The sequence below is a fragment of the Myxocyprinus asiaticus genome, chromosome 3 (genome assembly GCF_019703515.2).
Source record: "Myxocyprinus asiaticus isolate MX2 ecotype Aquarium Trade chromosome 3, UBuf_Myxa_2, whole genome shotgun sequence".
Classification (NCBI taxonomy): Eukaryota; Metazoa; Chordata; class Actinopteri; order Cypriniformes; family Catostomidae; genus Myxocyprinus; species Myxocyprinus asiaticus.
Genome location: NC_059346.1, coordinates 60,094,223 through 60,338,015, shown reverse-complemented (window position 1 = coordinate 60,338,015; position 243,793 = coordinate 60,094,223). Strand labels below are relative to the sequence as shown.

The window sequence follows — 243,793 nt, the reverse complement described above, 5'->3', positions numbered from 1 at the left end:
CACTGTGTGTTCTTATATATTCTATATTTAAATAGTACCACATGTTTAAATACTAATGTATATATCGTAGTACTAATGGCACAGAAAAATATGCAAATAGAAATGTAAGATACAATAATAAAACATTGTATGGTGTCCTTAAATAACCTTTCCAATAAATTAGTTTAAATCAGTGTTAACCTGTATGTCAAAGAGTACACATTACACATGAAGCAGTTTTATTATTTCGTTTTGAAGGAATACATACAATAAATCAATTTTAATAATAAAAAAGAGCAGATTATAAGGTTAGTGTTCTTTGGTTACAATAACTGACAACTTTCATGATCTTTCACCCTAGTCACTGCCTAGTTTCAAAATCTATAGCCAAAACTTCTCTGCTTTACTGTTTAAATAAAATATCATTTTCTTTATACTTTCCATTTTTACCTCACCATCCCATCCTATTTTTTCATATATCTCTGCTAACCAAGTAACCAGGAGATTTGAAAATACTTGAAAGTATCTACTAAAAAGAAGAAGAGAGAAAGAAATAATGTTTGAAGTATTTAAGAACATTGACCTTTAAACTATTTACCCTAAACATTTGTACAAATTGAGTTTTACTCTTTAAGGGTTTGAAATACAGTTTTGTATACATACAATACTGGAAATGGAGTATACAAAATGAAATGACAATACAACAAAACAATATTGAATAAATAAGTATTTGATTGTTGCCTTTTGTACAATAACAACTGTAATACTGTAGTTTTCCTTTCCTATTGGCTGGCTTGCTTGACACCTACTTTCATTGTGTAGCTTGAAGACGTTTTACTGTATAAACTGTCAGAAAAGACAAATTGCAAAAATTTGACCTTTAGGGGTACAACAGCATGTCACTGGTGTAGTATCCCCAAAGGTATACCCACTGTACCCTTTTTTTATGCCTTGAGGTACTAATACTGTATGTATCCTTTAGGGACAGATAAAGTACAAATACATTTTGAATGACATGTAAATCGTACAATGAGTTTACCTTTGATGGTAATGCCCTTTTTTCTGACAGTGTGCATGTCTCTGATTGTAAACATAATATGTTCTAAGCAAGGTAAAGTAGCAACAGACAGGGGTAGGGAATGGGTCAATTAAATTGACCCACATGGGTAGGAAGTGGGTCAATTAAATTGAGATATGCAAGTACAAACTGTACTTACTTTTAGGCACCCAGGGATCTCCTAAGGGCAGGATTGTTTTTTACAAAGTAAGATAGGAAACTACACTGGCTGCCAGAAGTTTGGAATAATGTACTGATTTTGCTTTTTCGGAAGGAAATTGGTACTTTAATTCACTAAAGTGGCATTCAGCTGATCACAAAGTATAGTCAGGAACTGATGTATAAAACAGCACCATCACTATTTGAAAAAGTAATTTTTGATCAAATCTAGAAAGGCCCCATTTCCAGCAGCAATCACTCCAACACCTTATCCTTGAGTAATCATGCTAATTTGCTAATTTTGTACTAGAAAATCACTTGCCATTATATTAAACACTGCTGAAAGCTATTTGGTTCGTTAAATGAAGCTTAACATTGTCTTTGAGTTGCCACAGTATGCAATAGACTGGCATGTCTTAAGGTTAATATAAGGTCAAAAATAGCACACACACAAAAAAAAAAAAAAGAAAAAAAAAAGGAAGAAACAGCTTTCTCTAGAAAGTCATCAGTCAATCATTGTTTTGAGGAATGAAGGCTATACAATGCTTGAAATTGCCAAAGAAAAAAAAAAGAAAATTTCATACAAAAGTGTACACTACAGTCTTCAAAGACAAAGGACAACTGCCTTTAACAAGGACAGAAAGAGATGTGGAAGGCCCAGATACAACTAAACAAGAGGATAAGTACATCATAGTCTCTAGTTTGAGAAATAGACGCCTCACATGTACTTAGCTGACAGCTTCATTGAATTCTACCCACTCAACACCAGTTTCATGCACAACAGTAAAGAGAAGACTCAGGGGTGCAGGCATTATGGGAAGAATTACAAAGAAAAAGCCACTTTTGAAACAGAAAAACAAAAAGAAAAGGTTAGAGTGGGCAAAGAAAAACAGACATTGGACAACAGATAATTGGAAAAGAGTGTTATGGATCTTAATCCCATTGAGCTTTTGTGGGATCAGCTAGACTGTAAAGTGCATGAGAAGTGCCCAACAAGACAGCCACATCTATGGCAAAAGCTACAGGAAGCATGAGGTGAAATGTGACCTGAGAATCTGGACAAACTGACAGCTAGAATGCCAAGGATCTGCAAAGCTCTCATTGCTGCATGTGGAGGATTTTTTGATAAGAACTCTTTGAAGTAGTTTAAGAAGTTCTGAACATATTTTTCAAATTGTAATAGTAATTTTTCACGTTATTAATGTCTGACTATACATTGTGATCAGTTGAATGCCACTTTGGTGAATAAAAGTACCAGTTTATTTCCATAAGAGCAAAATCTGTACATTATTCCAAACCTTTGGCTGCCGGTGTATTTTTGATATAAATCCTTAGCAGCTATATTTTACACAAAGCATAATAATTACAATTCTGCATTATCAGGATTAATGGCACCTTGATTTCCAAACATCATTGTGTGTTCTGTTGAGTATATTGTAATAATGATACTAGGTTACATTTGATAACCCAAAGAATCACTAGACATCAAATGATGGACAATAGTCAGACCTTTTAAAAGGTCACTCATTTTGCCTGTTACTTCTGTTGTCAAATATCATTGACCTCCGCTGTGGCTGGTAGAAGCAACTCGTTGAGGTCTCAAGCCTCTGGCCACTCTTCGGCAAAGTCATTTTATTACGCATAGTCACCCCCTCAGGAGTTTCAAGGGTTTCAGCAAGTTCATTTGCATAGACATCAAACGGTGATGCTTCAGATTTAATAGGAGATAGGACTAGTTTACCATCATCCCCTACTGGAGGATAGTCCATGATTGGAAATGGGGGGCTAAACAGGATGAGGCTTTGAGGCCTTGGACGGTTTCTGAAGGATGACCTTTGAAGCAGGGTCGACCGTTCAGGTCTAGGACGGTCCATAAATGTGTCCCCATTTGCGGATCGCTTCCGTCTCAATACTGGGCGATCTGGGATTGATGCTGGTTTGCAGGTCTCACTTGCATTGTCCTTGAATGTTTGTATTTGAACCCCTCTTCGTGGTTCATAAATGTCCTGCTCCTCTTTGGGATCTCTGACTTTCTGAAGGAGAGGTGCAGAACCTGCTTTTCCCAACTTGTTTTTGGCAGGTGTCTTTTCCGATGTACCTTTATTGATTTGATCAGTTCTCCCCTCAGGTACAGGATGAGGTATGTGGCTGTACTGAATTTTGGGTGGGATAACAGGCACAGCTTTTGCTTGGCAGGTTTTGATCATGAATGCGGTACGAACCGAAGACACGCTTACTGGCGCAGAGTTACGTCGCAAAGGTGCCTGAGAACCACTCAGGAACTGCTCCAACTCTAGAGATGAACCACCATTCTTGGCTTCAGGTGTTCCCCCTTCCTGTGCAATTAATTGTTGTGTACTTTTCAGATATTGACAATTAGAGATGTCTCTGACACCTTTGGGTCCTAAATCAAGGTTTAGGGAGCATGGCCTGTGTTTAGGTATAATGCTTTCATTACTTCTCGCCACAATGCAGGACTCATGTGACGTCTGGCGATTAAATTTCTGAGTGGAACAAGAGCGTTTCGGTTTTGCTTTGCCCATGTTTTGCAGTGCAGTGGTCTCATTTGGATCAGTGGATGTCTTGAATACCTTGACCTTTGGAATCCTTAGTTGGCTGTGATCTTTGTCTTCAGTCCATTTGAGGTTATCACTGTCAAAAATCTTTGTTACATCTTTGTCTTTATTTTTGTTGTCTGTTGGGAGGTCAGAGTTATCAAGTTCATTGGCAGCTGTCACAGCAACATCTGTTTGAGATGATGTAATGTCATTGCCCACAGCTGGTTCTTTAGCTTCAGCCATCTTGCTATTAGACAGGTGATCCACTTTTGGTTTACTAATAATTTTGCTCTGAATTTCTTGACATGGTGTAGTCTCTCCCAGTGTGGATAAGAGATCCTCAGATTTTGGTGAGTGCAGAGGGCTGGTCACCCATTGCTTGGCAGTACACAAGTCCTCCCATGGTTCAACCAGATCCAACCCACACAAATTACTTCCCCATCTGTCTGCATCATCTTGATACAAAATTTCCAAAGTGAGATATTGTTCATTCAGACATGCTGAGAGTCTTTCCAAGCTTCCCTTGATTCTTCCTGTTAAGTCAAGTTTCCTAGTTTCATGCTGAACCTCCTCATTTTTCTTTTCAGAAATATCCTTCATTACCAGTGGTTTGTTTATGTCTGAGAGAAGAGCAGTGTGAACATCTGATTTTACATCACTGCTTGAATTAGATGTTGAGACACTTTTGGAAGTGTTGTCTGTCTTAGCACAATCTGCTCTTAGCTCTTCTTCACTGGAAGGCCAAGGGTCTGCATCTTGGAGAATGTCTGTTTCCTTCAGGTGGAAAAATGGGTAAAGTTGTAGATTGTTTGGTATTGTGTCGTGTGACTCTTGGCTCTTTTGGTCAGTCCTGTCAATATCCAGGTAATTCCAGCCACCATCACATGACAGCAGCCTTTCAGGGAAAGGCTTCACAATAGAATTAAACATAGTAGCACCAGACTGAACGAGCGTTAAGTCTTTGGTAAGGTCCAGAAAGAGTCCCTTTGATGATATAGTGCTTGAGGGTAAACTACTTCTCCTCGTTTGAGCACTTGGCTTAAGAGTGTGCTCATTTCCAGTAATCTTGGTGAAGCTGGGCTTCACTTGTTCATCTAGCATGTTTGTTTTAGTCTCAGTGACATTAACTGATACTAACTGAGTACTGATATTCTGATGTGTGCCAGACGATGATACTACAGTGTCCTGCAAACACAAAAAAGAAGAAAAAAACAAGTGAGGGCTGATCAAGCCATGCTTTCCAACAATTATCTTTCTGTAAGCAGATTGTGCAGCAGCTTAGTAGAATAGATAAATAAGGATGGGTAGAACTGAGTTGAACAGAATAATTAGTGGTGCTTGCTTTAGTCCGACAGGGGGAACAAAATCAGGTGAAAAGATCCCATTGACTTGGGAAAGTGATCATATTTCTTGATAACAATGTCATAGAGACTTGCTGGTGGGTTTATTTGACTCCAGCAAACAACCTTAAAATATAACACTAACAGCCTAGCCACACCCTAGCGACAATTCAGAGCACCCTAACAACCATATAGCAGCATGCCCAAGCCATATCTCAGCACAAGAACATTGTAGAGACATGGGAGGCAGGTTTGTTTCACTTAGGCTAGCAAACAGCCTTTATGTGACACCTGAGCAGCTGGCTAGCCACACCCTAGAAACAATTAAAAACACCCTAGCAACTGTATAGCAGCATTCCCCAGCCATATTTCACCACCACAAGAAAATCGTAGAGACATAGGGGTTAGCTCTTTTGACTTGGGGCAGTTTACTGAGGCCCTTGGTGGAACATTTTGGTGTGAACTTTGCCACTACAAGCACAACTCACTCTTCCATCAGAAAATTTACCAATCTAGTTTATTACCACTAACTTTTTTTCATAGGCACCTTTAAAGTAAAACTAGTCCTGCAGTCTTTTAAATGATTGCTAAGGCAAGCATCAATATTGCTACTGCTCACACTAAAACTACTAATACTTAAAGAGGGGCCCAAGCCATATTTAGGGACCAGAATATAACAGAGACTTAAGGCCTGGGTATACTTAATTTTTCCGCATTCCGTATCGGATCGCGCCCAGCCGACCACGTTGCCTTTCTAAGTATACTTTTCTGACCGTGAAAGAATAGGAATGCATTCGACGCATGCGCACTACAACTGCTTTGTGACACTCTTTTAGTGCAGTCAATGGCCAGCGCATGCACAGATGATGCGCACAGACAAGGACCACGTCCGCTGGCCAAGAATATCTGCAATTTGCTTCACACATACTGTGCGTGGAGCGATCCGCAAGGCGGACACCCGAAGTATACTTTGGCCTTTACAATAGGGATGGGCTCTTTTGCAGCATCCCCAGAACACCCTAGCAACCACCTAACAATACTCTAGCTACAACCTAAAACACCCTTGAAACTGCACAGCAACATGCTAAAAACCACTCAGAACACATTAGCAAACACATAGCAACGCCTTGGCAACCATCCACAACATCCTAGCAATGTGTTTTGCATAGTGAGTTTTGCTTGGGTAAGTTGCAGTTGAACTTACGGTAAACTTAAATCTCAATAAAAGTTCAAGGGACAATTGAAAGATGGTCCATATGTTTTTTATTTGTTCAAAATCATACCAGCTTGTCCAATTTTGTAGTATCTTGTTTTGATTTAGTTTCCAGTTCTTCCCCAGAGGACTGAGACTTTCCTTTGTTATCAATTATTGCTTTTGTCTCAGATGGCACCTGAGACTCAAAATTCTCCACTCTGGCAATCAGCTCTCTCACTTCTGCATCCTTGCCTAAGAAAGTACAGAGAAATCAATGCCACAGTCAGGATAAAAAAAACAACTTCCTAACTCATTATGATTTAATTAGTTAAAAATTATGTGTGTAATTTCTTTACCACTAGAGTTACCAATGGTAATTGCAAAAATAGTGTGTTTCCTGAACACTCCCCCTAACTGTCAGTCCCAAACAGACAGTCCCACCTTAAACTAACGCCTTTGGTTTAGCCAGCGCTGTTGCGTTGGGCATATGTTTCACAAAAGCATCGCTAGCCAACTATAGTTGCAAGTGCTATCGTTACCAACAAAGTAGAACGATTAGGTGTTTCCTGAAACCGTAGTTCCAACGAACATTCACAAACAGCATTGCAAAGTTGTGTGGTTAGTACTACAGCTCTCCACCTGTGATTAGAAGCATTGTTTCTTGTTTGTGGTGTTGACATCATTGCCTTCGCTGAGGCTTCTATAACTTTCATTCCATATCTTTCATTCTATATTTTTCATTCTGTCAAGACCTTTGACCTTATTTACATGCACTTAAGAAAACAGCTTATTTCATTTTTGCAGACAGTGGCATTTTAATACGTGAGGTAAATGCAAATGCCATTTTCCTTATGCCGACCCAGCATAACATAATTAATGACAGCTCTATATTGCTAAACCAACGTGTTTCGAATGACAAATGTGTTACTACTATGAGTTACTATGGTTTTGGGAAACAGTTGTGGCTGGCTAGTTAATTTCTCCAATGACGCATCGAACCATGGTGGTTAAGTGGTGAGTTGTGCCAGAAACGCATGGTCAGGATTCTCAAATAGACAAAGAAGTGTTTTGATATCGCTAAAGAGCCACAGTTTACACTTTTTGGGGTTTGGGGATAAGAATAACTATTTTAACATAATAAAAAATTTACACACTTCACCTTTGAAATTATTGTTTAAAAATTCAGTTAAATTAATTATTGTAATAAAATTAAAAAAAACATTTTTTTGATAATAATTAATCGAATTAATTTATCTATAATTGATCTAATTTAGTGACTTCTAAATATAGAAATAAAGTAATAATAACATAACTAAAATATACTTTATTGTTCACACATGTAATGTATATTGACAACCATGCTCACGCACTCTCTACAATGGTCATACTCTCTGTTGTCCCAAGAGTGATTGCATCAGTAATATCTCGTTCCCCAGTCTGAGTCTCCTCATTTTCCACAGGGAAAGAGCTACTGTATCTATAGATACTGCATCCACTGCCTCTGATGCTGTCACCAAGCGGGTTGTCTCTGTACCCAGCACCCCCCAGTCCAATCTCCCAGTCTGTGAACCCAAAGTTCCCACTGTTGCTACTGATGGGGATCCTGATTCCAGCACTGCTGAAACTGTCGCAGCAATGGGGTTCCAGAGGTCCAGCCTCTCTTGTGGGCTTGAAAAGTCCCCCTAAACCTCTGTCCCGTTCTTTCCCTGGTGCCCTGCAGGGGGTGCTGTTAGAGTTAATAACGGCAGACACGCGCAGAGGAACAGACACGGCGAACGGCTCGGAAATATTGAGGGCCTTCCGTTGGTGCCGTGGCGAGGACTCCAGTGGAAACAGGCTGCCTGGAAAAGACGGTCTAGATGATCCATTATTGGCAGATCCAGAATACAACATCCGGCGGTTTTTAGGAGATGTGGGCTGGCAGCCACTGCAGTCATCACCTTTGAAAACTTTCAGCTGTTCTGGAAGAGTCTTCTGCAAAGATGATGATGAAGCCAGAGATATGGAAGAGGCATTTGGTGCTCTTTGATGTCCTTGATATCCTTCAGAAGCTGTATCCTGTTCAAACTCCCAATTTTGATCTTTATTGTTCAAGTTGTAGTTTATGTCTGAGCCCAGGGTTCGTGATTTTAGACTTGGGGCGAAGATTCCATTGCTTCCTCCCGCAATGGGTACCTTGTTCTCATCTAAAGTGGAGTGAAATCAAAGACAACAATGTTAGGACACCTGTGTGAAATGGGGAGCTGATCGAGCCAATTGCCTTTTAAATAGAGACATCGCTCGTCATTTAACTTGAGAATGTGCATGCGCTTTAACTGGACCAATCTGAAAAATAGAATTTTTTTCTTTTTTTTTTTTTTTTTCTTTTTTTGCATGAAATGAGCTAAAGCAGCACAATTTATGATACCACTGTTGTCAGATTTTACTGTTTATTTGAAATATGTTATTTTATTGTAGGAGCTGTACTTGTATGCCGCTTGTATCTATAGAAAGTAGCCGCCATGGAGTGTTTTCAAGATGGCTGCTGAGTGGACTAAGGGCTGAAACATACTCTACGCAAGTACGTGAATGCAGAAACATCTTGATTTCACACGTCGTTGCGTTCTGAAATGTGTCAGAGGCAATTCATAACCCAACGCTAGTGCATGTTGCATATTCAGCGTTGCCGCAAGGGGCGCTATAGTGAGATTAGTGTGAACTGTCCGCTTCTAGGGCGAGTTTTCTCTTTCAAGTCAACTACTGTCGTGGCGGAACAACAGTTAGAAGAGAAAATTGCTGAGTGTAAGTAAGTGTAAGTCAGTATATTTATAGCAAATTACCTGAATAATGACACATACAGTTTAATGGCACAAAAATTTGAAGGTAACATTATCGCCCCCTTGAGTTTTGTTCCCGCCACGGTAACCCATGAATGCACGGCAATGTGGTAGCCAAGCGATGTCATCTGTGTTCATGTACTTGCGTAGAGTATGTTTCGGCCTTAAAAGTTATTGCAAAAATGGCTAAAGTGAAGTTATTTCTAGCATTATTTGTTTGCAGATCCCACTTTTCATATTTTCATATTTTGTTATCTAATGCAATGACATTGATACATTTCAACTGTGCTTGTCAAAACACTTTGGGGGCTACAGTATATGATAAAACACAGGTTGTAGTGTAATACATAGACCTTTTCAGTGTTCCTTATTTTCTTTATTTGGCTGTGAAAAGGAGGTGAAATGTAAAACACTGTCATTATTTTGTTTTTCATTACTGTTTTGTTTGTTTGTTTTTTTGTATGTATACTGTATATATGTGTATGTATATTGCATAAAGTAAAAACATGTTTATATACTCCTTGTTTGTGTGCTGGATTTTGGATTGTGTTGTTGTGTATGTTACATGTATGTTGTCACAGCATCCGAATCCAAGAAAAATTTCCCCTAAGGGACCTGATCGGAGGGACCCTAATCTAACCAATTAAAAAAAAAAAAAAAATTATATATATATATATATATTAATATTATGAAATACAGTTAAATATTAAATGTGTGATAAATATATGAAACATCAAATGCACTTCTTAAGCAATAAACTCATAAACAGTTGCGACTAACTGTAATAATATATCATAATAATAATTACATTATTATAACAATAATAATTGCCCTAAATGCAAAATGCAATGACATATCAAGTATATGGAGATCTAGCCCCACCTGCTGGAAGAGAACAGAGAGAGTCCATGCTTTTGGATGGCCGTATAGCAGGTTTTTCTGTTTAAAAGAGAGAAAATAAAAAAACATAAATCATGTTGTTTGTTCTTTTTGCCAAAATACACGTAAGTTATTTTTTCTCTATAAAATTTCTCAACATTAAAAACAAGAAGGTGCAAAACTCACTCTACACGCGAAAAATAGAGTTTATCACAACAGTTCGGCCACCAACAGGGCCTTTACCTGACATCAAGGCAACATCCTGCTCTTGTTGTTCCTCTTGATGTGTGATGATGGCCCTGTATGCGGCTGAAACACTGTGATGTTTTTAATTAAAATTATAATAACTATGTTTTTCATATAGAGTGAGTGTAGTTTATATTCCTTTTTAATGGATGATATTTTGATTCCTGGCTGCACCACTTTTTTAGCTCCTTTAACCGTTTTTTTTTTTTTTTTTTACAGAAATGTTCTGCTTTTAGACATGTTTTGTATTGTTTCAAGAAACTTTTATGACAATACAAAATGGGACTTTTTTTTTTTTGTTTATGTTCAAAATAGCATACTACCACGCTATTCTTACTATTTCTCCATATAGTATGTACAATGTGCAAAGTATGCATATTTTATACAGGAACAACCCCCCCAGTATTTATACCATGATTAGTGGAAACGTGTAATTGCTTCATTTTGTAACCCCCTCAAAGTTCAAGCCAAATCTATGCCCTTGCCTACAGTATTTGCCACAATGTATCTCCACAATGCAATGTGCACTACTTGACATCTTACCTCAGAAGTTCCTTATCTTACCTGTGATATTTTGGCCTCTCATAAACACACTCCCATTGCGGCTCAGTTTCCCTTTGGAGTCAATGACAGATCGTCCGAGACTGAAGATTGACTTCCACTTCTTCGATTTTCCTGAGAATTTTCTTCTAATGTGTAGTGAGAAGGGGAAATGAAATTTTTTGAAATATTAAACAAATATTTTATTTTCAGAAAATCAATGTTTACTCTCACATATTTACTTTAGTAGAAGTCTTGTTTTATTTGTATTTCTTTTAATTATTACTGGGTTACTGTATGTTACATTTGCGTATGTACGTGTGTACTTTGTACAATTTAAAGTCAACATGAAACGGATGTACTCGGTAACCATTTGTAATATTCGGATAACCACGACGGTTGATGAATGGTTATTCTTAAGGAGTCGGGACTCGAGAATTAAAGATTTATTGCAATGGATACGAGTCAAACAATACTCAAAATAGCAGGAAATAAAGTGCACAGTGAGCCATGAGCCTAAATATTACAATACATAAATCTTCAAATGATAAATATCACTCACATTTAAGACAAACAAAAATAATCAAACTGTCAGCGTCTGTAACTTAGTATTCTTAACCAACAGAATATATGTAATTTAAAGGAATATTCTGGGTTCAATACAAGTTAAGCTCAATTGACAGCATTTGTGGCATAAAATTGATTACAACAAAAAATAATTTAGACTCGTCCTTCCTTTTATTTAAAAATATAAATAAAAATCAAGGTTACAGTGAGACATAGTGAGCCAGTTTTTTTAAGCTTATAATTTTATAAAAGCACTTTACACTAAGGCTATGTCCACATTAATCCAGATACATTTAACATGGCATTTTCATTTTCGAAACGCTCTCCATCCACTCTGCCGTTTTCAAAAGTTTTCCAAAAGTTGCTCGTCCACACTAAAACGTATGAAAACGTTCCATGTATGTCGCCAGACAGCAATTCCTAGTAAACATCACGTCACCTTTAAAGGAATGCATTGTGAAGTTTGTACAAAGTAACATTTATCTTTAACAATGCTCTCAAAGTGAATAACAGGCACAATAACGCAGCTAAAATGTGGGCCGCCATCTTGATCGTTTTGGGTTGAATGAATCACATGACTGCATTACATGACAACAAATACTTCATCGTTCCCTTACGACTTAGTACACTCGACATTGCATAGCAACTCATATGAGGAATACCTTCTTATACAACCTAGTTGAAACCTCTCTACAATAATGTCATTATTCTAATATTGGATATGGTGTTTGAGCCCCGCCTGTTTTGACGTGAAACTGTCCGCTATAAAAACAGGTGCACAAACACCATTTCCTCAGAATTTCTTCCTTCAAGACAGCGATCATCCCTGCCCTCTACCTTCGCCGTCGATAAACACGAGTCAGCGGGTGGAATATTTGCGGGAAGACTTTCCGCTCCCCTACAGTGCTCCGGTGAACATCACACCACCTCGATGCTTCGCTGGTGAATGGGCCTCAGCATCCTGATTCCCCTCAGAGCTTCGGCGGGGTTTGTGTATCCTTACAAAGCAATTGTGCATTGTGTATTGTATATTGTGTGATATAAATATATATATTCATTTATATATTTATATATCTAAAAGAGTCACTTACGTGTTTGCGTCTTTTTAAAGATGTCATTCCGTAAGTGTTCCTTGTGCAAGAAACACATCCCGCGAACAGATCAGCTTGAGAGCTGCGTTTACTGTCTGGGCCGCACCCACGCAGCGTCAGCTCTCATGGAGACAGACTGCCCTCACTGTGAGGGCATGAGTCTCAAGACGCTTCGCTTGCGAATCGCCCTCGTTCTGAGGGACGATTCAGCCTCACGCGCCCTCCCACCTGCCTCTTCTGTGATACCCGAGGATTCCCACGAGGAGGCATGGCGGGGCTGCGAGGTTGAGCAGGATGACTTTGAGGTAGTTCTCGTGGTGGCACACACCCCGCGAGCCCCTCAATCTCTCCAAAGTGCATGTTTTCCGATACGCTGTGTGCGAGACTAGCTCCGACCTTCTGAAAAAGTAGGTGGCCTCATCTCGTGCAGTGGTTCTGACGCTGGGAATGATAATGACGAAGTCATGTCTCTCGCTGTATCAGGCAGGTGGTCAGTGGACGCACCACTGACAGGGAGATGCTCCACGTCCTAACAAGGGCGGTTGAAGAGCTTCACCTTGAGTGGTCTCCCCCTTCTCGGCGTGCTTGCGCAGTGTTGCCATTCTCTTTAATGTGGATCACGGGGAAGAAAATGGTTATGCCCAATTACCCCTTGTGAAGGAGGCGGTAGCGGCACACCTCTGCCCAGCGAGTAACAGGGTGTGGAAATCACACCCCTTACATCCTTCCAAACCGTGTCGACAAACGTCCGCACTGGTGGGAAAAGTTTACTCACCGGCAGGACAAGCTGGATCAGCACTCCACGCAATGGTGGTGCTCCAGGTTTTTTAAACCAAGCTCCTCAGGCAAATGGAAGAGGACGGCTTAGATCCAGAGACATTCAAAGAGCTCCGCACCGCTACAGACTTAGCGCTGCATACCACGAAAGTCACTGTGCAGGCCATCGGTAAATCCATGGGCAACCTGGCAGTTCTGGATTGACATGTATGGCTGATCCTCACAGAAATGAGTGATAAGGAAAAAGCCACTCTTTTGGATGCTCCAGTGTCTTCAGCTGGCCAATTTGGTGGTTCTATGAATAAGTTTGCTGAATGTTAGGTTGCGACTCAGCAGCAGTCACAAGCTATGAGACACTTTATGCCCAAACGGAGTATATCACAGCTGGTTCGCCCTTGCACTGTTTCGAGCCAGAGCCCGACTAAAAGCCCCATACCTGCTGCCCCACTGACACCTGCGTATCAGCACGTGCAGCAAAAGCGCTTCTGATGGGCACAACTCTTTGAAGCAGAAAGCAGAGCCCACGGTTCCCTCTGGGTCTGCTCCAAAAAAGGCTAGGTTGGAGGCACAAAACACTGTTCCCTATCTCCCCACTACTGGTTGTCAGGAAAGGAATATTGTTGTTCACAATATTGTTCAAAATGTTGTTTCTGTGTCTTGCACTCAAATAAATACAATAAAAAATGCAATGAGTGCAAAAAAGAATACAGCATTCGTTGCAAATGCACGAGATGCTCACACACTTTCAAAAAAGAGCCCTTTTCCTCTTCAAAGCGCACACATTATGCGCAACCACTTCCCTATAGTGAGTGTCGCATCATAACATACAGTGAGAAAACCAAATTGCCCTCTGTCCCATTACGCAGACACGTGGCAAGCCCAAACGGATATTTCAGAAAGGGTGCAAAAAACGATCAGACATGGTTATATGATCCAATTTGCATGCCGGCCACCTGATTTCAATGGCTTCCACAGTTTCACCCAAAGACGCGCCAGTGTTACGAGCCGAAATACACAATCTCATTGTGAAAAACATAATAGAGATTGTGCCAAACTGTCAAGAACAAAAAGGGTTTTACAGCTGTTATTTTCTTGTTCCAAAGAAAGATGGCGGACTTCAGCCAATCCTGGATCTGAGACATTTAAATCGCGCACTCATAAAGTGGCCATTCAAAATGATTACTCAGAAACGGATCTTTGGTTTGCATCTATAGATATGAAGGATGCGTACTTTCATATCCAAATTGTACGGCATCACAGGATGTTTTTGAGATTCAGTTCGAGGGAACAGCGTATCAATTCAAAGTCCTGCCCTTCAGACTGTCTCTGGCTCCTCGCACATTCACAAAGTGCATTGATGCGGCTCTCGCCCCTCTGAGACTGAGTGGCATATGCATCTTGAACTACCTCGATGATTGGCTGTTACTGGCACAATCAGAGGCTTTGTTGTGCCAATACAGATACTTACTGCTTCAGCATCTAAACAGCTTGGGCCTCAATGTGAACTGGGCGAAGAGCATGCTCTCCCCCAGCCAACAAATCTCCTTTTTGGGAGTCCGCTATGACTCCACGAGCAGGAGCGTGCACCTCACGAGCAAGCACGTTCAGGCCATTCTACAGTGTCTCTCTCAGTTCAAACTAGCCTTAAAGGCTTTTCAGTCAGAAATAGTGAGCTGTCATGTCCTGGTTCGCTCAGACAACATGACAGTTGTGGCATATATAAACCGCCAAGGCAGAATTCATTCACCACCACTGTTGAGACTGATGCATCGCCGCCTCCTTTGGAGCGAGCATCATCTCCTCTCCCTGAGAGTGACATATCCCAGGCCACCTGAATTATGGCGCGGACCTACTGTCACACCAAGGGGTGATACCAGGCGAATGGAGACTTCATCCTCAAACTGTACTGAGGATTTGGGAAATATTCAGCAAAGCAGAAATCGATCTATTTGCCTCAGTGGAAAATGCCCACTGTCTCCTCTGATACTCGAAGTCCCAAACCTCGCTAGGAGTGGATGCAATGGCACACAAATGGCCGGTGAAACGCAAACATGCATTTCCCCTGGTATGCCTGATTCACTCTGTCATATGCAAAGTCCATGTGGACAAGGAAACGGTTCTATTAGTTGCACTGAAATGGCCCAACCAGCCATGGTTTCTGGAAAATATTGGCCCCGGTCTTTCAAGAGCCACTGTCAAACACAGGAAAGGCTATGTGCCTAAGATCCTAACCACGCCCTTCAAAGCGCAGGTGGTTCACCTTCAGGCCTTCCTCCCTCCTTTATTTAATTCTGATGAGGAACAATCAGTGCATTTGTTATGCTCTGTGCGGGTACAACATGCATATGTTGAGCGTACTTGCCAGTTCAGACTGCCTGATCAGCTCTTTATATGCTATAGAGGATGTGTCTCAGTGTGGACGGAAGGCCAAAACGTAGAGACATTTTTTTTTTCAAACGAAAACGTATTAGTGTGGACATGGCCTAATTCTTTTGTTAAAACTCATGTATTATTTGAGCTGTAAAGTTGTTTAAATCATCATTTTACAGTTGTTTTAGGTGGGGTTTTAAGGTTTGTTGACATTGCATTATCATGGCAATGAAGTTGTAAAATTGGCTATAACTTTACACAGAAAAGGCTAGTAAGCAAATTTATCACACTAAAATCATGTTTACACGCATATTGTTTATGTCTTGTGGCTATTCTTTTGAAACAGTGAGTATTTTAACTTTTACAGTTTGTCCCCATTCGCTTCCATTGTAAGTGCCTCACTTTAACCCAGATTTGAACTTTTTGTTAAAGAAAAGGAGGGCGGAGTGGAAATAAATTGGGTAGTAATCAACATTATGCCACAAATGCTGTCGATTGAGCTTAACTTGTATTGAACACGGAATCGTGCTAAACCTGATATGTGCTCTGCCTGGGCAGGTTCTCATTTCCATGAGGCAGTGAAGGCAATATTGTCATCACTGATGTGGTTTATTAGCCTCTTCGGGATGCTTTGATTTTAAAAATGATTTAGCATTAAACTTTTGAATTATTTTAGGTAAGTATGCACACCAGAACAAATGGTTAAAAAACATTGACTAACCGTTTATCATGCGAAAAACAATCTGGAATCCTACTGTATGTATCGTCATCTCTGCAACCTGCACTACTTCAGAACGTTGAATCTTTGTGATGCCTGCGCTAAAAAAGTTACATGCTGTGCAACAAATGAAACAGAAATCAAGTGTCTCGAGATATGTTTTTAAAAAGTTATTTTGACACAGTGTCTAAAAAAATGTGCTGGTCCTGCGTGACATGCTTAAAAAAATAAATAAGGTGAGGCATGGGTAGCTCAGCAAGTAAAGACTCTGACTATCACATCTGGAGTCGTAAGTTCGAATCCAGGGCATGCTGAGTGACTCCAGTCAGGCTTCCTAAGCAACCAATTGGTGCGATTGCTAGGGAGGGTAGAGTCACGTTGGGTTAACCTCCTCGTGGTCGCCATAATGTGGTTCTCGCTCTCGGTGGGGCGCGTGGTGAGTAGTGTGTGGATGCCGCGGAGAATAGCGTGAAGCCTCCATACGTACTAGGTCTCTGCGGTAACACGCACAACAAGCCACGTGATAAGATGCGTGGATTGATTGTCTCAGATGCAGAGGCAACTGAGATTTGTCCTCCACCACCCGGATTGAGGCAAGTCACTATGCCACCACGAGGACCTAGAGGGCATTGGGAATTGGGCATTCCAAATTGGGGAGAAAAGGGGAGGAAAAAAAACAATAAGGCATGCCGCAACAAAGAGGTCTGTCAAGCGCATGTTTACATAGAAAAACAACTAAAAAACAGTGAGGACACATGCAAAAAAAACATCTGAACAGCCCCTAACTCGCCCTATACTTGACCTAAACCTGGCCTGAAACCTGACGGTCCTGTCAGGCTCAGGTCGGTTTGCAGACCTTTATTACATGTATAGAATAACCGAATAGTGATTTTGGTTTTCGAATAAAGGTGCACCAGATGGTTAACCAAGTGACTGACTACTGTGCTCGTAACCCATTTTACTTTTGAAATTGGACATATTTCAGAGTGAAGGACAGTACATAAGTTACAGATAGGACAGTACATAAGTTGTTTGCACTATTGAATCGTGCCAAAATAAAACTATAGGAATGTACAATCAGTAAATATTGCAAATAATAATAATAAGAAGAATAATAATACAATATATATATATATATATATATATATATATATATATATATATATATATATATATATATATATATATATATATATATACAGTTGTGCTCAAAAGTTTGCATACCCTGGCAGAAATTGTGAAATTTTGGCATTGATTTTGAAAATATGACTGGTCATGCAAAAAAACAAAACTGCCAGAAGAATTGTTCAGGATACAAAGAAAAACCCACAGGTAACCTCAGGAGAAATACAGACTGCTCTGGAAAAAGACGGTGTGGTTGTTTCAAGGAGCACAATACGACGATACTTGAACAAAAATGAGCTGCATGGTCGAGTTGCCAGAAAGAAGCCTTTACTGCACCAATGCCACAAAAAAGCCTGGTTACAATATGCCCGACAACACCTTGACACGCCTCACAGCTTCTGGCACATTGTAATTTGGAGTGACGAGACCAAAATAGAGTTTTATGGTCACAACCATAAGCGCTATATTTGGAGAGGGGTCAACAAGGTCTATAGTGAAACGAATACCATCCCCACTGTGAAGCATGTTGGTGGCTCACTGATGTTTTGGGGTGTGTGAGCTCTAAAAGCATGGGGAATCTTGTGAAAATTGATGGCAAGATGAATGCAGCATGTTGTCAGAAAATACTGGCAGACAATTTGCATTCTTCTGCACGAAAGCTGCGCATGGGACGCTCTTGGACTTTCCAGCACGACAATGACCCTAAGCACAAGGCCAAGTTGACCCTCCAGTGCTTACAGCAGAAAAAGGTGAAGGTTCTGGAGTGGCCATCACAGTCTCCTGACCTTAATATCATCGAGCCACTCTGGGGAGATCTCAAACGTGCGGCTCATGCAAGACGACCAAAGACTTTGCATGACCTGGATGCATTTTGCGAAGACGAATGGGCAGCTATACCACCTCCAAGAATTTGGGGCCTCATAGTCAACTATTACAAAAAACTGCACGCTGTCATTGATGCTAAAGGGGCAATACAATGTCTTTGTTGCCATGTTTTGTTTTATGATTGTGCCATTCTGTTATAACCTACAGTTGAATATGAATCCCATAAGAAATAAAAGAAATGTGTTTTGCCTGCTCACTCATGTTTTCTTTATAAATGGTACATATATTACCAATTCTCCAAGGGTATGCAAACTATTGAGCACAACTGTTTATATATATATATATATATATAAAATTCTGACTTTGAACATAGGGTGGAATTTACTAAGAAGGAATTGCACAGTAAAAGCACTGATTATTTTGAATGATCCAGATCAGGTAATGGTGCAAACACACCCACAAAACCTGTGCTAATGTAATTTGGATGTGCAGTTCTGATTTGAGTGCTATAGAGCAGAGAATGCACTCTGCCCAGGACTGTACAGCATCACTTCACTATTGTGATCCAGACAACATCTCACTTACATGCCGAAACTGCACTTGACTACATCACATATCTGGATATATGCCACGTTATAATGCTCTTTTCCATCATATCATTTCACTTTACCACCATCTGGCAGTAATAGCTCAATGTACATTTTTGTGAATGAAGCGCAATCTATAATGAGCCTAGTTTACATAGAAACGAGGCATGTTTGTGCGGAAAGGAATGACAACGAATTTAAATATTCAAGACGCAGCACAATTTCAGCGCTGATTGCAGCAGCTTAAACTAGATTGATGGTGGTTGGTGAATAAGACGCAACTTTTTGCGCTGAAATATGACACAAAAAAGAGGCACAACTGTTTAGTGAACTGAGCCTTTGAGTTCATTAGTATTTAAATATCCAGTGCAAGGCAGTGTGTGTTCGTTTCTGTCTGTCATACCTGCTGTCAGACAGATCTATGACTGTATGGTACATTGCTGCAGTGCTGGTGTCTGGTAGGCTGTTCTCTCTCTGCCTCTCTCTCATCACTGGATGGTTGGGACTGAGCGAGCGCGCTTGTGCTTCCTCCAGACTCATAAGCTTCATGGGGCCGCACTGCATGGTGGCAGGCAAGGTGGCATACTTCTCCCCACAGGCCACACTAGGGCCTGCAAAACCATAAAAACAGTTTGGTGTAGCAGAAATAAAAGCAAGTAAACAATTCACATGACTTCTCATTTCTTCTTCAAATGAATACATTCATACATGCATGCAAACCTACATAAATCTGAATATATAGTTGTGAATACTACTGTTGCAAATCTGTATATATACTGTAGTTAAAAATCCTGAATATATATTTGTAAATCTGAATATATAGTTGTAAATTTAAATACATAGTTGTAAATCCAAAAATATAATTGTAAATCTCAATATATAGTTGTTAATCTGAATACGTAATTGTAAATATGTATATATAGTTACAACTTAAATGTAAATGTATAACTATATTTTCGGATTTATAACTACAGTATATCCATGATTTTTAACTATATATTCACAGTTTATATAATTATAATTAATAATATACCTATGCATTCAATGCTTATTTTATCAGTACTTGTATCTAAATGAGCAAACAAGTAACTACCGCACATGTGCAACTGTGTGTGAACTTTATGGTACTTGCTTCATATGTACCTAAAACTTACAAAAAGTTATAATACAAATTGGGTAAATATGAAGTAAATACCTTCATACTTAAAGTTCACACACACAGTTGCATGTGTGCAACAATTACCTGTTTGCTTTTTATAACTAACTGTTGCCTATTGTTTTGTTGTTACATTTTTGGCTTCAGATCTCATGTCATTGTATTCTGAACAGACCACTCCCCCCACCCCCCAAACCAGAAACTCATTTCCTGATTTTATCATCACAGTTGTCACGAGAAGACAATATAAAATATATTTTTTTTTTTTTTTTTTTTTTGTTTTTTTACCAATATTGTTTACACTTGCTTAGATGTTTGATTTTTCATTGTTAGAAAATCTTATTGGAGTTCTCAGTTATGTTTCATGTAGTATTAACTTTGTCTCCAATGTTTTTCCTACGATTCTTTAGGAAAAATATACATAGAAGAAAATTTGAAAATTGTTGACAGAGTATAGAGGTATATTCTATATATACAGCGAAAGTATGTGGATAGCATAGATTAGATCATTCTGTCTGGGTAAAATTTGATGAGAAATTAGTTCGTATTAAAATGTCTGATTTTTGATTGCAGACTTTGGTATCTTGGCAAATCTGAGCATAATAAGTGAAATTGTTGAGATCTCTTCTTAAACTCTAGAGGAGTTAGATAACTAATGTAATTTTGAGAAGAAGCATCTTAAAAGCTTAAGCAACTTACAAAAAAGCTCTCCTCATTGCTGTCTAGGAAATATTAACAAGCTCTTATTGGTGTGTTGGTCTAAATGTCCAAATTTTTTCCCCATCTGGTCACCTTACACTAAGCGTGGGCAGATAGATATGTGAGTGTAAAAGCAGGTGTGAGACTCTTAAAAATCTAAATTCACAATCAGTCCATATGACCTAATGCAGGGGCTTTAGGAAGCTGGGCAAAACAGCAAACTTGATTGAATCATCACATGCTACTGTGTAAGACTTAAAAGAAGGCTAGATGACTTCCAATTAAACACAGGCTACAAACTGCCATTTTGTAAACTAATTGCCATTTATGAGCTCTAATATCAATATCCTGTTTAGAATTGTCTGGTGTGGTTGCAGAGTATACCCAGATTGTGTACATTTAAAATACAAACTCCTCTCACCGTATAGTTTCTGGTACAAATTCCAGTTTAGGTACTGAGGAATATTGACTAATGTTGACTAAATGCTTGAGATTCTATTGCAACAGGACACCTACAATATCTTCAGAATGTGTTTGTAAATGAAAATACAATCTTCAAGCACTTTTTTTTTTTATTAAAAAGCATTTAGTGCACTACTGTATGTCAGTTATATAAATAATTCTCAACTCGTTGTGCTTCAAAACCCAGCTTTTACATTTGACAACCCAACATATTACCAAACCCTAAACCTTTCAATTATAAATGTTTTCCAATGTAATCTTTGTCATGTTTTACTTTACATTGTATAGTATTGTTCATGGTTTTCAAGCTACACACTCTCATGACCAAATGTCACTGGGGGTACTTTTTCCTGCACTACTGAAATGTCACTCTAATGTACAGTATATTCAGTTTATCACTCAAATGCCATTGGCTCTTGTGTGTCATGTGACTGATCTTGTCATGTGATGATTTGGGACAATCTAATGTTTGGATGCATTTTCACGAAGAAGAGGAACATTTTCAGCTATTAAAACCTTCAGTTTCTCTTTGTTCCTCACACGGAGCTATCATATGGTTTCAGAAGACTTTAAATGCAATCTGAGTCGTTTGGTAAGTTGTGACTGTACTTGTATCTGCTTTTTATGTCTTTCATAGTTTTGGTTGGTGATATTCTTTTTATATTAGTGGTTAGGTATAGATCATTTCAAGAATGTAAACAATAACAAAGGAATTAGAACACTACTGCGCATGTCTGGTCCAGAAGCATTTCCGGTAGCGGCAACCCACAACTGTCAAAATAAAATGACTAGCATGTCCTTTTAGAGTCTAGCTAAAACAGAACAAACTATATATTTGCAAAAATTGAAAATAAACAATGAGGTGTCATTACCGTATCCTTTAGATAAGACTCGAGTCAACAAAATAAAAAAAAAAACATCAAACATTTACCTTGAAGTGACTTATCCAGACGTGTTGTTGATACTGAGTATGTCTATGGGAGAGAGGCAATGAAATTGTTTCGTAGTTTAGATGCTCACAATTATTTCCTTAGTGGGGATCGGGAATATTGTATTGCTTCTGTTATAATCAATAAAGTAATTCAATAAAGCTATCTACATGACCTCTTGACAAGGTAAAGATTTATTTTTTTAATGATAAAAATACTTTTCTTGTCTCTTTATTCTGGATAAAAGTGTCTGCTAAATGACTATGGGTAAGTAAATGACTTGCGCATCTTCATTCATTATAATGGGAGCGATAGTCACTTTTAGAGCTCTACCTCTCAAATGTAAATTTAGTTGGCATAAATGTCATTCACCTACCAGAGATGTGCACAACAGTTGATAGTACTGCACATATCCATCCAGCTGTCTCGCTTCACTTACTTTGCTTTGCTTTTTCAGAGTTCTAAACACTTTCATTTCCTTTATTTCCAGTCATCCAGCCACTGCACAACATGGTCCACATTTTAATAAATGGCATTTTATGACAATCATGTTAACGTTAGTAACGTTAATTGTGTTAAAGTCACTATGAATGAAGCGCCTCCCGCTGTTATTTTGAATGAGGGTGCTTTCCATTTAGATGTGATGATCCCTATGCCCTATTCCCTTCGAAGACTTTACCCTCCACTACGAGAGCTTTGAAAGGCTAAAAGGTGTGGGGCTCAAAAATAAGGGTCATTCAGAACTCACTTTTTAAGTCATTTTTATTGGAAATTCAGTTTGAAGCGATCTTACAGCATGACTATCATGATTGTTCTCAATTCAAAGTGCCCTTTGGAGGGTGATTTATCATTTGGAATGCAGTCTGAGTTCACGTCTCACGTCAAATGTTCAACGAACAAAAAGACATCACTTCCTTAAACCATCTTGAAATAGTCTATAGACGGGGTTGGCAACTATATTGGTAAAGGGGCCACATCGGGCCTTAAGTAGTGCATAGGGGGCCCAGAAATAGATGTGTACTCTATTTTCTAAAGTGTATATGTGAATAATGGGACTATTCTGCAATTGCCTAAAGTACTGTATTGCTCTGCAAAGTTAGATACTTTTCTATTAGGCATTAAAAAACTGAATAAAGGCTGAGCTTATTATAAATTATTTATTTTACCATCTCTACTTCCCTGTTCATTTATTATTCAATTTAACACTCTCTATCAGGGGTCTGTTTTAATAATAATAATAAAAACATTATAGAACTTTTAATGTTTGTCGCAAAGCAGGCGAGTTTGCTTATTTTATTCTCAAAACATTACTCGTTTACATGCTAAAAGGGTCATGATCGCAGGCGAGGGAGACGAGCAGGCACGCTGGTCAGGCTCTGTCGGCGTGGCTTTCGAACAGCACTGCCGAGTATTCGTCTAGCAAATCTCTGCTCTCTTCCTAACAACACGTACGAACTACATCTCCTCACCTGCACAAACAAGGACTTTTCAAACTCTGCTGCCTTGTGCTTCACAGAAACCTGGTTGAGTGAAGCCATTCCAGTTCAGCGCGTTACATCTGCCAGGCTTTCAGCTGTTCAGAGTGGATCGCATCGCTGAGTTAACGGGGAAAACGAGAGGCGGTGGAACAAGCAATGAGAGTTGCTGTACAGATGTAACAACGTTAAAGAGGATGTGCTGTAAGCCGTTCTACTCACCACGGGAGTTTTCCTCGTTGATTCTGGTGACTGTGTATATCGCGGCAAACGCGTGTGTGAACACAGCGCTGCAACAGCTGACTGATCAAATCACAGACACAGAACAACAATACCCGGACTCAGTTATTATTATTCTTGGGGATTTTAACAAAGCAAATCTCACATGTGAACTGCCCAAATACAAACAGCACATTACATGCCCCACCAGAGACAGGAACATACTGGATCATTGCTACACAACAATAAAGGATGCATATCGCTCTGTCCCTACAGCAGCTTTGGGACTCTCTAATCATTGTCTGGTTCATCTTCTTCCAACCTACAGGCAGAAAATAAAATCAACCAAGCCAGTAGTAAGGACTGTAAAGAAATGGACCAATGAAGCAGAGCGGGAACTACAAGCCTGCTTCGATTGAATGGATTGGAGTGTTTTTGAGGCTGCAGACACCAATCTGGATGAGCTCACAGATACTGTTACATCATATATCAGTTTCTGTGAGGATATGTGCATTCCTACTAGGACTTATTTAAAGTTCAACAACTACAAACCGTGGTTTACAGCAGAGCTCAGGCAGCTTTGTCAGGCCAAAGAGGATACTTACAGGGGTGGGGATAAAGTCTTGTACAATCAGGCCAGGAACACACTGAACAAAAAATCAGAGTGGCTAAAAGAAAATTCTCTGAGAAGCTGAAAAACAAGTTTTCAACTAATGACCCTGCATCAGTGTGGAGTGCCATGAAACAACTCACAAATTACAGGACTCCTACCCCAACCCTGTGGTGGACCAACAACTGGCTGATGACCTGAATGTGTTCTACTGCAGATTTGAAAGGCCCAATCTCACACCCCACACCCACTCTGACCTTCACTTCACACAAACACCAACATCTCCTGCAACCCCCCTCCTCCCCCCTCCTGCTACTCAACCTGCACTTAAGATCTGTGAAAATTATGTGAGCCGGGTCTTTCGGAAACAAAAGACGAGGAAAGCTTCAGGCCCAGATGGCGTCTCACCAGCATGTCTTCGATCCTGTGCTAACCAGCTGGCCCCCATCTTCACACAGATCTTCAGTAGATCACTGGAGCAGTGTGAAGTCCCATGCTGCTTCAAATGCTCAATCATTATTCCTGTCCCAAAGAAACTAAAAATCACAGGACTTAATGACTACAGACCTGTCACCCTGATGTCTGTGGGCATGAAATCATTTGAGAGACTGGTGTTGGCCCACCTGAAGAACATCACTGGACCCTTTCTAGATCCCCTTCAATTTGCTTATCGAGCAAACAGGTCTGTGGATGATGCAGTCAACATGGGATTGCATCATATCCTGCAACATCTGGACAACCAGGGACATATGCAAGGATCCTTTTTGTGGACTTCAGTTCGGCTTTCAAAACCATCATCCCAGCTATACTCCAGAATAAATTACACCAACTCTCTGTTCCCATGTCTATCTGTCAGTGGATTACCAGCTTTCTGACAGACAGGCAACAGCTTGTGAGACAGGGGAAACTCACTTACAGCACCTGTACAATCAGCACTGGTGCCCCCCAGGGATGTGTGCTCTCCCCACTACACTTCTCCCTCTACACCAATGACTGCATCGCCAAGGACCCCTCTGTCAAGCTCCTGAAGTTTGCAGATGACACCACTGTCATCGGCCTCATCCAAAATGACGATGAGTCTGCATACAGAAGGGAGGTTGAACAGCTGGCTGTCTGGTGCAGTCAAAACAACCTTGAGCTGAACATGCTCAAAACAGTGGAGATGATTGTGGACTTTAAGAGGAACACCCCAACACTGACCCCCCTCACCATTCTAAACACCACTGTGGCAGCTGTGGAGTCATTCAGGTTCCTGGGCACTACCATCTCACAGGACCTGTAGTGGGAGACACACACTGACTCCATTGCGAAAAAGGCCCAGCAGAGGTTGTACTTCCTTCGCCAGCTGAGGAAGTTCAACCTGCCACAGGTGCTGCTGATACAGTTCTACTCAGCAGTCATTGAGTCTGTCCTCTGCACTTCAATAACTGTCTGGTTTGGTTCAGCTACGAAATCAGACATCAGAAGACTACAAAGGACAGTTCGGACTGCTGAGAGGATTATTGGTTGCCCCCCCCCCCCCCTTCAAGAACTATACACTTCCAGAGTGAGGAAAAAGGCTGGAAAAATCACTCTGGACCCCACTCACCCTGCCCATTACCTTTTTGAACTGTTGCCTTCTGGCCGATGCTTCAGAGCTCTGAGCACCAGAACCATCAGGCACAGGAACAGTTTTTTTCCTCAGGCTATCCATCTCATGAACAGTTAAATTGCCCCATTGAGCAATAACTATGTGCAATACACAGTTTCGTCTTTTTTATATTTACCCAACACATCCAACCTCTTCTGCCATTTCATTCCTCTGAAGAAAAAAAAAAAAACTTTTGCAATGTACATAACAGATTGTATTTACACTGTACATAACAGATAACTGATTTGTATTAGATTTGCACCACGTATGTGTATGTGTGTATGTATGTATGTATGTGTCTGTGTGTGTATGTACGTACGTATGTGTATAATTATTTTTTATTTTTATCTATGTCTTGCTGCTGTTTTTGTATTGTTGTACACTGGAAGCTCCTGTCACCAAGACAAATTCCTTGTATGTGTAAACATACTTGGCAATAAAGCTGATTCTGATGCAGGTCTCGTCAATGGTCTGACTTTCCATTCAGCACACAACTGAATAAAACAGGCTGCATGACTATGATAAATAATTACTGCAAGAGTTAGATTCACATACAGGCACGAGGGGACTTCAACATTTCTAAATTGCACAAATAAAACATACATATACATTTTCGTCTCTCGCTTGCTTTTGCTTGTGTGTCAATGATGCCGAGATCTACTTTTATATTTAATTTCATCACTGAGAAGATTTACCTGCAAACTCAGTAGCACCAAACATCACAAGCAGCCTCAAGAATGGACATAGAGGGAGAAAAATGGATGCCATGCAAGGAGCAGACCTGTGAGTGACGAGCTCTACGCACTTTGCTGAATTTTCGATTATTCTCATGTTATAATCTGGTGAAATTTGTTACACCCAGTTACACATTTGTCCTTTGTTGCAAAACATGGCAAAGAAGTCAAAATCCTCGGGCTCTGGAGATATTAAAAGACACTTACCCGACAGGCCTACAGACCGGGGACTCGATTTGGATGGCGCGGCGAGAGAGGAGATCCAGCGTCAGTTGTCCAACATGTCGGTGATGTTGACGAAGATTCTTGCTGACTTGGAGGATCTCGCTGTAATACGTCGATCGATCACGGTGATGGAAATAAAATTCTCTGAGTTAGGTGCAAGAGTGTCTGATGTTGAAAAACGAATCGATTTTCTGGAATCTTCGGAGAGTGAATTATCCGCTAATCCGCCCACGACCAAAGTTGATTTGGAACATCTCCTTGAAAAGCTTGAAGATCTTGAAAATAGAAACCGCAAGAATAATGTTCGAATTGTTGGAATTCCTGAGCATGAGGAGGGCAGAGATATGGTGAAATATGGTGAAATTCCTGGACGAGCTCTTCCCGAGTCTGCTCGACATAACAGGCCACAAGCTGGAAATCGAGCGAGCTCACAGATCTGCTGAGGGAGATAGACCCAGATCGATTCTGGCCAGATTTCTGAGATCATCCGATAAAGATCTTGTGTTGCGCCAGGCGAGGAGCAAAGGGAAGCTTTCTTGGAAGAACCATGATATTTTCTTGTTCCCGGACTTTGCGAGTTCGACAAGAGAGAAACGCGATCGGTTCAAGGAATGTAAGAAACGCTTACATCAGAAAAACATCTCGTTTGCTCTGATGTTTCCTGCCAAACTGAGAATAGAAACGAAAAACGGTCGCAAAGTATTCACATGTCCAAAACTGGCTATGTCTTTTATAGAATCAATGACTGAGTAAACCATTGGATGTTTCTCATGTGAGTGGGCCTGACTCGCTGTACCTAACTCTTGAGGAAGCTGGGTGAAATTTTTTTTTTTTTGCATTGGCTCCACCGTGCGGCTGGAGCTTGTTTTGTGAATAACACTTTTCCTTAAAGAAACTTTTGCATTGATGGAAGATTACATTTGCATTGAAGTTCCCGGCCAGTTTGAGAGTGGACACTACGGATGACCGCAAAATATTTACATGCTTACACAAAGGATGTCTTTTATAAAGCTGACGGATTATGTAAGTCATGGTATATACTTTTATGCAGCCTCCGAGTGAATTGACTCGACCATCCAGGGAACCGGGATGCCGGTTTTGTTTCTTTTTGTGTTGGCTCCGCCTAGCGGCTGGAGCTTGTTCTGTTGAATAACACTCCTTTGGAACAGCTGTGGATTAATCTGTTCGTTCTCCGTGCTTATTCCTCCTGCTGGCTGGAGTTTGTTTTGTTGAGTTTTTTTTTATTTTTTTATGGGAGATTGGAATGATTACGTCATTCGCTGAACCCATAACAGCTGGCTCACGGAACATTCATTTGTCTGTCCGAGGAATATGAACGGTTTTATATCAGCTGGAATTTGTTTTGTGGAAGATCACACCTTTGAGACAGTTCTGTGAATGAATCTACACATTTTTTGTGTTCATTCTTCCTATTAACTGGGTTTATTTCACAAAGTATTTTCTGTTATGTAATTTTGCCTCACAAATTTGTGAGGCAAAATTGAGCAATCCGATGGCAAAGTTGTCGTGGGACTCGTGTGCGTTCATGGACCTTTTGAGTTTAAAGGGATTGTCACCGGTTGGCGCTGTCGTGCGTGGGGTTAATGCGCTCGTTTTTCTTTTTTCTATTTGTTTTGTTCTGGGGGATGTTCGGGGGTTGATTGTTTCACTAATGGGGAATGTGGTCTTCATAATTTTGTTTTTCACACACAATTTTTTATTTTTATTATATCAAAATGTCAAATGTTAATATGAGTGTACTATCTCTCTCCACATGGAATGTGAATGGGTTGGGGCACCCCATAAAAAGAAGGAAGGTTATTACTTTTCTTAAACGTAAGAAATATGATATAGTGTTTCTTCAAGAAACACATCTCTCCCCGCAGGAAGCTGGAAAATTTGGGAAGATATGGGGTGGACATGTTTTCTTTAGTGTTGGCTCAAGTAAGAGCAAGGGAGTCATTATATTGATTAATAAACATTTACAATTCAAATTTCTCAAACAGATTAAAGATAAATTAGGAAGAGTAATTATTGTTTTAGCTGAAATTCAAGGGCAAAGTCTGATTTTGGCTAATATTTACGCACCTAACGCTGATGATCAGAGCTTTTTTATAGATCTTGAAGGGATGTTGCAAACCGCTGGCACCCCTCATGATATAATATTGGGAGGAGATTTCAATCTTTTGATGGATTCAGTCCTTGATCATAGTGAAGCTAAAGTGTGTAAACCCCCTAGAGCAACATTGACGCTTTACAGGATATGTAAAAATCTTGGTCTTTCGGATATTTGGAGACTTTTGAACCCATCTGGTAGGGACTATACATTTTTTTCATCAGTCCATAAGATTTATTCTAGAATAGATTTTTTTTTTATATCCAAATCCCTTATTTCTTCTGTCATTGATTGCTCAATTGGAAACATTTTAATCTCAGATCACGCCCTGGTGAGTTTAGAGGTGATGCCACACATAGAGAAAAAGAAATCATATAGTTGGCGCCTTAATGTATCCCTTTTGCAAAATCCTGATATCCAACAAATGTTAAAGACTGAAATAAATGTTTATATGGAGACCAACTGGTCCTCAGTATCCTCTGTGGGCGTGGCTTGGGAGGCACTTAAGGTGGTTCTTAGGGGCCGGATCATACAGTATGCCTCATTCATCAAAAAATCCAAAGCAGGAGAACTTGTGGAGTTGGAAGGAAATATTAAAAGTGCTGAGGCAGAGCTGAAGCGCCGAATGTCATCTGATGGCCTCAGAGAATTGACCTGATTGAAATATAGATATAATACTATTTTGTCGCGGAAAGTGGAGTTTTGGTTATTCAGGGCAAGACAGTCATACTTTGAGTCGGGTGACAAAGCAGGGAAGCTTTTGGCTAGATATATAAAGCAGAGAGAGTCTTTTTCTACCATTCCCTCAGTGAAATCTGCTGGTGGTGAAATATTTACCTCAGCCATTGATATTAATAATGCTTTTAAAGAATTCTATATTGATCTTTATAGTTCCACGTCTTCATCTACTGATGAAGATATTAGAAACTTTGTGGAACCATTAGATCTTCCTAAACTGACGACTGAGCAAAAAAACTCTCTTGATTCTGAGATAACCTTGGAGGAGCTTAATGAGGTAATTAAGTCCCTACCTACTGGCAAGGCTCCGGGGCCAGATGGTTTTGCCGCAGAATTTTTTAGATCCTATGCTACAGAACTGGCCCCACTTTTGTTAGAAGTTTATACTGGATCATTAAAGAAGGGAAAACTTCCTCCAACCATGACACAAGCCCGGATCAGTCTGATTCTTAAAAAGGACAAAGATCCAAGCGAGTGTAAAAGTTACCGTCCAATCTCCCTGATCCAACTAGATGTAAAAATATTGTCAAAAATTTTGGCTAACCGATTAAGTAAGGTTATGACATCTCTTATACATAGAGATCAGGTGGGATTTATTCGGGGCCGTAGCTCTTCTGATAACATCAGGCGTCTCATCAATATCATGTGGTCAGTGGCGAATGAACAATCTCCGGTCGCTGCCATCTCACTTGACGCCGAAAAGGCGTTTGATATGGTAGAATGGGATTATCTTTTTAAGATTTTGGAAATGTATGGGTTTGGGAGTACATTTATTGGTTGGATTAAGTTACTTTATAAACACCCTGTAGCAGCGGTACAAACAAATGGATTAATTTCAGATTATTTTACTCTGGATAGGGGCACTCAACAGGGTTGCCCTCTTTCCCCGTTATTGTTCTGTCTTGCCCTGGAACCATTAGCAGCTGCGATAAGAAAGGAGGATGATTTTCCAGGGGTGACAGCGGGAGGTGTGGCGCATAAGCTTCTGCTTTACGCAGATGATATTATATTATTTGTCTCTGAACCTACTAGATCTATGCCTTGCCTCCACAGAATTATTAATTCCTTTTCCAAGTTCTCAGGTTCCAACTTCTACAAAGTCAATTGGTCTAAATCCGAAGCTTTGGCGCTGACAGCATACTGCCCAGAAACGGCTTTCCAGCCGGGCGCCTTCCAGTGGCCCAAACAGGGCATTAAGTATTTGGGGATTTTATTCCCAGCAAATTTGTCTGATTTAGTTAGAGTTAATTTTGACCCTTTAATAAAAAGGTTTTCGAGCGATGTCAGCAGGTGGGCTTCATTACATTTATCGATGATTGGGAAGGTTACTGTTATTAAAATGAATTGTATTCCAAAATTCAACTACCTGCTTCAGTCTCTCCCTGTAGATGTCCCCCTCTCTTATTTCAAGCAATTTGATAGCATAGCGAAGTCCTTTATTTGGAAATGGTAAGCGCCCCAGGTTAAATTTCAATAAGTTACATAGGCCAATTGACAGAGGAGGGCTAGGCCTACCCAAGATTTTGTTTTATTATTGTGTGTTCGGTCTTAGACATTTGGCTCATTGGTCACTTCCACCTGAGAGGGCCCCTCCTTGGTTTTGTATTGAAAAGGAAGTTCTTGCCCCTATCTCGCCACTGCATAGCCTTTCGATTAAACTAGCTGGAGAGGTTAAGTCGCATCCCGTTATTTTGCATTTGCACTCGATATGGACAAAAGTGTCCAGAGTGTTTAATTCTGATATTTATTTAAATGTTGCCTCGAGCATATGGCAGAACCCTAAACTATGTATTAATAAGTCCCCTTTTTGTTGGTCAGATTGGATTGTGAGGGGGGTTAATGCACTTGGTGACCTATATGAGGGTGGAGTATTGAGATCTTTTGAAAATTTGGTTCAACATTTTGGCATTCCCAGATCTCAGCCACCTACTCTGCACTATTTTTGGGAGTGGCACGCAGCCCCCTAAAGCGGCAGGTGCTTTGGGAGAGGTGATTGCTGCTTTTGGAAAAGACCATGAAGCATCAGTGTATTACTCCCTACTAATTCAGAGTCTGGGGGATGGAGCCTTGACTTCTCTCAAGAGAGTATGGGAAAAAGATTTGAATTTGGTATTGGAGGATGGAGTGTGGACTAAGATTCTTAAAAATGTCAAGTCTGTATCTAGAGATGCAAGGGTTCGCCTTTTGCAATTTAAGATTTTACATAGATTTTATTGGACCCCCTCTAGATTATATAGGCTTGGTCTTAAAGACACACCCACTTGCTGGCGATGCCAGTCAGAAGTTGGAGACACTACCCATGTCTTTTGGGGGTGTGTTAGGATCCAGGAGTTTTGGTTGAGGGTTCAGAGGTATTTGTGCGATGTTTTGAACACTCAGGTTTTGCTTTGTCCCAGATTCTGTATTTTGGGTGATGGAGCGGTCATGCATTTAGGGGACAATCATATAAAAAACTGGGTTATGACCAGTCTCATGATCAGCAGGCAAGTAATTTTAAGGGGTTGGAAGTCAAATGGAGCACCCTCTTTTTCGGAGTGGTGTGTGGAAATGGGGAGGGTAGCTGCATTTGAAGAGGCGGTAAGTAGAAGGCTGGGGTTGAGGGACTTATTTGCCAAAAAATGGGGCAAATATTTAGTTTTTTGGGGGGAATCTCAGGGAGGGGATGTGGAGAGTGTAGTTTAATCATGTATGTTTATTATTTTATTTATTTGTGTATGTGTATATGTGTATGTATATATTTGTATGTATATATATATATATATATATATATATATATAATATATAATATATTTTATTTTATGTAAGTGTATGTATGTGTATCTGTGCATGTATGTATATGTATGTGTGTGTGTATATATATATATATATATATATATATATATATATATATATATATATATATACAGGTGCATCTCAATAAATTAGAATGTCGTGGAAAAGTTCATTTATTTCAGTAATTCAACTCAAATTGTGAAACTCGTGTATTAAATAAATTCAATGCACACAGACTGAAGTGATTTAAGTCTTTGGTTCTTTTAATTGTGATGATTTTGGCTCACATTTAACAAAAACCCACCAATTCACTATCTCAAAAAATTAGAATACATCATAAGACCAATAAAAAAAACATTTTTAGTGAATTGTTGGCCTTCTGTAAAGTATGTTCATTTACTGTATATGTACTCAATACTTGTACAGTAATTAAAGCAAAATCCTTTTGCTTTAATTACTGCCTCAATTCGGCGTGGCATGGAGGTGATCAGTTTGTGGCACTGCTGAGGCGGTATGGAAGCCCAGGTTTCTTTAACAGTGGCCTTCAGCTCATCTGCATTTTTTGATCTCTTGTTTCTCATTTTCCTCTTGACATAGAGAATCTATGGGGTTCAGGTCTGGTGAGTTTGCTGGCCAGTCAAGCACACCAACACCATGGTCATTTAACCAACTTTTGGTGCTTTTGGCAGTGTGGGCAGGTGCCAAATCCTGCTGGAAAATGAAATCAGCATCTTTAAAAAGCTGGTCAGCAGAAGGAAGCCTGAAGTGCTCCAAAATTTCTTGGTAAACGGGTGCAGTGACTTTGGTTTTCAAAAAACACAATGGACCAACACCAGCAGATGACATTGCACCCCAAATCATCACAGACTGTGGAAACTTAACACTGGACTTCAAGCAACTTGGGCTATGAGCTTCTCCACCCTTCCTCCAGACTCTAGGACCTTGGTTTCCAAATGAAATACAAAACTTGCTCTCATCTGAAAAGAGGACTTTGGACCACTGGGCAACAGTCCAGTTCTTCTTCTCCTTAGCCCAGGTAAGACGCCTCTGATGTTGTCTGTGGTTCAGGAGTGGCTTAACAAGAGGAATAAGACAACTGTAGCCAAATTCCTTGACACGTCTGTGTGTGGTGGCTCTTGATGACTTGACCCCAGCCTCAGTCCATTCCTTGTGAAGTTCACCCAAATTCTTGAATCGATTTTGCTTGACAATCATAAGGCTGTGGTTCTCTTGGTTGGTTGTGCATCTTTTTCTTCCACATTTTTTCCTTACACTCAACTTTCTGTTAACATGCTTGGATACAGCACTCTGTGAACAGCCAGGTTCTTTGGCAATTAATGTTTGTGGCTTACCCTCCTTGTGAAGGGTGTCAATGATTGTCTTCTGGACAACTGTCAGATCAGCAGTCTTCCCCATGATTGTGTAGTCTAGTGAACCAAACTGAGAGACCATTTTGAAGGCTCAGGAAACCTTTGCAGGTGTTTTGAGTTGATTAGCTGATTGGCATGTCACCATATTCTAATTTTTTGAGATAGTGAATTGGTGGGTTTTTGTTAATGTGAGCTAAAATCATCACAATTAAAAGAACCAAAGACTTAAACCACTTCAGTCTGTGTGCATTGAATTTATTTAATACACGAGTTTCACAATTTGAGTTGAATTACTGAAATAAATGAACTTTTCCACGACATTCTAATTTATTGAGATGCACCTGTATATATATATATATATATATATATATATATATATATATATATATATATTTATTTTATTTTTTTGGATTGTGTGTGTGTTATGTGGGACCACAGGGGTGTTCGTTAGGGGTCAGGGTGGGATTGTATTAGTAGGGTTTAAATGTAAAATGTTGATTCTTTATATATGTGTTGAGTTTTTTTTTTCACTGTCATATGTTCATGAATCAATAAAAATGTTAATTACAAAAAAAGAATGGACATAGAGTGGCCGTATAACACTTTTCCTTGAGCAGAACATTGCACTAGAGATCGCTAAGTTTGTTCAAAGGGGAAAGCGAGAGCTAGAAAGAGCGCACTCGTGTGCATAGTTGCCAGATTGCACAAAATAAGTATACTATTAGATGGAATATTTCCAATTTGCGCAAGTATAAATCTTAAATTGGGGGGCGTTGCATCTCTTATCCGGCATGTTAAACACTTGTAGAGGCGCGTTAGGTCCCAATGCAAGATAACTGAAAAAAAAAAAAATCTTTTAGGATAAATGAGCCGCGGGCCAAGTTAAACCATGTGGAGGGCCGGATCCGGCCCACGGGCCGTAAGTTGCACAGGTCTGGTCTATAGGGATGGGGTTGGGTTAGGGGATTTAAAATATTATTATGATTGTATAATGTAACTAAACTTATATTTAACACACACAATAAATCTGAAGATTGCCGAGCCTGTGACGTAATTGTCTGAATTGAGGTGAGAACAGCATGACAGTGACATTTTGATGATGCAAGCAAAAAGTCGGTATGGCGACCATTTTGGTCATGAGACTGCCCCGTTTCCAGAATGAGGGCATGTCACGTAACCAGTCCACATTGGGATTTGACCAATTTGCCTAATTGTAACTTCTACTAAGTGACAGATGAAGTTGTGCCAAAACATAACATGGGAAGGTTATTTGCAAACAATTTATAATGGGAAGATAGATTTGGGAACAATATTTCCAAATATATAGGGATATTTAGGGATAGGGATAGGGATTTCATAAAATCCTTCATAAAAGAGTTCAAAGCCATGAACCAAACCAGCCAGCTCTGAGGTGAATCACAACATTACAGACTTTGATTTCCAAATATATGGGAAGCCATGTGTATGTGACCAGCGGAATACTACTCACTTTGTCTCTGTAACCCTCCTATAGAACACAACAGTGCCTGCCCACTTTTTTTTTTTTTTTTTGCTGTTGCCATTTTGGTTTCTTGAAGGATTTCTCCCATTCATTTTTTTAAGGATAGGGATAGGGATTTCATAAAATCCTTCATAAAAGATTTCAAAGCCATGAACCAAACCAGCCAGCTCCGAGGTGAATCACAACATTAAAAATTTTATTTGAAGCAAAAAAGTATTCGAAAATCAGACAAAAAGACAAAAGATACAAGACTGTGTACTTAACGTCTACAGTATACTAAGTTAACTACAATCCCATGAAGCATTGCGAATGATGTAATCAAATTAAAAACAATAGAAAACTATAAAGCTGTTGATTAAAATTTGTTGATTACAAGTATATAAACAATATGTTACAATTTTATTGAAAAACATTCATGTATATGCAAATATATAGTTTGAGAGGGTATGAAGACTGACTCAGTTGTGTCTTTTACAGTGCGTTATTCAAGTGGGCAATCACTGCAGAACTCTGTCGGTGTGCTTTGTTCGCTGTGATTCTCTGATTGGTGGACCCTTTCCCTTCATAATCATAAGTAGTGTAGTTCTTCTCCAGGAATTCTGCTATTAGACACAGTCATTTTAAAAATAAAGATGAAATAACACACTGATGGCTTCAGACAGAAGCATATAGTCAAGTCATTTTTTATTTATATAGTGATTTTCACAACACATATCGTTTCAAAACAGCTTTAAAGAAAATCATGCATTAACAGAAAATTAATCTGTAATATCTATAAAGTCTTCATTGTGTAGTTTGATTAAATATGATTGTAAATTGTGTATAAAAATAAATAATTGAATAATAATTGTATTTAGAACCCCAGTGAGCAAGCCAACGGCGACTGTGGCAAGGAACACAAAACTCCATAAGATGTTGGTTAATGGAGAAAAATAACCTTGGGAGAAACCAGGCTCACTGTGGGGGCCAGTTCCCCTCTGGCTAAATAGCATGAATATAATGCCAATATTAGTTATGAATATGCAGTGCAAGTCATGGTTTAAAATGAGTAAGCTAAGTAAGTGTTATGGGCCAGTGTTTAAACAAAGATTTTGTATGAACTGTTAGATTGAGTAATGTCTTTGAAGTTCATCCTGGATTATCTGCAGAAGTTCACATAGATGCATTGTCCTTTGTTAGATGGTGGATGAAGGCTTTTTTTGGCAATTAACTGATAGTCTATGTATTCCACTTTAAGAGTGTAGTCCATCATTAGACCAAGGCGATCAGTGAGATCAGTGCGGCGCATCGCAGTTCAACCGGGAGTGCATTTCGGTGAGGTCTATCTTAAGTCCAAGGTTCAGGCAGTGGCATATGTAGTATCCAATATCTTATGGTTGGAGTTGGCATCAATTCATCCCCTGAAGTCAACTGTAATAGACTGAAGTGATGTCTTGCTGGCATGGGCTGCATTTAGTCGCCATCACTTTACAAAAATATACCATCAATTTACAAACTTTGGAGCTCATGGTAACTCTTTAATGTTTTAAAGGTAAAACAAGAAATAAGTCCTTGGACACATTAAAATCATATGATGGAGAATGACTCACAGGCTCTCCATCACAGTCATCAATAACAGAAAACTTTTACTGCCTCCACAACAATGCAATGATACAGTCTTGAGAAGCGAGTTTTGGATCTAAGTGCAGCCTTAATACAAGGCAATCTAAACATAAGAAATTAGAAAACAAAACACTCCAACACAACAGCCTTACAAGGACAAGTAATGACAAAGACACAGAGAACATGAGGACATTGTATTCACAGAGACTAACAAGGTTAACAAGACTTTTAACTAGACACACCTTGGACAAATTAACAGGGAAAGCGGGAAACAAGGGCAGAACTTCAAAATAAAAGACACCTAAGAAACCTAGCACCCTCTACTGGACACTAGGGAATGATTCATAAATGATAGACAAATTAATGTGTTGCTCCTTTAGCCCAAACACAACAACACAGTGGAGCAGGTAGGCGACCAGGTTGGAGTCAGCGGATTGGTTGGAGAACAAGGTGGAGCTGGGCAGATCAGAAGGAGACCAGAGTGGACCCGGTAGAAGACTAGGAGACCAAGGAGGTTACGGGGGATCAGGAAACCATGATGGATCCGATGCACCAGGTAACTCAGGTGGAGCACCAAGGGAATCAGAAGATGGCAGGCACCAGGGGCGCTACAGGCAGGGTCAGTGCACTGGGGAATACAGGTAGGTTCAAGGCACTTGGGGACATAGGCAGGGTCAAGGCACTGGGGGACACGAGCAGGGTCAAGGAAGCTGGGGACTCTGCCAGGCTCAAGGAAGCTGGGGACTCTGCCAGGGTCAAGTCAGCTGGGGACTCAGTAGCAGTGAGACCACCAGAGCAAGCGGCGGAGGGGCCTCCATCATGTGGACTTCTGGGACCATCAGAGCAAGGAAAGGAGGGGCCTCCATTGCAGAGACCACCAGAGCACTGAGTGGAGGGGCCTATGTAGCAAAAACTTTGGGGGCGTCAACCATGTAGAGTGCAGAAGGCAGACCTGCCATCATGAGCGGAGCGCCCATGCCTTTCTTCCCCACCTCTTTTTCTTTGAGCTAATTGCCTTAAGCGAGGGCGTGTGGGGTGCCTTAAGCTGGCCCACACTAGAAGACTCAAAACAACTTGCTTTAGCCAAGGGTGTCAAACATGCAGAATGTTTTGCTGAGATCTCGCTCTCTTCAGTCAGAGGTATGACACACTTGCCGATACAATATGGTGATGGTGCAGGGGTGACAAACATACTAACCACAATTATCTCTATCTCTCTGACTTCCTGTCACGTGGAGCTCCTCGAAATAACAACAGGAGTACCGCATGAACATAAACAACTGTAAAAGAGTGATATAGGAAGCGATTCATCGAGAAACATACCTTAAAATTGTGCGATTGCGTATTTATCCCCTCTAGGCTTTCCATAGAACACACATGTCCATATGCAGCTTTCAGTGAGTTAAAAATTATGTACAATAAAACAGATTGTTGTGCATCCACTTTCTGATTTCTTTAGTTATTTTAGTGTAGGAGAAGAACACATGGTGACAGAATCACTATGGATTGCAATCAGCATTTGTGATGATATGCAGCTGAGTGCAAATGCAGATGAAAATGGTTTGATCAGCTTGTTGTCAGTTCTTCAGTAAAAGAAGGAGGAGAACACGGTGCAATTTTTTTTCTGTCATGTTGGATCCTTTTTACCATTGGCTGGAACAATTAGCTCAGCAGGGAGTTCAGACGGTCAAGTGATTAACGACCTCCCGCTAGCAGATGCTAATGCACGCATTGTCTCCCTCCAAATGGCCGGTGTTTATGTTAAGGAAGCTCACACCTGAAAAGCACTGGAAAAATCAGCTATTGTGATGCCGGCTTTAGTGGGGTTAATGCTGTACTCCACAGTGTAAGACAGGGGTGTCCAAAGTCCTGCCTGTGGGCCATCTGCGGCCCTCTGACTGCTCTGATGTGACCCGCGAGATGTTAGAGAAATAGAACTGAATTTGGCCCTCTATGGAGAAACTATATGAAATTCATATTCTAGACACTGGATGTCGCTATCATGTACAGCCACTGTCTCCACTAGTGTGTTCTGTGCTGTCGCCACCAGCTTCATCCACTGGCAGAGTTTAACAGAGTTTGAGCACGCGCAGAGAACTGAGCATACTCTCCCAGAACATCCTCTGTAGCATTGGGAAGTATGATGTTATGAATTGGTTCCTTCTGATGTTTTGTTGAAACAAGAAAGGTAAATAATTGGCTTCCCAGCACCATTTGAGTGAGGACATACTGTAAGAGAGAACGCTTAAAATACTTGCACATCTGTGCCTGATGCCCGTGCGCAGCTTGCACATGCCCGTCTACAAAATCAAGCGCAATAATGTTTGTAACAGAACAGAACAGAAACTAGTATTCAATAGTTGAAAAATAAAAAGTAATTTATTGCATTTCAGAACAGGAAAATATATTTTGATTCAGATTAGTGTGATGAGTCACACCCAACACTGCTCAGTAGCAGCTCTATATGTGCTTTGCAGTGGCACTGAAGGGACATCAAAAAGATGAAAATGTGAATAAGCGAGTATAATATTTTACATAAGACTGTCACTGTTCACTGTATCACTATACAATTATAAGTGTTCTTTGTGAGTGAAATAGCCTATCATTTATTTATATGTAGGGCCTACACAAATAAAAGGTTAACGTGTAATCAATGTACAGGACCAAGGAAAATGTACATGTCCTTTTTGGCAGACATGATTTAATAGGCTCGTTAAGCCTGAAGCAAAAAATATCTTTAAGAGCAATATACTGTATCCCTAATCCAACATGTTAGCCAAGGTGCAAAATAGCTCTGTATACTCTTCTATGGATTCAGTTCGCTGCTTGAGGGACAGGAGTTCCATGGCTGTTAGATCCATAATGGGTCAGTTCTTCTGTAATGATGGAATCTTGAGAAGCAATATGAAGATCTAAGTACTGCTTTAATAAAAGGTAAACTTTATGCAAGAAATTAGAAAAAAAGAGCACTCTAACACAAGGACAAGGACTGACAAAGACACAGAGAACATGAAGGTATTATATACTCAAAGACTAACAAGGTTTACAAGACTAGTAACAAGAGAAACAGTTAACAGGCAGAACTTTAAAACAAAAGACACATGGGGGTCACGTGACGCCATATGAGGATCGGACATGTGAACGGCGAGCTCTGCGCAGTTTGCTAGTTTTAATACCTTTTATTACATAAACCGGTGAGATTCGATACCCTCTGTTCCATAACTGTTCTAGGAGGACAATATGTCAAAAAATTCAAAATCCTCAGCCTCTGGAGACATTAAAAGACACTTACATGCTCAGGCTGACACCCCGGAGCATGCCACGGACCAGGGAGTCGATTTGGTCGGAGAGATGCAGGAAATGAGGCGAGAGATGTTGAACATGTCGGCAATGCTGACGAAGGTTGTTGCTGACTTGGAGGATCTTGCTGTGATACGTCGATCGATCACTGCCATGGAGGTGAAACAGAATATGATGGAATTCCTGGACGGGCTCATTCCGAGTCTGCTCGACATAGCAGGCCATAAGCTGGAAATCGAACGAGCTCACAGGGTTCTGGCTCTGCGATCAGTTTTATGGATGAATCTACATGCTCTTTGTGTTTATTCTGCCTATTGGCTGGAGTTTGTTTTATAGATGATATTTTGCTGTGTAATTCTGTCTCACAAAATGTGTATAGAAACACCGTACTTGAGCAATCCGACGGCAAGGTTGTTGAGGGAGCACTTTAATCTATTGAGTCCTTGATCATAGTGAAGCAAAAGTGTGCAAGCCCCCTAGAGCAACATTTACACTTCACAGGATGTGTAAAAATGTTGGTCTTACACATATTTGGAGGCTTTTGAACCCATCTGGTAGGGACTATACATTTTTTTCATCAGTCCATAAGACTCTAGAATAGATTTGTTTTTTATATCTAAGTCTCTCATTTAATCTGTCGTTGATTGCTCAATTGGAAACATTTTAGTCTCAGATCATGCCCTGGTGTGTTTAGAGGTGTTGCCACATATGAAGAAAAGGAAATCATATAGTTGGAACTTTAATGTATCCCTCTTGCAAAATCCTGAATTCCAACAAATGCTTAAGACTGAAATCAATGTCTATATGGAGACCAACTGGTCCTCAATATCCTCTGTGGGCATGGCTTGGGAGGCACTTAAGGCGGTTCTTAGGGACTGGATTATACAGTATGCCGCTTTCACCAAAAAATCTGAAGCACAAGAACATGTGGAATTGGAAGGGAATATTAAAAGTGCCGAGGCAGAGCTGAAGCGCCGAATGTCATCTAATGGCCTCAGAGAATTGACCCAATTGAAATACAGATATAATACTATTTTGTTGAGGAAGGTGGAGTTTTGGCTATTCAGGTCAAGACAGTCATACTTTGAGTCGTGGGACAAAGCAGGAAAACTTCTGGCTAGATATACAGTATAAAACAGAGAGAGTCTTTTTCTACCATTCCCTCAGTGAAATCTGCTAGTGGTGAAATATTTACCTCGGCCACTGATATTAATAAGGCTTTTAAAGAATTCTATCTTGGTCTTTATAGTTCCACATCTTCATCTACTGAAGAGGATATTAGAAACTTTGTGGAACCATTAGAACTTCCTAAACTGTTGGCTGAGCAAAAAAACAAAAAAAAAAAAATACTGAGATAAACTTGGAGGAGCTTGGCAAGGTAATTAAGGCCTTGCCTACAGGCAAGGCTCCGGGGCCAGACAGCTTTGCCGCTGAATTTTTTAGATCTTATGCTACAGAACTGGCTCCACTTTTGCTAGAAGTTTATATGGAATCATTAAAGAATGGATTAATTATGTATTAATAAGTCCCCTTTCTGCTGGACAGAGTGGATTGAGAGGGAGGTTCGTACGCTTGGTGACCTATATGAGAGTAGAATGTTGAGATCCTTTGAAAATATGGTTCAACATTTTGGGATTCCCAGGTCTCAGTTCTTTAGGCATTTACAGCTGCGCCACCCGCTCTGTACTATTTTTGGGAATAGCATACACCCCCCTAAAGCGGCAGATACTCTGGGAATGGTGATTACTGCTTTAGGAAAAGGTCACAAGGCATCAGTGTATTACAAGAGATTATGGGAGAAAGATTTAAACTTGGTATTGGAAGAGGGAGTATGGACAAGGATTCTAAGAAAATGTCATGTCTACATCTACAGATGCAAGGGTGCATCTTATGCAATTTAAGATTTTACATCGATTTTATTGGACCCCCTCTAGATTGTATAGGCTTGGTCTGAAAGACACACCCACCTGCTGGCAATGCCAATCAGAAGATGGAGACACAACCCATGTTTTTTGGTGGTTTGTTAAGATTCAAGAATTTTGGTTGAGGGTTCAGAGTTTTATGTGTGATGTATTGGGCACTCAAATTTCATTTTGCCCCAGACTCTGTATTTTATGCAATAAGGCGGTCATTAATATAGGGGATAAATATCTAAAAAAAATTGGTCCTAGCCAGTGTTATGATTGGCAGACAGACTGTTCCTAGGGGATGGAAGTCGGCTGGAGGGCCCTCATTTCAAGAGTGGTGCACAGAGATGGGGAGGGTGGCGGCATTCGAGGAAATGTCATGTAGAAGGCTAGGCAATTTAGACTAATTTAATTAAAAATGGTGCAACTACTTGGCCTTCTTGGAGGGCTCTCGGGGAAGGGCAGTGGAGTGAGAAGTGTAGTTTTCAATGTGTGTGATTATTTTTATTTATTTATTCATTTATATATATACATAACAGTTTTCAAAATTACTGTTAATCTCGCCATTGGTTGTTGTGCCAGCATATTTGCATATATTTGCATAGCTATATAGCGGGGTGGCGCTACATGAACCACAGCAGAGCCTCATACCTCTCGCTGTCGGTAAGTTGCTGCGATGTTTGCTCTGTTGTAAAAAATGTATTATGTTTGTTTTCAAACACAATTTCGATGTATAAATCACACAAGAGTGTGTCTCTTTCATCTGTCATCTTTCTGATCCTGTTAAATGTATAATATTTGCAGAGTAAAAACCGAGAGTAGGCTATTTGAATATATATATATACATGCACACACTACCGTTCAAAAATTTGGGGTCACTTGCCTGAAATGTTTCTCATGATCTTAAAAACCTTTTGATCTGAAGGCATATGCTTAAATGTTTGAAATTAGTTTTGTAGACAAAAATATAATTGTGCCAACATATTAATATATTTAATTATAAAACTAAAATTTTATTGAAAAAAAAAAGTTTTTGAAATTTATGACTTGGACCGAATAATTAAGAAAAGCAGCCACTAGGTGCCCAGCATATAGATGGGAACTCCTTCAATACTGTTTAAAAAGCATCCCAAGGTGATACCTCAAGAAGTTGGTTGAGAAAATGCCAAGAGTACAAAGGGTGGCCACTTTGAAGATGCTAAAATATAACATAGTTTTGATTTATTTTGGATTTTTTTAGTCACAACATAATTCCCATAGTTCCATTTACATTATTCCATAGTTTTGATGACTTTACTATTATTCTAAAATGTGAAAAAAATAAAGAGTAAGTGACCCTAAACTTTTGAACAGTAGTGTATATATATATATATATATATATATACACACACACACACACACACACTGTCGGCCAAAAGTTTGGAATAATGTACAGATTTGCTCTTATGGAAAGAAATTGGTACTTTTATTCACCAAGTGGTGAAGATCCATAACACTCTTTTATCTGTTGTCCAATGTCTGTGTTTCTTTGCCCACTCTAACCTTTTATTTTTGTTTTTCTGTTTCAAAAGTGGCTTTTTCTTTGCAATTCTTCCCATAAGGCCTGCACCCCTGATTTTTCTCTTTACTGTTGTACATGAAACTGTTGTTGAGCGGGTAGAATTCAGTAAAGCTGTCAGCTGAGGACACGCGAGGCGTCCGTTTCACAAACTAGAGACTCTGATGTACTTATCCTCTTGTTTAGTTGTACATCTGGCCTCCCACATCTCTTTCTGTCTTTGTTAGAGCCAGTTGTCCTTTGTCTTTGAAGACTGTAGTGTACACCTTTGTATGAAATCTTCAGTTTTTTTTTTAGCAATTTCAAGCATTTTATAGCCTTCAATCCTCAAAACAATGACTGACTGACGAGTTTCTAGAGAAAGCCTTTTCTTTCTTTTTTTTTTTTTTTTTGCCATTTTTGACCTAATATTGACCTTAAGACATGCCAGTCTATTGCATACTGTGGCATCTCAAACACAAAGACAATGTTAAGCTTCATTTAACAAACCAAATAGCTTTCAACTCTGTTTGATATAATGGTAAGTGATTTTCTAGTACCAATTTAGCATGATTACTCAAGGATAAGGTGTTGGAGTGATGGCTGCTGGAAATGGGGCCTGTCTAGATTTTATCAAAAATGACTTTTTCAAATAGTGATGGTGCTGTTTTTTACATCAGTAATGTCCTGACTATACTTTGTGATCAGTTGAATGCCACTTTGGTGAATTAAAGTACCAATTTCCTTCCGAAACAGCAAAATCTGTACATTATTCCAAACCTTTGGCCGCCAGTGTATATACTGTCATTGAAGAAGAGGATCAGAGGAGATGATTGAACCCAAATGCTGGAAATTTAATGAAACACAAAACAAAACAAGCTCAAACAAACTAGGAGAAATAATCCAAGAGCAAATAACTAGAGATGTTAATTCAGAAGGCAAGCAGGCTGTATGAAACATCCATTGGGTCTAGACCAGACTTGACAATGAACTGAAGGATGGGGTGAGTATATATAGAGTTCTTGATGAGTTCAGTAATGGATGACAGGTGTGGGTAATCAGTACTCAGGGGAGTTGGAGCAGGAAAAGGAAGGAGTGGAGACTGATGTGGGCATGACATATACACACACACACATATATATATATATATATATATATATATTGCAACTTCACCCAACAAATGGCTTATGAAAGCCAACAGCACCATCTACTGAACTGTAAATTTCACTCCAATTCTCACAAAAGTTATAAAGAGATGCGTAATGATCCTAAATATGAAAGTCCAATAATTTCTAAATATCCTAATATGGGAAGCCCATGTCATTCATTTGTTCATTCATAAGTAGCCTAATGTGCTTAATGTGCGATTGGCAAAGCGAGTGCAGCCATGCACTTCCCGGTTTCTGCCATATGTTTTAAACAGCTCATCATGAGTGATTAATTTACATGATCAATAATAGATTAATTAATTGACCGAGTGTTCTTTAATAGCACGCCATTGTTTGATTAAGGTCTGTATTCTCGTTAATTCCATAAAAGAGGTCTACATGCTTCATAAAGTGAAGTCTACTGTATATCATATTCTGTATAAACTAAGACATGCCCGTTCTTTTCCCGTTACTCTCTTCTGCTCGCCTTTTATTATGCTGCATTTTATTAATTCAGTCGAATCATACATTTACATGTATGTCCTCAAGTCAAGAGGCTGATGAATTGATAAAAATGTTAATGCCATTCTCAAATATGAGATTGTTGCGGTGCTTTCTCTTGTCTGTAGTCTATATTGATTTATGTTAATTTTTTTCAAGGGTTGTGATTGATTTTCTTTCCTGCTCCCTCCAAAAATTTGTGCTATAGCCTACTTTATACCAATTTGTGCTTTATACCAACTCCCTGTTATCTACAGAAACAGCAATAAATAAATGTTCAGTTACAGCGGAAAATAAGGCATTTACATGAGGCATTCATAATCTACTATAAATATGACCAATGACGAACTGGTGCATGAGCACAAAGTAACACATGCGGCACGCTTTTGAGTTAGCAAAAGAACATTTTCACGTCAGTTTCTGCCTTTATAAATCCCGATTTGTTCCCCAGTTTTAACGTAGGATAAAATCCATGGAATTTAGGATTGAATGATGAATATCACATGCAAGTAGGCACTATAATCACTATAATATATAAGCTCCGCCCCACATGTAGCCCCGCCTCATTCTGCGGGCTGCAGCCAGGTCCTTCTTGTTTTTTTTTAGAAAAATTAATTGATGATACTACTGTAATTTGAAAAATTACAAAACATTTAAATTATATTTTTGAAAACAACAAAAAGATTTTTCAAGATTTGTAATGCTAGCTGTACCTTCTCTGGGCTTGGAGGCTTGAATGTTATGGTTGAAGATCTGCTCAGTGTGGTTGAGAATGAACTCCACAACCAACTGCTGGACTCGCACCTCCAAAAATGCTACGTCACCATTGCAGGAGGGCACCTCCACTTCCTTTGATCTGAAACAACAGTAAAAGATGGTACTTAGAAAGAAGGTCATGATTATTATAGTAGTTTGCTATGAAGATATTGAATATAAATCCATGTTTGTGAGGAATGTATGATTACAGTAGATGTCTTTTCTTTTTCGAGATAAGTCAACATAAACACTCTGGAGTACCAAGCTGGTTCAAACTTACCTAAAGCTGCATGATCGTTTGGATAAGAGACATTTTACAAGACCATGTCATACATTTTTTTTATTTTTTTTAGATTATCTACAAAAGGAACCAAATATACTCAAATACTCTTATGTGTCCACTCACTCTGGTACTTAATATGCTGCTTCATTCGTTTTTGTCTGCAGCTTGTAAGCTATTTACACTTCTGCCAAACTCCCTACCTGTCTCCCATCTGTCTGACACCCTTTTGTATACTTAGTATCAATGTCTTTATTTAAAAAAAAAAAAACAAGTATAAAAACCTTTTCATGATCTTACATGCATTTTTTCCCCCACAAAGTTCATCATAAAATACAATAACATAAGGTAACCGGTGGAGAATATTATGGCCACGTATAGCACGTAAGCATTAGTGCCATGAATGCAGAATGTAAACATGACAATTACACATGATCTACAGCATATTTATAATTTTAAATCATCATTGAGTGGTTAAAACAGCTTCTTTTACTGAGCATATAGTAATTGATAACACCTTTCACTGTCACATGATTAACATTGTACATGTAGTAATTTGACAGGGCAGAGTACGCCTCATATTTAAATGGTCTCCTTTAAAGCCAGCCCCAATGGTATGGGCTCTGTCCGAATGTTCACAAACAGTAAACCGCGGCATGACTCTTTTCACTTTCTTTCTAGCTCTCAGAAAAAAAATTATAACTTTGCTGTGAGTGTAACAGAGCCTTAATTGGGAACTGATCGCTAACAGACTGTCATACAGTCAAGTCATATTTCTAAAATAAACCTTGATTTCATAAGGTTTTTCCACACACTGATTATAAAATTATATAGTTAAGTTGTTGTATATTCAGTGTTCAATGATTCTATAGCCTACTTATTTTTTTATAATAAATTAGTATCTAACATAAATAATAACAACACTGGGCAATTGGTGAATGAAATTAAAGTAAAACCACTGCAAGACTGACCGAAGGAGATTTGGAGCCCAAACCAGGGCAAGGTTGCGAGCGTGCATGTTGGTCTGGTGACTGAGAGTAGCCAAATTAGCAAGATGTTTGGTGAGGTATTCCAGAGTTCTACAAAGAAAGAGCAAAATACAGAAATAAAAGTAATCTTTCAGCACAAATATTTATCCAAAAGCGACTTCAAGGTATTCAAGGTATACATTTTCTGTGTGTGTTCCCTGAGAACAATTTTTTGCCATATTGTATTTACAGTTCACATACAACTAAACTAAAACTTGAAATCCAATAAAGATACTGTAAGCTTACAGAAAACGGCCACAAACTGAAAAAAACTCAGTACAACAATATGTGAATGACAGCTGTACCTGAAGTGAGGACCGGGCAGTTCTTTAATGACACTCTTAATGTTTCGGAGCTGTTCCTGTTCCTCTTTAACTGACACTGCATCCTACAGTTTACACAGAAACAGAAGAATATATTTTAATGTGTCTGTGTAACTATGGTCACTATGGATTATGTTAAACAGCATTTTAAAGTGGTGCAAAAACAATGCACATGTCAATAACTGGTAAAAGGGTTAATTGGTTGATGGCAAATGCAATGAGAAAATGCAATATGATTATTTACTTGTCACCATGCCGTAGGAAGGGTCCAAATTATGTTCCTTCCTGGGTGTCACAATTTTAAGGAATTTTAAGGTACACAGCAGAATGTTTGGTTATTTGCGTTTTGGAAATTAAAATCTGTTAATATTTAAAAATAGTTCAAATTCAAGACCTTTAATTGAGGGGATACAGACATTTGATGACAATTGACCACTCTTCATGTTATGTTAATTTTATGGTAGATAATAGTTTATCAAACAGTCCTTGTCTTATCATCTCCTCAGAAACATACCCTTACCACAATGAAAAAAACATTCGTACTCCATGCACAAAACACACTACTACTGTACATTTCAGACTGAGCAAAATAAATACACCTAATGTTTAATCCAATAATATTAATCTGTAATGTTGTACTCCTTTTAAACCCTGACGATGTTCAACCACTAGCACTAGTTCAACCTATATATTTTCTTCTCTTTCCTCTTCCTCCTGTCCTACATGTTTTATGCTCCCCCTTTCCTCTACATTCTATATTTTTGTATTCTTTTATATATGTGTCATTGTTTTTTTTTTTTTCTTCTGATTAACAGTTTTTATTGATTCATACAATTAACAAAGAAAAGCAAAAAATATATTCACAGAATCAACATTTAACCCCCACTATTACCCCTCCCAATCCCCAACACCCAACCCCACCCTGACTCTCAACAATCATCCCTGTGGTCACACATGAGTATACACACAACAAAAATAAAATAAATAAAAAATAATAATAATCACACATTTAAAACTATACTTCTCTCTCCACTGCCCCTCCCCAAGAGCCCTCCAAGAAGGCCAGATAGCTGCCCCATTTCCTATCAAATGAATCTAAGTTACCCAGCCTTCTACATGACATTTCCTCGAATGCCGCCACCCTCTTAATCTGTCTGCCGATCATAACACTGGTTAGGACCCAATTTTTTGTGTGTTTAACCCCTATATTGATGACCGCTCAATCGCCTAAAATACAGAGTCTGGTCCAAAATGAAATTTGAGTGCCCAATACATCACACATAAAACTCTGAACCTTCAACCACAATTCTTGAATCTTAACACACCACCTAAAAACATGGGTTGTGTCTCCATCTTCTGATTGGCATCGCCAGCAGGTGGGTGTGTCTTTCAGACCAAGCCTACACACTCTAGAGGGCGTCCAGTAGAATCGATGTAAAATCTTAAATTGCATGAGATGCACCCTTGCATCTCTAGATGTAGACTTGACGTTTTTTTAGAATCCTAGTCCACACTCCCTCCTCCAATACCAAGTTTAAATCTTTCTCCCATAATCTATTGATAGAAGTTAAAGCTCCGTCCTCCAGACTCTGAATTAACAGGGAGTAATACACTGATGCCTCATGACCTTTTCCAAAAGCAGTAATCACCACTCCCAGAGTATCTGCCACTTTAGGGGGGTGTATGCTACTCCCAAATAGTACAGAGCAGGTAACGCAGCTGTAAATACCTAAAGAACTGAGATCTGGGAATCCCAATATGTTGGACCATATTTTCAGAGGATCCTTTGTCCACCTTTGTCAATTGGCCTATGCAAATTACTGAAATGTAATCTGGGACATTTACCATTCCAAATGAAGGACTTCGCTATGCTATCAAATTGCTTGAAATAAGAGAGGGGGACATCTATAGGGAGAGATTGTAGCAGGTAGTTGAATTTTGGAATACAATTCATTTTAATTACATTAACCTTCACAATCATAGATAAATGTAATGAAGCCCACCTGCCCACATCGCTCAAAAATCTTTTTATTAAAGGGTCAGAATTAACTCTTATCTGTGTCATTGTTAAATTTAATGTTAATAATAAATAATTAAATAAATAACTGCTGTGAAAGCTTCAGCCTCAAAAAAAAAAAAAAAAGAAAGGAAAAAACCTGAAAGGAAACACTTTATATGCCCATACTATCTAAAAATGTGCTTAAATGTTTATGCACTAGACAGAGGTGAATTTTCTACAGTTTCGCACAATCAAAATGCACATTAAGGTCATGGCAACTGGTGTTTTGACGATTTGTGCTTATAAAGCACGATGGCAATACACTTGTCGGTTGGTATACAGCAGGTGCGCAATAGCTTGATGTGACTGGCTCAGTGAGAGGTCCAACCTTGGCAAGAGGCTGGATCAGAAAATATTTACCCCGAGACAGAGCACTTGTTTTAAATTGAATGGGTGAAATTGGAACAGTCAATATGGTGGATGTAGAACAGGAAGTCCTGATTTACAGGTAAGTCCTGACTTACTGGTAAGTCCTATCACCTTTTAGATACTGACATCGCATGTCAGTCAACTCGAGAATGCACATGTGCATTAACTGGTCCAGCTTGAACAACAGTGTTTTTTAGCGTGATATGAGCTAAAGAAGCACAATTTATGAGACCATTAGCCGCATTCCACTATCGGGCCAGTGTGAGCCAGGGCTATCAACTGGTCAGCCGGGTCCAATGGCCTCGGCCCTTGAGCTGCGAGACCAAAATCGGTCTGCGTTCCCACCATCGGGCCAATAGCGTTGCTCTAAAACCCGTCCTTTATAAACAGCCCTGTTGCCAACGTCACACCCCATCCATTTCACAAGCAAGAAGGAAGCTCAAGCTGAGGTAACATGTTATCTAGTTATCTAGAATATCAAGTTTATATTGTTTGTAAACATTAGCTATTTAGCAAGATAAGTTAGCATTGACAAATCACTGATTGTAACTGCCATGGTGTCTCCACTAACAGCGGGGCGATGTCCCAGCACACCGTCCATGATCTCGAACCATAGAAAGTTCTTTCTTTGGCTATCACTTTGTTCATTGTGCATTTTAACGGATTTGTACTGTGCCCGCAATTTTTGTATTTTTCTGGATACACCACCTGGCAAGTTTGGCAAAACTCCGCCTTTGACATTGACTCCGCCTCAATCCCCATTTGGCCTTGATTGGCCCAAGGGTAATCGGCGGGCCAAAGGCCATTGGCCATTGGCCGTTGGCTCCGAGAAAGCCCAGAGGACGCATGATGAAGCTCCGGAAGTGATAGTAGGAACGCAACTGGCCCTGGCACGCATAAGCACACCCTTATTTGGCTCAACAGTGGAAATGCTGGTAGTGTCGTCAGATTTAAAATATGTTCTTTGATCGTAATCTTGACCAACCATTTTGGAAATTTCAGTCTTTCGCCATTCAAGTAGATAGGAGCTGTACTTTCATGACGCTTGTCTCCATAGAAAATATCTGCCCAGGAGCATTTCTAAGATTGCCACCAGTGGACTGACATGCCTTGAAAGGGACTTTGGCTGAATCCAGCTTCTTATTCGCCAGTTTCTTATTCATGCTTTCCATATATATATATATATAATTTTTTTTGGTTTTTTTAACATATTTAACCATTTGGAGTGATAGACAATGCACTGGACTATCCAAAATTCAAAGTTTAAATAAATATGCAGATACCAGGTCTTTTTTACATAGGCACTTCAACTTCACAAATGGGTCAATAGAGAAATATGACTCCATATTTTGCTCCATATTCCCAATAGCAGCTCTGGCTAAGTTAAGCAACTTTCCTTAAACTTAGTATATACAGTCCAGTTGACTAAGCATCATCCAACAGTATCAGTTTTAACTTACTCAACAAAATGCTTGCACAACAGTGACTTGAAATGGGCAGACAGAGAAAAAAGTCATTCTTCTCTATAGACCCAGATGTGAAGTTTAAGGTTTAATAAAAATGAAATGGTCCCAGAAACTTTCCTAAAACTTTGCATATGTATAGTGCAATTGACTATGTATCATCCCACAGTGTCAATTTTATTTTAAACCACCCATGAAATTAGTTGCACCAAAGTAACTTCAAATGGGCAGATGGAGCAAAATGTCTCTTTTCTATTGGCCCAGATGTAAAGTTTAAAAGTAATAAAAAAATAAAAAGTGTATAAAAAATAAATGATTCCAGCAACTTTCTTTAAACTTTGTGTATGGATAGTGCAAGTGACGATGTATCATCCCACAGTGTCAATTTTAACGTACCCTTTAAAAAGACAGCGCTACTGTAAATCTAATAATTGGCACTGGGATTACTGTCACATGATGCATCCACATGGCAATAATTTACAGAATCAGAAAAAGATTTATTTTTTCTGAATAACAACCACACATCCAGGGATTATCAGTTGTCCTGGTATTGCGAGTCATCTTTCCTACTTCTCGGATCGCTGTGCAATCTCTACAAGCTAATAAAATAATTTGTAAATTCAATGTTTCTTGTCCATTTTTTATTTATTTGGCAAGTAGTCTTGTAGTAAGCAGAATAATGAGCAGTCAGATGGTCCTGATTTACAAAATAAACACCAACAGATATCTGACGCAAACTGGAGTTTGAATTCAGCTGTTCAGCAATTACTATTTTCTCACATAATTACGACGCAAATCGATGTTTCAAAACCATTTATGGCAGAGGCTTTTTGCAAATTTACTTTTACATCTACATTTATGCATTTGGCAAATGCTTTTATCCAAAGCAACTTATAGTGCATTCAGGGTATACATTTTTATCAGTTTGTGTGGTCCCTGGGAATCAAACCCATGTTCTTGCTATTGTTAGCACTATGCTCTACCAGTTGAGGTAAAGCAACACTACACAAATAGTAACCACAAAATTAATCATCTTTACTATATTAATACCATATTACTATAGTAAAACCATGGTTAATTTTACCCAGATCAAACCTTTCTCTCAACTCCCCGACTTTCACCATGACCAAATCACTGCGAGGAAATCAACCTTTATATTAATTTTATTGATTATTATAAGAAATATTAAAGAAAAATATTTAAAAAATGGAGACAGAAAACAGGATTGGGAAAAGTGCGGCAAAAGCGGGAATCAAACCTGGGTCGTCCACATGGATAAAACACATCCACACTGTCTTAACACACTACATTATTACAGTGACACTTGAGGGTGCAGTTTGTCTTTAATTTCTTTGTTTCCACCATACTATTGGAGTGCAAATAGCCGTACTGTGTGGCAGGAGCTATTTATACTTAGTGCAAATATTTATTTGGTTAGTAGCTGTGTAATAAGTGAGAAAATGTACAGTTAGCTGGTTGTTATCGCTCAAAAATGAACCCCTTCAGGGAAATACAAAAGACCCCTTCACCTGTCGGGTGACTATAGTTTATATTATCCCCTACTTAATGCACAGGTAGATCCAGTCAGTTTTAATCATGGTTCTTTATTATTGCGCCGACTCTGCTGCCCTCCATAATGAGACCTTGTGAAAGTTTTATGCCTCTGTTCAAACTACCTCCGGATGGGAATACAGTGTAGCAGATCTGATGAGTGCCAGAGCCAGAACAGGGAATAACTGTCACATCACAAAACACAACTTCATCAAGTCATGCAGTGCAGTCTTTATATAAATTGTGAAGCGCTACAGGAAAAAGAGCCAAGACACCAGTGTTCATCAACCTCATATTACTGAGTTTGACCTGGAGAAAATTAGACATGCACCTGTAAGGCTTGTATGGAAAGCATGGTTTGACATTCAGCTGTTTTGCACAGAGGGATAGAGTAGGAAACCGGGACTATAAAAGGCGCATTTTGCTGTCTGGCAAGATGATGCAAGACGATTTGAATTGTAATATGATAAACATCATCTTAAATTGCTGCGCTGTTCAGCGCACACCCACTAGAGATGCTCAGTCATCGTTTATTGAAGCGGTCAATGCAGACGATTTAATAAAATGCATCCTTTTGCAGGATAGTAAACATGCAAGGCCATATCACGATTTCAGTCTGTACACTGCAGCCTTAATGAGTACCATGCCTAAGTCTGCAAGTTTTAAATTGTTTTGGATGGTTTCTCCTCATCAGGTAAGTGCTCCTTTTACAACTGTCATGTCCTTAAAGGAATAGTTCACCCAAAAATGAAAGTGTTCTGATAATTTACTCACCCTCAGGCCATCCAAGATGTATCTGAGTTTCTTTATTCATCAAAACTGAATTTAAGACTTTTAGGATTTCAATTCAGGACTCCTCCTCTAAAAAAATGCAAGTGAATGTCCTCCATTTTTTGACGGTCCAAAATGCATATTTAGGGTGCATCAAAATAATCCAGTCGACAAATAAAGTTCTTCTGAACCCAAACGATTGATTATTTTGAGAAACAAAACAATACTTATATACTTTTTAACTACAAATGTTCGCTTCCGTACATCTCTGTGACGTGCGCTCATGAGAGGGATGACGTAAGCTCGTTGGTAAGGTCACGCATCACATGGAGGAGGAGTCAGGAAACGTGTCATTGTTTACATTGTTTTTTTTTTAATTATTATTATTTGAAAATTATTTTGTATTTTATTTTATATTGTTTTGAAATTGGTTTGGACTGTTTTGGTTTGTGAACTGCACAAGTTTCTCTTGTAAACAATGACACGTTTCCTGACTCCTCCTCCAATTGACACGTGACCTTACCAACGAGCTTGCGTCATACCTCTCATGAGCGCACGTCGCAGAGATGTACGGAAGCGAACATTTGTAGTTAAAAAGTATATAAGTATTGTTTTGTTTCTACAAATAATCAATTGTTTGCATTCAGAAGAACTTTATTTGTCGACTGGAGTCGTGTGGATTATTTTGATGCACCCTAAATGCATTTTGGACCGTCAAAAAATGGAGGACATTCACTTGCATTTTTTTAGAGGAGGAGTCCTGAATTGAAATCCTAAAAGTCTTAAATTCTGTTTTGATGAAGAAAGAAACTCAGATACATCTTGGTTGGCCTGAGGGTGAATAAATTATCAGCAAATTTTCATTTTTGGGTGAACTATTCCTTTAACAGAGAGATGTCACGTAACTCTGGTTTATCCTCATTAATGTGAAAAATGACAAAGAATAGAAAATAAAAATTACATGTTCTTAGGGGTGCCAACCCTTCTACATTATGTGGCTATTTTCATTTCTGGATTGTGCATTCAAATTCACAGAATTTTTACAGAGTGTGTGGTCTTCATAAAATTCATGTCCATTTTCCAATTATTTGTACATCTTTTTATTGAATTCCTTTAAATAAATGTAACCTTATCTCCCTACTTTTATCTCTGTGTCTCATTTAGAATGGGCAAAACTCTAGATCTAACGACCCGTAGATAAAGTTAACTCTTAATTTTATTCATCAATGACAGTCAGTGACAGCATTAACTAATAAATGCTGGCAAGTGATAATGGTATAAGTAGGATAATCCATGCCTATGTGTGTAATAAACGATTTTAATGCACTTCACGTCAGGTGGTTCTTTGCCTCCTTGTTATACTCCGCCATCTTGGAAATAACGTCAAATGACGCTTCTCGCTGAGGTCGGGGTTGATCGATCTACCCCAACTTCATAAGTCAGATGTCTGACTTCGAGAGTCATTATTTTCAAGTAGGAGGTGGGAAAATTTGGTGGGAGTGCCCAGTCGCGGTATTTTCCTGTCTAAGTTCTCGGGAGGGCGCGTATGTAAACGCGTTCTGTGGGTGACGCTGATGTAAACACAGAGAGTGCAGCCCTGTGTATAGCCATGCTTTTAGGCGATTTTATGCTGTCTCCTATCACGTTTTGGCCAATACAGCATTGCATGTACCTTGTAGAAGGTAAACCCAATGCACTACGTCGAGCTCAGTGAAAAACTCAGTCCAAGATGGTGAACGAAGTGAGAGAAATGTTGATTATAAATATAAGCCTACTTAAAAGTATTAAATATTGAACAAATTGAATATACCAAAAACTTTTGCTTATTAAAAATAATTCAGCCATTTGATATTTTTTTATGCTATATATTTTTATGCATAGCATGCTAGCAAGTATATTTAGAAACATGCTACTGTCACATAACATTGGAAGTTTCACGTATTGGAGTCTTGAATTAGGAGCGCTATTTATTTGCCGTGCAGAGTTGCTGCCTATGTAGAGCATTTAAAATCAGTCACTTAGACTCCATTTCAGTTAGGATGCTCCAGTTGCATATGTAGACTGTAGACAGTGGTAATGCATCTCACTAGGTTTTGGAACGGAGCCAAGTAGTTACAAAATGTAACTGTGTATTATAATTTAATTAAATGAAGTAAAAAATCTTATTTAATTTCACAAAGCAAAGAGAATGTAAAAAAAAAAAAAAATAATAAAAAAGAAATGTAAGCATGAAGGAGAGAGGAGATTGGCTATATATTAGATGTAATTTGATTTCTAGTTTTTTGCACACAGACTTACTGTAAATTTCTTGTAGAGTTCATAAGTAAGCAGAGGGTTGGGCAGCTCTCGGAAGTACAGCTTACATAAAGAGCCAACACAGTGGATATCTTGAATATACACTTCTTTAGTGAGGTCAGGACAGAGCTCGGAGCAAAACTCCTGTCTGAATGCACACAGAGAGAATCATATACAGTGGAGTCAAAATGTCTGAGTCTATACTAAAATGGAAATAAACAAAGTTTTAGGATTTTTAATGTAATATGTAACATGATTAAATAATATTTAAGATTTTGCATAATTTCTAGGTCACTAAATACGCAAATTTGTACCATTAACCAACTTATTTTTAAATTGGGTCAGATTGCCTTGTTTCCATTGAAGCATATAAGATGCTCTTTGAAACATTCTCAAATCATGTATCATCAGGTTTTGATCAATCTAGAGTCCATGCCAGCTCCAGTGCATGTTGTCATCAAAGCAAAAGGTGGACATATAAAATACCAAGAAATTCTGAAAATTAATTCAATTGAACTTTTCACTCAAATTGTTATGCTGAAAATATAATTTGTGATGTGGTCTCAGACTTTCAGGTCCTACTGTATCATTTACCACAAATAATTGATTATATAAATTCTGTAAACAAGTATTCACCAAACAAATTCAAGTTATATATGAACACATTTCCACCATGCAGCACAATGGACCATATGTAGTGTATGATTTGGTGAGTCTAGTACTTTCCTACCTGAGTCTCTGAATGTTAGATGTGATTCCCGAGAGTCTGTATATTCCATCCACAATCCCATGTTTCTCTATGAACTCTGCACAAGTCTTCAGAACCTGAGGAACTGTACAAATAACAGGACAAATGATCAAAGTCATTCAGATATAGCACACAAAAATGCTTACCCTCACGCCATTACTAACCTGTATGACTTTCTTAATTCCGTTGAACGCAAAATAAGATATTTTAAAAATGTTCACATTGATAATTTTCATACAATGAAAGAATATAGTGGCCAGACTGTTAAGCTCCAAAAAGGACAAATAAGTACAATAAAAGTAGAGCTCCACAATAAGTACAATAAAAATAAAAGTAGTCCAAGACTTCTGAAGCCATACAATTACTTGGTGTGTGGAACAGATAAAAATTAAAATCGTTATTTACTCAAAACCTTAGCCTCCACATAACTATCAAAAACGTACTAGCACTTCTACATATTCAAAGTTGACATGTCGCAAAAGGGCCGAAGACACACGAGAACCAGACATATCATTGACATCAAACCACGGCTCAAGGCATTTTCACGAAGCAAGTTTGAGTAGAAGCATGAATACGATTTGAGTGTATTTTCAATGAATAACATCATACATTTTGCTCTGTGCCTCACATAAGGCTACTGTATGACCTTAGAAGACTTATAATATAGCACATAAGTTGTGGACTACTTTTATGGCACTTTTTGTCCTTTTTTGAGCTTGACAGCTCATGGGATGCTTTGATTGTATGAAACACTTATTTTGTGTTCGAATGAAGAAAGAAAGTTATATGGATTTTAAATGACATGGTGGTGAGTAAACTATTGACCACTATATAAACTATGTTTCACCTCTTGATGAAAAATGTATGAAAACATCTACAAATGTAAAAGTAAAATTGCATAAAGTTTATTATAAAGAAGCAATATGCAATGTTATAATTATTTAGCAGTAGTAGCTACAATACTATTATAAGAGGGCATATGGTCTGTCACTTCGACCACTGTCACTGTGCAAAGACAACTGATGTTGCATGCTCCATATTCGGACAGATTTACATACTGCAAGCATTGTCCGTTCCGTTATACAGATCAAGTTAATGAAATCACAAAGTAAGATGTGCCCCTGTGCCTATTTACACTCTCAGAATAAAGGTACTGTTTAAGGTGCATGGGGTGGAACCCTCAAGGAGACCTTTTCTGTATCTTTAGTTAAAATGTTTAAGTTGTTTTTGTTACATAATTGTACCCTAAGGACCTATTGTGTGCCTTTAATGGTACATTTGTTCCTCTGGAACAAGTCTCCTAAAGGGTACAAATATGTACTCAAAAAAAGGGTACCACCTCAGTGACGGTCTTGCATCTTAATTAGTACTTTTTTCCCCACCTGAGATTCAAGTCTACATATGCAGTGGTATTTTCTAAAAACAAGAAAAAAGCAAGACTATTGGAGATCTTTATCACTCTGTTGCAAAATTCACATCAGTGAGAAGCTGTGTAAGTAAATTTTATATTTAGCCTGTAATTTAAGAAGCGTCAATTTATTTTATTCTAAATTTTCTGTTTATTTTATTTTATTTTGTAGCTAGGTCGAAAGGTATATATTTTATTTATTTTGAACATTTGCAGACTTTTAGATTTTTGCATGTCTAAAAAAGCTGTAAATTGCCTAATTTTAATAAGGTTATAGTGACAAAAGAAATTCTTATAATAATAAATAAATAAAATGTATATATAATTAAATATTTAATTCTGGCTCTGACACTGGTCGAACCGACCACTAATAAAGATTTATAAAAAAAAGGAAAAAGAAAAAGGAAAACAATGTGCTTTGTCTGAGTCTGGGTTAAATGTGTGTGGTCTGAGGTCATTTTCTTATCCTGGGTGTTCTTGGTTGAAAAAAAAAAACTTCACTAGGAGCCTTATTACTTTCAGTACATTGTTGCAAAATATACTGTATAAGGAACAAATTTACTTATGTTTAAATGTCCGTTGTATAGTAAACTTATTAAAATATCAACATAACTGTTCCCTCTCTCTCCAACTGCAGTGTTTCATATCGACTACAGCACTGTGATACCATTCTTCCTTTATCCTGTCAGGCTGCTTATTGTGGGGAAGGTGGGCCATGGCAGGAAGTTAAAAATGGTTTGTTTGTTTCAGAGGAAGCCTGACACACCCAGGCCTTGCAGCTGGTATTACTTATGACACTTCCTCTGATTCTAAAAGGCCTTTGGAAAGTTCCCACCCAACTTCATCACTTTCTAAACATACCTTCATGATAGTTTAAGTCTTTTAATCTTTTGATTTGTTTACAACCACGGTTTTCAAACTGGGGGGCGCCAGAACATGTCAGACGAGGCACGAAGAGTGATGATAAATTCACCACGTAAAATCAAAAAAATAAATAAATACAATAAAATGTAATGTGAAAATAAATGAAAATTATTAGCTTAATAGACCAAAGTCCAGTTTAATTAACTAGCTCTGTGGTATTATAATACGCTACTGCTAAATGTCGGGAGCGCATGCGTGTCATACGAGTTGCATAAGCACAAATTTCTCTACTCGTACGCAGATTTCCTTTGTTCTCGCACAAAACTGTGCACGGGCTCTCTTATGAAATCTCCTGCTCTTGCAGAGTGCTTGTGCACGCTCAAAACGTGTCCTCTGCACTCGTGAGTCTATTATAGCGCCATATAGCTCTGCTGTTCATTTGTACAAATATTCTGCCTCTGTGGAGGTGGTATATCGAGGGAGAAACAATACCGAAGTTTAAGGAATCAACTCAACTTTTTTAGGAACTTCAGCATAATACATGGTTAAATTCGTAAAATAAGAATGATATTCTGATGCTCGCAGATGATGTAAGAGACATGGGCAAATCAAATGATAAATAAACTGTCAACTAAGAACATCTGTTACGACATTCAGTGGAAAATGTAGCTGAACAAGTTTATCTAGGACGCATAAAGCCCCGTACACACATGCAGCGACTTTCAGCGACAAAGCGACCTCATCTCATTCATTTTCAGTGAGAGCTGGTGTCAACATGAGGGACAGCAACCTCTGACGACTACATATGGGCATGACGAGCGACACACAAAGTTATGAAAAGTTTAACTTCATGCAAATGAGGAGCGACTTTTGGCAGCGACAACCAATAGGAGGGAAGAGGGTGTCAGTGGAGCTCAGGTCACCCGTCTCCTTTGAGATAGTGGCGTTGAGTGCAGACAAGATGGAGCAGCGTTGTGATGTTTCTTTGAGTGATTTCACTGTTCTATGATTTGTGTGTAACAACATACATGGCTATAATAGAAAATGAAGCGTGGGAAAGAAATTGTCGGCAGCTTATTAATGTTATGATGTACTGAGCACTGCTTCAGTTTATATAAAAACACTCTCCCCTGCAGAATGTGCTGATTCCTTGACAAATTAGAATGAAGTCATCGTTTTACTAGCAAAATGCCTCATCTGTGAATATATTTTCAAAAGACATGGCCAGACGTGCAGTCCACCAATAACATTAGAGCGACAGAAGTAGGAACGCCAACTGGCGACTTGACAGTACAGAGACTAGCAACATCAAGTGATAAAGTCGCTGCATGTGTGTACGGGGCTTTAAGGATTTTCCAGAACTCATGTGGAGGCACAAACGTAGAAAATCTGAAAATATGTGGAACAAAATCACGATGTGTCCATTATTACAGGTTCAGCATGATATTGGGTCGACGTATCTTCATGTGTTTGTGCAAGGTTTTTATAATGGGGTTTTTGAACTTATGAGTAGAATAAGGTCTCCCATGGTGGGAACCCATGGCGAATAAGACTTCCTGGTTCATCTACAAATTGACGTCATGGCTGAACAGCTCTATTGTATAGGCCTATACAACATTATTGTTTTATACATCTGCAAAAATTAAAAATAAAAGTACTGTTTAAGATTTTAAAAACCCCTGGTTTACAGGATATTTAAAGTAAACGGAACATCATCATTATGGGCCACATATACAATTTATTGTAATTGTTTTATCTTTTACAGTAATAAACTTTTAATGCGTAATGCTTACAGCTATCAAGATTACAAATGGAAAATTGAGGAAATGAATCACTTGCTCACTCAATCTTTTTCCTTAAGACGAATTATACACAAATGTGTAAGAAAAGTGTATTATGTGATATTTGTTGTATATATTTGTTTGGCTTGTTTTTACATGTTTTCCCTGTTTTTTTAAATGCAAAAATGTTGAAGACATTTCTAAAGTTTCACTAAAGTAACAGCTAAAATTGATTTTATTTATTATTATTATTCTGTGAAAATCCTACTAAATATAATTTTCTGTTGCTCTTCTGTTGCTGCTTTTTGTGGAATTTTCAGAACAAAAATGAAACTTTACTATAAGTACCATTTATATATCCTGTGTTTTATTATTATTATTATTTATTATTATTGCATTAAATGTATTCATTTTAATTAGCTAGTCATTTTTTTATTAGTTATTCATTAGATTATTTTTCTTTGTTTTATTATTTTCATATAATTATTTTGCATAATTTTTCTGCCTTTTTTATTAGCAACAGTTGAGAAAGAACAGGAAATGATGGAAACAAGGGAGGACGAATGGGATCTGGAAATGACGTAAGCCAAACTTGCATCGCCCACATGAGCACCACAGCTGAATATGTCAGAGCATGCACACTAACCACTACGCCACAGATCTAAACTTATTCCGTCAAAAGCAATTTTAGAGTTGAATGTCAGCTTAGGTTTTGCTTTCAGAACATGTGATGATACCTTGACACAGCAATTTTGTCAGACTGGACTTTTTTTTTTTTACTCTATTTTTTCAATGATACCAACTCAAAAACTTGCTTTGTAGATGAAGACATGTAATTACTGTAGAGTATATATATAAGCACAACACTTTTTAAGCATAACACTACATAATTGAATATTGAATTGTGTATAAATTACCAGGCACTTCACTAGGTCATGATCAGTGTTGAAGAGAACTCAAAGTACACTTGAATGTTAACATTACTATATATCCTTCAACCCTAATGAATTGGGAGGTTTTAGGAGCTAATTGGGAAATGCTTTGTTTTGCTAGTACTCATAATGCTATAAAATAAGGTAAGCGCCCTTCTTCAGGTTTATTCAACATAGGTCATTACCCATAAATGCACCATAAAAGTAGTCCATGACTTATACGCTCTACTCCAAGTTTCTTTAAGCTTGCATCTAGCCTGCGTTCCATCCAGATGGTCCAAGTTCATGTGTCATTTAGGACAAAGCAAGAACAAATGCATTTAGCTGTCAAGCCAAACTTTTATGTTTAAAGGAATATTCTGGGTTCAATACAAGTTAAGGTCAGTCGACAGCATTTATGGCATAATGTTGATTACCACAAAACATAATTTAGACTCGTCACACCTTCTTTCTAAAAAAAGCAAAAATTTGGGTTACATTGAGGCACTTACGATGGAAGTGAACGGGGCTAATCCGTAAACGTTAAAATACTCACTGCATAGCCTCAAAATGTAAACAATAGGTGTGTTAACATGATGATGTAAGTGGCTCAATGGAACTCTAAATTTTGCTTTTTGTTGTTGTTGTTGTTGTTTTTTTTAAGAAAAGGAGGGATGAGTCAATATAATGTTTTTGTTTTAATCAACATTATACCACAAATTCTGTCGATTGAGCTTAACTTGTATCAAACTTGGACAGCTACAATTGCTTCAAGGTAAATTAATGTTACCAGCTTAACATTAATGTATTTACATATTGATTATAATAGAGGCGATTTTAACGTAAGAGTTTACAGTACTGTAGTGTCCATAAAGTATGCAGTAGAAATGCTAGGAACATTTCTGTTTATTTAAAATAATCTTACACTATGTCACAGTTCTTTCCCGCCCACATAAGAATAGTATCCATTAAATTTTACCACTTAACCAAAATCCGCACAGTTCATGAAATCTCTAATGTCATTCTTATGGGACGTTCTGTAAAGCTTATCTGTACACTTAAGGAAAGGGGCAGTTGTGTTTTGGCGAATCATGTTTTAGTTGTCATACTGTATATCGTCATATTGTATATAGGAGTATTGCTTTTACTAAATCACAATGGGGATCTCCACATCTCAACATGTTAGTTGTAATACTGGATAATACTTAGGACATTTCTGCCAAACAAACACATACTGTACTGTATTATGATCTAGAATTCTTCTTTTAAGTACTCAAACATAAACATATTGAAAATCATCATGAAACCCCATTTAAAAACCATTTTACTTTTTTAAAGTATCATATTTCCAAGTGAAAAAGGATATTTATCAATATGAAAATGTAGAGTGGGTCTTGATTTTATCCATCGGAATTTGTTTGGATCATAAAACGTTTTATACCTGAATGGAGCCAGATCTGAATGTGAGTTTGCTAAAACAAGTCCTAAATAGCTATTTGGCTATTGGTTAACTTTACCCAATAACTTGTTTCACCTGACATCAGTGAAAAAGGGAAGTTGTTTCAGAGAAAGATCAAATTATTACCTTTTGATAAAAGACTACAACACGGGTTTACCACAGAATTAAAGCAAATCGCATCGAGGTGGTTTTAAATGTCTTTTTTTTTCTTTCTACTCGGAAATCATAGGGCCCTACAAAGGCTTCAAGAGTAACAAGCTCTTCAAATGTTTTACAGTAAATCTGACTGCAAAGATGAACAAAACATGTGAGCACACAAAATCTAAAACAAAAGACTGTTTCACAGTTAAAAAGCTACAGGCTTCAGATCAACTCTGTTAAGTCACATGGAGCTGTCACACAATGGGCGGGATTAAACTGTTCCTAGATCAGTGTTGTCTCTAATAATGTCAGAGTTTAAGACATGGGGAGGAAAAGCCACTGTTGGATCAGCGTGAAAGGGTGATCCATAGACGTAATGATGGTTATCTATCAAAATTCTTATTACAAACACAACTGATTTTTACATAGGTGATGGCAACAAAACCTGCAGTATCACACACAAAATAGAAGAATGAGTTTCATTCTGTGCCATGTGAGTCCTCATTAAGTTATGTACTTGGTGCCATCTCCTGGTGGCCATATGTAACAGTCACCAATCACATGTCTCTCTGCCCAAATATGGATGACTTTTTGTACCGATTTGAACCCAGTCTGATTGGTTTAGCGTTCCATGACACTACATAATTTCCGATTACATCATCTGATCCAGGAAAGCTAACGTGTTTTCAGCCAGTTTGCAAGATGCCAGATGCTGTGTGCACTGTGCACATTGTGCTTCGTGTCAATTATCTAATGATCTATGCATCCGATTACCTTGTGTGTGGGCACATTTGAAATATAACCACCTCCTCTAAGTAATGGTATTTGATATTTTATATTCTGTTTATTTTCATGAAGTTATAAGCGAAAACACAGCATATGACGAAACACCTGTTTACATGAAACATAAATGTCAAAGACATATACTTAGCTATTACTCTGTTTTTGTCTGTGATTAAAACAAATAGGCTGGTTGTATTCTACAATTTGAGAGCTTTCCAACAACATATGGCACATGGCTATTTGATGAGTTTGATGTTTTTACTGATTACAATAATATATACAGTGCAAAGTTATTAATAAATTATCAAAACGGAACACTTCTGATTTGTCTGTAAATTTCAAAGCACTTGTTCAGTTTTGGTCATAATGCATACATGCTTTCAAATGATACCTATTTTTTTATTTATTTTTTTGGTCAAGGCTGTAGTTATTAATATTTTGATAATTATATTTTTTTCTCGTGGTAGGTTTAAAGACAGAATGTGAAGCTTATAATTTTATAAAAGCATTTACATTAATTCTTCTGTCAAAACTTGTTATTGTAGCTGTAAAGTTGTTTAAATCATATATTTGGCGGCAAACTACTAAATTACAGGATTTTTAGGGCGTTACATCGTCATGGAAGCAGAGTTGTAAAATTGAATAAAACCGTACACAGAAAAAGTTAGTAAGTGATTTTATCAAAATAAAAACAGAAGCAGTCTTTAAAATCTAGCCCTCTTTTTTATCCTCTTCCCCATCCTCTTCCTCTCAACATTTCCTTTGCTCTTTATTTTCTTTTAAAGCTCAGCGTTTCTTTGGTAAATCAAAGCTGGTCACAACCAGTCAAGCTAGAATCGTATTCTGATTTACTTTTCGACACCCTCCATTTCAGTTTGAGAATAGTCATTAACGCATTAACCTACATCACAGGGCAACAAAATACAGGACACCTACAACAGCCTGATTAACCCTCAAAAGAGAATTAATTAGTTATACCTTACAGTTAACCAGTTTAAGGCAAGAATAAGGCAAATACAACTCTACCGCAAAGAGTCAAAAGTTTGTCACAGCACTTTGAATAGAGTATCTTCTTTTTCAATAAGAAAATGAGTAAATGGGTGAGCAAAAATGGGTGTTGGTTTATTACACGTAGCTAATGTTTACACAGAGGCCCAGGCTGGTGCGCTAGTGTGGGTTTGAAATAAAGTAAACTTATTATGACTGCCGGGGCTTTGAGGAAAGAGCAGCCCGTTATATGAATGGCCCAGAAGGGAGTGAGTGTGGAAAAGAGGAATTTACCGTCTTGTCCTGAATTCTGCAGATGTTCAGTCAAGTCACAGCCGAATGCATTTTCAGTTCCTTTCCTTTTGGACTTCAGCTTGGCAACCTTATTCTTCATCAGGCTTTAGTAACTTATCAGATCAGAGTAAACACACCTTAGAATCAACCATTGGCCCCACGGCGTATGGGATGGGAAGGGGGAAGTTGTGGTCAGAAAATTACAAAAAAGAAAACCCCCAAATCAGGAAGTCCACAGTGTCAAACAAAAGAATCATTTGCTCACATCTTGACTAAGGCACCAAAAGAGCTGGTGTGGGAGAAGAATTCTGGAGCTCGGTACACGCCCAATGTCACTTCATCATCAGGGTTCCTCCTCCCTCTTGCCCTTGTACAGACCGTGAATTGAGATGAGTAGAATCTGGGAGGAAAGTTATGACACAAAGCTTGCCTAGAGAGCGACTGTATCTCTGGAAGCTTTGCAGAAATGCTGTTCAAATGAGATGATTTCCTGTTGTTTTTCCTTTTCCACTTCCTTTTTTACTGTTTTCCTCTCCTCTTCAAATTCCAACCATTCTCAGATGCCTTTCTGTGAGAACTGATCCAGTAGAAATGACTATCTATCTGTCTATCTATCTATCTATCTGTCTGTCTGTCTGTCTGTTTTTCAAGCCATGTTCAGGAGGTCATCAAGCTTGTACTGAGCGGAGGCTTGAAATGTCAGAACTTTTTGCAAAAGGGAGGGCAGAGGAGCAAGGGGAGGGGAGAGCTTTTCCTCCTCCGGTTGGGACATTACTGAACCCCTTTCACCCAACCCCCCCAGTCCGCTTTCTCTCTTCCTCCCTCGTTTTTAAAAAAAAATTTTTTGTAGCCATGGCTTCAACAGGAAATCTGCTCTCTGCCTTCCTGAATGCTTCCAGAATACACAATTTCCTGTAAAGGGAACCTTGTTTGGAAAACAAAAACAGACCAAAAGAGAAGGAAGTTGAGGAGAGAGAGAGAGAGAGAGAGAGAGAAAACAGTAGAGACCAGATGAGAGAGAGAAGGAACACAAGGATCCCGTTAACCATGGCTTGTTAGCCAATTTGTTCAACTATGGACACTTTTATGTCACAGAGGTTTATATTTATTTAAATGAACAGATTTCAAGTAAGATCACATTTACCCTCTGGTGCATGGTGCCCACTACACTGGACAGATCTTTAAAAACTATTTTAATATCAACATAAATTCAGCATGGTGACACAAATTCAATTAGTGATGCATCAAGTAAATTGGGAAAATGTACGATTCACTTCTGCTGTTATGGGCAGATGTGTAGCTATTTCAAAATATATTTTGAGGAAAAAATGGGAATGATTATATTCTTGCTCTAAAATAAAAACATTATCCTTTAAATATTTATATATTCATGCAATTCATCCAACTTTTTGGAAACTTTGTACCATACCTTTTATACATTTATTTTTACTACTTTGTAACAGAGATAGGTTAGTTACTAAAAAAGTAATCCACTACAAATTAGTACTTACTTTTCTTAAACTGTAATCACATTACTGATAATGTTTACTTTTAAGTTTACACTAACAGTAAACACTTACAGTTAACATGTTTCTGATCAACAAATGATCTATATGATCTATAAAATGTCTATACTTTCTCCTTGTTCAATGTTGCACACAAGTCACACACTTAACACCACACATTTCTCCCCAATGATTTGTTAGTAACTCTTCAGCTGTCACAGAAACAAACTGGACGTACATATGAACATAATTCATGTTTTAAATATATTCTACATAAAAATATGATATTAGAAATATGTGTAACCCTAGTAATATACTTCAAAGTAATTACATTTATTGAAAGTCAGTAACTGTAATCTGATTACAAGAATTTAAAATGTAATGAGTTATACTACTTTTTTTACAAAGTAATTAGATTACAGAAACAAATGACTTGTAATTGGATTACAACCAAAACTGCTTTTCAAGTGCTTTTAATGTATACATTTTATCTATTGTATTGTTTGACCCTTGTCCAAGACCCAGAATTTCAATCTTAAAATTCAAAATGAAAACTGATCATGTAAATATTAATAGCATTTATAAAACTATAATAATGTAAATGAATAATTACATTATAATTAATATAATGTAATAATGTACTATAACATTTCAAGGATTGAAATAAACCATTTCAATTTTATTGTGTGAAAATAATTTACCATTTTTATCCACATATTATGACTGTCCCTCAGTTGTGCTGTCATTTCCTCCACAACCAACAATTATGTCACTAAAAAGTTTTTTAAACGTGTACTTAGCAACCGAGACAACAGTGTCAGTGGTAACACTTTACAAAAAGGTTGCACATTAACTAACAATGAAAAATTATTTTACAGCATTTATTAATCTTGATTAATGTAAATTTCAACATATACTAATACATTTTTTAAATTAAAAGCTGTATATGTTAACATTTTTAATGCATTATTAACTAACATGAACTAAACATATACAATGCTGTAAACAAATATTGTTCATTGTTAGTTCATGATAACTAATGCACTAACTAATGTTAATGAATGGAACCTTATTATAAAGTGTTACCGTGTCAGTAAAGAGCATTCTTGATATAAAATATTAAATAATGTGATGTGTGAAGAAAACATCAAAATGAAGGTAAATATTACTTGTGAACAGAATATTTTGTATATCCATTCAAGCTATAATTGTGTAAAATATTTTGCAAAAAGTGTGAAAATATTATTTGTGTATTTAAAATACAAAAAATGCTAGTTATGAAATTAGCCTATGCAAAACAAAGGAGTCTGCCTTTTTCCCCCCAAAAAAATTCACATTTCATTTCCACCATTTCTTATGTGCTGGAAATGACATTTTTTTGTTCAGAAAAAATGACATAATTTTCTTGTTATGTATGTACATGTTTGTTTGTAGACAGATGAATTAAACTGAATGAGTGAGAGTGTGAAAAGTGTGTTTACACTTTAAGGGAGTTTAATTTCTAAAAGAAGTCCAAAGGGTCAATAGTCCCCCCAAAATACACATAATTTCAAAGGCATAATTTCCAGACATCTAATCAGAGTTTTCTGAGTTTTGCCAGAGGAAGGGAGACACACAAGTGAGGCAGAAATCAGTGTGACAAACAAGGAACATTTAGCTGTGTTCTGAAAGGAAGGAAATGTAAGGGATCTACATGCTGACAAACTTGGCTGTACAACCACATGCACTAACCTTGACTTAAAGACAAAAGAAGAGCCATGTATGGGAACATCTATCCTGAACAATGTTATAATACATGCTCAATAAACACCCAGATCTTTTAAATCAGATTCTAAGAAAACGGTGCTATAAATCATTAATATAATAGTAATGATGGGGACATGCAAATTGGCTGACATACTGATAAAAACCAAACATTAAAAAAAAATACATTTTTTATTTCTTTTTTTACACTTAAGAGTCTAATCTATTAAAAAAATTTGACTAAATTCAGTATCCTGTTAATTATATACTATAGTAATTCATGGGTACACAAACGGCACACAAATGGCACCGTTTCTATAGAATAGCCCATGCACAGGGGTGCCATACAGACCTCAAACACATTTATTGCTATTTATTTGTACCTTTATCTGTCAAATAGGATGCTAACCAAAGAAGTGGTAGGGATAAGGCTGCCCTTTGAGCAGCTTTAATTCTTGCTACAAATTCAGGTTACTAAGCACTGGGGAAAACAGTGCAATATTTTCGGGACAGAAAGATTTCCTTGTATCAGCTTTTCCCAGCAGCCTTGGAAGCCTTCCTTTAATATAAAAAGGGATCCTTTTGAATATGAAATTAAAATCAAAGAAAGCACTGTTTAGGGTGTTTAAAGTGCAAGAACAGACATGTTTTTGTGTCCAGTCACCATATGCAAAAGGTTATTTTTTCTACAGAGGAACCCTATGTTATGTGACAGAAGCCAACAAAGGGGAATTCATTCAGATGTTCATGTCGGACTGTCTCACTCCATGTAATAATGAATTTCACATAGAATGTTCTGAACATGTCATTTTGTGGTGTCCAATAGAAGAACATCAAAGTAACTTTTTTCTTTCTTTAATGAAAAAAACAAACAAACAATCAAACAAAAACCTTTCACCAAATTTTTAATTCTCCAAAATTACATTTCACTGAACAAGCATTCAAGCTAAATAATTAAAAACAACTGACTGCCTGAGAAAGGACAGTTTAAAATTATTAGTACGGTATTATGTAATATGCTTCTCAGAGTTTATTTTAACTGAGTTAGCAAGTCATATTTTGTTCTGTTATGTTTTAGGAAGTGCACATATAAAACCCAAAATCTTTTAGAAGTCAAAACATGGTACAGAGGGAAATGGCGACACTTTTATCCTCTCTGCAAATCAGTCAGCACTAAAGCCAGTCTTCGTCTCTGTATGTCCACATGGCAAAGAAGCAAATAGCTCTTTCTACTGGTGTGTCTTTGAGTATTAGTGTGGGCAGTGACAGTCACCTATGGGCTTTCCAAGGAGAATGCAGTTGTCAAGATTTATAGTGAAAGAGGAGTTACATTTTGGTCTATTTCTCACCCAAAACCGATTGTATGGCTTCAGAAGACATAGAATAAACCAGTCGTACTCTATAATGGGCTAGTTTAGAGTTGACCAGCTTGTCAGTTGTATAATGCTGCCTTTATGTCCTTTTTGGAGCTCAGAATTGTTGGACCAGGCGCGGTTCATCTACATGGGCAGGTAGGGCAGAGCGCCGCCTAACTATTCATCCACTTGAAAATATAGATCCATACTATAAACTGCCAATAATGTAATTTGTTTGCCTGTAAATGTGTTCAAAATGCTGACATATGTATTTAAAAGCAGACCTAGTATAAGTTTTTATCCTATTTTTAAGTCATAAAGTAGCTGAAAGCTCCGTTACACAGTGTTTGATATTGATATTCATGCATGTGGGCAAGAGTCTGCTGCCCTCTCGAACTTAAGACAGTGCTCCTCAGTTATTCCCAACGGAAATCTGTGGTCAAATATGGTACTGCAACGAGCCCTTATCGAGACCCATTGGGGCAAAAATAAATCTGCCCATAAACGTAGTGCCAAACCAAAGGTAATTTTAGTATTAGTGCAGCCAGCAGTGTGACAGACCACAAACTTGGCAAGCACTATCAATGAAAGTGTGTGTCAGCATGTCGCTTCTTTTGGAAATTCAAGACAAATTGACCATCAAACAACTTGATCCTGAAGAGCCAGACATAAAAAATAGTTTGGCAATCAAAAGATAAGGGTAGGTTATAAGGGGAAGGTCTGCCCCATGTATATCTATGGTCAAGAGCAAGGATAAATATGAAAGAATCATTTTTAGGTGAACTTTTCCTTAAAGACTGAATTAGAAATTTATAAGAATAGCACAAAGAGCAGAGAAAGAGACAACCTCATCTGACATCTTAAAATACATGTGAAAGCAATACACTAGTTTTGAAAGTTTGTTAAAAATAAAAATACTAAGGAAAAAAATCATGACTTTAAACAAAATTATTTTAAGAAACTCCCTTCTTATAATTTAATTTTAATAAAAGTGATATACAAGTGATCAACTCAGCTAAAAATGTGAGTAGTAAATATACTTAAATCATATAATACATTCATATCTACATGGGACAACATATTAGTGTTCAAAAAATATTATTTGTTGAATCTTTATTCCATTAACACCAGTAAAACCCTTATTTTAACAGCCCAAACACAGGACTAAATGGGTTGGAATTTTCCACAGAAAGAGTACATTTCCCATAAATTAAATCACATTGTTTTGTTTGATAATTTTCCTTACAATAACATTAGTAATGGTTGCACTTGACAAAAGCAATCAACAATATAATTTTTGTAAATAGAGAAAATGCTGTAGGGCCCACAGGAAATTTTATATTGTGTTGCAATTCAGCTTCTGGAATTAATGCTGTAAATCTAAAATTATATGACATATATTGTATTGTATTATAGATAACAAAAACAGTACACACAACCTCTGAATGTCTCCTTGACCAGGACAGTAACAGAAAGCTTGAGGTTTTGAGTTAGAAAGTGTAAAGTATAGTTGCACTGTGCAGACAGTAATAAATTCTGCAATGCACAGAACAAATAGCTTTAACTTGTAGGGTTTGTAATGATACATTTTAATTAAATGACTCTATAAATGAATGGAGCCTTGAAATAAAATGTCATCAGTACCTCCAAACTTTCAAAACGTCATCTTCAAGCTCTGTACTTTTTGGGCCACTTCACATTGCAGGGTTTATACATTTATAAAACTGAAATGTTTTTTCATATAATTTGAAATTAACACGTTTTCTTTGATCATACAGTAAGGTAATGCCACCCAATTTTATAAGCGATCAGCCGTTCTGTCTGAAAAGCTGAAATAACTAACCCTTCTACCTACTTGTACATTTCATTGAAATGAAACTCATCTGATTAAAACCATATCCCTCGGATTCAAATACCTAAAATAACTACTTATCAACCAGACACTGAATCATTGGCTAAATTAACACCTTAGAATATTTAGATAAACACAGACTTCATAGAAAACACTTGTTGGTGTAACATGAATAAACCCAAGCTGCATGTATATACCTATATTAATATATGAGTCTATAAAATATCACTTACTGAATGTGACCTTGACGTGTCAAGTTGAGTTCATTTGTTGACTTTTTACCAATCTCTCAAGACATTTAGCTACTAGTAACATGATGACCTGAAAAGCCTTTAGAGTAATTACTTAACTATATTAAAGTTGCTATATGTAATATTTTTATGTACTAATTTATAAAATGACCATAATATGTCATTAGAGAATTAGGAAACATGCTAAGTTGAAATACTGGCTTCTCCGATAACAATGCTACTGCCAGTATATTCTACTTTGAAGTTTCCATTCCAGGCCGGAATTTCTGTTTATGTTTTGTCCTGTGTGATCCCGCCCACTGCCCACTCACCAATAGTATTTTGACACCGCCGGGTTGCCAGATTTGAACAAGTTTGCAGGCAAATAACACTGCGTGCTGCAGCCATGGAAGCCAGCAAACGAACTGGATCAGAGATAACAGATTCCACCCGACCTAAAAAGCCTCACCATCCGTCTAAAAACCACCATGACCAGAGGCGTAGTAAAACAAGGATAAATATTGGAGACACCTTTGGAAGATGGAGACAGCTTAAAGCCTAGAAATCCTTTAAAACGGATGCTGAGTTGGCTAATTTGCATATCCTCATTCTGGCAACCCGCACGAGCTTCAAGTCTGGGGCGGGGCAGACAACTCTCCAATATTTTGAATTTGGACTGCAGTACCCATTTCAAACGCTTGTTGTCAATCTTACATATAGCACCTTTAAATTATCCAAACTTCAGTGAATTTTTATTTCATCATGAAAAGCATCTCATCCACCTCATTCAATTATTTATTTATTATTATTTTAATACTTTTAAAAAGTGGTGTGTTTGATCAGATATGGACTGATATTATCCAGTTATGTCCTTAAAGAGTAGAGTTGTAAATTAGAGTTGTAGGAGAACAGATCCTTCGTACAACCTGGAGTAGAGCGAGGACCCCCAGCACTGGTTTCAATACAAACTCTGTTCAATGTCAATACCCAAAAGACTGGGTACATGGCTCAATGAGAGTGCTCAGGTTGCCCAATGTCCACAGTGATGTTGATGTAGAGTGGTGCTCTATGGACAGACAGAGCCTTGTAGGAACAGGAATTTAAACCATCCTTCTGCCATGTCCGAGGAGTTCGCCGTAAAAGATGCATCCTGCGCCAGTAAAACAAGAGTCAGGTGCCATGCTCAAAATATAGATCACATTATATTTCAATGCATTTTCAATGACGTGACACTAATTATTTTTGTCTGGATATATTAATTTATTTAAAAAAAATTAACCCTCCTATGGTATTGTCATTTTTGACCGAAATAAACTTTCCTCATTTAATAAAAATGGTTCCCTTTATCCGAGAAGTACAAGACTAGTGTAAAAAAAAAAAAAAAAAAAAGAAAAGCAACACCTTTGGTATTCGTGGTCAAAACTGACCGACCATTGAAAATAAATAGGCAATTAAAAACAGAGCAATTTCATTTTTTGATCTGTCAGACACAATCAATAAATCAGCCACAATGCAGAAAAAAAAAAAAAAAAAAACAGACAGAAATTACAGGGTGAGGCTCTAAAACATCCCCAGTGCAAAGCATACACATGCACTCACACACAAAAATGAACTGGTGAAACTATAACACAGAGCTTTTTTTCTTTTTTTTTTTTTACATTTGTTAAAAAATATAAATAAATAAATAAGTCACAATGCTAAACACACACACACTAAAATGAAGGGGTGAGACAATAACACAGTCACAATCCAGAACACACACACACGCACAACCAGGGCATCAATAAGTGGAGCTCTACAGACATCTTTAGGTCATTGTTGGCATTACAAGTCATCTGTTGTTTTCCAGCTGATGAGCAATCTGACACTGACACACACACACACACACACACGATTACAAAATAAATGTTTATTACAGAAAGTTTGAAACTGCAAAATGTTATCTCTGATTCTTCTGTTTCATACTCTTATTGAATTTTCTTGATGTTCATTTTCTTGACATTATTATGCATTTACTTACAGTTATTACATTTTTGTGTTTTAAATAAATTATTGGTAGAAAAATTCTTATTCTGTGTCTTGTCTTTGTAACGCCATGGTCAGGTTTGATTGCAAGCATAATAACATTAACTGCAAAAACAGACACTTCAAATCAATTTTAAAATGCTAAACTTTGACAAATAATTGTTTGATAATGTCTAAATATATATCCAAATGCATATCTTGTGATAAAATATAAAATTAGGTTACAACATGCCACCAGACTACACAGTAGGTGACTACAGCCATCTACTGGCTGTTACTAGCATGACATGGTTTTCAAGTCATGTTATTTATATTTTGTTCACCAGATGGCAGCAATCTGCCTCCAATTTATGTCACATTCTCATATTTTGTTCATGTTTCAACTTACAGAAGTGTAGGTTCTGATTTTTTGTTTTCTTCAAAAATTTGCTTATTTGTAAATGCAAATTAATAGTAAAATGTAGAAATGTACATGTAAATAATATAAAAATAGCATAAAATCCCAAAAGAAATGCATAATTGTATTGTTCTTCAGGGAAGATGAAATGGTATCATTATCATCATCAAAAGAAATGGTATCATTATCATCATCAAAAGAAATGGTATCATTATCATCATAAAAAAAGGCCCATGAATACCAAAGAGAAATTTTTCAATACAAAGCCATTTTTCAATAAAAATACAATTCATGCACACAATGACTTGAATACACCTCTTTTATGATGAACATGTTTTTAATTTCTGAATTAAAATTCATTAATATTTTTGTTTAATATATCTAGGTGGTGTAACTGCCCTGCACTTGTAATTAAGAAAAAAGTCCCCATGAAAAGGCTTAAATTCTTAAAAAAAAAAAAAAAAAAAACCTCTGTAGTTTGGCATTTTCTTTTACTATTTTGCCTTAAATAAGCTTTTGCCTGCCAAATCAAATTCAGTGTGGTTTAACCAAGCAAGCCATTTTGTTGTCGTGTGACAAGAAAAAAAACACATAACAGGAAATGATAGAGGACCCGTAAACACCTTTTAACTGTATGGCATGTCATTAAGCTTTTCCTGGTACTTGTCTTTCGGACAAGTACAACTGATGGTTTACTTGTCTCACATTCCATTCCATTAACATTTGGAAAATAAAGTGAAAATAAAGTGAACACGGAGAGTGGTGTACATTATAAATGAACTGGACCACAAACTAAAAGCGAAACTGACAAGGGCTGCTCTTTTATTGTTTATGATGGATGCATTAGCTCCGGTGCGAACCACCGCAAACAGCGAACACATCTCATCTGCTGTTTGCGGTCATCTTCTGCCAGCTGTGAATGAAATCCTCTGCCGGCATCAGCAATTAACATTCAAGCGTGCGTTAAACTGTTTATCACTGTGTAACTGTTCAGCGCACTATTTCTGTGCCATGTTTGTAGTGTTAGCAATAGGGATGCTCCGATCAGAATTTTTACAGCCGATATGATTACCGATTTTCTTGTCATCTGATCGGCCGATCCCGATACCACACACCCGGCCCCTAATAAGGCTGATTAAGCCCGAGAGGGATAAGGCCGACCGGAGATGGCAGTGCAACAGACAGAGAGAGTTACGGACAACTGTCCGACACCTGTGTGTGTTTGTGTCTTTTGGTTCAGTTTATCATTAAACCTTTATTTATATTGTAAAGCCATTCTCGCCTCCTCCTTTCCATTGATGTGTTACACTGGTGCCGAAACCCGGGAAGGAGGAGGGATGCGCCGTAGTAGAGTCCTCGCCACTACCATCCACCCCAACGGAGCAGCCGCGGGGCCATGGAGGAATGGACGCCGACCGCGAGGGGAGGAGGGGCTCCTGGCCGACCGCCTGAAGCAGGAGGACCGCTGCCAGGGAGACCCCTACCATCCACCAAAAATCCAGCGGGGCATTCCGTCCGCCAGGGGTCGAAGGACTGCCTCCGATCCGCCCGGGGAGGTGCGGTTGTCGTCCACCAGAGGGTGGAGGAGTGGCCGGGGAACAGGCTACGGCATATCAGAGAACCGGCGAGTAAATCATTTTTATTTATTTTTTTCTCTCTCTCTCCTCTCTCTCTCCCACTGCCGCTCCGCATTGGCCTTTCCCGGGGGGGGTGTACATCATGCCGGGGGCTCCCCGGCTTGAGAGAATGAGGGAGGAATGTGGCAGGGCGGAGGGCCAGGTCGTGATTACACACCCGGTCCCTAATAAGGCTGATTAAGCCTGAGATGGATAAGGCCGACCGGAGACGGCAGTGCGACAGAGAGAGAGTGTTATGGACAGCTGTCCGACACCTGTGTGTGTGTTTGTGTCTTTTAGTTCAGTTTATCATTAAACCTTTATTTATATTGTAAAGCAGGTTCTCGCCGCCTCCTTTCCATTGATGTGTTACATAATAAAACAATGATTAAGAATAAAGTTGCAAAGTAATTTTATTCAAAAAATGTTGCTAATTTTTTTAAACAAAGAAATGAATAGTATTTTTGTAGTATTTAAGATGTTTTAACTGCACACAGAAGATATGAAGACTCTATTCATATCAAGTCTTTATTCTATGTAGTGCTGAGCACAAATCAAAGTCCCTTTCAAGGCAAGTCAGTCCACTCGGCGACCATCTTTGGAATGATCCCGGGCAGTATTTTCTATGGATACAAGCGACATAAAAGTATAACTCCTATATACTTGAATAAGGAAAGACCGAAATCTCCACAACGGTCGGTCAAGATTACGATCAAAGAACATATTTCAAATCAGCAGTAAAATCTGACTACAGTGGTATCATAAATTGTGCTTCTTTAGCTCAGATCACGCAAAAAAATGCTATGTTTCAGGTCCAGCTAATGCACATGTGCGTTCTCGAGTTGACTGACAGGTGATGTCTGTACCTAAAAGATTGGCTCTTTTACCTGTAAGGTGGGACTTCCTTTTCTACATCCGCCATACTGGGCATTACAATTTCTCCCATTCATTTTAATTAGGACTGTCAATCGAGCAAATGTTTTATTTGAATTAATTACATGGTATGCCGATTAATTAATCAAATTAATCACAATTAATCTCATACATAAATATTTGCTGAGGAAGCCCCTCAAATAACAATAACTCTATTATGATTAAATAATTATAGTTATATTTAAATTATTATAAATAATATATATATATATATATATATATATATATATATATATATATATATATATATATATTATAAAAAATTATAATACGGATAATTAAAAAGCATTACATTATTTTGGCACACAAATAAAGCCTTAAAAAAGACAATACAAAAAGTGGCTTTCCATATCATTGAACATAAGCCAATCATTAGCCTACAGTTCACAGCAATCCATTTTGAAATTGAATTCATCAATCAGTCCGAGATTTATTATAAAGGCTTGCCTAAGGACACGTCAATGTACACCTGCATCAGACAGATGCTTTTGGAACATCTCGTTTGTGTCGCATCATAAATATAATATTTTTAGGTCGCTGTGTCAAGTTAAACGAAGTTTGAAACTTAGAAAAACACGTCTTTAGATGCCTGCATTCGGATTTGCACTCTATCAAGCTGTTTAAACACAAGAACGTGTTCTCATCTTGTGTTGTCTGTCTACTCGGTAGGTGCGGTTTGCTTTCTGTCTGTATAAGATGTGTGTTGCCTATACAGCGAGTTTCGCTTACTGCCCCCTGGAGAAAACTGGTGGTACTACAAGCTTGAATTGCTCAGATATAAGGAATATTCCTTATTACAGTCCAGGGACATGATTAATTGCATAAATGTTTTTAACGCGTTATATTTTATATAATTAATCACACCGAATTAACATTGATAGCCCTAATTTCAAGTGCGTCTTGGGCTAAACTGATTTTTAGCGTACTTTCATGAGTGCTGCCATGTTGAGATCATATGACTATATGAATATTACTCGCTTTATCTCTTTTTTTCCTACTGAAATTGGACGCCTTTTCTCGTGAAATAATTTAATCATGGCTGACTGCAAATAGCATATTTCTACAATGACATCTATAACTGAGAACTTTTGCTCAAGGCGACAACGCAACAAATGATTACCAAGTGCCTTTTTAAGAAAAAAGTTGGTAAGAAAATAATTAATTAGCCTACTTTTTACTTGACGGTTAAACCACTTAACTTTTTAGAGTCATTTCATTGAAAAAAAGTTTGAAAATGGTATAAATGTTTTTTAATGTATAACTCATTTATCAGGACATGAACCTTAAATTCTTAATTTAGCTTTAACTGCATTTCCTCAAACGGAATTTAGTATTTAAACTTAATGCTATGCAATTTGATAATTAATGATGAATAACATCTTATCTGAAGTGATAACAGTATTTTCATTATAGCACTGAGTTGCGACTACCATTTCCATTATTTTTCACTTCAAATATCCCCTGGAAAGGCTCATTTTAGGATACAAACAGATGACAGACTGACCCCACAATGTCTTGCCTTTCTAAAAAAAAAAAAAAAAACTGCAGTTGGGGAAGTGTGGAATGTGTGTAACGCTTTAAAAATCTGTCAGTGAAGTGTGAAAGCACTGCAAGAATACAGTATGAACTACAGACTTTAAAGCAGTGGCATATATAACACACTATGACATCTGTGCTTAGGCATGTGTCACTATAGATTTGTTTGGTTATGTATTCCAAATGTGATATTTTGTTATTGGACAGGAATATAACTGCACTTTTTTAATAGGTTATAATTTGCACATCTTTTCAATCTAACACAATCAGTATGAAGCAAGACATTTTCATCATCATTGTATATTGATATGTATTGATTTAATTTCCTTAAATGAGTTCCAATTTAACAATGCATATTCTCAAAAAGGGCACTTTTCTCCAATCACGAGGCTTCTTAGAGTCACTTGCAAGACCACTATAGCTCTTGTCAGAATAACATTTTAATATTGCAACATTCTGTATACACATGAACTGACCTTTCCTTATTGACTTGATTGCCGCTGTCCCTCTTGTGGAAGATCATGGTGTAGCGTGCTACCTCAAGGGATGGTCGTACTATTGTCATTTTCTGCAGCTGCACCCTGAAACAGATGCTCCTATTGAAATCTTCAAAACTGAGAGGGGTAGTGGTCAACTGTTATGGGTTTTCTCATGGCCAATGCCAATACTGATACCAATATCTAGAGAGCAGAATGGCTGATGGCCAATATAATGCTGAGAAGTAAAATACAGTGTAATCATAGCAAATAAGAACATCATAATTGTCCCATAGTACTATATTAAATATACTGCAAATACTCTTTATTAGGGGTCAAAGCAATGAAGATACTGAAACCCTACTGCTTTACAAGCAAGCTTATTGTCTTTTTTTATTTCTTTATTAATCAGCTATAACTGTCACAATGTGGTGAAAAGTTACCAAATTTTGCATACAGGTTAGTTATGTGGCAAAAATGTATTAAATACATTTATGGGACATATTAATGCTGTAGTTGCTTAGCAACCGGTGTGTATATATATATATATATATATATATATATATATATATATATATATATATATATATATATATATATATATTTTTATTTTAATATAGGAAAGCTCTGACACATATGAAGTACTGACATCACATATGTTCCTCTTCTCACATAGAACAAACTTGGCTCTTGGGCATGGCATCTGTGTTTGGGATGGGCAGTTGTCTAACCACTGACAACTTCTAAAAAAGAATGTTAGCATTCTGACAGCATGCAATACTCTCCGCACTGTCAAACCCTCTCTAAATCATCCCCTTTAAAGCACCTCCGCTAAAGCCATTAAAACAGCATATCAACTAACTTCAACAATAAACTTTAATACAATTACTATCAGACTTCAATTTGCCTATGATAAATGTTTCTGTAATTATACATAATCCATAGTTCTTCGTCCTATGATAGTTTTGTGCAATAAAAGGTTATAGATATTTAGCCGATTACTTTGTTGAATATCTGTCAGTTATACAATTAAAGTGCTGCACGTTCTTAGTGTCAGTCTGTGCTATTTCTTAAATGTTGGTCTATGTACACATGGAGACTAATGACTTTGGCTGTTGTGTTGCTGTTTTTTTTTAAATGCTTCACGCTAGTGCATTGCATCTGTAGGATGCCACGTCAAGATAAAACAGTTAAGCTTTTGTTAAAATGTGTATCAAGGCTGCTGCGTTCAGTTCTATTCTGTCACCCTCATTCTGGATGTTTTTAAACAAGAACATGTCCAGTGTGAACTACCCCTAAGAAATGCATCTGATCGAGTGCTGGTGGACCCTAATTATTCAGTAATTCTTCTTTCAAGGAATAAGTCATCCACAAATAAAAATGTGTCTTTATTTACTCACCCTCATGACATTCTTCTGTGGAGCACAATTTCAGCTTTGTGTGAAACTGAAGTACACTATCATACAGACGACCTTAAAACTAACAGGCATGGGCTAAAAGTTTAATTATAGCAGAACTATAATTTTAAATTCATGGGGTTTTAAAGGGTCATGTAACCCCAAAACAAATGTTTTGAGATGTTAACAGATATGCACAGGTTGCAATGATAGCACTCATTACGTTTATTAATAAGAAAGTGGTTATTTTTAATTTTACTGAGCTATTTCGTTCTTACGAAAGTTGAAGCAACGTCACAAAATGAGGTATATGCGTAAACTTGGGAGTTATTATTGGTAGGACAGTACACATGTACGTCAGTAGATCCTGAGTGTTTCTCCACATAATTCATAGTTCATAAGGAACGCTTCATTCAATCACAGCGCTGCCTCATGCATGAGCTGGCATTACAGCGGAGAATTAAAAATACACTCGGACATGATAGAGCAATAACTGGTGCTGAACTAGGGGGTTTCATGACACTTTAACAGTAGGGGTATGATGCTTACGATACGATGCTCTCGATTTGATATATGTATTGTACGTTACATAAATAAATACGTAAGTGTGATTAAAACCAAGCAATGCAACATTGAGAGCAGCAAATAAACTTCTTCCCCGGAGAGGAGATGCTGAGTACTCACAGGAAAACAGAGCAACTGATCTACATAGGCGAGTTGAGAGCTCGAAGGCAGATGGCAAACGGCAAGTAGATTGTAGTGTTACAGCTTGTTGAATTTGCCAAACAACGATTTTGACAGGGAGCATGATTACATGCACAGCAAGACATCTGTAACTATCAAAAACCAGCTTATTAAAAACAAAAAAAAACAAAAAAAAAAATGACAATGTAAGAAACCCGCGATTACATGAGACTTATTATTCTCTGCTTTTGACGTAGAAATGTAAACGGCTATGAACACAATACTTGCGTGCATTGGATAAGCCTGTAAGACTGCTAAAGTTTATATGCAAAGTGAAACCGTGGGAAGAGGGCACATTTTTTTTTTTGCTCAAACTGTTAAATAATATTGTATTATGTACATATAACATAAAGCCAGAGGTCAGGTTCCTCTCAAGGTTTTTTTTCCCTTTACCATGGTCACCTTTAGCTTGCTCGCTGGGGGCTTTAAGACTTTTAAGGCATGATTTTCTACAAAGCTGCTTTGAAACGATGTGTATTGTGAAAAGTGCTATTCAAATTTAAATGTCTTGAATATACACAAACTCATTTTCTCAAGAAAAACATGAAAATTGTGAGTTTTCTCATAACAATCTGCTGATAAATGCAGCACTGCTGTTGAAGATACTTTATTACAGAGCTCTGCTTTATGTTGCCAATGTCAGACACTGCTGTGAGACAAGGCGAGAACCAGGCATGTCGAATCCTTAAATGTTTTTATTGAATTGTATCGTGAGGCTTCTGAATCATATTGTATCATGAAATTTGTGTATCGTTGCATGCCAATTTAACAGCTCACTGAAAGGGATGATTATCAGTGAATAATGACTTAAATGTAGGTCAGCTTCTCACAAAGCTATTGTATGACTTCAGAAGATTTGGAATATAACACATGGGTCGTTTGGACTACTTTTACAATGATCCTTTTACATCATTTTGCCTGTGTCGTTTTGGAGCTCGATAAACCCAGTCTTCATTCACTTTCATTACTAAAAGAAAATGATGTTCATTTGGAATAACATTAAGGTGAGTAAACAAAGACAACATTGAGTGAACAATTTGACTGACTAGTGAACCAATCACTCAGAAAACCTAAAGACTAGGAGATTTTGAAAATATGTAATTTTCCACATCCCAATAAACCCCTCACAAAAACAACAAAATTTCAACAGAGCAACTATATCTTTTTTACAGTTTCTCGTACCTTATTCTCAGGTCATCGTCCTCTCCACCCCAGCCCCAGTAGGTGTTAGGAAAGCCGTTCACCCTGTGGAACTGTTCCTTCGTCATGGCAGAAACTCCCCCAAAGTAACCTTTATATCTGAGCCTGTAAAGAGTTAGGTCATTCAAATATGTAACAAGGAATTATTTCAATTCATTAAACAATTATTTACATTATCATGCAATTTCTTCTCAAGACACATTACACACAATATACAACAGAGATGCAAGCTAATGAGGGGCGAAAAAGATGAGACGATCACAGGTCCATGTTTTCCGGGCTTTTTTTTATGAATTTTTTTTTATATAAGATTAAACTAAAAGCACCCAATTCAAGTGATTTTAAATGATTCAAGCATATAAATTAACTGCACAATTTTACAGAATTAGCAATTCTGAATTCAAGAAAAAATAAAGGGCACAAGATGGTCTTTAAAAAAAAAAAAAAAGATTTAATAAATTACAATTATGACAATTGTGTACAGTTTAATTTTTACTATTTGTTGTACAGTATCTGTTATAAGTGAGTCTTTTGAATCTGTTCACCAAAACGGCAACGGCTCAAATGTGAGTGTTGCCACCTTGTGGACCCACTAATTAGTGCAAATAACTCCAGATGCACACGCAGTCAGCGAGTTCAAAGACGCACTGTTAGAAAAATCGGGCTATGCATGTTCAGTACTCGAGCACTCTGCTGAAGACAAAATTCGTCTCGTGTCCTGTATGCGGACGCACAGCATTCGCGTCTGACTGAAGCATACTTTGGGCTTAAGCATAAAGCAAATCTATAATTTTCCTTCAGTTTGTGAACTGCTGAGCATTATATAAAAAAAAAAAAAAAAGACAGCAATAATAGTCTAATAATAATAATAATAATTCTGAGTTTCGGTAACATCCTTATGCAATTGTAATGTAAGGACATCAGTCACGTTTACACAGTTAAATAGGGCTGTACGATTTGGACAAAACATAGATTTGTTTTCTATTTTAACTTGAATCTAAGTTATAATTATTAAATGATTACTGAAATTATTTTTTATAGTATAATAATGTTAATAATAATTATTATTATTTATGGAATGAATCAATAGTAATGTATTTCTGTAATAATTTCTTAACTTGAATGTAGCATTGCTATGCAGTCCAGTTCAATATGTATGTTCAAACTTGGTAGCAGACACAAAAAGAGGATTGCATATTTTAGAAGCACAAAATATCATGTTGTGACAGTTTTTGCAGGTTTCCCTTAATTAATATGCAATGAGGTGTGCCTCCAAACATGCACAATATAAAGGGCAGTATTGAACAATAGTAAGTTTGTAATTGATATTTCTTTTTGGTATACATCCATGGTGTGATGACTTGACATGTAAATAATATTTCTTTCAGAATTATGTATTCGGGTGATATCGCCCACCGATAAAGAATAAGACACTATTACTCACTTATATCCAGTGGAATTCCTGCCCACTACCAAGTGCTTGGGCTGCTCCTCGCACATGTATAAGTTTTTATCATTTTCTGGAACTAGATCAACATCATGGAAGATGAAACAATCCCAGCTTTGGTCTTTAAGAGCTTCCAGGTAACCAACATTTAATAACTTTGCCCTGTTAAATGTAGCTTCTCCAGCCTACAAGACAAACACATGTACACAGTTTTGCTCAAGTTCAGATCTATCATTTTCCAGTGCTCATATTTTGATGACCTAACTGTGGTCCTCAACTGGTTTTGCTTCATAACATGAATATAATATTAAATAACAATGATTAAATACTTAAAATAATATTAATCTTTGAAGACCGTAATTGTGTGGTGGTATATTGTGGTCAGCACGAAGCATGCTCTATCCTCATTGCAAGTGAAACCGTGTAGTTGAGGTCATATTTTCTTTACCTTGCATAGCTTTGTTTACATTTTTTTAAGATTAGGACACATCAAGCTCCAGTTCAAGCTGGCATCTGCCTAATTCATCTAACTTCAACTAAATGACAGATGAATTTGTGCCAAAATACTGTAGTTTGATTGGACGCATAGCATTTGACATCAACAACAAACTATGTATATGGTAGGTGCTTTCGCTTCTCTTTTAAAAGTCAATTAGCCTATCTATTTTGCAATCCTAACTATTGATTGTTATGTGCTTAGTTGCATTTTTTTATTTGCATTTGGCATTGTTTATCAGGGTTCCCACTCTTTTCAAGGCACAATTTTCCAGGACATTTCCAGGACATTTTATGTGCCCAATGGGTGTAATATTGATACAAAAATAGCATAGGATTTATAGACAATTGGAAGAGTTTTGGGGTTAGACCTGACCTGCTAAAGAGAGATGGACTCCATTCCTCCAAGGTGCCACACTTCTCTCTAGTAATTTGGCTCATAGTCTTAATAGTGATAGTATTTGACTAACTGGGGCCCAGGTCAGGAAGCAGACAAACTAATCCGAACGTCTGCAAGCTGCCTTGAGACGTCACACAGGTCACATAAACTACAACACATAGAGACTGTATCACCTAGGTATCACATAGAGACTGTGTCTGTTCCCCGAACTACCAAACACAAACCCCTCACTAAATCATTTAGAAAAAATGTGATTACGGTAAAACTTGAAAATAACAAAAAAAAAAATTTGAAGATAAACATCATATAAAAGGTAGGGATACTAAACATTAGATCACTTTCAACCAAAGCACTAATTGTAAATGAAATTATTACAGATCATAGTTTGGATGCGCTCTGTTTGACTGAAACCTGGCTTAAACCAGATGAATATATTAGTTTAAATTAATCTACTCCCCCAGGTTATTGTTATAAACATGAGCCTCGTCTGAAGAGTCGAGGAGCAGGTTTTGCTGCAATTTACAGTTAAGTTTTTGGTGTTACTCAGAGGACAGGATATAAATTCAAGTCTTTTGAACTAATAATGCTTAACGTGACACCGTCAGATACAATTAAAAAATCTCTGTCGTCTTTTGCGCTTGCTACAGTATATAGATGACATGGGCAGTATTCTGATTTCCTTGATGAATTAACAAATTTTCAATCAGATCTAGTAGTTACTGTGGATAGAGCTTTAATTGTTGGTGACTTCAACATTCACATAGATAATGAAAATGACACAATGGGTTTAGCATTTATCAATATTCTCAATTCTCTCAGAGTCAGACAAAATGTGACAGGACCAACTCATCGCCATAATCATAAGCTAGATTTCATTCTGTCATATGGAGTTGATGTTGATACTATAGAATTGATTTGATTTGATTTAATTTTGAACTTCTGCCGCTGAGCGATGACATCTCAGATCATTACCTCGTCTCTTGTATGCTGCGATCAGCTAATGTTACTCAATCTACACCACACTATCGTTCAGGTAGAACTATTCTTTCGACCGCTAAAGATAGCTTCACTAATAAACTTCCAGATTTATCTCATATACTCAGAAAGTCAAAAAGTTGAAAAGAACTTGAATAACAGAAAATATAAATACAGTCTTCTCTAGCACTCTTGATAGTGTTGCCCCCCTTCAATTAAAGAAAATTAAAGAAAAAAGCCCCGAACCATGGTACAATGCTCACACTCATGCTCTCAAGAGAGCAGCTCGGAAAATGGAGCACAAGTGGAAGAATACAAAATTAGAGGTATTTCGCAGTGCATGGAAGAATAGTGTCTATAGCTACAGACAGGCACTAAAAGCTGCCAGGTCAGCACAACTCATAAAAAATAATCACAACAATCACAACAATCCTAGATGTTTATTAAGTACTGTGGCTAAATTGGTTAGGAATAAAGCCTTGACTGAACCAGATATTCCGCTGCAGCACAACCGTAATGACTAAATTAATTTCTTTACTGATAAAATTTAAATCATCAGAAATAAATTTGGAATTACGCAATCGTCTGTCACAGTACCACAGAAAACACTGTCTCATAATTTTCCTCACAAGCAACTTAAATCCTTTGCTGTCATAGGTCATGAAGAGCTAACAAAACTTATCGAAACATCAAAGGCCACAACATGTATGCTAGATCCAATACCAACTAAGCTCTTAAAAGAGATATTCCCTGTAATATCAGAACCTCTTCTTAATATTATCAACTCCTCGCTATTCTTAGGACATGTCCCAAGAAACTTTAAAATGGCAGTTATCAAACCGCTTAAGAAGCTACAGCTTGATCCTGGAGAATTGGCTAATTATTTTGTCGAAAATACTAGAAAAGGTAGTGTCCTCCCAACTGTTAATTTCTACAGAGAAATAGTATATATGAACAATTTCAGTCATGATTTAGGCCCATCACATTAAAAAGACTGCACCTATCAGAGTTCCAAATGACTTGCTCTTATCATCTGATCATGGCTGCATTTCTCTTCCAGTGCTTTTAGATCTTAATGCTGCCTTCGACACCATAGATCACGACATTCTCTTGAATAGGCTTGAGAATTATGTTGGCATTTGTGGACTTGCATTAGCATGGTTTAGGTCCTATTCAGCAGACTGCTAACACTTTGTCTGTGTAAACGAGGAATTGTCAAATCAAACAAAAGTATGGAGTGCCACAGGGATCAGTTTCAGGGCCTCTGCTTTTCTCCTTATATATGCTTTCCCTAGGATATATTATCAGGAATTGTGGAATATGTTTCCACTGTTATGCCAACAACACCTAACTTTATATTTCTTCGAAACCCGATGAAATGTCACAATTGGGACGCTGACACACTCACTCAGTTTAACTCTAGACTAAAGACTAGTGCCCGACCGATATATCGGTATTATATTAGCCTTTCACCGATATATCGGTAGCGGCGTATATGTTTACCGATATGCGCAGATATGAAAACTTTTTTCAGAACATATAATGCAGAAAACAATGCTTTAGAATTGGTGTCATTACGTAGTTTGTCCAGCAAAGCACGCTCCGACTCCACTGTTTACAGAGCTGTCTCTGAGCTGACAGTGGCTCGGCAGACAAGGCGGAGTTGAGCGGTCTCTTCTCAGTAAGCTGCTAACTAGTTTGTGAAATACATACTGGAAAGTTAATAAACAATGACCCCATCATTTTCCCTTTTCAATATAACTAATATAATATTAACCCTGTCCCTGACAACCATGTCACTCATGTCTGTTTGCTGTTAGCCAGCTATAGTTTGTCAGTGCAGTCAGTAATGTAGCAGATTGAAAGGTAAACATCAGAGCATTTTTTAAGCTCAGCAGACAACAGTGCGGTGGTGGACTGTGTCTGTTGAGTATTGATTTCACGCTACGTTGTTACCTAGTTGGTGAGATGCAATGCTGGTCCATCTTTTACTCTCTATGACAACGAGCTTATAGCTAACCACGTAGCTACTTTCATTGCTTATCAGCTGAGTGGAAGCTAATGTGTAAACATGTATTCACCAAACTGTTTTGTTCAGGATTCACAGTTTGGTACCCCCTTCAACCTAACAATTCCAGTCACTACGTTTATAAAATGTAATATTTAAAAGTCTGGTTTTCCACCATTGAAAGTTTCCCCTGAACTTGTATAGCAGAATACGGTGTAACACCACTGCCGCTGTTTATCTCTTGACTCGGCAGGTGTAAATGCTTCTTGCAGTATTAATATAGTAAGCATTTGACTGATACTAAACAGTACTGATATTTAAGCTATTTATTGTATTTTTATTTATTCTTTATTTTCTCAGTGTTCATTTCTAGAATTTGTTGACAATGTATAATAATAATGTCAAATATTCTTTGATAAAAATGTTTAAGAAAGCAGCCTTCTGAGTACCTTTGCATAGTCATATCAGTGCAAAATCAGTGAACAATCCACGCAGAAAAGGTCTGTTTTCATTCTAGCTCAAAAATTATCTATATCAGCCACCATATCAGTAATCCGTGAATTTTCCCCCTCTAAAATCGGTATCAGTCTCAAAAATCCCATATTGATCGGGCTCTACTAAAAACTCATCTATTTAGCCAGGCATACACCTACAGTTGAAGTAAGAAGTTTACATACACTTAGCCTGAAATCATTAAAACAAATTTTTTAAACACTCCACAGATTTAATATTAGCAAACATTTAGGACAACTAGTTTTTGCAAGACACGAGTAATTTTTCCAACAATTGTTTACAGACAGATTGTTTCACTTTAAATTGACTATATCACAATTCCAGTGGGTCAGAAGTTTACATACACCAAGTGAACTGTGCCTTTAAGCAGCTTGGAAAATTCCAAAAAATGATGTCAAGCCTTTAGACAATTAGCTTCTGATAGGAGGTGTACTGAATTGGAGGTGTACCTGTGGATGTATTTTAAGGCCTACCTTCAAACTCGGTGCCTCTTTGCTTGACATCATGGGAAAATCAAAAGAAACCAGCCAAGACCTTAGTAAAAAAACAACAAAAAAAAAACAATTGTGGACCTCCACAAGTCTGGTTCATACTTGGGAGCAATTTCCAAATGCCTGAATGTACCACGTTCATCTGTACAAACAATAGTACGCAAGTATAAACACCATGGATCCACGCAGCCATCATCCCGCTCAGGAAGGAGACGCATTCTATCTCCTAGAGATGAACTTAGTTTGGTGTGAAAAGTGCAAATCAATCCCAAAACAACAGCAAAGGACCTTGTGAAGATCCTGGAGGAAACAGGTAGTCAAGTATCTATATCCACAGTAAAACGAGTCCTATATCGACATAACCTGATAGGCTGCTCAGCAAGGAAGAAGCCACTGCTCCAAAACCACCATAAAAAAAGCCAGACTACAGTTTGCAAGTGCACATGGGGACAAAGACCTTACTTTTTGGAGAAATGTCCTCTGGTCTGAAGAAACAAAAACTGAACAGTTTGGCCATAATGACTATTGTTATGTTTGGAGGAAAAAGGGTGAGGCTTGCAAGCCAAAGAATACCATCCCAACCTTGAAGCATGGGGGTGGCACCATCATGTTGTGGGGGTGCTTTGCTGCAGGGGGGACTGGTGCACATCACAAAATAGATGGCATCATGAGGAAGGAAAATTATGTGGACATATTGAAGTAACATCTCAAGACATCAGCCAGGAAGTTAAAGCTCTGTCGCAAATGGGTCTTCTAAATGGAAAATGACCCCAAGCATACCTCCAAAGTTGTGGCAGAATGGCTTAAGGACAACAAAGTCAAGGTATTGGAGCGGCCATCACAAAGCCCTGACCTCAATCCAATAGGCAATTTGTGGGCAGAACTGAAAAAGCCTGTGCAAGCAAGGAGGCCCACAAACCTGACTCAGTTACACCAGTTCTGTCTAGAGGAATGGGCAAAAATTCCAGCAACTTATTGTGAGAAGCATGTGGAAGATTACCAAAAATGTTTGATCCAAGTTAAACAATTTAAAGGCAATGCTACCAAATACTAACAAAGTGTATGTAAACTTCTGACCCACTGGGAATTTGATGAAAGAAATAAAAGCTGAAATAAATCATTCTCTCTACAATTATTCTGAAATTTCACATTCTTAATATAAAGTAGTGATCCTAACTGACCTAAGACAGAGAATGCTTTCCACAATTAAATGTCAGGAATTGTGAAAACCTGAGTTTAAATGTATTTGGCTAAGGTGTATGTAAAAAAAAAAAAAAAAAAGATTTGATTCGCAGTGCTGAACTTTTAACTTTAAAGGCTGAAATACACCGGGAACTCTTATTTTGAAATGTTTGCACTTCACTGCTTCTAGCTGCTCATTCAAACAGATAAGGGAAATAAAACGTGCACATGTGTACAGTAATCTACAACGTATAACAATATAAACAATTAAAAGTAAACATTGGGGGGGGGGGGCTGGGTAGCTCAGCGAGTAAAGACGCTTACTACCACACTTAGAGTTCACGAGTTCGAAACCCAGGGCGTGCTGAGTGACTCCAGCCAGGTCTCCTAAGCAACCAAATTGGCCCAGTTGATAGGGAGGGTAGAGTCACATGGGTTAACCTTCTCGTGGTCGCTATAATGTGGTTTGCTCTCGGTGGGGCACGTGGCGAGTTGTGCATGGATGCCACGGTGGATGGCGTGAAGCCTCAACACGCACTATGTCTCTGCAGTAATGCGCTCAACAAGCCACGTGATAAGATGCGCGGGTTGACAGTCTCAGACGCGGAGGCAATTGAGATTCGTCCTCCACCACCCAGATGGAGGCGAGTCACTACGCCACCACGAGGACTTAGAGTACATTGGGAATTGGGCATTCCAAATTGGGGAGAAAAAGGGGAGAAAATAAAAAAATAAATAAACAAAAGTAAACATTGTTATATTTCATCAACACAATGTTATATATCATCATCAACAACAGATGATCATTAGTGATCGCTTGTCATAAATTTCAGATATGGCCTAATGATTGTGAACTGCTCTGCAACAGCTAGAAACAGTCACATTTTCACTTTTGAAGTATGCAGTGCATGAATTTAATTAAATCGTCGTCTTTTGAAGATTGATAATTACATTAGGTCATATCATGATTCCTGTCTTTATGCCCCCAAATTTAAGACCTCTTTAAATTATAATTAAGACTTTTGTTGTATCATTTAAGAAATTTAAAAACTTTTTATGACTTTAAATTTGGGAAAACTGAATTTAAGACTTTTTAAGGATCCACGACAGTCAAACAGTTTTTATACTAAAATATTTTCCAGGACAAATAATTATTTTACAGGACATTTAGGTCTTTTTCACATTTTCCATGACTGGAAAACTGCATTGCAAAATTCCAGGTTTTCCAGGATACGTGGGAAACCTGGTTTATGTGTACCTGCTGTCCATGACACTTTTAGAACCGACCTGTAACCTATTTTTGGGCCACGACTCCAACAGTTAAAAACCACTGGCCTAACAGATATTCAATTCAGTGATCCACTGAGTACTAAATATTATAGATCTGACAATCATTCATAACAATGAAAGATAAAATGCAAATTAAATTAATTGTTCCTGTATAAAAAAAATAGGAAACTGTTGAGGGCAGAATTAGAGTAGAAAAGTGATAACATGCCTGATCAACTGGCAGAACTTGAATGGGGACTGTTTTATTTCAGCACAAGATCACTGAGGATAAAACATCCACATTCACCTTTACTTTTCATAACTAACCTTTTACAAGAGATGTCCTGATATAATTCCTGAGCTACATTACATCTTTTGGTAAAAGAATGTGCTACAAGTGAAAGTACCACAACTACATTTACATTAAGACTACATTATGTTGAATTTAGTTGGAACAGTGGCACAGAAGGTAAAATAATTATATTAGTAATAAAAATGGACGACATGGCGTGTTCTAAAATTCAAAACAACTGTTTTCTGTGAATGTGCCGTACATTATAATGTACATACACTGATTTTTACTTTGTTCGTTATTGAAGAAGAACAAAACCTTTGAAACTTTTGTGTGTATGGTGACTAGATTCACAACTTTGGCCTGCCGCCAGCACCGTATCGACGCGTGTTGTCCTCCCCGTGACGCGACGTGACGCTTCTTGTCTGGTATGCGACAGGCATTATGTCAGACTGTTACAATTAACCCTATAATGAAATAGTGGGGGGAAATTGTCACAATTTATTAACTGACTGTATATCTAATAAAAAAAAATCAAATGGCATACCATTATTATTTCATACATAGTGTTACAATTGCCCCTGACACCACAGCCACGATAAAATCTTGTATGGTATCAACCAGCGTCATAGTAAGCATATGACTTTTAACCAGTAACCAAATAGACATCAAATAGAAGTTTATTTTAAAGTAGTGATGTCAGTAGATTAAAAATTTTAATCGCTATTAATTGCATAATTTTTCATTTGTTAATCGTGATCCTAGCATGTGAGCGAAGCGTAGAGGAGCACGTTTCACGAGACTGCGCTCAGCCCTGCTCCAGCCGCTCATTAGGCGTTCACTTTCTGCACACTTTCTCGTGCAGCCACATTAATGTGTGTGCTTCTACACTGACACATATCTGGTGTTGTTGGCTGTATTAGGACCAAGATTTTAAATAGAGTGAGATGAGGCAGCGTTTAAACTCGGTGTGATTCGCAAGCTGATGGTGACAGGGGCTGATTTCAACAACAGAGGTGAGAGCGCAGAGGCAGTTCAAACACAGATTAGTTTCACAGACATACGTCTGTAAAGTAAAATAATTGTATTAGGCTACTGCGGACATCTGTAGGTTTACGGTTGATTTGCATGGGTTAAGCGATGTCTGTAGCCTATAAATCAGAGATGAGAGTGTTGACTGCATTTACACACTGCTGTCACGCATAACTGACCCATCAGAAAATGTATGCTATTTAGCTGTGCTGAGTAATTATGAAGTAAGTATTAAACATGTGCATATACTGTATCTGGGATTATTAGAAGAAATTGACTGTAATATCTGGCAAAATACACCAGAGCTGATTACATTAGCAAGCCTGTAATCCTACAGTACACTCTTGAATTAAAAATATAGACAATCTTTTCATATTATTAAATTTTATCGGTCCCTCTGGAAAATATGTTTGAAACATTATTTTTTGTATGTGTAACAAAGTCTTTGATCATTTCAGTTTAATTTTAATAGTTTGTGCGGCACATTTAAGCATGGATTGTTTTATGATCCTTCATAATGCAGCGCAGGCTTTGCAAGGAGGCTATTATTTAAGGATGGGCAACACTAACTATTTTGTACTCGACAGCAAATGTTATTTCTCTATGTAAACGGAAAGGACATTTACATAGAAGTCCCCATGAAATCAAAATGAAAGTTTTGCTGCTTTTAGTCCATATCTATTAGCTTTAAGATCATCTCTATGCTAGTGTACTTCTAAACGTCAACAAAATTCGGTTTCAGAAGATATAATTTAAAATCTGTATTCTCTCTCTTACGGTTAAAAAGACTCAGGAATATCCATGGCATCACATAGAGGTTGAGAAACCTTGTCTAATCAAATGCTTTGTAGAATGAGAAAGCACAGTCCCACGTCTGGCTGTGTTCTAACAGGGCACGTCGATGGGAGCACAATCCATGCTGTAGGGACGTTCCAAACAGATTTTCCAATAAGAATAAGAAGTGAGTTCTGACTGACCATTAGCCACCTTTCAGCCATCTTAATCTCTCACTGTGGAGGGTAATTGTCTTCAAAGGGAATCGGGCATAGGTCATAGGGTTGATCACTTCTGAATGCCAGTGTGGGCGCTGGATGCGAAGAAAGTTTATTTCTATTTTTTGTGCAGTCTGAGGTTTCTTAGGATGTACAGCTCAAGTAAGTTTTCTTTATTATTTATGCCTAGTGTATTGGACTTGCACAATGGCTCCAGCCTCGTCGTAAGCAAAGACCACAATGTGCTGTGTGCGTTTGTGGGCTAGTTATGTATTAATGTTGTCATTAAGATTATCGTTCAGTTTTCAAGTCTCATGCATGTAGGAATTCCCACGCATTAAGTAACTTAACCTGAGCCTATCTGTCATGCAACAAATGATGAAAAATCATGAATGGCTATATCAAAACTTTATTAAATGTACTTACACAATCTATATACTTATGGGGGAAATAAAAACAAATATGACTGATAAAAAAAGATCCTGAAGGAAATTTTACAAAAAGAGTGATGGAAAATTATTATTTGTCCCACAACAAATAATCTGCTTGACAGTATAAATGCAGCCTATATTATCATAAGAACTATAATCTCTAAGATGTACAATAGGCCAGGGATGATGGGAAAGTTTTGTCTACCTGGTGAATGACGTAGATGGCGTAGTGTAGCTGCTGCCTCTGTAAGAACGGGTGCAGGTGGTAGAGAAGGTACATCAGGTGCTTCTCTCTGTTCCTGTGAGGAATCAGGATGGCCACACTCTGTCTGGCCGTGCAGTCTGAGGGGTTATACTGACCATCTATGACCTCAGCATTTTCTTTCTCTACCTGTTCGAATGTCAGCGAGGGACCAAATGACAGCTTGAGTGTGCCACCTATGAAACAGAACATAGAGAAATGATTAAAGGCAGGCAAAATGATGTGCAATTTTTCGAAAATCTCTTGCATTTACATAATTTGTTGGGACAGCATAGAACACTGATGTTTTCCATGAAAATAAAATTCAAATTTCAAAATATTAAATTGACTGTCCTCATTACGAACTGTAAAATACAGAAACGCATCAAAATGTATCGAAATACTACTTTCAATATATATGCATCAAAGGTGCTCTCTAAGATTTCAGCTGGTTCTTACTCATCCCATTGGTCTCAGTAGTACTTGTGGTTTTGGACTCTATACTGACATTATCGTCCTGGATACTGGAATTTTGTTTATTAAACGGTGCCACTTTACACCGAAGATGTTTGTTTATATTCTGTTTTGTTCCTTTTTGTCTGAGTTTTTCTTCATCTCATACTACTCACATCTCGATTATGGACATTCTTGGATTTAATCGAAAGAAAATGTCACACATTGCGCGTTGGACTGTGCCGTGCATCCACAACTCAATCGTGAGCTTTCTGCTGGCAGTTGACCACCGTGTGCTTGCGCTTGTCGTTTGATATCACGCCGTTTATCCATGATCCAGGCCGTGAGTGCTGTGGGATGTAGCAGTTTGTTTCTTGACTCTCTTTTGTTAGGACATTTTATCTTTTCACTTGCACTCATTCTGTTTGGACTGACTGTTGGATCACAATCCTGCTGACAGCATCACTCTGGACTATACTGTTGACTCTGGTTCCGTTATTGTCTGTATAGTAAGTATATTGTGTTTGTTGTTATATTGTTTGGTTTGCTTGTTTTGTTTACATGTTTGGGCATTGGCTGAAAGCGCTATATAAAATAAACTTATTATTATTGTCATTATTAGTAGTAGTCACTCAGTCAATCACATGACACAGTGTCATGTGGTGTCAACATGGCAGCACTCCAAGTAAAATTAAACAGTTTTCATTTCATTACTGATATGACAAGAGTCTTCATCTCATGTGTGTACAACATTTTCAACATATTTCTAAAAAATGCTATTCAGTTCTTTATGTGAAAAAACAAAAAACTGTTTTGATAAGCAAAAACATACTAAGTGCACCTTTAACTAAATGGGATCCATTTAAAAAAAAAAAAAATATTGGGGAAAATTTTGCTAATCAGGACCCCAACATGAAGTTCTACCTCCTGTTATTAATTAATTAATTACATTTGTAATGTTTATGAGGAACTACTTCCAAACTTCTGAAGGCTTATCCAATGTACGTAAGTGTTGTGCACATGCCTGTTAAAGTTTGATGTCAAAATAAGAAAAAAAAAAAATCTAATTTAATTTCAAATCTCATGTAAACAGTTTTCTTGCGTTGTCAGATTTTTTGAATAAGCTGATTTTTGATCAGTGTATTGGTGTGCATGTAAACGCACTCGTGGCAAAATAGCTTAACATCCTGCAGTGTGACAGCAGTGTCCTGCTATACAGAATTTTTCTAACTGTATCATAATTAGCATGCATACAGTTTTCATGACATATTAATTGAGAGACTACATGGAATATTTATACTCACAAAATGTCACACCACAGGTTCATTGCAATGAATTAGTGCTAACAAAAACTTTATTAAAAAGTTGGTGAAAAACAGCATCAGTTACAGTATCTAAAATATACACAGCCCCTACAAATATACATCTAAATCTAAAGTCTTGTTGAATATTGAAAAATCTAAAGTCTTGTTGAATATTGAATACAAAAAGTTCATGTCCAAGTCCATTTGTCAACTACTCATCAACAGGCATGTACACAGAGCCACAAGTAAGTGAAAGGCCCATGGGCCAGGTGCAGTCCTTAAATATGGCACCAGCTGAGGCCCACATTAATTACAGGACCCCATCTTTGGAGACAAGCCCAAAATTAGCAAGCAGCTGTGGAAGGAAAACAGTAATGTGTAAACAATGACATTCACAAAGAGGCAGCTGTGAGATTATTTTCTTGCTTCCTTGAAAACAAAAAGCAGCTTGACTAGTAGAGCATGGCACTAGGAATACCAAGATCTTGAGTTAGATTCTCAGGGAATGTATGGACTCATAAAATGTATACCTTGAATGCACTGTAAGTCCCTTTCGGATAAATGCATCCACCAAATGCATAAATGTAAAAATGTCAACAAGGCAAAATGTCGGGGGGCCTGGGTAGCTCAGCGGTAAAGACGCTGGCTATCACCCCTGGAGTTCGCTAGTTCGCTAGATCGAATCCCAGGGCGTGCTGGGTGACTCCAGCCAGGTCTCCTAAGCAACCAAAATTGGCCTGGTTGCTAGGGAGTGTAGAGTCACATGGGGTAACCTCCTTGTGGTCACTATAATGTGGTTCGTTCTCGGTGGGGCGCTTGGTGAGTTGAGCATGGTTGCCATGGTGGATGGCGTGAAGCCTCCACACGTGCTATGTCTCCGTGGCAACGCGCTCAACAAGCCACGTGATAAGATGGTCTCAGACGCGGAGGCAATCGGGATTCGTTCTCCGCCACCCAGACTGAGGTGAATCATTACGCAACCACGAGGACTTAAAAGCACATTGGGAATTGGGCATTCCAAATTGGGATAAAAAAAAATAAATAAAAAAAAAACAAGGCAAAATGTCCAAGCTTCTGTTTTTCATATAATGAAAGTGGATGGTGATTTATACTGCCAAGCAAAAAAACACCATAAACGTAGTCCATATGAAAGGACTTGGGATGCGCTACATCCCAAGTCCTTTGAAGCCATTGTGTGAGGAACAGACCGAAGTTCAAACAATAATTCACTGATAATCATCTGGGTAGGATTGCACCAGCTGTCTAAAAGATCACACTAGGGGCTTGGTAACTATTAGTTTGTAACTAACTCTAATAAAATTGTAATTTGGTTGCAACATACACAAGACTTAGGAAGTAGGTCGTAAGCGCACTGAAAAGTAAAGCGTAGTCACACAATATGGCATTTACCTTTACTGATCCAATAAGAAGCCTTTTTGTAAACTAATTTGTGAACAGAATTGTTGAAATTCCATGAAATTCAGTGTTATCTTATGGCTGATGAATTTATTTAGCCTTACATTTAACTATCAACAGCAATAAATTACACTTCCACTGAAATATGATACATGAATAATAAAGAAAACTACCAAAGAGTGTATTTAATAGGGTTGAGAAATTTAACGAGTTAATCTCTGCGATAGTTTACTGTTTAACGTGTTAAAAAATATTAATGCAATTGAATTTAGTATCAGGTTTTTTTTTTTTTTTTTTTTTACTTCCTGAAACTCCACTAATGTTTTTCCCTACTTCCTTTGGTTAAAATTGGCATATATACATTTGCAGGAGGTTCATGCTCGACTCGACTGCACATCTTGGAACAGAAACTGATTGTGTGGAGCAGTGCACGCTTATTCATTATGCACGACATATATCCCAGGCATTATAAACACACGCAAGGGGTGAGCAAGGTGTGGGAGAGATATAGGCAAGCTGCAGTTTAATTAACATTAACTCTAAAAATATGTAAATTATACATTTAGGCCACAGCTAAGTTGTAACTTACATACAGCTGGTGCATCAATTAAAACTTCAGACATGCCGCACCAGTTTTGATGTCACATGCCATTGGCTTTTGTGCCAAGTTTGAACACAAATGAGTATTGTAAGGGAGCAATCTTAAATTTCAGTATAACTTTTCTCACACAAAGCTATTGTATGTCTTCAGAAGATTTGTAATACAGCGCATGAGTTGTATGGATTACTGTTATGATGCTTTTTATGTCCTTTTTGGAGCTTAGCAATATAAATCACAATTCAGTTTTGAAAAACAAAAGAAAACAGAAGCTGTGACAGAAGAAAATATGAGGTCGGAAAGACATCAGTATGAGATTAACCCATGAAAACATTATTAATAGATAAAATCAGGATAGTCAACACTCACGAAGCAGGGGCGAATGCTCCGGGCAGCTCTGTTTGGAGGGCTGCTCCTCTACATGCTCCTCTACGCTCCGCATCATCTCGGATTCAAGATCTATCCTTGGAAACTCCTCCCCACTCTTCACCTCAAAAGGACTCTGTTGCTCCTGGATGGCCTTCACTGTATCATCATTCAAGAATGTTGCAATCCATGCTAAAAAGCAAAGACACAATACCAGAAGAAACAGACACTTCCCATTCCGCATGATCTTGGACAAGGATGGACAGATGCCCATGACTGGACTTTAGTTTGAGGTGAAGCCCACAGAACAGTAACAAAGGATAGGAAGGATAGGAAGGAAAACACGAGTCCTGAAAAGAGACATCTGTCTCTTGGTCCACAGGAACACAGCTTAATTTCTGCTCCAAGTTAAAAAGTCACTCTTAGAGTTGTAAAGAATTCCTCCAAAGGTCTCTTAATTCAGTTTTTTTGTTCATCCTGTCTTTTGGAGTGTAAAATTTGGAGGATAAGATTTTTCCTAAAAAGTAGAAAAGAGAAAATGAATTATGTTACTTGACATGACAGCAGTGTCCTGCGATGTTACATGCAACACTCCATCTATTTTAAACATAATTTTTTTCTTATTCTTTTACTATTATTAGTTATGACTCTTTTGTGACCTCATATTAAAATACATTTTATTAATGAAATCAAAATTGAAGTTTTGTGGTTTTTAGTCATGTCTGTTAGCCTTGAGGCCACCTATAAGCTTGTGTACTGCTAAAAAAATATACAAACTATTTTTTTTTACACCCTTTCTCTTTCTGGAAAACAGACCAAAAAATGTGAAGCAATCAAGGGTGTATCCACATTTTTGACCAATCAAATGATCTCTAAAATGAGAATGCCCTCCCCAACTACCACTTACTTTTAACTAGCAATATCAAGTGGTAGCAAATATTTTTAACAGGAAATATGGAATGAAAACTAAGCTCATCAAGTGATCTCATAGGGTCTTAATGGAGAGACTAATGGAATGTTTGTACTTTTAAAAATGTATTTGCCACAATGCAGGTGAAAGGGTAAACGATGACTAAAAAGGATGAAAAACCAAAAAGAAATGCTGACCAGTTACAGCATCTAAAATTGTACTTTCATACAAATTATATAACATATAAACTATGCCTGTATATTATAAAATATAAATTTCCACCTAAAATCTTTGTAAAAAAAAAAAAAAAAAAAAGTAAAAGAGTACCCATTTTCACTTCAACTAGTTCCTTACTGGCAGGTGTTATGCAACTACTGTTGCATTCCTCAGGTTTATAACCTTGAAAAATACAGTTTAATTTCCTTCTCCACACACACTGTCTGATGTCACCTCCACCCTTCGTCCTTCTTATGTTTCATGTTGACATACTTCACTGGATAAGGCTGTTGTGTGCTTTTCATCATCTGTTTCCTGAAGAGCAATTTGAAACAGGACCTTCTATTGTCCTGTGAGCTGATGGATAATTCCCTGCCACGTCAAGCCATTTATGATGCTCTATAGCAAGGAGTTTCAACAAAGAGTCCACAATTGTACAACAAGGGGTTCCTTTTTTTCTAAATGTGTTAAATATATGTTTTTTACTTTAAAGCTGAAAGAAATAATGTCTTACACGACCTTTGTTTGATTCCGTTGTTTCTAAACAAACATAAAACCTTATTTACAACATGTAAATCTCTCTGTAAATCTCATGTAAATATCTCTACTATGGTGGCAGTTAATTGAAAACTAAGTCAACATTGTAACATAACGTGTGTTCAAGTTCTTAATGTTAGTTATTACAGAGTGTAAAAGACACAATCCATCTTTTTTCCCCTGAGGGTCCCTGAGTTGGCTGAAAATCTGAGGGGGGGGGGCGTCCCTGTGTCAGAAAAGGTGGATGACCCCCTAGTTTTTGGTATAAGATACACAATAGTGCACAACTGGGATAACTGTATATTGTTTTGTAAACATAAACAATTTTATATCGGTTCATATTCCTTTAAAATTTGCATTTACGTTTAAATCAAGTGCAACAAGCTACGACTACAAGTGAAGACGACTTGATAAAGTATCTCTGGTGTATCTCACAGAAGCATACACGAAATCATCTTTACAGTTTATGGTTTATTTTGAGTTACTCAAACCTTTAATACAGGCTACTGTATATCATCTCATTTTAGATCAGCAGAAATTTAAAAGCAATTTTGATCTGATACTTGTGCAACAGATTCGCGGTCAAATGCGCTATATTTGAGACGATTACTTAAGATGTCTTTGATTCTGCTTCAGTTTAATTCAGGTAAAGTTCTAAAGCTTGAAATGAGACTGTTAGCCTGATTATCGGTGTCTGGCTGAACTTTCACTAAATTAAACTTTACTCGTGTAGTATAAACCGGCCATCTGCTAGCTTGCTGTGCTAAGTGCGCAGGTGAACTCGTGTTGGTTAGTATTTTCAGAAGAGCACACAAATATATATGATAAGAGAGAAGATAAAAATAATGAAAGGATTAAACAACTTACGGTTACGGACACAGCTGCGCCGTCTCGCCGAAATGAAGCCCATCGATGGAATGAATCAGCGCTTCCGCAAACACTGACGCTCGAGGGACGTCACGGACGCATTCGCTTACAGCCTCTGCGCAAAAAGCGTATGATCCAGTGTTCCAGACCTTCCCGAAGTGGGTGTTTTTCAAATGGGCAAACACACTTTTCACACCCTCGCTGTTTAATAGTTTGTTTACTAAACGGTGTACTCGCCTAGATTCGAATTTAAAATTCACGCACTTTGTGCTGTTAAAGGTTTATATTTCAGAAGTAATCAGATCAGCATTGTAGAGCAATTATGTTTACTGAGGCCACATCAACACTAATAGCCTACGTTTCCGTTAGAGAAAACATAAATTTAGCTACATTTACACCTCTCATTCACACTGGAAATGTGTTTTCCTCCACCAAAAAATGGAAACTTTCTAAAACACTCTCAAGTTCCGTACCATTGGGAAATTATGATGTTAATAGTGATCACGTATAAGCAGGGCCATAGCTAGTGGGGTGAAAGGTGGTAACGATTCTAAGGGCCCACAGGTCCAGGGGGGCCCCCACAACAAATTCTTAACCGTATTTTTTAATAGGAAAGGGACCCAGAATACCTTGCTACGGCCGTGCGTATAAGTATGGATGTGGCCTGATATTTTGATTTGATTTATATATAGCTACCATGGTCTGTTCGAATACTCGATTCTTGATTGGCTGGAATATGTGTGGTTCAAACCGTTGAACACACAGGTAGTTCTGGTCAGTTTTAATCACCGTTCGATATTAATGCGCTGTTTATAACCATAGTGTAACCGGTCCTGCTTGACCCGCTCCGAACAGGACTTGAACTGGTGTCTCCGGCATGGGATGCTGGCACGCTAACGAGGAGTCTAAAGGCTACAGCCTCTAGCTTCACTCGCTAGTGTGCCTCTTGAGGCCAGGGGAGTGAGGTTTTCACACTACGCAGCTACCTACCAGCTGGCTACTGTTACAATAGCAACATAACATTTACAGAGCAAGCAGAGTGAGCAATAGCAATTGAAAACATTTCCTAACCACCCCTGCTCACAAATCTCTGACTCAAACGCTGAGATGCGCTGTTTGTTTATAAAATGCATGCAGCATTTTGCAGTGAAGCGCTACCGTTCAAGGACAAATTGCAATTTCATTCTTAATTCAGTCAATCGTGCAGCCTTGATGGATACCATACAAGGTCTCAGAGGTAAAAATCTGCAGGTTCCAGAGTGTTTTGAATGGGTTTCCCCTTACCATACAGTAAGTGCTATTTTTACTGTTAATGCCACATTTATAACGTCTGTTTTTCCACATTTATGTGAAAATGACAATGAATAAAAATTAAATAATACATTTTCCCTGGAGTGCCAACCCCTCTACGTTCTGTGGATATTATTATTTCTGGATTGTGCTTTTCAATTCACAGTTTTGACCAAGTTTGTGGTCACACTACTTTTTCTCTGTGTCTGAATAGGCAGAGCTGTAGATCTAATGACCTTAGATTAAATTAACTGTTATTTTTTTCTTAAAATAAAAATTTGCGCTGCAAAAAATGTATGACAGCTATAACTAATCAATTCTGGCAAGTGACCACTGTAGAAGCGGGATAATCCACGGCTAGGTGTGCATTAAACGATTATGCACTTCGCGGAGGCAAAGGGTGGTTCTTCGCCTCTACGTCGTGCATTTAAAATCGTTTAGCACACCTAGCCGTGGATTGTCCCATATATATATATATATATATATATATATATATATATATATATATATATATATATATAAATTTCCCTAAAAAAACATCCTTGCAATAAAAGCATTAACATTAATGACCATAAAATCAACAGCAATGATCAAAGGTCAAAGCCTAGGTCAAAGCTTTCATCTAAAAACACTGAAACACAAAACCCTTACTGCTTACTGATAGTCCATTGCCTATTCCAAAGCTAAGGTGCAAGATATTTTATTTTGAACAGAGCAGAATATTTTAAAACAGCAGAGTTCCACCGATTCACACAAGGAATAATTGTGTTTTATGTCAAGTTTTATGTCAAGTTTCATGCAGCGGACTCCACTGCATCAGCAGCAACAGTAGAGCGATGTGCATTGTTCCATATTGCTGCACATTTTGCAGTTGAACTACTGTGTACCCTGTGGGCAGGACCCTTAGAGATGGCTTCCACTGGATCCTTTGAAGCAGTTAAGTTCATTGTGTGTGCTGCACACCATTGGTGAGGTAGTAAGAAATAATATATATATATATATATATATATATATATATATATATATATATATATATATATATATTTAAAACATATCTAGTTAATTTTAAGTGCATAAAAGAATAGAAACATTAAATGAGCAAACAGTAATGAACCTGAAATAAACAGCAATGACATTGCTAGGTCAAAGGTAACAGCTCAAAATTCTGACACACTTACTTTTAACCCTTACTACTTAGTAGTAGTCCATCAACTATTCCTTAGCTGAGGTGCATATCTTACTGTTATAATGTAATAGGAGCACATGCTCAAAAGGTTCATCTGTCAAACTATTGCACTTCGGGTAAGAATATGATATTGATATAAAAATGATAAATAACAGTTTACTGCCATTGACTTCTTAATATGAAATCATGTAATATATAAAAAGTAACTGTAGTCTGATTACAAGTATTTAAAATGTAATTTAATCCAATTACAAGTACTTGATTTTTGTTATCTGATTACATAATCCAGATGACATGTAATCCGATACTACCCAGCATTGTATATCTATAAACATATCAATAAGACAGCTGTATAAACGCTTAAAATCAGAAAAAGATTAAAAAGATGTAATAAAAGCTGAGTAAAAGGCCTGCGCAGAACAATCCAAATGAACCCTATAACAAAGTAGTCTACTCTGTTATGACTGACCGTGTACTTTAAACCTCCAGAATTTCCTTTTTTTTTCTTTTCTTTTTTTTTTTTTTTTTTTGAGAAAAAGCTGAATTAGTCTTGGACATGGTTATGCAAGAATTTAGCTAGAAGTTAAATAATTTAGATGCATGAATACAAACTAATACTGCTCAAATACTACTGATTTTAGACCTCGGCAGCCACTGGTCACAATAGGGAAAAGAGCAGCTCTGAGATTCTTCAAAAATCTTATTTTGTGTTACACACAAAAAAGAAGCCATTTGGTTTTGGAATGATATGAGGGTGAGTTTTTGTCAGAATTTTCATTTTTGGTGGGGAATGTCAAACCAACCGACTGTCTGAAGTTACCCTCTCTTTTGTCATACTGATTAAGAATGGAAAGAAGCGTGACAAACTTAACTACTGCCTATGATGTTTCTTTCCAATTCCCCATCATGTTAAACTTGCAGAAATATAAACAGCAAACTTTTTTTCTTTCCCCTTTTTCTCCCCAATTTGGAATGCCCAGTTCCCAGTGCACACTAAGTCCTCGTGGTGGTGTAGTGACGAATCTCAGTTGCCTCCGTGTCTGAGACCATCAATCTGCGCATCTCATCACGTGGCTTGTTGAGCACATTACCGCAGAGACCTAGCGCGTGTGGAGGCTTAATGCTATTCTCTGCGGCATCCACGCACAACTCACGCGCCCCACCGAGAGTGAGAACCACACATTATAGCGACCACGAGGAGGTTACCCCATGTGACTCTACCCTCCCTAGCAACCGGGCCAATTTGTTTGCTTAGGAGACCTGGCTGGAGTCACTCAGCATGCCATAAACAGCAAACTTAAACAATTGTAATAGACTGAATAAGGATGCAATTTATGGAGGAACTTAATCCTGTGAATGCGAGTGATTGGGAAAGTATACACAGCTTAAATAAAGATTTACACACAATAAACACAGACTGCTCTGCCACTACTAAAAAATTTGTCATTTAAATGTAGCCCTAGAAAAATGCTTAGTGACACAAACACCATAAATAACAGCTGGCTTTTGCGATGTTGCTTTATGTTTGCTGAGGATAAACTTGGATCAGATCTGAGCAGATCATTGACTTGTCAGTTCTTCAGTGTGAGAAGAAGCTCATTGTTCACTATCATAGCGAGAGTATGAAAAGGTTCTTAGTTCGTGGGCAATGGAGGAGTCAGGAGACAACGAAGCAGGTTCAAGGTCAGTCCTTTTATTCTCACACACATACGCAATCGACGGTAACCGTCGACTATAAAGCAAAATTGTTTTAACTAGAATGAAAGCACTGTAACAGTCCACACTCTCTCTGTGCCGTCATGCTTTCTGGACACTCTCTCCTCTCCCTGACGCTCTGGCGTGCCTTTTCAGGTCTCCCTCCGCCATCACTATAATGAGAGACAGGTGTTTGAGATAATTACGACCCAGGTGACGAGCCTTACCGCTCTCCCTCTCCCGCAGACCGACACATGACCACGCCCCCCCATGCCACAGAGAGTCCACCAGCAATAATATCAAACATGCTGAATGTTGCTGGAGGGTCAGCAGGGCCATTAAATGAATAGTTAATTTACTCACCCTCAGACCATCCAAGATGTATCAAAGTTTCTTTCTTCATCAAAATAGAATTTAAGATTTTTAAGATTTCATTTCAGGCCTCGTCCTTTAAACAATGCAAGTGAATGTCCTCCATTTTTTGACGGTCCAAAATGCATATTTAAGGTGCATCAAAATAATCCAGTCGACAAATAAAGTTCTTCTGAACCCAAACGATTGATACTTTTTAGAAACAAAACAATACTTATATTCTTTTTATCAACAAGTGTTCGCTTCCGTACATCCCTGTGACACGCGCTCATAAGAGGGATGACGTAAACTCGTTGGTAAGGTCACGTGTGGAGGAGGCAGGAAGTGTGTCATTGTTTACAAGAGAAGGAGCACTGTACAAAAGTTTAAATGTCTTTGCTGTAGATTTGTATAAGTGTATTGTTCAAAATGCCTCACTAATGGTTTCCAACGGTGGGATTGCTATGGTCCAATTGTGGCAGCACAGGCTCTCTGCCTCTGTTGAAAACTCTGAAGAAAGTTGTTAACAGCCATTTACTGATAGACATGGCAATGCACACCGATTTTGAACATCAGTGTAAATGAAGCTTCAGATTTAAAATTTGTTAGTGGGACACTGGCCTCTCACTAGACAAAGCACATTTAATAATCACACTTACTAGAGCAGAGTATAAACATAATTCTGGAAGCCTGTAATAATTAAATGGCAAGAACAGGGCCGGAGTGGGATTCATATTCAGCCCGGGATGTCATGTCCAAGTCAGCCCACACCCAAAAGGGGGGTTGGAGGTGATAACAATAAAAAAAAGATCACAGCAAAAATTTGCAATATATGTAATTACTTGAAAATTATTTAAGCTCTCCATGTCATTATACCACATACGGCATTCACTAAGATTTTCACTTTGTATGTGTTGTAAAAATAAGTGAATGTTAAAGGGATATTTGATAATTTCCTTACCCTCATGCCATCCCAGATGTGTATGACTTTCTTTTGCAGAACATGAATGAAGATGTTTAAAAGAACTGTTGGTCCATTCAATGCAAGTAAATGAGAAGCGGTGTGAAACACATCAATAATTAAGTCATTTTTTACTATAAATCTCCACTTTCACTTTCATAAGCGTTCTTCTTCTGTTTTTGGTGATTTACATAAGCATATCGCCCCCAACTGGGCAGGGAGGAGAATTTATAGTAAAAAAAAAAAAAAAACTTAAATATTGATCTGTTTCTCACCCACACCTATCATATCGCTTCTGAAGACATAGATTAAACCACTGGAGTTGTATGGATTACTTTTATGCTGCATTTATGAGATTTTTGTACCTTCTGAGTTCTGATCACCATTCACTTGCATTGAAAGGACCAACAGAACTGAGAAATTCTTCAAAAAAAGCCTAATTTGTGCTCAGCAGAAGACAGAAAGTCATACACATCTGGGATGGCATGAGGGTGAGTAAATGATGAGAGAAATTTCATTTTTGGGTAAACTAAGTTTATTTTAAAGACTATCTAGGCACATAATAACACTATAGAACTGTAAATGTTTATAACTCTTTCAAGATGTACATGTTCACACTAAATGGTCAGTGCTTTGTATTTTAGATAATTAAAATAGCAACAGATCCAGTGAAACAATTAAGGTTGAGTGATTATTTTTACATTTTTACATGCCATTCAAAAACGTGCCATTTTGCAATGATAAGAGTGAAATAAGACTTTTCTTTTACTTGGAATGTAAATGTTCAGGACAAAGGCAAAATTGTTACTGTCTCTTTAAGAGGGTTTTATTGCATTATACAACATTGAAGGCACTCTGTGCAGTTTGTTTCGTTGAGTTTAATCTTTTGAGAGTTGTAAAGTCCCATTATTTTCGTACCATGTCATGCTGTTGCATCTGTATTCATTTACTTTAAGTATTCTGTTATTTTGTGACAAAAAATAATTTTGCTATTATCATTCTGCACTGCTAGGGAAGAGGATTTCAGAGATTAATTGATTGAGATTGTGAGACTGCAGTCAGTATTAAACTTGTGATGAGCTTGTAGGCTACCTGAAGCACGTTCATCCGTTCAGCTATTTGTAGCCTATCTGTTATCTATGGATCTTCCGTGATCCTTCCCGCGCTGTCAAGTGAAGTGGTGCAACATCAGTTTGGTCTCTCACAGGCTACTGTCTCATTTGTTTGGTTGTGAGATGATAAAATACAGACTGCGTCCGCTATAATACGGAACGCAATTCTGATCCTTTAAATACCGGATGTTGCGGACTGTTGGCAATTGTTATGCGACATATGATGAAAGTTTGTCAATCAACATGCGGACCTAACCGGCCCAATATTTGACCGGCCCAGCGGGAATTCTCCCGATCTTCCTGATTGCCACTCCGGCCCTGGGCAAGAGTACTGTGTGTGCTTTCCAAACAGAGTGATACTTCTATAGACTACAAAGCGCTGTAAATGGACTCTCTCCAAACATGAGTAAAGAGGAACAGGATGAGTTTAAGGATGGGTCACACCCAACTTAATGCTAAAATTTACATAGGTAAACATAGCACAAGCTTGTTTGATACATGTTAGATCAGTTCTTAAACAAATAATGGTAGGTGGAGGGCTCCTAGATGGTACACGACATGACTCTGGAAAAATTACTTTGAAATACAAAAAAAAAAACAAAAAAAACAAAATTGTATTTCTAATTTCTGTTTCAGTTTTATTTCTAATTTAATTAGAAGTTTAATTTAGCTTTGTTCTCAAACTATTGCATAGCCCACAATATAACTTCGCTATGCATTATAACTATGCAAAGAAGGCGAGTGGAAAAAACTGAGGTAAGATATTATTCTGTTTGCCCTAAAAGTCGATTTCATGAAGGCAAGCTTTAAGAGTGGCCTGTTTTTGACTCAAAAACATTAATTTAGTGCACTCATGAACATTGAACATAGTAGCCTGTCAATAATGTAACCGGTCTTAAACACTTCTAGACAGACAGTTTTCTGTGGAAAACAAAAGATTTAAAGAATACCTCTGTTTTTGTCCATGTCAGTGGGGTCCAAAACGTTCTAGCTCCAAAAAGAAAAGACATTCATACATAGTAATCCATACGATTCAAGGTTTAATACATGTCATCTGAAGCAATATGATAGCTATGGTTGAGAAATGAAGCAAAAAGGCGAGGGTAACTCCGTTGTAGCTCCCTAGTTCAGTAGTCAGGGCACTGATCAGGGAGTTGGCCATTTCTAGGGTTGTCCCATTCACAAAGTTTTCTCCCCAAAAATACCCAGAATGACCGTTAAAACCAGGGAGCATCGTTGCTTACGTTCCCTTACCGGCAAGTCATTAGAAGACGAGCACAAGTGTAAAATTATGAAGTCAAAGCATTATTTTCTCTTTAAAAGAGATTGTAAGGGACTCGACATGGAGGCGAAGGTAGAATCCATATGCAAGAAGTTTATTATAATCAGCAAACAAATCCAAGACACTAGGCAGAGACGTAATCTTTGAAGCAGGCAAAGTAGTCGTTACACAGGTAATCAGTCCAACCAGGCAAACAGAGCAAAACAGTAATCCAATAACGGTAATCCAGTGAAACAGGCACAATGGTCATAACAAGTAGGCAAATAAACAGGCAATGAAAATAACGCTAAGGCAGTGAAACTGGCAATACTTCACAAAGTCACAATGGAAGAGCATGGCTATTTATATGGATCAAACAGGAAGTAACCATAGAAGAAACGGTACAGTGTCAGTATTCGGGAGAGGGCTCCCTCTGGTGGTCGGCTGAAAGGATACCAGCCTCATTCGTTACAGAACCCCCCCTACGAACAACTCCCGGTGTTCTTCTCCAGGGTTGTCCCCTTGGTCGTGGTGCAGGACGATTCGGGTGCACTTGGAAGTCATGGATCAATGATGGGTCCAGAATGTCCTTGGCGGCTACCCAAGATCTCTCCTCTGGTCCATAACCTTCCCAGTCCACCAGGTACTGCATCTGGCCCTCTCAACGATGTGAGTCTATGATCTCTCTGACCATGTAAGCAGGTGCTCCTCTATCTCCAATGGAGGAGGCGGCTCAGGATCCGTGGTTCCGGGGCCAGATGTCGGTGGACAGGCTTCAACAATGACACATGAAAGGAAGGAGAGATGTGGTAGTTAGCAGGTAGCTCCAGTCGGTAAGTTACAGGATTTATTTGTCTTATAATTCTGAACAGACCAACATACCTGGGACTGAGTTTCCTGCAGGGTAGCCACAACTTGAGGTCTTGTATAGATAGCCAGACTCTCTGGCCAGGTTGATAGTCGGGGTGGGGATGCCTCCATCGATCAGCTTGGATCTGTTGGGCCTGGACGGCCCGCTGCAATCTGACATGCGCACTGTCCCACACTTGCTCGCTCTGCCTGATCCAATCATCCACTGCTGGCACCATAGAGGGTTCATCTGACCAAGGGACCATAGGAGGTTAGTAGCCCAGCACACATTGGAAGGGAGTGAGTCCAATAGATGAGTGCATGAGGGAGTTCTGGGCATATTCAGCCCATGGGAAGTCGCTCCACCTCTATTGTTCTTGACTGCAGTAAGACCTGAGGTATCTGCCGATTTCCTGGTTTAGTCTCTCCACCTGTCCGTTTGCCTGAGGATGATAACCAGACATGAGGCAGACGTTGATGTGCAACTGTTTACAGAAAGCCTGCCAGACTCTGGAAGTGAACTGTGGTCCCTGGTCAGACACCATGTCTTCTGGCAGACCATAGATCCTGAAAACTTGGTGGAACAGAGCATTAGCGGTTTCCATGGCAGTGGGTAGACCTTTCATGGGAATTATTCTGCATGACTTAGAGAAACAATCAATGATAACAAAGATGGTGGTATACCCATTGGAGTTTGGCAGATCGGTGATGAAGTCGACAGACAGGTGGGACCAAGGTCTCTGAGGGATAGGCAGTGGCTGTAGCAGGCTGGCTGGCAGTTCCCTGGGGGTTTTAGACTTTGCACAAACTCGACATGCTTTAATGTATGCAGTGACATCATTAATGATTGAAGGCCACCAAAATGAGTTACGTACCAGGCTTATAGTTTTCTGGATACCAGGGTGTCCATTGCTGAGGGAGGTATGGATCCATTGGATTGTTCTTTGGTGTAGAGTGCGTGGTACATAATGTTTTGATGGAGGGCATTCAGGTGGTGCTCGGTCTGCTTGTTGGGCTCTTTGGATCTCTTCCATTATGTCCCAGCTTATGGGTGTGATGATGACAGAAGGTGGGAGTATAGATTCGTTTTGAGGTATGTTGTGAAGGGGATCATGACGACAGGAGAGAGCATCAGCTTTGCAGTTCTTGCTGCCAGGGCAGTAGGTGACTGTGAATTTGAACCTTGTGAAGAGTGACCATCGGGATTCAGACGTTTTGCTCCCTTGATGTATTCGAGGTTCTTATGGTCGGTGATTACTTGGAATGGATGGACAGAACCTTCAAGCCAGTGGTGCCACTCTTCTAGTGCAGCCTTCATGGAGAGTAGTTCTTTATTTCCAACATCATAGTTCCTTTCTGCTGTGTTCAGTTTGCGGGAAAAGAAAGCACAAGTATAAAGTTTTCTGGGGTTACCATGGCGCTGAGAGAGAACCGCCCCTATGCCGCAGTCTGAGGCATCCACTTCCACAGTGAATGGTTGGTTAGGATCTGGGTGCTTTAGAATGGGGGCGGTCGTGAAACTTGTCTTGAGGGTGTTGAAGGCTTTTTGAGTAGAGTCACTCCATGGTAGCTTGGACGGTTTTCCTTTGAGCAAAGATGTTAGGGGGGGGCAGAGATGAGACAGTAGTTGTGGATAAACCTCCTGTAGAAGTTCGCAAAACCCAGGAAACGTTATAGCTCCTTAACAGTGTTGGTTTTGGCCACTCCGTGACTGCCTTGATCTTGGAGTCATCCATCTCAACACCTCTATAGCTGATAATATACCCTAAGAACATTGTATGGGCTACATGGAACTCACATTTCTCTGCTTTCATGTAGAGTTGGTGTTTCAGCAGGCGGGAGAGGACCATTTTAACATCTTTGTGTTGTGCTTTATCCTGGGAGTATGAGTATGTCGTCAATGTAGGCGATGATACATCTGTTGAGGAGGTCTCTGAAGATCTCATTGATGAATGACTGGAACACAGCTGGTGCGTTGGCCAGGCCATAAGGCATCACCTGGTATTCATAGTGCCCCCTAGTGGTGATAAGTGCGGTTTTCCACTCATCTCCCTCTCTGATACGAATCAGGTTGTATGCACTTCTCAAATCAAGTTTTGTGTAGATGCGTGCTTCACGTAGTTCTTCTAGGGCAGACAGAACAAGAGGGAGTGGGTACCTGTACTTGACTGTTATGGTGTTCAATCCTCGGTAGTCTATGCATGGACGGAGCCCTCCATCTGTCTTCTCGACAAAGAAAAAGCCTGCTGCAGCTGGTGAAGTGGAAGGATGAATGAACCCTGAAGCTAAAGCCTCCTCAATGCAAGTCTCCATGGCCATGGTTTCAGGTCTTGACAATGGATAGGCTTTGCTCCTCGGGGGTGCCATGTTGGGTAGTAACTCAACAGCACAGTCCCATGGATGATGAGGGGGTAGTTGGGTTGCCTTGACTTTGCTGAATACCTCGGTGAATTCAGAATACTTCCTGGGGACCTGGATTTGAGCTTGGTTCTCAGGACTTTCGAAGCTGGTAGTCAAACATGACATGGTGACTGTGACGTGAAGACAGTTAGACTGACAATAATCTGACCATTGTTTTAACTCACCCTAGTTCCAGGATATGATGGGATCATGGATAGCTAGCCATGGGTGACCCAGGATGAGAAGATACTTGGGTGAGTCTATGATATACAAAGATATGATCTCTGTGTGAAAATCTAACCCGTAGTGTCACTGGAACAGTTTGGTGAGTGATACCTGCACCTATAGGTGCATTATTTATAGCAGCAATGTTAATGGTGGGTATACAAGGTACTGTAGGGATATGGAGCTCTCGTACTACACCTTGGTGAATTAAATTCACAGCAGCCCCTGAGCTGATGAGTGCAGAAACAGATTTCAGTTTATCAAAGAAGAGCTCAGTGGGAAGAGAGAAACTGTGGTTTGTAGGAGATGAAATGTTCATGGTACACACAATAGTTCTGGAGTCTTGATATTTCTTGCCATGTGGCATTTCGATGATTCCCTTCACCACAGTAATATCACAGTCGCTCCCGATGATGACGATCCCGTTCTTCATCAGAAACTCTGGTATAGTTGATCTGCATCGGTTCAGGAGCTTCGGGGCATGCCTGGACTTGACTATGGACTGATGGTCGTGACTTGGAGCTAATCTTTGAGCATGGTGAATTCCACAGTAAATTATCAGTCCTTACTGCCAATAAAATGAAATCAGTGGGAGTTGAATCCTCACCCTTACATGCGAGTTCGGCCTGAAGACTGTAGTTCAGTCCCTCTCAGAACACAGTCTTGAGTGCAGTTTCATTCCATCCACTTTGGGCTGCTAATGTCCTGAAGTGTATGGCAAAGTTAGCTGCAGAATGTGAACCCTGGCATACATGAAGCAGCTGAACAGAGACATCTTTACCACCTCTGGGTACTCAAACACTTCATGGATCTAGGAAGCGAAGTAATCAAATGACGTTTGAAGCCGATTATCACTCTCCCAAACAGCTGAGGCCCAGTCTACCGCTTTAACCGGTAAGTTACATCATCATAAATGCACATTTCTTGGACTCCTGACTGAAAGACTCTTGTTGATTGGAGAAATAGACTTTACATTGATGTAGAAATCCCTTACATTTATCTGGCGAGCCATAAAATTTATCAGGAAGAGCAAAACTTACCAGTGTAGCTCGTGGAGATTGAAAAGAGCGGATATAGCGGGTAAGGTTCTCATGTGCAGCTCTTAGGTGGTCCAATTGTTCCTGGAAACTTTTGAGCAGTTCGCTCTGGTGAGCGAATGCAGCCTGGAGCTGAGAAACTTCCCCTGGATTCATTGGTAGCGAAGTATTCTGTAAGGGACTCGACATGGAGGCAAAGGTAGAATCCATATGCAAGAAGTTTATTATAATCAGCAAACAAATCCAAGACACTAGGCAGAGACGTAATCGTTGAAGCAGGCAAAGTAGCCGTTACACAGGTAATCAGTTGTTCTAGGGGGCTTACACACTTTTGCTTCACTATGATCAAGGACTGAGTCCATCAAAAGATAAAGTCTCCTACCAATATTATTTCATGAGGGGTGCCAGCGGCTTGCAACATCCCTTCAATATCTATAAAAAAGCCCTGATCATCAACGTTAGGTGTATAAATATTAGCCCTAAACTTTGCCCCTGAATTTCAGCTAAAACAATAATGACTCTTCCTTATTTATCATTAATCTGTTTGAGCCATTTGAATTGTAGATGTTTACTTATCAATATGATGACTCCCCTGCTCTTTCTTGAGCCAGCACTAAAGAAAACATGTCCACCCATATCTTCCCAAATTTTCCAGCTTCCCACTGGGAAAGATGCGTTTCTTGAAGAAACACAATATCATATTTCTTACGTTTAAGAAAAGAAATAACCTTCCTTCTTTTTATGGGGTGCCCCAACCCATTCACATTCCACGTGGAAAGAGACAATCCACACATGTTAACATTTTGACATATTAGAAAAAATAGATTGTGTGTCAAAAACAAGTTTATAAAGACCACATTCCAACATTAGTGCAACAATCAAACCCCGAACTTACCCCTGAACAAAACAAACAGAAAAAAGAAAAACGTGCGCATTAACCCCACGCACGATAGCGCCAACCGGCATCCATCCCTCTAAACTCAAACAGTCCATGTATGCCTACGAGAACCCCCGTGACAACTTTGCCATTGGATTGCTCAAGTCTGGTGCTTCTGTACAAGTTTTGTGAGACAGAATTGCACAACAGAAAATAATCTATAAAACAAACTCCAGCCAATAGGCGGGTAAACACAAAGACGTGTAGATTCATCCACATAACTGTTCCAAAGGTGTGTTCTTCCACAAACCATACTCCAGCTGCTAGGCACAAAAAGAAACAAAAAAGGCGCCCAGTTTCCTTAGGACAGTCAAGTGAATGTTCAGTGAGTCAGGTCCACTCGGCTGTTACATGAGTGCAAAAAAATGCCCTAATCACTCCAATATTTTGCAAGAAATATTCCACAGAACAAACTCCAACCAATAGGAGGCATAAGCACAAAGAATGTGCAGATTCATCCACAAACTGTCCCGAAGGAGTGTTACTCCTCAAAAGTAGCTAGGCAGAACCAACACAAAAAGGAACAAAGAAGGTTCTCAGTTCCTCAGACGGTCAAGTGAATGTTCAGTGAGTCAGGTCCACTCGGCTGTATAGACAGTATCACACAATAACTAACTCATTCCAGTGACTTTATGAAGAACATCGCTTGCTGTGGGCATGTAAATATTTTGCGGCCATCCTTAGTATCTATTCTCAATTTGGCTGGGAACATCAGTGCAAAAGCAACCTTCCGTTGATGTAAGAGTTTCTTGCATTCCTTGAATCAATCACGTTTCTCTCGTCGAATTCGGATAGTCTGGGAACAAGAAAATGCTGTGGTTCTTCCAAGAAAGCCTTCCTTTACTCCTCACCTCGTGTAACACAAGATCTTTATCGGATGATCTCAGAAATTTGGCCAGAATTGATTGGGGCCTGTCTCCCTCAGCGGACCTCCGAGCTGGAACCTTGTGAGCTTGATCGATTTCCAGCTTATGGCCTGTTATGTCGAGCAGACTCGGAAAGAGCTCGTGTAGGAATTTCACCATATCTCGGCCTTCTTCGTTCTCAGGAATTCCAACAATTTCTACGTTGTTTTGCCGGCTATGATTCTCGAAGTCTTCCAACTTTTCCCAAACGCGTTCCAAGTCTGTCTTGGTTGCTAGCGGGTTAGCAGCTAATTCCCTCTCTAATGACTCCAGATAACAGATATGTTTCTCGACGTCCGACTCTCTTGTAACCAACTCAGAGAATTTTGTCTCCATGGCAGTGATCGATCGACGTATTACAGCAAGATCCTCCAAGTCAGCAATGACCTTCGCCAGCATTGCTAACATGCTTGACAGTTGACGCTGAATCTCTCCCGCCGCACCATCCAAACTGAGTCCCTGGACTGTGGCCCTGTCTGGGGTATCAGCTTGAGCATGTAAGTGTCTTTTAATATCTCCAGAGCCCGATGATTTTGAATTCTTTGACATATTGTCTTCATAGAACAGTTATGGAACAGGGTGTATAGAATCTCACCAGTTTATGACACAAAAAGTATTAAAAATTAGCAAAGTGCACAGAGCTCACCATTCACACATCCGACCCTCGCATGGTGCTACGCGACTCCCATTGTAATTCTTTGCGAATGTAATATGCAAGCATGTTTTTTTTAGATTCTGCTCTGGTAGGGTCCCAGATCTGCAAAAGGGCAGTCAAGTAACTGATGAGGGTCTTACAGGCCCATGTTTTTTGTAATTATAGGAACATTGATATTAATCAAATTATGGCATTTTTATGTGTATGTTTCTCACATTCTTTAAAGGTGTGCACCTTTTAAGTTGCTTTGGAATTTGCTAGTAATTCCTCAGAAGAAGAGAAAGAATCCAGTATATATGTCATGTCATCATGTTTTTTCAGGCACAGTTCCTTGCTCAAGGGCCCAAATTTGGTGACAGCTCACAAATGTTCCCTGTTAATGTTCAAACTACCCCATTAAGGAGTCCTTGTACAGAAAACCTTCCGGATATAAAGCAAATTTCCCACTAGTATGTTACTCCACTAAAGCCCAGTGCAAATAATCACTGCAGTGATTTTTTTATTCTCTAGGATTGTGGTTCTCAACTGACTTGCTTCATGACCCAGATTTAATACTGAATACCAGACATGGTCACTGTAATTTTGTCAAGTAGCACATGTTCTGGAAGCACATCTTTTGTTGGTTCTGGAATAACATTCCAGTCAAAGAAATTTAAGTAATCCTGACCCTACCTCTAACCCTAACCATTACCAGGGGTTAAGTTGGGGTTTTTTTTTGTGGGGGGGCTTAAATCGTGTGGTTATTTTAGTGCCCTAGATTTCACATGCCACATGCCATTATTCAGGATTTTTCCCCTTTTTCACCCAGTTTGGAATGCCCAATTCCCAATGCTTTTTAAGTCCTCGTGGTCGCGTAGTAATTTGCCTCAATCCGGGTGGCGGAGGACGAATATCAGTTGCCTCCATGTCTGAGACCGTCAACCCGCGCATCTTATCACGTGGCGTGTTGAGTGCGTTGCCACGGAGACATAGTGCGTGGAGGCTTCATGCCATCCACCACAGCATCCAAGCTCAACTCAGCACGCGCCCCACTGAGAATGAACCACATTATAGCGACCACGAGGAGGTTACCCCATGAGACTCTACCCTCCCTAGCAACTGGGCCAATTTGGTTGCTTAGGAGACCTGGCTGGAGTCACTCAGATTATTCAGCTCTTTAATAAACCAAACAAAATTGCAACTGCATTCATTGGATGTCATAAGCGTGTATGCATTTTGTTGCATATGTAACGGGATAAAAAAATAAATAAAAAAAAAGAACATTTAATTAAAAATTTTTGATGTGTGAATTCAGTAAAATAAGGCATTTGGTTATATTTTTGGTGGCTATTTATGGTACTGCAGACATTGTATTTTGTCACTCTTCTCTTGCCATACCGCAGCAGATTTGAGTGTAGCTGCTGTAGGTATGTACGGTTTATTCACACTCTAACTCATTAACAAAATAATTGTGATAATGATATGTTTTAAGTTAATCTTTTCGATGCAGTTGCTTGCATACATGTATTTGAACAGATATATAATACATTTAACAGTTTAACATGGTTGTTGAGATCGTTACAAATGTATTGAATTTCCTCATGCGTCACATGAGCGGGTTCATTTCTTGTGGTCATTGTGTCAATGTTTTAACATTCTGACAATTATTGGTATTATGAGTTGTGTGAATGTGTAATTTCTGTTTTTCTAGTATTTTATGAATGTCCGCAGTAATCTGTCTTCAGCCAACCTGATTTGTACTTCTTTTTTCTGTCAAAAAGATAAAACAAAGTTGAAAGAACCCCACTTGTGAGTGTGTCTATCCACATCCGTTACACATATTTTGTGTTTTATATGGAACAGATAGTGGAGCAATAGAGAAGTGGAACATACCTCTCTATTCAGAGTTGCGCTACTCTAAAGAACACTGCTGCTCTCTAATATGCTACCTTTACCAACATCCACAACTGAATAAAGCAAAACATAATGAACTTGAAAGGTTTATCGAGCAAATGCACATGCTAAATCGGGATGAAATGTGTGAAATGGTAAAAAATGGATTAACAAACAAGCTGCCAATTTCTAAAAGAAATTAGAGGAAATGATAGGTTGATAAGAATGCAAGCCCCTAACATCTTATTCGTTGATTGAAATGTGGTATGGTGGTGGCATAGTGGGCTAAAGCACAGAACTGGAAAGCAGAAAGTTACTGGTTTAATACCCACAGCCACCACCATTGTGTCCTTGAGCAAGGCACTTAACTCCAGGTTGCTCCAGGGGGATCTTCCCTGTAATAAATGCACTGTAAGATGCTTTGGATACAAGTGTCAGCCAAATGCATAAATGTAAATGTTGTTTTGGGACTAACAAGGATGTTGATTCAGGATCATGTGCTACTTGGCGAGATCCCTGTCATCATCAGACATCAAGTGGCAACCCACACAGTACCAAAATTGTTTACTATACTAAAATAAACAAGAATGTTCTCAAAATTAAACACTGAAATGCACTACTATGAATTTTCAAGGATGAGGGCATGCCATGCAACATCTATGTAATTTTGGCTAGCTCCTACTAATTGACAGAACATTTTGCACCAAAATAGTTTGATTGGGCACACAGTCTCTAATATCAACAACAAAAGACATAGAAGCATTTTAGCCTCCCTTTTAAAAGTTGGTAAATCAATTTTTTTTTCTTCTATTTTACTATCCTAACTTATACACAGTTATATGATTAGTTGTATTTTATTATTTGCATCTGGCATTGTTTTTCCCCTGCTGTCCGTGACTATCGAAACTGCGACCCACCAGTTGAGAACCATTGTTCTATGATGCAGTTGATGTAGAGTACATTGTTAGCAAATGATCAAGGACCTTATAATCCCTGACTCACTGAAATTTCTTTGGCCAATGATCAAAATAACACAATGTTAGTTGTTAAAAGGTAAACTGAAGAACTTAAAACACTTTTGGTCAACATTTGTATAGTAGAACCAATATCAAGGAACGAGTTCTATGATGAGAAATCGCATTAGACATCAAACGCCAATGTTTTATCTGCTTCTGTCTTACATTTATTACATGTAGCAGAGAATCTTAAATGGAGTGACTTTGATCAGCTTATGTAAGACTGATATAGTCAACAAATGACTTGCAATCAAATAAAGAAAAATACTTTTTTTTTTATGTCTCATTGTGTGCAATGCCAGAGTCTCACTCTAAGACTTCATAGATATTACAGTTTCATTTTCTGTTAATGCATGGTTTGCTGTAAAGCTGCTTTGAAATGAAGTGTCCTGTGAAAAGCGCAATACAAATAAAAATAACTTGACTTTCATGAAGTCGTATGCTCTTATTATGTTTTATAAAGTATTGTTGACAGAGATTAGTCCATGTCTGACATTGGGAGAGATTGTGTGGTTCCCACATTTAGTGGAAGTCAATTCCAGGGTTACTTTGGGAAGAAAAAAGACTGATGAAACCACCACCAGTCATCCTCTCCAAATCTTTTTCTCAAAAATAAATTTTTCCTTTAAGAAAAGTAAAAAATATGTAGACATAAATGGCAAAGATCTAGTATAAATATTAATGGCAGAGTATGTGTAATCAAAGTGTTCAATAATCATTTCACTGTTCTTTTAAAACCACAGATGTCTGGGCACACAGTACATAAAATTAAAAAATAAACAATTCTTGGAAAAAAGTTTTATGATTTGTTTATTTTTAAACAATAACAATAATGTGTTATGCTAATGATGGTATCGAAGCGTTCTTGTAGCAAAAGAAAACACTGATACTGACTTTAAAAAAAAACGCCCCTCGCTTCCCCTGCTTCCTACTCTGCTTCCTCTCCACACCGCTCACATACTATGATTCAATGTACAGTTGATGTACAACCACTCGTAGATGAGTTATTTTTAGCTTCCTCAAAGCTTAAGGACAGACTGACTGTTCCACTTCCAAAGCTCACCCTTGGTTTCTTATTCTGCCTACGTGCAGAGGGTGACTCTGTTTCATTCCCATTGGTCTTTAGGCTGATTGATGAGGAGGGCGAGGAGGCAGAAGACCCACCGACACTGCTTGACCTCTTCCTGGAGGTGGAGCTGTGTCGTAGTGTTGCTTTCGCTGCTGCTTTGAAAGCATGAGCTGCAGTGCTACAGCGAACCTCCTCTATTGTGTTCCTGGATGGTTTGAACAGAATGATGTACACTTTGTTGAAAAAGATACAGGCCAGCAAACTGAAGCTGGAGGCGAGAATGGCAATGACCTCAACCGCAGAAACAAATTTGCCATATGTGCTAAAGTATGCAGGGATGAAAGAGATCCAGACAATGAAGAAGATTAGCATGCTAAATGTGATGAACTTGGCCTCTGTAAAGTTTTCCGGGAGTTTTCGAGACTTGAATGCAAAGAAGAAACAAACGGCAGCCAGCAGGCACGTGTAGCCAATCAGAAAGCCCAACGCCATCATTGAACCCTCATTACAGGTGATAAAGATGATCTCATCAATGTCATAGTTCCTGTAACTCCCCGGTGGTGCATTGTACAACCAAACCACACAGATCATCACCTGCACAAATGTGAACAGGAACACTAATAAAAACTGCAGGTTCAGTCCCCACCATTTACGGTGGACACTGGTGGGGATTTTGGCTTCAAACACCAGCAAGACCCGGTTGGTTTTAACTAAAATGCAAGAGATGCATAACACAAAGCTGATTCCAAAAGCTGGTTGACGTACACGGCACGTCCAATCCTGTGGTTCACCAATGAATATAAGTGAGCTGGAGAAACAACAGATGAGCGAGAAAAGTAAAAGGTATGACAGCTCTCGGTTTGAGGCTTTCACAATTGGAGTGTTACGAAATTGCACAAAAACACCCAACACAAAAGCTGTTAACAGGACCCCAAAAACTGCAAACAAGGCCAATGCAATCCCAAAAGGTTCGGTCCAGGACAGAAACTCAATTTCCTTTAGAAAGCAGGAGGTGTGATTGCCAGTAGACCAGGAGTTGTTAGGACACTTGGAGCAAACACTGGCATCTGTGGAGAAAAGAAAATTAAATTTTGACAACATTCTCCAATTTTCTAACATTTACATTTTTATAGACAAATGCAGTTACATTGAAACTGAAGTTTAAATTAAGCAAGCCATATACACACTGTAGCTAAATATGGATCTCTCACCACTTCTGAGTGCTTAATCCCATTGTGCACACATAACGTTTGGTTATTTACAGGAGGGACAACCACATTCTACAACCAAATTCAATCCCCAAAAAAATTATGTAGTGACAGCAAAATTTTCATTAAATCTGTGTAACGTATACACAACTGAACAGAATGAGTAGTGTAACAAAAATGCCACTCTCTTTAGAACATGCACAGCTTATCAGTGCAGTGCTAAGAAAATTACAGGAAAAGAGCTATGCGTCTTGAATCCAGTGCCTCCCATACATAATAAGCGACATAAGCGGCTGCATAGGGCCCCACGACCACCAGGGGTGCCCCTACCATGGGTTTAGTGTAGCCAAATAATTATTAGCACTAAGTAGTACTGGCCTCACAGTCCAGTTATATGCAGCCAGCCAACAGTCTGATGGAATCTGTCAAAACTACTGAAAAATATTATATAATCATTAAAAAAAGGCATTGAGACATAAGTATGTAAATTTGACGTTTGTATATCTAAGAACTGGCATGGCCACCATAGCAAGACAGAATTTCATCACGGGCAATCCAGCAACCCGAGTTTGAATCCACCTTTTGTCAATTTAATTCTTCTCCCCATCTCCATCCCATGTGAGCAAAGACAGACAGTGGCCTCCCGCCATCCGAGAGTCGTTTATTTGAAATAAAAATGGACACAAAAGATGTAAATAAAATGTCTAAGGGGACTAGAAAGCGCACGGCAAAGATAACGGCCTCTTTGGAGCCGTGCTCTGCATTTAAAGGCAGGAGTGACGAGGCACCGTTATGTTGACAAATCAGGTGCATTTCGTTCGGCTGCCAGCAGTGTATTTACTGTAAGTTCTGTCACAATACATATTCAACATACACTGAATATGTTGTTGTATTATATACTGTTTCAGAATACACTATAATACACTGCTGTGCAAATCATGTCTGCCACAATTTACACCAGGCTGTAAATACTGTAGCATCTATATTAATTAATCAGGCATGGTAATTTAATTCTTTCTTATTCATTTGCACAGTCATCTTAGTTGCAACTGTTACCTTGTTTTCCTGCTAGGAGGGAACGAGACTCTGTTTCTGTTCTCTGTTTATAGGTACTCCCCCAGGAGTGATGATCTTTAATGCCCATATAGAGTCATGCCAATCTATAGGCAAATGGCATGAAACGCTCCGGCCCTTATGCGAGTGTCATTGTGAGCATATAACACAGAGCACAGCGCCATTTCTGCAAAAAATATCTACTTAAGAGAGGAGCCATCTTGGTCCCTCAACAGAAAAATTCAGTAGTAGCATCTTGTTCTAGTGGAATTTAAATAATCAAAGTTCAAGTGTAATATTACTTATGAGTGAAAAACCATAAAATGGAAAGACAGCAGGAAAAACGGCATTACATATATGTAAGAGAATTCTTTATTTATTTCATATTTCCATTGACTGGCTTGCATTCGTCTTTTGATACAGTTTGAGAAATATAGAAACTTTTTTCTGAGCGAGTGACAAGCAAGTACAGAACAGCTGTGCTCTTGGTTGGTACGTGTCATTAACGTGTGCTGACTGCATTAAAATACGCTCCAGATTTACTTCAGTCGCAAATGTAATTTTAAGTATGTTTGGCCATTACAAGTGCTTAAAAAATCTAAAATAAACCCATGGCACCGGGGTTTTGTGGACCGAGATTGGAGCATTTTACCATGTTTGGATGGAGCATCACAGCCTGTCTAAGCTGTTGTCAATAGAAACTACACACACACACTTCCTTAGGTTTTTTTTGTTGTTTTTTGTTGTTGTTGTCTTGAGACCGGATAGCATTTCTGCCTGCTAAATTATTACAGAAATATATTACTATTGTTTATTGCAATAATAATAATAATAGTAATAAATTATTTTTTAAAGAGAACTTAAGTGTGAAAACCCTACAGAATAACTCTTACATGGGCAAAACATGACTTAATTTTGGTCAAATAATTTACTAGTTTGTAGTTTTAACACCTTGTTCAACATGAGAGCTGCTGTTTATTGTCATTTTTATTTTTTATTTTAGAATTGATATCAGAGCAGTGGCAATAGTATTTTTTGTCCAAATCCTGCAGCCCTGTATTAAAAAAGAAAATAAAAATACTCAAAAGGGCAGTAAAATTGTGAGTAATAATCGTGATTAAAATTGAGTAAAATAATCATGATTATCATTTTAACCATTATCGTACAGCCTAACGTTACACGTTTTTCAAGGACCCGATAGCAGTCTGGGGGGTCCCTTGCAAGAGGATCATCATATCTGGGGGTCCTTGGCATCAAAAAGTTTGAAAACCCCTGCATTACACGACTTGAAGTTGACTCCCTGCGACTCACAGTCCTGTTTTTCATCGTGCTGGTGCGAACACCACAGGACTGTAGTGTATCAATTACACGCCCATTCGTCCCCGACTGAGGCCATGTGTTGACTGGTATTAACGTTTTGAGAGATCCGATCACAAATGTGATCACAAAAAAGACATCACCGTTACACCTGGTCATCTCTTTTGACCACTTATGTTCGAATTTTGAAGAGAGTCTCTGATTTCATGAGGACATACATCAATCATTACATCTGTGTTTTACTAAAAGGGCAGTTAGGCCACTCTGGTGTAATAAACAGGAGGGTTTCCTGGTGTTCCTGATTCTTGCACAGCACTTGGTGTAGCAAGCGAACAGGAGGGAACGCCCAGTGGAGCCTGCATCAGTGTGCACCAGAGGCAACAGTGCAAGCTGTAATAGTCATAGAGTCGAGTTTCATTCCTCAGAAGGAAACCTACTGACCGGGCACTAGAATACTCTTTACCCAATTGACCTTGAGACACAAATGCTCAGAATGCGCGAGCAACAGATCCCTATGCTTGCATGCCAACTCCTCCAATTGCACTAATAGCAGTAATTCATTTAGGTAGTTCAGGATGAGGATGCTGCTCAGCCTCAGCGGATTGATCGCCTTGTCGATGCACTTGGTAAAAGTGTGAGGAGCTATGGACAGGCTGAAGGGAAGGACCTCATATTGAAATGCTGCATCCTCAAAGGTGAATGCATTTCCGATCAATCTTCTTCCTGGCCGTTGCGGTCAGGAAAACGGACAAGTCCAAGACACTCTCCTTTGAGATACACTGCCCCTAGGAGGACCGAGAGCAAACCAGTTGCACTACAGTGCCACCCCACCTTGGCAGGATGTGGTTATAGACAGCCGACTGCTTCTTGGCTGATTGGAACTTTTCATTGATGACACTCCTGGCATCACTGAAAAGTCCCTGCTGCAACATGGGGCATCAAGCAGGAAGGCCTTGCCCTTGTCATGCATTTGACAAATTTAGCCTGACTCTCAATGGACTCCAGGCCAGCCATAGACCTGCCGACAGCCTTGGCAGTGATCTTGGTGGCCCAGAGCAACAAATCTATAGCATGATGCAGTTCTTTAAAGGACTTGGGGTCCTGGCTGCATTCATTCATATTCTTGAATAAGTCGGTTTGGTAGGCCTGCAGAACACCCATGGTGTGCAGAGATGCACCAGTCCGGCCTGCAGCAGCATGAGCCATACCCATCATGGAGGACATGAGCCGACATGACCTAAACGATAGCAAAAGCTTGGATTTCCACGGCAGGCTAGCAGAGAAAGGGCAAGAGTGAGCCGCCACAGCATCTTCAACTAGGGGAATCTACAAATAGCCTGTCTGAGCAGCACGATCAAGTGGCGTGAAGGCGGCTGCACAGAATACTTCTCACTGTGTAGGGAGAGTGGCAAGTGTTAACCAGCTGATCATGCAGCTCCGGGAAGAACGGCATGGCGTAAGAGACGCGAGGAGAGACACAAGGCAGAGTCAGAGTTAATTCATCCTCCGATTTTCTGCGCTCCATATCCCATCCTCACTTCCATTGCTTGTGTGGTCCCGCAGGCGCCACAGGGGTTGGATATCGGGAGGATTAGACATTGCCGTTTGTTTCTAGAAAGCAAGCAAGCCAGGGGCAAAGTGTTTTGAGTTTCATGCGCTTGCAATGAACACAATCAGCCTCAGCGTGCACTGTTTCCACGTGGGCCTTGCCCATGCATCCCAAACAGCACTCGAGCCCATAAGACAGAGGGATAACAGAGGGATAAATCGCAGGCACAGAAGGAAACGCTTGTGAAAAGTCATACTAAAAAAAGATTTGAGACACAAGTGTCTATTTAACTTCTGTCAGATAAAAAGAAACACACACAATACAGTTGCAACCACAATACATCACAGTGCAAAGGATACAAATGACCCCCCGAACCTGTCTGCGCACAACAGAGAGAAAAATCCTCTTGTTGTTTAGATGTGCAAAAAGAAGGACGAAGTGATGAGTCGGGCTTGCAGAGCATGAGATGTAATCTGAAGTAGAAGAATTCTGACAAATGGTGCTGTGCTCCATATTGTATGCCTACGATGCTGCGCATAAGAGGCTGAGCATCTGCCAATTGATTGGCGTTATTCTATACAAGATTGAGACATTGTCACTCCTGGGGGAGTTTCCAGAGCATCAACTACTGACACAGTGTTAAAGTGACCAACTTGCTAGGGAACTTGGAATTTCATTAAAGATATTTTGTAATTTGTGGATGTTATTGGTGTTTGATTAGTAAAAATATATTCTTTCATTTTTGTACTTGAAGCAGTTATACTGTACCAGTGCTAATAACCCACACTTGATAGTTTTGCATTTTTAAGCTATATGCTTTTGAACAAATTGACTATGAGTTTGGCTAGGTGTATAGTAGGTAGGGGGCCCCATTTTGAAAATCTGCTTAAGGTTCCCAAAATGCTAGGGCCAGCCCTGCTTGACTCATAAATTTTGATACTGACATTCTACACCATAGTTGCTCCCACCAGCCCTTTGATTTAGCCAAGAGAGTTTCAATATCTGCTTTGTCCCCTGACTCACAGTATGACTGTCTTGCCCTGAATAGCCAAAATTCCACCTTCCACGACAAAATAATATTATATCTGCATTTCAGTCTGGTCAATATTCTGAGGCCATCAGACGACATTCGGTGCTTCAGCTCTGCCTCGGCACTTTTAATATTCCCTTCCAACTCCACAAGTTCTCGTGCTTTGGATTTTTTGATGAATGAGGCATACTGTATGATTCGACCCCTAAGAACTGCCTTAAGTGCCTCCCAAGCCACGCCTACAGAGGATACTGAGGACCAGTTGGTCTCCATTTAAACATTGATTTCAGCCTTTAACATTTGTTGGAATTCAGGATTTTGCAAAAGGGATACATTAAAGCACCAACTATATGATTTCTTTTTCTCCATGTGGCAACACCTCTAAACTCACCAGGGCATGATCTGAGACTAAGATGTTTCCAATTGAGCAATCCACAACAGATGAAATGAGTGATTTAGATATATATAAAAAAAATTAAAATAAATCTATTCTAGAATAAATCTTATGGACTGATGAAAAAAATTTATAGTCCCTACCAGATGGGTTTAAATGTTTCCAAATATCTGTAAGACCAAGATTTTTACACAACCTGTGAAGCGTCAGTGTTTCTCTAGGGGGCTTACACACTTTTGCTTCACTATGATCAAGGACTGAGTCCATCAAAAGATTAAAGTCTCCTCCCAATATTATAACATGAGGGGTGCCAGTGGCTTGCAACATCCCTTCAAGATCTATAAAAAGCCCTGATCATCAGAGTTAGGTGCGTAAATATTAGCCAAAATCAACCTTTGCCCCTGAATTTCTGCTAAAACAATAATGAATCTTCCTAATTTATCTTTAATCTGTTTGAGACATTTGAATTGTAGATGTTTACTTATCAATGTAATTACTCCCATGCTCTTAATTGAGCCAGCACTAAAGAAAACATGTCCACCCCATATCTTCCCAAATCTCTGTTAGCTTGCTCAATTTCCAGCTTATGGCCTATGTTGAGCAGACTTGGGAAGAGCTCGTCTAGGAATTTTACCATATCTCTGCCTTCCTCATGCTCAGGAATTCCAACAATTCGGACGTTGTTTTGCCGATTACTATTCTCAAGGTCTTCCAGCTTTTCCCAAACGTGTTCCAAATCTACTTTGGTCGCTAGTGGGTTAGCAGCTAATCCCCTTTCCGATGACTCCAGATAATCGATCCATTTCTCAATGTCCTCAGTTCTTGTAACCAACTCAGAGAATTTCATCTCCATCGCAGTGATCGATCGATGTGAATAGCTAAGCGAGCAAAAGATGGCCTGATTTCCAAAGGGCTTAAAGTTAAAGATGATACATTTCTTTAATATTTTAAGCAATTTTAGCAATATTTTACAGTTTCAAAATAACAAAAAAGGAAAAAGGCCCGAAGCAAAAGTTTGGGCACCCTGCATGGTCAGTACTTAGTAACACCCCCTGGCAAGTATCACAGCTTGTAAAAGCTTTTTGTAGCCAGCTATGTGTCTTTCAATTTTTGTTTGGGGGATTTTCGGCCATTCTTCCTTGCAAAAGGTTTCTAGTTCTGTGAGATTCTTGGGCCGTCTTGCATGAACTGCTCTTTTGAGGTCTATCCACAGATTTTCTGAGCTTGCGCCTCTTGAGGTAGTCCACTGTGGATTTTGAGGTGTGTTTAGGATAATTATCCTGTTGTAGAAGCAATCCTCTTTTCATCTTCAGCTTTTTTACAGATGGTGTGATGTTTGCTTCCAGAATTTGTAGGTATTTAATTTAATCCATTCTTTCCTCTACCAGTAAAATGTTCCCCTGTGCCCACTGGCATCAACACAAGCCCAAAGCATGATCGATCCACCCCCGTGCTTAATAGTTGGAGAGGTGTTCTTTTCATGAAATTCTGCACCCTTTTTTATACAAACATACCTTTGATCTCAAATGTGCGGTTCATGCAAGACGACCAAAGACTTTGCATGACCTGGAGGCATTTTGCCAAGACGAATGGGCAGCTATACCACCTGCAAGAATTTGGGGCCTCATAGACAACTATTACAAAAGACTGCATGCTGTCATTGATGCTAAAGGGGGCAATACACACTATTAAGAACTAAGGGTATGCAGACTTTTGAACAGGGGTCATTTAATTTTTTTCTTTGTTGCCATGTTTTGTTTTATGATTGTGCCATTCTGTTATAACCTACAGTTGAATATGAATCCCATAAGAAATAAAAGAAATGTGTTTGGCCTGCTCACTCATGTTTTCTTTAAAAATGTTACATATATTACCAATTCTCCAAGGGTATGCAAACTTTTGAGCACAACTGTAAATCATATTCTCGTCTAGACATGTTTCTATAATCACAAGAGTATATTCCCTTTGTGAATTCCTGTACTGTTGGATCAATCCTTATATCGGACCACGTACCAGTTTATCTCAGTCTCTCTATGGATGAATGTCTACCTCAGCATAAACACTGGAGGTTCACCTCTTTACTACTGGGTAACACTGATACATGTAACAATATTAGAGAATGGTTTAAACAATTCATAATTGACAATGCTGACTCTGGGCTTTCGCCTGCAATTATGTGGGATGCAACAAAGGCAGTTGTTAGAGGGAAATTGATATCCTATACCTCCGCAAGAAAAAGGGTGACAAGGGAGCACACGGTATGGCTGATATCGGAACTTACCAAATTTGAACAGCTTCACAAACAGCATCCTTCTGAGGAGAACTTACATGATATTAAAAACAAATTAAATATTCTCCAAACTGAACAAACAAAAAAACTGCTGTCTTTTACAAAGAAAAAGTACTTTGAATTTGGTAACAAATCTAGTAGGCTATTAGCTCACCAACTGAAGAATGAGCGCACAGAACATATGATCAAAGGAATTCGTAACTCCAATGGCCAATTGACTTAAGATGTAAAATTAATATATCAGTCCTTTGTTGAATTTTATAATACACTTTACTGTTGTGAGGACCACTCTGATTCGAACATACAAACATTTTTGGATTCATTATCTTTACCATCTTTGGCTGAGGAGGATAAAGCATATTTGGATGCTCCACCCACCTCAATGGAAATACAACAAGCCATCAGGTCCTTAGCATCAGGGAAAACCCCCGGATTATATGGGTTCCCCACAGAATTTTATAAGACATTTTGACCCCAAATTGAACCCCTTTTTATTCCAATGGTAAATGATTTCTTTGAGACTGGGAACCTCCCTGAAATAATGAAAAATGCTATTATAACTTTAATTCACAAAAAAGATAAAGACACAGCAGACTGCATGTCATATAGCCCAATCTCATTGCTACCAGTTGATCTTAAAATTATATCTAAACTTCTTGCCAGCAGGCTGAAAAAATTCTTCCTTACCTTATCCATTCAGATCAGACAGGTTTTGTTAAAGCTAGATATGGATCATACAACATCCTCAGACTTTAAAAAATCATTGACTACTCAAATTTGAATCATCTGCAAACATTTATAGTATCTCTTGATGCTGAAAAGGCATTTGACAGGATTGAATGGAAAATTTTATTTGCTGTACTAAAAAAGTTCCATATGGGTGATAACATTATTTCGCTGATTAAAAACCTATATAGCAACCCTTTAGCAAAGAATTGTACAAATAATTTTGTGTCTGAAAAAACAGTATTAAATAGAGGCTGTCGTCAGGGCTGTCCTCTTTCTCCCTTACTGTTTAATCTGGCAATCGAACCTCTTGCAGAAGCTATAAGGAGTAGGGATGATGTTTCAGGAGTATGTATTGCAAACACAGTCCATAAGATTGCATTATATGCAGATGATATTCTATTATATCTCACTAACTCCGATCAATCCATCCCTGTGATACTCAATACCATAAATTAATTTGGGAACATATCAGGCTACAAAATTAACTTTACGAAATCGAACGCCTGCATATTATCCTCCCCGATTACTGAAAACCTTCAATATATATATATATATATATATATATATATAAGTATTTGGGTGTGGCAGTATCCCCCAACCTTGAGGATCTTGTTAATAACAATTACCTTCCATTAAATAAAAAAATAAAGGACGACTTGGAATATTGGTCTTTATTACCCCTCTCCCTCCTGGGTAGAATCAACATGATTAAAATGAATGTACTACCACGCTACAATGACCTTTTTCAGTCTTTACCGTGCTATTTGAATAAATAATTTTTTTAAAGACTTTAAACAAGCAGATTAGCTCCTTTATCTGGAATAACCACTCACCAAGGATTGCTTTTAAAACCCTATGTAAATCAAGAGAAAAAGGGGGTCTAGGGCTTCCGGATCTGCAATTATACTACGGGGCAGCACAAACAAAAAGTATTATCAGCTGGGTACACACTCGAGAAAATGCACAATGGATACATATTGAAGAACAAGCCATTTGCCCAGTACCATTAATGTCACTACCTTTTATTAATAACTAGTTAGAGATCTGCTGGGTTTGGGTCAGTTTTTCAAGTAGGACTTTGGGTTCGGGTTTGCAATTTATGAAAAAATATACAGGACTTCCGAACATGCGTCTGCTCTGTTTTTCCATTGTTTTCCTATGTAAACACATGCTGGACGAACGTCCTTGACTGCTGCACCATGTCTCGCTGTTTCTTCATTTTTAGACACTGTGTCAAGTTAAAAATAACTTCAGGTCTCAAAAACGTATGTCGAGACTTCTGCGTTCTGTTTCATTTGTTGCGTTGTGTCACAAAGATTTTTGTTCAGGTTGCAAAGAGGTGACTGTTAAAATGTTTAACATTATTCCAGATTATTCTGCTCCAAGCAAAGTTTTAGCGCTTGATAAACGGCAATGGTTTTTTTCCCTTCTGCTCTAGTGTGCTGAGGGGCTGCCATGCCGTGTATGCTTACTGTTACGAATGTTGCCTATGATGCTTACATAAAATACAGCCTTTTGAAACATGATGAACAATACACTGCAGCATTAGAATATAAGCTCCAGGTGAAAGTAAATAAGACAGAAATATATTACTAGTGTATACAACAAATCCTCAAAGTAATAATAAATTATTATTAATAATAATACTGTATCATACCTATTATAATGAAAAACTGTACAACAATGAATAATTGTTGGGTTATAATAATAATAACAACTGTATTCCAAATTGTTAGTGAGTGAAGTAGTAGGTTTTGCACACCCTGTTCATAAAAAAAAAAAAAAAAGGATTTTTTTTTAATCACTGTATTGCCTAAAAAACTGGAAAACATGCATTAATTATCTTGAACTAGAATTTTATTTCATTAAACATTTTGAATGTACTTGGCTACAATGGCTGATAGGATGCATTTAAAATTATTATTTAAAATAAATTTTATGTAATTTTTTAATCAAAATTTTCAAAATTGGGCCCCGGGTTGGTCAGTTGCTTGGGGCCTCAGAAATCGTTAACCTACCCCTGCTGTTTACAGGTAGATTGTGGAAATCTAATGAAGCTTACCTATTACTTGCCAATTGTGTGCACTTTAGATCATGTTTAGAACATGAGCAGTGTTGGGTGTAATGCATTACTAAGTAATTAATTACTGTAATTAAATTACTTTTTCTTTGAAAAAAGTAAAGGGATTACTCTTAATTTTTCAGTAATTTAATTACAGTTACTTCTGATGTAATTGTGTTAAAGACTATATAGACTATAGAACATTTCTATTTAAAACAATAGTGAATTTAAAATCGAAATGTAATGTCTAATGTTAAAATATATGTTTTCTAATTTAATGCTGTATTTTTCATTTGGTCGAGGTTGATAAGGCTTTTATAAAGTAATCAGTAACAAGAAATGCAATTACTTTTCAGACAGAGTAATTAGTACAGTAATCTAATTACACTGTAGAAGATGTAATTAGTAGTTAGTAATTAATTATTTTTTTTAGAGTAACTTACCCAACACTGAACATGAGTAACTGATACATGGATTATACTTGTCCGCAAAACAAATGTGTAAGCAATTAAATAAGTTGATATAAATGAATGTGGATGAATGCAGCTCTGAATGACAATGGCAGTATTAGCGCTTCTAGAATAGTTAGTGCAAGGAGAGACTGGGAGGGAGTGTGTGTTTCAGGACCACACTGATTTTTGGCCCATGTTGATAGCTGGCTTATGAGCATAAGTTAGGTTAGGTTTACGCTTAATACACCTAAAAATAAATTCCAAATGGTGTGAGAATAAGACACTTAAATATTATAATAAGATATATTCTAGATATAATAAGATATATTCTCTGTTAACAAGCCTTAATACACAATTATGTTTTTCAGTTAAATTGATCTTGATTAATAGATGTTTACATATTTTTATACTAAAACAAGACAAAGATTAAGAAATTATTTTAAGCAGCAGCATCTTTTCACATGCAACATATAGGCTTCAGTCCAGGGATAGACTGGCCATCGAGAGCACAGGACGTTTTCCCGGTGGGCCGCTGGATAATTTGGGCCGGCCCACTGCTGAGCAAGTACCGCCCGTCTAACAGGCGATATAGAGGCGGCCGCCCTGTGCTCCATCATGCCCGTGTGGACCCCCATTACAGAGTGAATATTCAATAAACTCTGTAAGGTAAAGACAATACAATGGCTTTATTTTGAAATAATGAAATGGCTTTTATTTTGAAATTACTTGCATATGGGAGCGCATATCCGTATATGCGCATTTTCTCTGGACCTCATTATTTAACATACAAATCACGATAATGGTGACAACCAAAAACATATTAAGTATACGATGAGCTCTGAATAATCACAAAATGACAAATAACTGCAAGTTACAACAAATACAATAACAGCAGCATAAATAAAATCAGCAAACAGTACAGCTATGAGCAGTACATAGTAATTTGCGTAATTTATTCATACTGGAAAGCATTAATGGGAGCTGAAGTGCGGCTTGCTGAATAATGCTCACGCCTGATAAAAATGCAGAAAATAGGTCATGAAAAATATTACTTTGTGGCTATTTGAGTCATCGAGACTTTTTTTAAAGGATAGCAGAAATAGCGCTTGTCAAATAATCTGGGGAAGGAATATAAACTGCAGATATAAAGATGCAACAAACTCATATAGGGTACAGTATGAGCAATTAATCTGCAAAATATCTGCAAAGATCTACACTTTAAAAGGTATGTTTATATATATATATATATATATATATATATATATATATATATATATATATATATATTTGTTTACAGTATATTTATATATGTACTTATTATGGCCAAATTTATTTCTTTATTTCTTTATTTTTTAAATAGATATTTACACATAGTTATGTGGGTAATTGACATAAAATCTTAAGCATTATCATCAGTGTCCTGCTGTGTGACACTTTCTTCATCTAACTATTTTAAACAATATTTTATTATCTTGTATAGATAAATATACATATGTAACATATTATTATTATACTTGTTGTTTCCACAACATCATATTAACTAAGACAATAGTTTATTTGCACTTCTAGAAAAAAGTTGAAAGGTGATTAAGATCTTTAAAAACTTTGAAAAAATGCTGACTTGTCACAGCACCTAAAATACACACTTTCCCTTGTACTTTCATGTACATTTTAACCTAACATCTGTATGCTGGGGAAAAAAAGTTTTCGGACATGTTATTTGTCTGAGCTATAAAGTGCTTATTTTTAGTGCTTACCCTAAAAAAATCCACTCATTACATTTACAGTGGTTTTATATGTTTTAAAGTTATGACAATTTTTGCACTGGTGGGGCTGTTGTCATGACTATCAGTCAATAGAAATGTATTTTTGTCAACATAAAAATTTGAAATTGAGCCCGAAAATGAAATCAATGAGCCGGCGTGTTATGTTGTGGTGTGTTGCGGGCAGGGTTTGGTGGGCCGCTCTGGGCCAGAAGGTCCAGGGCCACTTTTTAGTCCCAGTCTGCCCCTGCTTCAGTCTATATTTTATTCTGTTTTCTCATACCGTTAAACGCAGCAGTGTCACGTGTCTGGATGGCAATATGCATATGGTAGTAATATGCTCCCCATAGATGTTTGATCTGGAATAACAAGGATATTAAGTATAAGAATAAAACACTTTTCTTTGATTATTGGTTTAACAACAATATTTTATTGGTGACATAATTATTCCCCTGTAATGGTCATCTACTTTCTTACACAGGATTTTTAGATAGATTTTAACTTCCAGTATCTGCCAGGGAATATGAAATTGTCTTTGATGCTATAGTATCTGGAATTCTCCAGTTGTTGCATGTTGCTGAAATCATAAGACTTAAATCTGAATGATAATTTGAATTTAAAATTAGATGGTATTAGTATTATTGATAATAAATGCCATAATAGCTTCTTTAGACGTGTATGTCAGCCATGCAAGATACCCCCAGCAAAAAGATTTTTGGAACTAGATATACTGTAAAGTGGGATGAAGTCTTCATGGTTTCTAGGCGATACTGTGTCACCAACCAGATAAGAGTTGTTCATTTAAAATTATTCATTGTATTTATCCTGTAAACCAGGTCATACAAAGATTTAAAAAAGATATTGATTTGACATGTGTATTTTGCAGTCTGAATGATGAGAGTATTGCTCATCTTTTTTGGCTGTATTTGGTGCAACTTTGAGATCTTCTTTAGGGTGATTACTGGAGTTGAGGTTACTTTGGAAGAGAAAAATGTTTTATTTTCAATGACAAACCTTTAGAAAAGAAAGATTGTTATGTTCTAAATGTTCTAAATCTTTGGAATGCTGTAGAGCCTTGAATTTTTACTCATCTTAGTGACTTTTTTTGTCTGTGGCTTTTAAATTAGTGTCTTATTTGAGACTTTTTTTTAATACCCATTTGTATGTAGTTGTATTTCTGTGTTTGTTTGTTTTTCTGTATTTTGTCTGTTTTTCTTTGTTGTTGTTTCTTGTATTTGCTATATGTTGTGATAAATAAAGCATTTAAAAAATGGTAGTAAAATGTAGATGAGGTAATGCATAGTAAAAACTACCGTTGTGTGCTTGATATATGGTTATTTCGAGAGGAGACAGAGAGGGGAATAAAACACGTGCATGTTCGCACAAACTTCCGCTAACTGGGATTTATGAAGGGAAGTCTGAGGCAAGTCCTGGTGGACATACTGTTTTATATGTCTGAAAACGTTTTGTGCATACGCAATTTTCTCGATTTAGGCTTATGCCACATTATAGCGTGAAACCTACACAAGTCTGTATACATTAGGCCCCCGGCAGGGATGGGGATTAACGGAATACATGTAACGGGATTATGTATTTAAAATACAAAATATGAGTACCTGTATTCCACTACAGTTACAGTTTAAATCGTTAGTAATCAGAATACAGTTACATTCAAAAAGTATTTTCATTACTGAAGAGATTACTTTGCATTTTATTGTCATTTGTTTAATTGAATATTTACTCTATCCAGTTGGAAAACATTAATTCATATACATGAACAGCAGTGAAACTTTTTCTTAAGATGTGTTACATTCATACGAGCAGACAGAAGTAAGTTTTAAGTATGTTTGATGCAGCCGAATTAGAAATAAACCTTGTGTAAAGTGTCATGTAAACATTTAGCTTTATGCTAAGCTAAAATGCTATTTTTAGCCATGCTACATCAAAGTCTTTCTAGCAAGTAAGTCCACTGTCGGCCATCTTTGGAATGCTCCCGGGAGGCTATTTCCAGTCATGCCAGTGCAGCTCCTATCTACTTGAATGGAGGAATACTGAAATCTCAAAAACGGTTGGTCAATATTACAATCAAAGAGCATATTTCAAATCAGCAGTAAAATCTGACAAAACAGGTATCATAAATTGTGCTTCTTTACCTCATATTACACTTAAAAACGCAATTTTCCTGGCTTATATAGGTAATGCACATGCGCGTTCTCGGGTTGATTGACAGGCAATGTCTGTATCTAAAAGGTGATTGGTTGTTTTGCCTGTAAGGCGGGACTTCCTTTCTACATCCGTTGACCCTTTGGTTGCTAGAGCTCCTTGGTTGGGCATTCCAATTTCTCCCATTCATTTGAATAGAAGTGGCCTGTCTCTGCTAAATAGTCTCTGGTTACATGCACCTGTTACCAGGCACAATCATGTCAAGAAAATCCACGTAAGATCATAATTTTTCTTTCTCTTGTAAGACCTTTGATATTAGGGAAAAAATATTTTTCTTGGTGAGAATTTTTTTTAAAATTGTTTTTCTGTAAAATATCTCAGTAAATATATCAGTTGGCTTTTTCTTGTTTTAGAAGCTACACTGCATGAAATATTTAGGCCTTTTTCAGAGAATGTATTTTTAATATAAGTCTATTTTGTCTTACTGTACTGGCAGATTTTTTCACGTGTTATTAACTTGTTTATAGTTAAAACAAGTGAAATAGTAATCCAAAGAATTTAGATTACATTACTGACTACTGATTATAATCTAACGGAATACGTTACAAATGACATTTTACAGCATGTATTCTGTAATCTGTAGTGGAATACAAAAGTAACCCCTCTCAACTCTGCCCCCCAGATCTAGTGGTAACATTTTCACTTTGAGTATGAGTGGTTCTGTACGGAAGACTGTTTTGTCCATGGTTTATTACTTTTTTCTTTCTTGTTTTCTCGTGATCACGACATAATTTTATTGTGATAACGAGTGTTAATATTCAGTTATTAATCTGTTCTCAGACATTATTTCTATTTCTTAACTGAAAACAGTGACTTCTTAACTCGTATGTGAAACCTTTGAGCATTCACTTGTTTATTACTTATTTATTTATAAACACTCACTTTAGTTAACAAAAGACAAAAAGACATAGTGTCAATAATACATTTTATTTATAGTTCAAAACGTTGTCAGCCATTGACAAAACGAGCTTTCGTATCAAAAGTTCTGGGTTCTAATCTGCCCTAGTATAACTTTTTATTTTAATCAACTAAGATTGCATCTGTACATTTTATTGGATGCATATCATGGGCAGGGATACAACTGTTTGCACTTTGTTTTGTGATTTCATTGGAAAGAAGCGCGAACTGCGCAAAAGCGGAGCGAGTGAAGTGTGCCAGTGCGCACGAGAGAACATTGTCTTTTCACGCCATTGATAACAGCCGCCACAAGCACTCATTGTAACATTAAAAATAATAAATTCCAGTGCGGGATCACCACTCTTTATAACACACATAATAAAAATGGAAACTCCTGATCAAGAACTAGAGATTTTTCCTCTGTATTACATGCACCAGATGCATGCTATGTCAATAAGTGGTGGGGACACATCCCACCTGTGACACCTATGGCATCCATGTTTCTTGTTTATAGCTGTGAAACACCAAAACAGTAACAGAACAAATCATTTAAACACGGAATAACAATTTAGATAATTCACTCCCTCATACAGTTGTCACTCCAAAAACTTTGCAGTGTGTATGTGGCCGTAGTGAACTAAATTACACTAGAACTTGATTAACTGACATAGTCGAAACAAAGTTAGGACAGTCTTCTAATAGATATCTAGTTGTCACAGTACCTTTATGATCACTGTACTCCCCATCTGAACACTCTGTACACTCGAAGCAGCAAGTGGGTTTGCCATCAATTATTCCTTTTCTGGTTCCAGGTTCACACTCCTCACTACAGTTGGAAAACGGTACCTGCCAGAGAAAAGAGAAACACATGTATTTTATCATCTAATACCATAAGTCTCAAATACTATAGTAATGCTGTCAATGACTAAATAAGATCGTAATCCTTTAGGTAATCCCTTATTAAATAAACGCTAGACTCCAGTTAAGTGCCAGGAAGTTTGGGAAGAGTTTGGTTTTGCTGACTCACCTCAGTAAGACGGCCATTCCACAGAATTTTTGTCTTGTCTATGGAGAGTTTGGCACCATTCTTGTTATGTATGCTGTAATAACCAACTTCCTCAAATACAACAGATCCATCCTCAGGTGACCGATGCCAGTTTATGATGGTGTAATTTGCTGAAAGTTCACTTCCATTGTCAAAATGCACTCTCTCCCCCATGCTGTTTATGAAGTTGAGGTGTCTCAGTTGTTTCAGAACCTTTTAGAATGAGATAAAATAAAAATGACAAGTGTGTCTAGTATTTTATACATGTGGAAAATGTCCCCTCTCAACCCTACTTAAACCAGACTAAGGTTGTCAGCTGGTCTTGCAACCTGGCTAGGCTGTTTAGGCTGGTCTAGTTTGACTGTTTTAGATGGGTTTTGTGCACTTCTCAGCAGGTCAAAATAGGAGACCAGCTGGCCGACCAGCTGAACACCAACTTGGCCAGGTTGGGAGACCAGCTAGACCAGTATAAACCAGCTTATACTGCCAAACTACTGTAGGCTGGTTTAAGAATTTTTTTCAGAAGGGAAATTATATAGCTTTTGAATTGAGAACAGCAGAGCCGAACATTCTAAAATGCTGCAATAGGAAACTCATGCAACTTTTTGGAAAAGCCCCTTACAAATATAATTGTAGTACGGTAAGTAACTCACTTGCCATGCCTCCACTTTCCTAATGTCTGCACAAGATCCATTAGCAAACAGTCCTTTTCCAGGTGTGCAGGTAAGAATGTCCTGAAGTGCCTGCGCTATGGCATAAACAGCCACGTACACGTTATAAGAAATCCTTAGGTGTGTGTAGTCCAGGTATGGGGTCTCTACACTTGCAATGTCCTCTTCACCTGTGCACAGAGGTCTGAAACTTGTGCTGCCATTCTCACTGTCCTCATTCCTTGGACTATCATCTAGGTAACAGTTAAAGGTCTCTTCCCAAAATTCCCTCACAAATTCATTATGGTTGGACTTCTTTGGGTGCACATGCTTTAGGAATTCTTTAAAGCCAGGTATATGGCCAGCTCTCAATGCAAAGCCAATAGTTCCACCCATCACATCAAGGTACTCTGGATTGGCGACCAGGCTAGAACTGGCCCAAGCTTCACTCGCCAGCCAGACACGGTCTGTGACATTGCGCCTTACCATCTCTTTAATGAGTGGCTCAATATCAGGTCCACTGGCGAACACAGCAATGACCTTGGCGGTTGAGTTTTCAATGCGGTCTACCAAACGGCGAATCTCAGCTTCATCAATGTATTGTGAAATTAAAACATTGAGATCAATGCAGATGTCCCTATGAAACATTTCGTTCTCAAACTTTTCAATGCCTGGACGGCCATATTCATCATCAGAGGCGATAGCAATCACCCAGTTCCACTGAAAGTGGTCAATGATGGCAGCCATGGCAATAGCCTGATACTCATCTGTAGGAATAGTTCTCATGAAGGATTTGTACTGATTCTTGTTGCTCAAAAGACGACTGGATGAGGCGTAGCTGATCTGAAAGATGGTAGAGGAGAGGGACATTTATAACAAGACCTAAAAAATTAAAGAGATGCTGTTATTTTTTCTGTGGAACACAAAAGGAGAATTTTTGAAGAATCATTCATTTTGCTATTTTCCATACCAAAGGTATGTTTCCATCCAAGTTACAAATTCAGTTTATGCGAAAAACCAGAATATCGCAAAAACGTTGCAAACAAAGCAGTGTTTTTATTCCATGTGTTCAAGAGCACAAAATCGTCACTTCCTGGGAAAATTGCCACAAAAATATAAAAGGAAATGGACGTTGTATCCTCTGGGGAAGCCACTGTGGCTCTTTTGTTCAATGTAATAAATTAGTTACAACTTAGAGTGCACAGACAAAACGATCTTACGAACCTATTGTTTGCTTAGGGTTGGCCACCCACCCCGCTCAGCAACTTTTGGGCCAGTTTTTATGTAAAATCCTGGGCCGATTTCTCTTCCCAGTCCACCCCTGGGCTATGCAAAAATATTGATGATATTCTCTGAGAAAATTATGCCTTTACAAGGCTTGTTGATGCAAAGTCACATTACTTTTTTAATGTGTATCTATCTACAGTATATTCCATTATAAATTCTATATAATATATTTGGTAAATCAATTTCCATCATAGTTTATGCGCATGCTTCTTATCGAATAAAACAGTTATTTACCTCAAGCGTGCATGTACATTTTTATGCACATTTTAGACTTTTTTTTTTTTTTTTCAGCATTTTGTATGCAATATCCCAAAATTTGCCTAGAAATGGATGGAAACCCAGCTACTGACAGTTCATAGTGAGTTTCTTGTTCAAGGTCTAAAAAGTACACACACACAAAAAAAACACCATTAAAGTACAATAAGTAGTTAATGTGACCCGTAGACTACAGTATTTAAATCATGACAATAGCTTTGTATGAGAAAAAGACTGAAATTCATAAAATTTGTCTTTTTTTTCCCAGTCATTATTAATGTATAATCTTGCCGTCAGCTGTAGCTTTCAAATCAAATATGGTGCCTTTAGAGGCATTGCATCACCTTTTTGAGCTTGACAGACTTAGTCGCTATGAACTGCATCAAGATTCTTCAAATATGTTCTGTTTCTGGTCCACAGATAAAATAACCACATATGGGTTCCTTTAAAACATTCTAAACATCTTGTTCTAACCTGAGGAATGTAGAAGAGGCCAACTAGATCAGCGACTGCTGTAGAGACCGCAGATCCAGATGCCCCGACCACCGCAATGGTTGATGGGATGTTTCCTGTGCAGTTACAGAACTCATCCAAGTTAAGTGAGTCGATCTTATTTTGTGCAACAAAGCTTAGTGATGCCTCCAGGCCTTTCGAGACAGTGTTGCATGTGTCAAATATACGGTAACCTAGTGTGATGTTTGGAAGAAGTGTAGAGCTGTTGTTGATCTCCTCAATAGCAAATATCATAGCTTGAAGCCAACGGAATCCACGAAAGTTGTATCTGAAAAACAGATTTATTTTATGAACATGAATTGCTAAAAAAAGTTCACAAATAAACACATAAATCTGTAACACACAACTGTGCAACAAACTTCTTCTACCTATAAAGTGTACCAAACATCGACCAAGCACAAAATCTAGATAAATGCTCAATCTGTTAATTAAAACATGAAATCAACATTGATCTGTTGTGTTCATAAGAAAAATCAGTGAAAGTAATTTGTCATGTAAAATCATAAGAATCAACCACATTTGAAGAAACTATTGAATTACATTTTGTTTAGATTGGTACACTTAGAAAAAGTTCTAAATTGTACCTCTTAGGGTTGTCATTGGGGTGGGACACCTCAAGGGGTCCTTTTTTGTACCTCTAGACAGAGTTTTGGAGTGTCCCTTAAGGAGAGCAAAGGTACTGTGCAAGTACACTTTTGTTCCCTGGGGAACAAACCATATATATATATATATATATATATATATATATATATATATATATATATATATATATATACCTTTAAAGGAAAACAATAGGTCCTTTGGAAACAATTATGAATCCAAAACGATTTAAAAACTCTAAAAAGAAAAAAGAAGTCCCCTTGAGGGTACAACCCCAGTGACAACCCTCGTATCTAAAAAGAAAGCAATTTTATTTTTAATGGAGGCACATTGTGGTCATACCTGACACACTCAGTTGACTCCGGTCTTGCTGCAAGATCCTGGTCTTTAGAGGCCACCCCAAAATGTATTGGGAATAGTCCTCCCAGCAGTATGTCACCAGTCTTCTGGGCCCTCTGATGTGGACCATAGGTAGAAATTACACAGCTGATACCCAGTAGAACTAAGTAGTGCAGGTAAAACTTCAAATGAAACCTCATTGTTTCAGTTGGTTTCTAATGTGGTCTTCATGTAGTAAGGCAGATGTTGAAGTAGGGCAGCAAATTTGGGAATTTTCACTCTTGATCTGTTTCGTCAATTCCCTCTACAGCCAAAATAAACATTCAAATTATGATTGATTCATGGACAATGACAGTGGAATCAATTGACCACATGCAGTGTCGCATAGTGATGGTTTAGTGCTGAAGAAGCTAAGGAGTCTACCTACATTGCCGGTCTTATAAAGATCTATTTGTGGAACTGTTGACTTTTTTGTTTGTTCCTCCAGTAATCTCCTCTCCTGTTCATTATGTGGTTGTGATGGACTGAAGAAAATACGGCCCATTAAAGTATTTTAGAGGAGATATAGATTGAATTTTGTATTCACCACACACTGGTTGGATGCTGAATATTCCTAAAGAAAACATTAAAAAGGACACTTAGTTATGTGAATGTTATAGTAAAAACATGTTTATATTTATCGACTCTGTTTGGAATAGCATACTATAGTACTTGTACTATTTCTGCAAATTTTCTATATGCATGGAATACTTGAATTACCTGCTACGGGCATCTCAAATTACCGGCCAGAGTGAGATTTAATGTGGCTCCACAAGCGGTAATATTTTACCCTAAAATTCAGCCTGCAAAATTATTTTTATTATTTTTTATTTTTAATAGAGTACAACAGTTGGGTTACAGAAGTAATAGTCTCATTCATTTCGCAGTGTTATGGCAAAGTGTGATGAAATGAAACATCTCGTCACAAATTCAAATCTGGATTTTTTATGCCTGTCTGAAACATGGTTGAGTATCACCTCACCATCAGCAATGTTACATGTTCCTGGTTATGTTGGTAGGGGTGGGGGAATTATGTTTTATGTTAAGGACAGTATCAGGTGTATGGAGATACAGTTATCTTATGATTTTGATATTGAATGTATAGCTTTAGATATTTTCCTATCACCACAAATGTCTTTTATAATAATTGCTTTTATTATAAGAAGTTATTTTACTTGGTGATCTAAATATAAATTGGTCTGATAAAATTCATAGGAAAAAATAAAAAAATATAACTTGTAGTTTTGATCCGAAACAACTTGTAAAAGGACCTACAAGAATAACTAGATCCTCTGAAACACAAATTGACTTAATTTTTTGCAATAAACCTGATCATATAATAAAGTCTTTTAATATGATCACAGGGCTGTCTGATCATAATTTAACACTTATAGTAAGAAAATTGACAAAGAAAAGGTTTGGTTATCAGGCTATAAATAGAACACCATGTAATTTTAGAATACCTAAAAGTGAATTCAATCATCTAAGAAAGGCACTAGAAGATATAAACTGGACAGAACATCAACAACATTTCTTATAATTGTACTGAAATGGATGCAAATGTTTTAATGGATATTATTCAAAATACTACAAATAGTTTTATGAGACATATTAAAAGTAGACCTAGAAAGCAAAATTGTTTACCTTGGTTAAATGAAAATATTTGGTCACTTATGAAACAAATAGATAACGCATTGAAACAGTTTCTCAAATCTAGTTTGGAATACGAGAAGCGAAATTTCAATAATTAAGAAATAAATAAGTGAAATTAGAAAAGCAAAAGCAAAATTTTATATTTCTATAATAGAGGAGGGAAAAGGAAATACAAAATTTATATGGGAAAATCTGAGATATTTAACAGGAAATTATAAAAAGCCAGTGAAAAATATAGAACTTGAGTTGGAAGGAAAATGTATCTATGATCATGGCACGATAGCAAATACTTTTAATAATTACTTTGTGGATACAATAAGTGCTCTTACTAAGTCTCTCTGTATAAACTAGCGAATACTGCTTTACCCATATTTACTCTTAAGCAGGTATCTGATATAAAAGTTGCTAAAATAATTAGTTCTCTCAAAAATTCTAGAGCTAGAGATAAATATGTATTAGATTGTATTTTTTTTTTTTTTAAACTTACAAGGAATCAATCATAGGTCCTTTAACTTCCTACTCCATGGAAATTTGGAGTAAATACACCAATCTATAAATCTGGAAATTATGTAGAAATGAGCAATTATAGACCAATAATATTCTTCCGGTAATGTCTAAAGTTGCTGAGAAATGGGTGGCAGAACATTTAATTATATAATAATGGTCCATTTCCTCTACATCCTATGCAGTTTGGTTTCAGAAAAAATACTGCAAATTGTTTTATGCTGGAAAATATTAAATCAAAGATGGATAGAGGAGGTGTGGTTGGTGCTGTATTTTTGGATTTCAAAAAAGCTTTTTATACTGTAAATCATGATATTTTGCTTTCGAGTTTATGAAATTTTAATTTCTCAGCTGATGCCATTATGTGGTTCAAATCTTATTTGGAAAATAGGAAACAATGTTTAAGAGTTATAAATACAACATCAGAATATTTCGATTCTAATATTGGAGTTCCACAAGGATCTATATTTGGTCCGTTGTTGTTCAGTATGTATGTAAATGATTTACCAAATGTCTGTTCCTCAGATGTTGTTTGTCAGATGTATGCTGATGATGTTGTTTTGTATGTGCATGCAAAAAGTCAGCAACAGGTTGCACAGAAATTATCTTCTGTGGTGGACCAGGTTTCACAATGGCTTACTAAATCATGCTTACATCTTAATGTCAAGAAAAAAGTTTGTATGTTTTTTACCAAAAGGGCATATCATGATGCAAAAGCAGAAGTGTTTGTCCAGGGACAGAAGCTTAATGTAGTAAATTAATTTAAATACTTAGGAATAATAATAGATTCTCAGCTTTCTTTTAAAAAACATGTGAAGAATGTTAACAGTGAAATTTAATTTAGCCAATTTTAGATTTATCAGAAACAGTTTGACTAAAGAGGCAGCAGTGTTATTTATGAATTCCATATCACATAATGTATGACTATATGGACACAAACTTGTAAGTCTATTTTAAAACCGGTTGAGACTGTTTATAAGCAAGCTCTTAAGGTTTTAGATAAAAAGCCAAATAGTTTTCATCATTGTAGTGTTTTAACTAAGTATTCTTTTTTGAGCTGCGAACATTTGATTACATTTGCTGACTTAGTACTTGTTTTTAAGATTTTAAATGGTTTTGCTCCACCAGTTTTTAAGGATTATATATATCAAATAACAGGATGGTACACAAGAGTGGTGGTTGTAATTTACCATTGAGAAGAAGTACCTTTGGCCAGTTATCATTTGTTTTTAGAGGAACCCAAGAATGGAATAGACTTCCAACAGAACTAAAAGAAGTAAAATATATAACAGTTTGTTGCATTTTCTCTAGAAAGTTGAAAATGTGGTTGTAGTCGATTCAAAATTGTGAGCATTTGTAGAGATTCTGGTATGATAGTTTTGTATTTGTGTAATGACAACTTTGTTTGTTGTTTATTTGGTTATTATAACATCAACCTGCCTAGGGACTACAAATGAAAATTAGCCAATTTGGCTAAATCTGGCACATTTTACATTTATTTTGTATTATTAATGTGTATTGTCCCTGATTAAATAAATAAATAAATAAATAAATACAATTTTCCCAATAGGCGAATTGGTCTTTAATGATAACTTACATTATAAACCTTTAAAGATAGATATACCATGAGCTCTGAGGTTGTTAATCGGAGATATATGCTTCCGTTGAAGCCATCAGTTTGTGTTATTTCAACTTAATTTCTTAAAAATTGTGTTGAATTCCTGGTAAAGAACTACAATATCCATGATCCAGCAGAGAAAGAGCCATCAATCAGAGAATCGCGGCCAACAAAGCGCACCAAACGAGACCGGTAGCAACCGCCCACTCCCATGACGCACTGTGACACAACTGAGTCCGTCTCCCTACACTCACAAACTATTTATATATTTGTGTCTAAATATTTTACAATATTTTTTTTAAATATATTGATTCAATGTGTTGTGGTGGAACGACCCGCCCCTCCCTCTAGTCATCGTTACTCCACCTCTTAGGGCCGTCCTTCAGCCAAGCTCACAATGGGATTGGGCTGGAGACAAGGGCTGCGTCCAAAACCAGGTACATGCTGCCTGCGGAGGCTGTATACAGAGGTAGGAAGGGACCAAGGCGCATCCAAATTCAATGTTCTCATCACATCCTGTCTACTAAGATACCTTCATCTCATCGATTTTTGAAGGCAGCATAGATGTATCCTTCGCTGCCTATGAAATCCCACAATCCTTTACGTGCGGATCCACAAGGGTTGAACTGAAGAAAGAAAATGGTGGCCGAAAAGGCAGTTGATAGCCAGTTTGCGTATAAATGTAAGTTTTATCCAATTTTTCCATATTTTGATTCCATTTCTAGCAAGAAAGTTGTATTGTTGTTATTAAATATCAGCGTGGCTATCACTAAAACTCAATTGATTTTGTTCTAGATTATTAGACCTTTGTGGTTTAGTTGGACTGAATGAATGCTGGTATTCTAACAATGATGTGACATAGCGCTGCCTAGGAAGCCTTTCCAAAACCAGTTTCCAGAGGTACCTTCATACGCAAACGCTATCTGTGAAGTCATTCACTGATAGGTCAACGAAGCAACAAGGCAACTACCTTTGGTTTTGGACGCAGCTGAGAAGGGGCACAATTTTAGATGCCTTGTTTGGGCAGTGGGTGATGGGGAACACCTGAAGTGAGTTTCTATCTCCTTGTGTGTACACACTGGCGTCCTCGCATGTCCAGGAGGAGAGCAGGGAGGGTACCGGCCGAATTAGATGTGCGTCAGGGGATTGGGCAACGCGTCGCTGCCGACAGGCACGAATGCCAGGCCTCCTTTCCCTCACACTCACCACGATCCCTGTGAAGACAGGCCGCTACAGATGCCAAGGAGGAGTGCGTGTGACTGTCGGACCCCGCTCATTCCTGGGCCATTGGGCCATTCCTGTCGACACTCCCCCCTTCCTACACAAAGTCCCCTCTCACCGCAGGTACGCCAGATTCCCCATTATTTTGGACACTTTTTCCCTTGGACACTATTTATACAATTTTTTGGAAATTTTGTGTTTATTATTTTTTCCAATAAATGCCTCTCCGAGGCCTGATGCCACACCCACTGTGTCTATCTCATGCTCACCCCACCACAACGTATAATCAACTAAATTAGATGAATAATTAAATGAAATCCAAAGTTTTATATTTTTTTTCCATCCTTTTAAATTCAATTCCGTCATTCGCAATGCTTCACGGGATTGTTCATTACCGCATGAAAGACTTCTTGTAGCCTACCTTTGTCTTTCTGTCCAATTTCTTTTTGGCTTCCAAATCAATGTTTGTAATATCGTTATTCACCTCGGAGCTTGTTGAATTGGTTCATGGCTTAGAACTTTTTTTATGGAGGATTTTAATAAAAAACCCTATAGAAAAATACTACTGGAATCAAGATGCCTGAAAAAGTGAAAAGGATATAAAAGATATTAAAGATATGGGGAGCCTCTTACCTAACTCTTTCCCTAACTTTAACTGTGAGTGGAGTTGGCGCAACCCCCTTTTGGAGTAACCCCACCTGCTTTTGGAGATTTCGCCCCCATTTGAAGGTCTCCGGCCTGCAGCTATACCGACTTTTGAAAAAGTGGGCGGGTGCAGTTGCACTCTATTACAGGCTCTATTACATTAAATGTTAAATTGCAGTCCAGCTGACCACAACAAACAAGCCTAACTGCTCACATCCATCACTAAAAGTTTTGTAAGTTTTATGCTATTGTATAACTGTGCCATTAACTGTTATGGTTACAATTCATGGTTGTATAAACACTTGTATTTGTTGCAGCTGTTCAGCTGGCAAGCGAACAAGAATACCACTGGTCTAACAGCCCCCAGGTAATTTGAGTTTAAGACCCCCTGACCTACTACATTTACCAAAATATGCAGTATACAACTACATACAGCGTGGAACACTATTCCTCAAGATGCAGTAATTTAATGACTTATTGGATCAGATTGCTAAGTTTTACACAAAATTGTCTTAAACATGCTAAATAACTGTTCACTGAACTGTTGGTGGTTATCACTTTTTGTTCATATACTGTAAGCCCCATGGTTTCGCTTAGGTTTAGAGTGAGGGAAATCTGGACTTTTCCACATGACTAACCTTCCCACTGCAGGATCTGTTTGTGATACTGTGGCTAGTTTACACTCACTTCCCAGGTGCATTCAACTAATTAACTCAATATATATGCTCAAGCAGGATTTAGCTATTCCACAGAAAATACTGGTCAAGTCCTTGGAAAAAAAAGGGTAAAGGGTGGTTGATGTAAGTGAATGGGGTGCATGATCTGCACATTCTTAAAACTTTGATAAATACTTGTTTTTGTTTTTTCTGTGACTTTAAAGTATTGGGACAAATATTATGTACACATAATCTAGGACTTGCACAGTGTCTGTAAGGCATATAATGTAAAATGATACTTAATAAAACAATGGGCCTTATTCACAAACAGAAGCAGAACGAATATGCATCACTCATAAAAATTGTCATAAAACAACATGCAACAATTTACATTAACAGGTTTTTTACGAACTACTTATACAGAAAGTTTCATGTTTCATAATTGAGGCCAAAAGACAAAAAGTGACAAAAATGACAACAAATGCCAAAGTGCTGATCACATTCAAATATCTTTTTATTTTTTATGTATCTTTTAACTTGCAAATGTATGCCATTTATAATCATTTTTCCATGAATCACAAGTTTGGCAGGTTAAAACTGTGTATTCCTGCCTTCCCCCAGTTATCTGGAAGCTTTGGGTAATTTTCAGTTTAAAATTACCCAAAGATTTTAAAACAAATTAAGATTTAATTTATCTTTTATGTTTTTAGAAAAACATTTCAACTCCAACTTTGTATTATGTGATAAGCATTCAAATGTAAATGTGTAAAACAAAGTCACTTACCTCATTAAGCATCAAATCATCAATTACAGATAGAAACAAAAGTCAGATCACTACTCCCAATAAATCCTAAAACAAACTTATGATGGAAACCTATGTTAATTTAGTCCTGAACCATCATTTTACAAATAATTTACCTCTTCATTGGCTTTTAGAGAAATGTTATTGAGTCTCTCCATTAATTCTGAGAGCTGCGACTCAAGTGTGTGTTGTTCCTACGAAACGGGTGAAACATTAACCTGAGAGGTCAGTCCATTTCCTCTGGCTGGTCATAGTTAGTCATCCTCTGGTCACTCCTATTTCAGAATCACCTTCATCAACATGGCTGGAATCATGTTAAAAATGGTCACTCCCCACATTTTCAGCACAACGAATACGTGTGCTTATGCAGATATAAAGAAGTGAACCTGAATCTGAGCGTCTAAAGAAGGATAAGGATTTCTTTCTCATAGTGATGAAGCCTGGCATAAAAAATAAAAAAAAGTGTTAGCTTGGAGTTAAAAGTGGTGATCCAGGATGCTTTGTACAAACAATCTTATTGATCGGCAATAAGAATCTTAGATCAGCACTCTTGATTATTTATGAATGCTGGTCTTATCACATTTAAAAGGTTAAATGTTTGATTTCTGCACCAAAAGTGAAGGGAATTTCAAGTGAATTGCAAAGAAATGGGTTCTTCTCTTTTTCATTTTGCATCCTTGTTTCCTTTCCTCATATCCTTTCCATTTATCTTAGCTTCTCCCTCTTCAGAGTCAAAAGAAAAAGATGCAAGAACGAGATGTAAGAACAGAAAAATCAAAGACACTGTGACAAGGAGGAGAGTGGGGCAGGGTCATTAGGATGGACACCTGGCACTGAGTTACCGCAATCAGCCGGGAGAGGGATAAAGAGGAGCCAGAGATGCCAGTTCGAGAGAGGGAGGGAGGTGCACACAGCCGCCAAACGTGTGCATTCCACCCTTACAATAAGTCCTCTCTCCTGGTAGTGCTTGGCTATAAGTGTGATGATGCATTTAAAAGTATCTAGTCTCTTCTCTCAATAGCATGAGTAATGTTGTCAGGATGACCCTGTTGGGAGGCTCTCTTCTCAAGACGCTGACGGAGTTGCTGATTGGAGCAGGCAAGCAAGATCACCGTGTCTGGAGAGCCAATCTGCTCCGCAAAGGTAAATGCCTGTGATATCTCTCTGGGGAATCCATCCACAATAAATCCTTTGGCATCCTGATTATTAATAAACTGATGTTTCAGCTCTTCAGTGGTCATCTCCTGAGGTGCCAGTTCTCCACTGGCAATGATCTGAGCAATCAACTCCCATTTCCTGTCACTGGTGTCATGATGCAGCAACTGGTTCCTTAAAATTTCCCCCACCGACACATGCTCAAAATCATAGTGATGTGCAATTTTTGCTGTCTGAGTGCCTTTTCCACTGCCTGGTCCCCCTATGATGAATATGACATGTGGCTGTGGTTTAGATGGGTCAAAGACATACTGAGCCCAGAGGACTCAGTCATGCCGGCGATGCCCTCCACCTCGTCACACTCCTCCACCGCCCGATTCGGGCCGGGGTGCCATCCGGACTGGCTTACTCCTCCCCCCCCCATTTCTGGATGTTCCGCCACCCGATGGTCCTCCCCACCTCCTGTGAATCTGAGACAAGGGGAGGGAGGGGGAGAGAGAAAGAGCAAGCGGGAGAGACAGAGAGAGAGAAAAGAAAACTCTCTTCTTCGGCTCCCACGGGCACGCCGCCCACCCGGTCCTCAGCCATTCCTCCGCCCCCTGGTGGATGACAGCCACTCCTCGGCGGATGGCAGCGGTTCCTCCTGCGGCCAGTAGTGGTGACTCCGTCCCCTGGCGGATGGCAGCAGCGAGTTCTCCCGGACAGCGTGCCCTTTCTTATGTTTTGGCACAAATGTAACAAGGTTCGGGAAATGAGGGAGCGGAAGCCGAATCTACATTTAATTAACTTTAATTACAACACAACATCAATCTGAAAACACAGCAACATGAAACACTGACGCATACACTCTCGGCTTTGTGTGCGTCTCTCTCGAACTTGCGTCCCAGGCTCTTCTTTATCCCTTTCCTGGCTGATTGGGCTGATTCAGCGCCGGGCGTCCTTCGTTACAGCCTGGCCACGCCCTTCTTCGTCACAGACACATCATTTGTAAAATGGAATATCCTTACTTAATCAAGCATCACAAACATGAAGACATTGCATCTCAGCTCTGTAGGTCCATACAATGCAAGTGAATGGTGACCAGACCTCTGAAGCTCCAAAAACCACACAGAAGTAATCCATAAAACTTTAGTGGTTAAATCCATATCTTCAGATGCTACATTATAAGTGTGGGTGAGAAACAGATCAATATTTTAGTCCTTTCAGTCCATTAAACCTCCACTTTCACTTTTTCACATTTTGAAAGTGAAAGTGGAGATTTATGGTATATAAAAAAAAGGAGGACTTAAATGTTGATCTGTTTCTCACCCACAATTATCATAACGCTTCTGAAGATATGGATTTAATCACTGAAGTCATATGGATTACTTTTATTTAGCCTTCTTGATTTTTGGAGCTTCAAAAGTCTGGTCACTATTCACTTGCATTGTATGGAAAAACAGAGCAGAGATATTCCTCTAAAAATCTTCGTTTGTGTTCTGCAGAAGAAAGAAAGTAATAAAGACACACTATTGAAGTATATGAAATGTATTGTATAAAACATGACTTAAAACTGTTGTGCCAGATGCTTTCGCATAGGAAGAACCCATGTATCCTCACTCCTCTAGAAGCTTCCTCTCACAGTCCTCACCTCCTTGCATTGCATTTAAGAAATTCATGTTCTTCATGATGGCGGACTTCAATTTCTGGGTTCAAACAGGTTTCTCAAATATTCCCCCTTATCTTCCTCCACTGGTCATCAAACAGATAGTCCTCCCACAAATTTAAACCATTGGTTGAGCCAAGTTGGTAAATCAAGTTTGTAAGGATATTCAAACAGAGCAACACTTTGATAGCACCAGCGTTTACACTTCTCAGGAAAATCAACCTACAAATGGCTTAGAGTAGTCTCTGCATATTAAGCTGGGAAAGTATCCTAACATCCAAAAAAATGACACAGATTTTATATACTTCATGGTATTTCTATACTTTATATACACAATTGCCTGTGGTAAAAGATCAGAGGACACCATCAAGCCCCACCATACTTTTTTTCTCATTGAATATCCTGGCTAAGTCAGAAATACATTTGATTATGAAAGTAAAAAACAGCTTTTCGTTGACTTTAGTTTAAAATAAAGGAAAGCCAATGCATTCTCTCAGTGTCCACACAAGTTTTAAGTTTTTCAAATTCAAGTTTTAATTTTTCAAAGCAAAAATGGCATTTTTAGACAAACTCTTTCAATACAACAAAAGTGCAACTCAAACATAAGTTCAGCAAGTACAAAGTCCCGTAATATCCAGGTTAATTTAAACAGCATCAAGGTAAATTTAAATGACTGTAGTTACAGCCACTCAACCTGTTCTTTCACAAACACAAGAAAAGACACAAATATAACATTACAGATATTATAAATATAAATCTTTGGACATCCACAACAGTATCAAACCAAAACCTATATTCAAAAAACAAACTTGTTCTTGGTTATGGAGTTGCTTTTAGTTGCAGTGTCTGCATGGGCTTGATATCCAATGACAAGCTTCTGTGGGAGGCCAAGACTCCCTTTATTCTTTTGACTGAAAGGATAGTAATATGAGAAAAGTGAATGAATGAGTTGTACTGCAGAAAAGTCTTTCTTGGAAACCTAAATAGCTTTGCACCATCAGCAAAAACCCCTAAATGTTTTTATTTTTACAATCATCACATAACATCACCATGCCACACCATTCTTTATCGCTCCACTGGCTACCAGTAACTGCTGGCATCAGGTTTGGATCTCCTACCTACACTAGTCTAGTCTAGTTTTTCGATAAATATTGAGATTGTTTTATCACCCAGCCATATTTCAGGTCCATTTAACATTCATACAGTTTCCAAGTTAAAAGGCATGTTGGATACCTTTTAACCTGAACAATTTACAAGCAATCAATACCATGATATTTTTGTGTTTATATCATGAATCATTATTCTTAATTGTCACCTTACTTTCGGATCATTAGTCATCTATTCCTTGATAAACACAGCAGAAGTTGCCAAATTTATTTAATAATAGTTACCATGCACTTATTTTATTTTTTCCAGCATTGTAAAGTAGATACTAATCCAAATATTAAAAAGCTAATAGCATAGAATAAAACATTTACTATAGCCATAGAATAGTCTATTTTCCATAGAAACATTTGTAGCCTACACTGTAAATACGCTAATGCTTAGCAACTAGAAAAAAAAAAGCATCACATATCAGAAATGGACAATGTTATCAAATTTTTAATGAAAATATTGTATGTGTATATATATATATATATATAATGTTGCCCAGCCTTAGTGGTGTTGTCAGAGTTGGTTAGTTGTTTACTTTGTAATAAATCCATTCACTTCCACCAATTTGCTCCATTCATGGCGATTTGCAGACCTGTTGCAAATATGAGAGGCTCGCAATAAAATGATAGGGTAATAAGCCAATCACGTTACATGTTGCAGAACTGTGACATTGGAAGGGGCGTGTCATCAAGAAAGATGGACAAACTATTATGCAGAATTATTTCAATTTAGTTTTTCATTTAAATAATATTAATTACAGGGCTTATAGTCAAGTAATGTAAAGCTAATGACTGACCATTCACAAATTTGTTATGCAAATAAATTAATTTGTTAGATACCATGCACTAATTAACCATATAGTCTCTGTATCAGCATATCTGCTGAAACAACAGAAAAAAAAGGGGCGTTTATCATCATTTATTGTGCATTAGCTATATTTTGTCTCCTTCCGTGTTTTGTTTCTGACTCGAATGCATGTCATGGCATAATAATGAATGCCCAGCTTTGCAGGTGCACTTTTTTTCTACTCTAGCATAACAACTGTCATCTTGCACCTTAAAATTCTAGAATAAAACTACATAAGAGTGTTACTCTTACTAAAAAAATGCATTAGATAATTATTTTGAACTAAAATTGTTTAAATTGTGTGGATTCAATCCACTGGGACTCAGTTAAGTACAGTATATCCTAGCAGCAATGGACTGCAGACCTTCCCCATCCAACTGATATGATGGATAATTAGCTTCATTACGTTGCTAAGCAAAAATTCCTTTTACACGATCATTAATGTTTACAAAAGCTTGAGTGGTCAACTGCTTACATCTGGCTCTGCCTGACTTAAGATGTTGAAATTCTGCACAAAAACCCCCCAAAAGTATCAACCTGCAATTCAGCTGAGCAAGACACAAACTATTAAGCCTTCAAATGGTACAATGCAGTATAATGCATTTTCTTTACACAGTTTAGTTAATATTCATTTGAAAATATGACAGATAAAAGCATGGTACAACAGCTAATGTTCATAAAAAAAAAATAAAAGCGTGCTTACCCAATGTATGTGACAGTCTTGGAGATCTCAGCATTGGCGGTCCAGATGGCAATTTTGTCCCCTTTGGCCCGGATATTGATTACACTTCCACAGACATCCTGACTGCAGGAGCCAAAGACCTCTCCAATAAGACAAGAGCTGCCGTGAAAACAGATGTTAATCTTCATTGAGTATAAATCGCTTTAGCCAAAGCAAACTACCTGAATTTAAAATATTATGAATATTTTGAGGAATATTCATACATACAGAGCAGATCATTTTCAAACGTAATGAAAGATCATAAAAAAGAAAAAGGAAACTAATTTAAACAGACCAAGTTTCTTATCTCTGACCTTTTCAAACCAAAAACAGTCAAGTTCAGTGTGTTTGTGCTGCTTGGCAAGAGTAATCAACTAGCGGCCACCACATTTATTACTCCAGTCTTCCCACACGGGCTCTAAGGAGTCACTAGTATTACATAAGTGTAATTTATACTTAAGCTAATTTCAGTTCTTGAGAGTAACTCCAAATCAATTAAAAAAATTTAATTTCAAAAACAGTTAACAAACCAGAACTAAAAATTAAGGCAGGCCTGTTTTTTGGACACTAAACACTACAGTTGTACACAATTAGGGATGGGCACGAGTACTGGGACGTGGCAGCAATGATCGATCATGAAAACAATGATCGATGGTGATCATGCATGATGTGAATTTTCACTTAATTCGAAATTCAGTGACAATTACCTGACAACTAAACACAAACGTGTCAAAGTGGGAGCTTATTTGTAATTTTGAGATTGATTACTGTAAAGTTCTCAGTCTCAAGGGGGAAAGGAGGATGCGGGAGTCGGCGTTGCAGTCCACGTAAGTTTTCTTTTATTCTCAGGTTTCCAGTCACACTTTTGCCTTTTCAGAACTACTTTAGTTTACACTCATCAGCTTCAGTGATAAGTCAACAAACTCAAAAAATAAAATAAATATAAAATAAATACTAAGTCAACAGCTTTGCAGCATTCAGCTCCTCGTAACATTGGGTGTGCATGTGACTGGGACTCTCTCTCCTGGTCTGTCGTTCTGCCGGCCTTTTAAAGCCCGTCTCCGCCATCACTGAAATGAGACACAGGTGTTTTATATCAACAATCACCAGGTGATGGCCCTTACAGCTTCCTCTCTCCCCACTGACAAACACATGTCCCGCTCCACATACCTCCACCGCCCAACTCAGGCCCGGGCCCCTTTCGGCCTGCTACCCCCCCCAGTGTACGAACTTACAAATCATATTTTTCAGGGTTCGATTAAATAGTTCGGGTGGTAAACGCTGGTGCGAATCGATTTAATCCCCAGCAATTCATAAAGTTTGCGAAGTGTATGTGACAAAGGTTGTGCATTGATCGGTGAGGATTTCCTTTGGAATCCCCATCCAGGAGATCATTTTGATTTGATTTGAGTGCCTCCGCAACACTGCATGCTGAGATGTTGCATCAAGGCACCACTTCCAGATATCACGTTGCATAATCCACCAGGACTAATACAAACCGATATCTGCATGCTGACCGCTCTAATGGCCCGACGAGTTCCATACCAATTTTTTCGAAGGGGACCATGATTAACGGTAATGGGCGCAACGGCACTCTTGGGGTGGCTGGTGGATTCACCAACTGACATTCATGGCATGCCGCACACCATCTGCGCACATCCCCGCAAATGCCCAGCCAATAAATGCGGGTCATTAACCGGTGCAGTATTCTTTCTTGTCCTAAGTGACCTGCCATAGGATTATGGTGAGCCGCCTGGAAAATTGTTTCCTGACGGCTCCTTGGGACTAATAACTGGGTTGTATTTTCATCGGTTTGAGTATCCTGCGTCACTCAATACAACCGGTCCCTAATAATCGAAAAATATGGATATGTGAGGGCGACATCAGGCTGGAGCTGTTGGCCATCGATTACTCTCACTTGGTCAAAGGCGTGCCTAAGGGTTTCGTCACGTAACTGCCCTAGAGGGAAATCCCCCTCCGAGAACTCCCTCAGGGCGGGAATGTCGGAGGATTCCCCTCCTGCATCATCCTGACGCTGAGCAGACGTGGACGGCCCCGGCTCCGCCTCCCCCGCCATCGCGTCACACATCACACACCGAGATTTCGGCCTTTTAAACCCCGGGCAATTGGTCCCCAGGACCAGTGGATGGGTGAGGCGGGAATTAACCGTGGCCTCCACTCTATGCTTTTCCCCCCGGAATTGAATAATGGCTGTCACTGCCGGATATTCGTGAACATCCCCATGCACACCCCTCACCCTCACCTTGTGTTTTGCACCCAAAGCCCCGTCATGAACCAAGCCATGGTGGATCGAGGTTTGATTACAGCCCGAATCCACCAGGGCTTGGTATGTACGCCCCTTAATTCTTACCGGTATGCGGTACATCCCAGCTTGATCGGGGGCGGTCTGTGGCGTGTCAGGGACCCGGATCTATGTCCCCACCTCCATTACTGGACGCCGGCCCTGGACGTGTCCCTGCTTCCCGCAACTCCAACAGACCGGCCCAGGCTCCCCGGCTGCACTCGTGGCGGCGGAGACATTGTCCTGGGAAGGGCGACGGAGAGGTGTAGGGGAGGGGGCCGGCGCATAGTGCAGCCCGTGGAAGCGGGGCACCGGTCTGGGTGGGAACAGGTATAGGTTGAGAGGGAGGGAGGGACAAGATGGAGAGAAGCAGCAAGAGAGGGAGAGAGAGATTTGGACTGCTCGCCAGCTTCCGGGCAGGCCGCCATGTGGGCTTCGGCCAGCTGGACGGCATCATCCACCGACATGGGGCGATGGCACTGGACCCATTCTGCAGTTCTTTGGGGCAGGCGAACGGTTAGCTGCTCCAGCACCATTAACTCGATGACGTCTTCCACGCCACGGCCTTCCTCGGCTAGCACCCATTTCCGGCAGGCATCATGGAGCTGCTGGGCAAACAGGAACGGGCGGCTGGCTTCGCTCAGGGTGAGGGATCAGAACTGCTGGCAGTGTTGTTCCAGTGTGCAGCCAACCCGTTGCTGGACAGCCAGTCAGATAGTCTCAAAAAAAAAAAAAACTGGTGTGCACTTACTAAGATTACTACGGTAACCTGAAAGAACAGACAGACGCGTGTTGCGCAGCGAATTTTCACATAATGACAAAATATGATGCATTGTATTTTGATTATGCAATCTTTTGTACATTTTGTAACAGATTATTTTACAACAGCCTATAATAATGAATAGATGATACACTGGAACAACAAGATGCAATGCAGCAGACAAAGACGTTTGTCAGACATGTTATTATATATACAGTTATGTACATGTCGCAGAGTCTCAACGAGTACTTGATTAGTCCAAGTACTCAAGTAGACAAAAGGACCAAAATGCCCATCCCTATACACAATGCTCAAAAAAAAAAATAAAAAAAGAAAAAAGGAAAAGAAAAACTAAGTGTCAAGTTACATCCTTTTCACCTTGAACACAGAGTACTCACACCCAGAGGAGAGTTTGCTGGGCAGCTGTATGTTGTTGTATAATTTGTCAAATGTAGCTTGTCAAACATCCATAGGTAAAAAAAATGCTTTATTAATTGATGGGAACAACAATGGCTAAGAGTATGAGGCCTTTCAGCTAGCAAACTGTGAGTCTGAGGAATCTTTGCTAACCAATTCTGAATCCCCAGGTTTTTAGGACTACTATCAGAGCAGTTAAATTTACATTGTCATTTAGCAGACACTTATCCAAAGTGACTTACAAATGAGACGCATAGTAAGCAATTTGTCATACAAAGTTTAACAACATCTGCTGTATAGGATTGCCAAGTTCTCACAGTGGCTGGAGTAGGAAAGATGCTAGCACAGAAGAAAGAGACAGACAAGGATTTATTTGTGTACATTAAGTGCAGGTTAAGTGCAGTAGTAAGTGCACTTAGTGTGGGTTGGTTAAGTGCTCACGGAACAGATGTGTTTTCAGCTGGGTTTTGAATGTTGAGAAGGTAACAGCAGATTGTGTGGAGGAAGTTCATTCCACCACAGAGGAGCAGAGAAAGTGAACATTTGTGAAATAGACTTTAAGCCTCTTTGTAATGTAACCACCAGGCGTCGCTCGTTCATAGACCACAGAGAGTGAGTGGGAGCAAGACCTGAAGAAGTGAATTGAAGAGGGTGCGGTTCCATTGGCTGTCCTAAAAGCCAGAGTCAAAGCCTTGAATTTGATGCGGGCAGCTACAGATAGCCAGTGGAGTGAATTCAAGAGTGGGGTGACATAAGCCCTTTTTGGCTGATTGAAGATCAGACTGCTGCTGCATTCTGGACCATTTGCAGTGGCTTAATTGTGTTAGCTGGAAGGCCAGCCAACAGAGCATTGTAGTAGTCCAGTCTTTAAATGACCAGAGCTTGGACCAGGAGCTGTGCAGCATATTCAGACAGGAAAGGTCTGATTTTCCTGATGATGTAAAGCACAAACCTGCAAGACCAGGCAGTTGATGAGATGTGTGCAGTGAAAATAAGCTGGTCATCTACCACCACTCCCAGGTTCCGGGCTGTTCTAGTTGGTGTTAGTGTAGTTGAACCAAGATGAATAGTGAGATCCTCCCTGAGGGATGTGTATAACAAACCCTGGCATGTTCATCATTATAATAGGTATAATGAATTATATACTGAAATTATATATATATATATATATATATATATATATATATATATATATATATATATACACACACACACACACACACACACACACATGCACGCACGCACATATATTTTAATGCAGATTTGGCATTTCTAAGATCTGAAAATAATCTAAAAATACATCGTGTTTGAGAAAAACCATATGGTGGAATTTAATTATCATCGAAGCTCCAGAATGTAATATTAGGTCTACTTACGAGCAAAGCACACTATTAAATCAAAGGACAGCAAGAAAAACTGCATTACATTTATGTAAGTTAAGAGTTGTGATCTATAATTATTTCAGATTTTCACTGACTTGCTTGCATTCGCTTTTCGATTCAGTTTGAGAAATATAAAAAACATGTTTTCTGAACAAGAGCACTGTTGCATGAATCTACCTCTGTATCTTTTCCTGCACATGTTTTACCAAGTGTATTTTTTCAAATGAAACACTGAACCCAACTGTTGTAGCCTTTCCTTAAAGGTGCTGTAAGATCTGATATATTTCCACAAATGAAAGTGGCCAAGATCGGATTTGAATGTCACACTGAATGCACTTTTGGCTGTTTACACTGTCCTTCAATTAACAGATCTGCATCACATATGAGTGAACAAAATCTGAACTGGGACTCATTCAGCTGTGGATGTGAATGTAGTCAATGCAGAGCAACAACAAGAGACTCCGATCCTATTCCAAGGGACAGTGTAATGTGATGTAACACTTCATTAATTTATGAGTAAAAGAAGGTCTGTGGTAAACATTACTTGAAGACACATGGACATTTTGTTCTATAACAAATTACACTCAATCATACCTCAGACGTGAATTTTGAAGCCGCATTAAGGCAACATAGTTTTTAAAAATAAAACACGGCAGCTTCAAATTTCACATTTGAGACATTAAATTCAATTTATGTAATTTATGTTATAAATGTCCAAGTGTCCTCAAATAATGTTTACCACAAACCTTATTTTACTCATAAATCCAAAACTCCCATTATAAAACTATAAGAAAATCCTGAGGGGACCCATGGTGGATTAGACTTCCTAATTAGTCTACAAATTGACATCACAGCTGAACAGCTCCATATCTTCTTTTGTGGGCATTCTGGTGTTTTATTTGTTAAATTCTTTTTGATTATGGCAAATATTGTGTCCACAACACATAAGAGCCACAGGGGCACAGGTTGGAAATAGAAAGCTTGACTGAACACACACCTGTTTTGTAGTGGGTGCTTCAGATACGGCTCTTTCAAAATGGTTGTCTCAATTTTCTTTCTCTCAACCTTCTTCCTCGTTACTTTATCAATCTGTTAAAAGGTAAAACAAAAGATTTTCGGGGCACACATCTTGACACCGTTCACAGTTAAAACTCTGTAAAACTGTGTAATTGAAATAGCTTCACTAAATAAAATAAAGGATCTTATATAGTATTACAGGTTAAATGACACCGATCTAAATTTCGGTCATTACATGCTCACCAGCTGTTTGCTGGTTTCCGCATCAACGCGCGCATTTATTAGTTTTGACTAGGTAAATGATATTTTAACTTTTGACTTTACGCAATATTTTGCGAAAAAAAAAAGAAAAAAGAAAGAAATCAAACATGCGGCCTAATATTTCATTTTTTATAGTACGAATTCCCTAATTTTTACCCCATTGCATTTTACCGGCCATTATTTTTATTATTATTATTATTTATTTATTTATTTTTTTAAATGGCGAAAAGCACGTTTTGCATTAAGTTTTATTGAATATTTTCTTAACCAGCATTTCGACAGAGTCTGACGTTGCTGATCATTAAAAAGCTTACATCTTTCTTTTAATATTTAGTGTGCAAAATGGTGACGGCTAATTTGCATATTTTGTGAAACATAAACCTCAAAAAGATGTTGTTATATGTGTATTTTAATACTACGAAGTTGTAATTTCAAAGGAAATGAAAATGTTTAGCAAACTCACCTGTAGGTATTTTAGAGCTCCATGGTAGTAGGCCTACTACCTTCCCTTAAAGTGAGAAAGCCTTCTTTTTTTTTTTTTTAACGTAATATTAAAATAATATATTTATATATATATATATATAAGCTCAATGCACCTGACCAGTGACATCAATTGAGTGTGAAAGGTAGTTGAACCTTGAAGTGTTCCTGTAGTTGGAGACACGTAATTACATTAACATATTTCACCACTAAGTGGCGCTATTACACTTTCCTTTCCTGCTGAGTGGACCACGCATAATAAAGGTTCCAGTTAGACCCAAAGCGCACTCTGATGCCACCGAAGAAACTTTACTGTTTTGTTGTTGTTGATGTTTACATTGGTTACATGCATTTCTCAATGCTGAGTGCACTCATTCCAAACTCTTCACACAGTTGTGTTTAACAACATGTACCTTGACACATAATTTACTGCAATCTCTCTTACAAAATGCAGTACACTTTTTTTGAATCCCTTTTATACTGTTATCTTAAGTGGTAAATCTTAAAAAAGCTCTTGGTAAAAATCTCAAAACTGATCACACTTGTAAAACAGAAAGTCGTTCATTCAAAAATTACTACTGTGCTTTTATTTGGGTCATAGCATGTTTCCTTATATATAGGTATTGTTACAAAATGAAAGATTAAAGTTACATGTAATAAGAACATTTAGTTTTATTTCAAAAACACAACAGTATGATCTTCTTTCAATTAAGCAATTTAACAGTCAGTTAATTCAATATTAAACAATGCAAGATATGTGTTTCAAATTGCCCTTAGTTTGTTACAGTAGGTTACTGTAATGTACACTGCTGTCATCAGATAACAAAAGTACACTAACATTACCTAAGAAAATTGACAAGATTCATAATAACTGCAATATCTATCCAATGTTTTATATCAAATGGTGTAATGAAAATATGACAGTGCTGTAAGGTTTTTGTGTAAATTCTGACATTAAAATACTTTAATAAATGTGAAACATGTAGGCTGACTTGCACTAATACATACAGTAATGCCATTTGCTGTTTCTGTACTGTTTCCAGGTTTACAAGACACTACTGCACTACTATGATGGTTTTACTATTCCTCTGTTACTGTAAGAGATCATATCTTATAATTTTTTAATCTCCCAAGAACCATATTGCCAATCCTGTGCAGCAAAAAAAAAAAAAAAAAAAAAAAAAAGATTTTACTGTCAAGAACATTAGTCCTAAAAATCATTAATTCATTCAACTATTAATTCAAACATATTTGGGTGACAATCCTGCTGTTCATTTAAAAAAACAATTAATGAACATGCAGAGGGTAGGCAATTAAGGTCACAGTTATAAAAACTTTCTACTGACTCTGAAAAATACCAAAAGAAAGATGCCCAGGGTCCCTGCTCATATGTGTGAACATGCTTTAGGCATGCTGCATGGAGGCATGAGGACTGCAGATGTGGCCAGGGCAATAAATTGGAATGTCCGTACTGTGAGACGCCTAAGACAGCACTACAGGGAGACAGGAAGGACAGCTGATCATCCTCGCAGTGGCAGACAACGTGTAACAACACCTGCACAGGATCGGTACATCTAAAAATCACATCTGCGGGACAGGTACAGGATGGCAACAACAACTACCCGAGTTACACCAGGAACGCACAATCCCTCCATCAGTGCTCAGACTGTCCGCAATAGGCTGAGAGAGGCTGGACTGTGGTCTTGTAGGCCTGTTGTAAGGCAGGTCCTTACCAGACATCACCGGCAACAACGTCGCCTATGGGCACAAACCCACCTTCACTGGACCAGACAGGACTGGCAAAAAGTGCTCTTCACTGACGAGTCATGGTTTTGTCTCACCTGGGGTGATGGTCGGACTCGTATTTGTCGTCGAAGGAATGAGCGTTACACCGAGGCCTGTACTCTGGAGCAGGATCGATTTGGAGGTGGAGGGTCCGTCATGGTCTGGGGCGGTGTTAACAGCGTCATCGGACTGAGCTTGTTGTTATTGCAGGCAATCTCAATGCTGTGCGTTACAGGGAAGACGACTCCTCTCTCATGTGGTACCCTTCCTGCAGGCTTATCCTGACATGACCCTCCAGCATGACAATGCCACCAGCCATACTGCTTGTTTTGTGCGTGATTTTCTGCAAGACAGGAATGTCAGTGTTCTGCCATGGCTAGTGAAGAGCCCAGATCTCAATCCCATAGAGCACATCTGGGACCTGTTGGATCAGAGGGTGAGGGTTAAGGCCATTCCCCCCAGAAAGAGTGGGGTAACATCTCACAGCAAGAACGGGCAAATCTGGTGCAGTCCATGAGGAGGAGATGCACTGCAGTACTTAATGCAGTTGGTGGCCACACCAGATACTGACTGTTACTTTTTATATTTCCTATTGACACACTAAAGATGAAGATATAAATAACCATCTTAAGACAAATTATTTTGTGAAACATCTTATGTGCCTAAGACTTTTGCACAGTACTGTATATATACAGTGCCTTGCAAAAGTATTCAGAGCCCTGACCAATTATCTCATATTACTGAATTACAAATGGTGCAATGAAATTTCATTCTGTTTGATATTTTATTTAAAAACACTGGAACTCAGAATCAATTATTGTTAGGTGACATTGGTTTTATGTTGGGAAATATATATATATATATATATATATATATATATATATATATATATATATATATATAAAAACAAAAAAAAAAACGTAAATATCTTGCTTGCATAAGTATTCATCCCCTGTGCTGTGGAAGCTGCCAGGTTACACCGATGAAAGAAATTGCCCAAAGGAGGACACAATTACTTTACCATTGGCATCCACCTGTGAAACATTAAAGTTGCAATCACATTTTCTGGATAAAAAACCCATTGTTGAAGGATCATTGGTAAGGTTGTGAATCTGAAGGAAAATGAAGACCAAAGAGCATTCCACAGAAGTTAGAGATAAAGTAATAAAAATGCATAGATTAGGGAAAGGGTACAAAATAATATCCAAATGTTTGGATATCCCAGTGAGCACAGATGGATCAATAATCAGGAAGTTGAAGCTGCACCACACCACCCAGGCACTGCCAAGAAAAGGCCATCCCTCAAAACTCAATGCTCTAACAAAAAGGAGACTTGTGAGAAAAGCCACAGAGAGGCCAACGATCACTATGAAGGAGCTACAGAGTTCAGTGGCTGAGAGTGGAGTAATGGTGCACCAGTCAACCATATCAAGAGCACCGCATAACGCTGGCCTGTATGGGAGGGTGGCAGGAAAGAAGCCGTTACTCAAAAAGTACCATCTGAAAGCACGTCTGGAGTTTGCCAGAAAGCATGTGAGTGACCCAGCTGCGATGTGGGAGAAGGTTTTGTTTTCAGATGAGACCAAGATAGAGCTTTTTGGCCAAAACTCAAAGCGCTACGTGTGGTGCAAACCTAACACTTTCTATGCCTCAAGACACACCATCCCTACAGTGAAGTATGGTGGTGGCAGCATCATGCTGTGGGGATGCTTCTCATCAGCAGGGTCTGGGCATCTTGTATAGGGAAATACTGCAAGAGAACCTGCTTCAGCCCACTTAAAAACTTGGGAGCTTGGGAGGAAATTCACCTTTCAGCATGACAATGATCCCAAGCACAAGGCCAAAGCAACATTGGAGTGGATCAAGAACAAAAAGATAAATGTCCTACAATGGCCCAGTCAAAGTACTGATCCTAATCCTATTGAGAATCTGTGGCACTATTTGAAAATTGCAGTCCACAAGCGTCACCCAACCAACCTGAACAACCTGGAGCAAATCTGCAGAGAAGAATGGGCCAAAATCACTTCGTCACTGTGTGTAAAGCTGGTACATATGTACCCCAAAAGACACAAAGCAGTTATTGCAGCAAAAGGTGGCTCGACCAAATAATAATGTGTGGGGGTTGAATACTTATGCATGCAAGTTATTTAAGTATTTTATTTTTCATAAAAATATTTCCCAACAAAAAAATTATGTCACCTTACAATAATTGATTTTGAGTTTCAGTGTTTTAAAATAAAATATCAATCAGAATGAAATTTCAGTGTACCATTTGTAATTCGGTAAAATGAGAGAACTGGTCAGGGGTCTGAATACTTTTGCAATGCACTGTATATACAGTATTTCAATGTAGGGTTCTGCACCAACATGACTGAATTGAAAATCTCTTTAAAATTTGAATCGAGGAAGCAAACAGGATGCAGAATTGTAATTTTTACATTTCTCCAAACTATAGTTAAAACAATTCACACAGCTGATGAAACAGACACTTCATTTTGCACAACAGTTCGATTTCACTGCATAATGAAGCAATGTATTCTTTTCTGATAATGCATATATTAAAACTAAGTACTAGAATCAAAACTTTAGATGTGTTCTCTATTGAATTCATACAATTTTCAGCTATAGACATACATCTCTACTATTGAAATAACACATTTATCATAAAAATCCACAACAAATACCCTTTTCCATGTGTTTTCGTAAAAGTTCTCTAAATTTCTAGTTTTTTACTGCTTTTCCTCTGGAAAGAGGACTGTAAAAAAATAATTGCTGTCTTGCTATATTGTATAGACCTACGTAAGCACAAATGGTACAGTAATTGTGGACATTGATTGTGGCATGCAGACCAATGCCATATCTCCCTCTTCTTTTTGTTGAAATTGAAGTCACTGTAGATCTGCTCACATTAGGCCGAACACTTTGTGTGTCTTAGAGAGACCGTGATTCTTAATATGCTCAATTTGAGGGAATCTCATATCATTTGAGCCTCTTCTATGTCTTCTTCACTCTACTCCTCCACCCCATTGTCCTCTTTCTCTCTGCTCATCATCATTACACCATCTCAGTTTGGTCTTTCCTCAACTCTTTCAATGCTCACCACTGAAAGAGTTGGAAAATCTTCCCCTTTCCTCATCACTTCTTTTTTCTTTTCCTTTACCCACTCTTCATCTTGTTCTTCCTCTTCTTCTTCCTCATTGTTTGTTTGCGCTGAGTTTTCATATTTGACCCATTTTATAGAAAGCAAAGTCATGATAGTTGTGTGAAAAATTTAGTTAATTGCATATTCTTTGCTGTGTGTTATTACTAACACAACAGATATCATTATGAAAGGATCTGACAACCTGACATGTGCATTTGAGAATATAACTTTAATTTAGTTAACTAAGTTAACTGTTTTGAAAACATGAATCTTGGATCAGAGAAATTTGGGTGTTGTGTTTTGAGGAAATGATGAAAATCAAGAAAATTGTACAGTTTGTTTAGGAAAATTACAAAAGGTGGCTGTGATAACTGTTTTGAGAGCAGTGACCTCAGTTTGGAGAAATGTGTAAAGCTAATCAGCCGAGGAGAGAATAACAATGAATGAAATTCAAAGAAATTCATATAACTGCTGTAAGGGTAGTTTGTAATAATCCTTAAATTATTATTTACATTTTTTTGGTTAAGCACATAGGACTAGATGTTTGAATCCCTGAGTTATTGGCAGTCTTGAGATTTTGAGTGGGTTCATCAGGTAGGCACTTTTCTTTATAGCCATGCCAGTTGCTGCTTTTCTCTGTAGCTTCGGTGTCCAATGGTCTGCTATAGGGTACATCCTCAGACTCCCACTTGCTTCAGTAGCCTGGTGGCAGAAATGGCTTCAAATCCCCTGCAGCCCACTTCAACTTTTCCAGCTTTTTTGTATTGCTTTCTCTGCAAGGTCTGTGTACATAAGCTACTTCCATTCTTACGCTTCCTCAACCACATCCTTCCATGGCACAGTCAATTTGACCTAATATACCTGTAGGAACCTGCAAGAGCTGGACCACAGTATCAGATCTGGGTTGAGCTTGGTGGAAAGCCTCTCTGGAGGGAAAATTAGTTTCCGGTCCAGGTTAGCTTTCATTTTTTCTATCCCAGGCTGGGTGCAGCAGGCTTGAAAGTGAGTTTGTTTTCTCTGACTGTTTCCAACCAAAAACAGTCAAGTTCAGTGTGTCTATGCTGCTTAGCAAGCAGTAGCGGTTTTAACCACCACGCAAACCACGCAATTGCGTGGGGCCTCGGACGTTGGGGGCGCCCCCGCCCTGGTAGGAAAGCTCCGCAAAAAATGCTTGAGGGGTGACATGTTGCTCTGGGTATACGCGTGAATACGCTGTTGTCAGCGTTCTTGGATCGGTTCTTACGTTAGAAGAGTTTTTTGTAAGTAGGGTTTATGGAAAAATACATAGGCCTTCCGAAATTGTTTTGTGCACACGCTCTCATTCACAGATACGCATAAACGGATGAGTTAGGGGCTGTTCACATTGAACGTGTTTTTGCCTGAATCCAGGGATGGATTGGGAAGAGAAATCGGTCTGGGATTTTACATAGAAACTGGCCCAACAACTTGGGCCCAAAAGTTGTCCTTTTCTGCACATCGCTGCCCCCTTCGGCATAGCGTGGCGCCATTTTGTGGCCCATTCTGCATAATGCGGCAGCTCGTTTCAGCTTAGTCCCGGTTCTCCTGATGGCCAGTCCACCCCTGATCGGCTCCAAAGTGCGTCAGCTCACCGGGAAAATGCCAGAATACCAATCCAGCCCTGCCTGCGTCTGCTCTGTTTTGCCATTGTATTCCTGTGTATACACGCTGGATGATCGTCCATACCTGCTGCAACCGCTGTTTCTTCAGTGTCTCACGGAGGACTGGCACATTTTTAGACACTGTGTCAAGTTAATAAGAGCTTCGGTTTTCAGAAATGCATGCCGAGACACCTGCGTTCTGTATCAGTCGTTGAACTGTGTCTAGATTGTTGTTTTTTCAGCACAGGTGTCGCAATGATTTAAAGTTCTGAACAAGTTCAGGTTGCAAAGAGGGGACTGTTACAATTATTCCAGATTGTTCTGCAACAAGCAAATTTCAGCGCTTCATAAACGACAATGTTTTTTCTCCTTCTGCTCTAGTGTGCTGAGGGGCCGCCGTGCTTTGTATGTTTATTGTTAGTTACAAATGTTGCCTACAGTGCTTACATAAAATACAGCCTCAGCATCAGAATATAAGCTCCAGGTGAAAGTAAAGTAAATAAGATAGGAATATATTACTATTGTATACAACAAATCCTCAAAGTAATAAAAATACTGTATCATATTATAATGGTAAACTGGACAACAATAAATAATTGTTGGGTTATAAAATTAATAAATAACAAATTAATTCCAAAATGTTAATGGGTGAAGTAGTAGGTTTTGCACACCTTTTTCAAAATTTTTTGTATAAATTTATGTAGGTAAATATTGCTTTTTTATTACTCTATTGTGGAAAAACTGGAAAACATGCATTAATTATCTTTAAATACATTTTTATTTAATTAAACATTTTGAATGTACTTGGCTACAATGGTTGATTGGATGAATTTAATATTATGATTTAAAATAAATTGTATGTAATTTTTTAAGCACAAATTTTCAAAATGGGGCCACAGTTTGGTCGGTTGCTTGGGGCCTCAAAAATCGTAAACACGCCCCTGTTGGCAAGAACAACCAACCAGCGGCCACCACATTTATTACTCCGGTCTTCCCACATGGGCTCTATGCCATCCTGAAAAACAACAAGAAAATGCTTTATAAAGATTCACTAGTACTACACAAGTGTAATTTGTACTTACAGGCTAATTTCAGTTCTTGACAGTAACTCCAAAATAATTAACAAAATTAAACTTATTTCAAGTACAGTTAACAAACCAGAACTAAAAATGTAGGCTGGCCTAAGGGAAAAATTAGTACAGCTTTGGCTTTACAAACCCAAACTGAAATTCTAAAGATGCAATGGCTTCCTTAAGATTTATAGGAATTAAAAAGGTAAAGGTTTAGCTTGCCAAACATACATAAGAAGAAAAATGCCTTGTAAATTGATAAGAACAACAATTCTGCTTGAAAAGGTGATCTTCATGTACCCCAGAAAACCCCCCCCAAAAACCCGAAAACTCTGGTACGGTTCTCTGTTGATATGAATGTAATCATCCTAAATCGCAGAATTGAACCACTAATGATGATGTATATTTAGCATCTTTGCAGGCTCCCGATCACAATGATCTCCTGAGGTTACCAGAGCCTGCAGATCCAGCTCCGGTCCTGCACGATGTCCCACACCCATACTTATGTGTCTCTGAATGATGACTACTAACTGCAGCCTGTGCCAGCCAGACAACGAGGGGGCACATCAATGATCACTGCCTGCAACACTTCAGTCTACTACAATGGACATCACAGAGGATGAACTACTGCCAAGCCCAACCATAAGACATGGGATATTTTACTGGCCACTGCCTGAACCTTGAACCTAGGATGGATTTTACCCAAATGAACTGCCACAAGCTTCCAGATGGTCTGCAATGCACCTCACTGACCTCTGAATGTATTATCTTGGTCATAGGATGGACCACACTTACTTTAAATGGAATACATAGACAAACAGAAATGAATGCCATTGCCAAATAAAGGCTTCATCAGCCAAATAAAAAAGGGCAATGCATCTGTGTGCACTTCCAAAGTTAACTCAGGTTGGACTTCAAAGACACTTAGTCATTAATCTTACAGTTCATACAAATTCCTTTAGTTTAAACACTAGCCACCAATATCTACTCAGTTTACTAATTAAAACCATGACTTGCATTACACATACTGTAGATAACTAATATTGGCATTATATTCATGTTGTTTATCCAGAGGGGAACTGGCTCCCCCGGTGAGTCTGGTTTCTCCCAAGGTTATTTTTTTCTCTTTAACTAACATCTTAAGTGTTCCTTGCCACAGTCACCTTTGGCTTGCTCACTGGGGCCCTAAAGACAAATAATTTATTAATGCATTATATACGATCACGTTATTCAATTAAACCATACAATGAGGACTTTAAAACATTCAGCTTCATTTCCTGTGAAAGCACAATCTTCTTTAAAGATGCTTTAAAATTTAGTATTGTGAAGAACGCTATTGTTATGATTCCGTCTAGGGTGAGGCCGTAACAAATTCGAGACACAGAAAATAATTTTAAAATAGTTTTATTTACAACACCACAAATGAAGAACAACTTCAGTGGTGAACAAAGGCCAAAAAACAAACAAACACCAAACTAACTCTCAGCAGAAAACTAATTTACTTAACAAAAGAAAAGAGAAATAAAATACATTCAAAAATGAAATATGACTGATAACAATCAACACACAAAGTTACAATACCAATAATACTAACAACAAGCATGTAAGCAAGCAAGCACACATCAATCAATCAATCAATCAGGTCAACAAGCAAAAACACACAGCAAACACTCTAGCAACAGGGTTCAACACAAGCAATCGCAACAGGAAATCACAGAATCGAGTAGAGCTCCCCCTACAGGTGCAGCAGACTCTTTTATAATCCTGGTCTCCTGGGTCACACCAATCATGGGTGGAGATCAATCATGGATGGTTCAACCATGTGAAAGAGAGACAGAGAGAGAAATCTATGAGAGAAAGGAGGGAAAAAAAACAACAACAACAGGACTAAAACAGCAACGTACAAAATTATGTCACTGGAAATAACAAATTAACAACAAAAAATGACTTGACTTGACATGACCCTTTTGATGCCAGCTCCATGACCACCACCCAGGACTTCAGGGACATGATGATCACCCCCATGATCTCCAGGGCCATGTGATCTCTAAGGCCATAGCCACTGTGTCATAGTTATCTGGTTATTCCTGCATGTCTGTGTGTTTTTTTCCCTCGTGTGTTTCCCTCTGCCGTATGGCCGGTGTAATTAGCGTTTCTATGGGAACGCTGATTCACACCGCTCACGTGGCAGCACCCTCACCTGTTCCTCGTTAGTGCTGGCTATTTATTCCCCTTCGTTTCTCTGTCTCGTCGCCACATTTTCCAGTACCCCTGTCATGCAGTCTCGCCATCTGTCTGTCTGCTGTCTGTTTTCTTGTTTTGCTCTGTTTAGTACGATTCTTCCAGTTGGATATACCTCTGTGACGAGGAAGAGGGCGGGGCAGGGCTGTGACTATGTACGGCCGGCCCCCAATCGGGCTAATCAGCCGAGGAGAGGGATAAATGCAGCCGGATGCAGCAGTTCGGGAGAGAGAGAGCCACATGCAGCTGCCATGTGTGTGTTTGTGTTTTGTGTCTTTTTGTTTAAGTTTTCATTAAAATAATACTTTGATGCTTTAGCCGGTTCCCACCTCCTCCTTCAATAAAATTAAAGTGTTCATTCAATAAAGACTGTTAAACTTTTTCTGTGATTGAGCAAGAAAAGAGTAAGATTGAGAACAATCTGCCTAATACCTGTTGCTCCTTCCTGTCACAGTGCTCTCTGGTATTTGCTCTTCAACCATCAGCCTTTCCTTCTGAGAGTTCCAAGGTGGCCTACGTCAAAACACTCCTCATGGGGAGGGCTTGTGAGTGGGGAACTGCTGTGTGGGACAACAACAATGGCTGCTGTGCTTCGTTCCAGTCTTTCTCTGCTGAACTCCACAAGGTCTTTGATAGATCTGCTAGGGGGACTGATGCAGTGAGCATCCTGTCAGATGTTCTTCAGGGAGAGAGATCAGTTTCGGATTCCTCCATTGAATTCCGCACCCTCGCCACCACCTGCGGCTGGAATGAGAAGGCTCAGTGGGACTGGTTTCTGCATGGGCTCTCCGACCGGGTTCAACATTAGATCTACACTCTGGATTTTCCCGCTGGGTTAGATGATCTAGCCATTCGAGTGGATAATCGTCTCACTCTACGCCAACGTCGCCACAGAGCTTACACTCGTCATGAGCGATCTCCCACTGTTACCTCATCTTCCTCTTAGGCTGCACCCGAACCCGTGTTGGAGGAGGAGCCCATGCAGATCAGGAGAGCAAAGTTACAACAATAAGATTTTATTAAACGTGTCAAGAGTGAATATCAAAACACGGAAAATGAAACTGGAAGTTCTGACTTTTATTGTCTTCCAGCCAAACACAGATGAGCACAATCCTCCAAACTTCGGTATGCTTTTCATTGCAAGAGTCCAGTAAATAAAATCCATTAGAGATTTTAGTTCAAATATCAATCTGTCTTTGTTCAGGTTTTATTTATTCAACACAAGTTATCATTCATGTACATTCTCTGCAAAATCTTGCACTCTGTGTAGTGTTTCAGTAGCAAAACACCCCAACATGATATTTGGGAGGGTCTTTTGAACAAAATGAGCCCTCCCTCAAAACTTTCTGTGCAGTTGTGATTGGGTAGTCATTCAAAATATCCAAACAGGACAGTCGACACAAGTGAAGTAAAGATTTGCGTCATCCATGTTTGTCTCTGGATAAAGCCGGCCAATGAAAAGCTAGATCATTTTTTACTGATGAATCGTGTAGCTATAAAGATGAAAACAATGATATGAGGGTTGTATATATCCCTGATGCTGATTCACGAAGGTTTGGACTGTGTTTGTTTGTGTTTGCGCTTTTACCCATGGTGTGCAGATATAGCGTGTTACTGCCATACTGTCGACAAAGAACTCGGCTTTTGGACCCACGATCTGATCCACCCTCCTTGGCTTTTTAATCAAATCCCCTGTTCAACTGCACATCCAGGGGGCTCGGACATGTCATTTAAGCCGAGATGAGCCACCCTCCCCGGCTTTGCTCACCGTGAGTTAGACCCCGGAGCACACGCGCTCCCAATGCATTGACGTCATAATTTTTTCACTGCTTTTGCTTTGCCGTTCACCCAGGGCCTTTAGCCTCTGCCTCAAGCCGAGAGGCGCCACCCTCCTCGGCTTCAGTCACCATCACCGCGGGCCTGGAAAAACCGCTCCTCCTGACTGCATTTTCACTTAAACCCCCTGTTCAACTGCACATCTAGTGGGCTCTTGCATGTCATTCAAGCCGAGATGAGCCACCCTCCTCGGCTTCAGTCACCATCACCGAGGGCCTGGAGGAACTGTTCCTCCCGACTGCATTTTTTCATCAAACCTCCTGTTCAACTGCATGTCCAGGGGGCTCGGACATGTCATTCAAGCCGAGATGAGCCACTCTCCTCGGCTTCAGTCACCATCACCGAGGGCCTGGAGGAACTGCTCCTCCCGACTGCATTTTTTCATCAAACCCCCTGTTCAACTGCACATCCAGGGAGCTCGGACATGTCATTCAAGCCGAGATGAGTCAGCTTCGCTCACCGTGTTTTAGACCGTGGAGCGCAGGCACTCCCAATGCATTGACTTAGTAATTTTTTTCCACTGCTTTTCGTTCAATTTGCATTGGGAGCAGGTGTGCTCCAGGCTTCACTGACGGTGATCGAAGCCAGGGACAGCAAAGCTCCCCGGCTTGAGGCAGTGGCTAAAGACCCTGGGTGAATGGCAGAGCAAAAGCTCTGAAAAATTTAAAAAGTCAGTTTGCATTTGTATGGGGAAAAAATTAACAGAAGCATCTTTATTGTATGTAAAAGTTTATTTCCATTGCAACATTTGAAATTGCAATGTTCTTTTAACATTGTTTATAAAATGCATAAATATATATGGAATGATTATAATATATTCCCAAATAATACAAAAAAATTATATCTTCATGTTTATTTTGGTTTGTGTGGTATTTTTACATTGAAATATAAACAAATTGTGTGTTTTGAACCACTTTGATAATTGGTTTATGGAGTTACTTCAAGTGGGCTATTAGCGCCTCCAAGTGGCCTTTTTTTTGGAAGTATAATTACATAAATCATTATGGAACAAAGCAGGGCCGGAGTGGGATTCATATTCAGCCCGGGATGTCATGTCCAAGGGGGGTTGGAGGTGAAGATGATAACAATAAAAAAAGATCACAGCAAAAATGTGCAATATATGTAATTACTTGAAAATTATTTAAGCTCTCCATGTCATTATACCACATATGGCATTCACTAAGATTTTCACTTTGTCATAAGACATCATTGTATGTGTTGTAAAAATAAATGAATGTTAAAGGGATATTTGATCATTTCCTTACCCTCATGCCATCCCAGATGTGTATGACTTTCTTTTGCAGAACATGAATGAAGATGTTTAAAAGAGCTGTTGGTCCATTCAATGCAAGTAATTGAGAAGCGGTGAGAAACACATCAATAATTAAGTAATTTTTTACTATAAATCTCCACTTTCACTTTCATAAGCACTCTTCTCTCTTAAGAGTTCTTCTTCTGTTTTTGGTGATTTACATAAGCATATCGCCCCCAACTGGGCAGGGAGGAGAATTTATAGTAAAAAAAAAACTTAAATATTGATCTGTTTCTCACCCACACCCATCATATCGCTTCTGAAGACATAGATTAAACCACTGGAGTTGTATGGATTACTTTTATGCTGCATTTATGAGATTTTTGTACCTTCTGAGTTCTGATCATCATTCACTTGCATTGAAAGGACCAACAGAACTGAGAAATTCTTCAAAAAAGCTTAATTTGTGTTCAGCAGAAGACAGAAAGTCATACACATCTGGGATGGCATGAGGGTGAGTAAATGATGAGAGAAATTTCATTTTTGGGTAAACTAAGTTTATTTTAAAGACTATCTAGGCACATAATAACACTATAGAACTGTAAATGTTTATAACTCTTTCAAGATGTACACGTGATTGTTTTTACATTTTTACATGCCATTCAAAAACGTGCCATTTTACAGTGATAAGAGTGAAATTAAAGACTAAAAATAACACATTTGTACTTTTCTTTTACTTGGAATGTAAATGTTCAGGACAAAGGCAAAATTGTCTCTTTAAGAGGGTTTTATTGCATTATACAACAATGAAGGCACTCTGTGCAGTTTGTTTCTTTGAGTTTAATCTTTTGAGTTGTAAAGTCCCATTATTTTCGTACCATGTCATGCTGTTGCATCTGTATTCATTTACTTTAAGTATTCTGTTATTTTGTGACAAAAAAAATATTTTGCTATTATCATTCTGCACTGCTAGGGAAGAGGATTTCAGAGATTAATTGATTGAGATTGTGAGACTGCAGTCAGTATTAAACTTGTGATGATCTTGTAGGCTACCTGAAGCACGTTCATCCGTTCAGCTATTAGTAGCCTATCTGTTCTCGATGGATCTTCCGTGATCCTTCAAGTGAAGTGGTGCAACATCAGTTTGGTCTCTCACAGGCTACTCTCTCATTTGTTTGGGTGTGAGATGATAAAATACAGACTGCGTCCGCTATAATACAGAACGCAATTCTGATCCTTTAAATACCGGATGTTACGGACTGTTGGCAATTGTTATGCGACATACACTATATTGCCAAAAGTATTCACTCACCCATCCAAATAATTGAATTCAGGTGTTCCAATCACTTCCATGGCCACAGGTGTATAAAATGAAGCACCTAGGCATGCAGACTGCTTCTACAAACATTTGTGGAAGAATGGGCCGCTCTCAGGAGCTCAGTGAATTCCAGCGTAGTACTGTGATAGGCTGCCACCTGTGCAACAAGTCCAGTCGTGAAATTTCCTCGCTACTAAATATTCCACAGTCAACTGTCAGTGGTATTATAACAAAGTAGAAGCGATTGGGAATGACAGCAACTCAGCCACAAAGTGGTAGGCCACGTAAAATGACAGAGCGGGGTCAGCGGATGCTGAGGCGCATAGTGCGCAGAGGTCACCAACTTTCTGCAGAGTCAATCGCTACAGACCTCCAAAGTTCATGTGGCCTTCAGATTAGCTCAAGAACAGTGCATAGAGAGCTTCATGGAATGGGTTTCCATGGCCGAGCAGCTGCATCCAAGCCATACATCACCAAGTGCAATGCAAAGCGTCGGATGCAGTGGTGTAAAGCATGCCGCCACTGGACTCTAGAGCAGTGGAGATGCGTTCTCTGGAGTGACGAATCACGCTTCTCCATCTGGCAATCTGATGGACGAGTCTGGGTTTGGCGGTTGCCAGGAGAACGGTACTTGTCTGACTGCATTGTGCCAACTGTGAAGTTTGGTGGAGGGGGGATTATGGTGTGGGGTTGTTTTTCAGGAGCTGGGCTTGGCCCCTTAGTTCCAGTGAAAGGAACTCTGAATGCTTCAGCATACCAAGAGATTTTGGACAATTCCATGCTCCCAACTTTGTGGGAACAGTTTGGGGATGGCCCCTTCCTGTTCCAACATGACTGCGCACCAGTGCACAAAGCAAGGTCCATAAAGACATGGATGAGCGAGTTTGGTGTGGAAGAACTTGACTGGCCTGCACAGAGTCCTGACCTCAACCCGATAGAGCACGTTTGGGATGAATTAGAGCGAAGACTGCGAGCCAGGCCTTCTCGTCCAACATCAGTGTCTGACCTCACAAATGCGCTTCTGGAAGAATGGTCAAAAATTCCCATAAACACACTCCTAAACCTTGTGGAAAGCCTTCCCAGAAGAGCTGAAGCTGTTATAGCTGCAAAGGGTGGGCCGACGTCATATTAAACCCTATGGATTAAGAATGGGATGTCACTTAAGTTCATATGCGTCTAAAGGCAGATGAGCGAATACTTTTGGCAATATAGTGTATGATGAAAGTTTGTCAATCAACATGCGGACCTAACCGGCCCAATATTTGACCGGCCCAGCAGGAATTCTCCCGATCTTCCCGATTGCCACTCCAGCCCTGGAACAAAGGTTTTTGGTCAAATCAACTTCAAAATTGTGTCAGACCTTCATCAGACATGTGGCTTTGTATCAGATGTGTTTTTGGGGCACTGCGCATAGTCTTGCATATTAAAAAAAATTAAAAAAAATAATAATATATATATTATAAATACTATTTGCGGTCACTATTAAAAATATTTGAATAGCTTTAACTAATTTTATTACACTGCAGTGATAAATTTATACTCTTGAATAACAAATGTCTAAGTGTCTACTGTCGAGCCCAAGTTTGTGTTTGTAGAACAGAGGTTCAAGAACTGGAAGAGTTTTACTTTGGGTATGTCAGTTTCAAGCTCATGCACAAAAAGAGTCTGGATGTTAAGAGAGTCCTCATCCTTACTCCGTTCCTAACACACTGTGTGTGTGTGTGACAAGCTCTATCAATTTTAGTCCAAAAATGCAATGGGCAGTTTTTGGAAAACGAGAAACATTTGACAGGAAAACTTGATTTTTGTTTTGTTTACCGTTGTTTTTGATAAAACTAAGTCTAAAATTATGTCAGTGTTCTCATTAATGCATTAAAATTTTGTAAATTGTTTTCATAATTTGTTCATAATTTAGTCATAAATTATTATTGCATCACTCATCCAATCAGCTCTCCTCTTTACTACAAATTACAGCAAGAAAAAACACATGAATTAACATTAGATGGGTTGTTGAAAGATACAGTGCGATTAGTTGAATTGATCATCTCTCATGTAATCTGCAAATCAGTGTTTTAACTGCAGGAAAAAGTCAATAATAACAACAACTTTCAACTTGATACATTTACCTTGGCAAAGTTATACAATGTTCATTGTTATTTAGCAAGAATAAAGTCTAGAATAAAGTGTTTTGCTAACATTTTAAATACCATCACTGTCAGAGATCCGACAGTAGATGCTGAGTAATTTCATACAACTAATACAACAATTCAACAATTGTATTAGAATACAACTAATTTCAGATTATTTTACCGCTCTGGTGCTGGTGGATACACAATCTTCTCATGGATGCGCAAACTCCATCAATAGCTCTGAGGTGTATGTGCTGTGTGTGTAGGTGTACGCCTCAGTGTAAATACATGGACATGTTTTAAGTAAGCTGTATGAAACATAATTAGAAAGGTCAAACCTTCCTTTTTTTACTTTAGTGCATATAACTCAAAATTAACTTTCATTTATGGGCCATGGTGAAAGAATATTTAATATAACAAAATACTGTGTTACTCCAGAGTCTTCAAAATGTAGCCAAACAAATTGAAACAGACTTACAAGATGGAAACCTTAAACAGAACACCCAAGATGTCCTTTTTATACTGTACTGAATTCCGATTCAACATCCTGTGGGGTGTGGCCAATTGAATTAAAATTCATGTATTCAATGGGAGCCAATTTTGTAGTTCTGAATTTTGCCTGACCTTGCAATACAGTACATAACTCTTACTCTATCTGTCAGAACCAAAATATATTTTAAAACAACAATAGTTTAATCATCCCTTCAAAATTGAAACTACTGTTTACATAACTATCACAATGAAGATAATAAATGTGTTTTATTTTAGACTTTATACAAGTTTGTTCTGGTCCTCAAATTTGATTTGCTACATGGTGTTCCAAGAGGCTGATATTTAGTATAACAGCACAGGGAAGTTTCATGGTTTGTATTAGTTTGCTTGTCTGTGTTCAAGGCATTCCAGACCAGAGAATATGAGAGCAAGGAGAAGAGGAAGTGCAGCGCAATGGAGAGCAGAGTTATGTGATTCTATAGAGGAATGTGTAAGGAACAGCGAGGAACGGGTCAGAGCGTCTTTGTTCTCATTCCAGGATCACTTGTAGCGGGTGTATCTCTGAGGAGGTCTGGGAATTTGCCCAAGATTAACAGGTTAGTGATATCAAATATTTTAAAGATATTCAGTTTCATTTGAGGCACGTAATAGAAAGCAAATGGAGCTGCAAATTCTTCTTTGTTTACTTAGTTATGTCTGTGAAATAGATTATGTGTGCTGTACTTCCCAGATAAATCCCAGAACTTTGCCGTAGTCATAGAACTGGCTATGTGAGACAAGGGTTTCTCTAACTAGTGAGCACAGACCGGGAAATGGAAAACCCGGAGTGGAGTTTAAGCCATATAATTACAGAATTGCTACCACTCCACTTCACTCAAGACTCTGTTCCAGTTCATGTGTTGCTTGGCGACACACAAAGTTTGATGCTTTGGTTTCTTTTGGAAATATTTTCGTTGGTGGAGAAGAAATACATGAACTGACTGGCCAGTTTTTATTTACTTGTTAACTATATGTATAAAAGTTATATCACACTTGCATAATATAAGATTTAATATAAAGCCCCATTTTTCTGGCAGTTAAAACACGCTCTGCTGGTTTAAGTGTTACCTCATAGGTAGGTCCTTCAAGGTGTCTTGGAGGGGAACGGGGTCCAAGTCTCACCAACTAGCCACTGAGGTACCTCAGGTTTCAGTGCTTGGGCCCCTCCTCTTCTCCATTTACATGACATCACTGGAATTTGTCACTAAGGCACATGGCTTTTCCTATCACTGCTATGCTGATGACACACATCTCTACCTCTAATTTAACGATTGGTCTTTAACGAGCCCAAGAGAGTGCATGCCATGCCACTTTTTCATCAAACTGCATTGGTTGCCAAAGGTTGCTCACATCAAGTTCAAAGCATTGATTCTTGCTTACAGAACAACCCCTGGCACTGCATTCCCCTATGTACACTCAGTACTTCATGTCTATTTGCCCTCCAGAAGCTTAAGATCAGCAGGTGAGTGGCGCCTCAAGGTATCATCCCACAGAGGTACAAAATCATTTTCCCAAACCTTCACATCATCCATTCCACGCTGGTGGAATGACCATCCTAACCCCACCCGAGCAGCTGATTTTCTAGCCACCTTCAAGAAACATCTAAAGATGCATCTCTTTCGTGATCACTTGACCCAGTCCTACTAATGCAAAAACTTTCTTCTTTCTCTACAAAAAATAAAAAATACAAATTCTAAATTCATTCTTGTTCACTACTGTCTCACACTTTCCTCTCTACTTGTGCTTCTCTAAGCTAGACATTTGACCATATCAAATTTTCACATCATGATTATTGCTCAAGCTTTTAACAATCTTTATTGTTGTTCTCTTAATAACAAGTTTAATGACTTTTTGAATACCAAACTGGCCTTTTAAATTAACAGATAACAAAGAGTTTTGAAAAGAACCCTGGACATTTAAAAAACGAATTGAACAATTCAACAACTACATAGCCAAATATAAAATTAAGTTGATGTTTTAATATTTAAATGGTCACTATGCCATGGGGCCAATGATCATTATAGATCAGAACAGACCTACAACTTGTCTTGTTGAGGCTAATGTTAAAGTAAGGCTAGACTAATTTATCGAGCCAGCTACTTTACTACAACAATAGTATGCATGTTTTTTCTGCATAGCAAGCCAGTATATATGCTAATATATATAGATAGGCGCTAGCTACATATTTAATAAACACAAGTTCACTCGCACTGTCTGGCAATGTAAAATTGCATTGTGTTCCAACTTGAACTTAATATTGAAATCATCATTGTGCCACATTGCCATTATTAATTACAGGACTTATTATTAGCTGTGTTAGGAATACCCAGACTCGATGATGGTGCTGAACCCAAGCAGGTGTTTATTGAGACATGAAACCCAAACACAAAGACAAGCAGGTGAGTGTGATATTTCAGTTCTGGGCAGACGTGAAGATCGTTAACGTGAAGACTGGTGCTGACTCAGGAGGTGACTTTCTTAAGGTGGCAAATACACAAAAATGGCACTTACATTGAGGAGATGGATATAGGGATCGCTGGAGTAGAGGTGGAGAGGAATCGAGGAGCAGACGTATGGAGACACAGGTATGTGAGTCTGTATTCCAGGTTGAGACCAGACACTGAATGAATGGAGAGCGAGGTTTACAGTAAATAGATGAGCTGATTGACGTGGTGATTGGAGGCAGGTGTGGGTGATCAGTATTCAGGGGAGTGAGAGTGTTGAGTGAAAGTGGCAGGCAGGTCAGATGGATCCATGACAAGCTGATTACAACTGTAGTTGTTACTGCAAGACGTAATCGTATCTGTGTAGCTAGCACAGTTTTAGCAAACTACTCTTCAACCAGTTGAAAGCAAGCTACACATTATCTGCAAATGGCAACAATAGTTCACTTTCTTTGTCATCCTAGTTGTCACTTAACTAGTTGTCTCTTAAGAGTGTTGTCTCTCAGTTTTCAAAAACATTTTGGAAAAACAAGCAGAACTGTCACAACTTGCATTTATCTCACTAAATTGCATGGGATAATTGTCCTGCAGATGAACAAACATGTTGGAGGTGTTCCCATGTTTCGTTGCCATTTTTCAGGCACATGTTTTACACAAAGGGAAACCATCTTCAACCAACAATCCTTCTGCATTTTTATGGATCCCAAAATACTTCCACACCCTTGGCTTAACCATTTTGGAATGTAGAAAAGGGACGGCTGCATTCCTCCTTCAGCCATGCTTCTCATCCACTTTGGTTTTGTTTACATCAGAGTGCACATGTGTCATTTATGCCGCCTACATGCAGTTGTGAATCTTGATTCGTTTATGGAAAAAACTACTGTGAGATCAGAAACATCTAAACAATTTGGCTAGAAGGTTATCTAGAATTATTTCTGTACTTTGAAGTGCCCACGATAACAATATTGTGCATGCTAATTACTGTGATATACCGTATTACTGAATACTGTCGCATGCCTTCTCTCAGCAATCTGCAACGTCCTGGTTACTTGTGTAACCTCCGTTCCCTGATGGAGGGAATGAGACGTTGTGTCGATGTAGTTACACTAGGGGTCACTCTTGGGACCCCGAAACACCTCTGGTCTTTGATAAAAGGCCAATGAAAATTGGCGAGTGGTATTTGCATGCCACTCCCCCGGACATACGGGTATAAAAGGAGCTGGTATGCAACCACTCATTCAGGTTTTATGCTGAGGAGCCGAGACAAGGTCCGGCCATTTCAGCAGGTAGTTCAGCGATGTGGCAGGAGGGACACAACGTCTCGTTCCCTCCATCAGGGAACGGAGGTTACGCAAGTAACCAGGACGTTCCCTATCTGTCACTCACTCAATGTTGTGTCGATGTAGTGACACTAGGAGTCCCTATACAAAACGCTGCAACTGGCTGAACTGTGTTACGTGAACTGGCGGTGTGTGACGGGCAGACCACTGTGTTCCTCATAGCCAACGCACCAGGCCGACACGTAACCTTCCCCAACATAGTTATGAGTGTCGAACAGCCTTTTGGGGACAAGTCGACTACCCAAAAGATAGAGACAGACTAACCCAGTCATGGCTTCTTTTCCCCTTCTTTTTTTCCACTCCCTAAAAAAGAAGGGGGATTATCCGACTGGGCCGCGGAGACCACACCTCGCCCAAAGAGTGGGGGGGGGGGGGGGGTATTTAAGTGGAAAATACGTGGAGAGTGGAGAGTCTCATGGTAGATCCTACCCAACAGGGGAGGAGTTGCTACAAACATGGAGACTGTGGCAGAGGGGGCTCTGCCCAAGGAAGACGCAGTTTGCCAACAGGGAAACGAATTTATACATCGCATGGGGTTACCATACAGGGAACCGCCACATGTGGAGCACCTACCTCAGAACAGGACTCTTAGTTAGCACTTGTACTGGGCCGGCAGTGAATCTCTCCGAAAACTGAACTGCCACAGGGCTCGGAGGAAGTCAGCCAGGGAACATAGTTTGTGAACGCTACTGGGAATTAAAGGCACACGTCTTCAGCTCAGAGGAGGTGAAAGGCACTATGTGCAAGCAATACACCCGGCCAGCTATCCCGGGCTTATCCGCTTGTATTGCATGCCACTACCTGGGATGAAACCGGTACTACCTGGAGGTTGTAGAACCTTGCAAAGGTGTTGGGTGTTGCCCAGCCTGCTACTCTGCAAATGTCTGTTAGAGAGGCACCCCTGGCCAGGGCCCGGGAGGCCGCTACACCCTGGTAGAATGGGCTCGTAGCCCTACCGGTGGCAGCACATCCTGGGCATGATATGCCATAGCTATGGGGTCAATGAGCCAGTGGGTGATCTTCTGCTTGGAGACAGCGCTTCCTTTCCGCTGTGCACCAAAGCAGACAAAGAGCTGCTCAGAGATCCTAAAGCTCTGCATGCGATCCAAATAGATGCGTAAAGCATGCACTGGACACAGCAACGACAGGGCTGGGTCTGCCTCCTCCTGGGGCAGCGCTCGCAGGTTCACCATCTGGTCCCTAAAAGGGGTCATGGGAACCTTGGGCACATAGCCCGGTTGGGGTTTCAGGATCACGTGAGAGTAGCCTGGACCGAACTCCAGGCACATTTTGCTGACAGAGAATGCTTGCAGGTCTCCTACCCTCTTGATGTAAGTGAGCGCAGTCAGGAGGGCAGTCTTCAAGGAGAGTGCCTTAAGCTCAGTTGACTGCAAAGGCTCAAAGGGGGCTCTCTGTAGAACCTGAAGAACTACAGAGAGGTCCCATGAGGGAACGAGGCGTGGTCTGGAGGGATTCAGCCTCCTGGCACCTCTCAGGAACCCGATGATCAGGTCGTGCTTCCCTAAGGACTTACCATCCACTGTGTTGTGGTGTGATGCTATAGCAGCTACGTACACCTTCAAGGTGGAAGGGGACAGCCGCCCTTCCAACCTCTCCTGCAGGAAGGAAAGCACCGATCCAACTGTGCATCTCTGGGGGTCTTCCGGTTGGGAAAAACACCACTTAGCGAACAGACGCCACTTAAAGGCATACAGGCGCCTTGTAGAGGGGGCCCTAGCCTGAGTGATCGTGTCTACCACCGCTTAGGTCTTCCATGTCCTGTCCAGGGGGAGATTCCAGAGGAGACATGGAGATTCCCGAGGTCTGGTCGTGGGTGCCAGATGGTGCCCCATCCCTGAGAAAGAAGGTCCTTCCTCAGGGGAATTCGTCGGGGGGGGGGACTGTTGAGAGGAGCATGAGGTCCGAGAACCACGTCTGGGTGGGCCAATAGGGTGCTACCAGGACGACCTGCTCCTCATCCTCTCTGACCTTGCACAGAGTCTGTGCAAGTAGGCTCACTGGGGGAAACGCGTATTTGCGTAGGCCAGGAGGTCAGCTGTGTGCCAGCGTGTCTATGCCAAGGGGTGCCTCGGTCAGGGCGTACCAGAGCGGGCAGTGTGAGGATTCTTGGGAGGCAAACAGGTCTACCTGTGCCTGTCTGAATCGACTCCAAATCAGCTGGACCACCTGAGGGTGGAGTCTCCACTCTCCCCTGAGGGTAACCTGCCATGACAGCACGTCCACTGTAGTGTTGAGGTTGCCCGGGATGTGAGTGGCTCGCAGCGACTTGAAGTGCTGCTGACTCCAGAGGAGGAGACGGCGGGCGAGTTGTGACATACAACAAGAGCGCAGACTGCCTTGGCGGTTGACATATGCTACCGTTGCCGTGTTGTCTGTCCGAACTAACACATGCTTGCCCTGGATCAACGGCTGGATGCTCGCCAGAATGCGTTTTTGTGTCAGCATCTTGAATGGGAGTCTGTGTAATGCCTGGTTCAGTACTCGCAGGTCCAAGATTGGCCGCAACCCTTGGCTTAAGCACAAGCCACACATCCAAGTTCCATGCAAGGGGGACCAAAGGGACAACATCGTCGGATGTGCCGGCAGGTGGGGCCTCGTGGTGGGGCGGAGCTTGAGGTGCCACACCATGTCATGGCCATGCTGAGTCTAGGGACATTGAAGCACTTACCTGGCTCCTTGTGACCACCCCGGAACAGCCTGGGAGCGCCAATCCTGCAAGGAAAACCAGAGGACAGTGGTCGTGATGACGACCGTGCACACTGGTATGTGACCCAGGGAAGGAGGAAACCGCTTTTGCTGAACTGTTGGGTACCGCAGCCACTTGGGCATGCGGCGAATTCAAATAAAAAGGCAACAAAGATTCTCCACCCGGCCCTCCACCGGGGGATGGAGTGGTCTTACTACCAGCTCCAACGCAGTGGGTTTCGTCGACCCTTGGTCGCCCGTCTCAGGGGCGCTTTGACAACCTTCATGGGTTCTTAGCGGCCAGCCGTGAGACAGGTGGCGTCTGCTTCCTGCGGTGGGCTCCATGCCGGGGCCGGGCCGAAGGGGCAGGCTGCGGCAGAGCCGGTGCAGTCACCGCAGGGGGATGCCCTTGGCAGATGGGGTGCGGTATCTTGAGCCGCGCCGGGGCAGGATATGCCAGATAGCCTCCATCTGCTGCTTCACCATTGAAAACTGCTGGGCAAAGTCCTTGATGGTGTCGCCGAATAGGCCAGCCTGGGAGATGGGGGCAGCAAGGAAGCGTGTCTTGTCGGGCTCACCCATCTCGACCAGGTTGAGCCACAGGTGGCACTTCTGGACCACTAATGTGGACATCGTCCGCCCGAGAGACCGTGCCGTGACCTTCATTGTTCGGAGAGCGAGGTCGGCCACCGAGCGCATTTCCTGCATCAAATCTGGGGCGGAACTACCCTCGTGCAGTTCTTTTAACACCTTGGCATGGTGGACCTGCAGGAGAGCCATGGCGTGCAGGGCAGAGGCGGCTTGTCCAGCAGCACTGTAGGCTTTGGCTGTCAGGGACGACGTGAACCTACGGGGCTTGGACGGGAGCTTTGGGCGTCCACGCCAAGTGGCGGCGCTCTGCGGGCATAGGTGCACCGCGAGCGCCTTATCCACCGGGGGAATCGCCGTATAGCCCCTGGCCGCCCCGCCATCGAGAGTAGTGAGGGTGGGAGAACTGAGAAATCGGGACCGGGCAGTAAAAGGTGCATCCCACAATTTCATCAGCGACCGCAATGTTGCCATGGTCATGTTCTCGCAGTGAGAACTTGAACCATCCACGAACGCTGCCTCTGTGTGGGTCACACCCAGATACGAAAGACAGCGATCGTGACCATCTGAATTTGAGAGGTAATGACCGCAACCAGGAATAACACACAATCGGAAAGGCAACTTTAAAAAGACGCGTCTTTAAAAAGACGTTCCGTGTGTGCCGCTCTTTTAGAGAAATATACTCTTTCATAAAAATATACTCTCTTTTTTCTGCCGAAGCGCCCAGGGGCAATCTCTGCAGTGCACCAGGGAGAAGCCGCTGAAATGCACCGTCAGATCCAGCAGAGGTGAATGAACAGTCGTGAGAATTCAGCTCAATGAGCATGACCGTTCGGCTCTGAAGAGAAAATCTGAATGAGTGGTTGCATACCAGCTCCTTTTATACCCGTATGTCCGGGGGAGTGGCATGCAAATACCACTCGCCAATTTTCATTGGCCTTTTATGAAAGACCAGAGGTGTTTCGGGCTCCCAAGAGTGAGCCCTGGTGTCACTACATCGTCACAACTTCGAGTGAGTGACAGATAGGGAACTTTGTATTACAGCACTTCTCTTATTACTGCCTTCTTAGGATGAATCACTTCTATTGTACTCCTCATTTGTAAGTCTCTTGGGATAAAAGCGCCTGCTAAATGAATAAATGTAAATGTAAAACATTTGAAGGTTTTTGAATTAATGCACAAATCTCACTAGTGACTACATTAAACTTAAACAGATAGTTTTACATTAAATATATTATGTAAAAATAATATTTGAGTCAAAAACATAGAACTGAACAGCAGCATTCAGCTAAATATTTCACTTTAAATAAGAAGACCTAAAATGTAGGGACTTTTGCACAGGGACTTGAATCTGTGAATCATTGTTTGAATTGGTTCATTTACATAACCTGTCCAAACAAACAACTTTATGAGAATGTATCAGATTTTATAACGCTATATAAGAGAGAAAGAACAGTTTAGGCGAGCATGTTTAGCGAGATTTAGGCGAGATTATTGCCTCTGCTTTTAATGCTTTAAAGCTGTGAGTGCAATACAGTCTGACAAAAAACAACACACACACACACACACACACACACACACTCACACACACACACACACACACACACACACACACACACACACACACACACACAGACACACACACATACACACAGCTATCATTATGAGGACTTTCCATAGACATAATGATTTTTATACTATAAAAACTATAGATTCTATCCTCTAACCCTAGCCCTACCCCTAAACCTAACCCTCACAAAAAACTTTCTGCATTTTTACATTTTCAATAAAACATCGTTTAGTATGTTTTTTAAGCGATTTGGATTATGGGGACACTAGAAATGTCCTCATAAACCACATTTATAGCATAATACCCTTGTAATTACCAGTTTGTAACCTAAAAAAAAGTCCTCGTAAACCACTTAAAGGGAACCCCCCCCCCCCCCCCCCCCCCCACACACACACACACAAAACAGTTACGTAGCATTTTGTTACACAACACCACTACTTGTTGCAATCAATAGTTAGTTACTAAAAAGTCAACCTTTGATAACAGCTGAACAACTGACAAACTACTGAAAAGTGATATGTAAACATTTGTTGGTGACCCTACTCTTACACTGCTGGAAAAACAGCTACATAGAGCTTAACTATGGAACGTTTGCATTTCTATTCTATTCTGTTATCAAATGTATGTCATGGGTTTCTATCTAATCATTGTATACATAGTACTGTATATAACCAAACATACAAAATAAAAGTATCCCGCTTTAAAAAATGAAGTGAATGTGGTGACCAATAAATGCTAATATGAATATCAGCACTTAAAATGAAGAAGTAAATGAAAGACAATTGAGACAAATAAATAAGACCAAAATCATGAGGCAAACCAGTTAGCAAGTAAAAGATAAGGTCATATTAATTTCATATAAGCAGATCACTTTGATGTTGCTTCAAAGTAATGTTCATCAGTTTTGAAATACAATCATTTTTCATCTATACAGTACTTGGAATCATATAAAAGGTTGCTGAAAAAGGATGTAAGACCAATTATTTAGGTGACTCATGAAGTGTTAGGAGAAGTATTATTAAAGATTATTAAAGTGAAATTAATGATTAGTCTTTTAATTTTCCATTCCAGTTGGGATTTTAGACCTTTAGTCAGCTTCTGCAGGGTTTTTGCTTAGTTTTGCTTCCTTCAGCAAATAACTGCATCAACCCACATGATCTCCTCGCCTTACTATGATACTGGGTCTCTCAGGTAATAACGACTTCCAACTAAACAAATACTCATTTACAACTTTTAAGCACTTACTGCTGGATACTGTCATTAAAAAACAAAACAGATTACAAGTCAGCTCCACCACACCGGTGGTAGATCTCCTCAGATGTAACTGCGGTTGTTATGTTGTAAATTGTTCCTATGATAACTGTCCTATTCCTTTGCCTTTCTGACTCTGAATGTTACTATGATACACATAAAGCTGACTTTCTGCAAGCTACTGTTTCCATATTGTTTTTCAAATCAAATCATTTAGGGGAATCGGTCCTTTTGGACAGTTCATGTAAATGAACCAGTTAAAATGAACGAGTCCCTTATATTGAGTTTTGATTCATTTTAGTGAGTCAGTTCACTCAGATAGTTGGGCATTAAATGAACTACTGTAGTTCAGTTATTCCCAACCAGGGGTACGCGTACGTAAGCAGGTTCCACAGGGTACGCAAAAAGAATTGGATTTTGCTTTATTTAATCTATGAAACAAAATGTATAACTTAAAATAAAAATAATCAGGCTCAGGAAAAATATACATTTTCAGATTAATCTCAATCTTTATTTGAACAGTCTCATTATCGATTCATAAATTCCCAGGAGCGAAATTAAGCACCGAGATCTTTTCACTGCACGCTGTGAGTAAAAGTTTGGTTTGACTGTTTAACTATGATATGAAGAACTGTATTCCTAACGCAGTGGTGAACTGCCAGCAGGAGGTGAATCCACCGGAAGTGTTTGAGCAGCCATCTTGATGTTCCCCAACCGCCATAGAGCCTCAATGAATGACACAATTTCCTTTGTTACACTTGTGTTCCCGGTCAAAAATGACAGGCCATAGGAAATGAATGGAATAGACTACAAAATACAGAAATAGTAAGTGTTCAGGAGCATCCCAATCCTTTAGATGAGCACATATGTGGATATGTGTTTGCACACACAAAGTCCTCGGACATGTGCACACACACACACACACACACACAACACACACAAACTTGCTGGCTGGGAGACAGGAAGAGGAAGATGCCCATATTGTCTCTGCTGGTCCAAATTTGGCCAGTTCGTACTGTCACACGTTGAAGCAGAGGCAGGACCCAAACACAGAGTAAAAACAAAATGATTTATTTATGAAAAATAAACAAAACCAAACAAAAATGTCCCCGTATGGAGAAAAACACAGTCCAGGGCAACAAACTAGATGACAGGCTGGGGGCAGATGAACTGTGTCCAGTACTATCTGGAACCGACAGAATGGAAGGCAAGCAGGACCGACATGAACATGAAACAAGCACATGACGAACTGGCACTGGACAGCACACATGAGGAGACTAAAATAGGGAATGAAATCAACCAGGTTAATGGGCAGGGCAGGTGTAACAAATTAACTAATAATGGGCAAACAAGGAGGCGGGGTATGACACAAGACCGAGTGACACGTGGCAACACAGAAAAAAACAAAGCCACATGCTCTCACAAGCCACAAACACCCGAATGGCATGAGCGCACATCACCAAGACAATAAAGCAATATACACTCATGTCAACCGACAGGCAAGACGAGATAATGCATAGCAATGCCAAACAAAGCAATGCCACACATTCCCACACTAGTCAAAGCCTAAGTATACATTGCGAGGCAAAAGCCACGCGATGCACGCAACAGGTGAAAAAACGAGACAGGACACATGTGCGAGAGAGTTCAGCCCCACACAAACCTGACACCTCAGACCAAAGTGACCGAACCTCAGCACAACGTGAAGACAGCTCGTGACCCGGGCGTGCAACGCAACATGAGCACAATGCATAGCATGTCTGCGGTCATGAGAATCAGACATAAATGTTTGACTGAGTGCATGCTGCCAAGATGACATAAGCGCAATGCACCCACGCCAATAAAAGACAGAACATGGAGCATGAATGTCCGGATCTCGACACAGACTGAACCCAAACCAGACAGGAAATCAGGATCCAGACACCATGCTCCGGACATGAAACAAGACCAACCGAAGAGTGCACAGCAGGGAAACTACAACCGAAGCCATGCACTCACCAAGACAGAAGACAGAACCCAAGACAGACACAGAACAATGATGTCATGATCCTGCAACACAAAAACACAGACTGACAGAGTGACAGGATCGTGACACATATATGCTGTCGTCGAAGGTTCTTTTGTGAATTAAACAGTCCAAGAGGTCAATAAAAAAGGTTTGACATGTAGTTTTAGTGTAAAAAATGTTCAGTTCATGCCGACAGAAGGATGTCCACCACCTACTCTGGTTCATTTGAGCGCATCGATTGCGTCATTGGAGAAACTTCAAAAGTAAAAGTACTTCAACAGTAAATCCAAGACTGTGTAAAGCGATATACTTCCCTTGCAACAGGAACAATCTTCAAAGAAAGTGATAGAATGCCTGAAGAATGTCTTTGACCGAAATGCTGTAAGATATTACAGATTTAAGAGGTATACGACAGTGTGCAAGCTTTTTCTTTTTTTCCCCATTGTATTGTTTACGCAGCTGCCCGTGATGTGTTCATTTATGGTTTTACCACTTACCAAACGTCAACCGAATGTGATTTACTGATGCCTATACTAAATTATGAATCTAAATAATAGAGCTTATAACAAAAATGTCCAGCCAGTCACATTAGAGGGCATTTGTGGAGGCTAGGGCGTGGTCGAGCGTTTGTCTGGGTAGAGAGGAAGCAGTAAGGGTTTTCACCTGAGGTGAATTGCTCGTAATTGCTGTTTCTATGTTCACAATGAGAGACGTGGGAAATAAAAAGGGGCCAGACCACAGAGTGAGAGAGAGAGAGAGAACCCAGCTGACAAGCTGACAGTATGTTGGCTGCTGCTGTTTCCATGAGAGCACCTTTTGAGATATTATTTGAAGCTACACCGTTGCGCATTTAAGCGAACGTGTTTTTGTTATTAATAAATTTCCTTTGAGTTGGATTCGTCATCTCCCGCTTCTTCATTCCTTGAACCTGTTACAGCTTTACTATTATTTTCTCAAGAAAATCAAATGAGGGAGGATTACGTGATGCACTGTAGGTCTTTACTGGTTGTTTAGATCAGTGTTACTATCAGAAATAATTAATAATTTTTTATTTAGTTATTAATTAATATTTAAATTAATTAATTGAATCTAACTCATTAAAACCTCATGGCTCCAGTAAATGTAGTGCGCTACATTTAGGAGTGGGTTTGGTTATTAGCAATAATTAATAATTATCAAAGACAATTATTAATTATTAAAATCAATAGAACATTGATGAGAATCAATGTTAGCTTTTCTAATCCTTTAAATCAACAATAATCAAAGATAATCATTAATTGTTAACATCGATGAAACATTAATTAAAATTAACACTAGCATATTGATCATTCAAATTCAACAATCATCTAAGATAATTATCAATTATCAAAAATCAGTAGAATATTAATAAGGATTAACATTGACGGGGCACCACCCTGGAATCAGGGACTAATAACCAGATAGTATAACAGTCTCAATATTAGATTGTTTTCTTAGGAAAATCGACATCCAAAGAATATCGATTTTCGGGGAAAAAACAATGAATGAAGGCTTGAATCCGAGCACTGACATTCCGTCAGCATGACACAAGTGTATACAAAACAAACCAAAACACTTCTCTTTGTAATATAACAAAGTTTATTTATGCAGTAATATCAATTAATAATGAATACAATGCAGTCAATAAACTTCCGACTTACAACTACAAACTAAACAGTGATATGATTAGATATGGAAACTAAAATAATCCTATAACACATGAGGTGTGTGTGTGAGAGTGTGTGTGTGTGTAAGGAGGGACACGCACAAAATGGCGGACGTGACTCTCGTGGAGAGTATGTCACGTGAGACTTCCGGTCAGGGAATGTGGGCGGAGAGAAACCAGTCAATGGTAGCTTAGGGACAAAGCTGAGCTTTATCACGAAGCTATCTACTAGCCAAAAATGTGTGCCAGAATGTTTGTGAGGGGTCACGTGTGTGTGTGTGTGTGTGGTTAGTACGAGAGAGAGAGAATTAATTCAAAGCCGATTTCGCGATCGTGGGAGAGAAAGCAGCTGTTAGTTTATCACTCAGAGAAGCGGTGGACAGCTCGTAAACCGCCCCGCGTTCTTTGATTCTTTAATGGATAAACTTAGTTTGCCGGTCTCACCCGCAATGGCAGAAATGCACAACATTTCGAGAGTTGTGGACAGCAAATCAAATTTGTGATAATTAATACCCTGAGTATTAATAATGAACGGATATGGCGGTCCGTAAACTGTACAAGCAATACCTTGGTACACAAGAATAACACACTATAATATTCTATCACTGCCCAGACGTAAACCTCTTACTTGAATCGCATGAGGATGCAGAATGTGTGTTCATCTGTCCTTTAAGTCAGACTCGGTTCCTCGAGGCTCGGGTGATGACGGGAGGCCATTTCCTCGCTCTGTCGGTGGGCAGTATGGCTGCTGATTCTCGGCGGGCTGGCGGAGAAATCAGCGACGTTGACTTGATTGAAGAGGGAAGAGAAATCTTTTCTCTTCACTTCTGCAGGCAAACGGATGAGGATGCGGCATGCTCGGCGGTCTCCTTCGGATCTGTTAGAGTGTTCAGTAATCTCAACTCGTCCAGCGAGATGGAGATTGTATGGCCACAGTTTCAAGTCAGACGTTACTTCCTTGTGCCACGAGGCTGCACCTGAGAGCAGCGATGAGCTGCGTCTACACACAGCGAGCAAAGTTGCTGGAAGCAAATCCCGGAAGCATTTCAGAGGTATTTCTACTCCTGATGATGTCATGTTTGAGGTGTGTTCTGTTGTGTGCCTCATCCAATAGGAGTTGAGAGTTCGATCATTTAGTGAGCAAGGCTTCATGGGATTTGTAGTCTGTTTTGGACTCCCTTTGTTTGATTTTGGCGCGATTTTTATCAGTATAATTTATGACCTGGTATGTGGGGGCCTGAGTTAGGTTTTACGACTGTGTTAGGCCTGCCTTTGTCTTCTATCTGAATACATGAGGCCCAACAGCATTAATGGTGGCGCAGCTTTGAAAAGACTCTCTCCATACCACTCGCATATTTTCAGGTCTTTGAAGGACAATTAAATGCTAAACTACATCAAATCATCGAAAATGTCGACACAGACCACTCTTGTTCATGCTCGGGAGGATATTTAAGGAGTCCTCCACCGCTATCTCCCGAGCTGAGTTGCATAGCGCCATTTTGGCCAGAATGAAACAAGCCTTGTGCGAGCAACAGACTGATCTAGACAGAATTGTTACTGCCGCTGTCAAATCTGCCATAGATGAAGTGCTGACGCCTCAGATTTTAGATATGAAACTTGAAATTGAAAACACTAACAAAGCGGTCGCCGCCATAACCGGACAAATCGAGCAAGTGGAAAAATCGGTATGTCTGCTTCAATCTAGATGCGATTCCACTCAAGCCACCATTCATAAGGTCAGGGATCAGATCAATGATTTGAAATCCAAACTCGATGACATTACATTAAAAATTGCTGATATAGAAGATCGCAGCAGGAGATCCAATGTGCAGTTAGTCAGCCTCAGAGAAGGAGCTGAGGGAGATGATTGCATCACCTTTTTAAAGGCCAATCTGCCCAAATGGATACCTTCCATCATGAACAGGGAGATCAAAATCGAATGCACACATCGCATCTATTCAGACAAGTCTTCCAATTGCCCCCGCATGGTCATATTTAAACTGTTGGACTATACCGATAGACAAGCAATTCTCAAAGAGGCAAGAGCCGTATACCCGGTTAAATATGGCAACGAAACTCATCATTTCTTTCCGGATTACAGTGCAGACACCACTAAAAAAAGGAAGGCATTCACTGAGGTGAGGAGGAAGTTGGATACAGTCTTTTCTCCTCTTTCCTACCACACTCAAAGTCATTCATTCAGGGAGGCAAAACCTCTTCCGGTCGCCGCTTGAGGCCATCTTCATGGCCTGGGCACAACACCGCTATAACATCTGTGGGTCTACCTCTTCACCTGGACCACTGTGCTGATATGGATATGGAGCAGCCCATTACTGAGTCCAGATAAACTACACAGCGCTGAGGTTTTATGTGTACACATGTTGTGTGATCTTTTGCATGATTGTTATTATGATCATAAATCCTTCCTTCAGTTAATAAATTCTATTTAGTAGTGGTTGGGACCACGCCACAATTGAGCAGTCACGACTCTTGCAATTTGCAGTTTCACGCTAGCCAGTTCAAAACATCCTCGTGGCTTGCAAAGTGTATGTATATAGTTTGGTTTATGTTTGTCTGTGTTCTGTTAGTGGCAGCTATTGATCTAAATGTAAAAATTTTCTTAAATGTTTTCAAGGTCTGGGCTTTATTACTCTCCTTTTGTCTTCATATCTGCACATGTTATGTCTACACTTAATATTTTAAGTTGGAATGTGCGGGGGTTAGACTCACCAGTTAAGCACACTCGTTGTTTGGAATTTTTGCGACGGAAAGATGCATCTATTGCGCTGCTCCAAGAAACTCATTTAAAGGGTGAAGACGTTCATCGCTTCCAAAATAAAAATTGTAAGATGCTGGCTTGCTCTTGTGCTCTCAATAAATCTAAGGGCATCTTAATTCTACATAAGAGATCTTTAAATTTGTCTATTGATACAGTGGGGAGAGATGACTGTGGCCGGTTTTTATACATGAAAGCAGAATATAATTCTCTGTCTACATCTAAAGCTGAATTTATCATTCATAGGACAAAGCAAAAATACTATTTTAATATAGATAGGTCTAGTAGATTGCTTGCATTGAAACTCAAAGAGAGCGAATCTAAAGTCAACATTGACGCAATTAAAACTAGTTCTGGTAAAATTACTGCAGATCCAAAGGTTATTAATGATGAGTTTAAATTGTTATATGCTTTGCTGTACTCGTCTGAGGTTTCCCTTGACAGGAGAAAATTTTAAGATTTTCTCAGTGATCTGAATCACTTTACCAACTTCGGCTCAAGAATCCTAAGGTGCTCCTCTAATGCTGGAGGAACTCCACAATGCGGCTAAACTACTGCAGAAAGGTAAATCGCCCGGTCCTGATGGTATTCCTCCAGAGCTCTGCCTAGCTGTCTGGGACATTGTGGGTCCCTTAATTTTGAACTCCATGAACTATGCCATTGATCACGGTACACTTCACAGAGATAAAAATGTAGCCCTCATTACTTTGATGCTTAAAAAGGATAAAGATCCATTAAGTTGCTCTGGTTACCGGCCAATATCTTTGATATCTACTGACGTCAAGATCCTAGCTAAGGCATTGGTTCTATGACTGGAACCATACGTTGACAGTCTGATTCATTATGATCAGACTGGCTTTTTGAAGGGCCGATTAGCATTGGATAATATGCGTCGGCTGTTACACATAATTGACCATGCTTGCACTCATACAGTTACTTCTGCCATTTTTCTTTGGATGCTCTCAAAGCGTTTGACAGACACGAATGGAACTATCTATGGTCTGTTCTAGAACGCTTTGGATTTGGCCCTAAATTCCTAAATATTATACAATTGTTATATAAATGTCCTACTGCCTCTGTAACGACAGGTTCCCGTCAATCACAACCTTTTCCACTCCAAAGGGCCAAACTGAGAATAGAAACGAAGGACAGTTGCAAAATATTTACATGTCCCAATCAGGCAATGTCTTTTATTGAATCAATGGGTGAGTAAAATGCATTGGCTCCGCAGAGCGGCTGGAGCCTGTTTTGTGAATAACACTTTTCCTTAAAGAAACTTTTGCATTGATGAAAGATTACTTTTGCATTGAAGTTCCCAGCCAGTTTGAGAGTGGACACTACGGATGACTGCAAAATATCTACATGCTCACACAAAGGATGCCTTTTATAAAGTTGACAGATTGTGTAAGTCATGGTATATACGTTTATGCGGCCTCCGAGTGAATTGACTCAACCATCCAGGGAACCGGGATGCCGGTTTTGTTTATTTTGTTTTGGTTCCGCCTAGCGACTGGAGCTTGTTCCACTGAATAACACTCCTTTGAAACAGCTGTGGATTAATCTGTTCATTCTTCATGCTTATTCCTCCTGCTGGCTGTAGTTTGTTTTGTTGAGTATTTTTACGGGACATTGGAATGATTACATCATCCGTTGAACTCATAACAGCTGGCTCACAGAACATTCGTTTGTCTATCCGAGGAATCTGAACATTTTTATATCAGCTGGAATTTGTTTTGTGGAAGATCATACCTTTGAGACAGTTCTGTGAATGAATCTACATGTCCTTTGTGTTCATTCTTCCTATTTGCTGGGGTTTATTTTACAAAGTATTTTCTGTTATGTAATTTTGCCTCACAAATTTGTGAGGCAAAATTGAGCAATCCGATGGCAAAGATGTCGTGGGGGCTCGTGGCCATTCATGGACCTTTTGAGCTTAGAGGGATTGTCGCCATTTGGTGCTTTCATGCGTGGGGTTAATGCGCACGTTTTTCTTTTTTCTGTTTGTTTTGTTCGGGGGGAAGTTCGGGGTTTGATTGTTTCACTAATGGGGAATGTGGTCTGTATAATTTTGTTTTTGACACACAATTTATTTTTTCTACTATATCAAAATGTCAAATGTAAATATAAGTGTACTATCTCTCCACATGGAATGTAAATGGGTTGGGGCACCCCATAAAAAGAAGGAAGGTTATTACTTTTCAAAAAACGTAAGAAATATGATATAGTGTTTCTTCAAGAAAGACATCTGTCCCCGCAGAAAGCTGAAAAAATTGGGAAGATATGGGGTGGACATGTTTTTTTAGTGTTGGCTCAAGTAAGAGCAAGGGAGTCATTATATTGATTAATAAACATCTACAATTCAAATGTCTCAAACAGACTAAAGATAAATTAGGGAGAGTCATTATTGTTTTAGCTGAAATTCAAGGGCAAAGGTTGATTTTGGCTAATATTTACGCACCCAACGCTGATGATCAGGGCTTTTTTATAGATCTTGAAGGGATGCTGCAAACCGCTGGCACCCCTCATGATGTAATATTGGGAGGAGACTTTAATCTTTTGATGGACTCAGTCCTTCATCACAGTGAAAACATTGACGCTTCACAGGATGTGTAAAAATCTTGGTCTTACGGATATTTGGAGACTTTTGAACCCATCTGGTAGGGACTATACATTTTTTTTCATCAATCCATAAGATTTATTCTAGAATAGATTTTTTTTTATATCCAAATCCCTCATTTCATCTGTTGTTGATTGCTCAGTTGGAAATATCTTAGTCTCAGATCATGCCCTGGTAAGTTTAGAGGTGTTGTCATATACAATAAATCATATAGTTGGCGCCTTAATGTGTCCCTTTTGCAAAATCCTGATTTCCAACAAATGTTAAAGGCTGAAATCAATGTTTATATGGAGACCAACTGGTCCTCAGTATCCTCTGTGGGCATGGCTTGGGAGGCACTTAAGGCGGTTCTTAGGGGTCGGATCAGTAGGTAGGGACGAGTTAATTAAGTCCCTACCTACTGGCAAGGCTCCGGGGCCAGATGGTTTTGCCACAAAATTTTTTAGATCCTATGCTACAGAACTGGCTCCACTTTTGTTAGAAGTTTATACTGAATCATTAAAGAAGGGAAAGCTTCCTCCAACCATGACACAAGCCCAGATCAGTCTGATTCTTAAAAAGGACAAAGATCCAAGTGAGTGTAAAAGTTACCGTCCAATCTCCCTAATCCAACTAGATGTAAAAATACTGTCAAACATTTTGGCTAACCGATTAAGTAAGGTTATGACATCTCTTATACATATAGATCAGGTGGGATTTATTCGGGGCCGTAGCTCTTCTGATAACATTAGGTGTTTCATCAATATCATGTGGTTAGAAGCGAATGATCAATCTCCGGTCGCTGCCATCTCACTTGACGCCGAAAAGGAGTTTGATATGGTAGAATGGGATAATCTTTTTAAGATTTTGGAAATGAATGGGTTCGGGAGTACATTTATTGGTTGGATTAAGTTACTTTATAGACACCCTGTAGCACCGGTACAAACAAATGGATTAATTTCAGATTATTTTACTCTGGATAGGGGCACTTGGCAGGGGTGCCCCCTTTCCCCTTTATTGTTCTGTCTTGCTCTAGAACCATTAGCAGCCACGATAAGGGGGGATGATGATTTTTCAGGGGTGGTGGCGGGAAGTGTGGCGCATAAGCTTCTGCTTTATGCAGATTATATTTTATTATTTGTCTCTGAACCTACTAGATCTATGCCTTGCCTCCACAGAATTATTAATTCCTTTTCCAAGTTCTCAGGATACAAAGTCAATTGGTCTAAATCCGAAGATTTGGCTCTGACAGCGTACTGTCCAGTAACGGATTTTCAGCCAGGCGCCTTCCAATGGCCCAAACAGGGCATTAAGTATTTGGGGATTTTATTCCCAGCAAATTTGTCTGATTTAGTTAGTGTTAATTTTGACCCCTTTAATAAAAAGATTTTCGAGCAATGTGGGCAGGTGGTCTTCATTACATTTATCGATGATTGGGAAGGTTAATGTTATTAAAATGAATTGTATTCCAAAATTTAACTACCTGCTACAATCTCTCCCTGTAGATGTCCCCCTCTCTTATTTCAAGCAATTTGATAGCATAGCAAAGTCCTTCATTTGGAATGGTAAACGTCCCAGATTGCATTTTAATAAGTTACATAGGCCGATTGACAAAGGAGGGCTAGGCCTACCCAAGATTTTGTTTTATTACTATGCGTTCAGTCTCAGACATTTGGCTCACTGGTCACTTCCACCTGAGAGAGCCCCTCCCTGGTTTGTTATTGAACAGGCAGTTCTTGCCCCTATTTCGCCATTACAAAGCATCTCTATCAAACGAATCGGAAAAGTTAAGTTACACCCCGTTATGTCGCATTTACACTCGGTATGGACTAAAGTGTCCAGATTGTTTAAATTGGACACTTATTTAAATGTTGCCTCGAGTATATGGCAGAACCCAAGATTACGTATTGGCAAGTCCCCTTTCTGCTGGCCAGAGTGAATTGTGAGGGTGTTGCTACACTCGGTGACCTATATGAAAGTGGAGTGTTGAGATCGTTTGAAAACTTGGTTCAACATTTTGGGATCCCCAGACCTCAGTTTTATAGATATTTACAATTGCGTCACCTGCTTTGTACTATTTTTGGGAGTAGCACACACCCCCCTAAGGAGGCAGATGCTTTGGGAGAGGTGATTGCAGCATTTGGAAAAGGTCATGAGGCATCAGTGTACTACTCCCTGTTAATTCAGAGTATGGGGGATGGAGCTTTAACTTCTATTAAGAGATTATGGGAGAAAGATTTGAATTTGGTATTGGAGGATGGAGTGTGGACTAAGATTCTGAAAAATGTCAAGTCTGTATCTAGAGATGCAAGGGTTCACCTTATTCAGTTCAAGATTTTACATAGATTCTATTGGACTCCCTCTAGACTGTATAGGCTTGGTCTTAAAGACACACCTAGCTGCTGGCGATGCCAATCAGAGCATGGAGATATAACCCATGTTTTTGGGGGGTGCATTAAGATCCAAGGGTTTTGGTTGAGAATTCAGAATTTTGTATGTGATGTCTTGGGCACTCAGGTTTCATTTTGCCCCAGACTCTATATTTTGGGAGATGGGGCAGAAATGAATGTGGAGAATAAACATGTGGAGGATTGGGTCCTCACCTGTGTTATGGTCGCCAGGCAGGTGATTTTGAGGGGTTGGAAGTCGGTTGGAGCACCCCCATTTCAGGAGTGGTGCTCGGTGATGGGGAGAGTGGCGGCCTTAGAGGAGGGGTCTTATAGAAGACTGGGGAATCCGGATCTGTTTGTGGGAAAATGGGGTGGATATTTAGCATTCTTGGAGGGTTCTCGGGTGGAATAGTGGAGAGAGAGGGGTAATTGTCAGTGTGTGTGATTTTTATATATATATATATATATATATATATATATATATATATATATATATATATTTTATATATATGTATTTTTTATTATTATTATTATTTTTATTATTCTCTTTTTTTCCTCTTTTAGTTGTTTGGTTTTTGTTTTTGTATTCTTTTATATGTGTTCATCTAAGACCACAGGGATGTTTGTTGAGGTTTGTGGTGGGGTTGGGGAGGAGGAGGGGTGGTAGTGGGTGTTAAAAGTTGATTTTGTGTATTTATAATTATGTTTTGTTTTCCTGTGTTTTAATAAATAAATCATTAAAAAAAACCTACGTGATAATCTGCTGCCATGGTTTATTCGTCTGTCCTTTTAATTTTCCCTGTAGCATTACTTACTGTACTTAATTATTTTTATTTTTTTTATATATATATATATATATATATATATATATTTACTTTTGCTGTTATTCTAGCATTGTAATTCATTGTCATTATTTTAAATAAAAATTATAATCGCAAAAAAGTAAATGAAATGCAAACCAATGTCAACTATACTTGGAAAAAATAAATGCAAGCAGCAAAGAAATGTTTCTAAATAAAAACTTTTTTATTTTTTATTATTTGTTATTTTTTAAGGTTAATTTCACTCATTGAATTTGTTATTATTTTTTTTCATTACTTATTTAATTTTACTTCTATCAAAATGTAGTAATGGCAGTTTGTCTGTAAGAAAACATGTTCGGATGTCTTACGCCCGATTTACACATGGTTGGGAGCAGATGTAAATTTTGTTAATACCAACTAAAGTTTCGAATATACGAAAACATTCATGAATCTGAAAATTTAAGTCAGACTGACTTTACCAGTAATTTACACAAAAATGAATGAGGCCCATTGTGTGTTAAGCACCCTTTTGTGTATCGCCTTTCACTCTAAGGAATATTTCAAGATCTACTCATCATATTATGTTGTGAAACACTTTCTTATGATGTTTTACATTCATACGAGCAGACAGAGACGTAAGTTTGAAGTAAGTTTGGAGCAAGTTTGGAGCAGAAGAATTAGAAATAAACCTTGTGTAAATTGTCAGCTTTACGTTAAGCTAAAATGCTATTTCTAGCCATTTTACATGCACGTTACCAGGCATGATCATATTTTTTTTATCAAGAAAATTCGTTAGATCATAATTTCTTTTTTTCTAGTAAGACCTTTGATATTAGGGCAAAAATCGTATTCTTGATAATAATTTTTGTATTGTTTTCCTGTAAAAATATCTAAAAATCCTTAAAACAAGATCAATTTGATTTATCTTGTTTTAGAAACAACACTGCATAAGATATTTAGGTTTTTCAGAGAATGTATTTTTAACATGTGTATTTTGTCTTACTGTACTGGCAGAGTTTTTATAGTCCAAACAAGTGAAAAAAATCTACCAGTGCTGAAGAAGTAATCCAAAGTATTTAGAATACGTTACTGACCTTGAGTAATCTAACGAAATATATTACAAATTACATTTTACAGCATGTATTCTGTAACCTGTAGTGGAATACATTTCAAAAGTAACCCTCCCAACCCTGGTTATATGAATGTTTCAGAAAGTAATAAGGAAAAACGTGACAAAAAGACACTGTTTATTGTATTTAGGTGTGTCTGTGGGAATTTCATACACTAAAACTCACTGCAGTTTGGCCTCTGAGTAAAATAATTTTGCTCATTGCATTCTACTCATTGAGACGTTTCCAAAGATATATAACACATGGCTATCTCATCTTTTTTATGGTTTTACCAACTCTGAATATAATTGCTGTGATAACAAATTTGCAAATGATGAGAACGAAACAGTTATGATGAGAACGAAATTATGTTTAAAAATATGTTCAAAAAAGGAGTACAAAACCTGTCATAATTACTAAAAAATAAGTTGATAAAAAGATCTAATGCAATATCTTGTGATAATATATGCAATATGAGAGATTTTTTACCAGGAACACTAAATGTTTTAGCACAAAATGAACACAGCACAAGAGTTAAAAAAAAAAAAAAAACTTTTAAACCTAGTGTATCAGCTAAATTTTAACCATTTTGCTTTGCTTGTCTCCCTCCCTCCCCTTACAAAAATGTGAGAGTTCATGGCAAACTTGCCTCAAATTTGTCACTCATTGTTTTCACATTCAAATGAGCTTGTGATTCGCAGCAAATGTTTGCCAGAAGTTTGCAGCTCTTCACCGGTAGTGGTGAACCTGCAACAGACCTTTGGCAACAATAGACAATTTGCCGCATGTTGGCCGCAAAACTCATTTGTATGTGAAAATGATCATTGGCAAATGTGCGACAAGCTTGCAGCAAATTTGCCATGAACTCTGCACTCCCACTTCATGCCTGTGATTAGAGAGGGAGAGAGAGAGAATGCACACTTAGGCAATTGACCGCGAGGAAAAGACATTTTTTGCAGAAAACATTTACGTAAAACAAGTAGCCTATCTCAGAACAAAAAAAAAAAAAAAAATATCTTGGAAAATGTCTGTTTGTATCTTACCTCAGTTTCAGTGAACTTGTTAATATTCAGCTGATCTGTTTGCCACTGAAGTTTGTTAGAGGTCTACTGCTTGATATATTGTAGATAACTCGCTTGTTCTTTCAAGAAACAGGAAAAATTCCTGACTTAAAAAAAACAAAAAAACAATTACATGTGTAGGACTTTGCGTTGTAGGGATGGGCAGGCAGATTTCATATATAAAATTGGTGATTGAATGGCTAATGTTTGCTCACTGAAATTAGAAGATTTTCTATTTAGTCAGTAGGCACACTGGAATGTTTGTGCAAAGCAATATGGTGACGCTGTGGCTTAAAAGTTATGACGTCATCGACAATCCAGTTCTATATTATACATAGTCAATGGTTTAATATGTGTCCAACTTCATCTTTTCTTTTTGTACATCAGGGTTATTTCAATATTAATAATAACGTTAAAGGAAAAAATAATCCTACACATCTTTGGTTTGTGTCGATGCAGGGGTACTTCAGCTTTAATGATGGGACTGTGGGGGTATTTACAGCAAAAAAAAAAAAAAAAAAAAAACACTAACCTAGTTCACATAAATGATTCACTGATTCACTTGAGCCCCTGCACAGCCTTTAAAGGGCCAAACATTTTCTTTTTTTTAAGCAAAAATATTTAGGCTAGTGAATTGCTGCTGTTTATCACTATATATTTTGATTGAGTTCTATAAATTTAGTTTTCTAGTTGTGTTAGTGTATATTAAGTATAAATGTATGTGAAATGTAATGTGTTTACTCTATTTGTTTAATGTCACCTTAATTAAATATATAAACTTCAGGTGATATTTAATTTTGCTGTCAGAAGTTCTGATATCTGTATATCTTAAAAATAGTTTCTTCTTTTAATAGCTATATTGTGACTAGATACTTTTTTGGTAGTATCTTTTGGTAGTGTAGCAAACTACTTAAGTAGTTTGACTAGATTTACTGTTAACTAGTTTAACTTTCCAACTTGAACACGTGACAAGTCATAATAACAACTGCCCAACCAGACACAGAAGTGCAGGTGCACTTGACGGCAGCATAATGTATGTTCAAAATGGAATATTAGCTAACTAGTTACTGAATATAGCACATAATAAAAAAATCAAATGCAAAAGAGAACTGATTTTGCAACGATACACATTTTGAACAGTAGAATACTACACAGTTGAAAGAAAAACAGGCATGTGATCACTAGATAGAGTTGGTATGATTTCTGTATAGGCCTATTGATGTTGATTGTTGATTGAATTATGTTGTAAATGCTGTGTGTATATGTGGTATTTTTTAGATTATTTATTTATTTCAGTGTCTTGTATAATAATGCGTAGGTTAATTATTATTATTATTATTACTTTCTTTAAAGGTGCACTCAGTATTTTGTTCCTCATTAAAAAAGTTGAACTCCTAAAGACATGAATTATAATTTTGCAATATATGTAGGAAATCATGACCGCTCACATTAAAATGAAGACTCCAGTCATATCAGTAACCTTATAAAAGCTGTTTTATTCTACATGGAGAGGGTCCGCACATGGGGGCTGTCATGTTAGAATCACATGACCAGCTGAATACCACTCGCTTAATCTCAGTAACGTCCTGTAATTTGACACATTCCCTCATTGATTAAAGTAATCATGGCTGACTGTGAATACTAAAGTTCTGAAACTGAAAAATATTGATTTTAAATTATGCTGCATCCAAGCCGCTAGGTGTCAGCGCAGGTCCAAGATGACACAAAGACAAAAGTTACTGAGTGCACCTTTAAATGGTGGTCAGAGTATGGTAGAGCTATAAATAAGATGTAGCTCATATTTTTCAGATTATCATTTGTTGATTATCGCATGGCTTAAGTATTTAAAGATATGATTGCGGGAGGGCTGCTCACAGGCACCGCATAATAAATGGACAAAGACATTTTCCACATACCATCCATGTAATAACTTTAAAACTGTTTCATAGTGAGCTAACATGTAGTGTTAGATAAAAAAAACTCTGTGCATATTAACTGCATGCATATTATTTAACCTCTAGTGATGGTTTAGTTCTAAGAGAAAATATTATTTAATGTTAATTATTAAGGTGTACCAACAATCATAAATCAAGAAGAATTATATCTTACCATTATTGTGAGGTGAAAATGAGGATGTGTCATTCAGTCAGCATCTGTAAGTTCCATCAGAAAACAACGCGTGGTGCGCTCGGGCATGTTTAGAATTTTACAATGTAAAAAATAAAATTATGATTATTTATGAAAACATTATAATTGTGTTACCGCAATAATTTGAAAAACAAAAATGCAACGAAAATAGTTTTATGTTTCTAGTATTGTAGTTTTGATGAAACAAGGCGGACCCAACCCCCCCCCCCACACACAAGTAAAAAATTTTAGACCTTAAGGGGGGGTCCCTTAACTCCCCAGTTCGAACACTGAAGACTACATACTACAGCAATAGTAAGGGTATAGTGGTATGCTATTCCAAACATAGCCATGGACTTCAGCCGCTAGAACTGATAGTGTAATTATTAGAGTCAGCAAGAAATCACAGATTTTGCGCCTTATCTCTCTTTATACTGCCCCAGTATCAGATATTACGTTAGTTAGTGCATCCGCAGTATTTCTGTGATTCATTGGCCATATAAAGTTGCTTCTGAAATACATTAATTTGTTCATCTCTTTCTTCTATAGACATACAATATATTTACACTTCATTACATAATTGCACATTACTTGTATAGAAAAGTGTATAGAAAACACAAATACAAAAGTCATGCTGGTTTCTCCTGTGTACCGATGTTTGTCTTTTTACTGTAGCCTGTTTTTAAGACTAAAAAAAATCACATTTTTGCATTATTTTCTATATTATTCGTTATGCTGGAATGGTTACTGTGCCTGCTACACTTATGATTATAAGTTTGTACTGAAAATATTCAGTGAGTACCTAAAATAGTATACAGATGTATAGAGAAATATAGAAATATTATATAAAATATGTTTTATCATATATACATGAACAAATAAACAAAATGTACGATAAGCACAGGTTCTGAGTAACAATTATTACAATTATGTTTTAATAATTTTTTTTTTTCAAAGCTGAAATGAGAATCATCATAACCTCCTTCACACTCTTTCATACGATGCACTTAAGAGCTCTTTTGTTAAATAAATTGTATATGTCAGGCTTATGAGTGCAAAATTCTTCCTCGAGCACATGTGCGTATCTCTTCTCCAGAAATCACACAGTTCTTCGAAATGTAACAGAGTCTGTCAAAAATTACACGTGAACGTTTTGGACACGTGAGACTTGACAGGAGGGGCCCTGACAGAAAAGTTGACAGGAGGGGCCCAAGACTCTGATATGGACTGTGCTCAAGATCTCTGTGGGCCACAGCACACGCACACACACACCACACCTTCACACACAGCCGTGCATGCAGGTAAGTTCCTTAATCAATGATTACAAGAAGATGCTGCAAATAATGTAAAGACTACTTTAAAATTGTTTACAAAGTTATGTTTGGATGTATGACAAGAGTTTTATTAATGCTTTATATTTCAAGCACAATCATAGAATAAATGTTCAAATGAAAGGATAGCTTTGTGTTCTTGTCTAAGAAAAAGTGAATGCAAGACTGCATTTCTGTCAAATTCTGATACTGAAATTTATAAAAGACCCTTTATAAAGACAAAAGGTCATATGTTAACAATAGGTAACACAATAGTTAATATTGACTAAAATTAAACAACTCTTTTACAACAATTAAGGATGGACTTCAAAGACATTCGTCATTAAACTTACAGTTCATAAACACTGGACTTTAACACTTACTTACTTTACTAATTTTAAACCATGACCTGCACTGCACATAAATAACTAATATTGGCATTAGATTCATGATGTTATCCAGAGGGGAACTGGCCCCCACAGTGAGCCTGGTTTCTCCCAAGCTTATTTTCTCCATTAACCAACATCTTATAGAGTTTAGTTTTCCTTGCCACAGTCACCTACAGCTTGCTCATATGGGTTCTAAATACAATTATTATATAATTATTAAATTTGTATACACAATTTACAATCATATTTAATCAAACTACACAATGATGACTCTAAGACATTATAGATATTACAGTTTCATTTTTTTTTTTGTTAATGCATGATTTCCTGTAAAGCTGCTTTGAAACGATGTGTGTTGTGAAAAGCACTGTCCAAATAAAAATGACTTGATTTGACAATTATTAATCTTGGTTTAAATACATTTGTATACGTGCTGTACTAATATATTTTCAGCATTACATTTATGTTAGCATTAGTTTAAGTATTAGGAACTAACTTGAACTAACAATTAACAATAGTATATTTATAAATTAACATTTTCTAAGATACATTTTTTTTTTTTTTTAATGATTGTTCATTGTTAGTTCATGATACCTAATGCATTAATAAATGTTAACATATAAGACCCCATTGTCCAAGAAAGACATGTGGTTGGGTTCATGAGTTCCCATTAGGGAGCAGATACATTAAGCTGTTCAAGTCGTTCAAAACAGCATCATAAAATCAAGATAAGAGAATGCACGTCAGATGTTATGTTTAAAAGGAAAACGTAGGTGATAAGTAATATGACTTCTGAACATTTTTAGTGGACTGGAGTTTTTAAATTTATTTTTATTTTATAGTCTATCAAGTGGTTAAAAGCACAGATTACTTTTATTTATTAGAAATGTAGATGTATGTTTATCTGAGACTAATGAGAACTGAAGCACTGAGATATATGAGAGTAAGGGAGGAATTCACTAAAAATGAATTGCACCCGCCGACTGCATTGTAACTTGTACATGCTATGTTCATTGTTTTAGCGCCAATTCACTAAAATATTTATGAAAATATGGTAACGGCATAAAAACACCCATAAATTTAGTGCAAAACACAATTTGAGTGACAAAATTCTTGATCTTACGGGTCGGTTCTCAAAGTTGTCTGATAAGAGGATGTCACAGACTACTACGATTTGGCATACTTTACTGGGACTGTACGCTGCAACACTATTTCAGCTACTTTAGCGTCTAGTTAAACTGGATTGCGATTGGTTAGTGAATATCATGTATTTTGCATGGAATTATGACTATTGATCCGTAGTCCAGGGTTGGGGAGTAGCAGAATACATGTAATGGGATTACGTATTTAAAATACAAAATATTAGTAACTGTATTCCACTACAGTTACAATTTATAGTTGGTAATCAGAATACAGTTACATTCAAAAAGTATTTTGATTACTGAAGAGATTACTTTGTATTTTATTGTCATTTTTTCCATTTAATATTTTGTCTATTCAGTAGGAAAACATTTATCCATATAAATGATGCAATCCAAAGAGCGTTTCAACAGCGGTGAAACAATTTCTTAAGATGTGTTACATTCATACGAGCAGACAGAGAACTACATATGAAGTAATTTTGGAGCAGCAGAAATAGAAATAAACCTTGTGTAAATTGTCATGTGAACATTTAGCATTATGCTAAGCTAAAATGCAATTTCTAGCAATTTTACATGCACCTGTTACCAGCCATGATACTTATTTTTAATAAAGCAAATCCACGTTAGACAATATATATTTTTCTCTTGTAAGACCTTTGATATTAGGGCAAAAGAGAATTTCTGTACTGTTTTTCTGTTAAAATATCAACAAATCCTTAAAACAGGATCAATTTGATTGATCTTGTTTTAGAAACGACACTGCACAAGATATTTAGGCTTGTTTCAGAGAATTTGTTTTTAACATGTATATATTGTCTTAATGTACTGGCAGATTTTTTATAGTCAAAACAAGTGAAAACATCTACCAGTGCTGAAAAAGTAATCCAAAGTATTTAGATTATGTTACTGGCCTGGAGTAATCTAACAGAATACGTTACAAATTACATTTTACAGCATGTATTCTGTATTCTGTAGTGGAATACATTTCAAAAGTAACTACAGTACATTTAAGCTCTTGAGGAGACCACGCTGAAATGTCCCATATTGAGCGCATCATGTCCTGTATTCAAGCCGCAAAATATAGGGGGACCACCCACCATCCCTTGGGTCCTATGGTGAAACACTTGAGGGGGACATCACCCCCAACCACCAACAATCCCATCAAACAGACTAATAACATTCAAGTTTAAAATAATTTAAGATCAAAAGCTAATTTAAATGGATTCAATTTAATAAAAAAAGAATAAGAAAAGAAAGAAAAAGTTAATGTAAAAATGGATTAAAATTAATATATTAAAAGGATAAACATAATGACATACATTGTAAGAAAATAATGTAGTGCGCTGAAGTAACAGTAAAGTGAACACAGTGCTTAATTATAGAATGCACAGCAGGTAAACATATACTGTATGTGTTATTAACAGAAAAATATGTTTTTTTTTTGTGGACCTGATTTATATATATGATTTATTGCATAATCACAAGACTATATTTTTTGTCTCAGGATGTGTGACAAGGTTTTGACCTTTTTGAAGAGCCTGTCCAGGCGAAAACCCTTGGAGCCTGATGGCGAAGAGTCCAACTTTAAGCGTTGCTTATCCACACTAGACCTAGTGGCACTCGGGGTGGGAAGTACACTTGGGGCCGGGGTCTATGTGCTTTCTGGGGAGGTGGCTAGAACAGTCGCTGGTCCCAGCATCATTGTGTCATTCTTCATTGCTGCAGTGGCGTCTGTATTTGCGGGTTTATGCTATGCAGAGTTTGGTGCCCGAGTGCCCAAAACGGGCTCGGCATATCTGTACAGCTACGTCACTGTCGGGGAGGTGTGGGCCTTCATCACTGGATGGAACTTACTGTTGTCATACATCATAGGCAAGTGCAAATATTATATCTCACAAAAACAATACATCCAAAAAGTGTCCAATATTTGAGAACACCTTGCCATTTGTAGCAGATCACTGTTAAAGGAATAGTTCACCCAAAAATGAAAATTCTATCATCCTTTTCTACCTCTTCATGCCGTTCCAAACACGTTTCTTCCTTTTGTGAAACTTTGAATGTTCGAGCTGCTCTTTTACACACAATGAAAGTAGATCTTAATTTATACTGCCAAGCTCCAAAAATGACAAAAAAGCACTTTAAAACTACCATACAAGTAGCAGTATTCGAAGTCTTCTGAAGCCATACAATAAGTAGCTTTGAGTGAGGAACAGACCGAAATTTAAGTTGTTATTCACTGATAATATTCCTCTCCGTCATAGCTCTTATATTTTAGGAATATGTGTAAAAGAAGTAATGTACATAAAAGTAATTAACTTAATTGAAAGTCAGTAACTGGAACCTGATTACAAGAATTTAAAATGTAATGCATTACACTATCCCAACACCGGCCATTGATGCCAAATGCCATTGCTTCTTGTACGTCCCGTGAACGATAGAGACACAAGTTTGAATATCTGCGACCACAAATGACATGTAGCAGAAAAAGCAAAACATTTTCCTTTTGGTCTGTTCCTCACACAAAGCTATCATATGACTTCAGAAGACTTGGAATGTAGCGCACAAGTCTTATATGGATTACTTTTATGATGTTTTTTTATATGAAGATTTTCCATAAACTATCTGCAAAAGTTCTACAGTTTGACCCTGGATATTAATCTTACAAGATTTATTCATTTTGTGACATAAAGCATGACTCATTTAATGGTTATGCCAGTAATTATACGGTCTGTAAACCTGCCTTATCAAAAAAAAAAAAAAAAAAAAAAAAAAAACATTTAAAAGTCACTATCAGTCTGTCTAACTGAATTGCTTAATTTTTATGATTTTATGACAGGAACATCAAGTGTGGCCAGAGCATGGAGTGGCACTTTTGATGACTTGATTGGAAATAAGATTGCCAATTATTTAAGTGAACATACACCAATGAAATTACCTGGCCTCGCCCCCTATCCAGACTTCTTTGCCGCAGGCCTTATCCTTATTTTGGCAGGTAAGTAAGATTTACAGTATACTTATTTTACTGTGTTAATAAATGTGTTATGTAAACTACCAGTTCAAAGGTTGGACAAACTTGACTGAATATATGTTTATCATGATCTTTAAAACATTTTTAAATGTAAGACTTATGATGAAAATCTTGAAATTAGTTTTATAGACAAATATAAATTGTGCCTATAATGAATTTCTATACAAAACAACATTTTAATTAAAATATAATTACATTTTTATGGAGTTTGCAGAGCTGTTATTCTATAGATAAAGAGTGGCTACTTTGATCACTAATTATTTTGGTCACCAATTCCCATACTGTTTTTTGTTATTTTTTGATATATATATATATATATATATATATATATATATATATATATATATATATATAGTAATATACAATTCAAATTGGCAGAAAAAAATTAAATTGAGTTATATTTATGCTGAGTTGTAATTTCTTCAATATCAGGTATCCTTGCATTTGGGGTGAAGGAGTCTGCCATTGTCAATAAGATCTTCACAGCTATAAATATGGTTGTGCTGATTTTCGTCATCATTGCTGGCTTCATCAAGGGTGACATTGGAAACTGGCAGATAACACAGGAGGAAATTTGGAACTACACAATAACTGCGTATGTTTTATTACATACACTACATGTTTAATCATTGAACAAATGGTGCAATTTCAATTTGATCTCATTATTATTCGTAGGTAGGTCCATTCATATGCAGTGTAAAGTGTGGTTCTAGCACACATGCTTTTTAGTCATTTATATACACTGCAATGTACAATATCAACAAATTGACAGCATATAAAACAAAAAACCCTTTTACATATGAACAACTTTACCCCACTAAAGGTTCTGGCAAATTCAGTTCCAACAAGTCTTCAGAGGAAAGTTTTTGAAAGCCCAGCTGGGTGGGTCAAATACAGTGGTCTGCGGCATCCTTGGCTATATTGCGCTCAGAATTGGACCGCAAGATCAGAACTGCATCTGCAAATTGCGCTTAGCAGCGATTTTGTGGGCGTGTTTGCGCCATTGCCTGATCTTCATAATTCCTTTAGTGAATCGGGCACTTAAACGGTGCTTTTAGCGGGCGCAGTTCATTCTTAGTGAATCTGCCCCACAGTGTTTACAGTTTTCAAGAAAATTAACTTATGAATGGCTTACTTATAGCTGTCTCTGCACATTAATCTGGGATAGAATGTATTTTAACACCGAAAAAGTTACATATTTCAGCTTTAATCCTGAGGTTCTTTTCTAGTTATTGTTATTGTAGCAAATTGTGGTTTGTGCCACTAAATGAACATACAATACACCCACAGTTTGTGGGCATATGTCCACAGATAGCCTAAGCACTCTCTCCCACGTCCACTTACGCAATTAGAGCTTTAACCTCTTAAACTCTGTCTGTAAATCAAAAGGGGGTGCTATGTTGTGAAAAACGTTTATGCTTAAAATGCTTGTATAGATAAGTCAGGCATATGTGGTATCGTTTGAAAGCTTAGAATCTGAGCTTTTCACAGATAACCATCACTTCTGCATTTATGTTTCTTAAAATAACAAAATAAGGCCTTAAATCATCTGCGTCGCAAATAAGCGCCACCTAGTGGTTATGTGGTAGAAATATGAATATGAATATAAAAGTCTTCAAAATAGCACTTAAATAGACAAATCATATATCAAATGAAAGCTCAAATGAAAGTGCCAGTTTATTTTGTTGCATTAATACCACAGTTTAAAAGATTTTCAAAAGAATCACAAAGTGAAATATGCTATTTGTAAGACATCAAATGCAAACATCTTTTTTATGCACCAATAACTGCTGATGTAAGCCCCAAATAGCTTAAAAACATTATATCTGCGTTTACCTCAGGAAGTTCTCTAAAAAGGTAGCCATTGTTTACCTGTCTGTGAGCTTGCTTGTGTGAATAATCCAATGTTATATCTTAGATATCCAGAACAAAATATGCAGTGCTGCAGGAAAAGCATGCTAAACAAATCATCAGAAATATATAGTTATCGACAATTATACATCATCGCAAAGGGGAGAATCTCAGCTTTCTAATGACACCTTGAATTGAGCTTTTACCTTAGGAAGTTCTCTAAAAAATTAGCCATTGTTTACTTGTCTGTGGGCTTGCTTGTGTGAATAATCCAATGTTTTATCTTAGATATTCAGAACAAAATATGCAGTGCCATAGGAAAAGCATGCTAAACAAATCATCAAAAATATGTTTTATTGATGTTTGATGATAAAATGATATACATCATCGCAAAAGGGAGACTCTCAGCTTTCTAATGACACCTAGAATTGAGCTTCTAGTCCACTCAGAGGCCGAGATATTTGATGAAAAAAATGGGGGTGGTGCAAGAACTGAAAATTTGACGGAATATTTATGGACAAAGACATCTGTGATGGCTAAAATGCGTTATAGCGCCACCTACATTTAAGATCGGCATATTGGTGATAGAAGAAAAATTCTTTTTCTAGTATTTTCTTCCATCTAGTGGAATAAAATACGACTATTTTGAGGGAGATGGGGTGAACAGAACCAAAATTACATGCTTACAAAGTTAGGACAAAAAAAAAATAACAATAATAATAATCTGTTTATCATAAGATTATAAACACATACAATGTTATATCTGAATAATTTGAGTCTTTTTTTTTTTATTTATTAATGGGTGCTTCTATGAAAAATTAAACCTTTTTTTTTATTTTTTTTATTTGCAATTATTCCACAGTATGTGTAAATGTTGAGCTTTTAAATTTGAGTGTGAAAAATTGTTGGCGGCAGCCCAAAAATGCTGGATAAGATGTAGCGCATGGTTATTGTTCTTAGCGCTGTACCTAATGCTGTCACAAAAAATAGAGCTCTAAAGCTCTTAAGTTGTTAAATGTAAAGCATTTCAGTGTCTATCCAAATGTACTAAAATAATAATATATTTATTTAAAAAAAATTATGGACTATTAAAAATACCAGCTTGAAATAAAAATAATATAAATAATATAAAACCCTGGTGTACATTTTACACACAAATACCTACAATTACGAATGAGATCACCTGGCAATTTACAGGCTATTTGTGTTAATGCTAGAACTGACTTTTGATTACCTACATGTTTTCGGATTAGGGCTCAGGAAACTCCTAGAAATGTGAATTTGGAAATTGAGACACTGTTTTGGCACATATGGACTGCACCTTTGAACGATTAAATTACCACACATCTTTTTCAACCTTGGTCTTTCCAATGGTCTTTAACATTGCTTTTTTGTTTAGAAATCTCACAACTTCAAATGAAACGTTATCAAGTTTTGGAAGTGGAGGATTCTTTCCCTTTGGTTTTGAGGGAACATTTGCTGGAGCCGCCACCTGTTTCTATGCTTTTGTGGGATTTGACTGCATTGCAACCACAGGTACTTCAAACATTTAAATATTTTAAGGATTGCTCACAATATTAACTCTCATGTGCATTTCATAATTAAACTCTCGTAAAGGGGTCACGTACATTTATAATGTTAATAATGTTTTTTGTGCCACAACCAGTCATCATTTTTATTTTTATTTAAGCATTGTCCACTCTCTCTAACTCTTACTTTTGCTGCTGAATTCAATATAGTTTATAACCACTCCTTTCATCAATAATAGTCTCTTTGCAAAGCCTGCATTACATTGTTACAGATTTTCAAAACAATGTGCTGAACAAACTGTTAAGGCCAGACTGAACTAATCAGGAATCTTGTTAAGAATAAACTTCATTTGAAATTCGTTGGGATCCTTCAAAATGCTCTGCAGTGTAGCAGGTGAAAAAAAGGCCAAGAACAGCACAAGGTTTGAAAGGTTTTCCCATATTTTAACATACTCTTGTCATAGGTTCTTCTGAGGTTTAGGAATAATAGCATCATCCTGCTATCTCTTTATTGCTTCACTGAGACTGGACAGGACAAGTTCCTGAATACCAAATATGTGAAAACGCAAATGGTCATGCGTTGATTTGTCTGACATCACAAATTTGCTGAAGTTCAGAATGAGCCATTTCAAAAATGCTCTTTTAGGACTGGGGAGGACATTTTGAGTTCTGAAAGACATAGCACAGTAAATTTAATCTAAAAAAAATGAAAAATGAAAATTTGATTCTTCATGATATAACCCATTTAAAACATTTTTGGTATTTGGCTGACACATCAGGAAGGCATAGATGAAAACAAGTTATGTTCTGATATTGAATCGACTTTCTCTATTCGTGCAGGTGAGGAGGTTCGAAACCCTCAGAAGTCGATCCCCATAGGAATTGTGACTTCTCTTCTCATCTGTTTCTTGGCTTATTTCGGAGTGTCAGCCACTCTCACCCTTATGATGCCCTACTACCAACTGAGTGTTCAGAGCCCCTTACCTGTAGCCTTCACATATGTGGGCTGGGATCCTGCAAAGTATGCAGTGGCTGTTGGATCGTTGTGTGCCCTCTCAACAAGGTAGAGTGAAAGCTTAGCATTGTAAGATTAGGAAGATGCTCATTACTCATCCATTCTTATGTCATTCCAAATGCTTAAGCTGTATTTTTACTGTGACACAGCCCTTTTCCATACAATAACAGTTGACAGTAACCACATCTGTCAAGCTCCAAAATGGACCAAGAAAACATGATAGCACCATAAAAGTAGTCCAGACTACTTGTGTTCTATATTCCTAGTCTTCTGAAGCCATATGATATTTGTGTATGGAACTGAAATTTAAGTCATTATTCTTTGAAAATCTTTCCCTCCACCACCACCCTCAAATCAAATATGGTACCTACTGTATGGTGCAAGTTGAACAGCAATAACATCAGATGTCGTTGGTTCTCGAGTGTCTAGTAACCAAACGCCATGAGAGCTGAAGCAGAGGTGAAGATTATCAGTGAATAATGATTAAATTTCAGTCAGTTTCACACACAAAGCTATCATGTCTTTGGAAGGCTTGGAATATAGTGCAGGAGCCATATATAAACCACATTTATGATACTTATATGGTGCTTTTTGTCCATAACTATCATAGTATGTAAAGACGAGTGTGTACATTCTTAAAAAAAATTACTTTTGTGTCCCACAGAAACAATAACAGCATACAGGAGGGTAAACACTGACAAGTTTCCTTATCCCAAAACAAGACAGTTTACTCAGTTTCCATCTTAGGAACAATCCCGAGCAGCTGTTTTCTACGCAGCTCCTATATACTTGAATGGGAAAAGACCAACATTTCCAAAACACTTGGTCAGGACTGCGACTAAATAATCAGCAGTATAATCGAACAACAACAATGGTATCATAAATTCTGCTTCTTGGCTGGTTCAGCTAATGCACATTCTCTATTTAACTGACAAGTGATGTCTGTAAAGGTGATTGGCTCTTTTACCAGTGAGGCGGGACTTCCATTTCTACACCCACCATATTGGGTGTTCCAATTTCTCCCATTCATTTTAATACATGGTGAATAAATGATGAAATAATTTTTTAGGAAACTATCCCTTTTAAGGAGCAATTTTGGCCCATTGGAATTGTTTTTGAGGGGCAGTTTTTTTTAACCTCATGTTTACATTTTACTAGATTTACCTAAATAAAAATAAACCAACAATCTGAAAAAAAAAAAATTTAAACTGTTATCTAGAATTTAAATCAACATCAAATACAAAAGTAGCCATAAATAATGCACAGTAATAACAAATAACTGGACAGTCTTTATGTTACTAAACCCCAAAATAGATAAATCCATAACTTCATTATTTATCTGTTATCTAACATTTTGCTATATTTCACTTTTGCTATAAGCATAGCTATTGCCAGTGTGATCTCATAACTGATAGAGCAAGTTGCTATGAATAAAAGCACCTGCTCAATGCATAAATGCAAGATAACAGATAAAACACCACAGGGACCATTTTTGCCCCCACATTTTAAATATCTAGGGCATTTTTATCCCTTTGAGTGGTATTTTTGCCCAGTGCCCTGGTTAATTTCAGACCCTGTCATAAAGTAAAAAGGAAAAGCGTGTTCATCGGTTTGGTAAAGATGATGCATCATAAAGTCAAATGTAGTATGGATAATGCTAGACACTCTATGACCGTCATACACAGTTGATACAGGAAGATACAGGATACACAGAAGTTAATATTTACCAGTTCTGGTGGTAACAGTAAAAAAAAAAAAAAAAAAAACTGCCGCTTTTGGTGCTTTAATCTGCCAAGACTAACATCTATATGTTTCAGTGAAACATTTCACATTTCACTGAGGACAGTTGAATATAACACATAGAAACACTATGTGTTATATGCAACTGTCCTCAGTGAAATGTGAAATGTTTTGTGTTGAAAAGACCATGGCTGGTCACCAGCGAATGTTGTGTTTTAGATGCTGGTATGCTGGTTTCCCCACCAGGCTTCTTCAAGCCTCCCATGGTCAACCAGTTTCATCATAAAGACCATGCTGGTTGACCAGCATTTTTTTTTTTTTTTCACCAAACCAGCAATTACAAGCTTGGATCTAAGCTGGACTTTGAACTGTGCAAAAGGGTAAAAGAAGATGCAATGCCACATTACTGTACCATCAGTCTAATGAAATGTTGTACTACTTTTCAACAGTCTGCTGGGGTCTATGTTTCCAATGCCCCGTGTGCTGTTCGCTATGGCCAGAGATGGGCTGCTTTTCAAACCCCTGAGTAACATGAGTGCCCGACAGAGCCCTGTAATAGCCACACTCTCTTCTGGAGTAGTAGCAGGTAACTCTCTTTGATAACACATCTCAGTAATACACTGCGGTTATAGTGCTGTTCTGTCATGACATCAACCGCTATTCGCTATGGGTTCCCTTGGGAATTTCCAATGGGTTTTTAGAATAACAGTTTTCAATGTAGGTGTAAAATAAGGCCTGTGGATAACATTACTTGTGGAGACTTTCAGATTTTGTTCTACAACATATATTACACACAGTCATTCTTCAAACATGAGTTGTGAAGCCGCTGTGTTTTAAAAAAAATGGAAATTACTAAAAAGTTGTTACATAAGGACAACAATGGTTTTCTGATTCGTCAATCACAAAAACATACATCCTTGTGGTAGCTATTGTCCTAATTTAGCACCTTTGCAAAAAAAAAAAAAAAAAAAACACATTATGTGTCAACTACCCACATATGTTAAGGGTTTACATTTGAGATGCTGTCAAAATGTTTTAGTGACTATCCAAGCATACAAAAATGTATGTGTACACTTTACCAATGCAAATGAGACCACCCTGAAAGTGCACATTCTTAGTCCTGACGTTCAGTTATAGCTTAGTTCCATATTTAGAACCAGACCAAATCTATTCTTCTCGTTACCATAGCACATGTAAATGTTGTTGTCTTCTGTTAAGCTTGGCCTACAGTAACTTATTACTTTAATGAAAGAACTGTTTTGCTATTTTCAGCAATAATGGCCCTGGTGTTTGACTTGAAAGCTCTAGTAGACATGATGTCTATTGGAACACTCTTTGCCTACACCCTTGTAGCCATCTGCATCCTAATTCTTCGGTAAGATTCTAAAACAATACATAATGTATAAAAGATAATCTGTAAATAGTATGATAGATCTTTCCATACAATTTTTAAATATTCAAAACAACTGATTTTTCTAAACATGTGCATTTACACCAAAAATGTGCATTCACACTTAAATACAATATGTAATGTACCATAATAACAAGATTAACCAAATACATTTTATTTATTAATATTAGAATTAAAGTGTGCACAAAGTGTTTAGTTAAAACTTAAAATTACATACCTACATATTCTATAACTACAAACACCTTGCAGTACCAGCCGTGAAAAACAATTTATTTTTAGTAAGTAGATGATTAAATGTGTTGGGGGAAAATAATGAGCTTTGAATGACATGACATAATTTATTATGGGTAAAATTATCTGTTTTTCCATGTCCCCACACTGGAGTTTCTGCATTCATAAGTCAATACAAGTCTATTATGGATTAACAGATATTAAAAGGATAGTTCACCCAAAAATGAAAATTCAGTCATTATTTACTTATCCCTGTGTTGTTATAACCCTATAAGACTTTTTTCTTTTACTTAACACAAGGGAGAGACTTTGAAACAATGTTGTGCTCAGTGATGTCATACAATGGCAGTTTATGGTGACTTCCACTTCAAGCTTAAAAGAAAAAGCAAAAGTATAATTCAGAAGTCTAATAAATTATTCCATGATACTCTTGATTGTTATGAAAGCATAAGATAAGGTTTGGTGAGAAACAAACTGAAACCTAATGTATTATTTAGTAAAAATGTTCACTGACCATTGATCTCCTGTGCACGTTCCTGATAGGACATGAGAGCAAAGGTTCACGAAGCCCCACTCACGACATTGGGGCGTTCAAGTGAACATTTGAAAACAGGTCCTCCACAGTGATAGCGACAACAGAACACAACACAGCTGCACACAAAACTAAACATGTCTGAAGAGTTTGTTGTCGAAGAATTGATGCATTTCTATGCCCAGCCTTATTTTTTTGAAAGTTTTTGGACCAGTGCCAGTTCACAGTGGACGGAGTTACACGCGTGATGCCGAAAATAGAAAACAAGTGATCGATAGAATGTACAGTTGCTCATCACTGCTGGTTAGGACAAAAACTATCATTACCATAGAAAATATACCTTTCATCACGTGTCGTTTGCCGTCAGGTTAGGACACAGTGTGACAGTGGCTGTCTGTAGCCTCTTCTATGTTTCTGTTTCCGAGTATTCCGTTCATAGAAATGCATAAATTCTTCGACTACAAACTCTTCAGACATGTTTAGTAAGTTCTTTCCTCTGTTTTGTGTGTAGCTGCATTGTGTTCTGTTGTTGCTATCACTGTGGAGGACTTATTTTTAGATAAACAAAACAAGTTTTCGCTTTCCCAATGATGGGAAGGGGCCTCGTGAACTGTTGCTATTGTGACCTATCATTAACGTGCACAGGAGATCAATGGTCAGTGAATATTTTCACTAAATAATACATTAGATTTCGGTTTGTTTCTCACCAAACCTTATCGTATGCTTTCATAACAATAATGAGTCTCATGGAATAAATGAGTACACTTATAAATTATACTTTTGTGTCCTTTTGAAGCTTGAAGAGGTAGTCACCATAAACTGCCATTGTATGACATCACTGAGCACAATTTATTTTATTTATTTATTTATTTATTTGACAATTTCTTCCTTTGTGTTAAGAAAAAGAAAAACTCATATAGGGTTATAACACAGGAGTGAGTAAACAATGACTGAATTTCATTTTTGGGTGAACTAATCCTTTAAAACAAAAACAAACAAACAAAAAAACAAATCAATTGAAAAATGTGTAATTGAAAGGGTGTTAATTGTTTATATATATATATATATATATATATATATATATATATATATATATATATATATATATATTCACTAAAATAAATCTAATTTTTATGTCATTATCGCAATACTGAATACATTCCCTGAGCAATAAAGTTTTATTAAACCAAACCAGGTCACCATAAAATCAGTTAGAGAGAACATAGAGAATGTTTGAAATATCTTATCTTATTTCCTTATTTCATTTAATATCTAATTTCCTTGAGGGAGTATTTATTATTCTAGTCCTATTCCAGTACTCACCAGTTACATTAGTGAGCATCAAATTAAATATGGCATCTACCCTGACTGAGGACTAAAATACATTGCATGATAACCTGAAGGAAAGCAAAGAGGAGGCTCATACTGCAAGAGTTTGATGCAAATTGTGTGACAAATGTAACAAAGTTGTTCAATGGAGGTCACTATTTTGTCTATGCAGGTACCAATCAGAGCCTAGTGAAATCAGTGAGAAGCAAGAGCTTGAGAAACAGAAATGGAATCCTTTTTGCCCCCCTAAACTCTCTTCTACAACAAGTTCCAAAACCGTGTCTATGCTGACCATCCTTACCAGTGGGTTTGAGTTTTCATCATTTCATGCTTTTCATGTGGCTGTGTGCAATTTATTGAATTACTATAACTAATGCTGCCTTCAAGTCCTCCTGGGAAGTTCCTACTCACAAGTTCAGACATTTTAAATTAAAGTGATTTTGGTCGGAATTAAATTAACTCACTGGGCAAATTCACATTACTTGATCTCTTTTTCACTTATGGATGTTTATTGGCAAGTGAGGAAGTATTTTAGCGCAACTGTGACAAAATGAAGATGAAATGGTTGTGCATTAGGTTTGTAATTAGTTCTTTATCTGTGTGATTTATCATTCTCGTTCTGCCACAGCGAATAATGGGAAGACTAATCATCTGTCACCTCATAAACTGGTTAAATTATGAGAATTTTCTACCATGCTGTATTCTTCAAAAGAACACAAAGTGCATTCAGACTAGTGCGTCAGCATTCACAATTACAACTTATGATCCATCCAATTTGCTTTTACCATGATTTTTTAACAGGCACACCCCAATTTTGACAGACGTTTTTAAAGAAAATGCAGAGATTTTATGGTGACATGGTATTCATGTATGCTCAATTTGTAAATACGTTTATTTTGATATGAATGCTTGTATGCAGCATAAGTAATGTGGTTTTCAAACTGCCTGGCCAAAAAACAAAGTCGCATACTCTAATATTTCGTTGGACCACCTTTAGCTTTGATTACGGCGCGCATTCGTCATGGCATTGCTTCGACAACATTATGCAACGTCACAACATTTATTTCTGTCCAGAGTTGCATTAATTTTTGGCCGAGATCTTGTATTGATGACCACTCCGTAAAGTCTTCTCCAGCACATCCCAAAGACTTTCAGTGGGGTTAAGGTCAGGACTCCCTGAACCACTCTTTCACAATTTGAGCCCGATGAATATTGGCATTGTTGTCCTGGAATATGCCTGTGCAGTCAGGGAAGAAAAAAATCCATTGATGGGATAACCTGGTCATTCAGTATATTCAGGTTGTCAGCTGACTTCATTTTATTGCCACACAACGTTGCTGAGCCTAGACCTGACCAATTGAAACAACCCCAGATCATAACACTGCCTCCAGAGGCTTGTACAGTGGGCACTGTGTATGACAGGTGCATCGCTTCATGCGCTTCCCTGCTTACCCTGACGTGCCCATAACTTTGGAATTGGGTAAATCTGGACTCATCAGACCACATGACCTTTTTCCATTGCTCCACAGACCAATCTTTAAGGTCCCTAGCAAACTGAAGTCGTTTTTTCAGATTAGCCTCACTAACAAGTGGCTTTCTTGTGGCCACACAGCTGTTTAGTCCCAGTCGTGTAAGTTCTTGTCACATTGGCCAGCCAGTGTAGTTGTGTATTTAATTTGTATCTTATGCTAAAATTATTTCAGGCTAAAAGGATTTATACTCTTCATTTTAAATTGACATTTTTCAATGTTCTTTCTAGTTGTGTTTTCGGTTATCCTGAGTGTGATCATCACCAAAGGAGTACAAGCTGGTCTTATTGAGGAGTGGTGGATGATTCTCATTATCACTTTGGTTGCAGTGGGTTTTGTCATGACTGTCATTATAATCTGGCGACAGCCACAAAATGGCAGCAAGGCTGCATTTATGGTAAGTTCTTACTCACTGGGCAAAAAAAGGGTAAAAAATATATATATATATATATTTTATTTTAGGGCTGTCAATCAATTAAAAATGTCAAATCAAATTAATCACAAATATATATATTTGCTGAAATAAGTCCCCTCACTGACTTTACACATATAATGTGTCACTTAGCACTACCCTTAATAAGTAGGATGCATATTTTTGCACTGAAATACCACATGCAAAACTGGTGCAACAGTTTAGTGCATTGTTTCCCAACCCTGTTCCTGGAGGCCCCCCAACAGTTCACATTTTGGATCCCCCTAATCAAACACTCCTAATTCAACTAATTAGCTTGTTAGTAGAGACTCCAAGACCTGACATGGGTGTGTCAGATAAGGGAGACATTCAGAATGTGTGCTGTTGAAGGGCCTCCATGAACAGGGTTGGGAAACAATGCACTAAACTGTTGCACCAGTTTTGCATGTGGTATTTCAGTGCAAAAATATGCATCCTACTTATTAAGGGTAGTGCTAAGTGACACATTATATGTGTAAAGTCAGTGAGCATGGCCATGAAGTTTTGGTATTTTCATGCAAACATGCGCTAAGCCTAGACGCAAGTGTGTTGGAGAAATCATGTGCGCAAAGGCCAAGCGATAAATAAAGCATATTCATAAGACATCAGTAGGTAGTGTAAATGGGTTGTATGCACAGGCACCATAAAAGAATGGACTTGCGTTCTCATGCAGACCAGTCTTGCCAAGCCACCATGGAAGAATGAACTCTGAAGGACAGGAGGACGTAGAATGCATCTATTGCTAGCTTTGAAATGTGCTGCGATCTTCCTGTTGCATAATTAACTGTCACAGCACATTTGAAGCCAGTGAGAGAACTACTAGCATCATGACACACCAGTGACAGCATTATTATCATCAAACCTGTGAGGTTTTGCAGGACTAGTGACACATTGAAAGAATAAAGTCTGTAAACACTTGTTTCCTCCATGTGTTTATTACAACAGTATACTGAAATTATCCCCAACATAACAACAAATGCTGACAGAGTATAGTGACTCTCACGAGCCCCAAAAACTTTCACGAGCTTACAGCAGGAAACTCTTGAGGTAAAACCCATTGATAAATGTCCTTTGTCTGCCACTGTAGAATTGTTCTTGCCCACAATTCACCATCCAATGCATCTTTGATATTCAGCCTGATCAAAAACATATCTGTGCCGAGCAGGGTGGGGCCGAGCGGCGTCTGGGCAGAGCGAGGCCAAGAAGGTGAGTGATGAATGAGGTCCACCTGTGTGCCACACCGGTCTCACATTCCATCGAGGGGTGGCGGGAGTATTTAAGGAGAGGAGACCGCGGTAGAGGGGAGAGAGAGATGCACAAAGCTGTCTTTGTGTTAATTTGTTTGACGTAGCTGGGTGAAAAGCAGTGCGTGTGTTTATGTGGGGCTGAAAAGCACCCCGTTACGCTGTACACTGAAAAGTGTGATTAAAGTGTCTTACGTGTTTGTTAAGCTGGTCCCAGCTTCCTCCTTTTCCACGAAATGTTACAAAATCCAGGTAATTTTATGCAAAGAAACATTATTCTTTAACCACATGCAATATTTTAAGCAGGCGCAAGCAGCGCTAAAACAGCACTGCGTCTTGAGTATTTAAATTAAGTCAATTTCATCCTTTTCTGTGCAAACATTCTTCCTTTCTATGTAAATTAGGCTCTTTATAGACTGTGCTTTATTTACAAAACTCTGTGCTATTTGCCTGCCGCAATAAACCTTACGCTATACTGCCGAGGAAAGCAGGTGGTAAACTGAATTTATGTAAACATTTTCTATTAATAATGGCAGTAGAAATTTATAAAATAATGAACAAATGATGAAGAAGAGTGTTATAACCTGGCATACTGTATGTCCATATGGGTGGTGTAGTCAAGCACACTTTGGCATGTTAAAGAGATGATTCAGGTATCTGGATCACAGTAGTGGAGTGATGCATTAAAGTCCTAGCAGAGTGTGCCATGATCACAGTGTCTGTTGCATCCTCCATTATACAGCAATATAGAACCAGCCGCAAATCTGCAAGATCGGAACTGTTTGATTTAAATTGCCTTTAGCACAGGTTTTGCGTGCACGTTTACGCCTGATCTGTGTAATTCCTTTAGTAAATCAGCACAGGCAGGTTCTGCAAATATACCACCAGCAATTCATTCTTAGTGAATTCACTCCAAAAATCTTTGTTTTTATTTCCATATGATTAAACAAATGCATTAACCTTCAGTCCAATCCATTCAGTTGAGTATATAATTCTGTCTGAGATTCACACAGGAATCTGTGCTATTTTTAGACTGATTTGTCAGAAGTCCTCAATCATCATGTTGCATCTCACTGTTTTTCAGAGTCTCATGCCACAAGTGTTTCATTTCAAGATGCTTTCTCAAGTTAAAAGTAGTTCAAATGATTAAAGTCGAAAGGCTTCTGCATTCTGATTCAGTCTATTGAGCTCTGACTATCTGTTTTAAATGCAAGAACATCTTTTGAACAGCTTCTTAGTCATTCTTACTGCTGCTAGGTGTGTTATCTGTAGTAGCAGCTGTGGCTCAGTTGACACTTTATTTTTTTATTGTAATCATTTGTACAAAATTAACACTGACATTAAAATTGACAGCCCTACTAAAAAAACAAACAAACAAAACACACACACACACACACACACACACACACAAAAACAATAATGCATAAATTATAGACACTGTTAACCTTTCACATTTTCCTGTAGGTACCCTTTCTGCCAGTACTTCCTATTTTGAGTACATTCATCAATATCTATTTAATGGTCCAGCTGGGTGGTGAAACATGGATTCGTTATGCAGTGTGGATGGCTATTGGTAAGATGACATGACTATTTGTATACAGTCATTCATATAGTCATATATGTATACTACCTGTCAAAAGTTTGGACACACGTCACTGAATTTATATTTCTCATATATGTATATTCACTCACTGAGCACTTTATTAGGAACACCTGTACACCTACTTATTCATGTGATTATCTAATCAGTCAATTGTGGGGCAGCAGTGCAATGCATAAAACTTGCAGATACGGGTCAGGAGCTTCAGTTAATGTTCACATTAACCATCAGAATGGGGGAAAAAATGTGATCTCAGTGATTTCGACCGTAGCATGATTGTAGGTGCCAGATGGGCTGGTTTGAGTATTTCTGCAACTGCTGATCTCCTGGGATTTTTATGCACAACAGTCTCTCGAATTTACTCAGAATGGTGGCAAAAACAAAAAACATCCAGTGAACGGCAGTTCTGCGGATGGAAATGCCTTGTTGATGAGAGAGGTCAATGGAGAATGGCCAGACTGGTTCGAGCTGACAGAAAGGCTATGGAAACTCAGATAACCACTCATAATTGTAGATAGCGTCTCAGAATGCACGAACACATCGAACCTTGAGGCGGATGGGCTACAACAGCAGAAGACCACACCGGGCACTTTTTTAGGACCATAGTGTTCCCAATAAATGCTCAGAGAGTGTATATCACCATATTTTAAACTGGATTGTGAAGGAAAAGCAGCCAACAGTTACCTAGCATACATGGGAACTCCATCAATACTGTTTTAAAAGCATCCTAGGATGCAACTTGTGAAGTTGGTGGATAGAACTTTTGAGTGTGCAGAGCTGTAATCTGGGTAAAGGGTTGCTACTTTAAAGAAGCTAAAATATCATAAACATTTTTTTGATTTGTTTAACGTATTTGATCAGGGGTCAGGGTTAGTAATGCTGACCCTAATCAAACATAATTCCCATATTATTCATAGATGACTTCACTATTATTCTAAAATGTGGAAAATGGTAATAATAAAGAATGGGTAATTGAATCCAAACTTTTCACTGGTAGTGCATGCACATTTTAGCATATACCATTACATTTAAGCACCATTATCTTTCCTAATTAAAAATAGGCTTGGCCATCTACTTCTGTTATGGAGTGCACTTCAGTGTACAGAAGAAACGGAACAAGTCTTCCCAAAATCCTGTTTATGTTGAGACAATCGATGACAAACTGAAGAACGAAATGAAAAACGGATCCACTACACCTGAGCTACAAACCAAGTTTTAAAGGCAAAACTTAAAAGCAATAATGTCAAATGCTTAGCAGCCAATACAGTGAAGTATGTTTTATTTTTTTTTTTTTACTGGATTTTGAATTAGAATGAGTGTGAACATGTAAAACAAATTATAAAACAAAATATGTTTTATGTGCAGAGGTGGGTAGTAACGCGCTACATTTACTCCGTTACATTTACTTGAGTAACTTTTTGAATAAAATTTTACTTTTAGAGTAGGTTTAAAAGTGGGTACTTTTTACTCTCACTCAAGTAAATTTCTAATGATTTTTTTTTACTTTTACTTCTTTACAATGGCTGGCGTTTCTGTCATTACATTACTGGGTTTAATTTTAGTTCATGTGTAATTTATTGAGAGATTATTGAATGGGACTTTTATGAGAGTGGAAGTTCACACAGCTGTCACAGACTGTCACTCATGCCGAGTCCATCACTGCTGCAGCATCATGCTCTTCAAACAAAGTGAAACACTTTCTTCACTCTGCACAGTGAAAAAAATTATAGTTTAATCATGCAATGCCTTCATTTAACACCAAGACAAGCTGATATTTCAAGATTAAAATCACAGCTTCAACTTAAGAGCTAACACGGGCTTTTCTGTGTAATGTGATGGTAATTTTCTGGGTGATAATGTAACTGGGATCTTATGACATCTGTGCCGCATGTCATGAGCAGTATTTACGCATTTATTGGAAACTACTGCAGCTACTTCGGGTGGATTAACTGTATAAATCCATGTAAACATCCAAGTTAAGTGTAAATGCATTTTGCTCTGCCGTTTGCGTGATTTACAAAAGGAGCGCGAACAGACAGTATTTCTGCACATGCACAGCGAGGGGCGCGAGGCACAAGCGTGAGAGATGTGCGAGGCGATCATATGGCGAAGAGAGTGGCTGTGTTTGAAATCGTTCACTCGTTCACTCATTCACTAATTCCTATATAGTGTTCACTCGAAATTAGAGTGCATTGTGGGTAAGAATGAGTGAACAAATGTAGGGAACGAGTGGCTCACTCAGAATTCAGACACTCCTACAAAATGGTGGACACCTGAAATAGTGCAATATATAGTGGATATGGGCGGTTTCAGACACAGCGAGTGTTCCACGACCAGGGTTGGTGCCCTACGCACTAGGCTGCGTACTCTGCATTTAGAGAGCGGCGGTACTGCTGAACAGAACTAATGATCTAAATTATTTCGACACTGAAAACTGTAACTACACTGAAATAAGAATCCACACAGGACTTTAAAAGCTATGAAATAGCGAAAGTAGGCATTAATAAAGCATGATCTTGCTTTGGTTTATATTTCAGCATTATATATAATGTCCTTGTGGGACATTTTCACGTTTTCACCGTAATAATTACTAGAAATTTTTCCAAACCTCTCTTCTTATTGACAAATTCATCCAGGTCTGACAAGAGCCCTTAAAGGGATAGTTCACCCAAAAATTTAAATTCTCATTATTTACTCACCCTAATGCCATCCCAGATGTGTATGACTTTCTTTCATCTGTTGAACTCAAATTAAGATTTTTAGAAGAATTTCTCAGCTCTGTAGGTCCATACAATGCAAGTGAATGGGTGGCAACATTTTAAAGCTAAACAAAATCACATAAGTCAGCATAAAAATAATTCATAAGACTCCAGTGGTTAAATCAGTATCTTCAGAAGCGATGTGATATGAGAATGTGTGGATGAGAAACAGAGAAACAGATCACTTTCAAAATATGGAGAGAAAAAAAAACATTCACTGAAAGTAAATAGTTCCATATGGGTTTGGAACACATGATGGTGAATAATGACAGAATTTCCATTAATAATAATTCTGTAATACATATTAAATGTGTATTATGTAATGGAATATAGGGGAGTTAACATCCATTATGTCATTTGTGAAAGTAATGAGTTACTCACTACTTGATTACTCTTTTAATTGGATACTTTCTTACTCTTACTTAAGTAATTATTTATGTTAGTACTTTTACTTATAATAATTAATTATAAGTAATTAATTAAAAAATTATTATTATTATTATTATTATTTTAAGTAATTGTACTTTACTTGAGTTCAGTTTTTGGCTACTCTACCCACCTCTGTTTATGTGTGATATATACTCTCTTTGTAATAAGAGTTTGAATCTATAAATATTATAAATACTCCATATTTATATATGTTTTAATATATCTAGCTAGAATTATGCTATTGTCTTGCTTGTATCTTGATGTAAATGTCAGAATTTTTTGGATATTCTTCTGAACACCTGCAAAGAAGTAGTAAAGCAGAAATATTCCAATTTCGTTGGCCAGTGTGACTGGAGCACTGAAGAAAATCTATTGTAGTAGTTACTGGCTACATCAGTTTTAACAGCTGTTCTCAATCTACAGATTGTAATCTGTTTGCATCCTGAAGCATTGTGTATGAATGATAATATTTTTTTTTTAATTGCATTAAATACCGAGATATTTAAAAGGTGCACTTAGAATCTATTGTTTATATGGTGCTGGTTGATTGGGCAGTCATCTTAGACTGATACTGACACTTATTGGTTTGGATGTAGCATAAAAAATGTACAAAATTAAAAAAAATTAAAAGATTGCCCCACAGAACTGGTAATTTTAATGAATCCACTGCTTTATAGCTCTGGCCAGAGAGCACAGAGTCATCAAGATAGTTTAAATGGTTTACTGAGCATATGCAGTCAGTCACAGATAGAGATGGATTATTTTCTGAAAGAAATACAGAAATATACAATCTAAGTATATTGACTAAATAAATAAATGAACATAAATATAGCAGCTAAATAGAGCTGCTTTACCAGCGGGGTGGTTAGCACACACATCCACACGTGTATCAGCATAAAACAACAGTTTAAACAATCCTGACATTATATACTCAAGTCTACACATTAAATGTGTCAAGAAATTAGATCGATCCACTACATGAAGGTGATAAATGCAATGACTGACACTTACATTGTATTTGACTAAACTCTGTATCAGATGACAGCTTAATTTTGTGAAAGTACATGCACAAACTTATCTGCTTAACTCCTACGCAAGTTCTGTTGAGTGACTCGCATCGTGAATACACCATTAAAGTAGCACCGCGCTTTGCTCCATTCAATGACGTGAAATGTCTCTAGGTAGAGAACTATTATGATCAGTCCACAGCATAAAGAATTCATGACAGCCACCCTCACATTTAAGCAGCAAATGTGCAGTTAAAGGTAAAAGTGTCTTTAGTGTTACCCTCAAGTTTGGGCAACACAATTAAGCAGGCAACTGGCCTGGTGTTCACTTTGCCTTTGACTAGGTTTTCTGCTGTTCTCACACCTGTCCTTATTGACCACAGTCTTAATAACCCTACCAAAAAAAGCCTCTTGCAGTTCTCACTCTGCACGCGTGTGTGGCTATGGAGTTGAGGAGCTCGATGTGGACAGCTCTCGTGGTAAGGCATTTAAATATAGTATTTCATCACTTCTCAGTCCTTCTGGCTATCTTGATAAAATAAGGTCTGAAAAAGTCAACTCTTGTCAAATAAAAGTGTGGGCAGAGAAGTCTGAGCTGGTCTGGTGGCAAACATGCCATATGTCTTGTGCTGAGCTCTCCATCATTGACAGGATGGGCAGTTGAGCTGATGGTGTTTGACAGCCTGACATCCTCTCAAGATCCAGAACTGCCTCTGTTACAACAGGTACTCGGGTACAAAAGGTGCTCATCAAACTGTTTAAAATGTTTAATGAGAAGCTTTGTTGTTTGATGCCGTGGATCCAGCTTGATGGGGAATTCACCAGCCTCTGTAATCGTCCTCCAAATCTGAGCACATTGGTCACAAACAGTGAGGGACAAGTGCAGGTCCTGGCAGAAGATGATCATTCAGGGACAGACCTTAATACCTGAATGCATAGTTGAAGACCAGTCTTGGTTTGTTATTGTGGCAAGGTACCATGCCTCCTCTGACTGGATGACCTCCTCAGGCTGGAACTTGATGACATATTCTACCTTGATGAGCTTATTAATCTCCTCTGAGTATACAGCAGTCTTATCATTGTCATTCTTCGGTCTCCTCTCTGTGCTTCTTAGATTAGCTGTGACACACTTAATGGAACTTTTAAATTTAAGTGCCCCAAGGTTCACTGTCAGAAAAAATTTGCAAAAATTATACCTTTAGGTGTACAACAGCTTGTCACTGGGGCAGAACCCTCAAATGTACATCCACTACACTCTTTAAATGTCAATTGGAACGTATTTTAACATGATCTGTTTTTAAAGGGCAAATAGTACCTTAAGTGTCGTATCTATCCCTAAAGGGTACATATTAGTACCTTAAGGTGTAAAAAAAGTACAGTAAGTGTATCTTTGAAGGTATTGCCCCAGTGACAAGCTGTTGTACCCCTAAAGGTACAATATTTGCCAATTTTTTCTGATAGTGTTGCACAGGCTATCTGTAACAGGGGTGGTGTAATGCTGAACTCCTTCAACATTGATTCGATGAGTCTTGGATTCGAGAAGCGTCAAAGCTTTCTGAAGTTATTCTCTGGAGTGAACAACCATTATTTCATTGTGATACAGCAGGGTGTTGAGTTACCATTACTTCTCAACATTCAGAGTAGGTAATTGGGGCACTTCATTGGAGAGGCACTGCTGCACTTATTTATGGTCTAGTTGAGAGTGTGGTGCTGCAGGATAGCAGTAAGGCATAGTGGGAAACTGATGGTTGGGTGTTGGAGAAATCAACTGTTGTTGCCCTAGAGGCTGGAATGTTTGTTCAGCATCACTGTTCATTTTTTGTTCATAATGGGGCAGTAGTCTGGTTGATGGAGACAGGACAGGATCTGATTTAGTGGGTTGTTGCTGTGGGTGTGAGACTGGATATGCTGTGCCAGAGAAGATAGGAGAATACAGTGAACCTGTAGACTTTGAATGGCTTGGGTGGACTGGAGTTAATCCAGGGCTGCAACACTCTACCTCTGCTTAAGGGACACTGTCATTTATATTTGACTTGCTCACATGTCTTACTGATGTGCATTCAGCAGCTTGTCTTTTAGCATGTGACTCTGTGTCATGTTACAGTGGCAAAGGGGGAGAACAGTTTCCATTTTCTTTGTTCTAATCTTCCCTTAGGAATTATGTGACCTGTTCCATCAGCTCCTGGTGGCTGTGCTTGCGTTTCTCATATTGGTTTAGTTTAATGAGGAGTTGGTCCATTTCAGCTCTCCTCTCTCTCTCATAGATTCTATGAGATTCCTCAATGAACCCATACTCAATATGTCTGTTGAACTTGGACTGGGTGTGACTGAATGTCGACATTGGTTGGGGCTGTATCTGTTCACTGCGGCTGCTGCTTTTCTGGCTCTCTTTCAGTAGGACGGGAGAAGTGGGCAGGTCAGTGATCAAGGATATAATCCTCCAAGCACTTGGGGGTGTGACAACACTGATAGTCTAGCTTAGGCATCAGCATTTGGGAAAGAGGCTGTTTCATTATCTGATGACATCTTCTGAAGTCGACAAATTAAAGGACCTTATGTTGGGGATTGCCCACTAAACTGGTATTTTTAATAATTGAGTCTTGGTACAATATCAAAATATTCTAAAAGTAATGGAGAGCGACACAATAATGCAGGTGGAGGCTACGACACACTTTACTGAACTGAACTTTTACTGAAGTTGTTCAGTGGAATAAATAACAATACAGTGCCACCTAGAGTGTTTCACAATAATTGCAGAATAAATTTTGGATGTGTTTGGAAACTTTCAGAACATGTTGGAACATCAATTTCTGTCTGAGTGTCAAAGGATCAAGTCCCTTGTTTTAATAATTGATCCATGTGATGCTTCCTTGTTCTTGCAGCACCAACATTGGCTGTTGTAGAGGTTCTGAAAGTTGGAGGAAAGAAGGAAGAGGGAGCTGGCTTCGCAGTCCACGTGACTGTTCTTTTTATTCTCAGGGCTTAACTCAAAATATGCTTTCCAGCAAGAACTTCAGTTTACACACATCAGCTTCAATGATAACAGTCAACATAAACTCAATAGATGCACAAATATAAACAGCTTTTCAGCGTTCAGCTCCAGACTGTGTGTGCGTGCGACTCAGTCTCTCTCACCAGTCTGGTGTTCCACTGGCCTTTTAAAGCCCGACTCCGCCATCACTGAAATGAGACACAGGTGTTTAGAGTCAGTAATCACCAGATGATGGCTCTTACCACTTCCTCTCTCCCCACTGACAGACACACGACCATGTTCCCATCCCCACAACTGTGTAAGAGACCGATCCAGTTTGGAACATTACACCTCTAGGTTCCATTTTTCCTGTTGCGGTAGTCACAAAGAAGGTCACAAGATGTATACGTTCTTGGTCAACTCAGGGTGTATTCCATTCCAAAGGGCTAATCCCTGTGCCTTAATTCCTTCCCAGATAGATAGAATGGAGCAGATTTAATGTCAAATTGAATGAATACATTAGCTGTGCTAAAATATTTAACGGCACTTCACATATTTAATACATTTCAGACATTATATCTCATTGTCTTTGGCAGCTTTTCTATTAATGCAATCACATTTCAACATATTGCGATATACTTATCAATGAATGACACAAAATAGACATGAAAATAGATTACACAATGACACAAAATAATTAAAACTTACATTTGATAAAACGGGATGATACATGTTCATCAGGTCTTTCTCTCCTCCCTCACATATGGAGCATTGCAGTGTTTGAAGCATGTAGTTGTTTCATTCAAAGAGCGCTGGTACTCACACCCTTTACTAATCATCTTCAGCCTTCTGTCATTTGCGGTTCAAGTTGATCTGTGGTTAAATGACTGCTACAATCTTTCAAGTGAGGAGAAATAGTGAAATGCGGTGTTTACCAGTCATTACTTTCTTAGATTGGCTTGGGCTCAATTAAAGTTTTGAAAACTGTTCTTCCACTGAAATTTTAAGTTGCTGTACACTGTAATGTTACAAATATTTCTTCTCCTGTCTCTGTAAATATCCGGACCTTAAAATTTTCTACCGAACACTCATTGTAAGAGTGAACTAGGCAACTACTGCACATTGTAAACACATATAACCAGAAACTAGCGAGTTGTACTTTTTCAAAGCAGAAGTACGTCATGAGGCTCAGTGTAAGTAGTCCACTGAACCCTAAGGAAACCTTTGTTTTGAAGGGCCCTTTAAAGCATCTATTTATTAGCACTTCAGTTTGGAACAACCCTTCATCATGGCAGCCATGATTTTTCTCCCTTCCAAGTGCCCTTCAGAGGCTGATTTATCCTGTGCGTTCCATTTGAAAGGGTCATCCCTTTGCCCTAATCCCTTCAAAGGGTTTAACTTTCAGAGTGAAAACTTCAGAGGGCTGAAGGGTGTAGGACTCAAAAATATCGGACATTCAGAATGCACTTCAACGTCATCTATCCAAGCCAAAGGAACCACTATTACCATCGCACAAAGGCTGACGTTAATGAACATCAGTTGCACCTATTCAGTAATCTTTATACGTGATTTTGCCCAATTGCTCGAAGTGGCTCTTAAAAGGTTAGGCAGTGCAGAGACTTTGGTTCCAGCAGCACAATCAGCTTGGCATACCAGGCGACACTGTGGAGCTAGGGGTATGGCGACTATGGCGTAAGTCCTCGGCACAAGTCTTTTTGTTCTTCTTGAGTTTATTGCCATTTGACAAACCAGCTTTTGGTGCATTAACCACCAACTGAACTGGAGTGTGGAACAGCAATGCAGATGTAAAAAAAGAAGTAAAAAATAAAAAGATGTTTTTTGCTGTTGACAATCAAAAGCCCCATTTCAGTGTCCACTCCCCACCCTGATTGATCACTAGCTGGACCTTTTTTGCATTGTATAGGATATTCCAACCTGTCTTCCACAGTGCCCTATCGTCAGCATAAAGAGACATCCCATATTCAGTTTAACTTGCTTAAAGATATCATTAATCATTACATTAAATAAAAGAGGACTGCAGACACTTAATTGTGGTGTTCCATTTTCAATTGGGTTAGAGTAAGATGCTCTTACCCTGACTTGAATTGTTTAATTGAAAAGAAAATCCATCACTCAATTATTTATTCTACCACCAATACCCAACAATTTTACTTTTATAGGTAGTGCCTCTTTCCATAGCATGCCATATGCTCCCTGTATATCAGAAACAGCTTCTTTACATACTTGAGCCTTTCTTATATTGGATTTAAGGCAAAGCACTGAATCCATTGTGGTTCGGTCTTGACGAAAACCACTTTAGTGTGGAGAAAAAAGCTTTCTACTTTCAATAAAATACATTAGCCTGTTAGCTATCATTCTTTCCATAAGTTTACACATATTTGATGCTTGTGCAATTAGTCTGTAGCTTGTCGCCTCCAAAGGATCTATGCCGGGTTTTTTATAAGGGATGATAATTTAATTTCCAGCTAGAGGGAATTGTGCCTGCTATTCATGTTTTGTTGTACAACTCCGGTATAACTGTGCATGCCTCATCAGACAAGTGTTCAGTCATGGTATAGCATATCTCATCCTCCCCTGGAGAGGTTTTCTGTGTCCCAGCAACAGCTCTTAAGTTCAGATAAAGAGAATTGAACATCTAAAGAACATTTAGTTGCAATACACTTCTCTAACACACCAGAACTTTCTCTTCTTACTGTCTCTCTGCTTACTGTCTCTTAGCTTTCTATGTCAAAATACTACTACTACGTCAGAATCAGAATCAGAATCAGCTTTATTGCCAAGTATGCTTACACATACAAAGAATTTGTCTTGGTGACAAGAGCTTCCAGTGCACAACAATACAAAACAGCAACAAGACATAGATAATAATAAAAAATTATTAAATTAAAAAGTGAATAGAAAATAAAGTATCCACAGAATACACAATAAGACAAAAATAACTTCCATTGACTTTTCAAAAAATCCTCATTTAAAGAGACAAAACAAACTAGTTCCAAGGTAAATTACAACATTATAGACTTTGGGGGCCTGGGTAGCTCAGCGAGTATTGATGCTGACTACAACCCCTGGAGTCGCGAGTTCAAATCCAGGGTGTGCTGAGTGACTCCAGCCAGGTCTCCTAAGCAAACAAATTGGCCCAGTTGCTAGGGAGGGTAGAGTCACATGGGGTAACCTCCTCGTGGTCACAATTAGTGGTTCTCGCTCTCAGTGGGGCGCGTGGTAAGTTGTGCGTGGATCGCGGAGGGTAACATGAGCCTCCACATTCTGGGAGTCTCCGTGGTGTCATGCACAACGAGCCACGTGATAAGATGCACGGATTGACTATCTCAGAAGTGGAGGCAACTGAGACTTGTCCTCCGCCACACATATTGAGGTGAGTAAATGTGCCACCACGAGGACCTACTAAGTTGTGGGAATTGGGCATTTCAAATTGGGGAGAAAAAGAGTTAAAAAAAAAAACAAACAAACAAAAAAAACATTATAGACTTTGTTTAAAGCAAAAAAGTACTGGAAAATCTGACAAAAAGACAAAAGGTACAAGTCTGTGTTCTTACCATCTTTCATGAGGGCACGGACTACAATCCCATGAAGCATTGCGAATGACATAATTGAATATAACACTATTGATTTTAGGTTGTTGATTTTAAGTTTTGAAACAATATAATTTACATTTATTGTGAAACATTCCAATAAAAACTAATGTATAAATAGTTTGAGAGTGCAGGGAGATCGACTCTTTTGTGTCATTCAGAATGCGTCAGGAGTGTGTACGGTCACTTACGGTCTTATTTTGCGGGCTTTGTTGGTCACGGTTCTCTGATTGTTGAAACTTTCTCTGCTGTACCATGGGTAATGTAGTTGTTCAACAGGAATTCTGCTCTTAAAGATGATTTTTAAACAGTGAAGTTGAAATAACGCATATGGATGGCTTTAACGGAAGCATATACCATCGATAAACAACCTCGGGCTGATGGTAGGTCTGTCTTTAAAGGTTAATAAGTTAGCATTGAAAATCAATTTGTCTATGGAAGAAATTAATGGCATTTTTACTTCTGGAACCAGACTGTGTCAGGGCAGGAGAAGGAGAGAGAAGCCAAATGCAGGTTAATGCACAGAGAAGTTTTATTCAAAAACAAATCTGGAGAAATTCAAAACAACGAGAACAAAATAGTCAGACAGCCAGGTGAGATAAGTTCAGGCGAAGTAGGCTGACAGTGCCACAGAGGATCAGGCAGGTTTCATGGTCAGAGTAGACTGGGGCCAGAGCCGGTAGAGCAGGAAGAACCAGAGGACTGGGCAGACAGGGAATAGGGCAGACAGGACCAGTCTGGGGAGAGGGCTAGACGAAATCAGGGAGAGGCTGGGATCACATGAGGATCACAAAAACACATGAGGCAGGGGAATCACGAGGACAAACAGAGACAGAACTGGGCTAATCAACCAGAGTCCTGACAGTAACAACCCCCCCTTCCAGGAGAACCTCCAGGCGATCCTGACGGAGCAGGTGACTGCTGGTGGTGGAACTCCTTAATCAACGACCGGTCCAGGATATCCCGAGCTGGGACCCAGCATCTCTCCTCTGGACCGTACCCTCACAATCCACGAGGTACTGGAACCCCCGTCCTCAGTGCCTGGCATCTAACAGCCTCCTAACAGTGTACACAGGGAACCCATCAATGAGTGGAAAATGGGCATGCCTCGATGAGTGGCCCCACTGGAGGACGGAGGGCAGACTGACTTAGGCACAAATAGCAGACCTTCTGGACATCCTATGGGTGCCTCAGCTGAACAAAGGGCTTCCCTGACCCGTGCCTCAATGTCCCAAATGACAGCGAACAGGCAGGATAGGACATCCGGCTTCACATTCGTGGAGCTCTTGGCTGAACGGACATCCTCAGGATTCTTGTGATCCGTCCAGACCAAGAAGGGTTCCCTCACCCCCTTCAACCAGTGACACCACTCTTCTAAGGCCAGCTTCACCGCCAACAGCTCCCTGTTCCTGACATCATAGTTCCTTTCGGTTGGGGACAAGATGGAGCTGTGGGAGTAGGAGGTGCACGGGTGCACTTTACCATCCTTCAGGGACTGCTGGGAAAGGACCGCCTGACCCCGACCTCCGAGGCATCCACCTTCACATTGAACTGCCACGCAGGAGCTGGAAAAAAAACAAAATGGGCAGAAGAGAAACTGGCCTTGAGCCTTTCAAAGGCTGTTTCAGCATGAGGGGACCAATGGAAGGGAGTTCTTGTGGAGGTGAGGTACGTCAAGGGTGCAGTGACCTGGATCTAATTGTGCACAAAACAGCAGTAAATGTTAGCAAAACCCAAGAATCCCTGCAGTGCCTTGCGTGAGTCAGGAGTTGCTAGTCAGAGATGGCCCTTACCTTGGATGGGTTTACACAGATCCCTTACGCAGAGATAATGAAACCCAGGAATGGAACCGACCTAACGTGGAAAGCACACTTCTCGGCCTTGACATAAAGCTGGTTCTTTAGTAGCCACTGCAACACCTGTCTGATGTGCCGGGTGTGTACCTGGAGAGAACAGGAGAAAATCTGGATATCATTCAGGTACACAAAGACAAATTTGTTTACCATGTCTCTCAGCATGTCATTGACGAGGGCCTGGAAGACGGCTGGGGCATTTGTCAGCCCAAAGGGCATGACCTGGAGCTTGAAGTGCCCTGTAGGTGTGTTGAAGGTCATCTTCCACTCATCCCCATCTCTAATGCGGACAAGATGGTAAGCATTGTGGATGTCCAACTTTGTGAAGAATCCCGCTTCCTGCAAAAATTCAAAAGCTGAAGACATTAAAGGTAGGGGGTACCTGTTCTTAACAGTTATGTTTTTCAGCCCCCCATAATCGATGCAAGGACACAGGGATCCATCCTTCTCCACAAAGAACCCCGTGACCACCAGGGTAGAAGAGGGGTGGATGAGGCTGTCTACCAAAGATTCTCTGATGTACTTGTCCATGGCTTCTCGCTCAGGAGCAGAGAGGGAGTACAACCACCCATGAGGGGAGAAGTGCCTGGTGCAGGTCAATGGCATAATCATAGGGACGGTGCAGACGGAGAGACGCAGCCCTGGACTTGCTGAAGACCAGTCAAAGATCCTGGTAGACCACCAGGACCCCGGACAGATCTGCTGCCTCCTCCTGTGGAACAGAGAGAACAGAGCCAGAAGACAAGGCAGTACCCAAACAATGCTTAAGGCAAAAAGGGCTCCATGAAAGAACAGAACTCTCAGCCCACTCATTGTGAGGGTTGTGCTTCACCAGCCACAGGTGCCTTAATAACAACAGAGGCACTGGGGGACTCGATCAGGATACTGCCCCCCAGCTACTGGCAAGCATTATCTTTTAAAGGGCAGGTATGGGTGAGGCGGTGGTGGCAGCCTAGGCAGAGTCCTGGTCGGAGCGATCTGGGATGCCATCATCTCCATGGCCCGGCTGGAAGAAGAAAGCTGACTCTCATGGCAACCCAACAGAACCCATTGCTGGGCAATAGTTGATCATACTGGGTCTTCACCTGCTGGGTCCATGCTGGCCAGATCATTCTATCAGGGCAGGGGAAGGAGAGAGGACCCAAACACAGGTTAGTCCACAGAGAAGTTTTATTCAAAAACAAATCTGGTGAAACACAAACAAAACAGTCAGACAGCCAGGTGAGATCAGCACAGGTAGGCAGGTCAAGTGGGCTGACAGAGCCACAGAGGGGCAGGCAGGATTTGTGGTCAGAGCAGGCTGGGGCCAGAGCCGGTAGAGCAGGTAGAACCAGAGAACTGGGCAGACAGGAAATAGGGCAGACAGGACCAGTCTGGAGAGAGGGCTAGACAAAATCAGGAAGAGGCTGGGATCCAAACCAAGGGGGCGAGGAGGGCAAGGTAACCAGAACCAGGCACCGGGCAGACTAACTCAGGGACAGAGACAAGTTGAGATCAAATACTGGGAAGCCTGGAGATTGGGCAGACAGTATTATGCAGGGACAGGCATAGAGGGTAGTCCAATGGGCCAAGAGTTTAGGAACCAACAGGAGATCAGGGCAAGACAAAATAACAGGAAAAAACGAATAAACTGGCTGGATGCTGAAGGCACTAGGGAAAAAAACAATTTGGCACAGGACAGCACACAACTGGGGAATAAATAGGGAGCAAACTAATCAAGGGGAATGAGGAACAGGTGTGGCTCATTGTGCTGACAAGCAATCAAAGATTGCCCCTGTGAGGAAACCCCATGATCACAGTCAGCACATGGCACAGTCAAATAAAACAAACACACATGAGGCAGGGGAATCACAAGGACAAACAGAGACAGAACTGGGCTGATCAGCTCAGAGTCCTGACAGACTGTTGCTCTCTATTGCGATGTGTTTATATGTTTTGTATATTTCCAGGTTAAGTTACTGTTACATATTTTTATAACATTGCTGAAGTTACGAGATTCCCAAATTGGGTGTCTCAAAGTGGGTGTGGCACTGTTTTCTTAGGCTATTTTTTTCTCACAGAAATGCAGAACAGTTGTTGTCACTTTCCATTGTCCTTTCAGCAGAAAAATAAAAATTTTGCCTGAAGAAGACCTAATGGTCTTAATGTTGCAAGCAAGTGTAAGCAAATTAAGTATTTTTGGAGCAATAAGTCAGTGTATGGACACTTTATCCTTTTAGCAGATAGACTGATTAAACAGATTTAAAAGCCACTATTGGTACAAGGTGGTGAATGTATGCTCATCTCTATTTGTTTATAATATACCGATTTCATAGCACAGTAATGTATATTAATTTGTTTATTGTGTAACCATCTCTCTGTTGTAACTTTACTCCCAAATACATGGTTAAAAATGTATCATTGTAATTGTTATATTGCATATTTCTGGGTATTACTTTCATGTAAAATAAAGTATTTCCTCATTATTAAATCCTCATTTTGCATTTTTATATGCATAGACTACTATTGTAGTATGACAGTTCACTTGCATTGTCCACTGAGGTGGAATATTGTAATATATAAATAAAGTGTCTTCAATTGTACTCATATCAGCCATTTCATGAGTTTCACCTCTTAATTGATATGTGTAGTACAATTCAAACATTAATGTGTATTGTGTAGTGGATAAAACTATTTAATAATCATATTAACATATAATTAAGAGTGTTGTTTTTCTTCCTAAAAGTAAGTAATATTTCGGTTATAAATGTTTAAGCGAATAACATTATATCAGCATCTCCGCTCTGCAGGTAATCTCCGAGTCCTCAAACCATGAGATTCATCCGCCAGAAGAGCAGAGCCAAATCACAACTGATGTAATGTGTTCCTCCGCAAGCATTTAGCAGTTTTATGCTTCAATCGCTAGATAGGCAAAAGTTACATAGTGTAGACATACATACAGTACGTAGATACCTTATTAGCAGCTGTTTCAATGGACTGCAATACGTTGGCATGTCTGCCAAATTGGAAATGTCAGGAGCCATTTGTCATGAAAGTATAGGGTCTGCAACAATCTGGAGTTTTTTCCAGCCAATGATTTTCCATAAACATTGGGCAGCATTTTAGGTGATGTAAATTTCCAAATTAAACTGAATATTGGTAAAAATGCTCTTATAAGTAATATAAGTAAGAGCACTGTCTGATGTTGGAAGTTACAAATATACAGGTGCATCTCAATAAATTAGAATGTCGTGGAAAAGTTCATTTATTTCAGTAATTCAACTCAAATTATGAAACTCGTGTATTAAAGAAATTCAATGCACACAGACTGAAGTAGTTTATGTCTTTGGTTCTTTTAATTGTGATGATTTTGGCTCACATTTAACAAAAACCCACCAATTCACTATCTCAAAAAATTAGAATATAGTGACATGCCAATCAGCTAATCAACTCAAAACACCTGCAAAGATTTCCTAAGCCTTCAAAACGGTCTCTCAGTTTGGTTCACTAGGCTACACAATCATGGGGAAGACTGCTGATCTGACAGTTGTCCAGAAGACAATCACTGACACCCCTCACAAGGAGGGTAAGCCACAAACATTCATTGCCAAAGAAGCTGGCTGTTCACAGAGTGCTGTATCCAAGCATGTTAACAGAAAGTTGAGTGGAAGGAAAAAGTGTGGAAGAAAAAGATGCACAACCAACCGAGAGAACCGCAGCCTTATGAGGGTTGTCAAGCAAAATCGATTTAAGAATTTGGGTGAACTTCACAAGGAATGGACTGAGGCTGGGGTCAAGGCATCAAGAGCCACCACAGACAGACGTGTCAAGGAATTTGGCTACAGTTGTCATATTCCTCTTGTTAAGCCACTCCTGAACCACAGACAACGTCAGAGGCGTCTTACCTGGGCTAAGGAGAAGAAGAACTGGACTGTTGTCCAGTGGTCCAAAGTCCTCTTTTCAGATGAGAGCAAGTTTTGTATTTCATTTGGAAACCAAGGTCCTAGAGTCTGGAGGAAGGGTGGAGAAGCTCATAGCCCAAGTTGCTTGAAGTCCAGTGTTAAGTTTCCACAGTCTGTGATGATTTGGGGTGCAATGTCATCTGCTGGTGTTGGTCCATTGTGTTTTTTGAAAACCAAAGTCACTGCACCCGTTTACCAAGAAATTTTGGAGCACTTCATGCTTCCTTCTGCTGACCAGCTTTTTAAAGATGCTGATTTCATTTTCCAGCAGGATTTGGCACCTGCCCACACTGCCAAAAGCACCAAAAGTTGGTTAAATGACCATGGTGTAGGTGTGCTTGACTGGCCAGCAAACTCACCAGACCTGAACCCCATAGAGAATCTATGGGGTATTGTCAAGAGGAAAATGAGAAACAAGAGACCAAAAAATGCAGATGAGCTGAAGGCCACTGTCAAAGAAACCTAGGCTTCCATACCACCTCGGCAGTGCAACAAACTGATCACCTCCATGCCACGCCAAATTGAGGCAGTAATTAAAGCAAAAGGAGCCCCTACCAAGTATTGAGTACATATACAGTGGTGTGAAAAAATGTTTGCCCCCTTCCTGATTTCTTATTGTTTTGCATGTTTGTCACACTTAAATGTTTCAAATCATCAAACAAGTTTAAATATTAGTCAAAGATAACACAAGTAAACACAAAATGCAGTTTTTAAATGAAGGTTGTTATTATTAAGGGAAAACAAAATCCAAACCTACATGGCCCTGTGTGAAAAAGTGTTTGCCCCACCTGTTAAAACATAACTTAACTGTGGTTTATCACAGCTGAGTTCAATTTCTCTAGCCACACCCAGGCCTGATTACTGCCACACCTGTTCTCAATCAAGAAATCACTTAAATAGGACCTGCCTGACAAAGTGAAGTAGACCAAAAGATCTTCAAAAGCTAGACATCATGCCGAGATCCAAAGAAATTCAGGAACAAATGAGAAAGAAAGTAATTGAGATCTATCAGTCTGGAACAGGTTATAAAGCCATTTCTAAAGCTTTGGGACTCCAGAGAACCACAGTGAGAGCCATTATCCACAAATGGCGAAAACATGGAACAGTGGTGAACCTTCCCAGGAGTGGCCGGCCGACCAAAATTACCCCAAGAGCGCAGCGACGACTCATCCAAGAGGTCACAAAAGACCCCACAACAACATCCAAAGAACTGCAGGCCTCACTTGCCTCAGTTAAGGTCAGTGTTCATGACTCCACCATAAGAAAGAGACTGGGCAAAAATGGCCTGCATGGCAGAGTTCCAAGACGAAAACCACTGCTGAGCAAAAAGAACATTAAGGCTCGTCTCATTTTTGCCAGAAAACATCTTGATGATCCCCAAGACTTTTGGGAAAATTCTCTGTGGACTGACGAGACAAAAGTTGAACTTTTTGGAAGGTGTGTGTCCCATTACATCTGGCGTAAAAGTAACACCGCATTTCAGAAAAAGAACATCATACCAACAGTAAAATATGGTGGTGGTAGTGTGATGGTCTGGGGCTGTTTTGCTGCTTCAGGACCTGGAAGACTTGCTGTGATAAATGGAACCATGAATTCTGCTGTCTACCAAAAATCCTGAAGGAGAATGTCCGGCCATCTGTTCGTGACCTCAAGCTGAAGCGAACTTGGGTTCTGCAGCAAGACAATGATCCAAAACTCACCAGCAAGTCCACCTCTGAATGGCTGAAGAAAAACAAAATGAAGACTTTGGAGTGGCCTAGTCAAAGTCCTGACCTGAATCCTATTGAGATGCTGTGGCATGACCTTAAAAAGGCAGTTCATGCTCGAAAACCCTCCAATGTGGCTGAATTACAACAATTCTGCAAAGATGAGTGGGCCAAAATTCCTCCACAGCGCTGTAAAAGACTCATTGCAAGTTATCACAAACGCTTGATTGCAGTTGTTGCTGCTAAGGGTGGCCCAACCAGTTATTAGGTTTAGGGGGCAATCACTTTTTCACACAGGGCCATGTAGGTTTGGATTTTGTTTTCCCTTAATAATAACAACCTTCATTTAAAAACTGCATTTTGTGTTTACTTGTGTTATCTTTGACTAATATTTAAACTTGTTTGATGATCTGAAACATTTAAGTGTGACAAACATGCAAAAAAATAAAAAATCAGGAAGGGGGCAAACACTTTTTCACACCACTGTACAGTAAATGAACATACTTTCCAGAAGGCCAACAATTCACTAAAAATGTTTTTTTTATTGGTCTTATGATGTATTCTAATTTTTTGAGATAGTGAATTGGTGGGTTTTTGTTAAATGTGAGCCAAAATCATCACAATTAAAAGAACCAAAGACTTAAACTACTTCAGTCTGTGTGCATTGAATTTATTTAATACACGAGTTTCACAATTTGAGTTGAATTACTGAAATAAATGAACTTTTCCACGACATTCTAATTTATTGAGATGCACCTGTATAAGCGGTGGTACTAGTGATCATAAACACAATGGGATAGATTGGTCATAACCATAAAGGAATCTAGCTCCAAAAGCATCCATAATATGTTTGTTTATTTAAATCATTAATTTGTTTT

At 38.7% G+C, this 243,793-nt stretch overlaps 4 protein-coding genes and 2 pseudogenes across 4 annotated transcripts; 1 reads left to right on the top strand and 5 right to left on the bottom strand.

The window, feature by feature from the left end:
• Positions 1 to 201: 201 nt before the first annotated feature.
• On the bottom strand, positions 202 to 66,392 carry LOC127425936 (rho GTPase-activating protein 31-like). The gene is made up of 12 exons (XM_051672285.1): positions 65,732 to 66,392; positions 57,086 to 57,188; positions 56,359 to 56,503; positions 47,830 to 47,912; positions 47,468 to 47,575; positions 46,174 to 46,316; positions 19,233 to 19,440; positions 10,794 to 10,918; positions 9,987 to 10,043; positions 7,659 to 8,474; positions 6,377 to 6,540; positions 202 to 4,938 (listed from the first exon to the last, which is right to left on the bottom strand). The coding sequence occupies exons 1-12, from the start codon at positions 65,829 to 65,831 to the stop codon at positions 2,716 to 2,718; spliced, it is 4,275 nt and encodes a 1,424-aa protein (XP_051528245.1). The 5' UTR covers positions 65,832 to 66,392; the 3' UTR covers positions 202 to 2,715.
• A 4,890-nt stretch (positions 66,393 to 71,282) lies between these two features.
• Positions 71,283 to 101,304, bottom strand: LOC127426252 (beta-1,4-galactosyltransferase 4-like). Its single transcript, XM_051672920.1, has 7 exons — positions 101,176 to 101,304; positions 98,649 to 99,162; positions 94,473 to 94,705; positions 84,185 to 84,372; positions 82,723 to 82,845; positions 79,400 to 79,504; positions 71,283 to 73,566 (listed from the first exon to the last, which is right to left on the bottom strand). The coding sequence occupies exons 2-7, from the start codon at positions 98,917 to 98,919 to the stop codon at positions 73,425 to 73,427; spliced, it is 1,062 nt and encodes a 353-aa protein (XP_051528880.1). The 5' UTR covers positions 98,920 to 99,162; positions 101,176 to 101,304; the 3' UTR covers positions 71,283 to 73,424.
• An 18,539-nt stretch (positions 101,305 to 119,843) lies between these two features.
• On the bottom strand, positions 119,844 to 141,852 carry LOC127425971 (extracellular calcium-sensing receptor-like). The gene is made up of 6 exons (XM_051672366.1): positions 141,656 to 141,852; positions 140,675 to 140,981; positions 138,662 to 139,501; positions 137,991 to 138,221; positions 137,686 to 137,809; positions 119,844 to 121,063 (listed from the first exon to the last, which is right to left on the bottom strand). Exons 1-6 carry the CDS (start codon positions 141,850 to 141,852, stop codon positions 119,895 to 119,897), a joined length of 2,868 nt encoding a protein of 955 aa, XP_051528326.1. The 3' UTR covers positions 119,844 to 119,894.
• A 7,602-nt stretch (positions 141,853 to 149,454) lies between these two features.
• Positions 149,455 to 151,612, bottom strand: LOC127420881 (adenylate kinase isoenzyme 5-like; annotated as a pseudogene).
• Positions 151,613 to 152,386: 774 nt separating this feature from the next.
• On the bottom strand, positions 152,387 to 170,587 carry LOC127420873 (eukaryotic translation initiation factor 4E-1B-like; annotated as a pseudogene).
• Positions 170,588 to 208,653: 38,066 nt separating this feature from the next.
• zgc:175280 (cationic amino acid transporter 2 family protein) lies at positions 208,654 to 225,857 on the top strand. Its single transcript, XM_051663454.1, has 11 exons — positions 208,654 to 209,020; positions 209,985 to 210,140; positions 210,609 to 210,771; positions 213,427 to 213,563; positions 214,397 to 214,619; positions 216,761 to 216,897; positions 217,584 to 217,686; positions 219,987 to 220,117; positions 221,574 to 221,740; positions 224,503 to 224,611; positions 225,700 to 225,857. The coding sequence occupies exons 1-11, from the start codon at positions 208,654 to 208,656 to the stop codon at positions 225,855 to 225,857; spliced, it is 1,851 nt and encodes a 616-aa protein (XP_051519414.1).
• Positions 225,858 to 243,793: the final 17,936 nt, after the last annotated feature.

What these genes read in the sequence shown, in the direction of transcription:
- LOC127425936 (XM_051672285.1), bottom strand. Translation starts at nt 65,831, where the DNA reads ATGAAGAATAAGGTTGCCAAGCTGAAGTCCAAAAGGAAAGGAACTGAA. An exon ending in TGGGCTCCAAATCTCCTTCG is followed by an intron (nt 46,317 to 47,467) that starts GTCAGTCTTGCA and finishes CTGTTGTTTCAG; the next exon opens with ATCAAAGGAAGTGGAGGTGC. An exon ending in ATAGATCTGTCTGACAGCAG is followed by an intron (nt 10,919 to 19,232) that starts GTATGACAGACA and finishes ACTACACATTAG; the next exon opens with AAGAAAATTCTCAGGAAAAT.
- LOC127426252 (XM_051672920.1), bottom strand. Translation starts at nt 98,919, where the DNA reads ATGGGCATCTGTCCATCCTTGTCCAAGATCATGCGGAATGGGAAGTGT. An exon ending in GGAGCATTCGCCCCTGCTTC is followed by an intron (nt 94,706 to 98,648) that starts GTGAGTGTTGAC and finishes TCTGTTTCATAG; the next exon opens with GTGGCACACTCAAGCTGTCA. An exon ending in AGGAATTCCACTGGATATAA is followed by an intron (nt 82,846 to 84,184) that starts GTGAGTAATAGT and finishes AACTCTTTACAG; the next exon opens with GCTCAGATATAAAGGTTACT.
- LOC127425971 (XM_051672366.1), bottom strand. Translation starts at nt 141,852, where the DNA reads ATGAGGTTTCATTTGAAGTTTTACCTGCACTACTTAGTTCTACTGGGT. An exon ending in GCCTCTTCTACATTCCTCAG is followed by an intron (nt 139,502 to 140,674) that starts GTTAGAACAAGA and finishes ACCATCTTTCAG; the next exon opens with ATCAGCTACGCCTCATCCAG. An exon ending in GGAGTACAGTGATCATAAAG is followed by an intron (nt 121,064 to 137,685) that starts GTACTGTGACAA and finishes TTTTCTCCACAG; the next exon opens with ATGCCAGTGTTTGCTCCAAG.
- zgc:175280 (XM_051663454.1), top strand. Translation starts at nt 208,654, where the DNA reads ATGTGTGACAAGGTTTTGACCTTTTTGAAGAGCCTGTCCAGGCGAAAA. An exon ending in TGACTGCATTGCAACCACAG is followed by an intron (nt 213,564 to 214,396) that starts GTACTTCAAACA and finishes CTATTCGTGCAG; the next exon opens with GTGAGGAGGTTCGAAACCCT. An exon ending in TATGCTGACCATCCTTACCA is followed by an intron (nt 220,118 to 221,573) that starts GTGGGTTTGAGT and finishes TGTTCTTTCTAG; the next exon opens with TTGTGTTTTCGGTTATCCTG.